Consider the following 288,358-nt stretch of genomic DNA (forward strand, 5'->3'; position numbering starts at 1 on the left):
CAATGCAGTTACCATTTTCGAGCACCTCCTGTAAGAGTTTTGGGCACTCCTCGGGCCACAGGAGACACACAGATTTTGAGTCAAGATCACTGTCACGTAGCTGAAGGTTCTTTAAGTGTGTCAGAAGTCAACTGTAAGTAAGGCATCTGATGACGTTGGCAGAAAGCCAATGAGACTTCGTAAAAAAGGAAACTGAAGATGAGAAATATGAGAATGCTTTGCATGTGGGCTTTTAGTTAGCTGCCCTAGAGAGAAAAGAGGACATCCTGAAAGAAGATGAATTACATATGTGTGTCATTTATTATTTTTGTAAAGAGCATTACTTAACAGAAGAGCTTGTTTGATCTTGCCCTGGTCATGTTTGTATCAAATATATTGTATTTACTTGTTTTAATTATGGCATGTGAGTGTGTGACAGTGAGTGTATGTGTGTGTGTGTGTGTGTGTGTGTGTGTGTGTGTGTGTATGTGAATGCTGCTAGATCTGGTTTGGTTTTGTTTTGTTTTTCCTTTGAGGTCATGGAGAAATCTCATCTCTTCCTCTGCTGTCTTTTCCTGTGTGCGTCTTTGGTCATATGTTTTTCCTCCATCCTTTATCTCCATTTTCTCTCTCTCTTCTAATAGCTACCACAGTTTTCTCTTTGTTCTTTTAAAGTCCACTGGGGCCAAGAAGCTCAACATTAATGGGTAATATCAGTACTACAGAGGAAATGGGGCCTCAAATTGGATTACTTGTCTGAAATACCTTCTAAAACAATCTGACTATATTTTCTTTTTCAGAGGCCCTTTTTAATTAGGTTTTCTCATTCAGGGAAGAGTTTGGTTCAAAATGAAGCACATTTAAGCACAATTTCTTGGTGCCCGATTTGGTGATCACTCCTCCATTTTGACAATCTCATTCTCATCAAGAGAGTGGTTCGCAGAAAATAAGAGCCACATGTTAATCTGCTTCTCACATTTCTTCTGTCCATTTCTGTCTCTTTGAACTTTAGAATTGGACCACTGGTTAAATGATCTTTATTTCTTCTATGGCTACCCACACACCAGGATCTTACAACTTAAAGTAGAGAATTTTAGAGTGAGTTGTTGAGTGACAGCTTACTCTAGAGAACTTTGTATTTATTTCCAAAATCTAAAAAAAGTATATTTCAATTTATCTTCATTTTGGTCTACATTACACTATGTACGGCTGATATTTTTATGTTTTGTTTGGAGTTTTAAGTTGTTGTTTTCTTTTCTTTATTGCTGTGATTACAGGACCTAACATGTGTCATGCATATTACAGTATTCAATAAATATGGATTAAATGGATGAAATAATTAATGCAAAGTCTTTGCAATTACAAAGAAAATTAATGGAACATCCAGTGTCATGAAAATACTATTTAAGCTATATCTAATACTATATTTTCTTGTTGTGGTATGTATATACTTAAGACATTTTAACAATAGAATTTCCACTGAAAATGCCAGAAAGGCTATTAAAAACTGAAGAAGGACACAAAATAAGGGAGGAGGAGAAGGAGAAGAAGGATGGAGAGGGGGAAAAGGAAAGGAAATATGAATTGCCATATGTAGGTATGGAGGACAAGATGCAGCCTGTCAGGAATGACTAAATCCAAACATTCAGAGCAGGTTCCATGAATTTTGTTTCTTCTTTCTCTTAATTTTACTTGACTGTGCTCTGTACTTACTGAGGCAACAGGGCCAATGAATAGACCAAGTCTCCTCATCTGGAAGAGTGAGCAGAGACAATAGCAGGAAAGACGTATGTTGGATTCATCTGTCACGGTGCTCAGATGAAGTGATGCTGTGGTTATATATGTCTGGATCAAGGGACTATCCCTGGGGCCGAAATACTATTAATCTCTTGTATATTTTAGTTCGTTTATATACAAATAATGCATATTGAACTTTTGATATTTTGTATGGCTCAGTGGAAGAGAATTCAACTTCTTCAAGCATAATAATAGCCTGAATGATATGTCGATTTTAAGAATGTGACAGCATTTTTAGAACTCTCAAGCTAGAAACTATAAAGATTGTCAATCACTTCCTTGTTAGGTCCCTTTATAGATTGGAAGGAGGGATGCTGACTTGTTTCACTCGAGACTCCAGAGTCCTGTAGCCTGGCACTTGTCTGGTATAGCTGTTGAAAGCAGGGGCAGGAAAGGAATTCTAAAGGCTTTAATGTTTGTCACTGACAGCAGGGAACAGTGACACTCTTGGAGAAAGAGACATTGCTGAAAAAGATGTCCAAGAAAGACTGAACTAAACTTTATATGGTTAACAAGGAAACACTATTCTTCTTCTTCTTATTATTTACTCTGAGCCCTAAGAAAAAGTTTTTATCCTACTTTCCAGAAGTATGTTATTTTCCTTTATATAAACAGACATATTAACCAGATTATATTACCTGGAAATGTAAATTTCTAACATGATTTTTTTAAAAGTTTACATTACCATACTTGAGTTCAGAGAAAACATAATAACCACCATAACCATCATAATACAAAATTCTTATCACTATTATTATTGTTATTATTACCAAACTTTAATTCCTTTTTGCCATGAGGTTAGTGCCATTAAGTTCTTAGGAAGGAATCAATAGGAAAGTGTTTTATTTTTGAACTCTTGTGTTTAATGAAAAAAAAAAAAATTGAAGAGAACGTCTGAATAAACAACCAAATTATTCAATATAGTAGAAAAATAAGCTGAGAGAGCAAAGAAATATGGACTTACAGAGTGAGCAGGAGACTTGGAAAAAAAAACCTCCTTCAAGTAGTATGTGTAGTAGATATTTCACATGGATTTTTTCACTAATATTGTATTTCTTTTGGTTACTTAATCATTAAAATGAAAAAAAAACCGCAAGTATTGTTACAATAAAAATAAGAAGCTTATTTTTAAATTATTTCCAGAAAACATTAAGTTCATATGGAAACATTGACCTATTTTGAATGACAACTATATATAGATGAGATCTTTTGCCTTAATTTTAAGGCAAACAGCTAAAAGTCTATGAGATGTTTAATTATTACTGATTAAGAACATTTTTCTAAGTGTTTGCATAATCATATTTTGTTACAGTTCAACTAGCATCTGCTGTAACTCTGAATACACCCGAGAGAATTTTAAACAACAGATCACAGCAAAAGAAGATGACTTCTTTCAGATACCTGCTGTGATAGAAAATTTCTTCTTGGGACCCAGTATTGATTTTTTGTGGTTTTGTTTTTCTTTAATTTTGTGTTTGCACTTTCTGGACTGAAAATATAAGACGTGTCCTATTATAAGATTTCAGACATTAATGGTTAAAGGTATAAAGCATTTCACCAGGAAGGATATCCTACAAAATATATTTTGAGAAGATTGTTGGTCAAATATAATTTCTCAACTTGATTGAGGGATATATTGCATAAATTAAAATGATCAAATTTTAAGTTCACAATTCAGTGACTTTTGACAAATATATACACTGATGTAACCACTGCCTTAATAGAGATGCAGACTATTTCCTTCAACCACCTTGGTCAGCTTCCTGACCTTTGCCATCAAACCTTCCCACCTTGGTACCAGGCAACTGATGTGTTTTTTAACAATAAATTTAACACAGTAGTGTTACCAAACCAAACTTATGTCTGCTTGCCTGCAGCCAGTAAAGCAAATCTACTGACACCCAGTTGTGGTGAAGGAAAGTGCAGCGTTAATTTCAGGAAGTCCAGGTAGCTAGTGGTCAAAAGGCCGAAACTCTTCTTTTTGATAGCTTTTAGGGAAAGGATTTAAAGACAGGGTGAGGGAGAGGGTTCTGGAGCATGTGATCAGCTGATGAACTTTCTTCTGATTGGTCAGTGGTGAGGTAACTGGGAGTCAACATCATCAACCTTCTGGTTTCCAACAGTCTAGGGTCTATGTGCTTGTGGGCAGCAAACAGTTAACTTCTTCCACGTGGTGGGATTTCAGTATCTGAAAAACAGCTCAAATATTCTGACAGGGCTCAGAATATTATCTATAGCCATTGAGAAGGGACTAAAGGTCCTTGACTTTGTTTAATGGCTAAGTTACTATTATTTTGTCTTGTTTGACTGTTTTCCTTTCTTTCTACATTTTTTCAGTTCTCTGATTAAATTTACTCTTTGGAACTTGGGGAAGTCCTAGGAGGATTTTCTACAGAAAAGGAGCAGGCAGAGAACATAAGATGAGGGTCTCTGTTCCAGGAACCACCCCCCCCCCCCCATAGAGTCCTCCTGGGTTACAGTAGGACTCAATATTAAATTTTGTCTTCCCTGTGGATTTTTCAGGGCTTGCTTTTAGATGTTCTTGAGATAATAATCCATTCAAGACCACAGGCACAGTCTTTGTTGCTAGGTATAGTCTTTCTGTTGTCACAGTTGAATGCTAGGAGTGATAATATGCATATTATGGCTTCTCCAGAAATACAGCATTTCCATAGCATTGCTTGACATCTATTGTCTGTGTTAAATTTTCAATCCCATGCAACTTCCCTCTGGTAAGTCTCATATGACGTTTCTCTGAGCATGTACTGCCCACCTCTTAGCCAAGGAATCTCCACACAGGGTTCTGGGGTTTCTGTCTGGGAAATATCCTCTTCTCAAGTGCTCTATTTTGCTACGTTCAGCCACTTCATCTGCCCGGGAACTCTGATCTCCACCTCCTCAGCTCAGAGGGACCACCACAGTCTACTTGGACTACAGCTTGCTCTGCCAGCTCAGACACAGAACATGGACAGAGGGCCAGAGTGATCTGTAGAGTGGTGTTCATCGTGAGTTTTCTTTCTTTCTGTAACTTCAGTTTTCACCACCTAATGCTGAAAAGCATTTATCTTAGATTTTTGTCTCACATATTTTGTTCAGATTTATGATTTTTAGAGAATTAAGAGCAGTCTGATGTTTTTGTTACTTTTCATCACTGGATCATAAGTCCATTCAAACATATTTTTATTTGTATGATTTCCTATAAAATTACACAAAAATAGGAAATGATTCATCACATATGATAATAGAGAGTTATATGTGTCTTTTCCTTCAAATGGACTTTTGAATTTTGATATTAGGGGTTTTTAATAATCATCTTACATGATATAAATAATCCATAAACCATTTATTTAAATAATCTAAATAATATTTAAATATTTATTTAAATAATCTTCAAGTATACATAAGATTTTGGAATCATGAAAAGATTTTTATTGTTTATTTAAAAATCAAATAATAAGCTTAGGGTCCCCCACAGACCAATTCTTACAACCGGGACATTGCAATGAAACCCTAAATGTCTCACACATACAAAATTCTAAGTCTGTATCAGAAATGAAGAAGAGAAAGAAATTGATTTTGTCGGCTTATATACATTAGAACAACACAGCTGCCAACCCTTTTCCTCCTTAGAGGCTGAAAAACTTTGCTATTTGGAGACAAAACCAGAAAGGATTCTGAGTTCACACACTAACATTTTGGCATGTGAATAAATGTTCCAAGGACCAGATAAGTCTTGGTGTCTCAGATTTAAAACCTACTGATGTCTTCCTGGTACTGGTCTTCATTTTCCCTGGTAATGTTTACACATACCTTTTGAGTTAGATAAATCTCGCTGGAGATCTTTCACAATCTATACAGATGTAAACGAAATTCTCAAGGTTATTCTTAGCCCAGAATCTCCAGTTTTTAGCAAAATTAATGCAAAAATTCTCTATTCTATAGGAATACAAAAATATTTCTACACACTCAAAATGTTCCACAAAGAAAAATTGAAGAGGAAGTATAGAACCTTATGGAATGTCCTAAGATCTTCAGTCTTTAAGTGATTGTCTGAAACAAACGTCTGAAACAAATAAACAAACAAACAGAATGCTGTAAGACCCTAGATGTTCTGCTTGGAAGCAAATCATTATGAACACCTCTGTAAGATACACACTAATAGATAGCTCAGTCTACACCACAAAAATAATTTTTGGGGTGATAAAACTATTTCACACTTGATTGTAAATATGAGCAATTATGTAAATTTATTCAAAAGTATACTTAGAATAGTTTAATTTTATTTTATGTAAATTACAACTCAGTAAAGAAGTATAAATTACATGGTAAAAACATTTGTTGTGACTTAAAAAAGTTTTTACCAACTTCCCCCCAGAAAAAAGAAAAGAAAAAAATAGCCACCTAATTCCTTTCATTTGGTTATTAGTATTAAATAATATCAATGATGGACAATCCCCTGACATCACTAAGTAAAATATAAATGTTATGTATAATATAGGCATACCTTGGAGATACTGTGGGTTCAGTTCCAGACTACTGCAATAAAGTGAATATTGCAATAAAGCAAGTTACATAATATTTTGGTTTTCTGCTATATAAATATAAAAGTTATGTAATTTACGTTATGCTGTAGTCTAAAGACTACAGTGCTGTTGATCTTAAAGAAGTAGACTAGTAGATATTTCTCCAGCAAAGATGGATTCATTCAGGATCATCAGAGAACTATAATTCAGATTCTAACCATGGAGAGCCACATGCAAGTCCCTGAATGGCAAAGGAAGGAGAAGTGTTTTATAGAGAGGAAAAGGAAGCTGGGAAGGCTGTAGTAAACAAAGAGTCCATGGCTTTTCATTGGCTGAATCCTTGCCAAGAAAGAAGAGGAGTCTTTCTTCTTCCTGTTGGGCTCTGCTATCTTTACAGGGCATGACAGCTCTCCCTTCTGGTCTCCCAACTCTATTTAATTGATTTTTCTCTTTATTAATATTTTACATTTTCTCCTTTTGATCAAGATCTTTTTCTGAAATCATCACTGTTCAAGAGGCAGGTTTTCTAGTTTCAGCAGCATTTTGTCCCTCAGTGTCAGAATGGAACTTTCCTGGCTGTAGTATCACACATCAGAGAAAAACTGCACAGATTGGAAACCTATTAAGGTCACATCTGAGTAACAAGGAGGGGTAGGATGGAGAACTCTCAGGCACTTTTTATCTAAAGCCCATATGTTATCAAGAGCATAGACATTGGAGATCATCTGAAGTATTAAGTCATCCTCAAAAGTTTGATGACAAACTTCCAACTGACCTGGTCTGGACATCTTGGGAAAGTTATCAGATGTTGTCTGCTTCAACTCTGGGAAATCTTTACTTTCAGGTCATCAGACAATGTGTGGGTCCAGTCAGGGCTCAGTGCTTTTTTAGTGAATCCAAGCGTCTTTTTCTCGGAGTTCGCAGTACAATGATTGGTTAGCAGTACATGATAGGCGCCTTTCCAGTGAGGCTGAAGAGAGTTCTTCTGAATGTGTCTTTTTCAATAGATGAAATCTCCAGTTTGCAAGGTGTGATGCTTAAGGTCTTCATCTCCTGAGAGCGCACCGTGAAAAGATTGCTCCACCAAAACATGGTTATTTTTAATAGAAGCAATTAGGCCTTTGCAATATTGGAGCAGCACTCCTTCTATCAGTTGTGGGTCAAAAGAAGCAGAAGTCATGTGCCTTGAGCATCCTGTGACTATCTCAAAAGGTGAGAATTTATGAGCTCCAAAAGGATCTGAGATATAGAAGGACTAATGGCAATGGTTTTGGCCAAGGTATTTGGAGAGCTTCTACAAATTTTGCCAACTGAGATTAATGCTGTTTATGCATTTGACTTAACCAGAGGATTGAGGGTGGCAAGCACAGTTAAAGTGCTGCAAAAAGGTCCAAACAACACAGACTTGTCAAAGCACCTGGCCAGTAAAATGGGTTCCTTGATTACTATGAAGTTAGAGAGGAGCTCCTCAGGTAGGGATAATCTTTTCCAAAAGGACTTTAGCTACAGAAGAGGCAGTAGCCTGTCTGCAAGGGAAGGCTTCAGGGCAGTGTGAAAATACACACACCATGACTAAAACATATTTATATCCATAAAATGCAGGAAGAGGTACGAAATCCACTTTCCAGACCTTGAATGGTCCATTAGGCAGTTTAAAATGCCCCAGAGCAGTGTGAACATGCTTCCCTGGGTTGTACTTTGAACAGTGAGACAAGAAGGTAGGCACTGTTTGTGGCCTTGTTAATGTTTCCCCACCATCACTGGTTTATGAGGGCTACAATTTTATCAGTAGACCAACAGTTTAAAACAGTTATAGTGATGAGGAGTGGGAACTTTAGAGTCTCTGATAGGATTGGCTTGTTATTTGGTCCAGACCAGAGCTTTCTCTTTTTATTAAATCAACAATTATTGAATTTCCATATCACTTTTCCTTTTCTTAGGCCAATTATTTGCCTTCTCTAGCCAGTTTTTTAAGTTATCATTTGTGGAAATATCCCTTGGACCATGACGGAGGTTTGGTAGCTGTTGGTTCTTTAAGGGAAGCATTTCTTACAGAAATATAAGCAAGGTGATTTCCCTTACCTTCCAGGGAATCAAGTTTAGAATGCCCTGAAATCATATTAATAGCTAGAACTGCAGAGAAAACAGGTTGCCCTCAATAATTCCTGAACATAGGTGCCATTTTTAATTTTATTTCCACCAGAAGTAAGGAAGCCATATTGCTTCCACAACATTTTAAAATCATGAGCTACTCTGAACGCATATCTACTATCAGTATAAATATCGGCAGTTCTGTCCTTGGCTAAAGTACAAGCCCATATAAGAGCATATACTTCAGCCTGTTGGTTGAAGTAGCCATAGGTAAAGATGCTGCCTCAACAACACCCAAAGGAGTTGAATAGCATACCCAGCGCAATATTTGCCATTGTTACCTATTAAGTAAGTAAGAATCATCAGTAAACCATGAAAAGTCAACATTACCCAATGAAATTTCCTGTAAATCATTACAAGGGGTCAGGAGAGAGTCTGTCACCGTTAATCAGTCCTAAAGGACTTTGTCAGTATCAGAAGAAAGTAGAGTAGCTGGATTAAAGTTATTAAAATGTAAAAGAGTTATGTGAAGGGCAGTTAACAAAGGACCCCATAAGAGGTGTGGTGGCTGGTTGAGAAATGTTGAGCATGATAAGAACTCAGAAGAGCTTCTACTGCATGAGGTACAAAAATGGCTAGAGTAGATTCCACAGTGATTTTCTCCACGGCCTTAACCAAGAGGGTAATGGCAGTAATTCCTCTAAGGTAAGAGGTGGGGGGGTATCCCCATGTCACAGGGTCCAGTGGTTGGCTATAATACCTATTGTTCAATGGTGGTCCCCATATTTTTGGGTGAGTACACCAAGGACATTCCCTTCATTTTCATATACAAAAGGAAGAAGGAAATCTGATCATTGGGATGCCCAAGGGCAGGTGGGTTAGTCAAATTCTCTTTAAAAGACCTTGAAGGCTATGTTGTTGGTTTCATTCCATAAATTACACTAGGGTTGTTATTATTGAGTAAAACCTACAGAGGTTTGGCTATAAGAGATACATTTGGAATCCAATTTTAGGAATAAACAACTAGCCAGAGAAACACTTTCAGTTGGCACTTAGTTTTGTATTTTGTGGAACTTAGGACACCATGCAATCTATCTTGATCTAGGTGTAGCCCTTTTTCTGATATCAGATGTCCTAAACATTGAGCCTGAACTTTCATTTTTCTTTGGCTACCTTATGTCCCTTTCAGGCTAAAAGCTTTAGCAAGTGCTGTTTTCCTATGAAGAAGCTTCAGAGGGAAAGCAGAGAGGCAAATCATCCACATATTGCAACAAGTTCCCCTCTAGGGAACTTTATATCATCCAGATCAACCTTTAAGGTTTGCAGTAAATTAGGACTCTCAGTAATCCTGAGGTATTACTGTCCAAATGAATTGTTTTTCTTCTCAAGTGAAGGAAAATTGTATTGGTGAGCTTCATCAACTGGAATACTAAATAATGCACTGTATAAATCAATTACAGTAAAGAATTTACTTCCAGTAGGAATGACTGTTAGTAATGTATGAGGCTTAGGAACAACAGGCTGTAGAAGAATAACAATGTCATTCGTTGCTCAGAGTTCAAACCTCCACTCTCAGCCCTTAGGTTTTCTCATTAGTGAAATGGGAGTGTTACAGGGGCTAGTAAAGGGATAATGAAGCCTTGAGCCCTGCGATCTTCCATTATTGGCTTTATGCCTCGAAGGGCTTCTGTGCTTAGAAGGAACTGATTAATTCTGGGAAGAGGTTATGAGGGATGTATTATAATTTTGATGGCAGGTGCAAATGCTGCCAACATCAGTTGGAGATTTTGCCCATAATGAAAATGGTAGCTGATTCTATAGGGACAGATGATCAGTGTTTCCAGAATCGGCTCTGGTTCTGTCAGAGATGGAAAAATTAAAGACATCAAAGGGCCATTTAATTCACCTCGTGATAACTGGTGTCAATTTCTAGAATTATTTTCTCCTTTTGAGAGAAAGAAGTTCTGGCATGATGCTTCTCTAAGAAATCTTGGCGTGGTAATGGGATAGAAGCAGAGGAACCAAGGAGAAAGGGGTAGGTATTTCTCAAAGGGCCTGAACAAAAGGGAATGGGTTTAGAGACAGGAGCTTCTAGAGGTTCATTAGAGATCCCACTATTTGAACTATTTTAGCATTCTGAGGCAGGGGCTGCTTTATAGTAATAGAGCTGGGCACTGAGAGTGTATGCTGTGTCAACCAGGACTGGAACAGATTCATCCCCAGCCTGGGGAACTGTTTCTCCACGTTGATTAAGAGGGAGGGTTAAGAGCCCTTGTGGTTACTTGGAGTCTCATCACTGAGAACTAGGAGGGCGTTGGGAAGGCTGGTTAGAGGGCTGAAGGTTCTTAAGGTGCTTAGATTTGTAACAATCTCTTTTTCCAATACCCTAGCTCTTTGAAATGACAGCAAAAACCAGGAGAATTTTGGTTTCATTCAGGAGCCTTCATTTGCTGGGTTGGAAGATAAATAATTTTGGTGTTCTTCCTTTAAGGTGACTCATCAGGAAACGAGGGAGCTGGTTTGTCAAATTAACTAAATCTGGAGTGGACATAGTTTCCATTCCTTCCTCGTCCTTTATACTAGAAGAGAAAGGTCCCAGTTCAGCCCACTAATAAACATAGAGTTAAAAGCTACTTGGGTGGAATCAACATCTGAAGAAAGACCAGAATCTTCTTTAAAAACTTTCTGAAATTGATTGTAATATTCATGAACACATTTGTCAGATTTTTGTGTGCAAGGCTGAATTTTGTTACAATCTGTTAACAAGCTTTGGAAAAGCCCTAGGAATTTCCTCAGTGAAGTCACCTAGCAATTGCCTGAGCTTGATCATATAAGTTGGTGGCTGGTCTCCCAGGTGTAATTCTAGAGACCTGTCAGGACTTTCCCAGTTACTGGTTTTCATCCAATGCTGGGCATGACCTTTACCAACAACATATGAGCTAACTGATATAAGTTAGAAGAAGCAGGTTAATACGTTTGAGTGACTATATTCAATTCCTCAGCAAATCTGTGAGGATCTTCAGTTACTTTGGGAAAATCTTTGGCTGTGGCTCATAGTTCAACTTTAGTCCAGGGAGTATAAGAAATTAAGGGTTTAGCTCTGAATCCTCAGAAGGTTTCATTCTAAAGGGACAGATTCTGGCAAGTTCAGGGGAAAAGGAAGTGGGAGTTTCAGAGAAAAGGAGGAGCTTGGCAAGAGAATTAGTAGATGGGAAGTGAGGATATAGTGGAGACATATGCGGCATAGAAGGGAAGCAGGAAGATGACACCAGAGTCAAAGTCTAAGACAAAGATGCCAAGAAAGAAGAAGAGCCTGAGCCTTCGGGAGCCATTTTTATCTTTTTTAATTGCTTGTTTCCCTCAGTTAATCTTAAAATCTTATTTTGCAGGGAGGCAATTTTAGATTCCTGATAACATTGGGAAACAAAAAATAACCATTCCACTAAGCTCTGGAAAACTTTGAGCTATTCTAGTCTAGTTCAATATTAAGGAAATAAATTTGGGGATTTCAAAAGGTCCCCATAATGGCCACTGAAATTCTAAATTGCCTTTGGTCAGGTTGGTCCATCTAGTTAGAAATCAGTGTGAGGAAGGACCATGGTTTTAAACATAAAATTGTTGGAGTCTCTATATGAGGCGGATACCCTCAAAATACTAGGTGATCTCATCACCTAGAGGTTTTTCCTCTAGAATAAAGAACAATTTTCAAACAGCTCAAAGAGCTTAGAGCACCAACAACTCTATTCAAACAGCTTGCAAGACAACTGCAGCCAGTCTTAAGAAGACAGCTTGATCCCAGAAGATCAAGGGCTTTTTAAAGTCAGTCTCCAGAGGAGACTATTCCTTCCAAAGGCTGAACACCTGACACAGTTTCATTTGAAGCAGCCCCTCCCCAAGGGAATTGGAGCAAGGGAAATTTCACCCAGCTTTGGTTGAAACAGTCTAATCTCAAGATGAGGCAAAAGATCCAAAAAAGTACTCAACATACAGAACAAGGACTTAACCAGAAAGACAAAACCTTTGAATAGATCCTGAATAAAGCCTGGAGAACTTCAAACGTGAGAAGGTGAGCACTCAGATCTAGGAAAAAGATGTGTATTTGAACTCTAGGCTCAGCGAGAAGGCAGTGAGTGACGACAAGATCAGTTGTGGGTACCACATCTGTTTGCTCACCAGCCCCAAAACCATTGAGTGTCTTCTCTGGTCCCTGTGAAGGCCACTAAATTGCTGACCTAAAACAAATAGACCGGTGGGTCTACCACCATAGTGAGCCACAGGCAAGTCCCCACACAGCAAGGGAAGGAGAATGATTTTAATAAGGAGGAAAAAGAAGTCGGGAGGGCTCTAGAGGACAAGGAGTCCATAGCTTTCCACTGACTGAGTCCTGGTCAAGAAAGAAGAGGAATCTCTTCTTCCTGTTGGGCTCCTCTATCCTCACAGGGCTTGTGAGCTCCCCATTCTGGTCTCCCAATTCTATTTTGCCAGGCTTCAGTTTAGTAATTCTTATAATGTTCAACAGCATTATGTCTAAAAAAAGTGCATCCCTTAATTTAAAAATATTTTACTGCTAAAAAATGCTAACTATCACCTGAGCCTTCAGAAAGTTGTAGTAATGACATCAAAGATCATTGATCACAGCTCACCATAAAAATATAATAATAATAATACTACTACTAATAATAATAATAAAGTTTGAAATATTATAAGAATTACCAAAATGTGACACAGAAATATGAAGTGAGCCAATGCCATTGGAAAATTGTCACTGATAGACTTGCTTGATGCAGAATTGCCACAAACCTTCAATTAGTAAAAACTGCAGTATCTGCGAAGCTCAATAAAGCAAAACACAATAAAAGGAGGTGTGCTGAAATCTATTTGCAGATTATTGAATAATTTCAATGTAGCAACAATTTAAATAAGGACTCTAATCCAATATCAAACTACCTAAAAAAAAAAAAAAAAGGAATAAAGACAATGCAGGAGAATCTGTAGTCAAACTTACCTTCAGATAATTCTAAAATTATTTGGAAATAAGGAATTTTCTCTTCTAAATATTACTCAAGTTATAGTTTTGAATTACCATAGGGTCATGGATATTCTACCTCCTAAACATTCCATTTATAGCAGTATAAATGAAACAGCAGAGAGAAACATTTTTCTGTTAAAAAAAATATATATATATGAGAGTGACCCATCTTTCCCGAAGAAACTGAATCAGAATTAATACTTGAATTTAAAGACAAAGATTTTTTGACCATTTGTTTTTAATGTATGATATGTCTAAAAACATGGTCTTCTAGATATGTATAATACCATATATTAAATGCCAGCTATGGCAAAACTTTGATTCTCTCCAGTGCTGAAACTTTTCTTTGATCAACCAAACTTAGTTAACCAAACTTTTCGCTGTGTGAAGATGGAGTTACACCTTTTACACATATATCTATAATTCATGGTTCAGTTTTGTGTAATGAATGAGATAGAGCTGCAATGCCATATTTTTTTTCTGCATGAATACAGAAATGACACAGCATCATTTATTAAAAAATACAGGTTTTCCCAATTAATCTTTCTACTTATATCAAACATGTGTCCATATATACATGAGGGTCTTTCTTAAGGTATCTGTGTTTCTGTTGTTCTGCTTGTCTAGTCCCAATATTATTGTCTTAATTACTATAATTTGAACAAATATTATATGTAATACAACTGAACCATGAGCAATCACACCTAGATTTGATGAAGAGGACTGAATGTCGTCCATAAGGAACAGACTTTCAAGTGGATAAAGCAACTATTTAATTCTTTGGGGGTGCATTTTCTGGTGAGAGATATCTGTGCCATTTGTGTAGAAAAGAAAGTTGTAGGTGGACATATGGGTGGCCAAAGAGGTAGACTGTCGTAGAAAATTGCTTATTTTCCCACAATATTTGTTTTTATCTCTCTGTCTTCCTATCACTTTTCTGTCTGTCGGTCTATCTGTTCTCTCACTCTTTCCCTTTTTCTGTCTCTGTCTCTCTCATTCTATCTCTTTCTCTTGCTGCATACAGTATTGAAACCCCTGATCTTCATCAGGACATACAACCACCTGGATTAAATTGTACACTTTCCAATCATCTATGGAGACAAATGTGGCTGTGTTTATAATTTTTAGCTAGTAGTTTGTAAGTAGAGTGTAATGTACAAAAACTTTTAGAATGAGTTTTTTAAAAAGTGATGTGATATCCTTCCTCATCCCATTTTTTTTCCTGTTGACTAAAATGTAGACTCAGTGCCTGCAGCTCCAGATACCATGTTAGTGAATAAGATTACTTTGGGAACAGAAGTAGAATAGCAGAGGAAAGAATGAATGTACCTTGCTCTCTAACAATAGGAAATGTCATACTAGTTCTAGACTGATTATTGGAAGACTTCATGTACTTGAGAGAAAAATGACATCTTTCTTTTTTTAAGCAACTATAATTTGAGGTATTGTGTTACTAACTTCTATAATTCATTCCAGATGAATATTATTTCAGATGACCAGTAAGAAGTCAGTTTACAACTTGTTTTCTTAGTGTTTGAAATCACTACATACATGAATGTCTATTGAAGCAGGATAAAAGGTAATGGTAAAAACTGTGTATCATCTAATATAATCAGACTTTTAAAAAATATTTCAGAAAAATTTAAAAAATAACTTTAGGAGAGAGGTACAAAATAATTTCACACAAAAGAATTATAGTTCAATCAGACAAACATAATAAATGATATGAATAAGAATATATAACATCCCAAGCAAATAACATCTAGTAGGAGAAACAAAGGATTTTCAAGTGTATTTCAAAGACTGCAATAATTTTAAGTTAAAATATTTTATATAAACCTACATAGGAAAAAGAATACAATGATAAAACCAATTGCATTTTTATATATGTGATATCACAGCTGCATGATAATGGGTTAATAATATATTCAGAATGCTATGAAGTTCTTCAGTTTTCAAGGCAACTAATTTTTTCATTTCCTATTCAAAGTGCAAGGGCTTTTGTAAATTAAAGATATTGTAGTACTACTTTCATTTATGAATTAGAAAAAAAAGAAAATGATTTAAAATTGTAATATTCTACAAAAAAAGTAGATAAAAATTTTATTTTCCCAATTTATATTTTATATAGACCCTTTAAACTACATATATGGAGAATTAGAAACAAAAATACTCTCAATTAATTATGGAAACAAATTATAAAAAAAAAGTTTTTAAAGAATATTTTTTGCAATGTTCATCAATTTTTAAATTTGTGTTTCATAATAAAGCATCCCTGAAAGTCGGAAAGTATTGTCAACTACAAATTGGCATTTTCCATTGTCACTTGCCATCTACCTCTACAAGCATTAAATCATGCGCTGCTGCAGCTGCTGACCTTCAACACCCCCTGAAAGGAGTTCAGGGCGGAGAGAAGAAATGAGGCGCTCTGTGCTCTGGGAAAAACTGGCAGAACAGGTGTTCAAAGAGTTAGATGTTTTCAGGAGACGACTTTATGAGCCCAGCTCTTGTATCTCCTCATATCTAGAAAAGCACTAAAATCCTTCATGGTGACAACTGCTCCTCGTGAGTAGTAACCTTCAAGAGACTAGCAGAAACCTTCTGCAAAAAATATGTGCTTGTTTGCATGTATTCCTCCTTCACCAAAATTACGTATATACTGACCTTGCCCCCTGCCTCTTTGCAGCGGTTTCTCAGAGCTGTCTGGGATGCTGTCTCATCCCAGACAGCTGCAGTCCTTATTTTGCCCCAAATAAAACTTAACTCACAACTCACGTTGTGCATTTTTTTCCAGTCGACGGTTATGGCGACCATGAATACGGGACCCGGAGTGGACTTCTCTCCTTCGCCTGAACTCTAGAGGAACGGAAGCCTTGGTACCAGCAGAGGCCCCTTACGCCCATCCGACTCCTTGGAAGGTCCAGACGAATTTGGGTGAGTCTCTCCTGGCTCTCGGGTCTCCCGTATTGGTGGATGATCCGGAGCTTTATTTGGCGGTGTAGCAGGTACCTGCCTCCTCCCAGTTGAAAGAGACTGGGGGTGGGGGGTGGGGGCCTGGCTGAAAGATACCAGGGAAATCCCCACCCAGTGGAAAGATACTGGGGGGGCTGGTTTGCTCAGTTGTAGGAGACTGAGTGGTCTGCGCTGAGTGGTTAGGTAAGAGGCTAATCTGATGCTTTTCTTCAATTCGGCTGCCTTAATAGAATTTGTTGGGATAGAAGTGAACCTATTACATGAGAGCTTTGCTCCAAAGAAAAGGGACAAGTCTTCTCCTGGCCGGTCACGGCTTTCTCAGGCGACTGAGAAATTTACCAGAGTGGCGGGGGCAGAGGCCTCATACCGTGCAGTGGTAACTAGGGAAACCCACGCGTTCATTAAAACACTTGTTCTTCCAGGGGTCGCAGATAAGAATCGGCCACTCGGCCATCCGAGCACTTGCGGTGGTCTTAGACCGCCGAAGGGAGAAACTGAGACAGTAAGAGGGCTGAAACGACTCTGGGGGGATGCCTAGAGCAGTTTAGCTTCAAGCAGCACCCTGGCCCACCACACAATTTCACTAGTAAATTTTATCCCTGACAAATTCAACTTTAAAATGAGAAATAGAGCCTCTCAAACACAGAAACAAGGGGCATCAGAAAGCCAGCCTCTGACTAACACTCCAGACCAGGTTTATGTACATACAAAAACTCATACTTGCAAGTACCTACTTAATTGGGGAAATTATCAACCTAAAATGACCAAACTGGGGTTCTTTTGATATTCCAAATTAATATTTTTGTACTCACAGTTAGAAAAAAAAAAAAAAAGCTAGCCATAAGATCAAACAGACTGAAAGGGATGCTTACTTTGATTGGTATCTAGAAGCTTCTAAAAGAGGAAATGATAGAGTAACTTCTTTGCAGGATACCAACAATTAATTACTTGAAACTATATCAGACCAACTTTTCAAAACCATTAAAAAGAAAGAAAAGGGGGTATCTACGAAAATTATGACCCTTCAATTGCGCCGATTAAGTACACAAGGCCAGCTGAAGGTTAACCGACCCCCATTTAATTCCCAACCAGTAGAGAAAGATAGCTTGAAGGAAAAAAAAAAATTCTCTTCGGAATTCTGACCCTAAAGGAATAAGTCCTACTAAGAGAACCTGATTTTCTCTCCCTGTGCCTTGAGACCAGAGCTCTCAGGAACACTTATCTAGACCATCTCTAATTTCTGAGATTTGGGAAAAAAAAAAATCTGGAAGAAGGCTTTAAAAATTTTCTTATTCCAACTGTTATTTATAAACTAGTGAGTTTTATATTATGATATCTGATTCATGACTAAGTTTAGAAAATGAAGCTATGAGATCTCTTGTTGTCTCTGTCTGGAAATATGTGTGTCTCAGTATGTGTCTTTGTCTTTGGATAATATTGCAGTAGTTAATTTGTAAACGAGCTCTATTTAATTGGCTTAAAGAAAAGTAAGTGCTTACAAATTAAACAATTCTAAATACAAGAGAAATTAAGCTAAATACATTTCAGGTTCATGTGAAGTGGGAAATATTCAGTATTAAATTAATATCTGGTATTAATGTTTAAGTTTGTTGATCTAATTAATATAGATGTCTTTAAAGTCATCAACATTAAGTGTAATACCTTTATTGTGCCTAGGTTTAATATAAACTACATAAAATCTTGTTATATGTGTTACAAATTTGTCATCAAGGAAAGTAACTTGATGTGAAGAAACTTTTAAGGAAAGAAAATATAAATGAGATAAGAGCTTTTAGATAAAGTCTATTGAGAATAATTATGCTTTAGGAATGTCCATCTAAAATAGTCTCTCCAGATTCTGGTAACTTGAAATTCTAGAGTTGTGCTAAATTAAGTGGTGTAATTGAATTCCACCACTAATTGAATAGCTAGTTCATTCCCAAATAAAATAAGATACTGAAACATTAATTACTGAACATAGACTTCCTTTTACAGAGAAACAAAAGATATTTAGGACTATTAATGAATATGTTTGGTGCCACGTTCTCTAAAGAAAGCAAATGTTTTTAGAAAATATCACTGGTATTTATGTTCACCAATCTACAGAATGCTAATGTAATGGACAGTTCATAATTGCTTACTTAGTTTTCACAAGAAATTAAGGTTTTGAGAGCTGAAGATTCTAATTTAAACATGTGACTAAAGCTAATAGAAGTAATAAAGGAAACATTTCAGCCTACAGTAGGAAATTAGGATGTGTGTTGTCAGTAAAGAAGAGATGAAGAATGGAATTACATTTTATTAAGGGAAAAGGAAGTAGGTCTGACTTATAGCTGGCTGTTTCTGAACAGAAAAAAAAGTGATGGTTACAGAAAGTGATAAAGGTTTGTGGAAAGTGGACCCCAAGAAAAGAGTTTTGTGCATGGTCAGAACTGACTAAGTTTAAAATAAATTAATTGAGTAAATGAATTTTAAAAGTAAGTGGGTTCAAAACTTGAATTTGGCTTTTATCTCTCTTAAGAGGACAAGATGTTTTAAAATGTTGAACTGCCTTTGAGAACAGATTTTAAGTTTCCTCACCTCTTAAGTGATCTGTTCTGTGTTTGCCCTTGAAATCTTTTATTGTTACTTTGGCTAAGTGAATAACTATTTTTTCCTAGTGACCTGTGATCCTATCTGACTGAGTGTTCTAAACCCTTTTTGATATTTTTTTGAGGAAACTTCCTAAATCAAATTCTAATGAAGGCTTTTGACCTCTAGCTAACTTTGGAATGCTTCAAGGGGCCCCTGAAGCATCCCAAAGAGAGATACAAATTAGGTTCATTTGGTACATTAAGTTACATGGGAAGAATTGTCGAATGAGTAATAAATCTTCTTAGGTTATATTGTATGGTAAATGTTACTAATATAGATATCTTAGAAATTATATGGAGTTCCTACAATTCTAACATGTCCTGGTAAAATGTTATCAGCCATAATTCTAGTTATTATCTTAAAGTGTTGTATGTCACAGTATTAACCAAGCTACTCTGTCAGTTTCATTGCATTGTAAGCAGATTTTAACGTGCCTTAAGTCTTTTGTCATTATAGACAAGGTTTCACTCTAATGCCTTTGCAAAAATGCTTCCTCTTCAAGAAGATTTATAGAAAGGACTTTTGGATAAATACAAGTTTCTGACTTTCAGACCATAATGCTGAACTGGGTAAGAAGCTGAAGAATTCTAATGAAAAACCTGATAGTTTCATAAAGCTGTTAACAAAAATAATTAGTTACATGGAACTGAGTGAACTGAATATGGTTATAAATGTTATGGATTCTCTCTGAAAAATTACTGGTTTAAATCTGTGTTTTCCAGGTGTAAAGAAAACCTTCCCCTCAAACTAATTATGATTTACAGTAATCTGGTAAATTACACCTTTGTAAGCCAGATTGAAACATTTATCTTTTCTTTCTATCTGTTCTCTCCAGACATTGGAAACTCTTAGGTTTCCAGCAGCTTTATCAGGTAAATTAGGAAGGCTGCCTCACTAACAGGTATAGAAAACTCAAGGTATTTTGGGGACTTTGAAGAGGGCGGAATTCACCTAGATCTGTTAGGTGAAATCTGTGATAAGCCCTTGACGTGACTTTCCTAGCCCTGAGAGGTCTTTTAAACGTCCAATCTGAGACTCCTTATAAAAGTTTCAGCAAGCGAATAGCCTATATGATCAATTATAGTTATATACATCATCAGGCCAAGTTTATTGAGACCAGATTTATTTTGCAAACAAATTAGTCTTAATTTGGTTATATTTGGTAGACATGAGGGTAATTTTAGAGATAAAAAGGTGTTTCAATGAATGTTATATCCCAGTTTTGTTAATGGAGGTCTGTATTTACTAACTTCCCAGACAGTTGCTTGCTGTTACATTATATTAATGTAAAGTTAAATGGAATTATTAAAAGGACACTCTAAGTTTGTTCCTAGAGCTTATCTCAGTAATCTATTTTTGGATGAAGTTCAGATGCCCCATGACCTGCAACCAGGGGACTATGTATATTGGAAAAGACATCATTTAAAGAATTCACTACAACCCAGATAGAAAGGCCCTCACCAGGTACACTTAACTAGCTCATGTGTAGCAAAACTAAAGGGAATTCACTCTTGGATTCATATTTCCCACTTAAAAAGGGCCACTGCACTGGACTGGTCTATAGACAGGACTGCTGACCTCAAATTCACCTTAAAACAACACTCAAACAGAGGAAACATTCACACCAGGATGAGAAGAAGACGGCATTAGAAGTAGACAGCTTACCCAAGATGCTGGACCTGACTCGTATGATCATTTATAATGTTTTCTTGACTTCTTGGACCTTTGCATATGAATCAAATGCTTTTCTATCCTGGACACGATCCTACTCTAGTTTTAAAAATCCATCCAGTTGTTGGGCTTGTGGCCAATTACCTGTGTCTAATACATCTGGATTACCTTGGTGGATTTCTCCACTCCAAGGCTCTAATTGGATGGCCCTTAGGAAATTTATTTTAGAAGAAAGAAATTATAGTCCTGTTCAGGGGATCCCCTTACCTAGACAATTAATAACACCTGCTCTGACCCTGGCCATAAAAAATGAATTTTCCTCTAAAGTTACTCAAGCTCAATCAGAGCAGCAAGCAAAATTTCAGCCAAGGAATAAAACCTCCCACAATTATGGGATGGATTTATTTGGTTAACACAAGGCTATGGTCATTTAAGTTTTAAGGCACCCATATATCTTGGGAACAATTAAATTATAGTAAGGATAACAAGCCTAGTAACTAAGAAATTGGGCTGGGAGCCTTAGGGACAGTGCCAATATATCATTTCCCTGAAAGATAAGGATTGGTACAGAGCAGACTAAGTCAGAAGACCTGAGGATATACTGCGCTGCACCTGATGGAAGTCCTTGGGTTAAATATTTTCTTATAACTCTATTAATGTTATTACCTATATTATTTATATTTTGCCTATTTAACAAGATTATGGTTTCTTGTATTACCAAATGTGTGACTGAGTCACCAACAAAAATAACGATGACTAAGCAACTTGGCAGCAGTTGATCAAATATACAGTTCTGTGCATGATCGATGATGGCAATAGTGTAACTCTACATATGGGAAGATACAACAAGAGGGAATTTTTTCCTGGACCATAACAGACTAGGAATACACGTGGTCCAGAGACCTTTGTTGATAAGACCTAACCCAGTAATAGCACATAGAGTGGCCTATCAGCAAAATCTTTGCCAGACCTAGGAATGAGCCCTCCTAGCACGGTGGGATGAAATGGTCATGAAATGTCTCCAAAAGCGTGGTTGAATTTATGACCACGAGGGGGCCCTGTCAACTACAAATTGGCATTTTCCATCGTCACTTGCCATCTACCTCTACAAGGATTAAATCATGTGCTGCTGTAGCTGCTGACTTTCAACACCCCCTGAAAGGAGTTCAGGTGGAGGGAAGAAATGAGGCGCTCTGTGCTCTGGGAAAAACTGGCAGACAGGTCTTCAGATAGATGATATTTTCAGGAGATGATTTTATGAGCTCAATTCTTGTATCTCCTCATATCTAGAAAAGCACTGAAATCCTTCATGGTGACGACTGCTCCTCGTGAGTAGTAACCTTCACGAGACTAGCAGAAACCTTCTGCAAAAAATATGTGCTTGATTGCATGTATTCCTCCTTCATCAAAATCACATATATACTGACCTTCCCCACTGCCTCTTTAGAGCAGCTTCTCAGAGCTATCTGGGTTGCTGTCTCCAGGGCTGCAATCCAAATAAAACTTAACTCACAGCTCTCCTGGTGTGCATTTTTTTTTAAGTCGACAGTATTCAGGTAACTCCATTCCTAAAGTAGTATCATATTTACTGAGAAGATTGTACATTTTCCATAGTTTCCCACATTATGGTGTTGGATATTTACACAATTTGAGCTTATCTCATAAGCCTTCAGGTCCCCTGCCTTTCCTCTTAAGATCTGTGATAAATTTGTTCTGGATTCTTCAGTTTGACCCCAATTAAAAGATTCCCTTTGTGCATGAATCATGTTCTAATATTTAGATGAAATAAAAATGGAATAAAAAATACAGAATTGAAATTCTCTTGGAACGTTAGAAGTGAAAAATCAGAACCCCAAGCTTTGTCAATTGAAATAATATCTAGAAAGGAATGATAATTATGGTACCCTCAAGGGTTTAGGTACAAAAATCCACATGCCATCAGAGAATAATAATTAATAGAGTAATCTAGGTCTCTCTTATGAATGCAGAATTATCCTTAAAATCTTTTAAGTAATCCAAGATTCTAAGTGTGGCTGTAAGGCAGGGATTTTTTCTTTTTCTTTTCTTTCTTTCTTTTTTTTTTAAGTTCATTACGTGAAATGAACCTAGTGCTTACAAGGACCTACAACATGTACCATACCTAAAAAATATCACCCTCCTTCCCCCAAATATATATATATATATATATATATATATATATATATATATATATATATATATATAAAATTGTTTTGTGATGGTCTTATCCTATTAATAACCAGTGTTGTGGTTATATCAACCCTTGGAGTATAATGATTACAAGACCCCTTTCAGCAATAACCATTGGGAAACTTTGAAAAAATAAATATGTTTATTGTTTACAAGACCTAGAAATTACACAGCACACCTGGGGCTACACAATGAGGTAAGGGGAGAGAGAGAGCAAGAGTGCACACAGGGGTTCTGCTTTTATTGGGATGTAGGATGGGACCCCAGGATTTAGTGAGCTTTTTTTATTGGTGAATTTAAAACATAAGAGCAGGAATTTAAAGCCTGGGAAGAGAAGAAAAAGAAAACAAGTAATCTAATGGTTAGTGGCTTTTTTTTTTGAAATCAACAAAGATCTCTAAAAAAAAGTAACCTCAGTGGGAGGAGGTGGTCTGGCTTTTTAATCTGTTCTGTAGCTGGCAATGTGTTTATTTGAGACAGCAGTCTTTGAAGTGGATACCAGGGCATTTGAAACTAAAGTCAGGCACTTGCTTTACAAAAAAGAAAAAGACAAAAGCAAAAACAGCTGTCAGGGCTTACACTACACAAATATATTAATAATGGCCTAGAAGTTAGTAAGTAATGCATATTCACTGAAATGATACAAAATGTAACACTGTATCGAATTAACTCTTCCATTAAGAAAATATTATAGTTATAAAATGTATTACATTTAAAAATAACTTTGTTCCTATTTTCCCACTTTGCAAAACTTCCCAAGTTCTGATATTCCGTGATAATTATTGTTGATTGAAGAAAAATGCACAACCTAAAAGTTGCAAGTTTTTTTTATTTGGGGACCTTACTGAGGATTATAGCCCCAGAGGCAGCCTCTCAGGTAGCAGACAGCTCTGAGAAATTGATGTGAAGAAGTAACAGAGGAGCCAGAATATGTAGGAGTTTTTGCAGGGAAAACAAAACAAAACAAAAACATGTAGTTCAACATCAAGATTACTACTAATCACAAAAAACAGACATCTCAAGTTAATGATTTTAGTACCTTTCTATGTATAGGAAGGTGCAAGTTTGATCTCATTGAAGATTATTCCTGAGATATGCATCGTAATTATATAGGGCCACTATTCAAAGCACATAATGTTTCCTGTTTTTTTCTCCATCCTTGATTCCGACAGCTTGGTGGTGGACAACATTTGTTGTTTACTGGAATGGCAGGCAGTGTTCCCTGTTCACAGTATAAGTCATAGCCAATTGCAAATTTAATGAGTTCGCCTTTACAGAATTATTTCAAAAGTAGGTTATTAACAAAATTCTTTTACATTTTGACAGCAATAGGTAAATCCATTGTAGATGTATTTATATTTTTTATATTTGATATATATATATATATATATATTCGATTCTGTAAGTTAAGATTGTCTAAGTTCTGCTAAAGTCTTTTTTTAATATAAATTTATTTATTTACTTATTTATTTTTAGCTGCGCTGGGTCTTTGTTGCTGTACACGGGCTTTCTCTAGTTGCGGCGAGCGGGGGCTACTCTTCGTTGTGGTACACGGGTTTCTCATTGCGGTGGCTTCTCTTGTTGGGGAGCATGGGCTTTAGGCGTGCAGGCTTCAGTAGTTGTGGTGCACGGGCTTAGTTGCTCTGAGGCATGTGGGATCTTCCCGGACCAGGCATGAAACCTGTGTCCCCTGAATTGGCAGGCAGATTCTTAACCACTGCACCACTAAGGAAGTCCTCTGCTAAAGTCTCTAAGTCACCTAGTCTTTCAAATACTAGCACATTCAGCCAAGCTTTAAAATATTGTTTTAAATTTGTAAAACTTGGATTCAATATACAATAAAGCATATGTGAGTTTATTTACCTCTTAATATAACACTACTATGTGTCATAAAAGCAAATTAGATGTATTTATTTCCCTCAGTATAGTCTAGTAAAGAAGTAATATATGAATAATTGCATAACACACCTGGACAGGAGGAAATTTTAACACACCTAACTTTGTATTAATTCTTCTGCTTAGTTGATTTTGCCTGACTGTGGTGAATAATGTTAGCCAAGAACTTTGAAGGGTCTTAGATTCTACCTTCCTTCTAAACCAATAAGTTAGCCTATCATAGTTATAAATATCTGTGCATGGGGAATTCCCTGGTAGCCCAATGGTTAGAACTCTGTGCTTCTGTTGCAGGGGGCATGGGTTTGATCCCTGCCACATGGTGCAGCCAAAAAAAAAAAAAAACAAACAAAAAATCTGTGCATGTGTTTGTACATATGCATTATGTATATACATATGCACACATTTTTGGTACATATATGTTTTGTGAGTATTTATGGACATATATGTATGTTCATACATGTGTACTGAAGACACTTTGAGTCAGAGACAAGGACACTTACTACTCACAGAAATATACCTAAGGGGATAAAAGACCTATATGCAGAAAACTATAAGACACTGATGAAAGAAATTAAAGATGATACAAACAGATGGAGAGATATACCATGTTCTTGGATTGGAAGAATCAACATTGTGAAAATGACTATACTACCCAAAGTAATCTACAGAGTCAATGCAAACCCAATCAAATTACCAATGGCATTTTTCACAGAACTAGAACAAAAAATTTCACAATTTGTATGGAAACACAAAAGACCCCGAATAGCCAAAGCAAACTTGAGGAAGAAAAGTGGAGCTGGAGGAATCAGGCTCCCTGACTTCAGACTGTACTACAAAACTACAATAGTCAAGACAGTATGGTACTGGCACAAAAACAGAAATATAGATCAATGGAACAGGATAGAAAGCCCAGAGATTAAACCCACACACATATGGTCACCTTATTTTTGATGAAGGAGGCAAGAATATACAATGGAGAAAAGACAGCCTCTTCAATAAGTGGTGCTGGGAAAACTGGACAGCTACATGTAAAAGAATGAAATTAGAACACTCCCTAACACAATACACAAAAATAAACTCAAAATGGATTAAACACCTAAATGTAAGGCCAGAGACTATAAAACTCTTAGAGGAAAACATAGGCAGAACACTCAATGACATAAATCACAGCAAGATCCTTTTTGACCCATCTCCTAGAGTAATGGAAATAAAAACAAAAATAAAGAAATGGGACCTAATGAAACTTAAAAACTTTTGCACAGCAAAGGAAACCATAAACAAGATGAAAAGACAACCATCAGAATGGGAGAAAATATTTGCAAATGAATCAACTTACAAAGGATTAATCTCAAAATTTACAAGCAGCTCATGCAGCTCAGTATCAAAAAGCAGCCCAATCCAAAAATGGGCAGAAGACCTAAATAGACATTTCTCCAAAGAAGATATACAGATTGCCAGCATACATATGAAAGAATGCTCAACATTACTAATCATTAGAAAAATGCAAATCAAAACTATGATGAGGTATCACCTCACGCCAGTCAGAATGGCCATCATCAAAAAATCTACAAACAATAAATGCTGGAGAGGGTGTGGAGAAAAGGGAACCCTCTTGCCCTGTTGGTGGGAATGTAAATTGATACAGCCACTATGGAGAACAGTATGGAGATTCCTTAAAAAAAACTAAAAGGAGAACTATCATATAACCCAGCAATCCCACTACTGGGTGTATACCCTGAGAAAACCATAATTCAAAAATAGTCATGTACCACAATGTTCATTGCAGCTCTATTCACAATAGCCAGGACATGGAAGCAAACTAATTGTCCATTGACAGATGAATGGATAAAGAAGATGTGGCACATATATACAATGGAATATTACTCAGCCATAAAAAGAAACAAAATTGAGTTAATTGTAGTGAGGTGGATGGACCTAGAGTCTGTTATACATAGCAAAGTAAATCAGAAAGAGAAAAACAAATACTGTATGCTAACACATGTATATGGAATCTAAAAAAAAAAAAAAAAAAAAAAAAAAAAACTGGTTCTGAAGAACCTAGGGACAGGACCGGAATAAAGACGCAGACATAGAGAATGGACTTGAGGACTCAGGGAGTGGGAAGGGTAAGCTGGGACGAAGTGAGAGAGTGGCATGGACATATATACACTACCAAATGTAAAATAGATAACTAGTGGGAAGCAGCCACATAGCACAGGGAGATCAGCTCAGTGCCTTGTGACCACCTAGAGGGGTGGGATAGGGCAGGTGGGAGGGAGACACAAGAGGGAGGAGATATGGGGTTATGATACATGTATATGTATAGCTGATTCACTTTGTTATGAAGTAGAAACTAACACACCATTGTAAAGCAATTATACTCCAATAAAGATGTTAAAAAAAAAAAAGAAAAGAAATAGCATCAACCATAGCAATAGTATGTGTCACTTTCTTGAGTGTCAGTTCCCACAAGGGTGACTTGGTGAGGGATTAATGGGACACCACATTCCGTGGGATGCAGTATGGGTGAGGAACCCCACAGTGGGAAACAGTGATCTTATATAGGGCTGCTGGTTATCTGTTTATGAGAGAGAGAGAGAGAGAGAGAGAGAGAGAGAGAAAGAGAAAGAGATGTATCTTTACTTAGTAGTATAAGAGAGTAAGTTATTTAGGGATTTTGGTATCGACATGTACACACTGCTATATTTAAAACGGATAAACAACAAAGACCTACTCTATAGCACAGGGAACTCTGCTCAGTATTATGTAACAACCTAAATGGGAAAAGAATTTGAAAAAGAATAGATACATGTATATGTATAACTGAATCACTTTGCTATACACCTGAAATGATCACAACATTGTTAATCAACTATACTCCAGTATAAAATTACAAGTTAAAAAAAAAAAAAAGAGAAAGTAAATTCCTTTCCAGAGAGGGGAATGATATTTTATTCTCTTGGAATGTTTCTGAGGAGAGAGACCTTCCCTATCTGTGCTATTAAAAAAGCTTCCCTCTCTGGCTTGAAGGGTGATACTGACTATATTTTCAAAGAATATTTTCTACGCATTTGCTATCCACAGCGAAGTTTGAGTGTCAAAAATAAATGGGATGTGTTTACTCAGGACAGCATAGTCTAGCAAAGGGAGTATATCTTGGCAAATATGCAAATATCCTTGCAAAGACTGTCAGTGTCCTTTGCTCAGAAGATCCAGCCTGTGTGAATATAAGATGCTCATGGATTCCGAATATATGCGTTAACATTCGGAATTTGTTTTTCTCTTTCTGACTTACTTCACTCTGTATGACAGACTCTAGGTCCATCCACCTCACTACAAATAACTCAATTTCTTTTCTTTTTATGGCTAATATTCCATTGTATATATGTGCCACATCTTCTTTATCCATTCATCTGTCGATTGGCTGGTGGGAAGCAGCAGCATAGTACAGGGAGATCGGCTCGGCCCTTTGCAGTGACCTAGAGGGTTGGGATAGTGAGGATGGGAGGGATGCTCAAGAGGGAGGGGATATGGGAACATGTGTATGCATATGGCTGATTCGCTTTGTTGTGAAAAAGAAATTAACACAGTACTGTGAAGCAATTATACTCCAATAAAGATCTACTAAAAAAAGAAAAAGATGCTCATGGAGAATTATGTGTCTCAACAGACACATAATCTTAATCATGGTATTTAAATAGGTTTCATCCAGAACAGCTACTTTGAGACAACACTATCTATAAAACTCATTTAAATAACTTTCTAGAATGTTAAGTAATAGTAATAGCAACAACAACAGGAATTTCTGAGAATTCTCAAGTCATATTTTTTAAGAAGTAGAAACATTCTATTCTAGTCTTAACTAGGGTACTTTTTGAGAGTTCATTCCAGATTTGCAATCCACGCTGGAAACAACTGTAATAGTTCTCAATCCTTAATACCTGATAGACAGATAACAGAATAATTTCTCTATGAAATCCATATGTATTCCTCCTCATTCCATTTCTACTTTCTCCATTGTAACCCAGGAAAGTAATTGCCATTGTTGTTTTAAAGCAATTCCATATATATCACAAGCTATACAATAAAAGACGAATTCTATATCCAACATGAGCTATCTAATAAATAGTACCATGAGATTCCCCCTGGGGGAGTAAACTCATTATTTACTTGATCCAAAGCCAGCAGATTCCCTGAAATAAATGGTGTTATTTCTAAATAATAGAACTTGGCAAGAGCCACCCTGTAATACTAAAGTATGCTTTGTGCTGTGCAAAAATGACCATTTTAACAGATACACCCCTGCATTTATCATTTAAAATTTTCAAAATTATATAACCATCTGGTTAAGCAAATTAAACGTACACAGTTTTTTAAGTGTTATTTGGAGCATTAGGTCATATTTTTATTTTAAAAAATCTAATAGTTCCGGGATCATTAGAAGTCATCAAATCCAACTTCTATCAAATACTTGATGCCATTGACAGCTTACTGACAATAGTCTTCCCAGGACTTCACTAATCCTTCAGAAAACCCATTTGTTTAAGATAATTATGAACACTTCTCATCATTTCATAGCGGTATGTTGGTTCATATTCTAAATTGCTATAATTTTTATTGCGATAAGATACATATAAACATAAAATGTATCATTTTAACCATATAATGTGTACAATACAGTGACATTTTGTTCATTCACAGTGTGGTGCAACTATCACCACTGCAGTCATCTCTGCTATCCACAGGGGATTGGTTCCAGGACCCCCATGGGTGCTGAAGTCCACAGATACTAAAGTCCCTTATATAAAATGCCTAGTACTGTTGGCCTTCCATGTAGGATTCAACCAACCTTGGATTTGATTCCTAGTTCCAGAACATTTTCACCTCCCCAAGGAACCCTGTAGCCATTAAGCAGTTATTTCCCATTATCCCCGGCTCTCATGCCCTGACAATCATTAATCTGCTTCCTCTCTCTTTCTCTGTTTGCCTGTGCTGGATATTTCATATAAATGGGATCATACAATAAGTGGTCTTTTGTGTCTGGCTTTTTTCACTAAAATAATCCTGTTAAGGTTCATAAATGTTGTAGCATGTATCAGTACTTCATTCTTTTATGACAGTAGTATTCTGTTTTACAGAGAGACCACATTTTACTTATCCATTCATCAGTTGATAGGTATTTGAGTTTTTTACGTCTTTTGGCTTTTGTAAATAGTTTTGGTGTAAACATTCATATACAAGTTTTTTTTTGAATATCTGTTTTCAACAGATATATATATCTGTTGAATATATATATATATATACTATATACATATAGTATATATATATATATATATACTATATATATATTGGATACATACTTAGGAGTGGGATTGCTATTATATGGTAATTCTACGTTTAACATTTTGAGAAAGCTCCAAACTGTTTTTCACAGCAGCTGTGCCCCATTCTACATTCTTGCCAGGAAAGTAGGAGGGTTCCAATTTTCTAATTTCACCACATCCTTGCCAACATTTGTTATTTTCCATTTTTTAAAATGATTATGGTCATCCTCATGAGTGAAGTGGTATCTCATTCTGGTTCTGATGTGGATTTCCTTAATGGCTAATAATATTTTTTCCATAAATGGATATAGTTTTCAACTATTGGTCTTCTATCTGACTTTTGGACCACACAGAAAGTAAATTATGTAAATAATGTCAAGGCCCCCTTTCCAGTAGCCATGGCTTCGGGGGTCAGAGGGCAACCTAATTTTAGATGTTACTTTTTAGAATGTAGGAAATTTACCTTTATTGTTATCATGGAACTCAATTGTAAATTATGAGGTTAACTAAAGCTACTACCAGCAAGAATCTAGTTCTAAAATTGACATTCTGAACAAAGCATGTACAATAGAGAGGGGAAAAAATGCATTGCCCTCTCCTTGCAAAAGTCAGATTTTCTCCCAGTTTTAGCATTCTTTGATTCTGTGGAATTTTAGTAAAAGTTACATTATCCTCTTGTCACTGCTACATTAAAAATGACCAACATATGCTAAGGAATCTCCCCCAGCCGTCTCTGAGCTTTCAGGATCTTGTAATGTTCAGTTCAGCATTTTGGTACTTGCATCCCTTCTCCAATTTCAGCACCAAATGGCCAAATACCTAGAAGACAAATGCTACATATCTTCTATAGCAGGGAGTAAATATTTTAGGCTTTGTGGACTTTGTGACCCAATATACCATTGACTCAATAACTCAAATATACCATTATGGTGTAAAAACATCCATTGACAATGAATTTTAAAAAGGATGACTTTTCAGATAAAATTTTATTCTCAAAAAGAGTCTGTAGAAAAAATTTGTCTCACAGACTATAGTTTCTAAGCCCTTGTTTAATAAAAAAGATGAAATATAGGATAGCATAAGTAATCACTGACAGTTGAAAAAGTAAGTATTGTCAAGAAAAAAATAATGTAGGCCACATACATGGGTTTGACTTTTCATCAAGACTCATACAAAAAAGTAAGAAAAAACAGTTAAAACTAATTTTTACAGTAGAGTTTACTTAACTCTAAAGTTCCAAATATTATCTCAACACATAATCATTGTAAGATTACTGATATTTTACATTCAATTTTTATACAAGACTTTAAAATTTAGTGTACATTTTATGTTTATATTACATTTCAATAAGAACACAAATTTTCATCAGAGACACTAGATTTGAATTTGGCTTTTACAAAATTTCAGTTGAAACAGTAGATACTATCCCCATGTAGTCCCAAAAATATTTTGGACATACAGAGACATTTTCTAATAATTGAATCAGGTACCAAAACATCATTTTCCTTTAACGATCCATGTTCAAAAAGCTGGTTTATAATTTTTACAAGAATTGATTTGACTTTGAAGCAGAAGCATATCAGTTCCAAAATGTCTACCCAAATTCAGGAAATTCGTGAACTATTATGTCCACTCAGTATTACTAGCATAAAATGTAAAGTATATTGAATAAATGGAAAAGAAACTATAAATTTATCAATATCAACAAAGTGTTATTTAAATTTTCTTGTAGTTTTTAAAGCTATTGCATATAATGCTATAGGTTGCAGTTAATATCATCTACAGATTGATTCATGTTAGAAAAATGGGCAAAATAATTATTATTGATATGTATTTTGAAAGCTCAATTTCAACATCAATTGTATTCATTCAGCAAGTTTGACTTCATAAGTGTGGGACTGGTGCATTTGCATAGGATGTACACCTGGAAGAGCCCTGCTTGGTTTAATGTTCTGCTGTTGATGTCTTAAACTTCTTAATAATTTTTTAGCAAGTGGTCCCACATTTTCATTCTGCACAGAGCATCATAAATTATGCACCCTGTCTTGTTATCAAGATAAGTAACATAAAAGATGTACTTTTCCTGGGAAATTTAAATATAACTTGTACATCAGTAGTGCGATATGAAGAAACAGATATAATAACTAATGTTTGTCCCTGATTACTGAATATTTTGGAAGCATTCCCTTTTTTCAAACAATTCTACAAAGAAACTCAGTTATATATATATTTTCATACAGTAAAGGAATTAAATAACTATCATTTGCTTGTTTTAGAATTCCAATAAATTCAGATTTTCAAACCAAAAATTACTGGAGTATCATCCATCATAAGAATTAATTATTCCATATCTAGTTGAGATTCTTTTTTGACAAACGCAACTTAATTTAAAATATCTATGCCATGAGCTCAATTTTTAGGCTGCAAATTGGAAACATTTTTTCTTATTTTCTAAATACTTTGAGAAAATATATACCCGATGTTTTAACCAAGCAATGTCTCTTGCACCAGGTAACTGAGTGAAACTAAAGAAAAGTACTTGCAAATTTAATATTTTGAATCAATTTATCATAAATATTGTTGGAAAGTTTTTATATTGCACAGGCAATTGGTGGTGTAAGGGAAGATCTTTCACTTCATTAAAATTTTAGTTCACTTTTCACTTCATTAATTTTTTAGTTTGAACATATAATTTTGTAATAAATTTCCATAAATAATAATTAGTAATTCATTTTATTTTCTCACCATTCAAAAATACTTTTCATTTTGCTTAAGAACCAAGTCATCTGATAGCTTGCCAAAGTTACACACTCAGATCTTGTTAAATATGATTTTTAAAATTTTGTTGAATTTTTAATTCCAGTTTCAGGTAAATACTTTTATCTATTTTAATTTTAATTTTGGGAAGAAATTTCCTTTCAGTTTAAGTGAATATTACGAATATGTCATTTTTGTCAACATTATTATCTGTAAATTTATTTTAAGCATCAAACATATAGTATTTTTCATTTTATTCAGCCTAGCCAATTGCAATTGGCATTCATTATAAAATTAATAACTTACATCTTTTGAAGTCTTTTATAAATTACTTTTTCCATCTTCTGCATCTTTAATTCATTCTGTATCCATATTTCTTTATTGTGAATTCAATGTGTACCTTCTTATTTTTAACTAGAAAATAATTTAATTATATTATAAAGTCATAAGTATTATAATGTAATTTAAAATTATGATGTACGTAGTACCACTTAACTTTCTGCATAAAATATCACAATAAACAAGCTACAATGTTATTTGTAATGTTATAGACATTAGTGCTTAGACAAAAACACTTGGACTGAATCCATTGATACTGACTAGATATATTTATGCATACCTCCCGAAAGATACACGTGCCGGATACTCACACTACTACACAATTATAATATACATGATGCAACAGTTAGGGTGAAATATAATGGTAACAAAACAGTTCATTTGTGTTTATAGAATGATATTTTGTATTTCTTCAGGTTTTAAATTGAAGTGGAAATTAATCCATATTGAATAAATTAAAAATTCAGATCCACATTGCATTAACCACGGTTTCTGTGCTCTTAACTAACTGTGGCCAGGGGTAACTGTATTTGCTGAGAGTTTCAAAGTGTTGCTTAGTCCTCAAGTAAGTTTAATGACACTCCTTTATAATTTACGTAGTAAGTGCAGATATAACGTCACAATTTTCAGCTGAAGTCACCCTTAACAAATTCCCGTACAAAATAACTGCCATCTAACTGTCTAAAGGCCGCAATGTTCCAGGCAAAGTAATCCTGGTACCTTTATAATTCTTTATATGACAGGTTTTAAGTTGACTGATGTTAGCATTTTATTATAAGCTAGGAATAGTAGCACATAGACCACGTACATTTTGATGGAGTGAATGCAATTATGACGAGGGGTGAGAGAGGTCCAGAACATAGTATTTTTTGAGAGAAATAGGCAGAATTAGAGTGTTATAGCCAATGCATCATGAGACTTGAGGGCAATAATTTCCTGTGATCAAATGAAAGCGAATCAGGAGAATTTAAAGGACAAAATTAGTCCTGGAGAAAATTGTGAAAGACAGAGTACAGGCAGATATGTAATCCACAATCAAATCTCAAATGTCTGCAAAAATCATCTACCTTATTCATAGTCTTATAAAGGAATTTAACTTAGTTCATGAGCTCCTATTCAATTCCCTACCCAGATAATTTAATCTAGCAATGCCATTATGTTTCCTCACATTGTGTTTCCTCACTATTCTGAAACAAACAAAAAAATAATAATCAAATCAGGTTTATAGATCTATTTGTTTGTCACAAATAATTAGTTTATTCAGGATTTTTTTCTCCCTCTTCTCCTAACCCTAACTCTAGGGGTTACCTAATTTCCTAGAATCTTATATTTCATCTGTCCTTGACTTCCCTGGCCTGGCTGATATCTATGGGGCACTGGCCCCTATTGCCTTTCACTGAGACTAGGGCACCTGCTAATCACATTTTGGCCTCCAGTTGCTGGACAACCCCTTCACTGAACTATGGTGCATGCAGAAAGGTGCAGCTGACTTTCAGCTAAAAATTTGAAGTGGGAAATGTAACCATGCAGCCTGGAAATCTTTGAGTCATCTCCCATCAGGCTCTCTCTGAATCCACAGGAGCCAGATTAAAGAGCTTATCTCACATTTTCTCTTGCTCTATATTTATTTTATTGTATTGTATATTTCCATTTACTGTCTGTGTGTGTGTTGAAAACACTTAGCATGTACTCTCAGCAGCTTCCAGGTATGCAATACTGTATTATTAACTGTAGTCACCATGATACACATTAGATCCTCAGAACTTCTTAAAACTGAAAGTTTAAACCTTTTGACCTGTATCTTCCTATTTCTCCCTTCCCAACAGCCTGTGGAAACCACCATTCTATTCTCTGTTTCTATGAATTTTTTTTTTATTTTTTTATACTCCACAGATAAGTGATACCACACAGTATCTGTCTTTAACTAGACTACTATGAAGAATTATACATCATCAAATTAGATAACATAGAAGAAATGAATAAATTCCTCGAGGCATGCAAACTTACCAAGACTGAATCATGAAGTAATAGAAAATCTGAACAAAACAATTAGAAGCAAGGGGATTGAATCAGTAATCAAAATTCTCTCAGCAAATAAAGCCCAGGACCAGACAGATGGCTTTACGGGTGAATTCATTCCAATTATTAATTCCAATTATTCTCATAGTTTTCTATTGATACCTGGGCTTCTCCTGCTTCTATTTTTACTCTTCTGGACTTAGTCCACTTTGGTATGGTATAGGTTGTAAGATTGTCTTTTCCCTGCTTTCCAGAATGTATGAGGGGGACCCATAGGTACACTGTTCTCAGATCTCCAAGATTATTCCTTCCATTTTCCAGAGTTCTCAGATACTCAAAATAGGATTTTGGGTTTTATAATTTTGCAGAGATCTCCGTGTTTTTAAGAGGCTCTCTGTAGGTTATTTGATTCCTAGCTCACTGTCTAATCCAAATCTTTCCAAGCTGCAGGATACAGTGAACTCTAGTGCAAAATTTTTCATGCAAAAGATTCCAGGTCATAAGGCTGATTGAGACTTTCCAGAATATCAACTGTCATTTCAAGAATCCCCCCTGTTACTTAGCGTCAGTAGTCACAGGACTCCCCCGGGTGTTTGGATCTAGAGAGATGAGGTCAGCAGCACAGTAGTGATGCAAACATTCACTCTCCACCATGTGATTCTAAGAGGGGTTTGCCTGCCAAAACTGGCTCAGCTTCACCCTCTTCTCCGTATGCCACTCCCTACAAAGCAGATTCCATTTGTACCTCCTCCACTTTCTTTGAGGATTAAGCCTACAGAGGACTGTGGATCAGAAAATGCTAACACATCCAAATTAACTCAAGGAGTGTTATCTTGAGGTTTTACCACATATGTTGAGAATTTCAATGGATTCTGTGATCTGTAGAAGAGCTGAGAAACTAGATGCGTTATGCTAACTACAGGCTTGGCACCGTCAATTTTATATCTTAGTCCACAACTATTTGAGTTCAGGAAAGAGGAACACAAAAAGCTCATGACTTCAGTAGTTTTACAGGTGAGGACTTCATCTCTCCTTTGATGCCAGTGAGTATATAAAAGGGGGAAAAGCATAACTGATTTCAATTGATGCTTCAAGCTAAAATCATTTAACAAAGGAACTCATGGAAGTGACAAAGTAGGAATAAACAAGGCAAATATTCTTGAATTAATAGAAAAATCACTCTGGTTTATGCTGTTAATAACTAGACAGCCAGTTTAACAATCAGCAGGCTAAAGTATATGAAGAAATACAGAAGCACCGTAATGTATTGATAGTTAACTTGAGAGAGGAAGGACTTGCTTGCTCTATTTTAGTGGTCTTACTAGCTTCCACTCTCAAACATGATTGAACTTTTGAGTAAGAGCATCCTGGGAAAAAAGTTAGAAAATAGCAGATGATAATAGAAAAGACTAGTGAATTTATCATTATTATGATAATCATTATTATTATTACTAGTAGTAGTGATAGTAGTAATAGTAACAGATTTATTGATATTGTTACGTTTCTTTGTTGGACGAGAAAATTAATAAAACACAGCATACAAAAATAGCATTGGTAATTTTATAGTTAAAATGAGACATATGGAAATTCAAGGGTCTAAAAGGTATAAAAAATAAGAACTCAAAGCAAAATTAAGGCATATAAACATATGCCTTACATAAAACTCCTAATGCAGAGGTCTCTTAATTGAAAAGAGTATTTGAAAGATCCTTTTCTATGATTGATTTAGATTATATAAAAAGACAAATTTGTATTATATGTATATATAGTATATATTATATATGTGTGTGTGTATATATATATAGAGAGAGAGAGAGAGAGAGATCTGATAGCAATGAAAAGCACATCAAAAGCCAGATTATTTTTGCTGAGAAAAATAATAACTCCACACATACCTATTGGAAGCAATAGAAGCATAAGAGAGCTATTATGGATTGAATGTGTGTCCCACCAAAATTCATACATTGAAGTCCTAATTTCTAATGTGATATCCGATTATGCATCCAATTTCTAATGCTGGGGGTGGAGTAGTTTTCCTCACACACCAAGCAATGCTCAGACAACAGCTGGGTGTCCTACAAGTCGGTTCTGACACTATTTACCCAGAGATATTGTCAGATCCTACAGGTTAAGGGCTCAGTCCTACAAGAATGTCCCCCTCTACTTTATATGACAGGTGCAAGCCCAGGTTGTCATGTGTGCTTCTGCCTAAATGGGTATAGATTGGAGGTTCCAATAACCCCCTCCTTGGGTTAGATGAATTTGTTAGAGAGAGGCTCACAGAACTCAGAGAAACATTTTACTTACATTTACTGGTTTATTATAAAGGGATATAATAAATGACGCGGATGAACATCTAGATGGAAGAGATTCCTAGGGCAAGATGTGTGGGAAAGGATATGCTTCTCTGGGTGCTCTGCTCTCCCAAGTACCCGTCTGTGTGCTCCAACCCAGAAGCTCCCCAAATCCTGTCCTTTTGGGTTTTTATGGGGTCTTCATTACATAGGCATGATTAATTAAATCATTGGCATTGGTGATCGATTTAACCTCCAGCGCCTCTCCCCTCCCCAGATGTGGGGTTTCTGGGGGGTTGGGTTGAAAGTTCCAACTCTCTCTTCGTGGTTGGTTCTCCTGGTGACCAGTGTCCATTCTTAAGTGCTTTCCAAATCACATCATTAACATAACAAAAAACATCATTATTCCTCTCATCACTTAGGAAATTCCAAGGGTTTTAAGAACTCTGTGCAGTAAATGGAGACAAAGGTCAAATATATATTTCTTGTTATAAATCACAATATCACAGATGGTATTAGGAGGAAGGACTTTGGGAGGTAATTAGGTTTAGATGAGGTCATGAGGGTGGAGGTCCCAGGATAGCATTAGTGCCCTTATAAGAGGATGAAGAGAAACCAAAACTGTCCTCTCCAGCATGTGAGAATATAGCAAGAAGGTTGCCATCTGTAAACCAGGAAGTGGGCTCTCACCAAACACCAAATCTGCCAACACATTCATCTTGGACTTCCCAGCCTCCAGAACTATGCAAAATAAATGTTTACTGTTTAAGCCACCCAGACTATGATATTTTGTTATTAGTAGCCCAAACTCACTAAGGCAAAGGCATGGGCTTATAAAATAAACATCCATGAAGATAGGTATTTAGTCTGTCTTATGTACCATGTATCCATAACTCCTAGGACAGTACTTGGCACAGAGTAGGTCTAAAATACGTTATGAATAAATGAGTCAATAGATGATTCTATGTGGACAATCCACTCTAGGTAATTTATAATTAATTATATGAAAACATATACAATGATATAATTGAATAATTTATGGTAAAAACCTGAAAAACAGGAATTTGACTATAAAATTAGATGAATTATTAAGAAGCAATGTTACATATTTACTTGGAGTTGCCAGAACATGAACAACTTATTTAAATGCAGAAATATGTAAATATTCTTGAACATGACTTTTTGAAATAAGGTCATTCATGTAGTTTAATTCTATTAAAAGAAATTTATTTTCTATAACGATGTCATCCAATAGGACAGACAATCCATTTTGCGGTAGCAGTTAATATTGCTTGATTGACATTTTGCACACTCACAAAAAAGTCACTCTGGGTTCAAACTTCTTTGACAGTAGAAAAACTTTGTTAAGTTACAACACATACATATATAGTCATTCCTGACCTATTCTTTTAATGACTTTTTTATTTTCTTGCAGAGTCATCTGGATATATATTAAAATAAAGTCGTTTGCTGTGCTGTGGCAAATATAAAAAGTGTGCAGCCAGGCTTTTCCAGAATGCCTCTTCAGGCAGGAATCATGCAAAGGACAACCTCTCTGCAGCATGGCTCAGCACATTGCTCCTTTCAGGCTAGATCATCTCTTTATTTCATCTCTTTTCTGGTTTTCAGTGGAGACTAAGGAAGGTCAAAGTGATATTTTGAGTTTAATTAGCATTGTCCACTGGGGTGGGTAGGGAAGAAGACTTTGATAAAACAAATTTCCATTGCTTACATTATACAATAACAGCTGCTTCGTCTATTTGTTAAACTTTCCACAGTCTAACATCAATAGTCGTTTTTATCTATGCACACTAAGAACTCAGCTTTGCCTTTGCCATGGCAATGGTTTCCCTACTACTACACTATACCAGTGGGCTTTTGAAACTTAAATCTCTTCTGTTTGCATTGTTACTCCACTGGTTACCATTCTTGCCTGTGCATCAGATCTCTGGGGTTTTCTTTAAAAGTACATGTTTGTATGACTCCAACTATATGGCATTCTGGAAAAGGCAAAACTATGGAGATGATAAAAAGATCAGTAATTGCAAAGGTTGAGGGAGGGAGAGAGGGAGTGGTGAACAGACGGAGTACAGGGAAATTTTAGGGCAGGGAAACTACTTCATGGTAATGTAATAATGGATAAATATACATTTTTCAAAACCCATAGAACTGTACCACACAAGGAGTGAACCTTAAGGAAAACTATGGACTTTAGTTAATAATAACATATCAATATTGATTCATCAATTGCAAGAAATGGATCACAGTAGTGCAGGATGTTATTAATAGGGAAAATGGGGGTTTGAGGGTGAGGGTACATGGGAACTCTCAGTACTTTCCAATTAATTTTTCTATGAGCCTAAAACTACTCTCAAAATAAAATCTATTGATTTCATTTAAAAAGTGAGTGATCTAGGGCAGATGCACATTTAGGATGCATTAAATGATTCTGATTCTCTGTCTGATGCACAGACACAGGTGGCGTAAGTCAGCTTCAGAAAACAGCTGTCCCTGAGCTGTCACGTGACATCCACTCGTTGGTAGAAAACTCAGCTCTAAACAGCACTTAGAAAAAAAAAAAAATGTCTTTCTATTTCAACAGGTGGTTTTGGTCTTCTGTAGAGTGAATTATTTCATTCAGAGAAGATTTCCTATTTTTAATTCAAAACGTGTGTTCTGACTCATTTTTTGTTACAGAACTCAAAATTATAATGTCTAAGTTATTTGCATTATGAAGAAGGGACAATTTATCATTTTGGTAATAAAATAAGTTGAGTATTAAAATATTTTACTCTCATCATCTTTGTCTACCTCACTCTTATTTCAGGTGGTGGGCAGGAATGATTTTTTCAGGCAACTTCGTACACTCAAATTCCCAGAATGAGAGCCAGAACTTGAGGTTCATATCACGATTCTTTAAAAGCAAAGGGCCTTTTCATTCTGAAAAATGCTTCTCATCATCCAAGAAAACATATTTTTACAATAGAAATTAATGCCTTAAAATATAGTTAGGACTAGATCTGACTCTGCAAAAAAGAAAGAACGACCATCCGTATGCTGACACTGGTTAGTCTGTCACAATCTTACAATATACAGTAAGTCATGACCTACATACAAACCTTCAAGCTGCGAACTTTCAAAGATGGGAACGTGCCTGCCAGCCCCTGTATGCCAACTGTTGTACTGCACTACTGACTTTTCAAGGTACTGTACTGTAAGATTAAAAATGTTTTCCTTATGTTTTGTATTTGATTTTTTTAATGTACATATTATTTTTGTGAAAAGTATTATAAACCTATAACCGTACAGTACTATATAGCCGATTGCATTAATTGGGTACCTAGGCTAACTTTGTTGGACTTACGAACAAACTGGACTTACAGATGCACTCTCAGAAAGGAACTCATTTGTATGTAGGGAGATTACTGTATACATTTTAAAAGTAATGTCTATGAATAGAAATATTTATAAACTATAAATATTTATAAACAAATTTAAACAGGTATGTATCCAACATTACATAAGTACACTGACTACAAAATCTTTATAGACTAGAAAATTTTAGTGTGAAAATAATGTAGTCCAATACAGTTAGGATAGATTTTTTTTTTTCCTCTCAAAAACCTTGATCATTGCCAAACTTTGAACTATTATTACTATGGGAACATTTCTCTCCTAATATTGAATCCATATTTTAAACTATTTTTTCACTACATGGTCAAGTGCATTGTTTTTATGAATATTCATTTTCAATATGATTAAACTTGATTGACATTTTAATTCTAATGTTGTATATAAATTCTAGCTCCAAATGCAGAAGTTCGTGTTTATCATTAGAGGATGTCCATAGAGCATCGGTCACCATATATGTCTACACTGGAGGGAAGAATGAGCAGAGCGGTTCCTCATATTATAGATGAAAGAATGCCAGAAATCAAGAAATAGCACTCCAAGTGACAGCAAGCACCTACCATTTGATTTTAAAGTTACAATCTTCGACACAGTTATTCTTAAACAGCGAACGTACAATTTTTTTTAAAAAAATTAGCTTGCTCATGGTATTGCCTTATCTTTGTTGTGTGTCATTTATGCCATGGTTAAATTATGTGGGATTACTTCCTGAGAATTCTCTTTCATTTTTACTATTCTCAGGTTATGCGAGCAAAATAAGCCCCTCTTTTTTTCCTGATCAGAAATCACTTTATGCTGTAGTGATTTATTTATTTCAGCATTTTTAAGGGTTTAGAGGGAAAGAAATCTAGACACAGACCTAGGTTTGGAGAAATGTATTTTGGAAGAAATATTGTGTGGGTATGCAATTAAAATGTGGCCTCTATTTTGACTGTTTTTTGTCTGAAACGTCTAAATGCATTAACGGTACATATGAGAGGATAATACACCTCCTTTTCATTCCTTTGTTCTTTCTTTCAATCAGGCTTACAAGAGAATTCAGAGGAGAAGTAGCCTGGAGAGGACTGCTGCTTGCCTGCTGTAGCACGGCTGTATCCACACCAGAACAAATGCATGCACTCAACACGGTAAAACATTAACCAGAATCCTGTGGTTTTATTTAAAGGGTACATAGAAGTCCCAGCTTCTTGTTGGCTAAGTAAGTACATATGATTTTTCTCCTTCAAGGTCCCATAGACCAGGAATTTTTAGGCTATTACAACATTATGTAGCACAGCTATAGAAAGAAGGTATTTATTATTATTTATTTTTATCCTTCAACATAAATAGAAATGACACAGCATTTTTATGTTAATAGCATGTCATTGCCAATATATTCTATCAATTAATATTAAATATTAACTTATTCATTCTCCATTTTTAGTGCTGAATGCAAATATTGATCATATTCACAAAGAAAAGTCCAGTAGCAGCGGTTAATCCCATTCTACTTACCCATTGTTCTGACTACTGTGTAACTGTTCCAATTTATGCAAAGAACACAAATTCATTCCTATTAAATAAACCGAAAAACAAACAAAAAACAAACAAACAAACAAACAAAAAAAACACAGGGCAAATAAAAAGAAAGGTCTTTGTGCTTGTAAAGATTGTTTGCTGTCTGGTCACACATGAAGATTATTGATTCAGGCCAGGCCTGGACTGTTATATTTGTCTGTGAATAACTGCCAGCAAAATTTTCTAATCTCATTATTTCATGATATTATACATTCTTAACAGCACATTTGTATTCAGCATGTGACATCCTATATGCTTCCATGTATATCCTTTTGTACCTACACCTCTTTATTACTTGTTTAATAAAATCATCTCAGAGACGACCAGAGCAGACTCAATAAATAAGAGCTCATCATGAAAATAACCTGCAAATATAATACTGTCGTCATGCCCACCGGCAGTTATGACTTGATTCATACATGCATCCGTGTTGTTAAAAAGATGGTGGACCTGCATTTAAAGTGGGATTAATGACAACAGGCGTATGAGAACATTATGAAACCCATAATGAAAGCCCTCTAGAGCCAAACTCAATATGTTTGTTATTGCACAAACTTGCAAGTTACTTTAATAGGATGAATAGATCTGAGTAAAACATATAAAGTAACACATTTGAATAAGTGGTCTGTAGAATAAAATATAAAAAAGTACAAAGGAATTGAACAAAATTAAAAAAAAATACATTGATATTTCTATTCCTAAGACTGCTGTGCTTCTAGGAAACATTGGTGAAAGATTTTAAGCAAGTTAGTTACTAGTGTGTTTCTAAAATAAAAATCATAAAACAAGTGTAACACCGTGGCTTTACTTTAGGTATGTAATACCCAATAGTGTTAGTGATACTTAGTATATTTTCATGTGACATGGGAGAATACTAGAAAGTCATCATGCCCAGATGAGCTATTTATGAAGAGTTTGTGGAAGTGGCTGGCAGAGATTATATTGTGGATAAAGACATTATTGGAAGAAATTATAATCATGTGATAAGAAATTTCTGTGATATAATTCAAAGTTTCTTGCAAGTTGTCCTTTCCCAGGTAATTTTGTAATTATGGAATAGTAAAACTCTCCGTGGGGTGGTGTGTGTGCGCATGTGTGAGGTATCCCCTTATATTGTTCTTAAAGAAAAAGACATTGAAGCAAAACATACATAGGGAAAGCAGTTCAGATTATAAAGAAGAGTTTTATTAATTTTCATACAATGATGACATTCCTGTAACAACCTCCTGGATCAAGAAGCCCCACCAACACCCATTCCTAGTTACCAAAAAAGTAACCACTATAATGACTTCTATCATTATTGATTAGTTTTTTCTGTGTTTGACTTTTATGTAATTGAAATCTCCCAGTGTATGATCTTTAGTGTCTGGCTTCTTGTGTTCAATCTTTTGTTGTGAGAGTTACTCACACTTCAGGAATGTATTCATTCTCATTGCTGAAAGAATTCCATTGTGTACATTTGCCATACACTATATAACCCTTCTACTTTTAGTGGATAGTTGGGTTATTTCTAGTCTGGAACTGTTACAAAAAGTGCTGCCATATGCACTTTAGTTGGGTACATTTTTTAGAATGGAAGTTCTCAGTAATGTTTATATGCCTATTCAGTTTTAGTTGGTATTCTGATAGAATACCAACTATTCCAACTTTTGGAATCTTCTGCAATCCAAATGGAGAAGGGAAGTGAGTATATAGGCTCTTCAAAGTTGCTAATTTATGTGAGAATAGATTATTATTTCAAAAGACGCTGATCATAATGTTACAGAGAAGAACAAACCTAGCTCCATATCAGATCTATTCCTTTAGCGCTAACCCTTGTGCTCTGTTGCCTGTGCTTAGTCATGCTGGTTCAGTACCTTTGTAAAACAATGTTGCCTATAGCCTGAGCTATACAGGATAGCCCTTCCTCAAGGCTCTGACTTTTAAAGGTATAACACTTTGCCATTCATACAGAAATAAGAAAGTTGCAGAACAGAAAATGACAGTTGTCTTGTTGGAGGTTTATAGGAACATTGCAACCTGACCTACGTGGACGGCTGCAAGAACAAAGGATTCCAGCACCAAGAAGTCTGCAACAACCAGCCACACTCCCTCCCCATTTAGTATGAAAGAAGCCTGAATTCTAACTCCGATAAGATGGTTCTTTGGGACACCAGCCCAACAACTTTTTGGTCTTCGCGTCTTTCCAAATGAAGTCACTATTTCTTGCCGCAATACCTCATCTCTCAATTCATTGGCCTGTCATGTGGCACGCAGCACAAGCTTGGACGCGGTAACAATAAAATTTTTAAGCAATAGCACCTATCCCACACAGTAGATTAGAGCATTCCCTCATTCCCTCAGGTATAGAGTAAGTGATGGGGCAAAGAAACAAAAAACATTCTTATGGATTTACAAGAATGAAGTAAGTTTGGAATCGCTTCATGGAAAATATTTTTCCATAAACTAAATAAGCTGACTGAGTATAGGACTGTCAGCAACCTTGATGGCTCCATTGGGAATGAAAACCACAATTTTTATATAACGGTGCAAAACTACGTAGCTGTGTGGTTTTCTCCATCAGCAATCAGCAACCCTCATTCATGTAATAATATCCAAAATTACACACGTCAAATAGTTCTTCAAAATATTGTTATAAATTGGCAAATAAACCAGTTGGATCATGATGGCATTGCATTTCCAATTCTGCTGCTCAGAGAAAGAAATGCCAGGTATATGCTTCCTCCCTCCATTTTCGGTTCTTTTACTAAAACTTGCTTTTCTAAGGTCCCACATATTTTATTCTCTGGGCAAGTCATAGTGGACTAAAGATTAAATGTAAAGAATCACTTGGGATTATACCTGGAGTATCACACTTATGAAGCTGGCATTCAGTGTAAATCCAATCTTGGGGAGAGAAGACATGCACCAGCTGTTTATCAGGCAATGGCTGGAAAGCAATGCTTCCAAAAATCATGTGTAGCATAGAAGAGGCAGTGTAATACGGTGGTTGAGGACACAGAGACTGCAGCCAGTTTTCCGAGGCAGTAATCCCAACCCCGCATCTACTTGGTCAGGTCACTTAAGTCCCTTGTATGATGCAGCATTCTCATCCATGAAGTGGGATCATGAGAATACCCACCCAGTGTGTGGTTTTTTTTTTTTTTTAAACATCTTTATTGAAGTATAATTGCTTTACAATGGTGTGTTAGCTTCTGCTTTATAACAAAGTGAATCAGTTATACATATACATATGTTCCCATATATCTTCCCTCTTGCATCTCCCTCCCTCCCACCCTCCCCATCCCACCCCTCTAGGTGGTCACAAAGCAACGAGCTGATCTCCCTGTGCTATGCGGCTGCTTCCCACTAGCTATCTATATTACATTTGGTAGTGTATATATGTCCATGACACTCTCTCACCCTGTCACATCTCACCCCTCCCCCTCCCCATATCCTCAAGTCCATTCTCTAGTAGGTCTGTGTCTTTATTCCCGTCTTGCCACTAGGTTCTTCATGGTCTTTTTTTTTTTTTCCCCTTAGATTCCATATATATGTGGTAGCATACTGTATTTGTTTTTCTCTTTCTGACTTACTTCACTCTGTATGACAGACTCTAACTCCATCCACCTCATTACAAATACCTCCATTTCATTTCTTTTTATGGCTGAGTAATATTCCATTGTATATATGTGCCACATCTTCTTTATCCATTCATCCGATGATGGACACTTAGGTTGCTTCCATGTCCTGGCTATTGTAAATAGAGCTGCAATGAACATATTGGTACATGACTCTTTTTGAACTATGGTTTTCTCAGGGTATATGCCCAGTAGTGGGATTGCTGGGTCGTACGGTAGTTCTATTTTTAGTATTTTAAGGAACCTCCATACTGTTCTCCATAGTGGCTGTATCAATTTACATTCCCACCAACAGTGCAAGAGTGATCCCTTTCCTCCACACCCTCTCCAGCATTTATTGTTTCTAGATTTTGTGATGATGGCCATTCTGACTGGTGTGAGATGATATCTCATTGTAGTTTTGATTTGCATTTCTCTAATGATTAATGATGTTGAGCATTCTTTCATGTATCTCTTGGCAATCTGTATATCTTCTTTGGAGAAATGTCTATTTAGGTCTTCTGCCCATTTGTGGATTGGGTGGTTCTTTTTTTTGTTATTGAGCTGCATGAGCTGCTTGTAAATCTTGGAGATTAATCCTTTGTCAGTTGCTTCATTTGCAAATATTTTCTCCCATTCTGATGGTTGTCTTTTGGTCTTGTTTATGGTTTCCTTTGCTGTGCCAAAGCTTTTAAGTTTCATTAGGTCCCATTTGTTTATTTGTGTTCTTATTTCCATTTCTCTGGGAGCTGGGTCAAAAAGAATCTTGCTGTGATGTATGTCATAGAGTGTTCTGCCTATGTTTTCCTGTAAGAGTTTGATAGTGTCTGGCCTTACACTTAGGTCTTTAATCCATTTTGAGTTTATTTTTGTACAGGGTGTCAGGGAGTGTTCTAATTTCATACTTTTACATGCATCTGTCCAATTTTCCCAGCACCAATTATTGAAGAGGCTGTCTTTTCTCCACTGTATATGCTTGCCTCCTTTATCAAAGATAAGGTGACCATATGTGCATGGGTTTATCTCTGGGCTTTCTATCCTGTTCCATTGATCTATATTTCTGTTTTTGAGCCAGTACCAAACTGTCTTGATTACTGTAGATTTGTAATATAGTCTGAAGTCCGGGAGTCTGATTCCTCCAGCTCCATTTTTCGTTCTCAAGATTGCTTTGGCTATTCGGGGTCTTTTGTGTTTCCATACAAATTGTGAAATTTTTTGTTCTAGTTCTGTGAAAAATGCCAGTGGTAGTTTGATAGGGATTGCATTGAATCTGTAGATTGCTTTGGGTAGTAGAGTCATTTTCACAATGTTGATTCTTCCAATCCAAGAACATGGTATATCTCTCCATCTATTTGTATCATCTTTAATGTCTTTCATCAGTGTCTTATAATTTTCTGCATACAGGTCTTTTGTCTCCTTAGGTAGGTTTATTCCTAGATATTTTATTCTTTTTGTTGCAATGGTAAACGGGAGTGTTTTCTTAATTTCACTTTCAGTTTTTTCGTCATTAGTGTATAGAAATGCAAGAGATTTCTGTGCATTAATTTTGTATCCTGCTACTTTACCAAATTCATTGATTAGCTCTAGGAGTTTTCTGGTAGCATCTTTAGGATTCTCTATGTATAGTATCATGTCATCTGCAAACAGTGAGAGCTTTATTTCTTCTTTTCCGATTTGGATTCCTTTTATTTCTTTTTCTTCTCTGATTGTTGTGGCTAACACTTCCAAAACTATGTTGAATAATAGTGGTGAGAGTGGGCAACCTTGTCTTATTGCTGATCTTAGTGGAAATGGTTTCAGTTTTTCACCATTGAGGACAATGTTGGCTGTGGGTTTGTCATATATGGCCTTTATTATGTTGAGGAAAGTTCTCTCTATGCCTACTTTCTGCAGGGCTTTTATCATAAATGGGTGTTGAATTTTGTCGAAAGCTTTCTCTGCATCTATTGAGATGATCATATGGTTTTTCTCCTTCAATTTGTTAATATGGTGTATCACATTGATTGATTTGCGTATATTGAAGAATCCTTGCAATCTTGGAATAAACCCCACTTGATCATGGTGTATGATCCTTTTAATGTGCTAATGGATTCTGTTTGCTAGTATTTTGTTGAGGATTTATGCCTCTATGTTCATCAGTGATATTGGCCTGTAGTTTTCTTTCTTTGTGACATCTTTGTCTGGTTTTTGTATCAGGGTGATGGTGGCCTTGTAGAATGAGTTTGGGAGTGTTCCTCCCTCTGCAATATTTTGGAAGAGTTTGCGAAGGATAGGTATTAGCTCTTCTCTAAATGTTTGATAGAATTCACCTGTGAAGCCTTCTGGTCCTGGGCTTTTGTTCGTTGGAAGGTTTTTAATCACAGTTTCAATTTCAGTGCCTGTGATTGGTCTGTTCATATTTTCTATTTCTTCCTGGTTCAGTCTCGGCAGATTGTGCATTTCTAAGAATCTGTCCATTTCTTCCAGGTTGTCCATTTTATTGGCATAGAGTTGCTTGCAGTAATCTCTCATGATCTTTTGTATTTCTGCAGTGTCAGTGGTTACTTCTCCTTTTTCATTTCTAATTCTGTTGATTTGAGACTTCTCCGTTTTTCTCTTGATGAGTCTGGCTAATGGTTTATCAATTTTGTTTATCTTCTCAAAGAACCAGCTTTTAGTTTCATTGATCTTTGCTATTGTCTCCTTCATTTCTTTTTCATTTATTTCTGACCTGATCTTTATGGTTTCTTTCCTTCTGCTAGCTTTGGGGTTTTTTTGTTCTTCTTTCTCTAATTGCTTTAGGTGCAAGTTTAGGTTGTTTATTCGAGATGTTTCCTGTTTCTTGAGGTAGGCCTGTATTGCTATAAACTTCCCTCTTAGCACTGCTTTTGCTGTGTCCCCTAGGTTTTGGATCGTCGTGTCTCCATTGTCATTTGTTTCTAGGTATTTTTTGATTTCCCCTTTGATTTCTTCAGTGATCACTTCGTTATTAAATAGTGTATTGTGTAGCCTCCATGTGTTTGTATTTTTTACAGATCTTTTCCTGTAATTGATATCTAGTCTCATAGCGTTGTGGTCAGAAAAGATACTTGATACGATTTCAATTTTCTTAAATTTACCAAGGCTTGATTTGTGACCCAAGATATGATGTATCCTGGAGAATGTTCCATGAGCACTTGAGAAAAATGTGTATTCTGTTGTTTTTGGGTGGAATGTCCTATAAATATCCATTAAGTCCATCTTGTTTAATGTATCATTTAAAGCTTGTGTGTCCTTATTTATTTTCATTTTGGATGATCTGTCCATTGGTGAAAGTGGGGTGTTAAAGTCCCCTGCTATGATTGTGTTACTGTCAATTTCCCCTTTTATGGCTGTTAGTATTTGCCTTATGTATTGAGGTGCTCCTATGTTGGGTGCATAAATATGTACAATTGTTATACCTTCCTCTTGGATCGATCCCTTGATCATTATATAGTGTCCTTCTTTGTCTCTTGTAATAGTCTTTATTTTAAAGTCTATTTTGTCTGATATGAGAATTGCTACTCCAGCTTTCTTTTGATTTCCATTTGCATGGAATATCTTTTTCCATCCCCTCACTTACAGTCTGTATGTGTCCCTAGGTCTGAAGTGGGTCTCTTGTAGACAGCATATATATGGGTCTTGTTTTTGTATCCATTCAGCCAGTCGTTGTCTTTTGGTGGGAGCATTTAATCCATTTACATTTAAGGTAATTATCGATATGTATGTTCCTATTCCAATTTTCTTAAATATTTTGGGTGTGTTATTGTAGGTGTTTTCCTTCTCTTGTGTTTCTTGCCTAGAGAAGTTCCTTTAACATTTGTTGTAAAGCTGGTTTGGTGGTGCTGAACTCTCTCAGCTTTTGCTCGTCTGTAAAGGTTTTAATTTCTCCATCAAATCTGAATGAGATCCTTGCTGGGTAGAGTAATCTTGGCTGTAGGTTTTTCTCCTTCATCACTTTAAGTATATCCTGCCACTCCCTTCTGGCTTGCAGTGTTTCTGCTGAAAGATCAGCTGTTAACCTTATGGGGATTCCCTTGTGTGTTATTTGTTGTTTTTCCCTTGCTGCTTTTAATATGTTTTCTTTATATTTAATTTTTGACAGTTTGATTAATATGTGTCTTGGCGTGTTTCTCCTTGGGTTTATCCTGTATGGAACTCTCTGTGCTTCCAGGACTTGATTAACTATTTCCTTTCCCATATTAGGGCAGTTTTCGACTATAATCTCTTCAAATATTTTCTCAGTCCCTTTCTTTTTCTCTTCTTCTTCTGAGACCCCTATAATTCAAATGTTAGAGCGATTAATGTTGTCCCAGAGGTCTCTGAGACTGTCCTCAGTTCTTTTCATTCTTTTTTCTTTATCCTGCTCTGCAGTAGTTATTTCCACCATTTTATCTTCTAGGTCACTTATCCGTTCTTCTGCCTCAGTTATTCTGCTATTGATCCCATCTAGAGTATTTTTAATTTCATTTATTGTGTTTTTCATCATTGCTTGGTACCTCTTTAGTTCTTCTACGTCCTTGTTAAATGTTTCTTGCATTTTGTCTATTCTATTCCCAAGATTTTGGATCATCCTTACTATCATTATTCTGAATTCGTTTTCAGGTAGACTACCTATTTCCTCTTCATTTGTTACGTCTGGTGTGTTTTGACCCTGCTCCTTCTTCTGCTGTGTGTTTTTCTGTCATCTCATTTTGCTTATCTTACTCTGTTTGAGGTCTCGTTTTCACAGGCTGCAGGTTCGTAGTTCCCGTTGTTTTTGGTATCTGTCCCCAGTGGCTAAGGTTGGTTCAGTGGGTTGTGTAGGCTTCCTGGTGGAGGGAACTAGTGCCTGTGTTCTGGTGGATGAGGCTGGAACTTGTCTTTCTGGTGGGCACGTCCACGTCTGGTGGTGTATTTTGGGGTGTCTGTGGCCTTATTATGATTTTAGGCAGCCTCTCTGCTAAGGGATGGGGTTGTGTTCCTGACTTGCTAGTTGTTTGGCATAGGGTGTCCAGCACTGTAGCTTGCTGGTCATTGAGTGAAGCTGGGTCTTGATGTTGAGATGGAGATCTGTGAGTGATTTTTGCAGTTTGGTATTACGTGGAGCTGGGAGGTCTCTTGCAGACCAGTGTCCTGAAGTTGGCTCTCCCACCTCAGAGGCACGGCCCTGATGCCTGGGTGGAGCACCAAGAGCCTTTTATCCACAGGGCTCAGAGTAAAAGGGAGAAAAAATAGAAAGAAAGAAAGAAAGAGGATATAATATAGTGAAGTAAAATAAAGCTATTATAAAGCAAAGCTATACAGACAAAATCTCACCCAGAAGCATATACATATACACTCACAAAAAAAGGAAAAGGGGAAAAATTAATATCTCCTGCTCCCAGAGTCCACCGCCTGAATTTGGGATGATTCGTTGTCTGTTCAGGTATTCCACAGATGCAGGGTACATCAAGTTGTTTGTGGAGATTTAATCCGCTGCTCCTGAGGCTGCTGGGAGAGATTTCCCCTTCTCTTCTCTGTTCGCACAGCTCCCAGGTTTCAGCTTTGGATTTGGACCCGCCTCTGCGTGTAGGTCGCCTGAGGGCGTCTGTTCCCGCCCAGACAGTACGGGGTTAAAGGAGCAGCTGCTTCGGGAGCTCTGGGTCACTCAGGCGGGGGGGAGGGAGCGGTACAGAGGAGGCGGGGCGCGCCTGCGGCGTCAGAGGCGTCGTGACGTTGCAGTAGCGTGAGGCGTGCCATGCGTTCTCCCGGGGAAGTTGTCCCCGGATCACGGGAGCCTGGCGGTGGCGGGCTGCACCGGCTCCCGGGAGGGGCGGTGTGGAGAGTGACCTGTGCTCGCACACAGGCTTCTTGGTGGCGGCGGCAGCAGCCTTAGCATCTCATGCCCGTCTCTGGGGTCCGTGCTGACAGCCGCGGCTCGCGCCCGTCTCTGGAGCTCGTTTAGGCGGCGCTCTGAATCCCCTCTCCTCGCGCACCAGGAAACAAAGAGGTAAGAAAAAGTCTCTTGCCTCTTTGGCAGCTGCAGACTTTTCCCGGACTCCGTCCCGGCTCACCGTGGTGCACTAACCCCTTCAGGCTGTGTTCACGCAGCCAACCCCAGTCCTCTCCCTGCGATCCGACAGCAGCCCGAGCCTCAGCTCCCAGCCCCGCCGGCCCCGGCGGGGGAGCAGACAAGCCTCTCGGGCTGGTGAGTGCTGCTCGGCGCCGAGCCTCCGTGCGGAATCTCTCCGCTCTGCCCTCCGCACCCCTGTGGCTGCACTCTACTCTGTGGCTCTGAAGCATCCCCTCCGCCACCCGCAGTGTCTGCCCGCGAAGGGGCTCCTAGTGCGTGGACACCTTTCTTCCTTCACGGCTCCCTCCCACTGGTGCAGGTCCCGTCCCTATTCTTTTGTCTCTGTTATTTCTTTTTTCTTTTGCCCTACCCAAGTACGTGGGGGAGTTTCTTGCCTTTTGGGAGGTCTGACGTTTTCTGCCAGCGTTCAGTGGGTGTTCTGTGGGAGCAGTTCCACGTGTAGATGTATTTCTGATGAATCTGTGGGGAGGAAGGTGATCTCCGCGTCTTACTCTTCCACCATCTTCTCTCCCCCCACCCACTGTGTTTTTCTGAGGAGAAAATGTGTTAGCCTTTTATATAAAGCACTCGGAACAATAGCTGTACTATTAGTAAAATACCAGTATTTCTTAAGTAAATAAGTGCTGTCCATAAAGGTTATTAAATCTTTTGTATCGTACAAGACCCCAAATATATAAAGATAAACAATGTCACCTATGCCAATGCTGCTATTATTTTTATTGAAAAAAATGTGTGATCTTGCTGGACTTCATTAAAATGAAAAGCTGCTCTGCAAAAGAAAGGGTCAAGAGAATTAGAAGACAAGCCACAGACTGAGAGACAATATTTGCAAAAGACACGTCTGATAAAGGATTGCTATTCAAAATATACAAATACTCTTAAAACTCAACAATAAGAAAGCAAACAAAAAAATGGACCAAAGACCTTCAGGGACACCTCACAAAAGAAGATACATAGATGAGAATAAGCATGTGAAAAGATGTTCCCTATCATATGTCATAAGAAAAATACAAATTAAGACAGCAATGAGATGCCACTACACACTATTAGAATGGCCAAAATCTAGAACACTGACACCACCAAATGCTGGTGCGGATGTGGAGCAACAGGAATTCACATTCACTGCTGGGGGAAATGTAAACTGGTACAGCCACTGTGGAAGACAGGAAAAGGAAGAAAAACATATGTAAGTATCTAAGGAGATGGCATGAGTTTAGTTTAATTTCGGTAAATCTTGAGTACATTTACTTTTCCAGAAATCAGCATTCTGGATCAGTGAATATTAGTATCCTGCTGTGAAATAAAGGAGATAATTTAGTTTTTCATCTTTGAATGATTTCAAGGTTTAATTTTATATAAAGGACATTAAAAACCTAAAGCCATATTTAAAGCAAGGCAATTCATACATTTCTTTTGAAGCTTAGTTGTAAACATAGAGTAAAACCTCATTAATTTAAATAATTGAAGGAGAAGCTTTTTTAAAGTCAGCTTGGAAATTATGTTGGCAAAATGTTGCCTATTATAATTCCTCCCGGGCTTACTCTAATAAATAAATATGAATCATGCAATTATCACATTGTTTGTATGCAAATGAATCCTGCTAAAATGTTTAAAAATGATTAAACAAGTTCAATATTCTGTTTTTTCCCTCTGGTACTGTTGAGAAATACCTGTTAAAATTTGAAAAAGTTACACAACTTTTCTGGGGCTTAGTTTACTCATTTGCAAAAGGGGCTGAAGCTTGATGATTTCTAATTCCATTTCACATCTACCCAGTTATTTTCTGTGATCTATTGTATTCTTTAAAATTTAAAATTACTTTGAGAAGACGTTTCAAATTACTTGAAAATAAATACTTGGGTTACTTGTTTTGTGCCATCCCCCTGCCCCCCCCCACTCCAAGGAGAATAAATAATAAACAACCTGGGTGATGTAGTCACCTGCCATAGCATGACTCTCTGTTCATGCGGTACATATGTACTCAGCAGCTGGACTCTGCTTATTTGAGCCACCTGGCCAAGGAGGCAGCTACTGTGTTTCAAGACAAAACATGAGTCAACCTGGAACTCAGCTCTCAAGTCTTACGTTGTGTGACCTTATGGATGAACACCAGGGCCATCATCTATGAAGCAGGATTGGGAGTGGTGAAAAATAAAATCTACTTTACTGTTTTGTTTGTTTGTTTGTTTTTATTTTTTTTTTATTTTGCACAGGTTAAAGAAAAGTGCTTTGCATTTAGATGTACTCAATGACAATTAGATTTTTTATCTGTACTCAGAAGAGTAGTTCAGACACCTGTGTTAGGACTTTTTGCCTCAGTATACATAAGAGAATTGAGACACTGCAATTGTTTCAATATTTCTTCTCCTATCCACTGAGAATTAGAAAAAAATAAAGGGATAAATCTTTAAAAAATGCATCTAAGTGTTAGTTTACCAAAAACACTTCAAAGCATGAAAAATTTTGAGTGTGATAGCACAACTTAATATGAAGACAAACTAGATATAGGCCATAAATGTATTGCAAAAATTTTAAAAATGTTACTATTCCCAGATTATACTTATTTTATATTATTTTTACTTATGTTTTACATTGCGTTGCATCCAGTGCTTAACATAATGTCTTGCAATAAAACGAATCTAATATGTATTTCTTGAATGAATAGAATAAACAAATGAATAAATAAGAGGGTAAAACAATATAGTAACATTATAAATTATAAACAATAAGTTGATGAGACTGAGACAATGAGATGATAAGAGATTTCAAATTCTAATCTACTCATTTCAGAAGAGAAAATGCAGAGCAGAGCTTTTAATTAAGATTGCCAGGGTCACACTCAAAAATAACTACCAAATTAAAACACTGGTCTTCCAATGTCAATACTATTTTATTCGTTTAATTTTATTATAAAATATTACACGTATAGAAAATGCACATAAAATGTTCAATATAATGAGTAATGATGAAAGAAACATCTTTGGAATTATCAAATAAGTACAGAAATGGAATATTGTCAGCACTTTAGAAGCCACTCATGTGTCCTATCACATATACAATACCAGCTCCCCACAAGTAACGAATATTCTACCATTCTTTGCAATTACTTTCTTGTTTCCATCATAGTTTTACCAAGTATCAATATATCCCTAAATAGCATAGATCGTTTTTTTTTTTTCTAGGATTTAATAGCACATAAATAGATATATACAATATATTATTTCGTGTTTATCTTCTTTCATTCACTATTATGTATGTTTGCCAGTTTCATAAATGTTTTTGCCCGCAGCTCCCATGTATACTTCCTACTTGCTGTATATAATTCTATTATGATAAGAATCACGATGTTTAATTCCTTCTATTGATGGGCACATGGCGATTTTCTCATTCGGGGCAATTATAAACAATGGCGCTATGAATATTTTTTCCATGTCTCTTGGCACACGCCTGCATGCATTTCTCCAGGACATATTCCTAGGAATGGAATTGCTATCGCATGAGTTATTTATATATGCCAACTTAGCAGATCCCCATACAGAATCTAGCTCTTTTACAGAGTAGCTATACCTATTTATACTCCTAATAGCAGTGTTTAAGAAAATGTATTGCTCTACATTATCACCAGAAAGAGTATTATAAGGTATTTTCATTGTTTTTCTGATTTATGTACCTACACCTTATTTCTCTTTCCTCACCATGTCCTACCACATAAAATCTTTCGCTGTATCCTTTTGGAATTCAACTGTCCATTAACAGCAAGTAGTTCTACACCCCCAATCTTCTTGAGTATTCTTTTCACCTGGCTTTCTCTCAAGAGAAGAGATTCCTGTTCATTTCTGGAGTGATGGCATTTTTCTGCCACAACACTTTGGACTCTGGGCTTGGACATAGGCATGTTTTTTGTTCCTAACTACTTACAATTTTCAGATCAATTTCCTCCACCCACATTAAAAAAAATCTAATCTCCTATCATCAGATTAATCTACGAATCTGTCATTTATCATCCCATCTCTCAATACCTGGTCATTCCCTGGAATTTCTAAATGAATTGAACTTCTGTTCAAAGTACTGTCTAATTCCAAAATTAGTTCTTGTCTATTTCAGTGTACATATAGATAATCTTTCCAACAACTCGAATTTAGTTCCATAAATTCCTCCACTCAACACCAGAATCACCACTGAAGTGTCATCATTACTTATAATTGCAATGCCTTATATAGTCACAATTTCATGCATAAGTCCCTAGTCACTATCTCTTAACTTTCCACGTTTGTTTGTGTGCTCCATAATTCAACCAGGATGTCCAAATCATTGGCCATCCCACAATTTTATGCTCCTTCACCACTGGCGGTGTTCTTCACCCTTCTCATCCTATTTCAGTTCGTGGTCAATCATTATAACTATTTCCTTGCATCTACCCTTGAATTCTAGGCACCTGCCTCACCTTTTCCTACTATTTGCTAAACAATAACCATGGTTTAATTCAGTCTCTGATTTCTTTTAGCTTGCAACCCAATGTTACTTTTTGTGATTAAAGAAAATGCACATACCTATTTAAATACATGATCGAAAAGAAAAATTGGGTTTTTAATGCTTCTGGAGAACAGTACTATATTTATCTAATCCATTTATTTTCTTAATGTCCCAGAGTATCATTTCACTCTTTATTTTCTCTCCTAAAACCTTCTACATTCTCTACCCCATCTACACTCTTATGTAAAGACCATGCTTCTGAATTCACTGGGAAAATTGAGGCACACAAAAGAATATGGACACTCTCCCCAGGACATCTATTCAAATACAAGCATCTGTACACATTTGAAGAAACTTTCTGCCCTTTGTGAGAAATGAACTCTTCGTTTACCTAATGCCCATTGTTCAGTCCATGTCCTTGATCCCCTCTTCTCTTCCTTGCTCAGGCATTGCTCCAACATTATTCTCTTCTCTACATCATTAAAAACTTCTCCCTCTAATTGATTATTTCAATCAGCATAGAAAACTATATAGTTTTAAGTTTTTCCTATCTTAAGTAAAACTATTTGACCCTTCTTCTCTAAAGTCCTTTGTCTCCTTTGCAGCAAAACTCTGTGGGAAATAGTTGTCAACATTCACTGCCTTGAAATGAGCATTTCACATTCTCTCCCAGGTTGAGCATTTACCCTTGCCATTTAGCCAAAACTGCTCTTCTTGCTAAGGTCACCAGTGTACTTAACGTGTTACACAAAACTGCAGTACCTATCGCTGCCATTTGACACAATTAACACTCTCTCCTCTTTGATATTCTTTCTTCACTTGGCTTATAGCTTAGCCTGCCCTATTGGATTTCCTCCTGCCTCACTGGCTGTTCTCCATGAATCGTCTTTGCATCTTTCCCTCTCTTCTGTAAGACTTTTACTACTGGAGTACCTTAAGAATATCACTTCTTGGTTCTCTTCTCTGTCTAAACCCACCCTGTAGTAATCTGATCCTATGTAATGGCATTAGACATAATATACAAGATCACATCATCAACTCAGACTCATATGAGTCAGAAATATTACCCAGTATTAAGAATTACTAATAAATTTTAAGGCATGGTTGAAGTAGACAGAGGTCCATGACCGTTAACACAGATCCGCAGGTGCTTTTATCTGTCTTGGACCTACTCTGAGCGCAGATTAACACAAGTGGTCTCTAAGCGATGCATTTGCTTGAGATCATTTACAAAGAAGGGGCCGTTTTGATCAAGAAATTAAATCATTTTGTACCCATATAACTAAATAAGTTATATAACATATTCCAGGGATGACTCACATAAATTCATAGATTATAGGTATACTGTAAGCAATTTTAGATCAGCTGCATCTGTTTAAAACCACTCCAAAGGTAAAGAGTCTTTTGCTAGCAAATAACGTTTGTTTATTTACCAGTAAGATTCCAATTCGTATATTCATAAGGAGATTTGAACAACTAATTTACCTTCTTTATTTTCCCTGGTACAAGGAAAGTGATTGGAGAGCAAAATAGCTGTTTATACACTTCCCAGCATTGTATCACATTTTTATACTAATGACTACCAATTTATATATGCAGATAGACCCCTCTCCTGATGTGCGTAATATTTTACCCAAGGGCATTCTCAATATCTCTATTAAAATGTTAAATAGACAGCTCATACTCAACATGTCAAAAACTGAATTCCTAAGAAACTGCTCTTTCTACAATCTCCCCCATAGCGACTGATGGCCATTCTTTTCTTCAAGTTTAGGAGTCATCACTTTAGGGCATCTGGGTGTAATTCAGCCCACCCCACACCTATTTTTATAAATGAAGTTGACTGGAACACAGCCTCACTTTTTGTTTATATATCTTCTAGGGCTGCTTTCATGATACAACAGCAGATTTCAATTGTTTTAACAGAGACTGTATAGCCTGGAAAGTTTAAAATGTTTACGTTAGGGGTCTTTATAGAAAAAATTTGCTGATCTCTCATATACAGTGATTTATAATTGTCCTTTCTTCTAATCTCATTGTTAGGTTTTCAAAGAAAAGTATCGCTGTCTTCAAAATTGAGTTGTGGATTGCACCCTCCTTTTAACTTTTTAGGAATAATACTGTAATTCCAAATGTCTTCCTATTTCTATTATGGTTTTTCTTTGATACACTTAGCATCTCTAAGTTTATTTCTTATTATTCAAGTATGTGAACATGTTCAGCTAGTTACAATGTGTACAGCGAAAATATATGGTATGCTTTTAGTCATTTGATATTTTTAAGACTTGCTTTAAAGACAAGTCTTTTTTTCTTTCTTTTCTTTTCTTTTCTTTTTTGGCCACACTGTGCACTTTGTGGGAACTTGGTTCCCCAATCAGGGGTCGAACCCAGTCCCCCAGCAGTGAACCTGCCAAGACTTAACCACTGGGCCACCAGGGAATTCCCACAAGTCTTCTCTTTCTATTTATGCTTTAGTTTAGATAGTGTTGTGTCCCGATCCCCCACTTCATTAATTTTCCATTCATCTCTGTTTAGTCCGCTATAAAACCCATCCATTAAGTGCTTACTTTTGATCACCGTGTTTTTGTGTATATAGGTGTCAGTTCATTTTTGAAATATTTATGCCTTTTAATTTAACTTTTCGAATGTTATCAAAATACTCAAGTTTAACTGTTATATCTTATAATATAGCAATCATAAATTGAATTTGTAGTTCATGTGGGACTATTTCAATTGTCTATGGATTCTGCTCATTCTTGACCATAATGTCTTGTTTCTTTGTGTGCCTGGTCATTTTTGACTCCATACTGGACATTGTATTGGAAAAATATTTCTATTTATACCTGTTAATTATTCTTTAGTGTGATTATATCTTCTCTCAAAGATGATTTGTTTTGCTTGCTTCTGATGCAACCTCAGAGCATACAAATCCAAGTTCAGGATTTATTTTTAAGTTCAAGCTTTGGAAGACAACTTAAAACGGGCCACTTTAGTTCAGTTGAAACTTAACTTTGATGGCAAAGACCTTTGGATCCAAGGTTAACATACTAGATGGTTAATCAGAATCCCAACATTTTTCAGACCATGGTTACTGTTTAGACCCTCAGACTAAAAACACAGATTTATTTTGAAGGTCTTTCTTCCCTGGTATAAATGTCTTCATTACTGGGATCACATTTTTCTTTTCCCTTTCTTTCTTTTCTTTCTTTCTTTCTTTTCTTTCTTTCTTTTCTTTTCTTTTCTTTTCTTTTCTTTTCTTTTCTTTCTTTCTTTCTTTCTTTCTTTCTTTCTTTCTTTCTTTCTTTCCTTCCTTCCTTCCTTCCTTCCTTCCTTCCTTTCCTTCCTTTCTTTCTTTCTTTCTTTCTTTCTTTCTTTCTTTCTTTCTTTCTCTCTCTCTCTCTCTTTCTTTCTTTCCTTCTTTCTTTCTTTTTCTTTCTCTCTCTCTCTCTCTCTCTCTCTCCCTCCTTCCCCCCCTCCCTTCCTTCTTTCCTTTCTTCCTTCCTCTCTCTCTCTCTCTCCTCTCTCCTTCTTCCTCAGGTCATGGCCCAGAAATCCCCCATTTTATTGCTAACTCTTTCATTCTTTTAAAAAAGTCTTTAAATTATATGTTTGCAGATGTTTCTTGTCCTCGAGGAGAAACTTGATCCATGTTAAATAGTCTTATCCTCCATTATAGGAAGCAAGGATTACCAGCACTCCTCTGAATACATGAGTACTTCAGGGAAATTATATTCACAAATACCAGGGGTCAAATCCAGGCTGCATTGATAACTGCATGGCCATAGTCAATTTTGTTAATTTCTATAAACCTTCGTATCTATCTATATATATATTGGCAAATAACAGTGATTTTGCAGAGTTTATTGTGAGAATACAAACAATGTATATATAGTAACTAACATACACATATGTCACATATAGTGGGTACCAAATAAATTACTCATTGATGTAGCAAGTGCTACTGTTACTATTATTGTTAATTAAAATTGTAATTTAAACTAAATAAAGCAGTTATCATTGTCAGGTACTGTTTGAATATTTGTAGAGAATACCTACACAGGATCAAGAGGAGGCAAACTGTGGGAGTGAGAACAAGAGACAGAGAGGGAGACAGAGACCAGGAGTCAGGGGTAAGGGCAGGGAGGAAGAGAGCAAGGGAAACTGTATGGTTATATAAATATTTAATAGAATCTTAAAGTGATCTATTATACTTAGACATTTGGTGAGTAATTTTCTTCTCTTTTGGGTTTCTGATATTACAAATCTAACATGGAGACATAAAGTAGATTAAGAGGTTAGAATATAAGATTTACAAAAGAAAGTAAAGAAATGGAAACATTTTAACCTGTTTATAGAAAATACCTGTTGCCCTACACCTGAAAAAGTACAGTTCAGAGATTTATTCTTCGTGTTTGCTGAGAGAAAAATAAGAAAAAGAGGTTTAAGAAAAAGTGGGAGAACTTTGGAATAACCACAAAGAAATGTTTTCTGAATGTAAGTGGTGGTAAAAAATGAAACAGCAATTTGAAGAAAGTTGCCGCTGCTCTTTCCCTGTAGAGTCTTGAAATATGATGGATAATCTCATATTAAGGTAGTTTAGAGCCTTTTTGGAAGGTAGAAGACACATTAGATGACCGCCCTGAGGTTCTTTTAATTTAATTCTGTTTTTCAAGACCACAAAATTATAACTGTGTTCCAAGAACAAAATGGCCACTTAACGATACATCTTAGGAGTCCTCCCCACAACCCAAAAAGCTGCCTCGTACAATGATTTAAATTTTATCTACAAATATTGTCATGCATAAGATTTGCACTATAGTATCCTAAATAATTTGTTTTGACTCAGAACAATCCTAAACAATAAAAATTTAAGTGTACTATTTAATTAAGCTATCAGAGTTTCATCTTTCTCATTTATAAAATGGAACTAATAATCACATAACTGATCTAAGGATTTAATAAATAAAATAATATGAATCAAACTATCACTATGCCTAATGAGCAATAGTTTCTTAAGAATACTAAGTTATGGGTGTTCTCAATGCAAAAACAAAAACAGGGAGTAAACTGAAAATGGACAAGCTCATGATAACATTTTGCAAGAACCCCCCTAAATTTTATTAAGCACAGTCAAGGAAAAGTGATCCAATGTAAAGTTGAGTAGTTAAAAAGCAAAATTATCTACTTTTGTTATCATTTCATGTGACCTTGATTTTTTACTTCCAATATTTGGCATTAGAAGCATTTTTATAAACTGCCTCAAAATCTCCTTCCTTTTCCTCTTCTTCCTACTCCTCCCCCTCTCCCTCCCCTTCCCTCTCTCTTCTTTAGTTGTATTTGACTTTATTTACTCCTATTTGATTTTGCAGTCTGGGACACAAAACTACTCTGTCTCAGTGTCTTCATATTGTTGTTGTAAAGATTAAACTATTTAACACATTTAGAGCATTGAAGATAGTGCTTCACATATAGTAAAAAAATAAATCATCAGTTGTTTTCACGGTCTGGATTTTGCCTTTTATAAAAAGCAATGACTCTACTTAACCCCAGCTTAACACTGTAAAGTGTGTTCAGTAGTTATTGAAGTTGTTATAAGATATGAATGTGTTAATATTTATGATGCATTACAGTGTCTGGCACATAGCAAGCATTAAATGTGTGTGTGTGTTTTTTTTAATTGATATAGCAGCACAATAATCATACTATAGAGTGTTATATTGCAAGAAGCCTAGCCATCTAACAAAATATGTATATATGTGTTTATGTCTGTTTAAAGCAAGACATGGATGTTTTGGAAGTATTAAAATTTCACAGAATATGATAATCATTCTAATGAAAATTCATCCTATCAGATGAACTAAGGGGTGTTTAGAAAAATAAATCTAATTCAGGAAAAAAAATTAATCTTAATTACTAATAAAATTTACTCCTATAAGGCTAAAACTAACAACTACACATTAAGTCACCAAATTTATTATGAGTAACTTAGAATTTTAAAAAGTTATTCTTTATTTCAACTTTATATTTGTATATGACATGTCTATTGTTGCCAAGGAACTGGTGACAATCAGTAGTCAACCTAACATTTCTGGAGAGAGATTAGACAATAATAATAGTAGTGAATGAAATTTCTTGCATGAATTATCTGCTATATACTTAAGAGAAACCTCGTATGCTTGCTTCAGTTTGATACTCATAACAGCTTTATGAGACAGGCACTGTGGATTTTTATTATTTTTCATTCTGTGTAGGAGGAGACTAAGGCACAGAAAGATAAATAGTTCAAGGCGAAGGAGCTAGTAATGGCAGAGCTGGGATTCAATGTAGGTTTTCCTTTTCTAGCATCAAAACTATCAGCCACTGGACCAACCTGACAGTAAAGCTCCTGGGAGACACATCTGCTGGCTGCTGTTACGGCGTCACTGTAAGGATGGCATCATCTATGCTGCAGTTCCCAAACTGTGTGCCGGGGTGCCTGGGTTCTAACAGCAAACCCACCCAGCTGCAGTGGAGCATCTTGCATTTTCAAGGGAAACAAAGTAACGCTCAACAGCACTACTCAACATTAGACATCTCACGATACTTAAGAGTTAAGCATAACTCACCCTGTATTACTTTTCATGACATCATGTCTTTGCAAATCTGAGTTTGCAGGAGTTGCTGTGATAAAAACCAAGTACTGCCTTATGATCGCCATGGAACAGAATTTGAAGGTGGTGGGGTCCAGTCTAATTCCAAGATCTGAGACACTATGCAGTGCACAAAAAGAGTATATATCCAGTCACAAGATATTGTGGTTATTTAAGAATGAAATTAAAATTTTCTGTTTCTATTTTATGTATATCAATCTAAGTTTGGGTAAACTCTTTCACTGCAATTGAATGGCATATTTTTTGACAGAGGGGCACCATGAAGAAAAGAATCTTGATACAGTAAGGACTGTGTGAGCTGAGAAAGTTTGGGAACCCCTGGTCTACAACAGGAGTGCTGTTCCCAAGAATACTGATCCCAGGAATAATGATCCTAGGTGTCAGAATTGCTTTGTTCTGTTCATATCCAGGGAAAACATTCTTGCCCATTTCTGCTATTTTTCATCCAGACCACGGGGTATATCTTAAAAGCTCTCTCACTATCTGACCTTTTCTTTCAGTTTTTGGTCTGCCCTCCTTGAGCAATAATATCTCAGTGAATGTCTAAGGAAAACAAACAATGAAACAACAGCAAAGTTTCTGACTTCTCTTTTTAATTTCCTCATCCTTTGAGCCTCTTTGAGGTTCCTGAAGTAAACCAGAAAGATGCAGTGGCACAACTCTATCCTATTAAATAAAGGTATTTTATTACTGCAAGTACTAAAAAAGGCTCATGGGAGGTAGACAGAGCAGCAATTCAAATACAATTTTGGAAAATACAATTTTATTTGGTAAAAAATGCCTTCGATTTGCAATAATTTTAGTCTGCACATTTCATCACGTAGGCCTCTTCCCAACGTGTTCTGATATCAGGAAGCAGAGTAAATGAGACTTCTTGACAGTGGACAGAATCCCCACTCTGGCTCTGGGGTCCACTTCTGATGTCCCTGTGATTTGATCTCCCAGTCAGTCCAACTGACTACCCTTGCTACTCCTCACTCTTGAGTTCCGAAGGATCCAGTCTTAAAAAATACCTTGGTGGTATGATTACTATCCTATGGCCAAATACATACCTGAAACCTGTACCATAAGTCCCCTACAAAAGAACGAGTTCCATTCCGAGAGCACGTTCCTAAGTCCAATTTGTTCCTAAGTCCAACAAAGTTAGCCTAGGTACCCAACTAACACAATCAGCTATATAGTATTGTACTGTAATAGGTTTATAATACTTTTCACACAAATAATACATAAAAAACAAACATGGAAAGTAAAGAAAACATTTTTAATCTTACAGTACAATACCTTGAAAATTACTAGTTACATCACAGCTGATTTTATGCTTGCTTCTGGACATCCTGGGCTTGAAATAAAGATAATGTACTACTGTACTCTATACAGTACTGTACACAAAAGCACAAACACTTGTAGAGGATGCACACATGTGACAATATACACCAGATAGGTGAACTAACACGTGATAGGACATGACAACACACATTCGCATCTTTGAAAGTTCACAACCTGAAAGTTCATACGTAGGGGACTTACTATAGATCAAAGCTAGCAAATGGAAAAAGAGGAAATGATTCTAAAACTATAAGAGATAGATATATAACTCTCTATTTACCTATTTGCTAGGTAAAGCTGAGATAATTTTAATGGCGCAATGCCAAATATCAGAAATATTTCCTAAACTTTGGGCAAATCAAAAGGCAGTGATTCCAAATATTTGATTTTTTTTAGGAATTCCAGAAACTTCAATGAGTTGTGACTGCAACCATCAAAATGCATAGCACAGGGAGAGCAGCTCGGTACTTTGTGACCACCTAGAGGGGTGGGATAGGGAGGGTGGGAGGGAGATGCAAGAGGGAGGAGACATGGGGATATATGTATACATATAGCTGATTCACTTTGTTATACAGCAGAAACTAACACATCATTGTAAAGCAATTATACTCCAATGAAGATGTTAAAAAAAAAAAAAAAAAGAAAAGAAAAGAAAAAGAAAATGGAGCTCAAAGCCAACCCAGGGGTCCAGGTTGGTAAGCAATGCTCATCTGGCCCACCTCTCTTGGCCTTTTCCCTCTGCACAGAATCCATTTCTGTCAAAGGTAAACTTGACTCCATTCATGTAAGGTTAGCAAAGACCTCAAGGTAGTTTTGATTTGTGCAACTTCAAGCTATTCCAATAATTCTGTGGATTAGGAAGGATCTTTGCTGTCAATGAGAAAAATTGAAAGGAGCTCTTTCATTTCTTTCTATTTTTCTCAGCAACAAAGAAATTGACTACCCCAGATTATTGATTTAACTTTTAAAAACAGAGAAAAAAAAAAATGAAGATTTCAACTTACAATTCTCTTCTCTCTTGAACTCTAAACAATGTATCTTTCTAATCAATATTTTAAATGTCTTTAAATCCATATATTTTAATCCATCCTTAAATACAAGCTGCTTATTTTCCCCTCTTCTGTCTAGCAGACTCTGCAAGGATAACCTTCTCAAGCATATTATAGCATTTTCTAGAATTGATCCTCATCACATGGCCATTAAGTGAGAAGAATCCAAGTGAAAAGCATAGGAATTTGCACCTCTGGTCAGCTTCACACATTTTGTTCCTCTACTCCACCTATGGTAACCACCAATCTCTTGTCTGTATCTGTGAGTTCATTTTTATTTTTTTTAAACAACTTGACTTATTGTGATGATCATTTCACAGTATATACAACCACCTAATCATTATGTCGTACACCTGAAAATTAATATAATTTATATGTTAATTACATCTCATTTAAAGAAAGAAACCTCGGAAACTATTTGACACCACAAGGTACCCAATAGTTCTAAGTATCCTTGCCCATGAGAGGTAACAATTGGTTCAGTTTGGAGAATTATGACAGTTTCATTAAAGTGCCAAGGAAGTAGCACATAATGTGGGAATTTTAAGGGGGAGGGGCATAAAACTTTATGATATTGAGGAAAATTTTTCTAAAAGTAGGTCATTTCAGTAAATCTTACTCATGTCCCATTGGGCAGATATGGTACCACTAAACTATTATTACAAGTGAGAATGGGATTGGCTTAGAATAATGATTTTCTTCTGGAAACTCTTGTCCACCAGGAGAGAGATAAATGAAATCATGGTTCCCCTAAGAAAGAGAGATGGAAATAGGTAGAGCTAGAGATATGAGAAAGACAGTATTAGTGGGGTAGCCAGCCAATCTCTGGATTATCTACCTCATAACATATTTAAAACTTTTCAATTTATACATATCTTGTGCTCCCAGTAAGCTAGTGCTGATAGGGCCATAGCACCACATCTCTGTGAACAATTTGTCCCATTTTTATTAGGAAACTTTCTAAAGAGAGTTCATTCATTGTTTTTCATCTTAATTTCCTATTGCCTCTGGATTTCTCTATTCATAGAGTCCCTAGACAATTTTTACTTCTGTACCATGGAGATTCATGCTTTGCCATTTATTTAACCTATAACCCTGTTTTCAAGAAAAATATTTGTATCCCTTTGTGTTCACAACCGCCTTAGCTAATTTCCAGCTGAGAGTATTCTTCAGGTCCTGGTGTCTGGTCCCAGGAGTACAGTTTTCTTGCCAAGTGGTTTTTTTTTTTTTTTTTTTTTTAATTAATTAATTTATTTATTTATTTTTGGCTGTGTTGGGTCTTCGTTTCTGTGCGAGGGCTTTCTGTAGTTGCGGCAAGTGGGGGCCACTCTTCATTGCGGTGCGCGGGCCTCTCACTGTCGCGGCCTCTCTTGTTGCGGAGCACAGGCTCCCGACGCGCAGGTTCAGTAGTTGTGGCTCACGGGCCTAGTTGCTCCGTGGCATGTGGGATCTTCCCAGACCAGGGCTCGAACCCGTGTCCCCTGCATTAGCAGGCAGATTCTCAACCTTTGTGCCACCAGGGAAGCCCCCAAGTGGTCTTCTTAAGACCTTGTCTTACTCCACCTTTGGAATTTACCAGTCTTCAAGCATATTGTGCTACTTCTGTAACAACAGAGCCATTCATTGCTGTTCTTTATTCTTAGTCAGCAGCGGGATATGCCACTTATGTTCCATTTCCCATTTATTTTCTCTTATATCTATAAGGGAAGCTTTTTAAGTTATTAAAATGTTAACTGTTTCTTAAGATTTCTCCTTGTTTGCAGGCCAAAATCTGTGGTCCTCTTTCATTTCTCTCTCTCTCTGATTTCAGGCACAGACATTTGTTTCCCTAAAAATCTTCCCTATATTTTTTATTGGGCATTCCTCACAGTAAAGCCTATGGATTCTACAAATTTTAATTTTGATACAAACATCCATTTTTCAAACAAATATTTCCTATTCTTTCCTCCTAAGTTGGATAATTCTGCCCATGAGGTATCATTTACCCATTTATTATCTATCTCCTACAGGGCATCCATCTATTGTTCTGCTTTCCTTCTGCAGAGAAAGTTTCATCTTTGCTGAGACATGACGTATACTTCTAAATCCATAAGTTTCCTTCAATGTGCAGTTTTGCCTCTTACATCAAGTCTTTGGATTTGCATCTCTTCTAATAGCCTATGAGCATCTTATTTTGAGAACTCCAGTCTTTTCCCAGGATAACCAACTTGATTTGGGGAATCTGTATGAGTTCTAAACTAGGAGGAGGGGGACGTGGCATTTGTCAGGGAAAACATCAGTAGCCTTTGTCTTTGATGATCTATAAAATGAAAACGCATATAGGAGTTTTCTTATGGGAGAAGTTTCTCAGGGAATAACTATAGTTTCCTCTCAGTTTTTTTTTTTTTTCCTTCTTTCCTGTTTTCAAAAACCTTGGAACTGTTCCCTCCTCCTGCCTATACACTATCAAATCTCTGAGCTTCCAATTTTGCCCAGTTCCCTAATGGAGAACAATTAGTTATGAATATTTCATTTACTCTTTTATACATGTTTATTCTCTAAGATAAGCAAATCCCTCACTTCTTACAGTGAAATCTAAACCTATTAATTGATTGATTTTTAACATAAGGTTAATATCATGTTAAAATAATTGAAGCTTTCAGAAAATTGCATGAAGTAATATAGCAGACACACAGCTATCCACCCTCAAATGCTAACTTTATATCATATTTACTTCATAGCACTCTTTGAATGACTCCTATTACAAATAAGGCTAAAGTCCCAATCCAACATTTTCATCGCGCTTGTGAAAGTGTTGGCTGGTGGTCCCACAAAAATTTTTCTACATTTACTATGTGTATATTTCCTGTAAGCACTATATATTGATGTTTGGGTTTCAGATGTCTTTCAAAAATAGCTTTTGACATTCATTTTTAATCTTTTTGGAAATTTATTTATGTTGCTATATGTTGAACAGTCTATTATTCTCAACTTCAAAATAATATATATTCTATAAATAAATTTGTTCATCCAATTATCTCCTGAAGGAAATTTATATGATTTTCACTTTTTTTCTGTGAAAAGCAACTTTACAATGAACATACATATACATATTATGTCTACTTGAACATATTTATGTCTACTTGGATGCATACATAGCTAGGAATAAAACTGAATTTTAGGTTTTCCGTATCTTGATAGGTATTGCTGTTGGCATCAACAATTACCAGTTTAAACTCCCACAATGTATACCATATAATTTCTCGATGTTACCAATTTATACTGGATCTCATTAGAACATTTAATTTTTGAAAAGCTGCTGAAGACTAAACTATATATTTATGATTTACTGAGGTGCAGTTTATAGGCAATGATATTTATTAGTTTTAAGTGTATAATTAGGTGAATTTTAACAATTGTGTACATTTAGCCAAAGTATATATAACAAACTATGCATTAATTAAGGTAAAAATGTAACTACCACTAAAAACATAAAAAATATTTCCACCATCCCAAATATTCACTTGTGTCCCTTTCCCCACACTAGCTTTTGGCCACCACTGAAGGACTGAGGTGACCATGTCTGGGTTGTTCTCTCTTAACAGCTTTAGTGAATAAAAGAGTGGAGATATATACATGTATGTGCTACTGCTGTTGAAAAACAAATGTATAATATTCTGTGCTTTACTCTTTTCACCTCTCTTCCAAGTTCCTAAAAGGGGTTCTTTCATATTCTTACAGTGAATTCTTTAAAGATAAATTATCTTATTGCCAACGATATGCCCACAATTTCCAATTAAGTTTTCTATGGAAATTGCTTTGTCATTTACATGTCATCAAATTGGAATGTATCTCCCAAGTGTTGAATAGTTGGGGCTGTCTTGCTTGGTGTTATTTTCCCCCTATATTTTGTATTTCAGTTTTGGGTTCGCTATCCATAGACATGTTTTTCTTTCTCTTTGGACTCATGACCCATGTATAGCAAGTTTGATTTTTCTTCCCCTCCTGATATTGCTAATCTCTGAGTTTGTTCTCTGGGGTCATGCAGCGTATTGCAGTCAGTCAGCGGCCAGTTGGTGGGCTCCGCCCATATTTTGTCTCTGTCACCTAGTTTTGCTGGCGTGTGCCATTAAGAGCATGCAGCATTTTTACTATAGGAGAGGGGCTTTAAATTATAAGTAAAGAAATATTTTTGCATCCAATAGATTCATGCATTGAACCCCACGCTAATCACGTAAAATAAATGGGGAGTTTTAGTATCCACACATACATTAGAATCAAAACCCTTGCCTTCTTGTTTTGCTTCTCTTTCCTGAGATAATCAAGCCTATTTTCACTTCCTATGTAGCATTGTGTACTTTTGATGCTCAGGCATACTTCTCTAATATGCATAACTCTCTGATCATTTTGTAAGTTCGGATCAATATAAGCTTATTTCAGATATACCCAAACATACACCCCCTGCCTTTGTGAGAGCAGGTAGCTAGGAACTAAGTATATTCGTGATATTAACCATAAGTCACATTTTCAATAATACCACTAATATTCAATGTTCATATGCATGCAAATTTAGCAGCACAACATCCTTCTCCAATCTCTTAACCATTTTTATGATAATACAATTATATGCAGATTTATTTCTCATCTTTTCAGCAACTGCAAAAATTTTCAAATGTGACTTGCAAGCTCTATGATTAAGTTTTTTAAAGGATATTTCAAGTGAGGATTGACAATATGTAAAATGGTTATGATTGACAGACCTTACTTAAAAAAAAAGTTAATTTACAAGCATTTAAAATAAATTCTTGGGAAGCAAACCTGAAGAGTCCGTGTGGCTCTTCATGGAAAAATTATATAATATTGTCCATATATTTTTTTGCTGTATGGCCTATTTGTGTCTAATGTTGGTGAACACACACAAAAACAAATACACACATCACCTAAATCATGAATTTCAAATTTTTACAATTGTAAATCATGATTATAAAATTTTAACAATTCTTGTGTTTCTAATTCATTTGTTTCCTAATGTATTCTCAGCTGTGAATTCACTCAAGTTACTGTCTTCTAAAATCTGTGAAGAATAGGACTAGAGAGTTTTAATTGTCTATTAAAAATTTTCCTTATTATTCAAATTATTTTAGGTCATTATCTGTAAGAATCCCGAATTAGGTGTTTTGACATTGACTCAACATGAATATGGCAATGAGAGATTGTCTATATCCTTACATAAGTGTCTTTTCTAATTATCTTTTTTCATTATGATAGGCGTTATACATGTCTCTTTTTCTCTTCTCTTCTGTCAAAATACAAATATTAGAAAGCTTTACCGTATCCCTATGCTTCAGTTCTTAAAGCTAAATATACACAAAGGATATGAACAATAAAGATAATTCTTCTGAAAAGTCTATAAACATAAAAGATCTAATTGAATTTTATGTTATTCTGTTTACTTCCCATTGCCACACATTGCATTTAATTGTGGCTTAGGAATTGCATTTTATTTGCAGTCATATAGTAAATATAGAGGTAGTATAAACACATTGTTATATAACATGAAATGCAAATATTAAATATGTCCTGACTAAACTTATTTGACAGGTATAACAGTTGAAGGAGCATATACTTTAAATACCGTTCCAACTCAATTTTTTACAGGTAAACAAAAATGAAGCATGGATACTATTGTATCATATGATAAAACACCATGAATTATATGCTATGTTAGATTATAACTTCAGTGTTGGTACCTAGTTCATATTGAATTCAGTTAGAGGAATGTTTTATTCTTCCTTTCCAGTATTCAGTAATATTATTTTATTGTTTGCTTCATTGAAAGGGCTTGTAGTTCCAACACAATATTAAGTAGAAGTCGTGGGAGAAGGCGCTATTGTCTTGTTTCAGGCTTAGAGTTCAATATTCAGTCATTATGTATGTTATTAGATGAGGTTATCTGTAGATGTCCTATATCAACCTGAGGTAATGCTTCTCTCTCATATTTTCTGAGGCTGTTGATCATGAAAGGGTGTTGAATATGGTCAAATATAGTTTTCTTTATTTACTGAGACTAATCATATTAATAGTTTCCTTTGTTATATTAATGTGGTGTATTAAATGGATTTAGTTAACCAAACTTCCATTTCTGAGATACAATTCAATTTATCATTTGTGAGAAATATACCACAGAAATTCGATGTATTTGTATTTTTCTTTTTTGAAGATGTTACTCTAGAATTTTTTTCTTGCAATTTCTCTCAGGCTATGGAGTCAGTTTTGTACTGGACTTATGTAATTAATTGGAGAGTGACCCTCTGCCCAATTCCTACTTGCTTGTGTAAGATTGATAGTTTTCATTTTAAAAATATTTGGTAGAATTCACTGATGAAAATATCTCTGTCTTGAGGCTTTTTTGTGGGGATGTTTTTCACTGAAAACTTAATTTATTTAATATATATTTTGGTACTTAGAATTTGTACTTATATTTGTGTTAGTTTGGGTAAGTTTTGTTTTACTGAGGAATTTATTTCATCAAATTTGTTGAATTAATTACAATAAAATTGTTCATGATAGTCCCTTATTATCTTTTAATGTCTATAGAATCTGTGGTGACATCACTTCTTTGCTTCCTGATATTGATTTTTTTGGTCTCTTTTGTTCTTGATTTGTCATATTTGGGGATTATCAAGTTAACTAACCTTTATAAAGAATTAGATTATTAATTTTCCTTCCTCTTTTTCACCTTACTATTCATGATTTCTTTTCTTACATTTATTTTTTAAACTTATTTCTACTTACTTTGGTTTAATTTGTTCTTCTATTTCTCCCTTCATACAGTGAAACAAAGATTACTAGATTTAAAGCATTTTTTAAAATTAATGTAAGCATTTAAAACTAGTTTCTCTGCCCCTTTTAAAATTGGATTGTTTAGTTTTTGTTACTGTGTTATATGAGTTCTTTATACATTTTATATATTTTAACTCCTTCTCTGATATATGGTTTGCAATTAGTTTCTCCCATTCAGTAACTTGACTTTCATTTTATTGTTTCATTTGCTGTGCAGAAGCTTCTAAGTTTGACGTAGTCTTAGTTTTTGACTTTGCTTCTATAGTTTGTGCTTTTGGTGTCATATCCAAAAAATTGGATATTTGTTCCCTTGCTTTTTCCAGCTTCTAGAGACTTCCAGAGGTTTCTGGAGTCATGGTTTCTGGCCAGCACCACATAGCCTTTGGTCTTTCTGCTCCCATCACATACCCTACTACTGACTCTGATCCTTCTGCCTACTTCTTGTAAGGCCATAGATCCCAACCAGATAATCTAGATCCACTGGCAAATTTCCTTTTACAGTATAGTTAACTAATTCACAGGTTCTTGAGTTTTTAGTATTTGGATATCTTTGCCAATATTCAGCCTACGCCCCTTCTCAAGACCCTGTTTCTGTTATCTGGGACAAACCCCTTTACACATTGTCATCTATGACCTCTTAGATGTCTTCCTTGCCATTTTCTTCTTTTGACCATGGTGGGTGTCAGAGAACCTTTAGGATGTGCTTTTCATAACCTGTTAATTCTGATGCATGCTTGGAGGCCTGAGTCTTTTTACTCAGACCAGGTTTGAAGTCATTTAACCATACAATTATCTAAAAAAAAAAAAAAAAAAATTAATAGATTTCTGGTAGCATGGGTTAGTTACTAAGCACAATGTTCTTTTTTGGACAGACTTCTTAAGCCTGCCTTATTGAATATCTTAAATCTATCATTTTTGCCTTATTTTATTGGTACTTACAATAAACTATTTGAAATATTAGGCTTGGGTTTGAAGGGGATATCTTTATTTAATATGATCTTTGCTGCAGGATTGGGACTTATTTTAAATGAGAGCTCTTTAAGCCACTACATTTGTGGAAATTTGTAACAGCAGAAATAGGCAACAAATGTACTAAGCACTTGCTCCACTGCCAGGTCAAGGAGGGTTTCAAGCTCTGCCAGCTGATTTTATCATTGCTATGGACCAGGTACTGCTATATAATTTCAATTCTCCCTTTTGCCAATCTTTCTGTTTGTTTTTTTTAATTAATTAATTTATTATTTATTTATTTATTGGCTGTGTTGGGTCTTCGTTTCTGTGAGAGGGCTTTCTCCAGTTGCAGCGAGAGGGGGCCACTCCTCATTGCGGTGCACAGGCCTCTCACTATCGCGGCCTCTCTTGTTGTGGAGCACAGGCTCCAGACGCGCATGCTCAGTAGTTGTGGCTCACGGGCTTAGTCGCTCCGTGGCATGTGGGATATTCTCAGACCAGGGCTCGAACCCGTGCCCCCTGCATTGGCAGGCAGATTCTCAACCACTGCGCCACCAGGGAAGCCCTTTTTGTTTGTTTTTGTTGTCATGTTCTGGGCCCATGACTTTATATGTGATGTGGTGGGAGCAGATACCTCCTCTTTCCATCTCTAGCCTTCATGCATTTCACTCTCAATAAATGGTCCAAATTTGGATTGAGATCACCTTTTTCTTAAACTACTTTGTTAAAAGCAGGTAGAAATAAGTAATACACATTACTATTCTGAGCTGCTTCCCAGAAAGCTATAGGCCTCGTAGGTATGTGGATGTTCTGTCAAGTGACCATAGAAGACAATTTACCAAACACTTTGCTACAGCATAACAAAGGACATGAGAATTCCTGGTTTCAATACCCTTTTCCTTCCCTCTTATTGTCTGTGTACTAAACCAGTCGCCCATATATTTTAGATTTCGGTGATGGAAGCACCACATTCTTGTTACAGATTTTTACTTTAGTTAGTCTAAATGCTAACCTTCCATAGCAAAGAAGTTTCCTAAGTACTCAGCAATTAAAAACACACTTGCTTAAATTATAATAATAATAAATGAGAACATCAGGAGGAAAAAGGTATTATGCTTTCTAGGAAATTTAACAGCATAATTTTAAAAGAAACAGAGAACTAAAAATATAAAAGAAAATATAATAGACATAGAGGATGATTGTAAAGGTCAAATACCTAACTAAGAGTCCCAGCATGCTAGATCTGAGACAATGGATGTCAGAAATCATCCAAACTATTAATAATCACAGTAATAATAATGTAATAATGATAGAAAAGTATAATACCAGTGTTTAAGTGTAAAATTCCCAGAGTCATAAAGAAGATGTGGTGTATATATATATATATATATATAATGGAATATTACTCAGCCATAAAAAATAATGAAGTAATGCCATTTGTAGCAACATGGACAGACCTAGAGATTATTATACTAAGTGAAGTAAGTCAGAAACAGAAAGAAATACCTTATGATATCACTTAACTGTGGAATCTAAAATACAACACAAATGAACCTATCTACAAAACAGAAATATACTCACAGACATAGAGAGCAGACTTGTGGTTGCCAAGGGAGAGGGGGGTGGGGGAGGGATAGAACGGTAGTTTGGGATTAGCAGATGTAAACTATTATATATAGGATGGATAAACAACAAGGTCCTACTATATAGTACAGGGAATTATATTCAATAACTTGTGATAAACCCTAATGAAAAAGAATATGTATATATGTATAACTGAGTCATTTTGCTGTATAGCAGAAATTAACACAGCATTGTAAATCAACTATACTTTAATAAAATTTTAAAAATAAATAGATAAAATTCCCAGAGTCCTTGGAATACTCAACAAAAGAGAAGCACAATTAATATCATCATGACTTTCACAACAATGAAGAAAAAGACAATCTCCAAAAAAACTTTCAGAAGTAAAGAATAACAATGGCAACAAAACAATTAATTTGCTAAGCCCTCCCTCTGCCCAGGAAGGCATTCAGTTTTTCTGTTCTTTATAACTGGGCAGGTAGGCTCAATTCAAGGAAGAAATTAATAAATGGACCATCTATAATTTGGATCAAGTTGAAATGCTTTAATGCAGCTTTTCCAAGAACAAAATAGGTATTCTGATTTCTATTGAATGCCTATATTTACTTCTCAATTGATTTAGAACTTGGGCAGTGGAGATATAATTAATTAGAAAATTTTGACCCTATAACATAGATTTATATTTTGGATTGTTATGTAAAATAGTGATCATATGCATGGACTATTGAGTCATAATTCCTGAGTGTGAATCCTGGTCACATTATGTATTGGCTCTGTCTTTGTGCAATTTATTTTACCTGTTTGACCTTAGTGTGCTTCTCTGAAAAATAGAAATAATAATAGTCCTGACCATATAGTTTTTTATATTAAATAAGTCAATATAAGTAAAGCTCTCAAAATAGTGTCTGGGGACTAGAGCATTCTACATGCATTAACTATGCTTTTTATTACAGTACCCAGGAATTGAAACTCACTCGTGTGAAGAGATGCTATAATCATCTCCTGTCAGTATAATGCTAAACTTTAGTTTCATCAGATGGAAGAAGGACAATGTCTGTGCCACATAAATAGAAAATAGATCCCAAAACAGAACTGTAAGTGAAGGTGATTGAAGTTTTCTTCTTGCAACACTTCTTTTCCCAATTTCATCAAAGAGACAAGCAATTCCTTCCTCCCCCAAGACAAGTGGTAAAAGGAAGGGGTAGATGGAAGTGTGGGAGAGAGTGAAAATCGCTTCTAAAGGGGCTGACTTGGGAAAACAGGGAAAGGCAGTTGCCTGACTTGTCAGAGTTGCTTATGACCACAGAAAGAATGTTTTCTGTCCTGTTCTTCCAAATCACCATCCAGATCCGCTGACTTGGATACATTCTTGCTTCTTCTCCATTTCATCTTAGTAAAGTTTGAAGCGTTATCTAACAAAATCACACTCTGACATGTTTCCATCCATCACTGACGACACTCATCAACAGGCAAATGATTTCATGCTAAGACACTCTATCTTACGGTATCAACTTTAAACAGCTTCTTCTTTACAGCAAATATCAACAGCTCCCCACGGTTCTCTCCAGGGAACATTTACGACCTTTCTCCCCTTTGCACCACCACCTTCACATTTCATGACGTCACTTGCAATATTGGTAGTCACCGATTTTTATTAAGTAAGATTTTTTTGTTTGTCAGTGACAGAAAATCAATTTGAACCCCAATGTGGAAAAATCTTGATTTGTGAAACTCTTGGGTTCCAATTTGAGCTCAGAGCCAGCAAGACCCATTATGCTGGCCTCCTGTCCTGACTTCTCTCTCAACGTCTTTTTTTTTTTTTAGTGAGATTTAGTCCCGTGATGACTTTTCTTATACTGGTATTATCTGGTCTTACTATCCAGATTATTCTAACTTAATTCGAGTAGTAGGAATAACTCCCCTTTTATCTTTTCTCTAGCAGTGTTTAATTATTTGACTGTTAAAACTATCTTGTAAAATGGTCGGGGCCTCGTATTTTCTTTGTAAGAGGACCTTACACGATTTACTCAATTACTGAAATAGCTATGTGACTAATCCAGTTGTTAAGGTTTTGCTTCTCTGCCTCATAGACTCAGCTTGAGGATCCTGGGGCCACATTTTTGCGTCAAGAGCGTGCCATCTACTAGGCTCTGCCGGAGGGGGCGCTAGAGAGACCGCGGGAAGGAGGGACTTGGACCCTCGTGTACCTTCTCCTGTCAGCCAGCCCATCAGCGCCCTCCCAGCCTCCGGGCTTCACTTCAGCACTGGCATTTCATTCCATTAACTGCAATTGAATTCAGTTTGTGGTTTTCCAACATTTGCAGAATCAGCCTCATGGCTCAATGCCAATTTTTTTTTTTTGTGGAATTTATTTATTTATTTATTTTTCACACACATTGTTATCAATGCCAATTTTATTCTCTTGTAAGACATAGTCTTTCTTCGTATTCCAAGGGACCACGGAATTTTCTGGGCTTATATACTCACAGATTCACTATCAAAGATTAAAAATATATATATTTTAATTGCACTCCAATTCTATTTGAAACATTTCAGAGAATTTCTGACTAGCCCACTTCAGGTCACAGAGCCAAATATTTGACCATTCACTGTGTTTAAGGGGTAAAACATGTCCCCATATGGAAGCAAGTAATGCTGGACAAACAACAGTAGATTGGTGCTACATCTTTCCCAGCTCTACTGACTATGTTTAATCCTTGTTACACAGTTAATCACTTCTACTCTGCCTACTCTCTCCGTTTATATTAAGTATATTCATGATATTCAAGATATTTTCATTAATATCTGTCTTTATTGTTAATATATAGGTACATGAACAGCATAAATTATATCTATTTTGCCCTTTATTGTGTTCCCATTGCCTGGCACATTTCCAGACTAGTGTTTTGTGTTCAGTTCTTGAGAGTGAACTGATTGTCTTTCCTCATTCATTTCATACAAAAATTCCGATTCCAAGTGGTATTATGTATTAATGAGTTCACTCTGTAGCTGGGAATTGCAACTTGACCTAATGATGCTTTGTTCAGCTACTTCTCTACTGCTTCTGTTCTTTGCACAACAATGAAAAGCCAGTAACTTTATGCTCATTCTTCACTTTGCAGGTCAGAGGGAATCTCCTGCTACATGTGGCAGCAGCTTAAAAATGATTAATGGGAAATTCATCAAAACAAAGAGTAGAGCAGTGGTTGCCAGAAGCTGGGGCTGGGGGCAAATGGGTGATGGTGCTTGAAGGGTACAAACTTCTGGTTATAAGATGAATAAGTCCTGGGGATTTCATGTACAGAAAGGTGACTATAGTTAACAACACTGTATTATGTACTCGCAAGCTGCTAAGAGAGTAGATCTTAAAAGTTCTCACCACAAAAATGGTAGCTATTTGTGGTGATGAATGTGTGAATTATCCTTAATTTCCCAATATGTAAGTATATCAAATCGTCACTTTGTACACCTTAAACTTACACACAGTCTTAATTACATCTCAATAAAGCTGGAAAAAATTACTAATGGGATGTTGTCTCAATAGCTGCCATAAAGTTTAAACTAATTTTCATTATCAAAACTTGAGTAAAAAGTTAATACATTCCCAAAGCTTATTTGGATTGTCTTAAGTCATGTAGGTTTTACAACTGGCAAAGTCTAGGAAATCACCCAGAAAGAAAAATGTGCATCTGTTTGTTTCTTCATTTAACATTGGTTATTCGTCATCATATTCTAGTACAGCTTAGTGTTCCAAACTCAGATTGTTCTCAGGCCCAGCCTCATTCTTGTAAAGAACTTGGAGGAGCAGGAAGGGCAGAGAGCGATGATCAGAGTTGAGGCGTTCTTTTCTTGAGTTGTTTTATGCAATGCTGTTATAGCACGGAAATTCTCTAAAGTCTGGCAAATAAGACAGCTTTCTTTTTACTAATGTAACTGATTATAGCAGAGGGGAGGGGATTCTGTTACGATCAGTGAAGCAAATTCACAGCAGCCTGGTGTCAACCTGTCAGCCCTTTAATGGACATTGTCAGATGTCACCAGCGCAGCACTGGTACCAGCTACGGAAGCAGCATAGCAGGCCCTGCAGGCAGCTCTGAACGTCTTTAAAACACTGAACTATTAGCTGGGGAGTTTGCTGGTCTTTAGAATGAATTTTATCAAAGATAAGCAGAGTCAAAGCAGAAGACAAGATAAAAGGTGATGACGGTGTGAGTTAACAGCTGCGCTGTGATCAGAGCACCACAGCCTCCGAGGATCTGAAGGAATAAGTAGGCAGAGGCTTGAAAGGCTCCTTTGTATAGAGACATATAACTTCTCTTAGTCACACAAAATTGTGACACCGCCTTTACATCCAGTTCTTAAAAAATGGGTCCCGTATGCAGTATGTGTCAACTATGTCAGAGTGGTTGTGAAGAGTTATACAAAGTTCTGCACTATGTTGATTCAAAACAAAATATTCTACCAAAATAAAAGATCTAGTCATGCCTTTCTATTTAGATGCTACATGGGAATTATAGGATACCACCTTAGTTAATGCCATGTGTCTATCCTGAAGGTAGGTAATGAGATACAGTTCAGGAGAGTGTGGAACCTGTTCCCGTTTACCATAAAGTAGATGGAGCGGAGGAGAAATCAGAAAATCCCAGATTTTATGAGTCTCTGACTTGCAAAAGTGTTCTAAAAAACCAAGCTGTCTTATGTTTGATGTATTCTCCTTTGGGGCTTGAGTAATAAACACAGATATATGGAGGGAAGAATTTTATATCAAGTTTTAATGAAAGGTTAATCACTTCGCCATCAATAAGTCATCTACTAGGAAAGACATTCTAATTCATAACTGTAAGGTTTGATATGTGTCTCCATTTATTAGGATGTAAGCAGAGAAAAAATGAAAAGACCCAAACTTAAAATATAGTGATTAATTGCTTGATGTTTCTTGATGATAATAGATTCCTGTCAAAGTGGAAGCTGACTCAAGATGACCTTGGTGGGTGTTGACTAGTACTGAAATTCAATTAACTGCTGCATTAGAGTAGCAATGAACACATTTTATTGCAGGTTAGTAACATCCAGAGGAGACAAAACCCAAGGGTACAAGTTTTTAAGTATTTCACAGGGATAGCAGAAGAGTGAAATTATATGCAAGCAACTGGAAACTTCATAAAATAAATTGTTTCTAATATTATAATGAAATAGATGAAAATCTCTTGGTTCCTTAGTAAAGCCACAGAGCAGCAAGTTGCTAAGGAAATTTGCTAATAGTTTCTCTACAAATATGTTAAGGACGCTCGTGGTAGATTGAAAAAGTAGCCACAATTATTCATGGTTTCTTACATCCATGCTCTTTGCAGAGGGCCTTTGTGGGTCTTTTTTAAAGGGGTAGAGACTCTTTCCTTACTCCTTGAATTTGAGCTGGTACAGTGACTGGCTTTGGCTAAAAGGGAAGCAAGTGATGTGATATTACTTCCAACCTTCAGCTTCAAGAGGTCTTGCATGTCTCTGCTTGCTTCCTTGGACTCCTGAAGCCTCCATACTGTTTTAAAAAAAATTCAGCAAAGTAAATTTGAAGATCTAATTACCTTTGTTCAAGGATTCATGAATCAGGCAACATACCACCTAGAAACTAGAAGAGTGCTCCAAGAGGTTGTACAAAATGGAAATTTTTTATAGGAAGAAGAGTGGAGCAAGGTAGCTATTAGCAAAAGAAGAGAAAGAACTATTTTTAAGCCAGGACATTTTATTTTGGGGGGAAAGAGAATGACAAGGGTTTTATCACACAGATGGCCTTTTCTTCCTCTGGGGATGGAGAGGACCCATGTGACAGATGACCTCACTGGTGCTGATAAGAAAATTCCAGACGGGTTGATTAAAATTACATTTCTGGGAAGGTTAAAACCGCAATTAGGTTAGGTACTAAGTTGAGGTTTGGTATCCTGGGCTTTAGCACAAGTGACATCTTTTGAGCCTGTGGTTTTCTCTTTAACAACATGAATAAGACCAGACTAGACTCCTGGAAGATGACAGACCAAATAGAGCAGAGTCAGGGGTCAGTCAGCTGATTCATCTCAGCCAAGGTGCAACACATGTGGAAGAGCCCACGGAGTGTTAGTAAAGCCAAACCTTATCAGTCTGTCCAGCTAACTGCTGGGGTGGGTACATAACCAAGGCCAGCACAGACCTGCCAGTTTCACAGCAACTCAGTGATTCATGAGCTAAACAGGCATTTATTACTTTAAACAACCAAGTTTTGCAGTGGTGTGTTACATAGCAACAGATAACTGATGCACTAGTGATTATATTGTGGATTATATTATGTTGGAAAAATGTAACAAAAACTCATTTTTAATACATTATTGTATCTTTTCTTACTACTACTATGAAAACATCCTCCAGCATTAGTATATAGGCACGTCTGTCTATAAACATGCATAAATATGTAATACTTTTCACCAGATTTGTATATATATATATATTTTTAAAGATTTATTTATTGATTGATTGATTGCTATGTTGGGTCTTCATTTCTGTGCTAGGGCTTTCTCTAGTTGCGGCAAGCGGGGGCCACTCTTCATCGCGGTGCACGGGCCTCTCACTATCGTGGCCTCTCTTGTTGCGGAGCACAGGCTCCAGACGCGCAGGCTCAGTAATTGTGGCTCACGGGCCTAGTTGCTCCACGGCATATGGGATCTTCCCAGATCAGGGCTCGAACCCGTGTCCCCTGCATTAGCAGGCGGATTCTCAACCACTGCGCCACCAGGGAAGCCCCAGATTTGTATATTAATGTGTGACTGGCACAAGTGTGTGACTGGCACAAGTGATATCAATAGGTGGTCATTAGCAGGAGTGAATAGAGTCAGAGGATGAAACGTTCGGATTAAAACTTAGTGTAGAAAAGGTTGGAAAATCAGTCAGGTTAGGCTGTTTAACTTCTTTCACCCTCCTGTCAGTTGAGATGGCAATATAGCATCAACCTTTGCTTCTCCCTTTTTCTCACAATCTAGATTAAAATCCGACTGAAGCTTGTAGGTCGTAGCAGTCTCTGAGCTTTCAGAAACTGTCTCTTCTATGTCCATTGGCCACTGCTTGAGAGAGCAGCCTTATTATCACATGGCAAAGACATGCTTCGGCAGTTTTCCTAAACCAAACCACTTTCCTTTTAAGCCAAGTTTTACCAGGAAGGCCTTTTCAGCCTGAACCAAATTCTAAAGTTTCATTTTTCATCTTTTAAAAAAAAATTTTGTTGGACTATAGCTGATTTACAATCTTGTGGTAGTTTCAGTTATACAGCAAAGTGAATCAGTTATACATATACATATATCCACTCTTTTAAGATTCTTTTCCCATGTAGGTCATTATAAAGTGTTGAGTAGAGTTCCCTGTGCTATACAGTAGGTCCTTATTAGTTATCTATTTTATATAGAGTAGTGTGTATATGTGAATCCCAATCTCCAGTTTATCCAACCCCCCCCCCACCCTTATCCCCTGGTAACCATAAGTTTGTTTTCTACATCTGTGACACAGAAAGACAAATGTCATATGTTATTGTTTATATGTGGAATCTAAAAAAAAAAAAGGATACAAATGATATTATTTATATTTTTCATTTGTAATCCCTCAAAGGTTGCTTTATAGCAACTTACTAATGACCCCACAACATCCCAGAATCACTTCCTCCTGTCTGCCACTCCTCATTCACTGCCCATGAGACACACACCTTAAGTACAGCATCCAAATGAATCTTTCACCTTTAATTTTTTTTTTTTTTAATCTGAGGAACAATGAACCATAGGAATGTTTATGTTTCCTCTTTTCACAGAATTCTAAAAAACTCAAATATATGTTTATTATTTAAAAATTTAACCCCTATATATTTTTCTTATTTGTCAAAATTAGATTACTGCTCAGAATTTGGAAAACTGCCAATTTTTCTTAAAATAAATAGAAGCAAGAAAAGTAATCAAATAAATAAACCTTCAGAAGAAGAGGCACGAGGTGATTAAAAATATTGTAGTTGGTGAGAAGTATCAGTTTTGGTTGAGAAAGATGTTGTTAGTTTCATGGAAGGGGTATAAGGGTCTCAGATATATCTTTGTACCTGAAATGGTGTGAGGATATTGAACAGAGTATAATGAATATGGAGTATATTTCAAGTATATGAAAGTCATGAGCTTTCATGACTCCAGTTGAACAGGGACCTTACAAAAGCAGTTAGTGAGTGGTGAAAGAAAAGAATGAATAGGGTGTTTGTATGTTTTGGAGATTAATCCTTTGTCTGTTGCTTCATTTACAAATATTACAGGAAGCTCAGCTCGGCGCTCTGTGATGACCTAGATGGGTGGGATGATGGTGGGGGGAGAAAGGTCCAAGAGGGAGGGGATCTATGTATACATATAGCTGACTCACTTCATTGTACAACAGAAACTAATACAACATTGTAAAGCAATTATACTCCAATAATTTTTTTTAAATGAATAAAACCACTAAGAACTTAAAAAAAAAAAAAAAGAAAGAAAGAAAGACTAGTGTGTAAGCAGTCCATAGTGTTGTAGCTATCAAAGACTATGGATTCAAATCCAAGTTCAGGCATCTACAAGATGTATGACCTTTGTCCTGTTACTAATGTGCCTTTGTTTGCTCATCTGTAAGAGTAACTGATAGGGCTGTTATAAAGATCAAGTTAATATTTAATTTTCTAAAATCCTTTTTTCCTCATATTCTGCCACATTCACCTCCCTGCCTCATTGCATTTTGAGCCTCTGTCCTGGATCATTCTTTCAACAGATCCCCTGGTCTAGTCTGTCATTTCATTCATGCCTCTTCAAACGCCAACTCCTCAGAGTGTCCCAGAGGTGAATATCATCCATGTGAAGCCATATACATGCCGCTGTGTCCCCGTCCTTTGAAGTAAAAGGCTTTTGCTTTAGTCTTCCAAGCCTCCACTGAGTCTCTAAATGCTGCTTGAGAGTTAATGATTAGGAATGTGAAGATGTAGAAACAAAGAATAGCTGTTGGGTGGGGAAACTGGTAACGATTTAGACTTTAAATCGGCCACATAGCAGAATCACTGAACACCCAGCTCCCTGAAAGATACAGATAAAGGCCCAACACACATTCCTAAGTTGTTTTTACAGGAAGCAGACCCACCAGATGAAAACTACTGAGCACAAGTACATAGACCCTAGACCGGTTGAAACCAGGAGGATGAAGATGCTTGAAACTTCACCTTGATGCCAGTCATCCCAGAATTGTGCATGAACTGATCACACACCCTGCAGCCCCCTCCCTCCCACTGCCATTAAAACCCTTCCCTGAAAGCCACTGGGGAGTTGAAGTCTTTTGATTATGAGTTGTCCATTCTCCTTGCTTGGTGCCCTGCAATAAGTGCTGCACTTTCCTGCACCACAACCAGTATCAGTAGTTGGCTTTACTGCATACAGGTGAGTTGACCTAAGTTTGGTTCGGTAACACCTGCATTTAAAATAGAACCCCTTCCCACTCAGCACTCTTTCTCTTCTTACTCTGCTTTATATTTCTTCATAGTGCTCATCAACATCTGACATCAGAGTCTACATTTAGCTGTTTCTTTCTTTCTTCCTACTAGAATATAATAAGTTACACAAGAGTTGAGATTTTGACTTGGTTGTTGTTCACTGATTTAAATACCTCAACCTAGAAAATAGGCGACTTATAGTTGTTTCTCCCTAAATATTTGTTCATTACATGTTGAGTAAATAAATAATGTTTAAAGACACTTCTGTTTCTTCTCTCAAGACAGAGTTTTTAAAAGACTAATGACAAGATTTCTTTTGTGTGCAAAACTTGTATTTAAATAAGAGTCTAGTACCTACAGAAAAAATTAAATATTTTATTTATTGTTATGTTTTCAAGAAAGGATAGAAGCTGTAACATGGTTATCACATTTAGTTTTTTCATGTAATTAAATTACCAAAACACAGCCTACTTTAGACTATAATTCATACATGCTAATTCCTCAGAGCAATTTTACTTAATAGAGTAGTTTGGGAATATAAATCTATAGTCTTTCCATTAAGTAATATTTTTGAATTCCTTATACAGCACTAATACCAGCTCTATTCTTTAGTTGATAGCTATCTTTAATGGATAGCTAATTGAAGCCTACATTTCAAATTTGAACAATGTTTTTAATTTGAAACATAAAGCAAAAGTTAATTCCTACAATTTAAAAACCAACTGCTAAGTTTTTCCAAAAAAGTATTCTTTGTATTTTAGACCTGGGGGGTGGGGGCAGAAACCAGTGAGAGAGCGTCAGGAAAGTCAGCCTGAACCGTTCTTCCCCATCTATCCTGTGGAACAAAAGTCTTACTCTCCTTGGGGGAAGGTCACAAACACTGGTCCTTAGGGTCCTATGCAGCTGGGGCAAAGGAACTAAAATATAGAACATTGTCCTTCTAGAAGAGAGGCAGGATGTATCTAGAAATAGAGCCTGAGAGGGCCAGGGCACCTAGGAGACCACCCTCCCTGACACCAGGGACCCCATGCCTGCTTACAACATGGCTTACTCAGGAAAACAGAGAATTCCCACTACACTGCCCTCTATCAAAAACACTAGCAAGTAAGAGTAGAGCACTGCTGGGGAAGACACAGGAGGAGGACACAAATGTGGGAAGTGACCTTCTCTGAGGCACCACCAGAACGGAAAACCTAAAGCTGAGGATGCCACAGCCTAAATGTCAAAAGAAATGTGGCAGGATATAGGGGATGGGTATAAAAGAGAAAGGGCTTCAAGAAGACTCACAGAAGGTGATATCATAAGTCATAAGATACGTAGAAACAGAACATGTACCTGCCCCCCAAAACCACACAGAGAGGTGGTCTGTATCTACAGACACAGGTAGAAAAATGAGTGGAACATTTTTTTAACCTGGGAAATATGTTTCGGGAATCAGAATAGGTTATGTATTCAGAGGGTAGTTTTTCATGACCCTGACTTCTGCCAGAACAGTTTTGGTTATTTAGTGTGTATGTGACGAATGTGAAACATGCTCCCTTGAACTTCCAAAGTCCAAAGTTTGAGGGACTGTAATGAACAAAGAGCAACAGTCTACACAACGTTTAATGTTTACCCAAGTTACAAGCCACTGCCACTGACTGTGGCATGGTTTGAATTAAGGGCAAGATTTGGCCAAGTCCAGCTTGGTGACTCCACCAACTCTCTGAATGGTGTGTAGTAAACAGTTCTTCGTACTCTTGTATCTTCAGCACACCATGGTTTCTCAGGCTTGGACATGTAAGTAATGAAAACTAAAACTTCGTAGTGGAAAAGAAAATATATTATTCAACAGAAGACCAAAGATATTAAACATATTTTAGAAATGACTAAATGATATAGGTAATTCAGTATCTTTGAATGTTAATGGTCAAGGTACAGTTTTTCATTTAAAATGTTTTGAGCTTGTATAATCATAGTTTTCCTAATGGTCAAATAACACATTTTATTAAACACCTACAGAAACACTATCCAATTTCTGGAATTATAGTGTTTAATTTTGTGGGATTTTTAAACATTATTTTTATATAAAGATAGATGGCTATAGTTTAGTTTTTATTTGGCACTATAACATGTAATTAATTATGTGAATTACATACATTTGAAATATAATAATAATAACTAACTTTTCAAATGAAATAAGAATCTTTAAGAAAATAGTGGTCTTTTTCTGTGACTATCAATATCAACATTTCAAAACTCAAATTAAAATATACTTGATATCCAAGATTATTATGACTTTAATCTTTCAGCATGCCTGCTAATATAAAAATTTAAGTAACCAAACAATTAATAGTAATAGATTCCTCTGAAATTTATAGGTTTTCTTCCTACTGATAATGAAGCACATACAACACAAGGAAAAACTTTCTTCCTGTGTCAGTTTCCTCTCAACTGAAACAGGAAATTGTTGAAAGTAAAAGAGATTCAGTTGAAAGCCATTATCCACATTTTACATAAAAATGGTTATTCATATTATGATTTAATAAACTAATGATTAAATTTGATATTATACTCTGAAATTGCCCTATGCTATCTACTCCCTGGGTCAGAGTAGAGATTATAGTTTATGGCAAGGCAGACAATGCAATCCCAGATTCAAACCACCTCACTTTTCAGACTGAACAGTGGTGAGACCAGGAGAGTAAACCAGAGGGGATACTGGAACCACAGGCTAAATCAGAATTGTCTCCAGCAAACTGGGACCTATGGTCATTACAGTTAAGTATCTGCTATTCCATCTCAGATATTCTACTGAGATCTCTGTTTGCTCTTCCTGCATCTGCACTTTTGCAGCTCACTTGGTAGCTAGGAAGCAAAGGTAATGAATATAGCTATAGAAGCAGCAAGGAGCAAGACAGTGAGCTTGTAATAAAAGTTACAAAGAACTGACAAAGAATAGGAACAAAAGACTCTGAATAGGCTTTCTTTATAGACTTTACTGGCTTGGCATCTGAGATGAAAAATCTGAATGAGGGAATGAAGCACTGGCAACTTACCTTTGCACACTGCAGATTGTGGAGATTGATGGCATTGTGTTCTTCTTGTATAGCACACTGGATACATGGAAAGGGTACATGGCCTGCCTCAGTACAGCAAGTTTATATCTGATTTATAAGCTGCATAGGGCTCTCCATCAAAATAACAGAAAAGATTTTAGTGTTGCTTAGAATGGCATTCTGACTTTTGTCTAAGAATAAATTGTGATTTAAAGTGTATCACCTCTTTGATGGGGAAATCAAACCCTTCCCCACTGCCTGCTTTACAACTTATTTCAGATAAGGCCCTCAGTCTGGTTTGTGGCAGGTATGATTTCTTCCATTTTGACAGATTTATTTTGATTCTGACAATAGCATCACCAAATAATGGTCTGTTCTAAAAGGGAAGGTACTTACTTTTGCCTTTGAAGACTTAACAGCTTATCAGGGGGTAATGTTGCAACTACTATAATGTACATTGCTTGACTGAGGAGGGAGGTCCCACTTAAGATTTCTCTTAACACTTGAAGAGCCTAACCCATGTGGAAAGGTATAAGAATGGCAGTCTGCCTAATTTTAGGTTAAAAAAAGAAAATTGACATATAATCAAACAGGAATCTCTCAGTGTTTTCATGAATTTGACATGAAGAAATGCTCTACATAGTGTTTTGAATAAGTGCTTCTTATGAGCGGACAAGTCTCAAAACTCCTTTCTAAATAAGTCAAAAATAAAATAAATATGTGTTGAAAGATAAAAGAAAAAGAAAGAAAGGAAGGAAGGAAGGAAGGAAGAAAGAAAGAAAGAAAGAGAGAGAGAAAGAAAAAGAAAGAAAGAAAGAAGGAAAGAAGAAAAGAAGAAAAGAAAAAGAAACCTTAAAAATCTTAAAGGAGCTTTTATTCAAGGTGATATCTGAGGTCAATAAAAATACAAAAAGTTGACTGACTTCATTTGTGGTCAGGAAATTTCAACTTAAAGCTATAATGAAATACCACTGCATGCTCATCAGAAGGGTGAAGATCAAACATTTTGAAAATAGCAAGTAATGGAGAATATGTGGAGTAACTAAACGTTCCTACACTGCTAGTGGGAATATAAAATGGTACAATTGCTTTGAAATTCAGGTATATATTAGATTTGAAGGGACACATACCCTTGATCCATCAATTCTAATTCCAGGATTATGCCCAAAACAAATGCATGTTTATGTACACCAAGCATAAACAAAATATTCCAGGTATTATTTTTCATAATAAACAAAATCAAAAACAAATCACATTTCTAGGAAAAGAATTGTTAGTAATGCAATATATCATACCACTGAATATCATACAACAACAAATATGAATGTAGTACAGCTACATGCTTAAACATGGATGGATCACAATTGTAATGCTGAGTCAAAGAAGATAGTCCTCAAGGATATACTGGTGAATAAATACATTTAAAAAAATAATATTAAGGCATGACGATTTATATAAAAACAGGAAAAACAAAACTCTACTTTGAGAGATAAAAATAGGGTTAATATTTGGCAAGGGATTAGGAGATTATGTTAAGAAATGGACAAATAAGAGTCTTCTAGGTGATGGTACTATTTTATTTCTTGATCTGGGTGGTGGTCAACCCAGATATTTCCTTTGTGGTTATTTGTTGAACTGCATATTTACAGAAGGTGGTTCTAGTATTTATCTGGTTGTATTTTACACTTCAAAAAGTAAAACAAGTTCATTAATACACCATAAACCTCCATGAATAACAATGACACACTTTATCAAATCAGGCTAACTCTAGATATTCATAAGTACAGTAGAACAGATTTGACGGTGTTAGTGGATAACAACCTGCATCAAGACTACTGAAACAATCAGAGGTATAAATAAAATTGTTTGACATGGAAACAGTTTAACAGTCTTTCAGTAATGACCACCCTATATTGTTCCATCTTCATTTGTGATGTGAATCAAAATTTCCCAGGTCTTTATTAAAATTAGCACAGCAAATTTGAAATGTGATGGGGAGTTTCATGAAGATGATTAGAAGATAATAGTATACTTAGAATATTATTTACAAAGATAAATTTTGAATGAAATATTACTAAAATTATTTTATCATTTAAATAAGAAGTTGCAAAATGGAAATTTACATATAGCTATTTACATATATTTGTTGTTTGTAGATTTTTTGATGATGGCCATTCTGACCAGTGTGAGGTGACACTTCACTGTAGTTTTGATTTGCCTTTCTCTAATGATTAGTAATGTTGAACAACCTTTCATGTGTTTACTGGCAATCTGTATATCTTCTTTGGAGAAATGTCTGTTTAGGTCTTTTGCTCATTTTTGGATTGGGCTGTTTGCTTTTTTGATATTGAGCTGAATGAGCTGCTTGCATATTTTGGAGATTAATCCTTTGTCAGTTGCTTGGTTTGCAAATACTTTCTCCCATTCTGAGGGTTGTCTTTTCGTCTTGTTTATGGTTTCCTTTGCTGTGCAAAACCTATTAAGTTTCATTAGTTCCCATTTGTTCATTTTTATTTTTGTTTCCATTTCTCTAGGAGGTGGGTCAAACACGATCTTGCTGTGATTTATGTCATAGAGTGTTCTGCCTATGTTTTCCACTAAGAGTTTTATAGTGTCTGGCCTTACATTTAGGTCTTTAATCCATTTTGAGTTTAGTTTTGTGTATTGTGTTAAGGAGTGTTCTAATTTCATTCTTTTACATGCACTATTCCCAGAACCACTAATTAAAGAGGCTCTCTTTTCTCCACTGTGTATTCTTGCTTCCTTTATTAAAGATAAGGTGACCATATGTGAGTGGGTTTATCTCTGGGCTGTATATCTTGTTCCATTGATCAATATTTCTGTTTTTGTGCCAGTACCATACTGTCTTGATTACTTTAGCTTTGTAGTATAGTCTGAACTCAGAGAGCCTGATTGCTCCAGCTCCGTTTTTCTTCCTCAAGACTGCTTTGGCTATTTAGAGTCTTTTGTGTTTCCATCCAAATTGTGAAATTTTTTGTTCTAGTTCTGTGAAAAACTCCATTGGTAGTTTGATAAGGATTGCGTTGAATCTGTAGATTGCTTTGGGTAGTAGAGTCATTTTCACAATGTTGATTCTTCCAGTCCAAGAACATGGTATATCTCTCCATCTATTTGTATCATCTTTAATTTCTTTCATCAGTGTCTTATAGTTTTCTGCATACAGGTCTTTTGCCTCCTTAGGTAAATTTATCCCTAGGTATTTTATTCTTTTTGTTGCAATGGTAAATGAGAGTGTTTCCTTAATTTCTCTTTCAGATTATTCATCCTTAGTGTATAGGAATGCAAGAGATTTCTGTGCATTAATTTTGTATCCTGCTACTTTACCAAATTCATTGATTAGCACTACTAGTTTTTTTTGGTAGCATCTTTAGGATTCTCTATGTATAGTATCATGTCATCTGCAAACAGTGACAGTTTTACTTCTTCTTTTCCAATTTGGTTTCCTTCTATTTCTTTTTCTTCTCTGATTGTTGTGGCTAAAACTTCCAAAACTATGTTGAATAATAGTGGTGAGAGTGGGCAACCTTGTCTTTTTCCTGATCTTAGTGAAAATGGTTTCAGTTTTTCACGACTGAGAAAAATGTTGGCTGTAGGTTTGTCATATATGGACTTTATTATGTTGAGGTAAGTTCCCTCTATGCCTACTTTCTGGAGGGTTCTTATCATAAATCGGTGTTGAATTTTGTGAAAAGCTTTTTCTGCATCTATTGAGATGATCATATGGTTTTTCTCCTTCAATTTGTTAATATGGTTTATCCCATTTATTGTTTTGTGTATATTGAAGAATCCTTGTATTCCTGGGATAAACCCCACTTGATCATGGTGTATGATCCTTTTAATGTGTTGTTGGATTCTGTTTGCTAGTATTTTGTTGAGGATTTTTGCATCTATGTTCATCAGTGATATTGACCTGTAGTTTTCTTTTTTGTGACATCTTTGTCTGGTTTTGGTATTAGGGTGATGGTGGCCTTGTAGAATGATTTTGGGAGTGTTCCTCCCTCTACTGTATTTTGGAAGAATTTGATAAGGATAGGTGTTAGCTCTTCTCTAAATGTTTGATAGAATTCACCTGTGAAGCTATCTGGTCCTAGGCTTTTGTTTGTTGGAAGACTTTTAATCACAGTTTCAATTTCAGTGCTTGTGATTTGTCTGTGTATATTTTCTATTTCTTCCTGGTTCAGTCTCAGAAGGTTGTGCTTTTCTAAGAATTTGTCCATTTCTTCCAGGTTGTCCATTTTATTGGCATATGGTTGATTGTAGTAATCTCTCATGATCCTTTGTATTTCTTCAGTGTCAGTTGTTACTTCTCTATTTTCGTTTCTAATTCTGTTGATTTGAGTCTTCTCCCTTTTTTCTTGATGAGTCTGGCTAATGGTTTATCAATTTTGTTTATCTTCTCAAAGAACCAGCTTTTAGTTTTATTGATCTTTGCTCTCGTTTCCTTCATTTCTTTTTCATTTATTTCTGATCTGATATTTATGATTTCTTTCCTTCTGCTAACTTTGGGGTGCTTTTGTTCTTCTTTCTCTAACTGCTTTAGGTGTAATGTTAGGTTACTTATTTGAGATGTTTCTTGTTTCTTGATGTAGGATTATATTGCTAAAAACTTCCCACTTAGAACTGCTGCATCCCATAGGTTTTGGGTCGCCGTGTTTTCATCATCATTGTTCCTATATATTTTTTGATTTCCTCTTTGATTTCTTCAGTGATATCTTGGTTATTTAGTAGTGTATTGTTTAGCCTCCATGTGTTTCTAGTTTTTTACAGAGTTTTTCCTGTAGCTGATATGTAGTATCATAGCATTGTGGTCAGAAAAGGTACTTGATATGATGCCAATTTTCTTAAATTTACCAAGTCTTGATTTGAGAGCCAAGATATGGTCTATCCTGGAGAATGTTCCATGAGGACTTGAGAAGAAAGTGTATTCTGTTGTTTTTGGATGGAATGTTCTATAAATATCAATTAAGTCCATCTTGTTTAATGTATCATGTAAAGCTTGTGTTTCCATATTTATTTTCATTTTGGATGATGTGTCCATTGGTGAAACTGCGGTGTTAAAGTCCCCTACTATGATTGTGTTACTGTCAATTTCCCCTTTTATGGCTGTTAGCATTTGCCTTATGTATTGAGGTGCTTCTATGTTGGGTGCATAAATATTTACAATTGTTATATCTTCTTCTTGGATTGATCCCTTGGTCATTATGTAGTGTCCTTCTTTATCTCTTGTAATAGTCTTTATTTTAAAGTCTATTTTGTCTGATATGAGAATTGCTACTCCAGCTTTCTTTTGATTTCCATTTGCATGGAATATCTTTTTCCATCCCCTCACTTTCATTATGTATGTGTCCCTAGGTCTGAAGTGGGTCTCTTGTAGACAGCATATATATGGTCTTGTTTTTGTATCCATTCAGACAGTTTGTGTCTTTTTGTAGGAGCATTTAATCCATTTACACGTAAGGTAGTTTTTGATATGTATGTTCCTATTACCATTTTCTTATTCTTTGGGTTTGTTATTGTAAGTCTTTTCCTTCTCTTGTGTTTCCTGCCTAGAGAAGTTCCTTTGGCATTTGTTGTAAAGCTGGTTTGGTGGTGCTGAATTCTCTTAGCTTTTGCTTGTCTATAAAATTTTAATTTCTCCCTCGAATCAATGAGATCCTTGCTGGGTAATCTTGGCTGTATGTTTTTCCCTTTCATCACTTAAATATGTCCTGTCACACCCTCTGGCTTGCAAAATTTCTGCTGTGAAATCAGCTGTTAACCTCATGGGGATTCCCTTGTATATTATTTGTTGTTTTTCCCTTGCTGCTTTTAATATTTTTTCTTTGTATTTAATTTTTGATAATTTGATTCATATGTGTCTTGGTGTGTTTCTCCTTAGATTTATCTTGTATGGGACTCTCTGTGCTTCCTGGACTTGATTGACTCTTTCCTTTCCCATATTAGGGAAGTTTTCAACTCTAATTTCTTCAAATATTTTCTGTCCCTTTCTTTTTCTCTTTTTCTGGGACCCCTATAGTTCAAATGTGCATTTAATGTTGTCCCAGAAGTCTCTGAGACTGTCCTCAATTCTTTTCATTCTTTTTTCTTTATTCTGCTCTGTGGTAGTTATTTCTACTATTTTATCTTCCAGGTCACTTATCCGTTCTTCTGCCTCAGTTATTCTGCTACTGATTCCTTCTAGAGAATATCTAATTTCATTCATTGTGTTGTTCATCATTGTTTGTTTGCTCTTTAGTTCTTCTAGGTCCTTGGTAAAACGTGTCTTGTATCTTCTCCATTCTATTTCCAAGATATTGGATCCTCTTTACTATCATAACTCTGAATTCTTTTTCAGGTAGACTGCCTATTTCCTCTTCATTTGTTTGGTATGGTGGGTTTTTACCTTGCTCTTTCATCTGCTGTGTATTTCCCTGTCTTCTCATTTTGCTTAACTTACTGCATTTGGGGGTTTCCTTTTCACAGGCTGCTGGTTAGTAATTCCCATTGTTTTTGGTGTCTGCCCCCAGTGGGTAAGTTTGGTTCAGTGGGTTGTGTAGGATTCCTTGTGGAGGACACTGGTGCCTGTGTTCTGGTGGTTAAAGCTGGATCTTGTCTTTCTGATGGGCAGGACCATGTCCGGTGGTGTGTTTTGGGGTGTCTGTGACCTTATGATGATTTTAGGCAGCCTCTCTGCTAATGGGTGGGGTTGTGTTCCTGTCTTGCTCTTTATTTGGTATGGGGTGTCCAGCACTGTAGCTTACTGGTCATTGAGTGGAGCTGCATCTTAGTGTTGAGGTGGAGATATCTGGGAGATTTTTCACTGTTTGATATTACGTGCGGCTGGGAGGTCTCTGGTGTTCCAGTGTCCTGAACTTGGTTCTCTCAAATCAGAGGCACAGGCCTGATACCTGGCTGGAGCATCAAGACCCTGTCAGCCACACGCCTGGAAGAAAAGGGAGAAAAAAAAGAAAGAAAGAAAATAAATACAATAAAATAAAATAAAGTTATTAAAATAAAAAATAAATTAGTAAAAATAAAAAAGTAATAAAAATATAAGAAGAAAGAAGAGAGCAACCAACCAATAAACAAATCCACCAATGATAACAAGTGCTTAAAACTATACAAAAAAAAAAAAAAGACACAACCCTAGGACAAATGGTAATAGCAAAGTTATACAGACAAAATAACACAAAGAAGCATACACATACACACTCATAAAAAGAAGATAAAAAGGATATATATATATATATATATATATATATATATATATATGAAAGAAGAGAACAACCAAATCAATAAACAAATGTACCAGTGATAATAAGGTCTGAATACTAAACTGAGATAAACTTAAAGCCAGGAACAAATTAGATGTAGAAAGTAAACCCCAAGTCTACAGTTTTTCCCAAAGCCCACCACCTCGATTTTGGGATCATTCGTTGTCTGTTCAGGTATTCCACAGATGCAGGTACATCAAATTGTTTGTGGAGATTTAATCTGCTGCTCCTGAGGCTGCTGGGAGAGATTTCCCTTTCTCTTCTTTGTTCGCACAGCTCATGGGGTTCAGCTTTGGATTTGTACCCGCCTCTGCGTGTAAGTCGCCTGAGGGCGTCTGTTCCCCGCCTAGACAGGACGGGGTTAAAGGAGCCGCTGCTTCGGGGGCTCTGGCTCACTCAGGCGGGGGGAGGGAGCGGTACGGAGGAGGCGGGGCGAGCCTGCGGCATCAGAGGCGTCGTGACGTTGCAGCAGCCCGAGGCGTGCCGTGCGTTCTCCCGGGGAAGTTGTCCCCGGATCACGGGAGCCTGGCCGTGGCGGGCTCACAGGCTCCCGGGAGGGGCGGTGTGGAGAGTGACCTGTGCTCGCACACAGGCTTCTTGGTGGCGGCAGCAGCAGCCTTAGCGTCTCAGGCCCGTCTCTGGGGTCCGTGCTGACAGCCGCGGCTCGCTCCCATCTCTGGAGCTCGTTTAGGCGGCGCTCTGAATCCCCTCTCCTCGCACACCAGGAAACAAAGAGGTAAGAAACAGTCTATTGTCTCTTCGGCAGCTACAGACCTTTTCCCGGACTCCCTCCCGGCTAGCCGTGGCGCACTAACCCCTTCAGGCTGTGTTCACGCCGCCAACCCCAGTCCTCTCCCTGCGATCCGACTGCAGCCGGAGCCTCAGCTCCCAGCCCCGCCCGCCCCGGCGGCTGAGCAGACAAGCCTCTCGGGCTGGTGAGTGCTGCTCCGCGCCGAGCCTCTGTGCGGGAATCTCTCCGCTTTGCCCTCCGCACCCCTGTGGCCGCGCTCTCCTCCGCGGCTCCGAAGCTCCCCCCTCCGCCCCCTGCAGTCTCCGCCCGCGAAGGGGCTCCTAGTGTGTGGACACCTTTCCTCCTTCACGGCTCCCTCCCACTGGTGCAGGGCCCGTCCCTATTCTTTTGTCTCTGTTATTTCTTTTTTCTTTTGCCCTCCCCAGCTACGTGGGGATTTTCTTGCCTTTTGGGAGGTCTGACGTCTTCTGCCAATGTTCAGTAGGTGTTCTGTAGGAGCAGTTCCACGTGTAGATTGTTTCTAATGTATCTGTGGGGAGGAAGGTGATCTCCACGTCTTAGTCCTCTGCCATCTTGAAAGTCCTCTATCGAAAGTTTCCATCGTTGACCTGTCCACTCAAGTAGCTCCTTTTTCTTTGTGTTTCCCTTTTAATTTATGATTTACTTGACTGAATTCAAAAATATATTTTTTGTAGTTTTGTAGATCAAAAAGAAAACTCTTAAAAAAAATAAAACTCTTTTTATATCTGTTACTTTGTCTACGAGTCCACATACAGTTGCAATTTAAAGGCATATATTTCTGCGTGGTATAATTAAAAATGTGTTCTTCTTCTGGAAATAGGAATGCAGCTTATCTATATAAATCTTTTCAGGTGTTTGTTGTGGGTTCCCAATTCTCAAATGAGATTTATGGTAAAAGGTTCTTCACACTTTACAATGTAAAATGCATGTGTGTTAGTGGTTACGATGAGATTAAAAGAATTCCATTTTTAAAACAGCCAATTATGGTTATATTAAGGCATAAAGATCCAGACCACAAATGGTCAGGTATATTACGTCTTAAAAACCCATTATCTGAACATTATACAGTCATTATTTATTATGACATTTGAACAAGATAGCTTCATGAACATAATCAAATCTGTTCACTACACAGTGTTAGCTCTAATATCTATATAGACAGCTGCTTCCAACAGGACTGCAGGGCTAAGACTGAAGATACTATGAAGAAAGTAGCTGCCTTGTCACATGATGTGAAGTATTCCTCTTGGAGGGGTTAGATGGAGACTATCTTAACCAGTAAGGCATGTGCCACTTTGCAGTGATACAGAACCTTGCAGATACTTGTAACTGATGATCAAGATGGAAGAGACGGCTAAAATTTGTACAAGGGAGCCTTTGCTTAATGATTAAAAAAAGAAAAAAGTATTGTAAGACATTTGGTAGCATAATGTCCTGTTAACAACCATGAGATCCAGAATTATTCAGATCAAGGCTTGAAATTCACCTCTGCTTTTTATTAACTGTGTGAAGTGAGCAAAACACCTCACCTCCATCTCCTTTTATTTTTCTTTAAAATGAGAAACATAATCCTTCTCTTCTGTGCTTGTTCTGAGTATTAGGGAAAAAAAGGTGAATTAAGTAAAACGAGCCTTGGGAATAATTTACATATTTAGATTAATCTATTCATTGGTTTGTCTGTACAATGATCATAAGTTTAAAGAAGTAAAACCTATAGAAATAAAATGTATTCATTTCATGGAGATTATTATGGAAATTTATTGTTATTTGCTTGATGCTAATGAATAGTGTTAATTTTAGTTTACCTTCAGTAAAACCTGATTATTTTGTTTTGCTCAGCCAGCATTCTTCACACTAGGGTTTGATTTCCACATACACGTTTAGTCCTGCCTCTCTCCTAAGGGGACCTGTCTTTCCTTTGCGTTCAGCCTAAATCAGTAATGTTACAAATTTCAGTCACCTGTACTAGAAATTCAGAGACACCTTCAAGTATTTCAGTATCTATATAGAAATCGTTTTTACAAACTTCTGAAATTTACCCAACACGGTTTTTACTTGGACTATTTTTGCTCTATATTTACTGTTCTTATCAAGGCCCTCCTGTCTTATCTGCAATTGTTGACTGGTCGATAATGCACCACTTTTCTCTGCCCTTCCGGTTTTGTTCTGTTTTTGTGAATAAGCTGCCCAGTCTTCTATAAAAGCTGGTGTCCACACGCATACTTTAGATTCCTTTCCCTCCCTCCTCTGCAAGGCACAATTCTACCAGTTTTATAGTCTTTCTCCAGCAGAGTTCTATTTTTTCTCTCTAATAAATAACTCAGACTAGCTATAAATATACTAGAATTTCTCCATCTTACATATATATATCTATAATATATATTTATATATTATAGATATATATATATTTACTATATCTATACTATATCTATACACATACTTGCATAAACACATAGATAAATAGATTCATATCAAACTAAATATATATCTATACATGTGATGTATATATATAGATATATAGATATATAAATATACACATCTAGGTATACCTATATCAGATCTATTTACTACCTACTGATCTATCTTTCTATTTATCTATCTCTCTATCATCTTCTCTATTATTTTGCCGGTATCAGTCAGCACAGGCTGGATTATGATCTGACATATAGGAATGCCAGCATCTCAATGAGTGGCTTAAAACAGCAAAGACTCCTTTCTGCACACACTACCTGTCTGCCACCAGTTGGGAGGTGTCTGTGCTCACTGAATTTCTTTAGGGTGATGAAGCAGTCTTCACCTTGAATGTTGCTGGTTGCCATGCCAGAGCAACTGAGATCTCTGAAGGATCTCAAGCCAGCAATTAAATATTCTCACCCAGAAGTAATATTCATATCTTAATACACATATCATATCTTGGGTACCACTCAGGGTTAAGGAAGCTAGGAAGTTCATCCATGTACCCATAAGGCAGAGTTAAAAATATCTGATCTGATGAATGCATTATTTCCACAGACAATCTACCTTTTTTTTTTTCTTTCAGATATTTTCCATGTTGGAGTTTTTTTTTTTTTTTTTTTTAGTTGAAGTATAGTTACGACAATCTACCTTTTATCAATAAATATTCAGTTCTCCCCATAGGCAATATATACTCCCCCGATCCCCAAAGGAGACAACCCAAAAGCTCAGTCCAGTAAAAACATCATGGTATCCAATTTTAATTTCAGGAGCTCTGAAGGATGCTCAGTTATGTCTTTATCAGACCCAAGTGGTTCCCCTTGATCTAGAAACCTATGCAATAAAAGGATGAGCTCGCTTTTTCCTCATACATTCAAATTCCATAGGTGGAATGGGGATTATATGATTACAATAGATTCCTGTATTCAGATAAGTGAAGAGGAAATTAAGCACTTGGTCTATAGTAATTCTGAGATGTCTTTGGGCAATTAAGTGGGGATGGAGGCCTCCCCCAGGATGTAGCTCCCTTGTTCCTGGAAGGCCCTGACTCTGCCCTCCTGCAAGTTGTTCCTTTTTTATATGCTCTTTGCTCTACCTGAAGGGATTTGTGAAATGTGTATTTTGTGGGTTCTGAAGAAATTTTTAGCCCACAGTATGGACCTAGACACTTGGGGATACAAATTTTGTTTTAGGTCTTCAATAGTTTTCTATTTTCTTTCAGGTAGTTAGAAAATATAGTCCTTTCAAAAATGTAATGAGCTTTTTGTATGTTTAATTCAGATGGCCTCCAGGTGCTAAGAGCCCAACGAAACTGGTAACATAGTAAACAGAAGGACCAGATTCAAACCTATGCTGTGGGGTCCAGTGTCTGTGTTCCTGGTTACAACGCTGTAGTGACCTTGTTTCTGGACATTTAACTTTCCCACCTGTAATCACTTTAAAGGGCAATGATTGCAACATCACCATATATGTAAACCTTAAAATATTTAGAACATACTGCAGGTCTATTCTTTGTATATCAAAAAGACCTAGTTTATTTTATTAAGTTTATATATCGAGGTTTTGAGATCATAGAGTATTCCAAGCTCACTCCATTTTATCAATTTTTCACTATCACATCTTACCTAACAGTAATGTATCTTACAAGTGCTATTATCACCTTCAATCATACCAAATTCCTTAATACAGATTTTTTACACAATTTTAAAAATTCTAACCAGTAACATTACCTTGGTTTTATGTTTTAGCAGCACCTCATATTGTCACGTTACTTAAAGCAATGATAGTCAGTATACAAGTTTTCTTGTTGTTGTTCCCATATCCAATTCTTATGACTAATCTTACTTTACTCTGCTCTTATATATTTACAAATACAATATTATTTTGCAGAATATATATGTTGTTACATTGCTTATATTGTTCTGTAGCAATTGATATTTGTTTTCCATCTCCTAAAAAATGCATTGTATCTTGATTCTGTCACTCACCAAATTGATAGCCATCTCTCAGAGGTAAGAATCTTCTGCAGATTTGACAGGAACCTGTCATGTTATCAATGAGGTAACTGCTGAAAATGTTAAATAGGTTAGAAATCACATAGTACAGACCTCTAAATGAAGAATTTTACATTTTGGGGGTCTGATTATTTAAGCAGCAACAGAATAAGAAGCTATGATCATATGAATACTCCATGTGCAGCTTATCTTCAAAGATAGCACTGGCTCAGAGGTGTATTATCTGGGACTGTGGTGGAGGCAAAGGGCACAAAACAGAGATTAGAAAACTAGTGTCTCCTCAGCATTCTGATACTTACAAGCTAGGAGATGGACAGTCACCCAAGCACTACAAGTTTTAGTTTTGTGTATTAATAATAAAATGACTGTCTTACGTACATTACAGTCACATTGTAAGCATTCTTGTGCAAGGACGTTAGACATTCTATCGTGGTCATCATATTATCATGAGCTGCAGTATCACTAATAGCATTTATTGAGTGCTTACTATATGAAAAAGGTGCTTATTTGTTTGTTTGTTTTTTAATTTGATCTTTCCAGTAAGCCTATGGGGTAGGTACTGTTAAATACACACTATCTTTTTAAAAAGAGAAAGCAGACTCCCAATGGAAATACACAGGTTGTTAGTTATTGACAAAGTTTAGTTTGGGAATGAGATCTAACTTGACATTATGCAATTCTGTAAAATGCAATGGATTTAAAAACCCTTTGTAAAGTTTAAAATTGGTTAAATATAAAGCATTATGCTTCTGAATAGAGTGTAATTAAATAAACCTCAATAATTTGACACCAATTTTTATTAGATTACTCTACCTTTTCCTTTGTTTGTAAGAGATTGTGCTTAATTCTATTAACCAATGTGAAAATCTTACTTAAATGAAAGTTCTCTGAGAAAATTAAAACTGCACTAATAAAATAAAAGCTCTGCAAAAACTTATAAAGAAGCAATAGAGCAATTTTCATTAAGTAACAACAGAGTGAGAAACTGATAAAGATTTAAAAGATGCAGTAAACAGTAATAGGACTAGAAATGGCTGATGAATATAGAAAAAGTGATCAACTTCATTGTTACAACCAAACATTGAAAATTAAATTACATAAGCTACAAAGTATGCAAACACTTAATAAGGATGATAAATAGTATTTTCCAGGGCAAATTAGGCAGAAATTCACATTAACCTCAGATAAAGTTGGAATAAACACAAACTCTCTTTAAAAAATAATACATATGTTAAAAAATGTGTATATATACAATGTTCACATATCTTCTTCAGTTATTCCTACTTCCAGAAAGTTAGTGAAATGGTATAATATAAATTATGCTCAAAGGTATATATTTACAAATATTCATTAGATTGTTTCATATAATTCCACAAAATTTAAAACAATTAAATATTTAAAAGCATGAAAATCACATTAAGAAATTATATTATAGTTTTCAAAAAGAATGTTATACTTCCACCTAATAATACCTTTTCTAAGAATATTTAATAACCTTGGAATATGTTCAAATTGTTAAGAATAAATGTAGAAAGCCAAGTATATAATAATACCCATTCTTTTTTATAATCTTTTTTATTCTGCAATAGTTTTAGATTTACAGAAAAGTTTGGGAGACCAGGAAAAGAATTTCCACATATCATACACCAAGTTTTCCCTGTATGAACCTTCCCCAAATACCCTATTTTTAAAAATTCCCTATATGAACTATATATGAATTTCCCCTATAATACGCTATTATGCATATTATGCATATTCCACTGTAATGGAAAGAAGATGGTGGGGGCAAGATTTCTGACTGTTGTAGTGGTAGTTCAAAGAAAGCAAGAGGATTAGGCTAGATCCCCCTAGATCTGTGTGGTAATTGATAAGAGTTAGAGAAATCACTGTGGATTCAAGTTTAGCTGAATAAGGGTACGGATAGTTTCATATAGAAATATTTACTATGCGTATATACAAAGGTTAGTATATACACATACATCATTACTCAATCAGCTGAGAGGGCCTAGAAGCAATAACACCTCAGTAGCAAGGAACACATCTAACACCCAGATCTTGGCTTCTAATACCATTCTCCAATAAAAGGTCCAATTTTCCTTGGAAAAATGGCTGATTATAGGACTGGGGCAAGAAATATACAACATGAGCTTGGAGCAACTTGTATTGTCAGAAAGTGAGGAAGTACTAAACAAATTAAATAATAAGGGTATCTCAAAAGGACACGAGAGTCGACTGAAAGAGCACCCAATGCCAACTACGGGACAATTTGAGCAAAATAATAATAGTAATAATAGTAGCAATAGTAAGAATAATAATGATGATGATAATGAATTGCATCATAAACCAAAGTATAACATGTGAGTTCATACTGGCTTGTCTTTTCATTCTCTTAACAGAATCTTCTATATAGAGAGAACAGACAATTTTAATTTTAAAGAAGTTCAATTTATAAATCACTTCTTTCATGGGCAGTGCTGCGCTGCTAGTGTTGTATCTGAAAACTCATCACCAAAACAAAGGTCACATAGATTTTCTCCTCTGTTTTATTGTATAAAATTTAGAGTTGTGCATCTTGCATTTGGAACTATAATTTCAATCAATTTTTCTGTAAATTGTAAGGCTTTGTTGATGTCAAGTTTTTTGCTTATGTACATCCAATTTTCCAAGCACCATTTGTTGAAAAGCTATTCTTTCTCTATTGAATTGTCTTTGCACATTTTTCTAAACTCAGATAACTATAGCCCTGTGGTCCATTTCTGGGCTTTCTAGTCTGTTCCTTAGATCTATGTGTCTGTTCTTTTGTTCGTTCCATGTTGTCTCTATCATTGTAATTTTATGTTTAGTCTTGAAATTGGGTAGGATGAGTCCTCCAACTTAGTTTTTCTTCTTTAGTATTAGGTTCACTATTCTAGATCTTTTCCTTACCATATAAAATTTTTAATCATTTTGTTAAGATCTGCACAATAGTTTGCTGATATAGCGATTGGAATTGCGTTTAATCTATAAATCAAGCTGGGAACAATTGGCATCGTTACAGCATTAAGTATTCCAATATCTCTTCATTTATTTGATTTTTCTTAGCAGATTTTTATAGCTTTCCACATATCAATCCTACATAGGTTCTGTCAGGTTTATACATAAATATTAATATTTCACTTCTTCGTGCAAATGGTATTGTTTTTGCAATTTCAAATTCCAGTTGTTCATTGGTGATATACAGGAAGACAATCAACTTTTGCATACTGGTCATGTATCCTACAACCTTGTTATGCTCACTTATTAGTTACAGAGCTTTTCTTATAGATTCTTTGGGGTTTTCTACATAGACAACATGGCACCTGCTATATACATATATACCTTTCTTTCTTTATAAGCTGTATGTATATATTTTTTGTCTTATTGCACTAGGTAGAACTTTCAGTACTATGTTGACAGATAAGAGTGACAAGAAAGGACATCCTGTCTTCTTCCCAGTCTAAGTGGGAAAGTGTTCAGTCTTTCCATCATTATGTATGTAGTTAGCTGGAGGTTTTATTTAAATATTCTTTACTAAGTCAAAGAAGTTCTCTATCCTAGGTTTCCAAGATCCTTTTAATGAATTGGTGTTGGATTTTGTCAAATACTTTTTTGTGTGTCAATTGATATGATCATATGATTTTCTTTATTAGCCCATTGTTAAGGTGAGCTACATTATTAATTTTAAATGTTGACTTCCCCCTAATAAGGAGGTCTGGGTAGAGACCTCAGCCAAAGACCCCAGACAAAGAGACTCCAATTGAAGACACCTGCATTCCTGAAATGAATTCTGTTTCTTCATGGGGTATAATTTTGTTTGTGTTTATTGTTTAATTCAAGTTGCTATTATTTTATTGAGGCTTTTCATGTCTAAGTTCATGAGTGGCATTGGTCTGTGATTTTCCTTTCATAAATGAATTAAGAAGTGTTTCCTCTGCATCTATTTCTGGAGACTGTGGAGAAGTTGTGTTATTTCTTTCACAAATGTGCAGTAGATTCACCAGTGACATCATCTGGGCCTAGTGTTTTCTTTTGTGAAGGTTATTAATTATTGATTCCATTTATTTAAAAGATATTGAACTGTCAAGACCTCAGTTAAGCTGGAGAAGGAGAGCAGGACAGGCAGGTGTCAGAGTCTTCAATTAAAGCAACAACCTGTCTTATATACAATGGAATATTACTCAGCCATTAAAAAAGAATGAAATAATGCCATTTGCAGCAACATGGATGGACCTAGAGATTATCATATTAAGTAAAGTAAGTCAGACAGAGAAAGACAAATATCATATCACTTATATGTGGAATCAAATGAACTTATTTACAGAACAGAGGTAGACTCACAGACAGAAAACAAACTTATGCTTACCAAAGGGGAAAGGGGGTCGGGAGGGATAAATTAGGATATGGGATTAACAGATACACACTACTATATGTAAAATAGATCAACAACAAGGCCCTATTGTATAGCACAGGAAACTATATTCAGTATCTTGTAATAACCTATAATGGAAAAGAATCTGAAAAAGAATATACATACATATATATATATATATATATATATATATATATATATAGTCTTTGCTGTATGCCTAAAAGTAACACAACATTGTAAATTAACTATATTTCAATTAAAAAAATTTTTTTAAAATATCAACAACATGCCAAAATGAAAGTAGGTAAGAGTGAAGCTTTTAATCCCTGACCACTTGTGATATTGTAAGCATGAGGCTAAACCCAGAAGAAATGCCTACTCCTACAAGTTCCATTTTCCGCCATGAGTCAGTGCACTGGTTCATCAGAACAGGGGTGCGGGGGGGGGGTCAGCTCATTGTCATGGGAGACAAAACCAAAGGCTCCTATGGTTTTATGGACCCTGAGGCTGGAGGGAGAAAGCAGGGGAGATTAGGAGTAGACAATTTCAGAGTACTGAGTTAGAGTGAGGACAAGTGTCTCCAAGTCCACCTCCCACTAGTAAGGTGGTCTAAGCAGAGGCACCTGGGGAAGGCCTCAGCCAAAGTCCCAGGTAAAGAGACCCCCAGCTGCAGACACCTGGGCTGAGAATGCAGTTAAATATAAGAGCGTGGCTGGCCAGTGGGTCCTGAACCCTTGAGTTTCTCTCCAGAAACTGCAATTCATTGTCTCTGCATCAAGTAGCAAGGCCAGCTTTCCTTTCCCCTGAGACCTGCCAGGTAGAGCCTTTGTAATTGTCTATGGTCAGGCTTGAAAAATTACACTGGATTATTTGGCCAGGAGCCAGACTTCTCCAGAGCTATTCAGGTTATCTATTTCTCCTTGTATGAGTTTTGGTAGATTGTGTCTTTCAAGGAATTATTTGGTCCATCTCATCTAAGTTATCAAATTTGCAGGCATAGAGTTGTTCAAAGTATTCCTTTATAACCCTTTAACTGTTCATGAGATCACTATTAATGACCTCTCTGTCATTTCTAATATTGCTAATGTGTATCTTTCTCATTTTCCTCATTAGCCTGACTAAAGTCTTATTAATTCTATTGATTTTTTTCCATAAATTCATATTAGATAATGTTGATTGCTGCTGTTCAGGTCATGTGCACCTTTAATGATTTTTCTGCCTCCTTGATCTAACAATACTGATAAGAAATGTAGAAGTTTCCAACTTTAACAGTGGATATGTCTCTCTCTCCTATCAATTTGGCCTCCTGTTTTGAAGCTGTGCTGCCAGGTGCATAAACGTTTAGGATTGTGATATATTTTTGGAGAACTGACATCTTAATCATTGTGTAATGACGCATTTATCACTGGTCATCCTCTATCTTCTGAAGTCTGATATGTCTGAAATTAATACAGACACTCCAGCTTTATTTTATTGTTCTCATGGTAAATATTTTTCCATCACTTTTCTTTTACCCTATCAAGTCTACATATTTAAAGTGGGTTTCTTGTAGACAATATATAATTGGATCTTGTGTTTTATTTTATAGACTCTAACAACCTCTGTCTTTTATTTGGTGTAATTAGACCATTCATTTTAAAGCAATTGTTGATGTAGTTAGACTAATATCTGCCATGTTTGTGTTTTCTATGGGTTATATTTGTCCTTTTCATATGATAACATTTTATGTCCTCTCTTAGCATATCAACTGTACTTTGAAAAATTTTTGGTGCTGTCCCAGAGTTTATAGTGAAGATTTTAAACTAATCTAAATCCACATTCAAATAGCACTGTATCACATATAGTGCAGGTGCTTTTCACCAGAGTATTTCTAGTTCCTTCCTCCCATCTCAGGTGACATTACTGACATTTGCTTTACTTATCTGTGCCCTATAACCACCTATACAGTAGTACTATTATTGCCTTAAACAAAGAGTTGTCTTCATGGGCTTCCCTGGTGGCGCAGTGGTTGAGAATCTCCCTGCCAATGCAGGGGACACGGGTTCGAGTCCTGGTCTGGGAGGATCCCACATGCCGCGGAGCAACTAGGCCCGTGGGCCACAATTACTGAGCCTGCGCGTCTGGAGCCTGTGCTCCGCAACAAGGGAGGCCGCGATAGTGAGAGGCCCGTGCACCGCGATGAAGAGTGGCCCCCACTTGCCGCAACTGGAGAAAGCCCTCACACAGAAACGAAGACCCAACACAGCCATAAATAAAAATAAATAACTAAATAACTAAATAAATAAACCCCCCCCCCAAAAAAAGAGTTGTCTTCAGGATCAAATAAGAAAAAGAAATATTTTCATCTCCAGTTTTGGCTTCTCCAATGCTCTTCTTATTATTTACCCAAGTTTTTGACCTTTGTCATTTTTCTTCTGCTTGAAGAATTTCTATTAAGATTTCTTGTGGGGCAGGTCTGCTGAAGATGAATACCTTCATTAAATTTGGTTGAAAAAGAAATGATTTACCTCACTTTGTAGGATAATTTTACTGAGTAGAAAATTCTAGTTGGGTGTTTTTTTTTTCTTTCAACACATTAAATGTTTCAGCCTATTCTCACAGTTTCTAAGGAGGGGTCTATAGTAACTCTTACCCTCATTCCTCTATATTTAAGGTGCTGTATTTTTTGACCTGGATTTTACAATCTTTGCATTTGTTTTCCTACTGTTTGAATATATCTAGTTGTGTTACTCTTTGGTGGTTTTTGTTTTGTTTGTTTTGTTTTGGTGTTTATTCTGCTTGATGTTCTCCGTCCTTCTTGAATCTGTGGCTTGTTGTTCAATTACTTCAAATATCTCTTCTCTCTTTTTTCTCCTTCTGACATTCCTATCCCACGCATATTATACCTTTTGATATCGTCCCACAGTTCTTGGATGTTCTCTTTTATTCATGTATTTATCTCTTTGAATTCCAGTTTGGGATGTTTCTATTGACCTACTTTCCAGCTCACTGATTCTTTCTCTAGCCACGTGAAAGCTGTTGCTTAGGGCATCGAAGGCATTCTTCATTTGACTGTGTTTTTAATTTCTAGCACTTCCCTTTGATCCTTAGAGTTTTCTATCTTTATGCTTACATTATGCATTTGTTCTTGCATGTTCTGTTTTCCATTAGAGTATTTAGTGTATTGATCTTAGTCATTTTAATTTCCTGGTCTGATTCCAAAATCTGCCATATCTGAGTCTGGTTCTCATGTTCTCTTCATATTTTTGTGTTCTAGCTTGTCTTCTAATTTTTTGTTGAAAACTGGGCATATGTATCTAGTGATCATGGGTCTTTCCTTAGCCAAACTTTAGTCAGGCTTCTCTGAATTCTCTTATCAACTAGGTCTATATTTTGGACTTCCATTGCCCAGGTTTAACAAGAATCCTGTCAAGTTTAGCCAGAATCCCCCACCCCCAATATCTGACCAAATTCTTCATCATCCTTACCATCACTCTGGTGGTATCTGATTACCCTGGACTGCCTTCAACAAGGACCCTGTTAGGTTTAGCCATATTCTTGATATTTCCTCTTAGTAATTTTCCATCCACCAACCAGCTGCTTGGCCATAACTTTCTACTTTTCCTTGTTGTATTCAAAGTTGAGTTTTCTTGTATTCTGAAGTCTCATTCCCTCTATCATGTTGGTGCTAAATATAATCTGTTTTTATCATTTTAACTATTATCCAGCTCTGGTTTTCTTTGACACTGGTAACAGGAACTGAGTTAAATAGGCCTTTTAGTGCAAGATTTTATGAAAACCTGGCCAGGTGTTAGGCTGTGTTGCTTTTTGCTGTGGTTTCCTCTAGTGCCCTTATTTTGTCATGTATCTTAGCTTTGTCTTCTAGAAGCACTCCTCCTCAGAAGGAGTCTCTGTTGTACAGCTTTTCCAGCTGTAATGCAGTGTTATACTGATACCCTGTTAGTGTGGTGACAGGGATGTGAGAGGAGATTATTATATAACCTCTGAATTAAATCACAGTGCTTACGTGGCCCTGTGAATCAAGGCTATGACTTTCATAAGTATTTCTTCAGTGTTATAATGTTGCTTTGTTTTTTCCACTGACCTCTACTCTTTTCCCTGGGCACAGTGATCAAGGTCCATTTCCTTGAAGCCCTGATCCCTGTTGACTACTTTTTCCCTTTTAGTTGTAACAGGAAGGCTAAAAGGGCTTGGCTGGAAGGAATTCCCTTTCCCCAGCTGTTGTAAAACTTCGGCAAAATCCTTTCACTTGAATTCAGGCCTTTTCTATAGAGAAAACTTTTGGTAGATTTCACAATGATTACCTTCCCTTTCTACCTGCCAGAGCCAACATCTCTTTACCATGAGAACCTGGTGAGGTTCCTAGAGATAAATAAACAGAAGTGTGTGGTCCCTTGAAGACAAAAAGTCCCCCCTGAAGTTTCTCACCCTCATATTAATCTATATACAACCTCCAACAACCATCAAAATTACCAGTTTAGTGTTCCCACCTCTTTAGGGCTCCAGTAGCTTCAATTCCAGGTGAGGAGATCAAGGTGTTTCTCCCAGGATGTACCAGTTCCTTCTTATTTTCATCTGGAGGTCTTCCCTGCAAATTGATTTCCCTGAGTCCAAGAAAAGTCACTGACTTTTGGTTTCTCCAACTTTTTCTTATTGTAGAGATGTGTATGACAATCACCAAGCACCTTAAACAAAGCTTAACTTAGTTTCTTCTTACAGGTTACCTTTTGATGATTCCATTTTGTTCACCCTCCCTATTTATTAACTTATTATTGTTTTTCCCTTTCCTGAAGTATTTTGATATTATCTAGATCTCTCTAGATTTTTAAATTACCTATTGACTTATTTAGTTCAAAATTAACTTAATATTCATGAAACTAAGATCATAGAATAGTACAACACTATAATGTCAACCCCGATTTCTGCATTCCCAGTGAGAAAGAGTCATATTGTATGTAAGTAAACACTTATCCATACAGCATGATTTCATTGACTTCTGGGAAGATACTCTAATTCCAAACTAACTTTTCTCCAACCGATATGTGAAATCCCTCTAACAGAGATCAATCTTCTATATGCCTCAGTGAGAAATAAGACTTCAAATGTCTCCTTGGAGAAGTAATATCTTGAGTTCAATTCTTCTTGGACAAAATTAAATAACAAGTCCTTTGAAGACAGTAAGAGCTTGAAAGGGAAAAGTAATGGATCAGATAAGCTGGAAAAAAGTGAACAAAACATAAACCTGGTGTGAAGAAACTTTGAATGTGTCTGAGTTCTCATTTAAAACACCAAATCTATAGCTTTATGAAAGAAAATGTCTTACAGGTGAAGCACAGAAAGCCAGGTAGAACTCACCCATAGGATGATTGTCAATCACTGCCTGCTAGAAAATCACCAGCAGTACTGAATAGAAATTCAGTAACCATTTCATCCCCATAGACAGAAAGAAACCCAGAGGGTAAGGCAATCACCCAATATCACAGAGGTAATTAGTAGCAAATATGGAATTAAAAAATATTCTCTTTTGCCAACATTTGGTTTTGCAATACACAGTGAAAAGTTATTCACTTTGCTGAGATTTTTTAAATCTAATAACAATAATAAATCATAATAAAATCACAAAAGCAGAATGATATAAAATATACTTCTCATTTTAATGTTTGGGCTTTGAAAACTTAAAAAGCTAGATTTGATTTCTGGCCTTGAATTACTTACTTGCATAAAAACCTATTTCAAGATGATGGGCTGAGCATATAACTCAGGTTCCCCCTGCCTACCTAAATGTGTAGTATTGATAGAAAAAGCATATTTTTGAATACCTAAGGCTTTTGTGGAAAGCTGGAAATGAAATTCTTAGTGGACAAGAAATTTTGAGGGGTACTGGAAATAAATTACATATTATTGAATAGTAAAATCAAAGTGATAAGGGCTTGAGAGAAAAGTATGCATAATTAATATAGAGTATCAGGGACCAAATTTATCTTCCCACTTGAAACAATAACAAAATAGACAATATACATAAAACAAATATCAAGATAATGGACATTAGAAAATGAAGGATAATATTCACTGAGAGAATAAAACAGAAGATAAATCATAGAATTGCTCATGGAGCAGGAAGGAGAAATCCAGACTCTTGTAACTGCTCTAAATTAAGAAGATTGAAGCTGAAAGTCCAAACGGCTGCAGGAACTAAAGTTCACAGTGCAGAGATATGTGAGGGATTCTTCTCAAATGGATTTATAAGTTCAGGCAATCCCAGTGAAAAATCTTAGTAGATCAATTGGATAGTATAGAGAGTACAGAAATAGATTCACACAACTATTGTCAACTGATCTTTGACAATGGACGAAGAAATTTCAATGGAAAATTTCTTATCAATAAATAGTTCAGGGAAAGTTAGATTTCCATTTACTGAAGAATGAACTTTGATCCATACCTCATAGAAAATTTAAATCAAAATGGATCCTAGACCTAAATGTAAAACCAAAACTTTAAAACTTCTAGAAGAAAACATAGCAGAAAATTTTTGTGAGCATGATTTAAGGAAAGGATGTTTTAATATAGCGCCAAATACATGATTAATAAAAGAAAAAAAAATGGTAATTTGGAATTTATCTAAACTAAAACCTGCTACTTTTTGAAAAGACATTGTTAAAATGATAAAGGTATGCCACAGATTAGAAGAAAACTTTGCAAATTTGACACTTGATAAAGGGTTTTTATCTAGAATATACAAAGGACTTTTAATATTCAGTAATGAGAAAACAAACAATCCAATTAAAAATGGGCAAAATATTTCAACTGAAAGTCTAAAGTTTAAAGGGCTCACCATACCAACTAAGATGTGAGGTAATTCAACCACCGATATACTGCATATGAGAATGTAACATTGTACAATGCCTTTGGAAAGCATTTATGTGCCCATCTACACTAAAATATAGTGACATAAAGAAGAACAGCCGTCATCTTGGGATGGAGATCGTGAAGCGGTAGGTGGAAATACAAATGTGAGGGAACTTTTGGGGGTGACGGATGCGTTCATTATCTCGGCTGTAGTGATGGTTTAATATGTACTAAACATCGAAGTGCACATTTTAACTATGTGCAGTTCAATTTATATCAAATAAACCTTAAAAAAACCACTTTTAAATAACTGTGTATGGAACTATAAAATTTGTAGTTCAGTCAGTTTGATACGACTCCTGGAAAACTGAACCAATAACAGCTTAAATAGATGAGGGTTTTGTTTCTTTTTTTTCCAAGATAAGAATTTCAGGTAGGGTCCCAGGGTGTCATTAATGTGGGAGATTTCTTAACTTTTTTGTTCAACTGTTAACTGCTGTTGTGTCTTTTCCTCATAGGCTCAGGAATGTACCTCTACCTCCAGGAATCAAGAGCATTTCACAGGAGTTCAAAAAAGAAAAGTACAGATTTTCCAGAGTCCACAATGGGATTACATCCTGAGAAACCCACTGTAAGTTGAAAATATCATAAGTTAAAAATACAAATGTATGGACGCCAAGGGGGGAAAACCGTGGTGGGGTGGGGATGGTGGTGTGCTGAATTGGGCAATTGGGATTGACATGTATACACTGATGTGTATAAAATTGATGACTGATTAAAAAAAAAAAATGTTAAAAAAAATACACTTAATACATCCAGCTTCCTGAATATCATAGCTTATCCTAGCTGAACTTACATGAGCTCAGAACACTTACCTTATCCTACATATGGGCAAAATCATCTAACACAGAACATATTTTATAATAAAGTGTGGAATATCATATGTAACTGATTGAATACAGTACTGAAAGTGAAAATCAGAGTGGTTGTCTAGGTACAGAATGGTTGTAAGTGTATCCATTGCTTACCCTGTGATGGTGTGGCCACCTGGGAGCTGGGGCTCACTGTCACCTCCCAGCATCAGGAGAGGGTTTCCTACCACTTATTGCTAGCCAGGGAAAAGATCAGAATTCAAAATCGGAAGTACGGTTGCCACTGAACGTGTATCTCTTTCACATCAGCTTAAAGTCAAAACAGTTGTTAAGTCAAACCATTTTAAAGTTGGGGACCATCTGCAAATGAAAGAGGGGATAAGCCTGTGCCAGCTGACATTTTAAGCAGGCTTTCCCGTTTCTGTACAGCTCTTTGGCCAAAAGTTTGTCCAACAGCAATCTCTCTCAAAAGAGAGTCTGTGAAATATAGTTTTCATTTTCTCTGTTTAGCTTTACACATGGCCTCTCCAAACTAAATTGAAGTTTTTATAGTTTCTATTAGTAATGAAGAAAGCGAGAATGGATATTAGATTGCCCACTAGCAGTGTGCGCCAGAGGCACCAGTAGTTCTTTTCATAAGAAGGTGTGGATACAAGAGAGAGAAAAGTTCTCGAGGTCAGGAATATTAAAGTATATACGGTATGATTCCTGGAGAGTCCAACCCTGCATATTCTCTCCCCATCTACGTCTATCCTGACAGCAGTGTTACACGTGTGCACCATACACAGTGGGTAGCTGTGTGATTTGTCGGGGAGAACGGACAGTGTCTCCTGTAGCCTGCCATACATGGGGGGTAAATGTACCATCCCCATCTGTTAACAGATAGCGAAGCACCCTCCCCCAGTACCTGCAACCCCCCAATCTTATTTTCCATTAAAAAATCCAGAATACACATCAACTAGAATGCACTACCTTTCCACCCAGTATCCCCAAATTGATGTCAGAGGTCTGAGGGGCAAAATCAAGTGAAACAATGGGTAAGAAGCACCAAATGACTGAAAACAGCCACTACCATGGATAGAACAAGAAATTCAACAAATGGCAGAAATCGGGCGTATTGAAGTTGAACTGATTTTCATTAGTTCTTTTTTCCATTATAGGTTATTACAAGTAATTGAGTAGAGTTCTCTGTCTTATACAGTAGGTCCTTGTTGCTTATCTATTTTATATATAGTAGTGTTTATGTCTTAATCCCAAACTCCTAAGTTATCCCTCCCCTCCCCTTTCATAACCATAAGTTTGTTTTCTATGTCTGTGGGTCTATTTCTGTTTTGTAAATAAGTTCATTTGTATCGATTTTTAGATTCCACATATAGGTGATATCATACGATACTTGTCTTTCTCTATCTGATCCACTTTGCTTAGTATGATAATCTCTGGGTCATTAGCTTTCTTTTTTTATTTGTTGGTAAAGTGGAATATTTCCTCACATTGTAAAGAGGGTTCAATATTTATCTTAAAGTCCTAAGGAACATGTTAAAATATATAAGGTATTCAATATTAAAAAGTATTTTATGATGCATTATCAATTTCATAATCAAAAAAGAGAAAGTATTATGAATAGCTAGATCAACAATAAGATTATAGCCAGAATGAAATTATAAAATTTATACAACCTCCTTCAATTTATGCCAATGTACTTCTAAAAGCATCATAAATGAAATGAGAAATGTTCTCAGAAATAATAAATTATCAAAATTGGACCAGGAAGAAATAGAAAACCTGAGGGAAGTAATGATTGTAGCAACAGTTGGAAAGATAATCAAGGATCTTACACATGTGATCCAGATCATTTTATAGATGAAACTTGCCAAGTATCATCAATGGACAGTTCAATGTTACATAAAATGTTCCCCAATGTCAAAAAAGAAAAGATTTTTGGTCCAAGCAGACAAGGTAAATAGTCAATAAACTTATCCACTTTTGAGGTATAAATATGATCAGAATATGATAATTTAAGAAATAGTGGTCATATACATATTTCTCACTTTCAAAAATGTCTTGAAGAGATTTTAGGTAAAGCTGTAAATAAAAATATTCATTCCTACTTAAATCAACATGCATTTATTGCAGTTTGTTTAAATCTAAAAGTGCAAATGGACTTGGAGACAAGATTCAGGCTAGTTCTGCAGGATAATATGAGCTACAAACATTTTCTCTTGAGCTGACAAAGTAGATGTGAAAGAAAATATATATTTGCTTCCAGAATGAGTTAGCTGTGAAATTATTTGTTTTATTTACATGTTGTTAAAGATGTGTAATTTCTCTAACTGGTGTCAATTTGTATCAGGAGCCAATGATAACTGTGAAGTTGGCCGGTATGATTTATAACTAGCAGAGCCTTGCAACAAGCTTTGAGTAAGCCTAAGTGAACCATATCAGATTTGTTTAGTAAAGCTGTGCTAATAGATTTTTGAAATCTGTGGTATGTCTCTGTGAAACCCAGTGGGGAGGATATAGTACCTGTCATCTATGGTTATAATTTGAGAATAAATGCAATACTGAATCAAAATTGAATTATGAATGCAGAGGTTTTGTATTTGGTGGTACATAAAGATATTTTTAAAGGCTCAGTACAGTTTGCTAGAAATGATGTATTAATGTGGGGAAAATGAAATAATACTAAACAGCAGTGTTTAATGGGCAGTCATGTAAGGAAACAACTGGAGATATCAACCACAAATGTTGTCAAGTCTCAAAAATGAGAAGAAACCAGAAAAATAATGATTAGCAGATAACACATAGAATACTGTAATGGATATCATCATATTTAAACTCCTGATACCAATGTAAGCTTGCTTTCACTAGAAGCAGAATTGATGGCTGGTAAAATTGGTTCATTTTCAAACTTTATAAATATTTCAGAATCATTTTCCAGATTGCTTTTACCAGTTAATCCTGCCACCAGGCTAGCAATGCAAGAGGGTCCACTTTTCTGCATCCTGTCCAATGCTTGATACTGTTAGACTTTGTGTGTGTGCGCCATCATTATGGTGTGAAAATTAAATCAGTGTTGCTTTTAGTTTCATGTCTTAGAATATCAAGTTAGATGGGCAATTTTATGTATATGTCAACCTATACAAATTTTTTAGTCATAAAACCTGACTATTTTTCTATCGGTTTGTGGGTATTTTTACCGTTTAAAAAGATCTTTCCTATATTCTGAATACCAATTCTTTGTTGAATTTAATGTAAATATATCATTTCACACAGGTACTTCTATTTTAATTTAGTTTTTCATTTTGTTGGTCATACATATTTTTCTTTTAAGGAAGATGAATTTTCACATTTTATTTTCTCTCTCTTTTTTTTTGACAGACAAGTACCTTTTAACATGAAAAGAATTCCTACAACTAATTCTAAAAGGATGAATGCATCATAGGGATAAATGGGCAAGGATACAAAGACAATTTGCAAACTACAGAAATGGTCTTCTGAGAGCTTTTCTTTCTTTTTTAAAATTTTTTTCTTGTCATATAAAAAATGTGTAATGTTATAAACAAAACACATTCTTTAATAGCTGTGGGCATTTTGCTGAGTGGCAATACTGCCCAAGATACCCCTAACCCACCCATCCCCCCAAATGCCTTCCTCATTAGAGAACTTTCCTCTGCTTCTGAGATGAAACAAGAGGCCAGCTGTCCTTTCCCCCCATTGTTTATCTACCGTTTTTTATTACTGTTGTTGTAGTAAGAACACTTAGCATGACATCTACCCTCTTGACAAAGTTTTAGGTGCACAATACAGTATTGTTAGCTACAGGTACAATGGTGTACACAAGAGCTCTAAAATTCACTCACCTTCATAACCGAAACTTCATGCCTGTTGAACAGTAACTCCCCAGGTCTCAGGTGAACTCCATTCCACTCTGTCTGTCTATGTGTTTGACTGCTTTGGATACCTCCTGAAAGTGGAGTTGTATTGCATTTGTCTGTGTCTGGCTTATCCATGTTGTCGCATATGACAGGATTTCTTTTTTCTTTTTTTTGCATTCCTCTAAAAGTCTTTATTTTAGGGCAAAATGGTGCAAAAGGGGACTTATGTTGAATTTCCAAAATCTGGGATAGATTTTTTCTTAATAGATCTTTATTGGAGTATAACTGCTTCACAATACTGTGTTAGTTTCTGTTGTACAACAAAGTGAATCAGCCATACGCATACATATATCCCCGTATCCCCTTCCTCTTGAGCCTCCCTCCCTTCCTATCCCACCCCACTAGGTGGTCACAAAGCACCAAGCTGAGGAAAGAGATGAATTGGAGAAAATGTTAAGCCAAAAGGAACTAAAACTTGAAGATTTACGAAATTCTCAGCCTATTTATACTGTAAAAAATGTGAGTGTGCTCTGGAGCCTTGTAAGACTTTTGGTCCTTTCCAAAATGTCCATGGACCTATTTGGTCCATGCCCAATGGTTTTTGGCAGGACCAAGTATCAAGGACATTTTGGTGTGGACCAAATGTCTTATGGATAGTTTGGACAGAACCAAATGTCTCCTAACCATTCTGGAGAGAAAGCCTAAGGACTAGCACTAAATATAGAGATTATAGGGTAATACGCATGGAAACACTACACTTGGACTAAAGGACACAGAGACCAGACAAGCGGAGGAAGGCTGGTGGACTTCGGGGGTTGTGTAGGATGGCACGGTAGAACCAGTTGGCAACAAATTTGCCTTATTCTTAAAGAAAAGAGAAGAAGGACCCCAAGGTCACTCGGAGTTTAACAGGGCTAAAGGCTAAGGCTCCTTCATTTGAGAGGGTGGGGCTACCTCCTGCATTTCAACCTGCAGGCTGTCTCTGGCCAGTGCCTTAGGGCCAAGGCTGCCACCAAGGGTGAGGGGGCCAGGCGGCTGCCCCCATCAGCCTGACAGGCCATATCTTCCCTTCACACCGGAAGGTCACACCAAAGTCACCCACACGCTAAGGTGCCCAGTTCCCTTTGGTCTTTCCCGGGTACAGGTCACAACTCTGGCCTTTCCAGGGCTGCAAGGGGGCCATGTGGCTGGAGGTGGGTGCTGTCAAAGGCCAGGAGATGCTTTGCTTCCTGGGGGAAGTCGCCTTTCCCAGGCCGCTGGCTCTTTGGCCTAGGGAGTCCCATGGGCTGCAGAATGGGTGCCCCTTAACATGCTAGGCGGCACCCACCTCCCCCCCTGGACTTGTTCGCCAGCACCCACTGCCGTCTGCAAGTCCGAAGCGGGCTCCTTCCTTCCAGGTCGGCGCCCCCAGGTCACAGGGAGTCTTGCAGGGGGTCAGGGCGGGGCGCACAGGGGGAGGGGCCACGTGGCCGCCCTGGCGCAGCAGGAGAACTTGCGTTTGTCCAGCACCTTCTGGGTGTGCCAGGGCACGCTCGCCCCACGGCCATCCCCAAGCATCCTCTGTACGCGGGAAGGGGCGCCGGGTCCCGCTCGGAGCTCCGAGCGCAGGCTCGGCCCTGTTGCTGGGCATCCCTCCAGCGGGGGCGCCCGTGGGAAGCGGGCCCGCAACCTTGGCAAGGCTTGCTCCCCAGCAGGCACGAGGTGGTGCTGCTTCGGTTCTGCCAGGTGGACGCCGTGGCCCGTTCTCTGCAGGCAGTGAGAGGGCAGCTTCTTCCAGGCGGGTGGTGGCCAGCCCCCACCCTGCTCTCCGAGTGATACATTAATGCGTTATCGCTAAAGGATTATCAAATTAAGAAAAATAAGATAAAAGAAGGTATGTGATTCAAAGTTCTGTAATTAATCATCAAATAACTAAAAATGGAAAAGTTAAGAAATGGTTATCTCTGGAGAATGGACCTGAAGCAGGGGAGGGAGGCTGATATCTTATTTTTTCAATATCCCATTTTTTTAAATTGTTATTGCCCATACATAAAGCAGAATGAAAGGAAAGTTATAAATAACGGGGAAGAAAGTTTCTCCTCTAATTTTATATACCTGAGTTAGCTAACTTAACTTCACTTTATTTCTTTTTCTTATGTGTACAATAATTTTATTTATTCTTTTTATTCATCGTCCAAACTTTTCTTATTTCCCCAGTTGCTTAAGGAAAACACATTGTTTTAAGTATAACTTTATTTTGCAAGTAACCCAGAAAACATCTAAATCATAAATACATCCTGAACAGTGAAACATTTTTCAGCTAAATGAAAATTATTAAATAAAATTAGGCATGACAATCAGAATCATCAATCTCTAAAAGTTATGAATGATCTAAGCATTTTCATGACAATTTTCAATTGACTTCCATCTAAATATTTCTTCTGAAGCTGCTGTCTTTCACGAAAACAATATTCAGAATAAAATTCAAAATGTTTACTAATTAATGTAAACATTTCTGTCTTATTAAACTAGCTGTTTTTTTGTATTTTTCTTTAAGTCCACGAAAGAGGTGTAGTATGCAGGCACCATTACACAGTATATTGATTTTAGGGGCTAGCTTCATTTCAATAACTGGCTCAAAGAGAAAATTCTTTCTGAGCATGAATCAGCAAACTTAAAAATAAGTGTTTGGATCAAATCCAGTTCCGAATCAGAGATTTACATATTTTTCTGTTTCTGCCTCTTTAAACATAGCTTCACTGAACCTAGAGACCCATATATTATAGTTTCAAATTTTATTTGTAATGACAAAGAAAAATATATTATTACTATTACACTGGAAAGGAGAGAATAAATAGGTTCTGTCTGAAATGTGTATGTGATGCTATATGAAGGATATCATATACAAATGATTAAAATAAAATGGAAGTAACTTAAATTGTTACAGATCAAGTAACTTATTTATAGATTTCCCAGTAGAAACAGTGATTAAAATAATATGCATTGACCAGAAAAGCTAAATCAAACTACAAAAGACTGTGATAATGGTCTATTTTATATTATTCTGTGCAAACATTATTTGGAACTACCAAAACCAGAGAGTTATGCACTAATATAGATATCACAACCACGCCTGCGGAATGGTACTGGAGTTGATTATGTAAATCACAGAAGTATATAACAGGATCATAATTATTGACAATTACTTAGGCTGAAGGAGAAACAAAAAATAAAGTTGGTTTTAGCAATTACATAAAATCCCAAGGTTTTTGAAATATTTGCTGTAGGTAAGACATTATGAAACCTGGATTTTATGCCATTGAAAGACATAATAATTAGAAAATATGTTGCTATGGGTGAATAATATTATTTTAACATTTTATTATCAGTGTAAATTATTTTCCTTTACTACTGACTGAACAACTTTCAACCATTTTTGAAAATAACTTTTATCATTAACTATCAAGAACTTGTCTAGTTTCATTTAAGGAAATGGTTCTAATATTTCAGCCTTAAAATTGGTGTTGGCTGTAAAATATTGGTGAAGCACACAGAAAACTTCTTATGAATGAGAGAGGGCATTATGAGGCTATTTTTGTTTTTACTCATTGAGATAATTAGTTTTTCTTTTGTCCTTTAATCTGTTAATGTAACATGTTACATTGATAGTCTTCTAATGTATATCTGTCTTTAGGATTTTGTGCATCTCTGGTCCTAAGGAAGATTGCCTTTAACTCCCTCTGTTGTTTTTCTTGTCTCTTACTTGGCTCATTTTCTGAGTTTTTATGTTTTACCTGTGAATTGACGACTGGCTGAGTTGGTGGTTCCTGTGAGGCTGGGTTGAGGGGTTTTCACTTCGTGGAAACTGGTTTTTGCCTCTGCTGAGCACTTGGAAGAGCTCCCACTGGAATCATTGTAAATTAATGATCCTGCTTTGGTTCTGATGGGCTTTACTAATAGATAATCTCAAACACCACGTCATTATAAGCACAGGCCTGTATTTACAAATTCTTACATAAAAAAAAAAACAATCCATCCAAACTCAGGCAAAACAGACACGTTTGTGTATATACATGTTTCCATTTGCTAGAAATGAAGACTTTTTTCTCTCACTGTGCTTTCACTGAGCCTGTATTTCTCCAAAGGTCGTGCTTTACATGGGAATGGAGGGGAGTTCTCATCCCCTATTCATCTCCAACTCCTCACCTTGCATGAGCACCAAAAACCTTGTCTTTTGTCACCCATGTAATTCCCCAAATCCCACGGCTCCATATTAGGCAAATACTTTGAGAGTCCAGGCACGCTGTGAGCCTCCCAGCTTTGCTGCACATTAGGAAATAAAAACATTTTACATACGAAGGTAAAAAGTGTCGTAACCTGGCACTGCCATTCCAGAATTCTATCATCCATGTTGAAATTAGTGTGATTGAATTCAGATTCAGCTGCTCACTGCTCAAAAGCCATAAATTGGAGAGACAAATTTTAGTAGAAGGGAAAGGCTCTTTAATCAGAAAAGATGGCAATCTGAGGAGAAGTTGGACTTGAGTCCTAAAATCAACTCTGAAGATTCTGCTCAGTCATGACAGTTTTTAAGGGAGAAAAGGGGGAAGAATGTCAGTGAATCATCGGCAGGAGGTTGAGTTCTGCATCATTTTCCATTATGTGCAGACTGGCTGACTCTTTCTTCAGATGTTATCTTGCCCACATGGTCAGCCTGCAGAATTGCTAAGGGGTCTGTTGCGGTGCAGATCCACTCATTCTTTTTCTTTTCTTAACAAATTATTTAAGAAAGTTAAGCAAAAACATGACCTACGAACAAGCAAATAACCCATGGAAGAATTAGTTCTTCATGTAAGAAAGGGAAATGGTCGGGAGTTTTGCATTCCCCTGATTTAATACCCAATTCTGAGCTCCCTTAGACAATCATTCATGAGACAGCTTTGAGCACTGGTTCAGCTTTCACAAGAGGACCTCTGATTCTCCTGGTCTCGCTTTTGAAGTGAGTCTGATCTCGGTGCTACAGTCACTTTTCAACATCAAATGAGACCCCTGCCACCTACACAGTACCTACCTTGTTCTATGTCTCTTTTTCATTTATTTACTTTTTAAAAATTTTTATTGAGGTATAATTGATTAACAATGTTGTGTTCGTTTCTGCTGTACAGCAAAGTGAATCAGTTATACACATACATATATCCACTCTTTTTTAGATTCTGTTCCCATATAGGTCATTACAGAGTACTGAGTAGAGTTCCCTATGCTGTACAGTAGGTCCTTATTCGTTATCTATTTCATATATAGTAGTGTGTATATGTCAATCCCAATATCCCAATTTATCCCTCCTCCCCACTTACCCCCCGGTAGCCATAAGTTTATTTTCTATATCTGTCACTCTATTTAGTCATTCTTTACTTAATTCTTCATTCTTACTTCTTTTAATCTAGGAAAAAGAGTCAACAGGTTAGGCAAGGCATGGTGTACATTCAGGAGAGCATAAGTCAGGAGTTAAATTGCCTAGTGGTCTCATTCCTATAATTAGGTTCTTTCAAGTTTAGAGGGGAACAGAAATGGGCCAACAGGAAAGGGGCAAAAGAGCTGCTTTCATTAGGAAGCTCTGTTCCATGGAAACATCTTCCATTGTTACCTCTAGCTAGATGAAGCCAGCCAGTATCAAACTTCAGAAGATTCTGGTGCTTTCTCGCCAGGTCACCCCTTATCCCTTCATTGAAGGGAGTGATCTCTGGACCTTCCCACGGAATATAAAAAGTAGAAATTTCTCAGATCTTACACTGTAAATCCAGTCTAACATCACCTATTCCCCGAGACTTTAGAGACCTTCCTATAATGTTACTGTCAACTAAAAGTTGTCACTTGCCATCTGCCTCTACAAGAATTAGGTCAGTAACCACTGCATCTGCTGACCTTCAACACGCCCTGAAAGGAGTTCAGGGTGGAGATCAGGAAGGCGGCACTCTGTACTCTGGGAAAAACTGGCAGAACTGGCCTTCAGATAGTTAGATATTTTCAGGACACGATTTTATGAACCCAATTTCTTGCATCTCCTCAAATCTAGAAAAGCACTAAAATTATTAATGGAAACATCTGCTTCTTGTGACTAGCAGCAACCTTGTGCCAAAATGTGTGCTTGGCTGCACGTCCCCCCTTCACCAAAATCACATGTGTACTGACCTCACCCCCACCCCTTTGGAGCAGCTCCTTGGAGCTGTCTGAGAGGCTGTCTCCTGGGCTATAGTCCTCATTTTGCCCCAAATAAAACTTAACTCACAACTCTCACCTTCTGCATTTTTTTCAGTCGACACAACACTGAAGATACACTGATGTCTCAATCTTATTTACCATAGGGCATCGTTTTGTTCAGAGTTCAAGGTGATATCACAGCAGTTTATTAGGCAAATTCTGTCTTTCCTTTCCACAACACTGAATTTTTAGCCAGGATCAAGTCCATTTCTCAATGTATTCTCCCTTATCTAACCTTATGTATCTCCTACTCTTGTTCAACTTCCTTTAAAGATACATCTTTCCAAACATGTTATACAGGTTCCTTCCAGTACATATTTACTAAGCTTTATTTTTCTCATTTATGGCAGGAGGATTAAGATACTTTCTTTTTTTTTTTTTTTTTTTCTTGGAACAGAGACAGTACTCCCAATTTGGATGATGCTGTATTCTCATGGTGGTTATTTGCTCAAAGAAGTGTGCTGGTTTGGAAGATCTTGAGAGGAACAAGCTTTATCATGCAATATGTCTACTTCAGGTGGAATCACTATGTAGTCTGCAGATAAGGAAACCTGGTTTTTAAAAAAAAAAATATTTTCTGGAAAAAGGGAAAAAATGTTACTCTTAGCCAGGAAGTTTTGAGAGGATTTGGATATTCATATTTCCCAGATGTGTGCACTCAGAGGCTATTATTCTCGGACTAAAGGTCCCTTTCCTACCCTAACAGGGATCCAACTTTGATATACTGTATCCTCATGACTTTAGACTACTCTTCATCATTTATAATTAGATCCTGAAGCTGCTATTCAGCAGGGTCTGACCATTAACTCTAGAAGATAAGACTTTCCATTAAAACATCATAAAGACACTCTCATATACACAGCGTGATCTAAGTTGCTAATTAATACTTCTGACCATGACAGTTTCTTTTTGCAAAGCCCCAAGTGCCATCAAAAGCAGCTTTTTTTTTTTTTTTAACATCTTTATTGGAGTATAATTGCTTTACAATGGTGTGTTAGTTTCTGCTGTATAACAAAGTGAATCAGCTATACGTATACATATATCCCCATATCCTCTCCCTCTTGCGTCTCCCTCCCACCCTCCCTATCCCACCCCTCTAGGTGGTCACAAAGCACCGAGCTGATCTCTGTGTGCTATGCGGCTGCTTCCCACTAGCTATCTGTTTTACATTTGGTAGTGTATATATGTCCATGCCACTCTCTCACTTCGTCCCAGCTTACCTTTCCCCCTCCCAGTGTCTTCAAGTCTTTTTTAAAAAATTTATTTTATTGAAGTATAGTTGATTTACAATGTTGTGTTAATTTCTGCTGTATAGCAAAGTGATTCAGTTAATATATTCCCACTTTGCAGAGGAGAAAACTGATATAAAGAGAAGTTGAGGGCTTCCCTGGTGGTGCAGTGGTTGAGAATCTGCCTGCTAATGCAGGGGACACGGGTTCGAGCCCTGGTCTGGGAAGATCCCACATGCCACGGAGCAGCTGGGCCCGTGGGCCACAATTGCTGAGCCTGCGCGTCTGGAGCCTGTGCCCCGCAACGGGAGGGGCCGCGATAGTGAAAGGCCCGCGCACCGCGATGAAGAGCGGTCCCCGCACCGCGATGAAGAGTGGCCCCCACTTGCCGCAACTAGAGAAAGCCCTCGCACGAACCGAAGACCCAACACAGCCAAAAATAAATAAATAAATAAATAAATAAATAAAGTAGCTATAAAATTTAAAAAAAAAAAAAAAGATCACTAATAATCTCTAAAAAAAAAAAAAAAAAAAAAAGAGAGAAGTTGAGTAACGACTCCTAATTCTAGCCCAGAATTTTGGCATTTAACAACATTTTACTCAGCTGCCCTGACAGACACTCTTGAATACTCCTCACAAACTCCCAGTATAGTATTTATAGTCTAAATGTCCCCTCACCATGTTGCTTCTTTACTTGTTTTTTATTGATCAGCCCTTTGCAAAACCTCTCAGCATCTGAGCTACTAATTGCTTATCAAGGGCGACAGATGAGATGATGACATCCTGATACCATTTTCTTCATTCTTATATCAAGACAACTCTACTTCTAGAAACAACTTTTTTTTTTGTCTTTGTCATGAACAGGTTGGTTAAAACAACTTCACTTAAGTCATAAACAAGTGGATTTGAAATTATATCAAACCACAACACAACAGTTTCAAAAGACGATTTCTTGGCAGACATTGTAGCTGAATGCACTCTTAACTTTCCTCTGAATGTTGAGGCAACAAACGAGGGACAGAGAGAAGAAAGCAGGAAGTAACTGGGAGTGAAAAAGAGAGAATCAGAAAGGGAGACGTACAATCGGGGTCGATTATTATTCAACCCAATCACTTCATCTACTTTAAAAATAGCTTTTAAAAATTATCTTTTATGTATTCTGTGTATTTTCTTTGGGGCTTCATATTGGTCAATATTCTGATGCAAGAGAACAGATTCTACCCTAGACAGTTAGAATTGAAGTATTTATTAGAGCATGTCAGATGGCTTACAGAATTATTGAGATGGCTGAATAAAACTGTAGGGTGAGATTCCAGAATCTATTCTCAAGTCTATACTGCAGAAACAGGCTGCCGAAGGAACTGCTTCTCCTGCCCTCATCAGGAGGCTGTTTGTCAAATCAGGAGATGTCCCTTATTACACACACAGAGACACAGGGCTGCCCCAGTCTGAGCTGCTAAATAAGCTAATTTCTGGTTCCAGAGGGCATCTTTGTGCTCCAGTCAGGAAAGCTCAGGTGCAAAATCAGAAGCTGCCACTATAGCTTCAGGGTGCCACACCATTATTTTCTACTCTCACGAAGCGATTTCTGCTAAATCAGCAAGACCGGGAGACGCGGTACGTCTCCAGAACCATTCCACGTTTGTTCTAACACACACTGATAAAATGCATGCCCAGTATTCCATTTATCTCAGCTCAAATTTCAAGCCTCATGTTATTGCATCTGATGTGGAACCTGAATCAAACTTGGATCACCAGCTGAAAGTGAATTGGAGGGATTTTGTTTTAGCTTTCTGCTCTCCACATAAAAGGGAAGTCATAATAGAAGAAAATTGGAATAGATATTCTGAGCCAGAACACCATAACTGCATTAGATATTGCCCTTACTTCTCCCTGTTCCTCTTTGAAATTTTCAAACTTTTCTTTTTGTTATACAGAAAATTATATATTTCATCCTCTTTGAGCATGGGCTCCAGGCCTAGCATATTCCTACTGTAAATAAATGCTTAATAAATATTTATTCAATAAATTGATGTGAGTGGCATACTCTTTGAGGTTTGAAAATGCATTTTTATCAGATAAAAATAGGAAAATTTTGGCCTTTCTGCTTACTTTCCTTACGGAATTCTTCTCAATATGAAGAGTCATCAGCTGGAGCCTTTCCTGGAATTCCTATGCATTTGGGAAATTTGTTAAAGGTTAGGGTAGATTTAACGGTATTTAAGAATTCTGTTTGCATAAGAAATTGGGCAGCACAAGAGTAGAACATGTTCCTAAAGGACAGAATGGTCCAAACAATGCAATTCATCAAGAAATGATCCACAGTTTTCAAAGTGGGATAGTAATTATGAATATAGCCTGGTGGCTATAATTCTAATCTTTCTTTATCCAGCCCTCATGGGAACATAACTGGTTCCTAGGAGGAAGAAAGATTGTAATTGACAGCTGCAACAGCTGCTTTCATAGAAGAGAGACAAGCAAACAAAAACCTGTAAAATTCTTTAGCCCAAGCAATAATGATTCGAAACATAATATTACATAAAATGCAGAGAGATGCCCTCTTCCGAATTTCCAAACTTCATCTCAGACCTCCAAGGAATGAAGCTCCTTACAAAAGTGAAGAGTCCTGAATTAGAAAAAATATCCAAAAAAATTCCCCCCCAAAAGCCAAATTCACAGTAATATCACTCTTTTCTCTTTTTTGTTTTAATAATTGGTAGCAAAAAAAGTTTGTCTCCCTGGCTTTATCTATGCATGGTTTCATACTGCTGGGGCTAAGAGTTGGTGGTTGCTCCTGGAAAACTGGGTACTTCACAGGGTTTATAACCGAGTTAGCTTTGGTGAGTAGATGCATGTGTTTTTGAACTTATAAGTAACCAGCAACGCTGTCAAGCTATTCACCTCATTGGATCTTTGGTGGAGTCCTCAGTGGGTAACTGATATCCATGAGTGTATTGGGTTTTTTCCCCTAAGTATAAAGGGCATCCTCCAGATTGAGCCTCATTAATGAGCCTAATAATGGACACATATACTTGCAATCCTTAAGGGCAATCCTTTGCTCTCTGCTCTAAACTGGCATAGGTTTATTCTAGTTATTTCTCTTTTCAGGAACAATAGGAAAGGAAATATAATAGTTAAAGTTCTGTCCACTGTGAATTTTAACTTCTCCATAGTCATTCTGAGATGCCTTTCAGCCAGAATCTAATACCATGAAATGCTTGGGATTCCTTCTTGTCTGTTAATTGTCACAAAAAAACCTCACATGAGGTCTTAGATGTAGGTTGGGGAAGAGAGAGCAGAAGGACAGGATTGGGAAGACATGTTTGAAGCTGGGAAAACTGTTCTTGAAATTCACTTGGGCATTCAAAATCGTTTTAGGTCTTATCTTGATGATAGAATGTTATTGGGCACTCATAATTTATATGGCCAGTCATATAAGATAATGATAAATTCATGACATACAAATAGGTAAATGCTCCTATTTTCCTGAAAACCATTGCTGGTTTTTTGGTCTCTCTCAGAGACTAATAGCAAGAGTTCTTTCTCAAAAGGAGGCTTTTTTTTTCATCATCAACAATATATTTATTAATTTGCTCAATCTTCAAACGCGCATAGTCTCAATTGCTTTTAACTTTTTATTTTATATAGGAGGATAGTTGATTAACAATGTTGTGTTAGTTTCAGGTATACAGCAAAGTGATTTAGTTATATTTATATATACATATATCTATTCTTTTTCAAATTCTTTCCCCATTTAGGTTGTCACATAATATTGAGCAGAGTTCCCTGGGCTATACACTAAGTCCTTGTTGGTTATCCAGTTTAAATATAGCATGTGTACATGTCAATCTCAAACTCCCTAACTATCCCTCACCCTCACCCTTCTCCCCAATAACCATAAGTTTGTTCTCTAAGACTGTGAGTCTGTTTTTGTAAATAAGTTTATCATTTTTTTTTTTTTTAGATTCCCCACATAAGCAATATCATATATTTCTCTTTCTGTCTGATTTACTTCAGTCAGTATGACAATCTCTAGGTCCATCCATTTTGCTGCAAATGGCATTATTTCATTCTTTTTAATGGCTGAGTAATATTCCATTGTATATATGTACCACATCTTCTTTATCCATTCCTCTGTCAATGGATGTTTAGTTTGCTTCCATGTCCTGGCTATTGTAAATAGTGCTACAGTGAACATTGGGGTGCATGTATCTTTTCAAATTATGGTTTCCTCTCGATATATGCCCAGGAGTGGGATTGCTGGATCATATGGTAGCTCTAGTTTTAGTTTTTTAAGGAACCTCCATACTGTTCTCCATAGTGACTGAACCAGTTTACATTCCCACCAAGAGTGTAGGATGGTTCCCTTTTTCCACACCCTCTCGAGCACTTACTGTTTGTAGATTTTTTGATGATGGCCATTCTGCCCAGCGTGAGGTGATAACACATTGTAGTTTTGATTTGCATTTCTCTAATAATTAGTGATGTTGAGCATCATTTCATGTGCCTTTAACCATCTGTATGTCTTCTTTGGAAAAATGTCTGTTTCGTTCTTCTGCCCAGTTTTTTTTTTTTTTTTAAATTTATTTATTTATTTACTTATTTATTTGTGGCTGTGTTGGGTCTTCGTTTCTGTGCAAGGGCTTTCTCTAGTTGCGGCAAGCGGGGGCCCCTCTTCATCGCGGTGCGCGGGCCTCTCACTATCGCGGCCTCTCTTGTTGCGGAGCACAGGCTCCAGACGCGCAGGCTCAGCAATTGTGGCTCACGGGCCCAGCCGCTCCGCGGCATGTGGGATCTTCCCAGACCAGGGCTCGAACCCGTGTCCCCTGCATTGGCAGGCAGACTCTCAACCACTGCGCCACCAGGGAAACCCTTCTGCCCAGTTTTTGATTGGGTGTGTGTATTGACGATATTAAGCCACATGAGCTGTCTGTAAATTTTGGAGACTAATCTGTTGTCAGTCACATCATTTGCAAATATTTTCTCCCATTCTGTGAGTTGTGTTTTCATTTTGTCTATAGTTGCCTTTGCTGTGCAAAAGCTTTTGAGTTTAATGAGGTCCCATTTGTTTATTTTTGTTTTTATTTCTGTTACTCTGGGAGATGGATTGTAAAATATATTGCTGTGATTTATGTCAGAGAGTCTTCTGCCTATGTTTTCCTCTAGGAGTTTTATAGTATCTGGTCTTACATTTAGGTCTTTAATCCATTTTGAGTTTAGTTTTGTGTATGGTGTTAGAGAATGTTCTAATTTCATTTTTTTTACATGTAGCTGTCCAGTTTTCCCAGCACCACTTATTAAAGATACTGTCTTTCCTCCATTGTATAGTCTTACCCCCTTTGTCATAAATTAATTGACCATAGGTGCATGGGTTTATCTCTGGGCTTTCTATTCTATTCCATTGATCTATATTTCTATTTTGGTGCCAGTACCATATTGTCTTGATTACTGTAGCTTTGTAGTATAGTCTGAAGTCAGGGAGCCTGATTTCTCCTGCTCCGTTTTTCTTTCTCAAGATTGTTTTGGCTCTTCATACAAATGTTAAGATTTTTTGTTCCAGTTCTGTGAAAAATGTGATTGGTAATTTGATAGGGATTGCGTTGAATCTGTATATTTCCTTGGGTAGTATACATTCTGACTATATTGATTCTTCCAGTACAAGAACATAGTATATCTTTCCATCTGTGTGTGTTGTCTTTGATTTCTTTCATCAGCATCTTATAGTTTTCAGAGTACAGGACCTGTGTCTCCCTAGGTAGGTTTATTCCTAGGTATTTTATTCTTTTTGATATGATGGTAAATGGGATTGTTTCTTTAATTTCTCTTTCTGATCTTTCATTGTTAGTTCATAGAAATGCAACAGATTTCTGTGTATTAATTTTGTGTCCTGTATCTTTACTGAATTCATTGTTGAGCTCTAGTGGTTTTCCGGGAGCATCTTTAGGCTTTTCTATGTATACTATCATGTTATCCAAAAACAATGACAGTTTTACTTCTTCTTTTCCGAATTGACTTCATTTTATTTCTTTTTCTTTTCTGATTGCCATAGCTAAGACTTCCAAATCTATGTTGAATAATAGTGGCAAGAGTGGACATCCTTGTCTTGTTCCTGATCTCAGAGGAAATGCTTTCAGCTTTTCACCATTGAGTATGATGTTAGTTGTAGGTTTTTTATTATGTTTAGGTATGTTCCCTCTATGCCCACTTTCTGGAGAGTTTTTATCATAAATGGGTGTTGAATTTTGCCAAAAGCTTTTTCTGCCTCTATTGAGATGATCGTATGGTTTTTATTCTTCAGTTTGTTGATGTGGTGTATCACAGTGATTGATTTGTGGATATTGAAAAATCCTTGCATCCCTGGGATAAATCCCACTTGATCATGGTGTATGTTCTTTTTAATGTATTGTTGGATTCAAATTTGCTAGTATTGTGTTGAGGAACTTTGCATCTATGTTCATCTGTGATATCGGCCTGTAGTTTTCTTTTTTTTTTTTTTTTTTTTGGTATCTTTGTCTGGTTTTTTTTATCAGGGTGATGGTGACCTCATAGAATGAGTTTGGGACGTTTCCTTCCTCTGCAATTTTTTGGAACAGTTTCAGAAGTAAAGGTGTTAGTTTTTCTCTAAACTTTTAATAGAATTCACCTATGAAGCCATCTGCTCCTGGACTTTTGTTTGTTGGGAGTTTTTTAATCACAGTTTCAATTTCAATACTTGTGATTGGTCTGTTCATATTTTCTCTTTCTTCCTGGTTCAGTCTTGGGAGATTGTACCTTTGCAAGAATTTGTCCATTTCTTCCAGGTTGTCTATTTTATTAGCACACAGTTGCTTATAGTAGCCTCTTATGATTCTTTGCATTTCTGTGGTGTCAGTTGTAACTTCCCCTTTTTCAATTCTAATTTTATTGACTTGAGTCCTTTCCTGTTTTTTCTTGATGAGTCTGGCTAAAGGCTTATCAATCTGGTTTATCTTTTCAAAGAACCAGCCTTTAGTTTTAATGATCTATGCTAGTGTTTTCCTTGTTTCTATTTCATTTATTTCTGCCCTGATCTTTATTTCCTTCTAATAACTTTAGGTTTTGGTTGTTCTTCTTTTCTAGTTTCTTTAGGTGTAAGGTTTGGTTGTTTATTTGAGTTTTTCTTGTTTCCTGAAGTAAGATTATATTGCTATAAACTTCCGTCTTAGAACTGCTTTTACTGCATCCCATAGGTTTTGGATCATTGTGCTTTCATGTTGAATTCATCAATTACTGTTTTCCTATCCTGGCCCTCTGTTCTGGTTTCTGCTAGTCTCTGCTCAGCAGTATGGTTCAAAAATTCTGAGACAACAGAAGCAAAAACAACTACAATCCTGCAGCCTGTGGAGTGGAAACCACAATCACAGAAATTTAGACAAAATGAAACAGCAGAGGAATATATCCCAGACCAAGGAACAAGATAAAACCCCAGAGAAACAACTAAGTGAAGGGGAAATAGGCAACCTTCCAGAAGACGAATTCAGAACAATGATAGTGAAGATGATCTAGGATCTTGGAAAAAGAATGGAGGCAAGGATTGAGAAGATTGAAGAAATGTTTAACAAAGACCTAGGAGAACTAAAGAACAAACAAAGAGAGATGAAAATTACAATAACAGTAATGAAAAAAAAAAAAAAAAAGCACTAGAAAATCAATAGCAGAATAACTGAGGCAGAAGAATGGATAAGTGACCAGGAAGACAGAATGGTGGAAATCACTACCATGGAATAGAATAAAGAAAAAAAGAATGAAAAGAAGTGAAGACAGTCTAAGAGACCTCTGGGACAACATTAAATGCACCAACATTCACATTACAGGGGTCCCAAAAAGAGAAGAGAGAGAAAGCACCTGAAAAAATATTTGAAGAGATAATTGCTGAAAAATTCCCTAACATGGGAAAGGAAACAGCTACTCAAGTCCAGGAATTGTAGAGAGTCCCAGGTGGGATAAAACCAAGAAGGAACCTGCTGAGACACATAGTAATCAAATTGACAAAAATTAAAGACAAAAAAAAAAAATATTAAATGCAACAAGGGAAAAATGACAAATAACATACAAGGGAAATTCCATAAGGTTATCAGCTGATTTCTCAGCAGAAACTCTGTAGGCCAGAAGGGAGCAGCATGATATATTTAAAGTGGTGAAAGGGAAGAACCTAAAACCAAGAATACTCTACTCAGCAAGACTCTCATTCAGATTTGATGGAGAAATCAAAAGCTTTACAGACAAGCAAAAACTAAGATAATTCAGCACCACCAGACCAGCTTTTCAAGAAATGCTAAAGGAACTCTTCTATGCAAGAAAGAGAATAGCAACTTAAAACAACCTTGTACCTATACAGATTGCTATATCAAAACCTCATGGGAGGGCTTCCCTGGTGGAGCAGTGGTTGAGAATCTGCCTGCCAATGCAGGGGACACGGGTTCGAGCCCTGGTCTGGGAAGATCCCACATGCCGCAGAGCAACTGGGCCTATGAGCCACAACTACTGAGCCTGCGCGTCTGGAGCCTGTGCTCCGCAACAAGAGAGGCCTGCACACCGTGATGAAGAGTGGCCCCCGCTTGCCGCAACTAGAGAAAGCCCTTGCACAGAAACGAAGACCCAACACAGCCAAAAATTAAATTAATTAATTAATTAATTAATTTTTAAAAATTAAAAAAAAAAAACAAAACCCTCATGGGAACAGCAGATCCAAGAACTACAATAGATACACACACAAAAAACAGAAAAAGCAACCCAAACACAACACTAAAGATGGTCATGAAACCATAAAAGAAGAGAACAAAAGAGGAAGGGAAGAAAAAAGACCTACAAAAATAAACCCCAAACAATTAAGAAAATGGTAATAGGAACATATATATCAATAGTTACTTTAAATGTAAATGGATTAAATGCTCCAACCAAAAGACATAGCCTGGCTGAATGGATACAAAAACAAGACCCGTATATATGCTGTCTAGAAGAGACCCACTTCAGACCTAGGGACACATACAGAATGAAAGTGAGGGGAGGAAAAAGATATTCCATGCAAACGGAAATCAAAAGAAAGCTGGAGTAGCAATTCTCATATCAGACAAAATAGACTTTAAAATAAAGACTCTTACAAGAGACAAAGAAGGACACTACATAATGATCAAGGGATCAATCCAGGAAGAAGATATAACAATTGTAAATATATATGCACCCAACATAGGAGCACCTCAATATATAAGGCAAATACTAACAGCCATAAAGGGAGAAATAGACTGTAACACAATAGTAGTGGGGGACTTATCACCCCACTTTCATCAATGAACAGATCATCCAGACAGAAAATCAATAAGGAAACACAGGCCGTAAATGATACATTAGACCAGATGGGCTTAATTGATATTTATAGAGCATTCCATCTAAAAGCATCAGAATACACATTTTTCTCATGTGCGTATGGAACATTCTCTAGGATTAAGCAAATGCTGGGCCACAAGTGAACCTCGGTAAATTTAAGAAAATTGAAATCATATTAAGCATCTTTTCTGACCACAGCGTTGTGAGATTAGAAATAAACTACAGGAAGAAAACTGTAAAAACACCAACACGTGGAGGCTAAACAATATGCTCCTAAGCTGAAGAAATCAAAGAGGAAATCAAAAAATACCTAGAAGCTAATGAAAATGAAAGGAGCCTTTTTCGTTATTGAAGGGAAACATCTTTTCTCCAAGAAGCCAGAAGTCTTCACTATGATTATCCTATTGGGATTTGCTGTGGTCTAAAAAGAATCCCACATTTTAATGCCCATTAAATAATTATAAACACTTAGCAATAGAACTCTTCTCTGTGATCCACCTGGAATAGATTTTCTTGATCTGAGTCCTATGTAAAGTTTGGGAACATATAGGAAATAAGTTAAAACAATAGCCAACTATGACATTTTTTGCATTCATAATTCAAAAAGGCCCTGCATATTGTGTCTCTTTCTTAGTATTAGGGAACATAACGTTCATCAATGTGTTCTTTGCTTTATAGGATTAATTCTGTGTTACTTAAGACATAAAATATCCAAACCTTTATAATGTAGCAGGCTCCTGTATTGTGGGATTTATGTCTATTTATTTATGTCTGTGGATAACATAGACACATGGTCTGCCACACATGTGCCTTACTAAGTCATATAGTGTACCTGGTATTTCCAACTTTCCAGGAATGGCATTAATAGGTTAAAAACCAATGTGTGTTGTATTCTGACACTATGCAAAGGTAATGATTTATCCATGAGATAAAATAGTAAGGTTAAAATTTATCCCTGAATAGGTAAAAGAAAACTACTTCCATTATTTTCTCCTTTACAAAATGGAAGAAAAAAATCAATCATATACAAGACCAGTAACTGCATCAAGGTGCACAAAAAGTAATAAGATAAACAAAATAAGACAAACAGAAAAATCCATCACCTGAGCTCCTTGGCCAAACCCTCACTCTTGCTAGTGAGCCATAATGGTAATCTTGGTACCATGTAATTATTTTGCTCCCAGCCAGTGTCTCATGTCCTCTGAGAATTTTTAATGTCCTACCTTGTTCAGTCGCAATGACTCATACAAAAGGCTAAAAGTCATTTTGAGAATATCTAAAAGGGAGACTCTTTACATCAACTTGTATTGGAATTGTAACAGTCTTCTTTACATAAGTAAAGTCATCCAGCAAATAAGAGACATTACCAGTGAGCTACAGCAACATCTGGTCCCTCTATCCGATATAAGTGTTTCACTCCTGCATGTCAAAGAATGTACAAAATGTCTTCTAGAACCAACTGTATCTAGACATTGCTAAGGAAGGGTGGTCCTGCCTCATGGTCCAACCTGGACAATTTGATATACTACAAAGCCACCAGAATGCAAGAGGTTTAGATGGATATGGGATGGTGAGTTGGACCTAGCTACATCTACATTTTAAATAAATTTAAGAATGCTGAAATGATAAAGATTTTAGAAAAAAGAACTCATTGGATTTTTGTTGTTCTTAAAACATTTTACAAGCACTGATACCATTAGAAACTATAATAAAATACCCTTACATGGTGCTGATTTGCCATGAGAGGGGAGTTTGTATACCTGCCTGGTGTCAATGGCAGGGGGTCATGGGATGTTGTTGACTTCATACTGCAAGAGAAATTCTCCAGTTTGGCAAGGGAGTAAATCATATTCAAGCAAGAGAGAAACTGTAGTATCAGGTAAGATGGATGAGCTGCCTTATTGGATAAGGAAAGATCATTAGGAGCCTTCAGAGAAATTCATGCTCAGGGATGATCTGAACCTTCTAACCCTCTCATGTAGCTCCAACCTCATGACAAGGGTCTTCCTCTTCCATCAGTGCCCCGAGTTTCACGTTAGAGAATAGTAAGGATATGAGTTGAATTGATAATATAATTCAGCCAACTCCAAGTTTATTTTTGGGCTACCGCAGCACTGTGAGAAGATATAAGATGCTTTCAACACAAGTATAATTTCAGATTATTCCTTGAAATGAGAATTCAGAGATTGCTATTTATCACTCTTTTGCTTTGTGTCAAAAAAGGTCACAATACCCCATATTTCTCAACTCCTGCATACCATTAATAATATAACAACTCTGTGATCCCCCCAGAGCCTGACTCTCCCTGTTTACAGAGACCACCACCAATAGCTTTGTTAGTTGTTTTATCACAGGGTGATACCACAGTGGCCAGGTAGTTTTAGTGTGAATTTGAATAGAGTTTCACTCTCTTCAGCCCCATTCTTCAAAAATACCCCACATCTTCCCGATTTCTTATAAGGACATCCATTATTGGTTTATTTTCTTCTTGTTGTTACTTGCTTGGTTTTGGCTATAAGTAACAGAATTCAACTTGTCTAAGTAAAATAGACTGAGTCCTCACAAACCTGATGAATATTTGGAGAACAGATTTGGAAATGAGGAGCACCCAGTTCAGCTCTACAGACTGAGAAGTAGGAACCGCAATAGTAGTCTCACAGCAGAAGCCATCCTGTCAGAAAGCTGGTACCAGAAAGACAGGTGTGCGAAGCATTTTCAGTTTCTTCATTGTTTTTTTCAGGTCAAGATTCAAATTCAGAACAAAGTCTATGATGGTTCTAATATCAGTCAAATTGTATCTGTGCCCTAGACTGAATTCAAAGGAGCACAAACAATTCATTTAAAGTAGCAGTCCCCAAACTTTTTGGCATCAGGGACCAGTTTCATGGAAGACAGTTTTTCCATGGATGGGGGTAGGGGCGGGGGGGGGGGGATGGTTCAGGCCATTATGCGACTGAAGGGGAGCAATGGGGGAGCGGCAGATGCAGCTTCGCTGGCTTGCCTACTACTCACCTCCTGCTGTGCGGCCTGGTTCCCCGGGGTTGGGGATCCCTGCTTTAAAGGATATCGCAGGCTTTTAGGAAGTGAATATTGAGTAAAGTAACATTCACTGAACCTAATTTAACTTACAGATGTCACCAAGAATGCATGAATTTTACTTATTTATTTATTTATTTATTCATTTATTTATTTTCCAGCCACACTGCTTGGCTTGTAGGATAGTTCCCGATCAGGGATTGAAACCGTGCCCACTGCAGTGGAAGCACGGACGGACTCTTAACCACTGGACCACCAGGGAATTCCCATCATTTTATCTTTCTAAAAATATATGTACTCTACGTGGTTTTCCTAGAGTTCTCAAATATAGTATTTAAAGAAATGGTTTTTAATGATTAGTGTGTATAAAAATAACTGGCATATTTGATAAAAATGTGAATTTCAGAGTTGCATTCTTAGAGAATCTGATTCTACGTGTATGACGTGGGGCATTTTTCTTCACCTCTAATTATTTATTTGAAAAAAACACTCATATTTGAATTAGCATGAAAAGAGAAGCCATTTTCTTTATTAGGGTGTTCAACTATGATCTTAGGACAAAGATTGAAGACAGCTATTCTGTTCCCCAAAGAATCTTAATGGATAGCCTAAGTTCAGATCTTTCATTTTACCGATGCTGGCCTAAGGCAGTAATAAATCATGTTTCAAATAGTACACTGAATAAAAGAAACTACAAATACCCTTGGATCAATATCCTGGGGTTTTATCATTATACTATAATTACTAACATAATTTAACTCTAATGCCATCTAAAATTGAGTTTAATTACCTAAAGAGAACAAAATGATGGAATACAGCATATGAGCTAAAAATTACAAAAGTTATTTTGACAAATATAGACCTACAGTGGAAACATTTTCCTAACTAGGTTAGACAATTAGATAGCCACTTGAACTTCACATTAGCAATCTGAAATCACTAAAGCATAAAAGGGTAGGCAATAGCTTTGTCAAATATTACTGGGATGTTGTTCCATAAATTTAAAAACAAAAACCTCCTTTTTTATCTTCTATCATCAGGCTACTGCATAATAACCATTTTTATTTTTTAAATTCTACTTTGACTGTATTTAGTTTTAATAAACTTCTTAATCTTTTATTCATCTATTGGCAAAAATCCTTGTTATTTTACCACTGAAACTTTATCTTTACCTGATGCATTTATGTCATCTGCCTAAAGGGAGAATGATTGAGACTACTTAGTATGAATGACTGAAATTTCTACAAATCAGTTAAAATATTTTATTTGAATGTTTTTTTATTCCTTGATTTTCAAACATACTGCAAATATTTTCAGTAAACTGTATTTCAAGCTAATGGTATCAATATAGTAACCTAAATAAAACAGTAAACTGAGGCAAGCTCCAATTACCTGAAATTGAGGTCATTTGGGGATAGCAGAGGGATTGCAATTTGGGAAACACATGCTGTAGCAAACTACAGGCAAGTTCATTTAAGGTTTGGGTTGGGCTGTATTTACAGGCAGGGAGTGCAAAGAGTGGGGAGTCCAGCCAGATGTCAAACGGTAAATTCATTGGCTTGAAGATTCAGAGAGATTCTTGGTGGATCTTCATGGGTCAGGAGATAATGCTTGGTCTTCTGTAAACCAGGCATTTAATGTAAATCAGTCTCTTAAGTTCCATTCCTCTGAGGGCACAAGCATGAGATTCTCCATTTCATATCCTCCAGTTCCATTCTGGATTGAAATCCTATTACATTTTCCCCTTTTCATCAAGAGTTTTCACAGAAAGCATTGCTGATCAACCATTTCGTTTGTGTTGTTTTCCTCCTTTTCCCTTCCTTCCTTCTTTCCTTCCTTTCTCCTTCCTTCCTTTCTTTCTTTCTTTCTTTCTTTCTTTCTTTCTTTTTCTCTTTTATTCTATCAGAGACATTGTTAGATAGAGTACATGTCCCTCGAAGCTGAGGAGGACCACCTTCAGGTGTCTTGCCCCACCAAGGAGGGAAATGGCAACTGGATTTTATTGACTTCTTTTGAACAAGAAATTTCAGAAACCAATTTGAATCAAGGTAGCTAAAACAGAAACAAAGAAGTCTAGAGATGGCATGAACAGACTTGGCAGTTGTGGATTGGCTGGTGTCCTTTGCTGATTTCTGAGAAGAGCTGTAAATTCCTGTGAGATTAGGTTGTTTCCTTTATGAGCTTGTGTTGTTGACCACCTATATTTTGTCCCTGATATATGTCACCTCATTTTAGTTTGGTTTCACATTTCCCCTTTTTGAGCAAGTACCTATTAGGGTGTTTGATCACCCAACATATTGCTAAGCATTTCTTCTGCATAGACTTCACTTTTTGACTGATCAACTTTTTTTTGTTTATTTTTCTATACCACGCCATGATTGGACATCTTTCTTCAGGGTGAGAGAAGGTTTTGGAGTTAGTAGCAGCCAAAAGGCCACATTTGAGCAACTTCTTATATTGGGTCTAAGTGGAGGGTCAAAGCAGGAAGACTTTGTCAACGATACAGGTTTTAGATATCATTTCAAAACACAGGGCAAAGCATCAGTCTATCGGGCTTCTTATTTTTACAAAGACTGGGTAAACAAAAACTGACTACTTTAAAAATCACAACACAAATAAAATTACAAATAGGATAAAGAGACCAAACTGTAGTATAGATCTAAACCATGATCCCAATCCTGTAGGTAACCAGCTCAATAAATCAAAATTACAAGGTGAATCAGATTGAATTTGTTGTAGCCAATGAGCTTTGTTCTTAGGTGTTATGTATTTGAACGTTGACTTCCCCAAAACTATTACTTCAAGTACAACCAGTGGTGTCAACTACAGCACAGACACCTCCTTGTTCAGTCAAGAGATAACCCAGGGCTATCCTATTGTCAAGGACAACTTTGGCCAGAGAGTCTATGGAACTTTGTTGGGGAGCTATTACTTTAGCAACAGATTCTGTAATATTGTCAAGAGTTAAGAGATTCTTGACCATCACCTCATTTGCAATTACTCATAGCCAGAGGAGTAGGGATCTGCCAAAGGAAGAAAATTTGAATCAGTGATGCCTCCTGGTAATTTCTCTTTGAGTCTGTGGTTCTTCAAACATGACAGTCATAGAAGCCAGTGAAATGTAAGGGTCTCTAGGCCACGTGGCTGGTTTTATTTTGATTACACTTGCCTTGTGTCCTGTTGTGCAGAACTTGGATACAGTATTCCCTTGGTTTGGGATTGTTAACCAGAACCAGGAATATAGACCTCCAGAGTTAGAGGTTGACATGATAGAGAGGAGACTGAGTTTTTCCAGGGAAACTGAAGCTATAGGATTGCCAGCATCATGGAAAATCCAACAGTCATTTGGATGTTGGATTACCCCTCTCTGTAATGGCCTGAGATATATAAAAAAATGGAATCATCTTTCCAGGCCAGAGAAAGGCAGAAAGTGGACAAAATAATCATAAAAGACTTTCATGGTATAAGAATTCAGAAAATGGTTTCAGGGAGGAAAGGAGGAATGGAAAGAAACTTTTTTGTTCCCACATCTTGGGAGGAAGTAGTTTACCTCCATGTCAGCTACTTCTCTTCCTAGTCCATTTGATTTTGAGATTCCAGTGTTTGCATAGGATCAGATGTCAAGTGGAGTGTCCTCCAGTTGTGAAATATATACATCAAAGTACTTTCACCTTGTGATTTGACAGTGGGGTCAGAGGTCAAGAATATTTGGGGGTCCTTTCTATGAATCTCACTTTTGCAAAAGCATCAGAGTAAAACAGTAACTATCTGTAAATGACAATAGATGTTAAAATGCCCATAGTTAAAGATATGATGATAAGAATTCACTATTATGGAGTTGGCAAGGACATTTGGTTATTTCTGTGACACACAACATTTTAAGATTATAACTGGAATTATGACTGATGATGTTATACAGGGACTCATCAGATTTTTAGGAACTTTATACAATTTCTACAACACATAATAGTAACATGATAGTAACATGAATCCATACAAATATAAGCTAAGAAGATTTAGCATCACTTTTATTTTGATAATGAAATAAAGCAAAGAAATAATGCTTTGAAATAAAGCATTTTTATTATAATATAAATCAATGCAATAATTCAATACATTCTTCATTGAGAAAGTCTCTCTCATAACTAGGTAGATGTATATTTTTACGTGTATACGTAACAAAACATATAATATATATTTAGTATACATAGTATATATATATTATATATATATTTTATATATATAATATATATATAATATATATATATACATATACATACACATACAGGTGTCAATATGTATACACATATTATGTCCTGTACTGCAGATGCAGTGAACTCTTCCAAATACTCAAAGAAGCTATTTTCCCTTTAGGCTCTTGGTCTTCAGATATCTTCAGCATTTGGCATGGAACAGTGCTACTCAGAGGTGGTCTGTGAACCAGTCTGCTACCAATCCACCTATGAGGCTATAAAGAGCTCAAGCCAATTGAAAAATTGTTTGACACTTGCACACATCAACACTCACAAGTTTAGCATCCAAGCTCTAACCCAACGGGACATCACTTCACTGTCATTGAGAAGAGTAAAGTAACCCTCAGTTCAAAGAGAGACTAGAGAAAGATGTCAGCCAAAACTAAAGAATAGGAACATACAGTTCCCTTAAAATGTTAATGCTTAAAATCTTGGCTACTTGTCTTCTAAGCCTGTCCTACCTATTTGGCTCAGTGCTAAGTCAAAAATGAGCTACCTTTATCACTCTCCCCACACAATTGTTTAAATTCAGGTAAAAGAGAAATAGTGCCAAATGCTTTAATTTATCAATTCATGTATGTTGTTTTCTTTTTGAGTGACAATTTTTCAATTTTGTAGACTCTTTAGTCTGATTCAAAGAAGTAATTTTTAGAGTTACTGGAATCAAAATCATTCTTACAGTATCATCAGAACAAAGACTCTGGACATCCTTGGTCCAGACTCATTTATTGAGAGCACATTACCTTACTTGTGGGCATGGCAGATAGGTGAACTGATATTAGGGATACTACAATAGTTTTTGTGTCTGTTGACATATAAATTGTTTCTTCTAAAACAAGTTTTCAGTTGGCTAAGGAAGAAATTTCCTCTTGTTTAACAGAGACATTTGGTTGAGGTTGGTACTTGTATAATTAAATCCAGGAGAAGAAAAGCAAACCTATATAGTGAGAGGAAAGGAAATAGTTTTAACACTAAGATTTGGACATAACCTTTAGGAGATGACCCATGAATAGATTGGAAAGATTTTCAAAACAAACCTATTCTATTAAGATAAATTAACAGGATATCTGGATTAAGTATAAGCTTAATTTGCTCATTGATGGTAATGTCATTACTACAGGAAGGAATCTGTGGATGAAGTTTAAATACTGATGTAAATGAACAAACAAACAAACAAATAATCCAAATATAAAGAATGAGGAGAGGGCCAGTGCATTGGAAAACAACTGCTTTATAAAGGAGGAGAAAATGTTTGGTAGTTCTGGCATGTAGCATCAGCACCTTCAGTTGAAGGAGACAGCACACATGAGGAAATAGCACTAAGGACTTAGGAAGCAGTAAGAATTAGTGTTTACAGTCTTAAGTCTGTGATTTTGAACACAAGACAAAACACATTTAATAACGAAGGTAAATTTACAAAATGTGATCTCACTGGATGCTTCTGCAATGAAGGGCATAAAAAGAAAGGGATTTTAAAACAGAACACAAGTAGATTCTAAATAATAAATTGAAATTTATCCAAAACTTATGTCCCCACTCCTGAACTCATAAATATTTGGGAAGGTACTTTCGAATATGAGTTAAGCTTTCACCAATTTCAGGGACAAGATTTACTGTAAGAGGATTACTATTTTTTATTGGTAGTATAATTTTATTTTTATCTTCAAGTTGGATAGTTTGAAGAATCTGTATTATACAATGCTTGAAACAATCTTAATAGAGAGAATGACATCATGGTGTTAAAATCAAGGTGGTGAAATTGTGAAAATTTGGGATTCTGAACAAGTCCAAGAATCTAAGATGTGGGGAAATTAGTGATAATCAAATGTATTAGTAAATGTGCATAACATATATGGTTACTGTGAAGGGTTGAATACTAAAGAGGAAGTAGAAACAAAACGACTGGTTCTACTTTTGAAAACACTGATGAGGAAATATTTGACCAAAAAAGTAGAAGAGTTAAGAAAATTCAATCCAGAAAAAGTACTCATAACTTGGGCTTTATAGGTCTGACTGTCTCTTTTGTTAAAGAAATTTGCTGTGATGACTTGGAAGAATTTAAAAGCGTAAATACTTTTAGAAGGAAAGATAATTTGGAAACTGAAGAGATATTCAGCTGTGAGAAAAATATGGGAAATAATTGTGCAACATTAACAAATAAGTAAAGATCAATAGTAAGACACTATTAAGAAAATACAAAGGTAAACCATGTACTGGGAGAAAATATCCTGACAAAGGAGAAATATTCTGGACACCTTTATCAGAAAATATTCTAACAAAGCTGTCCAGAATATATAATGACAAAATATTTTAAATATAAATCTCATTTTTAACTTAAAATAACTTTTACATTTTGTTTTGTTTGATTTAATTAGTATACTTTAGTATCTGAATTCATACCAAATCAAGCATATAGTGACACTGTTGGGAAAGGCAGTCTATTGTGCATGCAGCCTTTTTTTTAAATCTTTAAAAAAATTACTTTATTGAGATATGATTAACATAACACTGTGAGTTTAAGTTGTATGATATGTTGATTTGACACATTTAGATATTGCGATGTGATGACCACCACCTCTGTGCATGCAAGTCTTTTGATCCTCCCACTGGGTAGCATAAGACTGGGACTCAGCCTGGAACACATCCTCACCGAAAGATAAAGAGACCTCACAATCTGTGTGGGATTACCACCTTGTGTGGGATTATCTTTCCTTGTTTCAATGTGTGCTCCTTTTTTCTGCTTAAGTGTGTGGGTCAAATTGCACCTAGCCCACCCCATATACTCTGTCCCCTGCCGGAAGGGGACAGGGTCCTTTATTCTGCTACACAAGAGCTGTGTGTTCCTTTCTGCTGCCACTGGAAGAGGCCCCATGTCCATGGGAGACCAAGGTCCTCTACTGAAGCTGGTCTTGCTCTGTTACATCTCTCTGAAAATAAAGCTTTCTTCCATCTTGTGCTTGACTGTGCTGTGTGTCAAGGACTCTAATACCAAGATGCAGTGGGCAGAAGTGTTCAGACTTCTGCTCCTGGTGATAGACAAAGGATGCCACTTGCATGACAGTTATACTATGATTAAAATGAAAAGAAAAAAAAAAAAGAAATGACTACATAAGAAGGATTACACACACACAAAAAGTTAAATATCTAAAGAAAATTTGGAAGGTTTCTAGTCCCCTAAGTACATGGCCTCAAAGATTCTGTGGTATTGTATGAAGAACAACTTGCAGTTGAAATGAAAGTTTGGGAATTAAAGTAGAGGAAACAGAAAAAGCATATGTAGATAAACTTAGAAAAGGAGTGATTAATATTTGTGTGTGTGTGTGCATGTGTGTGTCTGTGTGTAAAATAAACATTTTCTAGTAGATGTAGAGAAGATATGTTTTTCCAGGTAAACTTTGAAATAAAGTTTAAAATAGCAAGTTTCAACAGTGAAATATGTCATATGATATTTTATAGCATCTGATTATTTAAATAATAATGATGATCATGTTTATCATTAATATAACTGCTGTTATCAATAGAATAGTGACATAAAAGTCCTAATTTGGAGAGGAATAGTGAAAGCAGCTGTTTTGCCCCTTTCCTGTTTCCTTATTCCTGTTCCCCTGTAACCTTAAAAGAACCTAATCTAAGAATGAGAACACTAGGTAATGGAACCTAACTCTTGACCTCTGATCTACAGAATGCACCCAATACCTTGCCTAACCTGTTGATTCTTTCCCTAGATTAAAAGAAGTAGGAATGAAGAACTGAGTAGTTAAAAATGACTAGCTTTCTGCTTCTAGCAGCCCCTTAGCAATCCTACAGGCAAACCACACAGGCAAGATAACATCTGTAGAAATCATGAGGGGTCAGCCAGCCTGCATGCAATGGAAAATGACCCAGAGCTTGACCTCCTGCCTTGATTATTCACTGAGATTCTTTCCCCTTATCCCCTTTAAAAATAGTCATGGCTGAGCAGAATCCTGGGAGTTGGTTTTGGGGACATGAGTCTGCTTCTCCCCAGATTGTTGGCCTTCTGGTTAAATCAACCTTTTCCTTTCTACTAACACTTGCCTCTCGAGTGTTGGCTTTTGAGTGGTAAGCAGCTGGACTGGAGTTTGGTAACAACAGATTTATAGAATTTCAATTTGAATGTGATCATACACCTAAAGTGTTCCAATATGCCATTTCTCCTATTTGAACAAGCGCAAAATATTTCCAAGTACTGGTAAATCTTATTACATAAGTGAATCTCAAATGTGTCTATATTGTCCCTTTTTTAAAGAAAATGAATGATATATAGGTATAAATTACACACCAAAAGCCCCCTCTAAATTACAGCTTTTTACAAAGTATATACCCGTGTAACCACCACGCAATCTAGTTATAGAACACATTCGTCACCTCAGAGAATTCCCTTGCGCTCCTTTGAAATAATTTCTTAACCCAAACAGAGCAAACAGTGTTCTAGTTTCTTCCACTGTAGATTTATCCTCCATTCCTAGAATTTTATCTAAATGATTCAACTTTACGTACTGTGTTTTTGTGTAAATAATCATCAATTTTATCTATTTCTTTGATATTTTCAAAGAATCAAGTTTTGATTTTATAATTCCCTATTTTTGTCCATTTACCATTTTATTATTTTCCCCTTACATTTTACTTTTTTTGTTTTATATATATATATATATATATATATATATATATATGTATATATGTATATATATAATTGGTTGAATTCTTATCTGCAAATGTGAAGGGTAAAACCCCAAAGGGGTGGGAAAAAAATAACTAGGGAGACATATAGTAAACAATTTACAGAGTTCAAAGTTGGGCGATGTTCAAATTTTTACCAGTGAGAGTAAAGAGACCTTATTGAAACCCCAGGTCACTTGGTGGTGGTGTCAAAGAATAACATCTTAGTAATACAGCTAAATTAGCACCAGAATAAAGGATAACCTAAAGCCTCACTAGCAAATCTTTAAAGCAAAGTTGAGAATAGAATCAAGCTAATCTGCAGGTAATTTAAATGACTGCCAAAACACACTTCAACCTTCTTTAAATCAAGATGTGCAACACCTTGGCTATAGGATATATAGGATATGATATCCTATGATATATAGGAAAATTGTTAAAAGAGAAGATCCTAAGAGTCATCTTCACAAGAAGAAACTATTTTTTCTTTTCTTTTTATTGTATGTGTATAAGATGATAGATGAAAACTAGACCTACTGTGATAATCATTTTGCAATATATGTAAATCAAACCATCATGTTGTATACCTTAAACTTACACAGTGATGTATGCCAATCATTTCTCAGTAACACTGGGGGAGAAAAGGGACACATTCCAAATCCAAACATTCAACAACTTGATATTCATTAAGTTACTAAATATTCTAGAAAGCAGGAAAATGTGACTCATTACCTGGAGAAAAAAAAGTGAATATAAGTAGACTCATAAATGATATAAATGACATAATTAGCAGACAAAGATTTAAAACAGCTCAAGATTATAAAGGAAAACATGTACATACTGAGAAAAAAATGAAAGATATTTAAAAAACCCAGGTGAAAATTCTAAGGATAAAAATATAATATTTAAAATTTAACAAAAAAAGATCATTGGAGACACTTGCTAGAATACAGACACTGAAGAAGAAAATATCACTGGACTTGATGACATAGTTATGCAATTAATCCAAAATGAAGCACATAGAATGAAAAGATAGAAAAAACAATTGGTGCTACAGTGACAATATTACATGTTTGACATATGCATAATTGGCATTTGAGGAGAAGAAGAAACAAAAGAAAGTGAAAAAAAATATGAAGAAATAATGGCCCAAATGTTTCCAAATTTTAGAAAAATTATAAATGTACAGATTCTAGAGGCTCAAGATAAAGGAAAATCACACCAAGTCACACCTTAATCAGAGTGCTAACCAAAATGAAAGCAAGAAAACTTTCAAAGCCTCCAGGAAAAAAAAAAAAAAAAAAGGCAGTGTAACACAGATAAAAATGGTTAGACTTCAGAAAAATAGAAAGAGTCAGAATATAAATAAAATATCTTTAAAGATTTGACAGAAGAAAAATACCTAACTCTAGAATTCTAAATTCAGAAAAAGTATCCTTCAGATAGGTAGGCAACTTAAAAACTTAAAAAAATAAAATAGGAGAGAATCCATTTTTCAGATACTGGCTCTGTAAAATATGTTAAAGTCATTCAGGGTAAAAGAAAAACTATCAGGTGGAAATTTGTATTTTCACAAAGAAATGAAGAGGGGGAGAAAGAATAAATACAGAAGTATAAAATACGGTTCTTGTTTTTTTTTTTAACTTTTAGATAGTAAAAACAACTTTAAAGTTTTAAATGCTTTATAATTTGTATAACACATGTAGAACTAAAAGGCATGCTAATATAACATAAATAATGGGAAGGAGAAGATGGAAGCATACAGTTTGTAAAGTTCTCACATTACATATGAAGTGGTATAGTAGTTGGATCTATACTAGTAGTTGGCTCTAGATTGTGAAAATTTAAATTTTTATGTTGTAAACCCTAGAACAACCAATACAAATAATACAAAAGGTATAAATATCAATCCAATAATTTAGATTAAATATAAAAATAAAAACGCAGTTAATCTAAAGGAAGGCAAGAGAGAAAACTAAAGAAAAAGATGTGACACATAGAAAACATATAATATGCTAAATGTCAATAATTTTGATACATACATTATATAAAAATGGCTTAAATATTAGAAATATAAGGTAGACATTGTCTAAATGGATAAAAATGCAAGACCCAACTATATTATGAAAAGAAACACAGTGTTAATATGGACAAAGAAAGTTTAATTTAAAATAAAATAAAATACACCATTAAAAAATTAATCATAAAAAAGCTGGAGTGGCTATATTAATTTCAGATAAAATAGATTTCAGAACAAAGAAGATTACCAGAAATAAAGCATTAATTTAGCAATTATAAGAGGGTTAATTTATAAAGAAAACACAGATATTCAATGCTCATACAACTAATAATGTAGCTTCAAAACACACAAAGCAAAATATTACAGAAAAGAAAGGAGAAATATATAAATATACACAATTAAAGTTTGAGATTTCAGCCCTCCTCTTTCAGTAACTGATAAAACAAGTAGAAAACTACTAACTATATGAAGGATAAGGACAACACCATCACCTAAACTGACCTGATTGATCTTTATAAAATGCCACATTCAATACTGGCCAAGAATACTTTTTTTCAATGCACATTCAATGGGACACTCACCAATATAGGCTGCATGCTGGCCATAAAATAAGTATCAGTGAATTCAAGAGTAAATCATACACACACTTTTTTCTCTGACTACAAATTAAATCAGAAATTAAAAACCGATATTTGGAATATCCCCAAATATCAGAATTAAACAACATGCTGCAATAACACGAGTTCAAATAAACATTTCTAAGTGAAATTATAAAATATTTAAATGAATTGAAATGAAAACTGACATATCAAAAGTAAATTCTTATGTTAGAAAAGACTGAAAGTCTCAAGAAGCAGCTAAGAAAATGAAGCTCAAATTACAATTTTTGCAGAAATCTGATAGCTAAATCTAACCAAATGGTTAATTTAAAAAAACTCTTTCTGTATAGCCTTTCTTCGCCGATATTGGTGAATACTAATATCTGATATTCAAAACAACATTAGAAAGTCATCCAATATTTTAAATGCCTTACTTCTTAGGAGGACTTAAGTATGCCCTGTCCGTCTGGGATTCCTTTGATTTAGCATGACCTCAGGTTAATAGTGTTTGTCATATTATAAAGGTTTTTCATATAAGCCATAGTTGGTTAAATTTGTTTAATGGTAATGCTTCCCAAAAGAGAGATGCTTAACAATGACAACACCACCTAAAAGAAAGTAAATAATTTTATATGCAAAACATAATGTAACTCACGAATTTGCTTATATAGAATGTTTTTAGTCTGTTGATTATTAGGAGAGTTTATTCCTTCTGCTGACTTGATAAGTGATCCTTTCCCTTATTTTTTCTTCTTTGTTTCTCTCTCTTTTTAAATTTTAGTTTTCTCTTTATTTCCACTTCTACAACATAATTAATTTTGTCAGGTTATGTGAATCTTACTGATAAACCTCACCTTTTAAAATTAGCCAGCAAGCTTCGTTGAAACAGATCTGCCTCTATGCTGCCATAGTGGGGTGTGCAGTTCTGGTTGAGTCTCTCAGAGGGGGAGTGAGGCTAGAAACCTAGCATACTTTCTACCACTACTTCCAGATTCCTTTACCCTAGATGTGGGATTTTTTTACTTGCTTACAATTTAGCAACTGTTACTATTCGTATAAATGTAAAATAAAGATGTGTTAACTTGAAAGACCAAGTTTGGCCATTCTCCTGATTTATGGAGCGATCTGGAAGAATAATTGGATGACCACAGCAATAGAATGAATGCCCTGTCAGTGGGAACCAGCATACAAAAATGACACAATGTGGACATTATGGAGATGGCAGCAGGTAATACAGAGTTCTAGTAAAGCTATTGAGTTCTTCCTCCAGGGCTTTCTCTGATCTGGTTATTGAAAATATATTAAACCCTTTTGGAGTGTACAGATCCCTTTAAAATTTTTTGCATAGGTAAAGGGGAATAGAAGAAAACCTCAGGAGAAAAATATACTAATTTTCCTGTTAATTTAATCAGGAAATGGATTGAGCCATTAATTTGAAAAAAATTAAGTAAAATGAAATGAAACAAAATGAAATAAAATAAAATAATAAAATAAAAGAGATGACCAGATACACTCCTGGAATTGTAGCAGTGGATCATAGTCTTATTCATCTTTCTCAGTGTTGTAAGGGGCGTAGAGACATATTTTAAACATATTCCGATTCTAAATATTATGATGTCAATGGGGGCTTTGCAAATGTATTAATTTTTTAAATCACTGGTAAATGCCTTTCTGTACTGAGCTCATTGGCTTTGTGCACCTCACTGTATTTTCCTGTGCATTCCCTTCTGTGTTGTGATTCTTGCTCAGGCCATCCGGCTGTTTCTACTGCTATGAAGTGATCTGCTCTAAGAAGACAGATATTTCTTGCACTCTTGTTAACTTTGTTGCTCTTAGAGCTGCTGCCGTAAATCACTTTCTTAATCTAGCAGGCAACCTTTCTTGTCTGATCACTTCACTGCTCCTTCTGGGAGCAACACCAAAAACTCCATCCTGCCTCGCTGTAGCTTCAGGATTCTATTCTTAGTAAAGAATATTGACAAAAGGGACTATTTCTGCCACAGGAGGGCCAATGTAATAGCGGAAAAGAAAAAGAAAGGAACATGTTTCTGCCCTTTCTCTGATTACTAGATGCCATCTTTCTTTCTCTCGGATTAGTCAGAGATTAACCCATGATGGTCCTCACCCACTGCTTTGACTTCTGTTGAATTTCAGCTAATATACGGATTATTTAAATGTATCTGGTTTAGTCATGTGACAGTGCAAAACATTCATTTATTTCTCATCCGCAATAGCCTCCTTTCTGAGCCCCCACCCCCCTGCCCCTGTCATGCTGCACTGCTGAACGATGTGTTCTCTACTTCAAAGTGATCTTCCAGGATTATCTTCCAAGACTAGGCGCTTGGATTATATTCATATACCAAGAAGACACGATGTTTTCCCTGGGGTAGTTCATTTTCTACTTAGGATTGAGAAATGAACTTAAAGGACCAAATAGAATATTTACACATGTGACAAATGCTAATAGGAAACAACCAAATTACTAAATTAAATAATAAAATGATGGGGTGCAACTTCTGGTCAGATAGCATTGAAGTAAAGTCCTGAAGAATATGCCTGACTAGATTTAAAAAAAAGAGCCAGCAGGGCAAAGGCACAAGCATGAAAAAAGTCATGAATGCCGTGTTGAGAAACAAAGAAATCGTATGAAGTTTCCTTGCCCCGAGATGTAAAAAAATCCCGTGACAAACAAATAGAGGTTTTAAAATATCAGTCTGATGAAACCATTATAAATGATTAATTGAAGCACTTTTCCATTTGGGGCTTTTTTACTTCGTTTCCTCTGTGCAATGCGTATTTCTGTTCGAAGTGAAACTTGGCCAGTGTTTGCGTGAACTTAAAGAGAAAACCTGAAGTTGTGTGGGTTAAAGAATTAGTTAAAGTAAGTTCAACGCTGTTAGAGATAAATCCTGACACTCACTCAGGGCCTTTGGTGAGTTAGTTCATCAACACTGAGAAGTGTGGCTAAGCCTGTCACACAGAAAGTTTATTGAGGGGAGAGTCTCCTCGGTGGAGTTATCAGGAACCCAGACTGACGCTGGCTGTGCCTCTTCAACATTTGACTTCTCAGATCATCTTAGATTGAAACAAAGCAAAACAAAACAATGAAAAGCATTGTCAAATGGATGGAGAGGAAGAGGAGAAAGGAAAGAATTAAGCAAGCAGTTTGGGGAGGGACTTGGCCTGGAAGTGGATTTCGTCACCTTTTCCCACATCTCATTAATTGAAAATTCAGACTCATGATCACACTTAATGGCAAGGAAGCATAAAATATAGTCAACTGTGTGCTTAAAAGGAAATGTCTCTGACCTAATAAGAAACACTAGTTTTTTGTTTTGTTTTGTTTGTTTGTTTTTGTCTGTAAATGCAGCTGGAATGTTTTCTGTGGCCAATAATATTTTTCAGGATATTCTGTATTAAAAAAAACAAAAATAAAATTTGCATGCATTCTTTTAGATTCAGAATGTTATTAAATGCTATTCAAAATCATCAATAGATATGGAAAGAAACAGTTTATGAAAAGTGCCATGGATTAGTCATACAGACATGGTGTGTCATTACATTGTGTGACAACGAAAATATGGAGCCTATATCATTTTCTCTTTTCCAGTATGGTTTCTTACAGGACATTGAATATAGTTCCCTGTGGTATACAATAGGACCTTGTTGTTTATCCATTCTATATATAATAATAGTTTGCATCAGCTATCTTTACATGTAGCTGAATTCATTTTTTGTCTCAGTTGTGAGTATCTGTGTTTGTTTGCTCACGATATTGACTCATTTGTGTTATATATAACTGTAAGAATAGAAAGGTGAATACAGAGTAACTTGACAAAGGTAATTTTTCTCCTCCCTCTTTGTTTGTTTCATTGGAACAGACCTTACTGTTTACAGGTTACAAAATTTATATCAGAAAATGTACCACTAGGAAACACTATCAAAGATCCCTAGCTGGGAGAAGGAAATAACGAGTCTTATTCACATCACGTCCCTAGCAAATACAGTTAGGTATTTCATTTCTCTTCATCAATAGTCTTGACCTGGTTTCCTGTGATATGTGAGACAGTCCAAGTGTTGTATTTAGTTGTATTTATTTATAGAAACCAAATGTGTAATTAACGTGCCTCAAGGAGGTGAAGTAAGTGTCGGTTTGAGCATATTAAGTGTCATCTAATCAAATTTCATGAATTAATATTTTCAATGAGCCATGTTTCCTGGAGGCATATTGGCTAAGGTGAAAAGTAGAGATGCAGATTAATTGAAAATCAATTTTTGAAACAGATAATGGGCTCTTAGGTAGTATCCCATTGGCAGGTAAGCTTAAATGATTTGGAAAACAACAGGAAAGTAATGATAAATACACAACATTCTTAGCCATCATTCATATGTAACAGTCTATAATTTCACATTTATTCCTAGGTCTGTAATTATTTGTGTTTATGTTGGCAAACATATTATTTGGTTTTGAAAACTGTGCTACTGATTATGAGGTTTCTGAATATTTATTTTGTAGTATCTATCCAATTGCTACTATTTATCATTTGTAATTCTGACCCTGTAAATTCAGGATTTCTATATCCTCCTGGGAGTATTCTCCTTTTCATGAGACATTTACAGTGGAGGGGCATTAAGATGAAACATTCCATTGAAAGGGTCATTAAACATCTAAATTCATAAGCAAGTCTATTTAAATAATACTATAACCTCATGTTCATAAGTACTAGAAAAATCCTTAAAGACGTATTATTACTAGAAGTAACAGGAAATATATGTTTAAAATGAACTATTTTATTCAATGAATTAGGATGTAAGACCTGCAACAGAAACTGAAGGCCATTGAGTTTTGTAATTTTCATACCTAGCTGCACATCAGAGTATGCTGGTCCCTGGAAGGTTTTATTCAGTAAGACTCTTTTCGAGGCCCGAAATCTGTATTTCAAGTGATGACAAAAATTCTTCAGATAATTCTGACATAGCCAGTCTGTGTAATTACAGTTCAAGAATGGCTGTTCAGGGCTTCCCTGGTGGCGCAGTGGTTGAGAGTCTGCCTGCCAGTGCAGGGGACACAGGTTCGAGCCCTGGTCTGGGAAGATCGCACATGCCGCGGAGCAACTAGGCCCGTGAGCCACAACTACTGAGCCTGCGCGTCTGGAGCCTGTGCTCCGCAAGAAGAGAGGCTGCGATAGTGAGAGGCCCGTGCACTGCGATGAAGAGTGGCCCCCGCTTGCCGCAACTAGAGAAAGCCCTCGCACAGAAACGAAGAGCCAACACAGCCATAAATAAATAAATAAATAAATAAATAAATAGATAAAAATTAAAAAAAAAAAAAAGAATGGCAGTTCAAGAATAAATCTTTCATTTTACCTACAAGAAAGTAATATCCAAAAAGAATAAGACCCCAGGTCAAAAACCTATTTTTAATTTCGGCCAACTTCTTAAAGTTTTAGACCTGGGTAGGGGGTGGGGGCCAAGTTGGGTACCAGCTACTTCAACAGGGATGACAGCATATATTCTAAAATATTTTCATGTGCTACGTCTTTTCTTTATATATTTGTTAAGTCAACATTTAAAAAAAAAATTAAGTGCTTGTTTTAAAGTTGAAAATATGCATTATTAATTTATGAACAAGTGTTTAGGGTCAAAATTATATTATTCCAACTTTACGCTTCACACTTCACCCTTTACACTCCCTACTTCACACTTCATACTCGTCAATTTTTAGTTCCAACCTCCCAGTTGAGATAATGTTCCAGGAGTATTATTCCTTTTATCTACCCTCATATCTACATGGAAGTGTGGTCCCTAGTGTTGTCATGTCTTGTATTTCCACGTGTATCATAAATCACATTTTATATTTTATTAATTTTGGGCTTCCCTGGTGGCACAGTGATTAAGAATCTGCCTGTCAATGCAGGGGACACAGGTTCGAGCCCTGGTCCAGGAAGATCCCACATGCCGCAGAGCAACTAAGACCCTGCACTACAACTACTGAGCCTGTGTTACAGAGCCCGCGAGCCACAACTACAGAGGCCGTGCACTGTAACTACTGAAGTCCGCATTCCTAGAGCCTGCGCTCCGCAACAAGAGAAGACACTGAAACGAGAAGCCCGCACACCTCAAGGAAGAGTAGCCCCTGCTCACTACAACTAAAGAAAGCCTGCCCACAGTAACAAAGACCCATCACAGCCAAAAATAAATAAATAAAATAAATAAATTTTAAAAATATATATATGTTTTATTAATTTTATTTTTGTTAGTTCCTTCCTAAGAATGCTATGAAAAGAAACAAAAAATACACAGTCTTTTACAGTTACACACACATTTATATTTCTGGCATCTTTTACCCTTCCAGTAGATCCACATTTCTGTTTGGTCTTGTTATCCTTTAGCTGGAAAATATCTTTACCATTTCTAATGGTGCAGGTCTTTGGGCAACCAGACCTCTTAGTTTTCATTTGTCTGAAAAGGGTTTTATTTTACCCTTGATTTCAAGAATATTATCACTGTATATAAACCTTGGGTGGACAGAACCTGGTTTGTTTTCCTTTCTTTCTTTCAACTTTCAAACTATCATTTTATTTTCTTTAGGCCTCTGTTATTTCTGATAAAGAATAAGTAAGATTCTTATCACCGTGTTCCTGTATGCAATATTTCTTTTTTTTCTCTGAATGCTTTCAGATTATCTTTGATTTTCTACTGAATGTATTGGGTCTACAATTTCATTCATTTCTGTCGTGTTTGGGAAATAATTTTACATTGTTTCTTCAAAAATGTTCTACCCCATTCTCATGTGCTTCTCTTCCTGGAAATACTATTATGTGTATGTTTTATTATGTCTGACAGTTGCTGGGTATTCTGTTCACGTTTCTCTCAGTCATATCTCTCTCTGGTATTCAGATGTAATTTTTACTGTATATTTTTTACTGATCAGTGATCAAGTCCACTGGCTCTACTCTCACCCCCAAGCTACCGTGAAGCACGGGACAATTTTTTAACTCAGTTATTTTCAGTTTTAGAATTTTCCTATTTTTATGGATTCCATTTCTCTCATGAGATTACATATATGTGCACTCATTATTTTATTTTGTTTAATTCTTTGAATTAAATAGTTGTAGAACCAGCTTTACTTCTTTGAACTAAATAATACCTGCTTTAAACTTATTATCTGCAAAACCTAGCATCCAAGACATTGCTGATTTGACTTCCATTGACTGTTTTATTGACTACTACTCACATAGGCTGGTTTCATTGCATATGTAATTTTTTAAATTATTATTTTGTACTAAAATTTTTTTATGATACATAATAGAGACTCTAGATTCTGTTAACTTCCCCCAAAGTATATTTATTTTCTTTTGGTAGGGAGTTCAGTTACTGGTTGGTCACCTTGCCCTTAGATAGGCTCTGTTAACACTTTCCTTAGAAAGATCTGTACAAGGTCCAAGGTGTTTCTCAAGTCCTCTAACTTGTAGCACTCTGTCTCCACACCTTGTCTCTCCTGTGGGACTTGTCAGGGCTTGGTTTTAGCTGTGTTAGGGAAGGTACAGTTCAGGCCCTACTAGTTCCTCATACTTACTCATAAGCTGTGGTCTTTCTGGTGTCTCAGCTGGATGCCCAAGATGTGAAGGAAGTGGCAATGAGATTCCTCCACTTTCACTGACTGGGCTACCATCTCCCAACGCTGTCACCTCTCCCACCCATTTCATTCTCAATCCTACAGTCAATGCTGTTGAGTAAATACTATAGAGTCTTCCATTGTGTATGTGAGTCTTGGTCCTTGGCATAAGACTTGTTAGGAAACCTCAGGCATGTTTGTGGGAAACAATTTTGCCTGGCTCCCTTTCCTTCAGTGGTCTTATCTACAGGGCCCAGCTGCTTGAGCACCCATAAATTCTGACCTCTCCCTACTGGTTGCAGCTCCGCTATTGTGGCTCCTGTTGGAGACTGGCTTGCTGAGCCATCATAGGGAAATTTTCTGCTGGTAGAGGGATGATTGTGGAGCAAATCTCCTGAATGTCCATGCTTCTAAGATTTGTGGTTTTATGTCCCTGTTGTCCAGTTTGTAATAACTATTGCCCTATGTACATTGTCGGATTGTTTATTTGTTTACAGTGGAGGGTCTAATCCAATACTGTTACCTGAAAACTCATTTCACCTCTTAGTGGGTGTCGAACCAAAAGACACAACCAATCCAAAGTTCAGAGTAAGGAAGGATTTATTACTTGCAGCAAGTAAGGAGAACATGAGGGATCTTTCCCAAAGCAGAGTCTCTCCCAGCAACAAAATAGGGGAAGTTTTAAGCTAAGGGTACGTGCATATTCATGAAAGTGCTTGAGCAGAGGAGAATTCAGCATAGAATTGGGGCAAAGGTTGACAGAGTCCAAGCTTTAGTTGATTGAAGTCATAAGGGTCAACATGCTCATTCTATCCTCCACCTGGGTAGGGGTGTCCTTAGTTCCTGCAGAGCTCAAAGACCTGTATCAGATTGGTTTGTGCATCCCTTGAGGAGGAACCAGGACTCTGTTTTATTGCTGAATTATTGTTTCTTGACTGCTTTTACTTTGTTCTTGTATTCCCTGACTTCCCTTGAGATCATGGATTACTGAGATCTATTCAAGGGCAAGCACTGAGGCCGGGCTTAGATCACAAAATGGCTTAGGTCAAAATGGCTCCCCTTATGTCAAGAAAGCCATTCCTGGTTCCCTTTCTCTGGGGACCCCCTAACCTATCTGCTTGCAAAATCACTCTATCATATTTGGAAGTGAAAACTCTGTGTTGATATGTAATGTTTGGTATTAACAAACAGAAAAAATACATAAGACTTAATTTTAGTTCTAGAAGAAAGTAAAAATTGTTTTCAAATCTCTCAAAATAAAAGTAAAATTATGGCTCACATAAATTCAGGACAGAAAGAGCACAGGTTCTTGTATCTTCATCTTACAAGAAGATGTCAATGGATGATGTTTACAGTTATCTAAAATTAATAATGTAATTAAAAGTCAACTGAAGTTTGAAAATAACATAACTATTCTGTATTGAGTAGAATGAAAAAAGGGTGTACAGAATGATTTTAATAAGATAGGCTGTCCTTTTTTGTTATAACAAGTCAATAGTTCCCATCTAATATTGATATCAGGAACTAGAACTCTGGAATTCTTTCTCATGGAAGTAACCATAAGAATTATTCCTCATTAATTGCTAGAATAGAATATTAGTAAAGGAAGATGGAAAAAATAAAGAGGACTCTCTTGCTCTTCCTTATAATGAATTAAAATTTTATAAAACACTGTAAAAATCTATCCAACATTGTATATTGGATAAACATATCCATTTTGGCATCCATTTATCACATAATAATTTGTTACTTCTGGGTTAGATGATGTAAAGATCCTACATTTATTTCCTATTTTATTTTTTTAAATAATTTAAAATTCTTTGGATGCATGACTTATATTTATGTTCAGAAAACACAGGGTCACACAAATATTAAGCACGGTGTTTGGTTTGGACTTTTTCGATCTCACTTTGTGTTCGTTAACTTGCCTTTTAAGAGTGTATATGCAGGATGTAGGTCTGCCCAAATGTTCCTCAACCACCCCAGGAGCCTAGTAAGTCACTGTTCCCAAAACACCCAAGGGCATTAAACTAATCTCCCAATGCTTCAGCCAAATATTTATTGATGACCTTTGTCTGTTTTTACTGAGGATTAAAAATTTTATGCGCTGCTAGTGAAATGAAAATGTCTTCCTTGGCGTGACATCCAACTTATATCCCCAGCTAGCTCGCGTGAGCCTCTAGACCTACTTTACATTTCCACGTTTGACTCTGGGGTTATCTTGTAAATGGGACCCCTGGTGGCTGGCCATTGCATCTAACAGAGTGTTATGAATCTGAGTTCCATCTTCTTTACCACCATGAATTAAAATTGACACATACAAGAAATATGGTATAATAGGTTAGTGTCTGGGGATACCATAAGCCCTCATTACTTTGGGGATACTTTCTGCGTCTGAAAAAGGCAGTAAAAAGAGCATTCTCTGTGAAGATGACTTGTGATGCCATCTGGAAAATGGCACGCTGAATCATGCTTCAGAGCTTTGTGGGTTGGCAATTATTCAATTACACTTGTTCTACTATAGAGTATGGTTATCTTTACACATGGAGTTCTACCATAGGTTGTAAACATACTACAAAATAAAGTGAACAAGAACATTTAACATTCTGCTCTTTTCTGTTTATTGTGTTTTCTATGTACTTTTGAACTTTATTTCCTTGCAAACTTGCTGACATTGCACATTATTTATAAAATTGCAGCTCCCAAACTTAAATGGAAACGCTCATTTTCAAAAGATGATTATCTTGCTTAGTTTCATTTTATACCACTTCACATTTTATGGCACAAAATAAAATATCTTAGGATAACACAGTTATGAACCATTTAGTGTCTAGAGTATATGAACATAATTGTCATCTAAGGCAATAGAAAATACATAAAAGAATCTCTCATAACTCAACGGACTTTTCTTAAACCCTACAAATATTTCTGTTTTGGAGAATACTATATCATGGAATAATGAGCAAAATAATATAGATTGCGTAATTCAAGAATCATTTCCCTAAAAAACACCTGAATTCAGACCTGTGTGGTTATTTAGTGGAGGAATAACTCTGATTGTTAATATAGGGAATGTTTAGTATAGTAGGCAGATCATCCTGATGTATTCATCTGTGATAGGATACATTTTACTTTGATATTTTCCTGAGTTCATCTCCAAGGGAAAGGTAATTAAAAATAAAGATGCAATGCTGATTCCCATCACAAACCATACTTTATTGTACACACGAAAGTATGAATATTGTACACATACATACTTTTTAGATACACATTTAAAGGGTATCCATCATAAATTTTTATGTTGTACATGAAGAAAAGTGGGTAATATTCCAAATAGGTAATAACTTCACAAATTGTATGGAAATGAATGACACAGGTGTGCTTGTGCTCCTTATTTTGGATACAAACAGATTTCCATGAAGAAATCACAAAAAAAATCCACTGATGAATTTTCTGACCTGAAATGTGGTGTTGATCCTAGGAAAAGACCTCCCACCACCACCAACACTACCACGCTAAGTGGAGAGGCACTCTCTATTCCTCTCTACTCACTAAGCCAGGAGGGAAGAGTATCCTCACTTTAAATCTATTCAAAGCATTCCTCTAGGGAGAGTCTTCTAAAGGCCCGAATGTCCCCTCCCTCCTTCCTGGGAACTTAGCCCACTTTCCTCACTTCCTCCTAACCTCAGTGTCCTAACCTATACTGAGGAAGGAAATAAAAGTTTCAGTTGTCTTTGGTAAAGAGGGGGGAAGAGACAAGCCCTTTGTTATTGCAATCATGCAAAGAGTTCAGATGAAAGAGATGTTTGAAGTTAACAGGAGAAATGATAATTCACCATATAGGAGCATTTATTGCTATTGTTTTAAGGGACATGAAAAACCTAAAACATACCCATCATTTCTACTTCTGGTCCACTGTGGGAGAACCAGGATCAGGTAGGTGAGGGAGAGCAGTGGTGTACAAATACAAGAAGACCTTAGGTAAGAAAAAAGATAGAGGGTTCCCTGATGCCTAGCAGAGGTAGATATTGTGCGGATTGATAGCTTACTCAAAGGGAGATTTAAAGAAAAATTGTGCAACGTCCTCTGGACTTGGTTATGTATATATCATCATCTAGTAACAAGATTTCCTTTATGCCTATGGAGTGTAATTTTGCCTCCAAAGAATTATGTGCATACCCAAGGTTATTCATAAACAAATGGTTTATCTTTCTAATAGTCAAGAGATTTTCGAATTTCTGAAGAATCATCACAGATTCAGAAAAAAATAGAAAAAATTCTGCGTATTAGGAAATAAAAAAAGAACACAGAGCTCTAAAAATTTGAAGAATGGTAAGTCTATAGTAAGGGTCTATAGTAAGGGTCTTTATTCAAATAATATCAGTTTTTTGTTTAAAAAAAGCCTCTTGGAAGCTTTGTTGGAAAAAGCTCCCCTAAAAGGCTAATCACCCACCACACACTTATGGTTGATTAATTTATGACAAAGGGGGCAAGAATATAAAATGGAGAAAAGACACTCTCTTCAATAAGTGGTGCTGGGAGGGCTTCCCTGGTGGCGCAGTGGTTGAGAATCTGCCTGCCAATGCAGGGGACACGGGTTCGAGCCCTGGTCCGGGAAGATCCCACATGCCGCGGAGCAACTAGGCCCGTGAGCCACAACTACTGAGCCTGTGCGTCTGGAGCCTGTGCTCCCAACAAGAGAGGCCACGATAGTGAGAGGCCCGCGCACCGCGATGAAGAGTGACCCCCGCTTGCCGCAACTAGAGAAAGCCCTTGCACATAAACAAAGACCCAACACAGCCAAAAATAAATAAATTAATTAATTAATTAAAAAATAATAATAAGTGGTGCTGGGAAAACTGGACAGCTACATGTAGAAGAACAAAATTAGAACACTCTCTAATATCATATACAAAAATAAACTCAAAGTGGATTAAAGACCTAAATGTAAGACCAGAAACCATAAAACTTCCAAATAAAAGACATAGGCAGAACACTCTTTGACAAAAATCATAGCAGTAGTTTTTTTGATCTGTCTTCTAAAGCAAAGGAAATAAACAAATGGGACATAATTAGATTTAAAAGTTTTTGCATAGCAAAGAAAACCATTGACAAGATAAAAAGACAACCTACTGAATGGGAGAAAATATTTGCAAATGATATGACTGATAAGATATTAATACCCAAAATACATAAACAGCTCATATAACTCAAAAGCAATAATAATAATAATAATAATAATTTCCAATTAAAAAATGGGCAGAAGATATGAATAGACATTTTTCTAAAGAAGGCATACAAATGTCTAACAGGCACATGAAAAGATGCTTAACATCTTTAATCATCAGGGAAATGCAAATTAAAACCACAGTGACATATCACCCCACACCTGTCAGAATGTCTATCATCAAAAAGAACACAAATATCAAATGTTGGGAGGATGTGGAGAAAAGGGAACCCTCATGCATTGTTGGTGGGAATGTAAGTTGGTGCAGCCACTATGAAAAATAGTATGGAGATTTCTCAAAAAACTAAAAATAGAACTATCACATGACCCAGTAATTCCATTTCTGGGTATATATCCTAAAAAACAAAAGGAAAAGAAAAAGAAAGAAGGAAAAGAAAACACTAATTCAAAAAGATACATGCACCCCAATGTTCATAGAGCATTGTTTCCAATAACCAAGACATGGAAGCAACCTAAGTGTCCATCAATAGATGAATGGATGAAGATGTGATATATATAGAAATACAATGGAATGCTACTCAGCCATAAAAAAGAAGGACATTTTTTTCCATTTGCAACAATATGGATGGACTTGTAGGGTATTATGCTAAGTGAAATAAATCACAGAGAAAGACAAATACTGTACAATATAACTTATATGTGGAGTCTAAAAAAATAAAACAAACAAGTAAATGTTAAAAAAAAAAAAAAAAAAAAAAAAGAAAGAAAGAGACTCGCAGATATAGAGAACAAATTAGTGGTTACCAGTGGGGTGAGGGAAGGGGGGAAGGGGTAAGATAGGGGTTGGGAATTAAGAGGTACAAATTACTATGTACAAAATAAATAAGCCACAAAGATATATTGTACAGCATACAGAATATAGCTAAGATTTTATATTAACTATAAATGGAGTATAACCCTTAAAATTGTGAAACACTATCCTGTACACATGTAACTTATATAATATTGTACATCAACTATACCTCAATAAAAAAAAAATTAAATAATTTGTTGTTTTGACAAAAACATTTTAGACACAATTTTATTATATTTACTTTTAAATAATAAACAAATATTCTGACCAAAATAAAGCCTTGTCAGTTTTGAAGAAGGACTAAATTAAGTACAGACTTCTATGAAATAATTTACAAAATTCTGTGATTCATATTAAAATATTATATTAAATGCTGTGAAGCAGGATGGAAGCTCTCAACATCAGGGTCCAGAGTATCCTAAATGTTGTGCTCCTTATTCACAACTTAATTAGTTAACTTTCTGTAATTTCATTTAAAAATTGTATAATGATGAGATTAGTAGTGAAAAGTTCGGTTTTGGGAAGGGGAAATTAATGGCAGACATCTGCATTTGTTTATTTTGATCTGTAATAGTCCTAGGATTTACTTGAAATTTATCAACTGAATAAATGCAAATTGTAAGTCTCCTAAATACTGATTACCTCATGAAGACTAGAATGAAATTTGAGACTAAATCATGAGATTTCTGCAGGGTACCCTATAATCCAGCTGGTTTTTTTCTGTCATCATTATCATCACAATAATCACAACAAACACAATCAAGAACTACCTCAAAAATAAATTAATTTGCAAGATATTCTTATATTTACAAATCTGTGTTAAGGGCAAAACCCACTAAAGAAAATGATTTTCACTAAAAATTCTTTTGAATCTAATCTTAGAGAAAATAAGCTGGACTATATTCTTGTAAGGTATTTGCTATTTATACTTCTAAATCAAGAAAGAGGTAAATTTAAAAAACCCCAGAGAAGGTCAGCTTATATTAATAAATTTGCATTGCACTTTCCCAGTAGTCTAGTAAATTGAATTTAAGTGGCAACAGGATATTTGAAAAGTGCTGAGGGAGGCTGCATGATAAATAGTAGGCAGATGGGGCTTTTGTGAGGGTTCTTAAAGTGTTCCAAGAGTGTATAACTTTTTTTTTAGTTTAACATATATACTCCTCACAAAGTATGGAAGTACTCTCCCTACTCACTTAGAACCTAGAAGTGAAAATATAATTAATGTAATTAAAATTAAATGGCACTATGCAGCATATGATGTCAATAGTATAATACTACTTAAGTTGTTTCATGAAAAAAAAAGTCAAATAAGTTAGAGAAACACACTATGTTAGAATACCGTCATGAAGATATGCAATGAACATGACCATATAAAATGGCCCAGAAGACCTTCAGCTAAAAAAAAGGAAAAAAATAATAAATTTGTGTAATTCAAAGTTTTCCCTGCCCAACTTTTTTTTAACAATTTTAACTGTTGAAACACACTTTGGCAAATGGTAGTAGTATAATTTAAAAGTTTAACTCTAAAATGTTATGATGTTGGGGAAGTGGACTCACAGCGGTAAACTGAAGGCGTTGGACCTCACTTTGATATAACGTGAACCGAACTGCATCATTGTGGGAGTGGAGAAAGATTAGATGTAACAGTCACTCCCTTCCACAACTTCTGTTGGTTTTGCCAGTTATGAGAGAAGGCCTCCCTGGGAAACAACTGTACTCTCCCCTCACCTGAATTCCCCACTCTATAAATAGGGACAATTATTGTAGATGTGTCCCCCTTATCTTTAATCTTCAGTTGAGATTGAACTCCTGCGGAAACAAACATAATGGCCCAACGTCACTCCTTAATCAAAAGAAGGTAAAGGTCAGGATAACTTCAAAACTAAATATTATTATTTGAAAATCAAACACACGTGTAAGAATAAACACAAGAATATTTTAATTTCATTTGATCAGTATTCAACTAATCTCTAGTCACTTTACAGCTGTCATCCTGCATAAACATGGGATTTTCTTATACTTGCTTATTCTAGACTAAGACTCACCCCACTTGATTAAAAATAAAATTACTGAAAATCTAGATCACATAAAACCATATCGTTTATTTGTAAATGAACCTTTAATTTGGTTTTGCTTTTAAAAGTCCCATGTGATAATGTTTTGCAAGAAAGAACATTCAGTTTTCCCTGCCCTTACTTAAAAAAAAACACCACCACCACCACAACAAAAAAACAAACAACAAAAAACCCAGAATATTTTCTTCAAAGCTTCTTAGTAGAAATATATACTATGGTATTTATAACGTAGAGATGGAAATGTAACCAGAGGAAACCACAAACACCCAGATGCCCTTTCCAGGAATCACTTAGCTGTAAAGCTCCCAAGGCACAACAAAGCACAACAAAGGCTGCTTTTGCTTGTCATGCTTAAACCTTCACAAAAATCCAACCAAATGGCCCTTTGATTCCTTTTCTCTAAGTTCTTAACAAATCCTAGACCTATAGAACTTATTATCTCAAAGGTTGAATAAAATAAAAAAAAAAATGTAAATAATCTAAAAAGGTATCAGCGGATGAAATGGTATGTATTATAAGGCCCTGAAGCACACTTTTGTGAGTCAGTTAGGAAAAAAAAGGAAATGAAAAGAGCAACTAAATAAAATGAAGGAGAAAAAGCAGAAACAGAAAAATCTCCACACTCCTGTTTACCTCACTAAGAGATTGGAATAAGTTAACCAACAAACACGATCCCAAAGGGAGAGTAGAAACCACAAACAGGTTTAACTTTCACTTTTCTCCTCCTGAGAATCACTCTATCCCTAAGTGAAATAGCAGAACCTAATCATGTCATGAATCCTGGTCATTAACCTTCTTCTGACCAAGAAGGCCTTGCTGTTCCCTTCAGTTTGACTAAACTTTAGACAGCTTTGTTCCTGATTATAGGCCCTAGACCTCCATATTCTTAGAGCTTTTACTTTGGAAAAAACTTACAATTGTAAACTATATTTTAACGCCTCTGTGAGATGTAAATCTTCTCCCAGCCTCCTGCCAGTTGGGTTGGCTTTACAACCCAGGAATGTTTTTCTCAAGAACTTGGAAGCCATCCCTTTGAATGTAATGATCAAGAACATAGGGCCCCTCTCTTCCTATCTCTGTGAGAGGGTAGAGACCTAATTTTGGTCACTGCCAGTTAACAAACACAACTGGCCAATCCCATTGACCAAGCTCCCCACTAATGTCTTTCTGTACTTTTCCACTTACTCACTCCAGTGTTTAAAATCTCTCCTTCCTTTGGTTTCAGCAGAGTTGAGCTCAACCTCTCCCTCCTATTTCAATAGTCTGGAACCATCTCCCTTGCCTGTTTAACTCTACAATTTTTTTTTTTTGCACTTCCTCCTTGGGAATTGAGAGGGGTGTGGCCAAATTTGACCTCCTTCTAAAGCCAAGAATCGACAATAAGTATCTGTGAAACCAAAATTTCTTGTGATAACTTTGAAAGGAAATAGTGACAGAAATGTTTTAAGAAGCCAACGAAACAAAAAAAACTCTGCCCTTAGTTTGGGAGTTATTTCAGCACCACCTCTTACTCATCCAGTAGCATGCTCTACACTTGCTCAGAATCAAGCCAGTGGTGTAGATAAAGAGACAGGTTTTCTTTCTGCTGTTATCTTAATCGGCTCATAAGAACATTTTAGCCAAAATAATTGTATGTACATTAGTTCAAATATAATGAAAGGTGTGTTATTGAAAAGCAAGGAGGTATTTACATATATATATGTATATGTTATACAAGTATGTTATAGATATATGTATATGTTAAATATACATATACAAATATGTATATTTAACTTTGCCCATTGGCCAATAACTTAAACAACTGAACCTTAATTATTCCCCCTTTACCCCCATACCAAGTATCTTAGTCCATTTGGGCTGCTATAAGAGAAATACCACCGACTGGGTGGCATATAAACAATATAAATCTATTTCTCATGCTTCTGGGGGCTGGGAAGTCCAAGATCATGGCACTGGCAAATTCAGTGTCTGGTGATGGGAATTCTCTGGCGGTCCAGTGGTTAGGACCCTGCACTTTCACTGCTGAGGGCACGAGTTCGAGCCCTTGTTAGGGAATAAGATCCCACAAGCCCCTGCGGTGTGGCCAAAAAAGAAACCAAAAAACGGTGTCTAGTGAGAGCCCTCTTCCTGTTTCACAGATGGCCATATCTTGCTGTGTCTTCACATGATGGAAGGGGCAAGGGAGGTTCTCAGGGTCTCTTTCATGAGGGTTCTACTGTCATGACCTAATCCCTTCCCCAAATCGTACCTCCAATTACCATCACACTGGGGATTAGATTTCAACCTATGTATTTGGGGGGGAAGTAGGCACTAACATTCAGTCAAAAGCACCAAGCGGTCAAACTTCATTATTTCTTTGACTATATTCACGCAAGAAAAATTTAAATATGACCTCAATTATTGAATCAACACTGCTGTATCTGACATAACATTGTTCAGTGTTTTACATCTTTTTGCTCATTACCACTACTCTACAGAGCGTTTTTAGACATTTTTACCCCTAATTGTCTAGCTTCCACTGTGAAATTTTAATACCACTGATCGACGGTATATATCCGTTTATGTACTCTGATCCTTTGAAGACCACAAGCCATTGTGATACCCAAGATATGTTTGTCCCAAAGAAAGCATTTTTGTCTCCTTGAAGGTGATATGACTCCCTTTGAGAATGCATGGTTTAAATAATTATTTTGATAAGGTGCAAATCACACTGTTCTCTATAACACTACTAATATGAAAACAAAATCTATCTCTGCCAATTAATTTATATGTGTATTATGTATACCTCATTACTTTCACCAATTCAAAATGCCATCTTAGTTTACTCAGGTCAGGCAGGAGGGCTGGTCGTGGGGGAGGTGACAGAGTTTCAGATCACCCTTGGGTAGGACATAATTTGGTATGTTTATGCCTAGAAAATATTATCAAAATGCGCCTACATATAATTGACAATGACCATAATAAAAGCAGTTAAAGGGTCTCAAGAAATATTGCAAGGAATAATTAATCCCTAAAAAGCAGCTTTGGTCATTCATTATCATCTTCATTCACATCTGTTTGATTATACATGTCTTTTTATATGATGTTGAAGAAAAACAGATAATTTTCTATTCACCCTGGAAAGTACCACAGCATGTCAATAATTTTCCTCAGAGTGCTTAATGAGAGGCTTTAAATTTCAATAAAGAATGTGCTTCCATTTTGGAACTCATGAAGAGTTTGCACCAATTCATTCCCAGACAATATTTTATGACATCATTTTACCAAAATTTTCACTAAGCTTTACTCAAATAATTCAATAAGAAAATAACTCTGTAAACAGTTTTCTTGATCCTTATAGAGTCAATTAATTAACAGCAGTCTTTTTTTTTAATTGAACCACTAAAATGTTGTAGAATCCACAGGGCTCTTTTTAATAATTTCATTATATCAGTGCTTCAGTCAGAATGAATTAAATTAATGAGCCTATTAATGTCATTTTAAATTACATTGTGATGTACATTTATCTTTTTAACACATAATTTAAAACTATTTTATTTGTAGTACTTTGCCACAATTAAAGTCTGGTCTGCAAGTGAAATGAAATATTTAAAAACTGATTTTAAACACTTTGGTAAAAAAATCCATGAAACAGTAAGATAACTTAATCAAAGCAATTTTTTTTAATTTAAATTTTTACATGATTGTCTTGGTTCTGTATTTTCTCTGTATGTACAAAATACGGTAAAGTAATATAGGAGAAAAACCATGATTTAATATTAGTAAGGTACTTATAAAAATGATATGATCTTTTTTAAACATCTTTATTGAAGTATAATTGCTTTACAATGATGTGTTAGCTTCTGCTTTATAACAAAGTGAATCAGTTATACATATACAAATGTTCCCATATCTCTTCCCTCTTTCATCTCCCTCCCTCCCACCCTCCCCATCCCACCCCTCTAGGTGGTCACAAAGCACCGAGCTGATCTCCCTGTGCTATGCGGCTGCTTCCCACTAGCTATCTATTTTACATTTGGGAGTGTATATATGTCCATGACACTCTCTCACCCTGTCACATCTCACCCCTCCCCCTCCCCATATCCTCAAGTCCATTCTCTAGTAGGTCTGTGTCGTTATTCCCGTCTTGCCACTAGGTTCTTCATGGCCTTTTTTTTTTTTTTTTTCCTTAGATTCCATATATATGTGTTAGCATACTGTATTTGTTTTTCTCTTTCTGACTTACTTCACTCTGTATGACAGACTCTAACTCCATCCACCTCACTACAAATACCTCCATTTCATTTCTTTTTATGGCTGAGTAATATTCCATTGTATACATGTGCCACATCTTCTTTATCCATTCATCTGATGATGGACACTTAGGTTGCTTCCATGTCCTGGCTATTGTAAATAGAGCTGCAATGAACATTTTAGTACATGACTCTTTTTGAGCTATGGTTTTCTCAGGGTATATGCCCAGTAGTGGGATTGCTGGGTCGTATGGTAGTTCTATTTGTAGTTTTTTAAGAAATCTCCATACTGTTCTCCATAGTGGCTGTATCAATTTACATTCCCACCAACAGTGCAAGAGTGTTCCCTTTCCTCCACACCCTCTCCAGCATTTATTGTTTCTAGATTTTGTGATGATGGCCATTCTGACCGGTGTGAGATGATATCTCCTTGTAGTTTTGATTTGCATTTCTCTAATGATTAATGATGTTGAGCATTCTTTCATGTGTCTGTTGGCAATCTGTATATCTTCTTTGGAGAAATGTCTATTTAGGTCTTCTGCCCATTTTTGGATTGGGTTGTTCCTTTTTTTGTTATTGAGCTGCATGAGCTGATTGTGAATCTTGGAGATTAATCCTTTGTTAGTTGCTTCATTCGCAAATATTTTCTCCCATTCTGATGGTTGTCTTTTGGTCTTGTTTATGGTTTCCTTTGCTGTGCAAAAGCTTTTAAGTTTCATTAGGTCCCATTTGTTTATTTGTGTTCTTATTTCCATTTCTCTAGGAGCTGAGTCAAAAAGAATCTTGCAGTGATGTATGTCATAGAGTGTTCTGCCTATGTTTTCCTCTAAGAGTTTGATAGTGTCTGGCCTTACACTTAGGTCTTTAATCCATTTTGAGTTTATTTTTGTGCATGGTGTCAGGGAGTGTTCTAATTTCATACTTTTACATGTATCTGTCCAATTTTCCCAGCACCACTTATTGACGAGGCTGTCTTTTCTCCACTGTATATGCTTGCCTCCTTTATCAAAGATAAGGTGACCATATGTGCGTGGGTTTATCTCTGGGCTTTCTATCCTGTTCCATTGATCTATATTTCTGTTTTTGTGCCAGTGCCAAACTGTCTTGATTACTGTAGCTTTTTAATATAGTCTGAAGTCAGGGAGCCTGATTCCCCCAGCTCCATGTTTTGTTCTAAAGATTGTTTTGGCTATTCGGGGTCTTTTGTGTTCCCATACAAATTGTGAAATTTTTTGTTCTAGTTCTGTGAAAAATGCCAGTGGTAGTTTGATAGGGATTGCATTGAATCTGTAGATTGCTTTGGGTAGTAGAGTCATTTTCACAATGTTGATTCTTCCAATCCAAGAACATGGTATATCTCTCCATCTATTTGTATCATCTTTAATTTCTTTCATCAGTGTCTTATAATTTTCTGCATACAGGTCTTTTGTCTCCTTAGGTAGGTTTCTTCCTAGATATTTTATTCTTTTTGTTGCAATGGTAAACGGGAGTGTTTTCTTAATTTCACATTAAGATTTTTCATCATTAGTGTATAGAAATGCAAGAGATTTCTGTGCATTAATTTTGTATCCTGCTACTTTACCAAATTCATTGATTAGCTCTAGGAGTTTTCTGGTAGCATCTTTAGGATTCTCTATGTATAGTATCATGTCATCTGCAAAGAGTGACAGCTTTACTTCTTCTTTTCCGATTTGGATTCCTTTTATTTCTTTTTCTTCTCTGATTGTTGTGGCTAACACTTCCAAAACTATGTTGAATAATAGTGGTGAGAGTGGGCAACCTTGTCTTGTTCCTGATCTTAGTGGAAATGGTTTCAGTTTTTCACCATTGAGGACAATGTTGGCTGTGGGTTTGTCATATATGGCCTTTATTATGTTGAGGAAAGTTCACTCTATGCCTACTTTCTGCAGGGCTTTTATCATAAATGGGTGTTGAATTTTGTCGAAAGCTTTCTCTGGATCTATTGAGATGATCATATGGTTTTTCTCCTTCAGTTTGTTAATATGGTGTATCACGTTGATTGATGTGTGTATATTGAAGAATCCTTGCATTCCTGGGATAAACCCCACTTGATCATGGTGTATGATCCTTTTAATGTGCTGTTGGATTCTGTTTGCTAGTATTTTGTTGAGGATTTTTGCATCTATGTTCATCAGTGATATTGGCCTGTAATTTTCTTTCTTTGTGACATCTTTGTCTGGTTTTGGCATCAGGGTGATGGTGGTCTCGTAGAATGAGTTTGGGAGTGTTCCTCCCTCTGCTATATTTTGGAAGAGTTTGAGAAGGATAGGTGTTAGCTCTTCTCTAAATGTTTGATAGAATTCACCTGTGAAGCCATCTGGTCCTGGGCTTTTGTTTGTTGGAAGGTTTTTAATCACAGTTTCAATTTCAGTGCTTGTGATTGTTCTGTTCATATTTTCTATTTCTTCCTGGTTCAGTCTCGGCAGGTTGTGCATTTCTAAGAATCTGTCCATTTCTTCCAGGTTGTCCATTTTATTGGCATAGAGTTGCTTCTAGTAATCTCTCATGATCTTTTGTATTTCTGCAGTGTCAGTGGTTACTTCTCCTTTTTCATTTCTAATTCTATTGATTTGAGTCTTCTCCCTTTTTCTCTTGATGAGTCTGGATAATCGTTTATCAATTTTGTTTATCTTCTCGAACAACCAGCTTTTAGTTTCATTGATTTTTGCTATTGTTTCCTTCATTTCTTTTTCATTTAATTCTGACCTGATCTTTATAATTTCTTTCCGTCTGCTAGCGTTGGGGTTTTTTGTTCTTCTTTCTCTAATTGCTTCAGGTGCAAGGTTAGGTTGTTTATTCGAGATGTTTCCTGTTTCTTGAGGTAGGCTTGTATTGCTATAAACTTCCCTCTTAGCACTGTTTTTGCTGTGTCCCCTAGGTTTTGGGTCATGTGTCTCCATTGTCATTTATTTCTAGGTATTTTTTGATTTCCCCTTTGATTTCTTAACTGATCACTTTGTTATTAAGTAGTGTATTGTGTAGCCTTCATGTGTTTGTATTTTTTACAGATCTTTTCCTGTAATTGATATCTAGTCTCATATTGTTGTGGTCGGAAAAGATACTTGAAACGATTTCAATTTTCTTAAATTTACCAAGGCTTGATTTGTGACCCAAGATATGATCTATCCTGGAGAATGTTCCATGAGCACTTGTGAAAAATGTGTATTCTGTTGTTTTTGGGTGGAATGTCCTATAAATATCCATTAAGTCCATCTTGTTTAATGTATCACTTAAAGCTTGTGTTTCCTTATTTATTTTCATTTTGGATGATCTGTCCATTGGTGAAAGTGGGGTGTTAGAGTCCCCTACTATGATTCTGTTGCTGTCGATTTCCCCTTTTATGGCTGTTAGTATTTGCCTTATGTATTGAGGTGCTCCTATGTTGGGTGCATAAATATTTACAATTGTTATACCTTCCTCTTGGATCGATCCCTTGATCATTATATAGTGTCCTTCTTTGTCTCTTGTAATAGTCTTTATTTTAAAGTCTATTTTGTCTGATATGAGAATTGCTACTCCAGCTTTCTTTTGCATGGAATATCTTGTTCCATCCCCTCACTTTCAGTCTGTATGTGTCTCTAGGTCTGAAGTGGGTCTCTTGTAGACAGCACATATATGTGTCTTGTTTTTGTATCCATTCAGCCAGCCTGTGTTTTTTGGTGGGAACATTTAATCCATTTACATTCAAGGTAATTATCGATATGTATATTCCTATTCCCATTTTCTTAAATGTTTTGGGTTTGTTATTGTAGGTGTTTTCCTTCTCTTGTGTTTCTTGCCTAGAGAAGTTCCTTTAGCATTTGTGGTAAAGCTGGTTTGGTGGTGCTGAACTCTCTCAGCTTTTCCTTGTCTGTAAAGGTTTTAATTTCTCCATCAAATCTGAATGAGATCCTTGCTGGGTAGAGTAATCTTGGTTGTAGGTTTTTCTCCTTCATCACTTTAAGTATATCCTGCCACTCCCTTCTGGCTTGCAGAGTTTCTGCTGAAAGATTAGATGTTAACCTTATGGGGATTCCCTTGTGTGTTATTTGTTGTTTTTCCCTTGTTGCTTTTAATATGTTTTCTTTATATTTAATTTTTGACAGTTAGATTAATATGTGCCTTGGCGGGTTTCTCCTTGTATTTATCCCGTATGGGACTCTCTGTGCTTCCAGGACTTGATAAACTATTTCCTTCCCCATATTAGGGAAGTTTTCAAATATAATCTCTTCAAATATTTTCTCAGTCCCTTTCTTTTTCTCTTCTTCTTCTGAGACCCCTGTAATTCGAATGTTGGTGTGTTTAATGTTGTCCCAGAGGTCTCTGAGACTGTCCTCAGTTCTTTTCAATCTTTTTTCTTTATCCTGCTCTGCAGTAGTTATTTCCACCATTTTATCTTCCAGGTGACTTTTCCGTTCTTCTGCCTCAGTTGTTCTGCTACTGATCCCATCTAGAGTATTTTTAATTTCATTTATTGTGTTTTTCATCATTGCTTGCTTCCTCTTTAGTTCTTCTACATCCTTGTTAAATGTTTCTTGCATTTTGTCTATTCTATTTCCAAGATTTTGGATCATCCTTACTATCATTATTCTGAATTCTTTTTCAGGTAGACTACCTATTTCCTCTTCATTTGTTAGGTCTGGTGTGTTTTGACCCTGCTCCTTCATCTGCTGTGTGTTTTTCTGTCATCTCATTTTGCTTATCTTACTGTGTTTGGGGTCTCCTTTTCACAGACTGCAGGTTCGTAGTTCCCATTGTTTTGGGTATCTGTCCCCAGTGGCTAAGGTTGGTTCAGTGGGTTGTGTAGGCTTCCTGGTGGAGGGGACTAGTGCCTGTGTTCTGGTGGATGAGGCTGGATCTTGCCTTTCTGGTGGGCACGTCCACGTCTGGTGGTGTATTTTGCGGTGTCTGTGGCCTTATTATGATTTTAGGCAGCCTCTCTGCTAATGGATGGGGCTGTGTTCCTGTCTTGCTAGTTGTTTGGCATAGGGTGTCCAGCACTGTAGCTTGCTGGTCATTGAGTGAAGCTGTGTCTTGATGTTGAGATGGAGATCTCTGAGAGATTTTTGCCATTTGGTATTACGTGGAGCTGGGAGGTCTCTTGTGGACCAGTGTCCTGAAGTTGGCTCTCCCACCTCAGAGGCACGGCCCTGATGCCTGGCTGGAGCACCAAGAGCCTTTCGTCCACACGGCTCAGAGTAAAAGGGAGAAAAAATAGAAAGCAAGCAAGAAAGAAGATATAATATAATGAAGTAAAATAAAGCTATTATAAAGCAAACTTATACAGACAAAATCTCACCCAGAAGCATATACATATACACTCACAAAAAAAGGAAAAGGGGAAAAATTAATATCTCCTGCTCCCAAAGTCCACCTCCTGAATTTGGGCTGATTCGTTGTCTATTCAGGTATTCAACAGATGCAGGTACATCAAGTTGTTTGTGGAGCTTTAATCCGCTGCTTCTGAGGCTGCTGGGAGCTATTTACTTTCTCTTCTCTGTTCGCACAGCTCCCGGTGTTCAGCTTTGGATTTGGACCCGCTTCTGCGTGTAGGTCGCCTGAGGGCGTCTGTTCCCTGCCCAGACAGGACGGGGTTAAAGGAGCCGCTGCTTCGGGGGCTCTGGCTCACTCAGGCGGGGGGAGGGAGCGGTACGGAGGAGGCGGGGCGAGCCTGCGGCGGCAGAGGCGTCGTGACGTTGCAGCAGCCCGAGGCGCGCCGTGCGTTCTCCCAGGGAAGTTGTCCCCGGATCACGGGAGCCTGGCCGTGGCGGGCTGCACCGGCTCCTGGGAGGGGCGGTGTGGAGAGTGACCTGGGCTCGCACACAGGCTTCTTGGTGGTGGCAGCAGCAGCCTTAGCGTCTCAGGCCCGTCTCTGGGGTCCGCGCTGATGGCCACGGCTCGCGCCCATCTCTGGAGTTCGTTTAGGCGGCGCTCTGAATCCCCTCTCCTCCTGCACCGGGAAACAAAGAGGTAAGAAAAAGTCTCTTGCCTCTTCGGCAGCTGCAGAGCTTTTCCCGGACTCCCTCCCAGCTTGCTGTGGCGCACTAGCCCCTTCAGGCTGTGTTCACGCCGCCAACCCCAGTCCTCTCCCTGCGATCCGACCGCAGCCCGAGCCTCAGCTCCCAGCCCCGCCCGCTCCGGCGGGGGAGCAGACAAGCCTCTCGGGCTGGTGAGCGCTGCTCGGCGCCGAGCCTCCGTGTGGGAATCTCTCCGCTTTGCCCTCCGCACCCCTGTGGCTGCGCTCTCCTCCGTGGCTCCGAAGCTTCCCCTCCTCCACCCGCAGTCTCCGCCCGCGAAGGGGCTCCTAGTGTGTGGACACCTTTCCTCCTTCTCGGCTCCCTCCCGCTGGTGCAGGTCCCGGCCCTATTCTTTTGTCTCTGTTATTTCTTTTTTCTTTTGCCCTACCCAGGTACGTGGGGAGTTTCTTGCCTTTTGGGAGGTCTGAAGTCTTCTGCCAGCTTTCATTGGGTGTTCTGTAGGAGCAGTTCCACGTGTAGATGTTTTTCTACTGTATCTGTGGGAAGGAAGGTGATCTCCGTGTCTTACTCTTCCGCCATCGTCTCTCCGGGTCCAAAATGATATGATTTTACATAATATTTAATAATAAAATATTCCTCTTAAATAAATTTACAATAAAATCCAAATCTTAAGCTTCTGATGGTACATTTAGTTATTAAATGTAAGTACATGGAAGTTCAAGCAAGTGAACACTGACATACTGCTAAGGACAGGGATTCTTGGGTCAAGTTGCTGGGTTTGAACTTGAGTTCTGACCTCTACTGTCTAGATGACCTTTGGCTAATAATAATTAGTCACTATTTATTCTCTTTACCTCACTTTCCTACTCTGTGAAAGAGAGATACTAATAGTGTCTAGAAAGTAAGAAACCGGACATAAAAGAGTTGCAATTTTATTATTCCATTTATATGACATTTTAGAGCAGGCCAAACTAAACTGTGACTGAATTCAACATAGGTAACTCTAAGAATTGGGATTGACTGGAAAAAAACAGTAAGTTTCTGTAGTGTGGAATATGCTGTAGGTACCATGATAAGGGTGTGTATTATATGGAAGAATGTATTTGTCAAAAATCATCAACGTTTGTCCTAAAAACCTCTTAATTTCATGATATGTAAATGATACCTCAATATTTTAAAACATATGATAATGGTATAAAATATTCAATATAAATCTAGTCCAATGTAGAGTGAATGTATCATAATAATCAAACCATCAGTGACCGCCCTCTAGGAAAAGGCTTGGGTGACCCTGCTTTGCTATTATGATGTTGGCAATTACTAGCTTTCAGCCCATCCTTCCTTCTTCAATCCACAAGTATTTTTGTGTGCCTTCATGGGCAGATACATCGAAGTTGAACAGGATATAACACCTGGCTTTAAGGAGATAAAAGTGGAGCTAGTGTTGGCATTTCTTAGTTTGCCTCCTCATCTGTAGGAAAGCTTGAAGCTTGTAAGCACTCTTCAAGCTTAAGCTAAGTGAAAGAATTTGTCATTCATTAAATAAAAACAGAGCTAGTCTGAATTTAGGTACATCTGTACCTAGAGACTAAAAATGTGGTATTTTGGCTAATATTTTCCTCCATCCATCTCTCAGCTCTGTTTTTCCTTATACATTCTTTCTTTCTGATCCTTTCATAAGGACAGGGAAAAGTGTGGCAATCCAGTTACTGACAAACAAGTATTCATTTTAAGGAAAGAAAGACTATTTCTCCCTAGACATATGTCAAAACATGTGTCAGAAACAAGATATCCTGACTGTGTAGCCCTATCGTATGGATGGTGGGTAGGATTATCTTCACATAAATCATGTGGAATGGATTTACAACACCAGGAAAATAGATGAAGGGGCACTGATTACACCAGAACAATGTCCATGTACGGCATCCACAGGGAGATAATGAAGTGCAGAAAACAGATATTGTGCAGCCTGAATGCCGGGTACAACAGCATGTTGTGTAATTTATTTACTTAAAATCTTGGTGCTTTGGTTTCCTTATTTTAAAAATGTAAATTATAAGGATATTTACCTTATAATTAGAAAAATAAGTTAAAATATAGAATGTTTTAAATGGTATCTCTCACTATAAAAATGTTTGATTGATGTAAAATCAAAATTCCATACTATCTTGGTTAATTAGAATTATTGTTATTTTCTTTTTTTAAAAAAATTATTTTATATTGCAGTATAGTTGATTAACAATGTTGTGATTGTTTCAGGTGTACAGCAAAGTGATTCAGTTATGTATATACATGTATATTTCTTATTCAAATTCTTTTCCGATTTAGGTTATTACAGAATATTGATCAGTGTTCCCTGTGCTATACAGTAGGTCCTTTTTGGTTATCTATTTTAAATATAGCAGTGTGTACAGGTCAATCCCAAACTCCCAATCTATCCCCCACATTTTCCCCCTGTAACCATAAGTTCGTTCTCTATGTCTGTGAGTCTGTTTCTGTTTTGTAAATAAATTCACTTGTATCATTTTTTTTTTTTTTAGATTCTACATATAAGCAATATCATATGATATTTGTCTTTCTCTGACTGACTTACTTCACTTAGTGTGATAGTCTCCAGGTCCATCCATGTTGTTGCAGATGACATTATTTCACTCTTTTTAATGGCTGAGTAATATTCTATTCTATAAATGTACCACATCTTTATCCATTCATCAGCTGGTGGACATTTAAGTTGATTCCATGTCTCGGCTATTGTAAACAGTGCTGCAATGAACATTGGGGGTGCATGTATCCTTTGGAACCAAGTTTTTCTTTGTATATATGACCAGGAGTGGGAGTGCAGGATCATATGGTAGCTCTATTTTTAGTTTTTTAAGGAACCTCCATACTGTTCTCCATAGTGGCTTTACCAATTTACATCCCCACCAACAGTGTAGGAGGTTACCCTTTTCTCCACACCCTCTCCAGCTTTTATTGTTTGTCGATTTTTTGATGATGACCATTCTGACTGGTGTGAGGTGATACCTCATTGTTGTTTTGATTTGCATTTCTCTCATGATTAGTGACGTTGAGCAGCTTTTCAATTGCCTCTTGGCCATCTGTATGTCTTCTTTGGAGAAATGTCTATTTAGGTCTTCTGCCCATTGTTTGATTGGGCTGTTTGTATTTATGATATTGAGCTAAGTGGGCTGTTTGTAAATTTTGGAGACTAATCCATTGTCAGTTGCATCTTTTGAAAATGTTTTCTACCATTCTGTGGGTTGCCTTTTTGCTTTGTTTATGGTATCCTTTGCTGTGCAAAAGCTTTTGAGTTTAATTAGGTCCCATTTGTTTATTTTTGTTTTTATTTATGTTACTCTAGGAGATGGATCAAAAAAAGATCTTGCTGTGATTTATGTCAAAGAGTGTTCTTCCTATGTTTTCCTCTAAGAGTTTTATAGTGTCCAGTCTTACATTTAGGTCTTATTTTTGTGTATGGTGTTAGGGAGTGTTCTAATTTCATTCTTTTACATGTAGCTGCCCAGTTTTCCAAGCACCAATTATTGAAGAGACTGTCTTTTCTCCATTGTGTATCATTGCCTTCTTTGTCATAGATTAGTTGACCATAGGTGCATGGGTTCATCTCTGGGCTTTCTATCCTGTATTATTGATCTATATTTCTGTTTTTGTGACAGTACCATATAGTCTTGATTACTGTAGCTCTGTAGTTTGGTCTGAAGTCAGGGAGTCTGATTCCTCCAGCTCCTTTTTTTCCCTGCAAGATTGTTTTGGCTATTAGGGGTCTTTTGTGTCCCCATAAAATTTTAGGATTTTTTATTCTAGTTCTGTAATAAATGCCATTGGTAATTTGATAGAGATTGCATTGAATCTGTAGATTGCTTTGGGTAGTATAGTCATTTTCACAGTATTGATTCTTCCAATCCAAGAACATGGTATATCTCTTCACCTGTTTGTGTCATCTCTGATTTCTTTCATCAGTGTCTTATAGTTTTCTGAGTACAAGTCTTTTGCCTCCTTAGGTAGGTTTATTCCTAGGTATTTTATTCTTTTTGTTGTGATGGTAAATTGGATTGTTTCCTTAATTTCTCTTTCTGATTTTTCGTTGTTAGTGTATAGGAATGCAAGAGATTTTTGCATCCTGCAACCTTACCAAATTCATTGATGAGCTCTAGTAGTTTTCTGGTGGCATCTTTAGGATTATCTATGTATAGTATCTGTCATATGCAGACAGTGACAGTTTTACTTCTTCTTTTTCAATTTGGATTCCTTTTATTTCTTTTTCTTCTCTGATTGTCGTGGCTAGAACTTCCAAGACTATGTTGAATAATAATGGCGAGAGTGGACATCCTTGTCTTGTTCCTGATCTTAGAGGAAATGATTTCAGTTTTTCACCACTGAGAATGATGTTTGCTGTGGTTTTGTCATATTTGGCCTTTATTATGTTGAGGTAGGTTCCCTCTATGCCCACTTTCTGGAGAGCTTTTCTCATAAATGGGTGTTGAATTTTGTCAAAAGCTTTTCCTGCATCTATTGAGATGATCATATGGTTTTTATTATTCAATTTGTTAATGTGGTGTATCACTTTGATTGATTTGCATATATTGAAGAATCCTTGCATCCCTGGGATAAATCCCACTTGATCATGGTGTATGATCCTTTTAATACGTTATTGGATTCTGTTTGCTAGTATTTTGTGGAGGATTTTTGCATTTATATTCATCAGTGATACTGGTTTGTAATTTTCTTTTTTTGTAGTATGTTTGTCAGGTTTTGGTATCAGGGTGTTGGTGGCCTCATAGAATGTGTTTCGGGGTGTTCCGTCCTCTGTAATTATTTGGAAGAGTTTGAGAAAAATGGGTGTTAGCTCTTCTTTAAATGTTTGATAGAATTCACCTGTGAAGACATCTGGTCCTGGACTTTTGTTTTCTGGAAGATTTTTAATCACAGTTTCAATTTCATTACTTGTGATTGGTCTGTTAATATTTTCTATTTCTTCCTGGTTCAGTCTTGGAAGGTTATACTTTTCTAAAAATGTGTCCATTTCTTCCAGGTTTTCCATTTTATTGGCCTACAGTTCTTGTAGTAATCTCTTATGATGCTTTGTATTTCTGCAGTGCCCATTGTAACTTCTGATTTTTCATTTCTAATTTTATTGATTTGAGTCCTCTCCATCTTTTACTTGATGAGTCTGGCTAAAGGTTTATCAATTTTGCTTATCTTCTCAAAGAATCAACTTTTAGTTTTATTGATGTATGCTATTGTTTTCCTTGTTTCTATTTCATTTATTTCTGCTCTGATCTTTATGGTTTCTTTCCTTCTACTAACTTTGGGTTTTATTTGTTCTCCCTCTCTATTTCCTTTAGATGTAAGGTTAGATTGTTTGAGATTTTTCTTGTTTCTTGAGGTAGGATTTTATTGCTATAATCTTCCCTCTTAGAACTGCTTTTGCTGCATCCCATAGGTTTTGGATTGTCATGTTTTCATTGTCATTTGTCTCTAGGTATTTTTGATTTCCTTTTTAATTTCTTTAGTGTTGTCTTGGTAATTTAGTAACACATTGTTTAGCCTCCATGTGTTTGTGTTTTTTACATTTTTTCTCTGTAATTGATTTCTAATCTCATAGTGTTATGCTCGGAAAAGATGCTTGATATGACTTCAATTTTCTTAAAATTACCGAGGCTTGATTTGTGACCCAAGATATGATCTATTTTGGAGAATGTTTCATTTGCACTTGAGAAGAAAGTGTAATCTGCTGTTTTCAGATGCAATGCCCTATAGATATCAATTAAAACTATGTGGTCTATAGTGTCATTTAAAGCTTGTGTTTCCTTATAAATTTTCGGTTTGGATGACTTGTCCATTGGTGTAAGTGAGGTGTTAAAATTCCCTAATATTATTTTGTTACTGTCATTTTCTTCTTTTATAGCTGTTGGCACTTGCCTTATGTATTGAGGTTCTCCTATATTGGGTGCATGTAAATTTATAATTGTATATCTTCTTCTTGGATTGATCCCTTGATCATTATGTAGTGTCATTTCTTGTCTCTTGTAACATTCTTTATTTTAAAGTCTATTTTATTTGATATGAGTATTGCTACTCCAGCTTTCTTTTGATTTCCTTTAGCATGGAATATCTTTTTCAATCCCCTCACTTTCAGTCTGTATCTGTCCCTATTTCTGAAGTGGGTCTCTTCTAGACAGCATATATACAAGTCTTGGTTTTGTATCCCTTCAGCCAGCCTGTGTCTTTTGTTAGGGCATTTAATCCATTCACATTTAACATATGTATGTTCCTAGTACCATTTTCTTAATTGTTTTGGGTTTGTTTTCATAGGTCCTTTTCTTCTCTTGTGTTTCCCTCTTAGAGAAGTTCCTTTAGCATTTGTTGTAGAGCTGGTTTGGTGGTCCTGAATTCTTTCAGCTTTTGCATGTCTGTAAAGCTTTTGATTTCTCTGTTGAATTGAATGAGATCCTTCCCGGGTAGAGAAATCTTGGTTGTAGGTTCTTCCCTTTCATCGTTTTAAATATATTGTGTCACTCCCTTCTGGCTTGTAGAGTTTCTGCTGAAGAATGAGCTGTTAACCTTATGGGCGTTCTATTTTATGTTATTTGCTGTTTATCTCTTGTTGTTTTTAATAATTTTTCTTTGTCTTTAATTCTTGTCAATTTGATTACTATGTGTCTTGCCGTGTTTCTCCCTGGGTTTATCCTGCCTGGGACTCTCTGTGCTTCCTGGACTTGGGTGGCCATTTCCTTTCTTATGTTAGGGAAGTTTTCGACTATAATCTCTTCAAATATTTTCTCAGGTCCTTTCTCTCTCTCTTCTCCTTCTGGGACCCCTATAATGTAAATGTTGGTGCATTTAATGTTGTTTCAGAGATCTCTTATTCTGTCTTCATTTCTTTTCATTTTTTCCCCTTTATTCTGTTCTGCATCAATGAATTCCACCATTCTGTCTGCCAGGTCACTTATCTGTTCTTCTGCCTCAGTTATTCTGCTATTGATTCCTTCTAGTGTATTTTTCATTTCAGTGACTGTATTACTCCTCTCTGTTTGTTTGTTCTTTAATTCTTCTAGGTTTTTGTTCTTTAATTCTTCTAGGTCTTTGTTAAACATTTCTTGCATCTTCTTGAACTTTGCCTCCATTCTTTTTCTGAGGTCCTGGATCATCTTCACTATCATTATTCTGAATTATTTTTCTGGAAAGTTCTCTATCTCCACTTCTTTTAGTTGTTTTTCTGGTGTTTTACCTTGTTCCTTCATCTGGTCTTCTGCATTTTCATTTTGTCTCTCTTTCTGTAAATGTGGTTTTCATTCCATAGGCTGCAGGACTGTAGTTCTTCTTGTTTCTGCTGTCTTCCCTCTGGTGGATGAGGCTATCTAAGAGGCTTGTGCAAGCTTCCTGAAGGGAGGGACTGGTGGTGGGTAGAGATGGGTGTTGCTCTGGTGGGCAGAGCTAAGTAAAACTTTAATCTACTTGTCTGCTGATGAGTGGGGCTGCGTTCCTCCCTGTTTGTTGTTTGGCCTGAGGTGACCCAGCACTGGAGCATTCAGGCTCTTTGATGGGGCTAATGGTGGACTCCAGGAGGACTTGCACCAAGAAGTACTTCCCAGAACTTCTGCTGTCAGTGTTCTTGTCCCTGTGGTGAGCCACAGCCATCACCCATCTCTGCAAGAAACCCTCCCACACTAGCAGGTAGGTCTGGTTCAGTCTCCTATGGGGTCACTGCTCTTCCCCCTGCGTCCCGGTGTGCACACTACTTTGTGTGTGCCCTCCAAGAGTGGAGTCTCTGTTTCTCCCAGTCCTGTTGAAATCCTGCAATTAAATCCCACTAGCCTTCAAAGTCTGATTCTCTGAGAATTCCTCCTCCCGTTGCCAGACCCCCAGGTTGGGAAGCCTGCCATGGGGCTCAGAACCTTCACTCCAGTGGGTGGACTTCTGTGGTATAATTGTTCTCCAATTTGTGAGTCACCCACCCAATGGTTAGGGGATTTGATTTTATTGTGATTACACCCCTTCTACCATCTCATTGAAGCTTCTCCTTTGTCTTTGGATATGGGGTATCTTTCTTGGTGAATTCCAGTTTCTTCCTGTTGATGATTGTTCAGCAGTGAGTTGTGATTCCTGTGCTCTTGCAAGAGGGAGTGAGGGCATGTCTTTCTACTCCACCATCTTGAACCAATCCTGAATCTGTTGGGAGTTTTTTAATCACAGTTTCAATTTCAGTACTTATGATTTGTCTGTTCATATTTTCTATTTATTCCTGGTTCAGTCTTGGGAGATTGTACTTTTCTAAGAATTTGTCCATTTCTTCTAGTTTGTCCATTTTATAGGTGTATAATTTCTTGTAGTAATTTCTTATGATATTTGTATTTCTGTGGTGTCTATTGTAATTTCTCCTTTTGTATTTCTAATTCTATTGATTTGAGCCCTCTACCTTTTTTTATTGATGAGTTTGACTAAAGGTTTATCAGTTTTGCTTATATTTTCAATGAACCAGCTTTTAGTTTTATTGATCTTTTTTTTGTTTACTTCGTTTCTATTTCCTTTATTTCTGTTCCAATTTTTATGATTTCTTTCCGTCTGCTACCTTTGGGTTTGTTTGTTCTTCTTTCTCTAGTTGCTTTAGGTATAAGTTTAGGGGTTTTTTGGTGGTTTTTCTTGTTTACTAAGGTAAGACTTTATTGCTGTAAATTTCCCTCTTAGAACTGCTTTTACTGCATCCGATAGGTTTTGGTTCATTGTGCTTTCATTTTCATTTGTCTCTAAGTATTTTTGGATTTCCTCTCTGATTTCTTCAGTGATCCATTTATTGTTTAGTAGCATACTGTTTAGGCTCCACGTGTTTGTGTTTTTTAGAGTTTTTTTCTTGTAGTTGATTTCTAATTTCATAGCATTCGTGGTCAGAAAAGATGCTTGATATGATTTCAATTTTATTAAATTTACTGAGGCTCACTTTGTGGCCCAGCATGTGGTCAATCCTGGGGAACATTCCATGTGCACATGAGAAGAATGTGCATTCTGTTGCTTTTGGATCAAATGTTCTGTACATATCAATTAAGACCCTTTGGTCTAATGTGTCATTTAAAGCCTGTGTTTCCTTATTGATTTTCTGTCTGGATGATCTCTCCATTGATGAAAGTGAGTTGTTAAAGTCCCCTACTATTATTGTGTTTTTGTCAATTTCTCCCTTTATGGCTGTTAGTAGTTGCTTTATATATTGAGGTGCTCCTGTGTAGGGTGCCTAAATATTTACAATTGTTATATCTTCCTCTTTGGTTGATACCTTGATCTTTATGTAGTGTCATTCCTTGTCTCTTGTAACACTCTTTATTTTAAAGTACACTTTATCTCATATGATTATTGCTACTCCAGCTTTCTTTTGATTTCCATTTGCATGGAATACCTTTTTCCATCCCCTCACTTTCAGTCTGCAGGTGTCTGAAGTGGGTCTCTTGTACACAGCATATATATGGGTCTTGTTTTTGTATCCATTGAGCCAGTCTATGTCTTTTGGTTAGAACAGTAGTTGTTTATATTTAAAGTAATTATTGATATGTATGTCCCTATTGCCATTTTGTTATTTGTTTTGGATTTGTTTTTGTAGGTCTTTTTTCTTCCCTTTCTCTCTTGTTCACTTCTCTTGTAATTTGATGACTAACTTTAGTGTTGAGTTTGGATTCCTTTTTCTTTTGTGTGTGTGTATCTATTATAGATTTTTAGTTTGCGGTTACCATGAAGTTTTGATATAGCAGTCTATATATAAACAAGATTGTTTTAAGTTGCTGGCCTTTTAATTTCAAATGCATTTCCAGTATCCTCCTCTTCTCACATTTGCTGGTTTTGATATCATTTGTGTATGGATTATTTCCTACCTTAACTATATGTTTGCCTTTACCAGTGAAATTTTCCATTCAACATTTTCTCTTTTCTAGCTTTGGCATTTTCTTTTTTGCCTAGAGAAGTTCCTTTAGCATTTATTGCAAGGCTGGTCTGGTGTTGCTGAATTCTTTTAGCTTTTCCTTGTTGGTAAAGCTTTTGATTTTTCCATTTTGATTAATTTTGATTAATTCAGATTAATTTGAATGAGAGACTTGCTGGGTGGAGTATTCTTGGTTGTAGGTTCTTCTTTTTCATCACTTTAAATATATCATGCCACTCCCTTCTAGCCTGCAGAGTTTCTGCTGAGAAATCAACTGATAACCTATGGATGTTCCCTTGTATGCTAGTTGTTGCTTTTCCCTTTAATATTTTTTCCTTGTCTTTAATTTTTGTCATTTTGATTACTGTTTTTCAGAGTTTTCCTTCTTAGGTTTATCTTGTCTGGGGCTCTCTACACTTCCTGGACTTGGGTGACTGTTTCTTTTTCCATGTCAAGGACGTTTTCAGCTATTATTTCTTCAAATACTTTCTCAGGTCCTTTCTCTCTCTCTCCTCTTTCTTGGACCCTTATAATGTGAATGTTGGCGCACTTAACATTGTCCCAGAAGTCTCTTAGACTGTATTCATTTCTTTTCATTCTTTTTTCTTCATTCTGTTTGGTGGCAGTGATTTTTCACCATTCTGTCTTCCAGGTCACTTATCTGTTCTTCTGCTTCACTTATTCTGTTATTGATTCCTTCTAGTGGATTTTTCATTTCAGTTATTGTATTGTTAATCTCTGTTTGTTTGTTCTTTACTTCTTTTAGGTCTTTGTTAAATATTTCTCACATCCTATGGATACTTGCCTCCATTGTTTTTCCGAGATCCTCGATTATCGTCACTGTCATTATTCTGAATACTTTTTTCAGTGGGTTGCCTATTTCCACTTCACTTAGTTGTTCTTCTGGGGTTTTATCTTGTTCCTTCATCTGGGACATATTCCTCTGCCATCTCATTTTGTCTAACTTTCTGTGATCGTGGTTTCTGTTCTACAGGCTGCAGGATTGGAGTTCTTCTTGTTTCTTCTGTCTGCCCTCTGGTGGAAGAGGTTATCTAAGAGTTTGTGCAGGCTTCCTGATGGAAGGGACTGGTTCCTGCCCAGTGGTGGGTGGAGCTTGGTCTTATCCCTCTGGTGGACAGGACTGTGCTCACAAAGACTTTAAGCTGCTTGGCTGTGGATGAGTAGGGCTATGTTCCCTCCCTGTTGGTTGTTTGGCCTGAAGTGGCCCAGCACTTGAGCCTACAGTCTGTTGGGTTGGGCTAATGGTGGCTTCCAGGAGGGCTCACACCAGTGAGTACTCCCCTGATCTGCTGTGGCCCATGTTTTTGTCCCTGCAGTAAGTCAGAGCTGCCACCCCCAACCTCTAATACTAGCAGGTAGGTCTGGCCTAATCTCTTATGGAGTCACTGATTTTTTTCCCTGGGTCCTGGTGTACACAGGTCCTTTTGTGCACCCTCTAAGAGTGGAGTCTCTGTTTCCCCCAGTCTTGTGTAATTCCTGCAATTAGACCCCACTTATTTTCAAAACCAGATTCTCTGAGAGCTTCTTCTGTTGCCAGGCCCCCAGGCTGGGGAGCCTGATGTGGGGGTCAGAACTTTCACTCCTGTTAGAGAACTTCTGTGGTATAATTATTTTCCAGTTTGTGGGTCGCCCAACCAGTGGATATGGGGTTTGATTTTATCGCAATTATGCCCCTCCTACCAACTTTTTGTGGCTTCTTCCTTATCTTTGGATGTAGGGTATCTATTTTTGGTAGGTTCCAGCATTTTTTTGTTGATGGTTGTTCAGTGGTTAGTTGTGATTTTGGTGTTCTTGTGAGAAGCGTTGAGCTAACTTCCTTTGACTCCCAGAATTATTATTTTCATCTTCATCTTCACACTAGTAGCCAGAAACTAGAGAAATAAATTCCTCAGAAAACTGTGAAGTTGAAAGCACGTTTCTGAAGAGCAATCATACTGAGCAGACCTTTATTCAAAGTCTCTGTTATTTCTTTGTCATTTATTTTTGAATAACATAAAGATTATGATGTTGTATCCCCTAAACATTCCAGTTTTGGAAACATTATCAAGTTATATATAAACAAAAGTGCAGTGTGTTGTAACAGCTATGAAACTACAGATATAAAACAGATAAAGTCTTGGTTTGTGGCAGGATGAAGTTTATTTCAATCAAAATTACAAGTTAAAATGTAGCATCTCAATATCAAGCTATATTTAGCTAAAATTTCCTAAAGATGAGTTATTATTAGGGGTTTTAAAATACTGAGATATCATAGGAGTCTTTTTTTTTTAATTCCACTATGGAATATGGTTGTATTTCTAGCACAATTTGGAAACCTAAATATCTCAGGAAAGTCCATTCTCTCTGGTCTCTTTATAGAGTTGCATAGAAATAGTTGGTCACTGTGATATTTTGTTTTATGTTTTAATGGCAATTGTGAAAGCATACATATCCCAGCTGACTTCTTGGATTACATCTTGTTAAAAAGCAAGAGTGCTTTACACCTCACATCATGCCACAGGTAATTTCCTTTGGATCCTTAGAGAGTCCAGCAATTTTACACTTTTTGCTTGAGGGATCACTTCTGGTATTAAATTAAAACAAAAATAAAGCACCAACAAAAAAAGTCTACTCCTTATTTTTCAAAGTTACAGCCATCCAAATACTAGCTCTGGTCAAACACAGACCAGCTGTAAAATCTAAATGAAGGGCTAGAGTCAAATATTTCCTAATTGCCTGTTTTTCAATAGCATCTGTTCACTTGCTGCATTTGGTTATGTGCCACTAAATATGTAAAAATAAGTTAGTTACACTATATTACTCCAAAAAGATGCCATGTGTTTGTAAAGATCATGGAAACTGTTTATATCAGCTTCCAGAAATATGTTAAAGAAATAAAAACACATTTATCTGTGAATGAATTTTAAATGCCTCCCATTTCTCTTTATTTTCTGCTTTATTTCAGTTTATTAATATGTAAAGTATTGGAAATAAGGAGGTTTACTTTGAAACACTGTACAATATATGACATAATCTATGATAGAAAAATAATCATTGCCACCACTGTTGCACACTGATGCTTTATTGACCCTCAGAGGCTCTTGTAGTGTTCTGTTCATGGCTACCACTGGGAGAAGAGTCCTTTCCGTTCAGGTGTGGCCTCTGACCAGTTGAAGTTTGAAAGTAAACTTGAAACCAGTGTTCATCTCCATGAAGAAGAAATAGTTGATGCTTGAACCACTCAATTAATTCATACATCTTTGTGTGTGCATACAAAGCAAGTGATTAAAACAATGTTTATTCAGCCACAGAAATAATGTTTTATGTTGTTCTTTTCGCAAAGTAATGAGAGATCAATTTTGTTGCAACAATCGCAGGAGACTTATTTCCTTTTTCCTGGACATGAAGTTAATTAGAGAGAGGGGAAAGCTAATAAAAATAATTGAGTGCTTACCAAATGCCAGCTACTTATCTAATATCAGGTATAGTGCTAGAAACGTATGGAGGGATTAAACCCACAGGCTTTGGAGCCAGACGCCATTCAAATTAGAGCCAACTTGTATGGTGAACTTAGGAAGTTTCTTATTCCCTACAGGCTTTATTCCCTCAAGTATAAAATAGAAATAATACTGTCACCTGTTTTAAGTGATTTCTGTAAGAACTAAATAACATACAGAAATATTGTGTCTAAAATGTACTCAATAAAGTGTTTGCTGTCATTACTTCATTGTTATTTGGTTTAACTCTCACAGCTAACCTGATATACATACACACACACACACAATCACACGTGTGTGTGTGTATGTGTGTATATATATATATATATATATATATATATATATATATATATATATCTTTATATACAAATTAAGGAAAGTGAAGTCCAGAAATTAAAATGACTTGACCAAGTTATGCGTCTATAAATGATTTGAACCTGAATCTTTAAAGCCTATTGGTTTTTCATTTCATTACATGTTTTCCCACTTCTCATTTTCTGGTGTCTGTTAGGCAAGGATTGTTCTCCCCACACCACTGTGCAGCTCATTGTGTAGAAAATGAACAGACTGTTCACAGAAGGAACATTAAGCTCACAATTTTAGTGCACCTCACAATCACATTATCATTTTATAGTTACTTCCTCTATCTGCTGGGCACAGTATAGGAACAAAAAGAATTATCCCTACTTAATTTTTAGAACATACTGAAAAATAGGTATTTTTTCATTTTATTTTACAATGAGGATCACAGAAGGCAAGTGATTTGTTTATGATCAGACAACCAATGTGTAGAATATCCATTACCAGAAGCCATGTCCATCATTTTCTAATGTTTATAATATAATCATGAAGCAATACAGACCCCCATGTGGGTCTAGCAAATAAAGTCAGATTTGTATTTTCAGAATTGCTTCTGCCACATGAAGTGTCACATTTAACTCGGAGAGAAATTTTACTGGGTGATGCAACATATAATTATGACTTCCAGATTATCTGGCTCCAGTAAAAATATTAAATAAATGGAAAGTTTAAAAGACTATTTCCTTTTCTTTGATCTCATTAAGAGCAATCACAGTAAAACTGTGGCAGTATTGTTTTTTTTTTAACATCTTTATTGAAGTATAATTGCCTTACAATGGTGTGTTAGCTTCTGCTTTATAACAAAGTGAATCAGTTATACATATACAATATGTTCCCATATCTCTTCCCTCTTTCATCTCCCTCCCTCCCACCCTCCCCATCCCACCCCTCTAGGTGGTCACAAAGCACCGAGCTGATCTCCCTGTGCTATGCGGCTGCTTCCCACTAGCTATCTATTTTACATTTGGGAGTGTATATATGTCCATGACACTCTCTCACCCTGTCACATCTCACCCCACCCCCTCCCCATATCCTCAAGTCCATTCTCTAGTAGGTCTGTGTCTTTATTCCCGTCTTGCCACCAGTTTCTTCATGGGCTTATTTTTTTTTTTTTTCCTTAGATTCCGTATATATGTGTTAGCATACTGTATTTGTTTTTCTCTTTCTGACTTACTTCACTCTGTATGACAGACTCTAACTCCATCCACCTCATTACAAATACCTCCATTTCATTTCTTTTTATGGCTGAGTAAAATTCCATTGTATATATGTGCCACATCTTCTTCATCCATTCATCTGTCGATGGACATTTAGGTTGCTTCCATGTCCTGGCTATTGTAAATAGAGCTGCAATGAACATTTTGGTACATGACTCTTTTTGAACTATGGTTTTCTCAGGGTATATGCCCAGTAGTGGGATTGCTGGGTCGTATGGTAGTCCTATTTGTAGTTTTTTAAGGAACCTCCATACTGTTCTCCATAGTGGCTGTATCAATTTACATTCCTACCAACAGTGCAAGAGTGTTCCCTTTCCTCCACACCCTCTCCAGCATTTATTGTTTCTAGATTTTGTGATGATGGCCATTCTGACCGGTGTGAGATGATATCTCATTGTAGTTTTGATTTGCATTTCTCTAATGATTAATGATGTTGAGCATTCTTTCATGTGTCTGTTGGCAATCTGTATATCTTCATTGGAGAAATGTCTATTTAGGTCTTCTGCCCATTTTTGGATTGGGTTGTTCGTTTTTTAGTTATTGAGCTGCATGAGCTGCTTGTAAATCTTGGAGATTAATCCTTTGTCAGTTGCTTCATTTGCAAATATTTTCTCCTATTCTGATGGTTGTCTTTTGTTCTTGTTTATGGCTTCCTTTGCTGTGCAAAAGCTTTTAAGTTTCATTAGGTCCCGTTTGTTTATTTGTGTTCTTATTTCCATTTCCCTGGGAGCTGGGTCAAAAAGAATCTTGCTGTGATGTATGTCATAGAATGTTCTGCCTATGTTTTCCTCTAAGAGTTTGATAGTGTCTGGCCTTAAACTTAGGTCTTTAATCCATTTCGAGCTTATTTTTGTGCATGGTGTCAGGGAGTGTTCTAATTTCAAACTTTTACATGTATCTGTCCAGTTTTCCCAGCACCATTTATTGAAGAGGCTGTCTTTTCTCCACTGTATATGCTTGCCTCCTTTATCAAAGATAAGGTGACCATATGTGTGGGGGTTTATCTCTGTGCTTTCTATCCTGTTCCATTGATCAATATTTCTGTTTTTGTGCAAATACCAAACTGTCTTGATTACTGTAGCTTTGTAATATAGTCTGAAGTCAGGGAGCCTGATTCCCCCAGATCCATTTTTCGTTCTCAAGATTACTTTGGCTATTCGGGGTCTTTTGTGTTTCCATACAAATTGTGAAATTTTTTGTTCTAGTTCTGTGAAAAATGCCAGTGGTAATTTGATAGGGATTGCATTGAATCTGTAGATTGCTTTGGGTAGTAGAGTCATTTTCACAATGTTGATTCTTCCAATCCAAGAACATGGTATATCTCTCCATCTATTTGTATCATCTTTAATTTCTTTCATCAGTGTCTTATAATTTTCTGCATACAGGTCTTTTGTCTCCTTAGGTTGGTTTATTCCTAGATATTTTATTCTTTTTGATGTAATGGTAAACGGGACTGTTTTCTTAATTTCACTTTCAGATTTTTCGTCATTAGTGCATAGAAATGCAAGAGATTTCTGTGCATTAATTTTGTATCCTGCTACTTTACCAAATTCATTGATTAGCTCTAGGAGTTTTCTGGTAGCATCTTTAGGATTCTCTATGTATAGTATCATGTCATCTGCAAACAGTGACAGCTTTACTTCTTTCCTGATTTGGATTCCTTTTATTTCTTTGTCTTCTCTGATTGCTGTGGCTAACACTTCCAAAACTATGTTGAATAACAGTGGTGAGAGTGGGCAACCTTGTCTTGTTCCTGATCTTAGTGGAAATGGTTTCAGTTTTTCCCATTGAGGACAATGTTGGTTGTGGGTTTGTCATATATGGCCTTTATTATGTTGAGGAAAGTTCCCTTTATGCTTACTTTCTGCAGGGCTTTTATCATAAATGGGTGTTGAATTTTGTCGAAAGCTTTCTCGGCATCTATTGAGATGATCATATGGTTTTTCTCCTTCAATTTATTAATATGGTGTATCACATTGCTTGATTTGTGTATATTGAAGAATCTTTGCATTCCTGGGATAAACCCCACTTGATCATGGTGTATGATCATTTTAATGTGCTGTTGGATTCTGTTTGCTAGTATTTTGTTGAGGATTTTTGCATCTATGTTCATCAGTGATATTGGACTGTAGTTTTCTTTCTTTGTGACATCTTTGTCTGGTTTTGGTATCAGGGTGATGGTGGCCTCGTAGAATGAGTTTGGGAGTGTTCCTCCCTCTGCAATATTTTGGAAGAGTTTGAGAAGGATAGGTGTTAGCTCTTCTCTAAATGTTTGATAGAATTCACCTGTGAAGCCATCTGGTCCTGGGTTTTTGTTTGTTGGAAGGTTTTTAATCACAGTTTCAATTTCAGTGCTTGTGATTGTTCTGTTCATATTTTCTATTTCTTCCTGGTTCAGTCTCGGCAGGTTGTGCATTTCTAAGAATCTGTCCATTTCTTCCAGGTTGTCCATTTTATTGGCATAGAGTTGCTTGTAGTAATCTCTCATGATCTTTTGTATTTCTGCAGTGTCAGTGGTTACTTCTCCTTTTTCATTTCTAATTGTATTGATTTGAGTCTTCTCCCTTTTTCTCTTGATGAGTCTGGCTAATGGTTTATCAATTTTGTTTATCTTCTCAAAGAACCAGCTTTTAGTTTCATTGAGTTTTGCTATTGTTTCCTTCATTTCTTTTTCATTTATTTCTGACCTTATCTTTATGGTTTCTTTCCTTCTGCTAGCTTTGGGGTTTTTTTGTTCTTCTTTCTCTAATTGCTTTAGGTGCAAGGTTAGGTTGTTTATTCGAGATGTTTCCTGTTTTTTGATGTAAGCTTGTATTGCTATAAACTTCCCTCTTAGCACTGCTTTTGCTGTGTCCCATAGGTTTTGGGTCGTCGTATCTCCGTTTTCATTTCTTTCTAGGTATTTTTTGATTTCCCCTTTGATTTCGTCAGTGATCACTTCGTTATTAAGTAGTGTATTGTGTAGCCTCCATGTGTTTGTATTTTTTACAGATCTTTTCCTGTGATTGATATCTAGTTTCATAGCGTTGTGGTCGGAAAAGATACTTGATATGATTTCAATTTTCTTAAATTTACCAAGGCTTGATTTGTGACCCAAGATATGATCTATCCTGGAGAATGTTCCATGAGCACTTGAGAAAAATGTGTATTCTGTTATTTTTGGGTGGAATGTCCTATAAATATCCATTAAGTCCATCTTGTTTAATGTATCACTTAAAGCTTGTGTTTCCTTATTTATTTTCATTTTGGATGATCTGTCCATTGGTGAAAGTGGGGTGTTAGAGTCCCCTACTATGATTCTGTTGCTGTCGATTTCCCCTTTTATGGCTGTTAGTATTTGCCTTATGTATTGAGGTGCTCCTATGTTGGGTGCATAAATATTTACAATTGTTATACCTTCCTCTTGGATCGATCCCTTGATCATTATATAGTGTCCTTCTTTGTCTCTTGTAATATTCTTTATTTTAAAGTCTATTTTGTCTGATATGAGAATTGCTACTCCAGCTTTCTTTTGATTTCCATTTGCATGGAATATCTTTTTCCATCCCCTCACTTTCAGTCTGTATGTGTCTCTCGGTCTGAAGTGGGTCTCTTGTAGACAGCATATATATGGGTCTTGTTTTTGTATCCATTCAGCCAGTCTGTGTCTTTTGGTGGGAGCATTTAATCCATTTAAATTCAAGGTAATTATTGATATGTATGTTCCTATTCCCATTTTCTTAAATGTATTGGGTTTGTTATTGTAGGTGTTTTCCTTCTCTTGTGTTTCTTGCCTAGAGAAGTTCCTTTAGCATTTGTGGTAAAGCTGGTTTGGTGGTGCTGAACTCTCTCAGCTTTTCCTTGTCTGTAAAGGTTTTAATTTCTCCATCAAATCTGAATGAGATCCTTGCTGGGTAGAGTAATCTTGGTTGTAGGTTTTTCTCCTTCATCACTTTAAGTATATCCTGCCACTCCCTTCTGGCTTGCAGAGTTTCTGCTGAAAGATTAGATGTTAACCTTATGGGGATTCCCTTGTGTGTTATTTGTTGTTTTTCCCTTGTTGCTTTTAATATGTTTTCTTTATATTTAATTTTTGACAGTTAGATTAATATGTGCCTTGGCGGGTTTCTCCTTGTATTTATCCCGTATGGGACTCTCTGTGCTTCCAGGACTTGATAAACTATTTCCTTCCCCATATTAGGGAAGTTTTCAAATATAATCTCTTCAAATATTTTCTCAGTCCCTTTCTTTTTCTCTTCTTCTTCTGGGACCCCTATAATTCGAATGTTGGTGCGTTTAATGTTGTCCCAGAAGTCACTGAGACTGTCCTCAGTTCTTTTCATTCTTTTTTCTTTATCCTACTCTACAGTAGTTATTTCCACCATTTTATCTTCCAGGTCACTTATCCGTTCTTCTGCCTCAGTTATTCTGCTATTGATCCCATCTAGAGTATTTTTAATTTCATTTATTGTGTTTTTCATCGTTGCTTGGTTTCTCTTTAGTTCCTCTACGTCCTTATTAAAAGTTTCCTGCATTTTGTCTATTCTATAAATTTATTTATTTATTTATTTTAACTGTGTTGGGTCTTCGTTTCTGTGCGAGGGTCCTCTGTAGTTGCGGCTAGCGGGGGCCACTCTTCATAGCGTTGCACGGGCCTCTCAACATTGCGGCCTCTCCTGCTGCGGAGCACAGGTTCCACACGCGCAGGCTCAGTAGTTGTGGCTCACGGGCCCAGTTGCTTCACGGCATGTGGGATCTTCCCAGACCAGGGCTGGAACCCGTGTCCCCTGCATTGGCAGGCAGATTCTCAACCACTGCACCACCATGGAAGCCCCTGTCTATTCTATTTCCAAGATTTTGGATCATCCTTACTATCATTATTTTGAATTCTGTTTCAGGTAGACTACCTATTTCCTCTTCATTTGTTAGGTCTGGTGTGTTTTGACTCTGCTCCTTCATATGCTGTGTGTTTTTCTGTCATCTCATTTGGCTTATCTTACTGTGTTTGGGGTCTCCTTTTCACTGGCTGCAGGTTCGTAGTTCCCGTTGTTTTTGGTATCTGTCCCCAGTGGCTAAGTTTGGTTCAGTGGGTTGTGTAGGCTTCCTGGTAGAGGGAACTAGTGCCTGAGTTCTGGTGGATGAGGCTGGATCTTGCCTTTCTGGTGGGCACGTCCACGTCTGGTGGTGTATTTTGGGGTGTCTGTGGCCTTATTATGATTTTAGGCAGCCTCTCTGCTAATGGATGGGGCTGTGTTCCTGTCTTGCTAGTTGTTTGGCATAGGGTGTCCAGCACTGTAGCTTGCTCTTCATTGAGTGAAACTGGGTCTTGATGTTGAGATGGAGATCTCTGAGAGATTTTTGCCATTTGGTATTACGTGGAGCTGGGAGGTCTCTTGTGGACCAGTGTCCTGAAGTTGGCTCTCCCACGTCAGAGGCACGGCCCTGATGCCTGGCTGGAGCACCAAGAGCCTTTCATCCACACGGCTCAGAATAAAAGGGAGAAAAAATAGAAAGAAAGAAAGAAAGAGGCTATAATATAGTGAAGTAAAATAAAGCTATTATAAAGCAAAGCTATACAGATAAAATCTCACCCAGAAGCATATACATATACACTCACAAAAAAAGGAAAAGGGGAAAAATTAATATATCCTGCTCCCAAAGTCCACCTCCTGAATTTGGGATGATTCGTTGTCGCTTCAGGTATTCAAGAGATGCAGGTACATCACGTTTTTTGTGGAGCTTTAATCCACTGTTTCTGAGGCTGCTGGGAGAGATTTCCCTTTCTCTTCTCTGTTCACACAGCTCCCGGGGTTCAGCTTTGGATCTGGACCCGCCTCTGAGTGTAGGTCGCCTGAGGGCGTCTGTTCCCGCCCAGACAGGACGGGGTTAAAGGAGCCGCTGCTTCGGGGGCTCTGGCTCACTCAGGCGGGGGCAGGGAGCGGTACGGAGGGGGCGGGGCGAGCCTGCGGTGTCAGAGGCGTCGTGACGTTGCAGCAGCCCGAGGCGCGCCGTGCGTTCTCCCGGGGAAGTTGTCCCCGGATCACGGGAGCCTGGCCGTGGCTGGCTGCACCGGCTCCCGGGAGGGGCGGTGTGGAGAGTGACCTGTGCTCGCACACGGGCTTCTTGGTGGCGGCAGCAACAGTCTTAGCGTCTCATGCCCATCTCTGGGCTCCGCGCTGACAATTGCGGCTCGCACCCGTCTCTGGAGCTCGTTTAGGCGGCGCTCTGAATCCCCTCTCCTCGTGCACCAGGAAACAAAGAGGTAAGAAAAAGTCTCTTGCCTCTTCGGCAGCTGCAGACTTTTCCCGGACTCCCTCCCGGCTCGCCGTGGCACACTAACCCCTTCAGGCTGTGTTCACACTGCCAACCCCAGTCCTCTCCCTGCGATCCGACCGCAGCCCGAGCCTCAGCTCCCAGCCCCGCCCGCCCCGGCGGGGGAGCAGAGGAGCCTCTCGGGCTGGTGAGTGCTGCTCGGCGCCGAGCCTCCGTGTGGGAATCTCTCCGCTTTGCCCTCCGCACCCTTGTGGCTGCGCTCTCCTCCGCGGCTCTGAAGCTCCCCCCTCCGCCACCCGCAGTCTCCGCCCGCGAAGGGGCTCCTAGTGTGTGGAAACCTTTCCTCCTTCACGGCTCCCTCCCACTGGTGCGGGTCCCGTCCCTATTCTTTTGTCTCTGTTGTTTCTTTTTTCTTTTGCCCTCCCCAGCTACGTGGGGAGTTTCTTGCCTTTTGGGAGGTCTGAGGTTTTCTGCCAGCGTTCAGTGGGTGTTCTGTAGGAGCAGTTCCACGTGCAGATGTATTTCTACTGTATCTGTGGGAAGGAAGGTGATCTCTGCGTCTTACTCTTCCGCCATCTTCTCTACTCCACCTAGGATATTACTCTGTGGCAGTTTTCTGATAGCTTTGAAATAAACTAGCCCTAAGAATTGAGGTAAGCAGCATGAAATGCTGGACTTGCACAGCTTCAGAGAAGCATTACCTATAAAAAGCAAAATCTGGGCTTATATTTTGAGATATGATTACATACAAAGAATAAGGCAAGGATTCCAGTCCAGATATAGCCCTATGAATTCTGGATTTGCTTAGCCAGACCTCACAATTGTATATGCCAATTCCTTTCAATAAATACATGTAACAATGTAACATTGAATAACTAACTCATGCATGTCTGAAATTTCTATCCCATTAGTTCTGCTTCTCTGGTTGAATCCTTCCCAATGCTCCAACCCCCTTTTAACTCAGTTGAGACTCCTTAGTTAGAACAAGCAAATTATAAAGAAATTTGGTACCAAAGAGAGTCTAGATAGTTGTTTACTGTGTACAGAATAGTGGCTGGGATTCCCAGTTGATGAACATAGATAACACCCAGCCAAACTAGTTACAGATGTTGTCTTCCTTTCCAAATGTCTGGTTTCTATTGGGTTATCAGCTATTCTTCTTTAATGGAGAAAACACAAAAAGGACCTTTTTGTTCTAAATAATCATGAAAATGTCATGCTGAATAATATGTCGGCACATTCAATGAGAAAGAATAAAAAAGAGGTAAGTTTTTTGCAATTACCAGATGCAGTGGTGTCATTTTAATTTATACCCATTACATAAAAAAAAAAGAAAAGAAAATTGACATTGCTTACAAAAGATAAACCAAAATAAAAGTTAAATTAAGTTGTAATGAATGACTTAACATTTTTAAAAAATTCTAAAAATATATAGTTAAATATATAAAAGTGTAAAATCATTGTGCCTATATTTCTCTCACCTTAAAATTAATCATATTATAAGAGATAAACACACACACATAGTCATATATAACTACTAGTTAGTGATGAGATCCAGTTATTCACATTTTTTTGTCATTTAAAGTAAATTATTTAATAGTCCCCATTTGGTCAGTTATCTACATATTTATTTTGAATTTTAAAGCAAGTGTTACCTCTTTTATGTTTAGACTGTGCAGAGAATAAACTAAACTTCAGTTATTTTCATATGTGTGTTAAACAATAATTTTCCCATGTTGCACTCTAAGTCAAAGATCCCAAAGAATTCCAATCATTTGACTACTATTTTTTTATAATATTGTTTTAAAATAACAACCAGAAACTGCCTAGATCATTTACATCATCTAACATTTCTAGAATAATCTATGTTATAGGACTATCGCTAGTTCATTGCCTTCTTGTTTAAAATTATTGAAAGATCACGTGGATGACAATTCATATCTACGAAATTACTCTTAATACTCAACATAAGTGTAAGCTATGTATATTACTGTTTTATTTGCATTGTTTATTTGTATTTAGTTCATGATAAGGGGAAACTTTGTGTATCCTACAGTAGTGTGATTTTAAGTAAGTCTTTTGATATGCTTAATATTATTTTCATCAAGAATTACTAGTTGGCACAGAATGAAACATCTGGAATCAGCTTTGGCACTGTGATGTCCACATTCCACCAGGTGTAAGATATTGGATAACTTTCTCCATCAGCACGCTTTTCCATGAGCCAGTCTGCAAACACAGAGATGCTGCATATTGAAGAGCATCACCCAGGGACTATTCTATTCACACTCCAGCTCCTCCTCTCTTTTCTCTTCCTACTGTGTATTTGTATGATTTCTCTTGAGCACTTCTGAAAACACTACCAGGAGAAATTTGACTGATCCATCAGAATCACTTATATAAAACTTAGAGACTTGTGAAAGGAAAGAGGCTTTCTAAGGAATAAACAATACATCTATAAAATTTATGCATATATACTTTCCTTCTAGAAGTAAGCATCTCAGCCATAAGGAGATAGGTGGTTCGTGTATCACTGGTCATTGGATAATCTTCTTTACCTCAGTAAAAGCAAGAGCACAACCATCGCCAATCTCCAAAGAATTGATGAGTGCATGATGCTGGTGTCCAGATAACTTGGAGTTGATGTGTCCAGTAGCTAAATCAGTCCACTGTAGCATCATATCCTGTTTACAGAGGGAAAAGTAACGCTCACATTCCCAAACCCCAACTCTTCACTGGTTATCAAAGATTTCAGATCAAGACCATGGACGATGTTTCTTTCCACCCAAAGTCCTTGCCTTTGGGAATCCAATGGGTGAGAGCAGGGGTTATCTGGTTTCTAGAGTAGTTACCCAAGGTCAGCTAAGCACTTCCGCTTTGCAATCCCTCAAAAGCTGGTGGTGCTGAGGACTGTCCCTTTGCTAGCACATTCCCACTGTCTTGCCTTAATCCTCACAGCAGTGCTCCCCAGGGACTTGTTAATGACTTTCTCTTTGGGGGAAACACATGAGAGCCAATGGGCCTGGAAGGATACATAAGGAAACTGGATGGGCCTAAGGAAAGTTTCCAGAATGATCCTTAATGTGGGAGCTTACCAATAGCTAATTCTCTGGGACAGAGGTGCAGGAAAGCTAGAGAAATAGGGCCAAAACCCAAAATAGAGGTAGCATTTTTATAGGAATGGGACGTGTTGTTGAATATAGTAGCAGAATAGATAGTTTTTAGAAGTAATCAGCTAGGAGATTGGAAAGAGTAGTCATCTGGAGAGAATTGCCTCTTTCAGATCAAAACTGTTAATGGTCATTCCAAACATCTGCCATGCAAAGTTCCTTGGACTGGAAGAAGGGTACCGTTTTATTGGCTCAGTGTAAACGTGCCAAAATAACAGTTGAAATTATTTATTGTCACCTTTCTTGATGGCTTCAAAAGACTAATCATTGCAAACAAACATGTGGGTAGAAAAGTCCACCAAAGAAAGGCAATCAACACTCAGTTCCTCCACCCAGACAAAACTAGAAAACTAGGTGTTTGGGAGGGTGGAGACCTTGAGGAATCATACACTACCCTCTCTATGTTTTCATAACTGATTTTAACTTAATACGCAGATGGATGGTTTCCATTGTTTAGATGACGGGCAGCTAGGTGGTCACAACTTGAACAGTGATTTCATTTCAGGTGGTTCCAGAGCTACTCTCTTATGTTTCTAGAGATCACATATGGTGACAACACTGTCTGTCAGGAATGAGAGAAGGTTAATAGTCAATGAGGAATAAAAGCTCAATTGTTAGTTATAAAACAATGCCAACCCCAGGAAGTGGATGGAGGATATAACATCTTTATCACTCTATTCTTATCCTTGATTCAATTAATTATATCTCCTGATAAAAAGGGCTTATATTTGAGTATTCCTTAAGATCAAGGGTTGACTGGGCAAAGGCAAAGAGGATTTTCTGCAAGACTAATGACCATGACAATTCTCTCTGCATTGCTCAGTAAGCAGTCAGCTTGTCCTATTACCAGGAGAATCAGTAGGAAAATCTGTGAATAGTCTCAACATCTTTCAAGGTTTTCCAGTGACATCAGTGCAACGAAGGAGCATCTGGTGCCCAAACTCAGACTGTTATTTTACTATTTTTAAGGACACTCAAATACTGTCTGCATAAAAATACAGAACATATTTTGGGAAACTTTCTTTCTTGGAGAACAGTGTTATTTCTAGCTCTGTCTGGTCCAAACATTCCTCTCCACAGGATGCCAAGAGAAAAGGGAACCGTTTTCTTCATCCTGTTGGTAACTTTCTTCTTGTAATTCTAGTTTCTAAATATGACCCCTGAACTGTTGTCTGAGCCCTTCCCTCAGCATGTGATAATAAATCCATCATTATATTACACAAAAATTGCAATGAATTTCTCTTAGCTTCTCAAATCATTTCTAGACAGTAAGAAGAAGGAGGAGAATGATGCTGACAGTGTAATGTATTCCCTCACACTTTTTTCATGTGCTTTGACCTTAGCAAAATGATACACATTTATAGATAGCTATATAGATACATAGATATATAGATATAGATAGATATTTCCTAGACCAGTGAGTAAAAGGATTTACATATAAAACACATTTTGTGGCTTTGACTCTATAAACACCTACTAACGTGGTCTTTACAAATTCTCACAGTCAGTGAAATTGTATGCTCTAAATTAGCTCATATCTAAACAACACTAGCATAGAGATATATGTATATACCAATTCATACAATTCATGGAACATGACAATAAAAATTGCTCAAATTTCTAATAGCAAATTGTTTATACTAGTAACGTCATCATGGTTTCCACAGCAGGTTCGTAAATCCTGGAGGTTTTGGTCTTGACTGTCAGAGCCAGGCAGAGAAAATAAAATTATCCTAAATAATGACTTTGTTTTCATCAACTAAAAAGAAGCCCAGATTCTCAAACAAATTTGTGTTCTTGAAGTTGTGGAGAGAAAATATCAAGATTGCTAACTTATAAGAGAAATACTTCAGGTTCCTGAATTTATTGAAAGCACAGATTTAATCAATAGTTTTGTATTATACCTGAGTTCCAAAATCTAAGATGAATGCCCAGAGAAAAACCTGACAAATTTGAGGGGACAGATGTTTTTTTTTTTTTTTTTTTAATTTATTTATTTATTCATTTATTTAATTTTTGGTTGCATTGGGTCTTTGCTGCTGCACGCGGGCTTTCTCTAGTTGCAGTGAGCGGGGGCTACTCTTTGTTGTGGGGCGCAGGCTTCTCATTGCGGTGGCTTCTCTTGTCGCGGAGCACAGGCTCTAGGCGCGCAGGCTTCAGTAGTTGCGGCACACAGGCTTCAGTAGTTGTGGCTCGCGGGCTCTAGAGCTCAGGCTCAGTAGTTGTGGCGCACGGGCTTAGTTGCTCCGCGGCATGTGGGATCTTCCCGGGCCAAGGCTCGAACCCGTGTCCCCTGCATTGGCAGGCGGATTCTTAACCACTGCGCCACCAGGGAAGCCCGAGACAGATGTTTTAACCTCTATACAGTATTACTTCTAGAGCAGCATACAGAAAATCATTAAAATAGAATTATATTCTTTACCTGAATCTGTGAAAGATTACTGAAAGGTATCTAATTAAAAATTCATGTCGGGCTTCCCTGGTGGTGCAGTGGTTGGGAGTCTGCCTGCCGATGCGGGGGACGCGGGTTCGGGCCCTGGTCTGGGAGGGTCCCGCGTGCCGCGGAGCGGCTGGGCCCGTGAGCCACAACTGCTGGTCCTGCGTGTCTGGAGCCTGTGTTCCGCAGCGGGAGAGGCCATGATGGTGGGGGGCCCGTGCACCGCGATGAGGAGTGGCCCCTGCTCGCCGCAGCTGGGGAGAGCCCTCGCACAGAAACAAAGAGACCCAGCTCAGCCAAAAATAAATAAATAAATAAATAAATTTATAAAAAAAAAAAAAAATTCATGTCAACAGTTTCCCAAATTTCTTTTTTCCACCCAATTTTCTTGACAAAGAACTTCTGAAGCTTCTCATTGATCTAAATCCCAGCTCAACAATCTACATCTCATCTCACAAGAGTGCTTTTCCTCTTTCTGCCTCCTAGCTCTTTCAAGAGCCTTTTGTTAAGTTAAGCAACTAGTCTCTTTTCCATTAATTAAAATAACTTTTATTCAGAATACAAAATAGTGATGAAAAACAATCAGACTGATACAGTGATTTTAGAGGTTAGTGGTAGGAGGTACAACTCTTAATGTTCACACGCAATTTTTTTTCCGTTCCCACGTATATTTGTCACCTGATAACTGTCTGATACTAAGGAAGGAAGGTGAGAGAGTAAAAGTCTAAGAACATGTGATTATGTGGAAAACCAGCAGAGAAATAACCTCTTCATATCAGCATTTCCCTGCTTCTGACATACATTGCATGAACGCCCATGACTATTCTGGGAGAGAGATTTATTTTCCTTCCATAAGTGAAACTCAGAAAGTAGTATGGTTTTTATTATCTATATTGAAATTCCCCATGAAGTTTTATCTTGAAAAGCAAGAAGCATCTTTTCTCTTCACATGTATTCAGTAAATGCAAGTGCAAAATGGAAGATATCATAAATGTAAGTTCAAATTGTTAAAACAATTTTTGTTAATTGAAAAATAAGGTGGGTTTAAAATATCTGGAAAGAAAGCATTCCTACACTATTTGTTGAGGTTGTAGGCACAGCTGCCTGGGAATGGGATTCAGTCTGTTATCTGCCCTTCTCTGGGGTCATTGGCATATTTGGTTTCATGAAAGGTCATGGTCACAGATGTGATTTCCACTGGTATCCATGAATGATACTAGGATTTAAACTGTGTAGTTAGATAACTGTAATGCTAAGTGCATTAGTTTGGACCATTAGAATCCACAAGAAAACTGGGGATACATTCTTAACACCATACTGTGTCTGTTTGCCTTTACCTTTTGAATGAACTTAAATTCACCTCTTTGGACGTTACCCAGAAATTCACCACTCATAGTGTTTGCCATCCCTCATCCCATTCCTCAGAAATAAAATTTGATTATACACATGCATTTTATATCTGCTTCAAAGGACTTTGAACAGTTCTAATGTGGTTACCAACACAAAAATTTCAGTATTTTATGAAACTTCAAAATATTCTATTTTTTCTTGCTTTATATCACAATTCAGTATTATAACTGTCAATTTGCTCCATGCTTACTTATACCATTCATATCATCTATTTATTGTCTTTTCCTTGTCTTATAAAACAATTTGGGACAGGTAAAGTAGAAGTCTTACTATATACATTTCTTAACTCCTTCCCTGTGTTTTTCTCATCAACATTTACTGAAACCAGTTTTGAAACCAAGATGTTTGTCATCTTGGTATGCTGTCACGTTCATCCATGTCACTCTCTTCTGATAGTGTTACAACCACAGTTTGACTGTCTAAGCCCTTTGATCATATCATCTAAGTGCATTATTGCCGCAAACATTATATTCAGTCACTAAAAAGTTTTGTGATGCTTTATGTCCAAAAAAATAAACTGAAATTTAAACATTCCAAAATTTTAACAATTTTGAGCATAAGACCATTAAAGATTATTTGGTAAAAAATATTCTAAGATTACAAACAATAAAAATCATCTTGCACTTATATATGAATTGAAGTCAAGAAAGTTTAACATTGACATTCTATGGAGGCCATACTTTTTGGCAAATGTCAAACTTACCCTGTTTAAAGACAGTCATTTTTTAAGGGAGAGTATTTTATCATAGAGGCACAACAATGGAATTTCTGAATATACAATCAGAGTTTGCCCTTTGATTAGCTCTTTGGGTGCAAATAAGTTTCTGTTTTAAATAGAAAAGACCTAAATACTATTATTCTTAGAATTCTCATTATTTTAATTACAGAAACTATGATATGTTTTCCCAAAGGTTAATTTGCTTTAGAATTTGTAGCACAATTATTTGTTATACAGTATTCCAATTTCCCCAGAGTGGAAGTGATACTAATAAAAGAAAGGATGAAGAAATTTAAAGTTACAATTAATTAAATATGTAAGTCTACATATTGGAGCTTATAGAACAGTTACATCTTTTAGTTATTCAAACTAGTTTGAATGGAAAACTGATTGAATCTATGTGCACATGTTCTAATAATAATCGCTCCTGAAGTCAAACAGTTATTCAAACCCTTTGCTTATCTTTAATTGACTCTATAGTGTGTGATCCACAGATGTTATCTCACCAGGATTTATTTTAAGTTCCCAACTCCAGCTCATCCCCCCCACCTACCTAATAATATAACTTGCCTCACATCTAATAGAAAAATCTGAGTTTTTCACATATCCTGATCTCCTCTCAGTACTGCAATAAATACACATGTACCATTTGTAAAATTAACTTGAAATAATATCTGGTCTATGATCTGCGGTTTTGGTCGAATGAATATGGCCTTCGTTTCTAACAAGTTCAAGCCCTTTTTTTTTCTTTTCTTTTTTTTTAAATTGAAGTGCAGTTGATTTACAATGCTGTGTCACTTTCATGTGTCCAGCAAAGTGATTCAGATATATATATAATATATACATGTAATATATATAATATTCCATAATATTCTTTTCCATTATGGTTTATTACAGGATATTGAATATATTCCTTGTGGTATACAGTAGGTCCTTGTTGGTTATCTATTTTATATATAATAGTGTGTATCTGTTAATCCCAAAGTCCTAATTTATCCCTCCCTCCTTCCCCTTTGGTAACCATAAGTTTGTTTCCTATGTCTCTGAGTCTATTTCTATTTTGTATATAAGTTCATATGTATCATTTTTTTTTAGATTCCACATATAGGTGATATCATATGCTATTTGTCTTTCTTTGTCTGACCTACTTCACTTAGTATGATAATATCAAGGTCCAAAAGTGTTCCTTTCTCTATGTCTTTAAATAGCCTCAAGTTGTTCATATTTTTAAATTGATTAACTTAAACATCTTTTAGTAACTAGTTGACCTCTCATTAAAACTCCTTGAAAGAAGGTTTACTCAGAACCTTCACGTGCTCTTATTTTCATATTCTTCCATTTGGCTCCCACCTTTGCACTACTCTACACACAGGTGGCCTGAAGTTTACAAAATATTCTCCAATCTTTTACATTATACTACTCCTTGATTCCTCTGAAGCATTTGGTGCCTCAGATCAACCATTACTTATAAATTTCTCTTTCTTCCTCTTAAGATATTTTGCACTTTGGGTGCTCTTGATATATTTATAAACTTCTTTTCTGAATCACTGTCTTTCTTTCCTTTGCTACCCTCTAGATCTTAGTGTCCCTAAAGTTTGAGTTCCTTTGTGTTAAAATTAATCTTCAAAACTCCAATTAAGCTTTTATAACTCTTAAATTACAAACAGATGTTGATTAAATCTACTGTTATGACTTAAATTTACATTGATTTCTCCTTTACTTTCATGTCTCCAGAACTGAGAAATGTTAAGTATTCAGATCAAACTTGCTCACCAAGTACTTAGTGATGATTCAAAAGAATAACATTAGATGAAAATAAAACAACACAGAAAACAAATGTTCAGGAAAACTTTACAAACTAGATTGGCAATGGATTTCTTAACTGTAACATGGATGCTAGAAAATGTAGCAGTAGTGCTTTGAACATTGTAGATACAATTATTTTCTACCAGGAAAACTCAGCCAAACTATCATTCATGTGGGAGGAGTTTAAACAAGAATGGCAGATATATGATCATTTAGAAAGTTGATCCTTGCAGCTGCCTTTGTTAAGAAATTGTTGAGAATGTATTCTGGCTTATTGAGACTGTTAACAAAGAAGACAAATCTAGAAACCAGGTAACAGTGGCTCTTACTATCAGTAAGTTCCAAGGAGACAGCGTGACTGCAGGTTAGAGAACAAAGTTTTAGTGAAAGAATGGAGATTGAAAGAGGAGTGTCTCAGAGGGACAACAAACAAACTCAGAAAATGAGAAAGTTTGACTGAGGGAGCAGAACATAAAATTAAGACATGATAAAAATAGTCCCAAAAGAAGATTTTATAAGATGGGCAAAAATCAATAACACTATTACCCCAATACTACTGCTACTACTACTACTGTCTTCAAGACAATCTATGAATAGAGTATGAGACAAATTAAATATGACAATAATAGTATAAAGTTCTCTGGTATTTATTTCAAAATATAGAGTCAACTTATGGAGAAAGAACAAAGGAATCCTACCATGGGGTGTACAAGTAAAAGTGCAGGTGATGAAAGGTGAGATGTGAAAGTGGAAATGTGGGAACTTGTACATCAATGATAGCCTCATCTTATAAAGTGGAAAGACAAGCAATGCCGGTAAATATTGACCTTAACATAATCGGGATTTCATATATATTTTAAAATCAGAAGTGTAACTAAAAGATTAATTAAAATAATATATCATATATATTAAATACCTGTCAAAAATTAAAGTAAAAATATATATTGGACATTTAAATTTTATGGAGCATATTTTTATATTGATGTGATACATAAGGTAAGATCTTTTAAAGGAGATAAATATAATAGGACTTATTAAACAGATATCACCATGGATGGACCTAGAAAATATCATACTAAGACAGAGAAAGACAAATACTATATAATATCACTTATAATATGTGGAATCTAAAAGAAATAATACAAATGAATCTATATACAAAAGAGGAACAGACTCACAGACAGAAAGCAAACTTATGTTTACCAAAGGGGAAAGGGAGTGGGGAAGGGATAAATTAGGAGTTTGGGATTAACAGGTACACACCAATATACATAAAATAAATAAGCAACAAGAATTTACTGTATAACACAGGGAATAATATTCAGTATCTTGTAATAACCTATAATCGAAAATAATCTGAAAAAATACATATAAATGAATCACTTTGCTGTATACCTGAAACTAACACAATATTAACTATACTTCAATAAAAAATAGTAATGGCACATTTATTTTGCCCATTATGCAGTAGGATATGTTTATTCTCTGTTTTCTTTTTTTTTCTAATAATATTTCTCTGAACTGCCTGCAGCCACTGGGAGATCTTGTTTTGGTTTGGTTTGGTTTGGTTTTATGTAGTGATAAAATCAAACATGGTCCAATGTAAAATCCACTCTGCCTTGGTGTTCTGCTCTTCTCAAGCCTATAATTATTGATACATTGATTCCTGGTTCAACGTGATGGCATCACACTAAATCCCCTCTCAACAAAAAGAGTCAAGCATAAAATAATTTTACTTACCAGCAACAGTAAGTTTTTAGATGTGTAGGAATTAGATCCCACCTCTTCAAAAGTGTCCACCCACTTAGACAGCCAACTATTTCAGGTAGAACAGTTATTTGTCGATCAGGTTCTTCGTACCTACAAATGTATCGTACAGGCCATCATGCCCATCATTTTAAATCACTCTGTGTCATAAGGATGTCACCATAAGACAAACGTCCCATTCTCAGAGAAAATGGTGTTAATGCACAGAGATAATTTGGATTTGGAAACTGAAGTTACATTTCAAATAGTCAATTTTAGTAAAGACATGAGAAAGTCTTTTTTAACTTGGCTGCCCTTTTGTGGTAATTTTTGTTTTTTTTTTCCAGTCCTGAAGCTCTCTTATTTCCAAACACTTGGTTATTTTCTCACCATGGGAATTTCTGTCACAATCTACATATAACAGTGACTAATTTAAATTCAGTCCTTTCATCTTTTTCTAGGCTCCTGATGTCCTCCTCTAAGATCATTAAACCGTTTTGTCAAAACTACATATAGATTTCTGTTTTACTGTAACACGTTTCCACATTCTCATCCTCAATGTATCTTCAAATTAGAGAAGGACATCCTATTACCCATGCTTTGAAAATACGATTTGATGGCTGGCCAACATTTTAAAATCTTCTCTACAGCCAACAAAAATGATAACCATCGTTTTTGCCATCTCTTTACTTTTCTATTAAGGTGAAATTTCATTAAGTGCTTCTACATTGTCTTAAGAAAACTGAAAAGTGAGAAAGTGAAGAAAATCTTTATTAAGAAAGCCTCAGTATCCCAAACGCTACTCCTTGTTGACAGTGTTATGTACAAAGTATGCAGAATATTTAGCACGTAAGGTATTTTCATTTTATTTGTTAAGAAGTTTATAGAAAAAATGGAATTTGCCAGAATTTACATTTGCATTGTGTGCCTGCCAAACATGCAGATGGATGAACAAAGTCTAGTTTGTATTTGGACAAGATATCAACAATCTTGTGTCTCATGTTTGCTGTAGTTTTATTATAATCCTCATAGAAATCAAGAAGATTACTTGAAACTCCACATTTCAAAACAAAGAACTTAAAAGCAAGAGGATAATTTTTAAAAATGTCTTCCCTTTTTTTGGCCATGATTCAACAACAAGCCTAATAAACTCTAGGGAACATGGTTATGGGTAAGTCCCCTACATACGAACGAGTTCCATTCCGAGAACACTTCTGTAAGTCCAAACTGTTCCAAAGTCCAACAAAGTTAGCCTAGGTACCCATTTAACACAATCGGCTAGATAGTACTGTACTGTAATAGGTTTATAATACTTTTCACACAAATACATAAAAAACAAGCAAACACAAAAAATAAACATTTTTAATCTTACTGCACAGTATCTTGAAAAGTACAGTAGTACAGGATAACAGCTGTCATACAGGGGCTAGCATTGAGTGAACAGGCAAGAAATAAAGATACTGTGCTACTGTACTCTATACAGTACTGTACAGTAAAGTACACAAAAGCACAACCACTTGTAGAGGATGCACGCACATGACAATGTATGCCAGACACATGAACTAACAACGTGATTAGACATGCGGTCGCACGCTCGCATCTTTGAAAGTTCGCAACTTGAAAGTTCGTATGTAGGGGACTTACTGTGTTTGAATTGAGCAAAACAAAATAACAGAATACCTTAATATTTACTAGAAAAGGCATCAGAATTACTCTGATAATTTAGTAGTTTTTATGACTTTTTTGTTAGTTTTAATGTGGCTTACATTTTATTAAATGTGACTTTGTTATGGTAGTTCCTTTAGATATTCTTAGTAAAGGCTGACATTTTACAAATTAAAAAATATATATTCATATAATTATATTAATTTATATTCAAATACTTCACACATATCTATTATGGTATCAAAATATGTTTGAAAATCTTACAAGTGTAGTTGTAATCACCTTTTTCTTTACCATTAATATTATTTTTATTTGAGGAAATAAGTGCTAGCATTTTCTACTTAGTACCTCAGAATATGTTATTTTTACATTGTTTTGTCTTTTCAGTGTAAGCACATTACGTTTTATTGGTTTTATTCATTTATGGGAATTGCAAATGTCATCAATTCTAATTTTCAAAACACATAATAGTGACCTCTTGAAAATTTCTAGTAGATTAATAAATACTTTATTATTAGAGCTGCACGGAATCTATTCAAAATGTTGCTGCCATGCAAGTATTCACTACTACAGATTAGATACTTGCATTGTTTTAAAACATTTCTAATCTGTACCTAAGTCAGTAGTTAAAAGTTAAATGATGTCTGTATACTTTTTTAGTAAATTAGTTTGTATTACAGGCACATTTTTCAGTATGTTATGTAAAAGAAAAAAACCTGGTAGATATTTATAAACAGTGGTGCTAAATGCATTTTTAATATAATTTATGGATCATTGTTTAATGTAATTTGCAAATATATCATGTTACATTTTTCATAAGTCGTATCCTTAATGTATGAAAAGCATAAATCCGTGGTATAAGGAGAACTACGGGTGTTGCTTCTGTAAATAATACAAACAAACCTCAATACTTTGATAGATTTATAGACAAATGTCATTGTTCTGAAAGAGAAGAGAAACCCCATGTGCACTAAATTAGGAGTAAAGTACAAACTGAAAGTGAAAACCTGTGCTTCCTTTGAGATTGGTGAGAAAGATAGCAGGCATAAGGAGGAGGGAATGAGAAGGGACTTGGGATTTGGAGCACGTGATCACAGACAGGAGAGAAACCCGGAGAGATGATGTACTTAATCTTGCATGCTAATCGTACTGATCTGAACATTCAACAAGCATCCAATGTCATTCTCTCTAAATGACTGCCCAAACAATTTTTCCTCAAATAGATCATAAACCTTTTCTGCTGAGTGTTTAAAATAAAGATGAGATCAACTTCTTTCTTCCTGTGCATTCTCCCTTTGGTTCCTTATTTTATTTTTTTTAAACAACAGCCATTTATTTATTTTTAAATTTACTTATTTATTTTTGGCTGTGTTGGGTCTTCGTTTCTGTGCAAGGGCTTTCTCTAGTTGCGGCGAGCGGGGGCCACTCTTCATCGCGATGTGCGGGCCTCTCACTATCGCGGCCTCTCCCGCCGCGGAGCACAGGCTCCAGACGCGCAGGCTCAGTAGTTGTGGCTCACGGCCCTAGTTGCTCCGCGGCATGTGGGATCTTCCCAGACCAGGGCTCGAACCCGTGTCCCCTGCATTAGCAGGCAGATTCTCAACCACTGCGCCACCAGGGAAGCCATGTTTCCTTACTTTTTATAAGCTTTAATGTTGTGTACAAGAACTATATTCATCGGTAATGACTGATTCAAAGATGTCATGGTTTCGTTTTGTTTTAAATGTTAATTTTAAATAAAATTTGGATATATCTAAGGTGTACAACATAATGTAATGATACATATATATATGTATACATAGTGAAACGATCGCTACAGTCAAGCCATTAACATATCTTCTCACAGTTACCTGTTTTCTGTGGTGAGAGCACCTGAAGCCTACTATATTAGCAAATTTTCAGTATTCAGTGTAGTATTATTAACTGTACACATCATGCTATACATTAAATCTCTAGGCTTCTCCATCTTACATAACTGCAACTTTGTACTCTTAAACCAGCATCTCCCCATCTCTCCCACCTCCCCTCCCCTGATAATCACCATTCCACTCTCTGCTTCTATGTATTTTTTGGACTCAACATATAAATGAGATCATGCAGTATTTTCTTTCTGCGTCTGGCTTATTTGGCTCACTAGTCCTCCAGGTTCATCCATGTTGTTGCAAATGGCAGCCACTCTTTGTTTTTTGAGACTGAACTATATAGATAGATAGATAGATAGATAGATAGATGATAGATAGATAGATAGATGATAGATATAGAGAGAGACAGGATGTTTGGTTGTTTCCATGTGTTGGCTCTTACGAATTGTGCTGCAGTGAACATGGGGGTGCAGCTATTTCTTCAAGGTACTGACCTCATTTCCTTTGGATATATACCCAGAAGTGAAATTGCTGGGTCATATGGCAGTTCTTTTTTTAATTTTTTTGAGGAATCTCCATACTGTTTTCCACAGTGGCTGTTCCAGTTTACATCCCCGTCAACAATGTACAGGTTCCCTTTTCTCCACTTCCTCACCAACACTTGTTATTTCTTGTCTTTTTTTTTTTTTTAATATTTATTTATTTATTTATGGCTGTGTTGGGTCTTCGTTTCTGTGCAAGGGCTTTCTCTAGTTGCAGCGAGCGGGGGCCACTCTTCATCGCGATGTGTGGGCCTCTCACTATCACAGCCTCTCTTGTTGCGGAGCACAGGCTCCAGATGCGCAGGCTCAGTAGTTGTGGCTCACAGCCCTAGTTGCTCCGCGGCATGTGGGATCTTCCCAGACCAGGGCTCGAACCTGTGTCCCCTGCATTGGCAGGCAGATTCTCAACCACTGTGCCACCAGGGAAGCCCTATTTCTTGTCTTTTTGATACTAGCTATCTTGTAGGTGTGGGGTAATGTCTTATTGTGGTTTCATTTGAATTTTCCTGTTGATTAGTAATGTTGAGCACCTTTTCATGTACCTGCTGGTCATTTGTATGTCTTTTTTGCAAAATTGTCTATTCAGATCCTTCTCTGATTTTTAATTGTGCTGTTCATTTTTTTGTGCTTGAGTCCTGTTATGTTGCTTATAATTTAAAATCTTAAATTTATTTAAATGTACTTAGTTAATTTTATATGTATTTTCACATTTAATCTGATATTTAAATTACAGAGAAAAATGTTCACATGATCATTCTTTATAGATAAATCACACAGTAATGACTTTCTACTGTATGAAGGGTTTCATCCTATGTTTGCAGTCACTTCTCTTTTGATAAATTGATGGAACCCACAGGTATGATTCAAAGGATGGGCTTGATGAATTTTCCCAGGGATCATTACCTAATTTCTCTCTTATTTTATTACCAATATTTATAATATGTTGTGTTTGCTTTGTCATGATCTTATTTCTTTTGTAAGACCCCAAAGAAGTTAAACTGAAAAATGAGAAAAATGAGCTTTAGCTTGATTCCCTCCAGGCCTGCATTTGAAAAGGAGAGATCCTGATTCATGGGTTACATTGGGGTCTGTTGAGCAGTTTCAGCCCTGCTTTCTCTTACTGAGGGTATGTGATTCCTTTAGAGTCTCAAAATTTAGAATCTTAATCTCTGAATTTGCATAATTTATAAAAATCTATAGAGTTAATAAGATATACAGTATCACAATACCAATATTACAGAAAACTGTACATAACTCCCCAAACTATCCCCAGAACTTGGAAGGTTAATGCATCAGGAACTCATTACTCAGATCTGTCAAAGGCCACAACAGAAATTCAGTGGTAGCTGATTGAAAAGGGGAGAGAGAAAAATCATCCCTGAGATGTTGATCAGTCCTCTTCAAATGTCCAGAATCCATAACATCTGAACTCAAGTCAACTGGAGAGAAATCAGTAAAATACGGAGATTAAAATGAACTCTCATTATACATTCACCATTTGGGGCAAAAAATTTAATTTTCAGTTCTTGTTTCAAAGTACTTTTGATTAACTATTTCCTTTCCCATATTAGGGAAGTTTTCAACTATCAACTCTTCAAATATTTTCTCAGTCCCTTTCTTTTTCTCTTCTTCTTCTGGGACCCCTATAATTCGAATGTTGGTGCGTTTAATGTTGTCCCAGAGGTCTCTGAGACTATCTCAGTTCTTTTCATTCTTTTTTCTTTATTCTGTTCCACAGCAGTGAATTCCACCATTCTGTCTTCCAGGTCACTTACCCGTTCTTCTGCCTCAGTTATTCTGCCATTGATCCCGTCTAGAGTATTTTTAATTTCATTTATTGTGTTTTTCATCGTTGCTTGGTTCCTCTTTAGTTCTTCTACATCCTTGTTAAATGTTTCTTGCATTTTGTCTATTCTATTTCCAAGATTTTGGATCATCTTTACTATCATTATTCTGAATTCTTTTTCAGGTAGACTGCCTATTTCCTCTTCATTTGTTAGGTCTGGTGTGTTTTGACCCTGCTCCTTCACCTGCTGTGTGGTTTTTTGTCTTCTCATTTTGCTTATCTTACTGTGTTTGGGGTCTCCTTTTCACAGGCTGCAGGTTCGTAGTTCCCGTTGTTTTTGGTATCTGTCCCCAGTGGCTAAGGTTGGTTCAGTGGGTTGTGTAGGCTTCCTGGTGGAGGGGACTAGTGCCTGTGTTCTGGTGGATGAGGCTGGATCTTGTCTTTCTGGTGGGCACGTCCACGTCTGGTGGTGTGTTTTGGGGTGTCTGTGGCCTTATTATGATTTTAGGTAGCCTCTCTGCTAATAGATGGGGCTGTGTTCCTGTCTTGCTAGTTGTTTGGCATAGGGTGTCCAGCACTGTAGCTTGCTGGTCTTTGAGTGAAGCTGGGTCTTGATGTTGAGATGGAGATCTGTGAGAGATTTTCGCCATTTGGTATTACGTGGAGCTGGGAGGTCTCTTGTGGACCAGTGTCCTGAAGTTGGCTCTCCCACCCCAGAGACACAGCCCTGATGCCTGGCTGGAGCACCGAGAGCCTTTCATCCACACGGCTCAGAATAAAAGGGAGAAAAAAATAGAAAGAAAAGAAAGAGGATAAAATAAAATAAAATAAAGCTATTATAATAAAAAATAAGAAAAACATTATTAAGAATAAATGTATTCAGAAAAATTTTTTTTTAATTTTTAAAAATAGATTTATTAATTTTTTATAGTAAAAAAATAAGAAAAAAGTTATTAAGAAAAAGAAAATTTTTAATTTTTTAAAATAAAAAATATTAAAAAACTTATTAAATTTTTTTTAATTTCTAAAAATAGAAAATAAGGAAAAAAATTATTAAGAAAACATTTATTAGGAAAAAAAAATTAAGTAAAAAAAAAAAAAAAAACACACATGGACAGACCTAACCCTAGGACTAATGGTGGAAGCAAAGCTATACAGACAAAATCTCACCCAGAAGCATACACATATACACTCACAAAAAAAGGAAAAGGGGAAAAATTAATATATCCTGCTCCCAAAGTCCACCTCCTGAATTTGGGATGATCCGTTGTCTATTCAGGTATTCCACAGATGCAGGTACCTCAAGTTGTTTGTGGAGCTTTAATCCGCTGCTTCTGAGGCTGCTGGGAGACATTTCCCTTTCTCTTCTCTGTTCACACAGCTCTCGGGGTTCAGCTTTGGATTTGGACCCGCCTCTGCGTGTAGGTCACCTGAGGGCGTCTGTTCCCGCCCAGACAGGACGGGGTTAAAGGAGCAGCTGCTTCGGGAGCGGTACGGAGGAGGCGGGGCGAGCCTGCGGCGTCAGAGGCGTCGTGACGTTGCAGCAGCGTGAGGCGCGCCGTGCGTTCTCCCGGGGAAGTTGTCCCCGGATCACGGGAGCCTGGCCGAGGCGGGCTGCACAGGCTCCCGGGAGGGGCGGTGTGGAGAGTGACCTGGGCTCGCACACAGGCTTCTTGGTGGCGGCAGCAGCAGCCTTAGCGTCTCCTGTCCATCTGTGGGGTCCGCGCTGATGGCCGCGGCTCGTGCCCATCTCTGGAGCTCATTTACGCGGCGATCTGAATCCCCTCTCCTCGCGCACCAGGAAACAAAGAGGTAAGAAAAAGTCTCTTGCCTCTTCGGCAGCTGCAGACTTTTCCCGGACTCCCTCCCGGCTCGCCGTGGTGCACTAACCCCTTCAGGCCGTGTTCACGCCGCCAACCCCAGTCCTCTCCCTGCGATCCGACCGAAGCCGAGCCTCAGCTCCCAGCCCCGCCCGCCCCGGCGGGGGAGCAGAGGAGCCTCTCGGGCTGGTGAGTGCTGCTCGGCGCCGAGCCTCCGTGCAGGAATCTCTCCGCTTTGCCCTCCGCACCCCTGTGGCTGTGCTCTCCTCCGTGGCTCCGAAGCTCCCCCCTCCGCCACCCGCAGTCTCTGCCCGCGAAGGGGCTCCTAGTGTGTGGACACCTTTCCTCCTTCACGGCTCCCTCCCGCTGGTGCAGGCCCCGTCCCTATTCTTTTGTCTCTGTTGTTTCTTTTTTCTTTTGCCCTCCCCAGGTACGTGGGGATTTTCTTGCCTTTTGGGAGGTCTGACGTCTTCTGCCAGCATTCAGTGGGTGTTCTGTAGGAGCAGTTCCACGTGTAGATGTATTTCTGATGTATCTGTGGGAAGGAGGGTGATCTCCGCATCTTACTCTTCCGCCATCTTGCCCCTCCCTCAAAGTATTTTTGTTTAGTGGTATTTTCTCTTTGAAATAGAAGTAAAAGTGAGAAGGGCAATATCTCAGCCTGGCATGTGACAATCCCACGATTCCTCCAAGCTCTTTCCACCTTTTGGCTTTGTGATACAGCTAATCTCAGACTGACCTTGTGGGAACACATGTTACAGATGTCAGAGTATATGAGTGTGTGAGACCCCAGACCCTCTGCCATGCTACTGATGAAGGCAAACTGTAAACGTCGCCTTTATATATTTGGGGACCTTTTATGAAAGGACATTAACTTTTTACAACTACTACAACATTATTCCTTCTTCCAAATAGAAATTTTTAGTAGATTTATTATATTTTTGCTCTATCCTTGTATGTTGGGCAGATATGTTTATTTTTTAAAGTTATCATTGAAAAAGTAGCCACAACATGACCTGATAGAGATTACTTACTGCACATCACTAAGAGATCCTATAAAGTGAGCTGGTTATAGCGCAGAGGGAATATGTAAACTATCTGTACTTGTGGGGAAAAAATAGTGTGCAGGAATACTAGACTAACCAGATGGCTGATTTTTACCTATAGCCTACTGTCTGATCTTTCTTTGGTTATTTATTTATCTATTTATTATTTTATTTATGTATTGAACTTCATTTTATTGAAGTATAATTGATTTATAATGCATTAGCTTCTGGTGTACAAGAAAATGATTCAGTTATACATAATATATATATTTTTTATTTTCTTTCCATTATGGTTTATTACAAGATATTGAATATAGTTCCCTGTGCTACACAGTATTTCCTTATTGTTTATCCATTCTATATATAATAGTTTGCATCTGCTAATCCCAAACTCTCAACAAACCGTCCCCCCCTCCTTCCCCCTTGGCAACCACAAGTCTGTTCTCCATGTCTGTGAGTCTATTTCTGTTTCATAGATAAGTTCATTTGTGTCATATTTTAGATTCCACATATAAGTAATATCATATCATATTTGTCTTTCTCTGTCTGACTTACTTCGCTTAGTATGATAATCTGTAGGTCCATCCATGTTGCTGCAAATGGTATTATTTCATTCTTTTTTATGTCTGGGTAGGATTTCACTGTATATATATATACTACATCTATATACAGTATAGATGTAGTACATTTATCCATTCACCTGTCACCTAGTATCTGATCTTATAATCTTTTATTTATACAATCCCCCGAGTTGTAGTTGGTAATATGGACGTCAAAGCAGAGACTACAGTTCCTGGCTGTAGATGTGGCATTGTGCCTGGTGTGAGATGAGGGGAGTGAGGGGGATAGATGTGTGCTTATCCTGTGCTTCCTTTTCCCATTTCCACAGACTGAGACCCAGAGCAAGAAGCCAAACATCACACTTAAGACGGCAGAACACATGTATCCAATTGGTCTTTGGAGTAAAACGCAACCTAGACATTTCTGTCCATCAACATTTGAGGAGACAGAATGTAATTTCCACCATATTTAGTTAAACTGAAAGGTACACACAAAAGTCATTTCAAATACATTGCCTGAAATTAAATAATATGGATACATCTAACTGCAAAAAGACTGAAGAACAGATTGGTGGTCGCCAAGGGTGGGATGGTGAGAGGGAGGTGGGAATTATGGGTGAAGGAGGCCAAAGGGTACAGACTTCTCATTTATAAGATGAATAAGTCCTGGGGATGGTGACTACAGCTTACAATATTACATTGTGTATTTGGAAGTCCCCAACAGAGTAAATTCTAAAAGTTCTCAAACACACACAACTTGTGACTATGTGAGGTGATGGATGTGTTAACTTTATTGTGGTAATTATTTTGCAATATATACATATATTAAATTATTATGTGTACACCTTACACTTACACAATGTTATATGTCCATTGTATCTCAACTAAACTGGGGGAAAAAAAAAAAAAAGATTGGGATACATAGTCAAGGATCTCCTGGTGTTATTTGCATACTTTAGAGGTTAAAATAAACCCACAAACCACTCACTCTAACATTACATGTAAAATGAAAGTTAAGTTCCCTCTTTATCTTTTTAACACGTTCACTTCCTCCTACCCAGACTTAATTTCTCTACCAACATTGTTTTGTATCCTCACCATGCATTAAAAATTTTAATCAGTCCAAGCTGACAGAACAAAAAAGCAGTTCATATATTTCTTAGATCTGTTTGAACAGATTTAGACTTAGCTTTGAAGTTGGCATACAAAGATATTTTGTTTGCCATATTCCTTTACACAATGTTTTGCAGTTACTATCTTATACATGATTAATATTTTTATATAGAAATATTTCCTGCTTCTAGATGCAGTCAAATGATAAAAATACATCTACTGAATTCCAGAAAATCTTCTAAAATACCTCAGAAAATGATTTATCTGTTTTTATATCTGTTGATTAAAACAATGGTGATGGTGTTTGTTTTTTTTTTTTAAATTAATGAAATTAGAGAATATTTACTACATCACATCAATGCTAAATCTTTACTGAAAGAAAAATTGTACATAAGTAAATATATTTAAGCCAGCAGCACCACATAGTAAATCAGCCAGAGTATAGTTTTAGAACATTTCTAAATGGGTAAAGATATAATATTCAGATGCCTAAATAAGGAATAAGAACACTATTTAAAAAATAACCTACATAGTCTCAGAAGACTCTCAGAAGAGCCTGTTTGTAAAGAGCATTTGTAAGAACAGTTCTTTAGTTACAGAAAAAATGACTAAGATGTCTATGTGACAGCAGGACTTGGTCTACACATTTTAATTGCAAAGCTTAATAAATAAAAGGGAAAAATTATTTTTTATCCCTCAAAACATTTTTGTTTATAGCTGAAATAAGCCATTAGAAGAGGTTAATAGTCACTGATACAATGACTGCAAGAAAGATTTAACCTTGGTAATCATAATATTTTACAAAAATAATTTATTTCCCCTGACACAATAGTTCTATATAAGCAGCATATACCTGGTATATCAGTGTCACTTAAATCATTAAGTGTTAGAATAAAACATGCATAAATATTTCTGTCCAATTTTTCTTTCAATATTAAAGACTGTAAGAGAAACAAATAAAAAGCAAAGAGGTGGCTTAAAGGAGGTCTGAATGTTTTAAACTTTGTTATCACGTGTGTGTGGTAATGAAAGAACCAGGAAGCATGACACAGCAACTTTAATAAAGATGAGTGTAAATTTTCTTAATACAAAATCAGTAATAGCTAAACATTACAGCATTTTAAATAGTCACATTCTAGTAAGTGTAGAAAATGTTCATTATAATTAGACATATTACTTTAATATTTGTTCATAACCGTACACAGGTAAGGATTTTGTATTGCACAGAAAATTAAATTTAAACTGGACTCTTGGGTTCATTTGCATTTTGACCTTGGCCACATGACTGGCTTCTGTGAGACTCAGTTTTTGTTGCTGTTTTTAATGTAAAACGTAGGGAGAACAATCTCTAACCTGCAGCATTTATTTTAAAACGCTTATTATCTGCCAGATATTCTGCTAGATGCTAAGGAGATACAAAATGAAAGACTGATCCTGACTTTAAAATATTATATCCCAGAGAGAAACTATGACTGCAGGATAGTGTGATGTGTGTCGCCGGATAACACTCCACGCTCTGCACTGTGTGTTCAGGAAGGGAGGGAAGATCTGCCATCAGACTGGGTCAAGGCGAGTCGTGGCGGAAGGTTCTTTGAAGTATAGACTGAAAGCAGTGGGATGAAGAAGGGGAGTGTATTCCAGGTACAGGAAAGAGCATCGGCAATGTCAGGGAGTTATAAAATGACATGGGACATTCTTCTGGAATGAACAGAGAGAAAAGAAGGAGAGGTAAGGACCGATGATGGGGAGAAGGCACCAGCCAAATGATGAAAGGCTTTATGTTCGAAGTCAAGCACTTAAAGATTACCATGATGGATTGCAGTTAGAATATGAAGGCATGTTTGCATTTTACAGAAATGATTTTGGTACAGTGTGGTGATTGTTTGAAAGATTGTGAAAATAAAAGCGAGAAGTGCGATTGAGAATCAAATCTGGATATTTAGGCTGAAATAGGGAGTAGAATAACACAACTAGGGACAGTGGGAAGGGAGAGAAGATGAAGAAAGCGAAGTTGAACAAACAGGAGAATTCTCAGACTCTGGTGGCTGATCAGGTTGGGGACAGAAGGAAGGATGGAGTTTTCTGAGTCTTTAGCTTGGCTGACTGCAGAAACAGGGCAATTCACAAGCATGACAAATACAGGGAGAGTGGACATTTTGGGAGAAAGATCATCTGGCTTCAGATTTAAACATATTTATTTTAGCTTTTAATGAGACAACTCAGTGGATATGCCAGATGGGCTTTGGCTCAGAGGACAGAATCTGACGTAGATTTGGAGCTGTTGGGAGTTTCGGTTTATATGTGCTAATCAAAAAATCGTCTGGCTGACGTCATCCAGGATGAACATATAGAGAACGCAGAGCTCTGGGGAGGAATGGTGAATATGAGACAAGTAGAAATAATAAAAAGATTTTTTGTGATGAATAATTTTTTTTAAAACTTGGTTTATATCATAGTAAAGAATAAAAATATCCATAATTGGGCACATATGTAATTGGTATACATGAGTAAGCATAAAATACTATTAATATATAGTATATTTATTTATAATATATAAATGATATGGTATGTGTGCCCATGCACACGTGTGTGTATGTGTGTGTATTATATATATGTTATATTTTACATATGTATAATCACTACATTGCTACAGGTGTAGAGTAACTAAAAAATGTGCTTGTAATGGTCATACATTTTTTTAAAACAGAAAACTTTTTAGATGTTTCATTTTATAATGAAATGTAGGAAATATTAATTTAAAAACAAATATAAATTGTATTTGGAGAAATTATTTAGACTCGCCATTTCATTTCTTTAGTTAGCTATAGATTTGTTCTATCTTTACTCTCCTAGCCTCAAAATTATTTTGACTCACTATTCCCTTAAATGGAATTCTCCCTTTCTTCATTCCATTTCACCTACTTCAGACATCTTTGAAATATATATTGTCGTAAACATCCCATTGATCAGAGCAAATATCAGACCAAATCTGATCTTATTTTACAGAAGATAAAAGAAAAATCTGGCATAAATAGAACTTAATAGTTTATTCTTAGTTTGTATTTGACTTATTTTTTAAAAAGTCAAAATAATCAAAGTTTCCCAGATATCATAACATACAGTGATGAATTTTCACTACATTTGCCAAATGAATAGAACAAAAGAAAATAGTATTATTCTATAAGTGCCTTTTATGTGTACTGAATGAAGATTTACTGCATGATGACCAACAAATGACTGCTTTGTGTGTGTGTCATGCTCTAATAGCCATAGACATCTGAGTGCACAGCTTCAATAACTGAGTGATAAAGGCAGGTTTGCCTGAAGTCTTCAATTAAGGGAAAAAACATATCCTTCAGGTCATTTCTGGAAGAACAGAAAACTGAATTGCAATTAGACCTTTCACTGGGAGAAATAGCTCAATCTAACTTCATTTATAAATAACAAAAGGAGCAATGATAGCAAATTATCATCCGTCTGTGCCAAGAAAATACACTGAAGAAGGTGACCAGAGAGATTAAAAACAGCATTGGTGTGTGTTCTAGGATGCCTAAATGAAAACCAAGTACTGCATGCACTGTGGACACTTAGACTTTGTTTCTTTCTCATTAAAAAATATCAAAACTTTTTGAGGATAATTTTTAATGACAATATGGTATGGTACATTTACCTTTTTAAAAATATATTCCTTAATTCCTTTGATTTAGCAGAGATATAAAGAGATATCATTACTCAACTCGTGTGACTCAATTTCTGCCTCATTTTTTTTTTGGTATTACTGATGTACATTTCACTTTTTATGTATGTTGTAAACACCAGTACATTACTACTGTTTTGAGTTTAGCAGTCGATTAACTTTTAGAAAGATTAAAAATTTTAAAAATAAATTTATTCCTACTTTGATTTTGCCATCCCCAGCACTTTCCATTGCTTGTGTAAATGAAGTTTCTGTCTATAATATTATCATATTAATATGATATAAGTTTGTAATATTCCTTCAGCCTGAAGAACTTCCATTAATTTCCTTGTAGTGCAGTGCAGGTCGGCTGGTAATGAATTCTCTCTGTTTTACTTCATTGGAAGAAGGCTGTTTTTCTCCTTCAATTTTGAAAGGTAGGAAGAAAGTGAAAGATGAAAATTTGAAAGAATAATATAGGTTGGTAGATTTTATTTTATTTTTCTTTCAATGCAAAATGGTTCAGTCCACTCTCTTCTCATATAGTTTTTAACAAGAAGACTTCTGTAATTCTTCTGAACCATTATTTTTCTATTCTTTCTGAAATTTCAGTTGCATGCATGCTAGACCATTTGATATTGACTGGCAGCAATATGATCTATTATTTTTATTTCTACTTTATTTTCTCTTTTGTTCTAGTTTGGGTAATGTTTATCAGCATTTCTTCAATATCACTTATTTTTCAAACTTCTTCAAGTTCTCTGATTAAGATTATGATAATCTGAAAGACTTTCAGGAAAAGAAATTGAAAAAAAGATTGTGGCTATTTAATCTTTAAAAAAGTAGGATTGAAATTTGATGAGATACAAAGTCAAAAGAAGCAGAATATATTCCAAGCAGAATATAAAATTAAAGTACACCCATACATATTGCAAACTATGTAGAATTCCAAAGACTAGCAGAAGATCTTAAAAACATCAATATAGAAAAGAGAGATAGCATTCCAATAAAAACAAAATAGGGGAAATATTATAGAAATTATTAACAGCACCATCTCAACAGCAACAATGAGTATCTTGCCTTTTATCTCACTTCTATAATATAGATTTTAAATCTTGAGAAAGGACATTTTTGGCTTCGAAGTACTAACAAAAAAGAACCACAGAGATGAGAAAGCTAAATATATTCAAAGAAACTTTTTTCTCTCAAATCAAATTTGCTCTGACAAGACTATGTAGTACAGCTTTAAAAAATGCCATTGTAAATGGGTCTAATGTGATATGACAAGACCAGAGGAACCGGACGTAAATTTACATTTTTGAAAATGTTTGTTGCTTCGCATGATACATTTAGTGTGTACAACTCCTTTTGTAGTTTTTATTTTTACTATTTAAGTTTGGTAATGATGTCAAATTTTTGTATTTAATCAGTGTGTTTTCTTCAGTGATATACACTGCATTACACATTGATGTGTATATCAATATATACTGCTACGTGTTACACTTACTCATATAAACACATAAATAATAAAGGGTGAAAACCATAGCCTTTGCATTCTCTATAGCCTCTACAGACAGATCTGATCTTAAATGCAAACTTGTAATGTTGTGATGTACAGAAATAGAGAAGAGTATTAAAACAAATTTAAGGAATTTTTTTTTTAAAGGCTTTTCCCAGTGAAAATATTTTTTTTTAAAGGCAAAGAGACATTTTATTAATTTATTAATTTATTTATTTTTGGCTGTGTTGGGTCTTCGTTTCTGTGCGAGGGCTTTCTCTAGTTGTGGCAAGCGGGGGCCACTCTTCATCGCGGTGCGCGGGCCTCTCACTATCACGGCCTCTCTTGTTGCGGAGCACAGGCTCCAGACGCGCAGGCTCAGTAGTTGTGGCTCACGGGCCCAGTTGCTCCGCGGCATGTGGGATCTTCCCAGACCAGGGCTTGAACCCGTGTCCCCTGAATTAGCAGGCAGATTCTCAACCACTGCGCCACCAGGGAAGCCCAAGGAATTTTTTAAAACTAACTTTTAGGTTAGAAAACCTATGTTTGAATAGCTGTGTTGATAGTACATAAGTTGGTACATCCTGCCCAAACAAACCCTCTGGGCCTCTCTATCAAAGAAGCAAGTGGGGTGATGGAGGCTGTAAAGGGATGAGGTTGAATAGCTCTTCCAGGATGGACTTTAGATTCATCATGTGAAAAATGAACATTTCTTTTCCTTTCAAACTTGCTTCTCCTTCCTTGTGAAATATTTTATAAATCCAGACAACCATTCATTTAGTCAATCAAGCTAGGGGGTTATGTAATTCACAAACTGTTCCTGACCATTCACCTGCTCTTGGTAAATCTTAATTATTGCCCTGTCTACATGTATAATAGGTCTCAGAACTGTTTTCTCCCCCTCTCCATTTCCATGTAGAGTATACTGCTTTAGTTGAGGTTCTGGTCTCTTTCAATTACCCATAGATATCTCTTTATAGTTCAATTTTCTTTCCACAAACATTTAATCTTTATTATGCATTCTGGGTGAGTTTTCTGAATTAAAATTTTGACCATTCAACTCACCACCATAAAATCTCTCATGGTTTTCTACTATCTACAAGATAGAATGAAAATCTGTAGCATGTTTGGGCATTTCTCTTTTATTTAGATTATTTACTGATATTCAAAGGCTTAATTTCTCCCATTTTGGAGTTAGTTCGTTATCCTAGAGCACTGAGTTTCCTCATTGTGTTTTTTATTTAGAATGCACATTTTGCTGTTGTTAAATTTGAAATGAAGGTCAAAACACCATAGATAAAATTACAGAGAAGAAACCAAGTAGGTGTTAAATGAATGTAGATAAATATCTTCATTTTTCAAATGATGAAAAATGCCTGACTATATGAGCACATTTGTATGGCCATCGTTAGGGACCTCTTTCAATGAGGTGCTGTTTTTAGCTTCACCTTATCCATCACTGCCTGAGGAAATGGAGCATAAGATGGGAACTAAGACCCCTCAAAGTAGAGTCAGGATGTATAAAGTTTAGGAAATGTGTTTCTGAACTAACACTTCTGATGTTTGCCGACATCATTTATTACTTACGTGAACTTCACTGAGTTACTGAAACTCTCCTTATACCTTTGATAACTGTGACAATAATAGTATCCGCTTCATAATGTTGTTTTGAAGATTGAGTTAATACATGTAAGCAATTAGAGGGTTGCCTGGATGGTAATAACTGCTCAGTAATGTGACATATTATCATCATTATTATATTTTAAAACATTACACATAGCTACTGTATCAGTCAATTGTATGGGTAAAATAAGTGCATTTTTAAGATTTAAAAGGACTCAAAACAGTTCATTTCCTAAATTTATTGCAGGAAGGTAGTAAGGAGATGCTACAGCAAATGACAGGATGGACCAAAAAAAAAAAGAAGACTAGGATCCAGAAAAGTGTGGAACTAAACTAGAAAAGCATCCCAAATGGCAGCTGAATGGCTGAGAAAATAAATACCATATTGAAGCAGAAAAATGGATGGTGAAAGGAGGTTGGATTCAGTCAATAGAGAAGACTCAATAGGAGTTCATTAGTTGGAAAGTTTGGGAAAATAGTTGGCTAATATGTAGATATGCATTTCATGGAAAAGGAATGTAAATTATTAATTTTAAAAAGTATATCAGAGAAGACATTTCTAAAATATATTACTTGGATCCATGATGAAAACTTTTTACATAAATATATTGTAAATTCTGTTTATATTTTCTTACCTTTACACTAAAACTGAAGATAAAGGTATTGTTATGCTGTGTTTGAAGGGCATGGTGTAAGTCACCAACCTAGAAAACATAACATTATAATATGGATTACAGAAATTAAGAGTTGGGAGCAGGGGAACAAAGCTTAAAAAAAGAGTAGTGTTCATATTGCCCTAATCTTTCAAAATAGGGAGTCAAATGATAATTGATAGAAGTTAAAATATAAATGAAACAAATTATTAAAAAATTTAAAGCAACCAATAAATAAATTAAAATAGGGATATAAATATGATCGGAAGATGGTTGGCAGGAGGAAAGGTGAAAGAGAAAATAAATGAGCTAAATTCTCATCTGTTATACCAGTAAAGTAATAGCTAGTATCTCAGATTGATAAATCAAGCACTTATGGGAAAGCATATTACTATGATATATAGTGGTAACTAACAGAAGAGTGACCTCAAAGAGTCAAAAGAAGTTGGGGGGAGAACCGTAGAAGGCATTGGAAAGTGATAGTAGCAGGAAATGGCTGTATCTTGTTAAAGCCATTCTGATTTTTTAATGTGACTGTATTGTATACCAAAGGATAATAAAGCAGATAATACACTAAAAAATAAAAAAATTAACACCATATGAAAATATATTTGTTCACATCAGCAAATAATTATTAAATTTAAAAATTACAGTGAGATTCTTTTTTGTATGTGTTTAAAAGTAACAAAAAATTAAATCATAATATAAATTAGGGGCTGGAAGTGATAGGATGAATATCCCCACACAATCTAGTGGAAACATGTCAAATAATCACTTTCATAAAAACTTAGTATTAAATATCAAATATTTTAAAATTACCTCTATTTAAAAATCTATCCCAAGTAAATAATAGAAACTTGAAGTCAAACTAAAGAACAAATATTAATTGGAGTTTCATTTTTATTGCAGTTTCAATTTTAAAATTTATGCCTTGATTTCAAAATTTTTAAATATAAAAATGCACCATGGAGTCAAGGAATTCAGATTACACATTTGGAAATTGAAATATAATACGTTAATTTTAAATAAGAGAAAATCCAAGTCAATTAATAATTTGTCAAATAGCAATATCATCAACTCTTCCCTCTTCATGATATTTATAACAAAATAAATAAAACCCTGTGATTCTTAAGTCATTATATTTCTTGGGGGTCAAGAAAGTTATTTGTGTAGTTGACGGGTCTCCAGGATGTACTTAAGCCACAGCAAGTAGTTATTAAGCTACTCTTTTTAAGTATGTGGTAGAATATAATCCCACGAGGAAAGAGAATTAGTTATTCTGTTCTCTCTGCTGAATTCTCAGGATCTAGTTAAGTGTTTTCCTTGGCAGGTGTTCATTAAAGACTTGTTAAATCAATGAGTTAATTAACATATCACTTAGAACTATTTCTTATTTTTCCTTTCACACTGGGAAGAGTGTTTTAGCGACCAGAGAAACAAGGAGATGGTCATTCAATGTACACTTTACTACGGCTGCCAAATCGTTAAGGACACCTACGGTACCTACAATATTCTTTGAGTGGCTGGCTTTCTTTAGTCATTAATGTTTTAGATGCTAAGGAAGCCATAAAAATGTGAGGCTCCAAGAATTTACTGAAATATGGGGTATGTAATTGACACTAACACAATCCATGGGCCAGGTAGGAACATGAGAAAATTACATTTACATCTACAAGTTGTGAATAACCAACATGGGTCTCAGGCTGGTTTTAGTTAAAAGGTGACAGACATCTTCCTAATCTTCAGAATAATGGTCTAATAAATTAATGCATTCATTTTATTTTTTTGCCATTTAAATTCTAAACACTTCAAATGTATTTGTTGTTTTTGTGCACATTCACTTAATATATTAGCAGCTTTATGAAACTCTGTATTATGTTGATATCAGAAAATTAAAGTCGCCTCAGTGGAAAATGTCACAAGGAAAATTTAGAACCTGCTTAAACTGGGCAGGCTTTGTGAGATATGATGGAAAATAAGATATTTAATGTACTATATGTTAATCAGTTTTATTATTTGTAGTCACATATTGCATATTTACTAAAAATCTCCATCTACACTTACTAAAAATAAGTTGGAATATTAAAATAAATGTGATTGATGCATTTTGGATGCATGCGATATTATTTCATCATGATGCATATATATTTGAAAAGTTATAATGTCAGAACTCTGCATTTATCAAAAGACTCTTCATATCCTGTGGACTTTTTATTCCTTTTCTTTTTTCAAGACAGTTAATAAAAAGCAAGAGAAGATTCACAGCCAGATATATCACAGCAGCTAAGGAAAAGCAAACAGCTGGTACATAAACATGGTTGTAGATTCATTAGATCATGAATATATATTCACACTTATCTGCCATTTCAAGGTGAGAAAACTTTTAGTTATTGTCAATGCCATAGTGTGGCAATAGCTCATTGGGCCTGAAACTGCTTGAAATATTATAAACAAGACACCGAAGGCATCCTTATGGGGAAAAAGGAAACAACTGCAGCTGAAGCCAGGAGAAAATAAAGCTACCCATATAGCTCTATGAAAACACTGCCAAAAAAAAAAAAAAAAAAAAAAAAAAAAAAATTCCCAGAAAATGTAATTTCTTTATTATAGGGGTTGATTATTATTCTAAGTACTCTGAAAATAATTCTCCTTTATCTGGAAATAGTTTAAGAATATACTTCTCTTTATCTGACTCAATATTAAGCCCATACTCATAGAACTTAAGCATTATATGTGCTAGCATTTAAAGAGGAGGAATAAGCATATTTAACCGAACTTAAGACAACAAGAATGAATAAATATTTACTTAAATGCCCACAAATTTTTGGAAAAGTGGAAAAGACATGGTCTTTTAACATATTATGTACATATATTTTTGTATGCTAAAAATAAAACATTTTTGTTAAATCCCTAACTAATACAAGGTGTACAATGTGCATAGAAATTAATAAGAACATAGTTTTAAATGAAAATATGAATCAGTATTAGTTGCAAATAATGGCTTGGATGACCCTTAGATAAATTTATATTATAGAGTAATTTCTTGGGAAATTACTTTTTCTGGCTTTCCACTGTTTTAACAAGAAACAAATCACAAAAATTATGTAAGCATATTATTTTAATTTATTTTTCAATACATAGGAGGTTCCATATTTGTTTCTAAACATCTATTGATAAAATACATAACAACCTCATGATTTCTAGGAAAAATATAAAATACCATGTCATGTTGTTGGATGAAACTAGGCTCTGTGTACATGTTTAACTGACAAAGCTAGTCTTAATTCTACCATATCTGAAACTACTCCACATTTACTTACGTATTTGTTTCAGTTCCCTCCATGGTTTCATTCTATTCTTTACACCATGCAAAATAGATAAATTCGCTATGATCCTTATTTACTTATATTCTAAAATTGACTCCTACAGGTTTCATATTAACTTCCTGAAGGGGACTTTAACTCAATTTTCTTTTCCTATTTCAAATCTTTAATTTAGAATTTGGTATTCTAGAAACAAAAATTCAGATGATTTAAATTCTAATGCATTTTATTTTGTTGTTAACCTATAGGCAGCTCTGAATACAGGATGTTTTAAAATCTGTTGTTTTCATGTTTAGTGGACATACTGGTTTTTTGCCCCAAAATATTTAGTTGAGACATATGAAAACTAATATTTTATCAAAATAATACAAGTATGTTTAATATTGAGGAAAAACTTAATTTTGCATCTAAACCTATTAAATCAAAATAATTATATTTTTCTTAAAAATAAAATTAAACACAATTTCGTCTAAGTTTACTCAAAAATTATTTGGCATCTCTTATTTATTATGTTAACTTTCAAATAAATATTCAATAAGCTATTTTGGTTCAAGCCAATTTTGAATTATAGTTTGTACCACTATGAATATTATTTTTGGTCCATGAATCCAAAGAAGTATATTATTTCTGGGTCACATTTCAAAGATATAAATTTCATCAGAAGAGTTCATTCTTCTGTTAAGTTTTAAGCTGGTACTAATTTTAGAGTATGTATTTTTAGATAACTTCAGTTTTATTTTAGGTTTGTTTTTTTCTCCAGTTGTGGGTTTTTATTTTTATTAGTCAATTCTTCTGGTTTTCTGATTTAGAAATCTTGATACAGCAGTCATTTTCTCATTTATAAAAAATTTACTGAAAGCAGCTTTAAAAACATCTCTTTTATTTATTTTTTTAACATCTTTATTGGAGTATAATTGCTTTACAATGTTGTGATAGTTCTGCTTTATAACAAAGTGAATCAGCTACATATATACCTATATCCCCATATCCCCTCCCTCTTGCATCTCCCTCCCACCCTCCCTACCCCACCCCTCTAGGTGGTCACAAAGCACTGAACTGATCTCCCTGTGCTATGCAGCTGCTTCCCACTAGCTATTTTATATTTGCTACTGTGTATGTGTCAATGCTACTCTCTCACTTTGTCTCAGCTTACCCTTCCCCCTCCCCGTGTCCTCAAGTCCATTCTCTACATCTGTGTCTTTATTCCTATGCTGTCCCTAGGTTCATCAGAACCATTTTATTATTATTATTATTATTTTTAGATTCCATATATATGTGTTAGCATACAGTGTTTGTTTTTCTCTTTCTGACTTACTTCACTCTGTATGACAGACTCTAGGTCCATCCACCTCACTACAAATAACTCAATTTTGTTTCTTTTTATGGCTGAGTAATATTCCATTGTATATATGTGCCACATCTTCTTTATCCATTCATCTGTCATTGGACATTTAGGTTGTTTCCATGTCCTGGCTACTGTAAATAGTGCTGCAATGAACATTGTGGTACATGTCTCTTTTTGAATTATGGTTTTCTCAGGGTATATGCCCAGTAGTGGGATTGCTGGGTCATATAGTAGTTCTATTTTTAGTTTTTTAAGGAACTTCTATACTGTTCTGCATAGTAGCTGTATCAATTTACATTCCCACCAACAGTGCAAGAGGGTTCCCTTTTCTCCACACCCTATCCAGCATTTATTGTTTGTAGATTTTTTGATGATGGCCATTCTGACCAGTGTGAGGTGATACCTCATTGCAGTTTTGACTTGCATTTCTCTAATGATTTGTGATGTTAAGCATGCTTCCATGTGTTTGTTGGCAATCTGTATATCTTCTCTGGAGAAATGTCTACTTAGGTCTTCTGGCCAATTTTGGATTGGGTTGTTAGTTTTTTTGATATTGAGCTTTATGAGCTGCTTGTATATTTTGGAGATTAATCTTTTGTCAGTTGCTTCATTTCCAAATATTTTCTCCCTTTCTGAGAGTTGACTTTTCGTCTTCTTTATGGTTTCCTTTGCTATGTAAAAGATTTTAAGTTTCATTATGTCCCATTTGTTTATGTTTGTTTTTATTTCCATTTCTCTAGGAGGTGGGTCAAAAAGGATCTTGCTGTAATTTATGTCATAGAGTGTTCTGCCTATGCTTTCCTCTAAGAGTTTTACAGTGTCTGGCCTTACATTTAATTCTTTAATACATTTTGAGTTTATTTTTGTATATGGTGTTAAGGAGTATTCTAATTTCATTCTTTTACATGTAGCTGTCCAGTTTTCCCAGCACCACTTATTGAAGAGGCTGTCTTTTCTCCAATGTATATTCTTGCCTCCTTCATCAAAGATAAGTTGACCATATGCGTGTGGGTTTATTTCTGGGCTTCCTATCCTGTTCCATTGATCTATATTTCTATTTTTGTGCCATTACCATAGTGTCTTGATTACTGTAGCTTTGTAGTATAGTCTGAAGACAGGAAGCCTGATTCCTTCAGCTCCGCTTTTCTTTCTCAAGATTGCTTTGGCTATTTGTAGTCTTTTGTGTTTCCACACAAATTGTGAAATTTTTTGTTCTAGTTCTGTGAAAAATGCCATTGGTAGTTTGAGATTACATTGAATCTGTAGGTCGCTTTGGGTAGTATAGTCATTTTCACAATGTTGTTTCTTCCAACCCCAAAACATGGTATATCTCTCCATCTGTTTGTTATCATCTTTAATTTCTTTTATCGTGTCTTATAGTTTTCTGCACACAGGTATTTTGTCCCCTAATGTAGGTTTATTCCTAGGTATTTTATTCTTTTTGTTGCAATGGTAATTGGGAATATTCCCTTAAATTCTTTTTCAGATTTTTCATCATTAGTGTATAGCAATGCAACAGATTTCTGTGCATAAATTTTGTATCCCGCTACTTTACTAAATTTATTGATTGACTCTAGTAGTTTTCTGGTAGCACCTTTAGGATTCTCTATGTATAGTATCATGTCATCTGCAAACTGTGACAATTTTACTTCTTCTTTTCCAATTTGGATTCCTTTTATTTCTTTTTCTTCTCTGATTGCCATGGCTAGGACTTCCAACACTATGTTGAATAATAATGGCGAGAGTGGACATCCCTGTCTTGTTCCTGATATTAGAGGAAATGCTTTCAGTTTTTCACCATTGAGAATGATGTTGGCTGTGGGTTTGTCATATATGGCCTTTATTACGTTTTGGTAGGTTCCTTCTTTGCCTATTTTCTGGAGAGTTTTTTTTATCATAAATGGGTGTTGAGTTTTGTTGAGAGCTTTTTCTGCATCTATTGAGATGATCATATGGTTTTTCCCCTTCAGCTTGTTAATATGGTGCATCACGTTGATTGATTTGTGTATATTGAAGAATCCTTGCATTCCTGGGATAAACCCCACTTGATCATGGTGTATGATCCTTTTAATGTGCTGCTGGATTCTGTTTGCTAGTATCTTGTTGAGGATTTTGCATCTATGTCCATCAGTGATATTGACCTGTAGTTTTCTTTTTTTGTGACATCTTTGTCTGGTTTTGGTATCAGGGTGATGGTGGTCTCATAGAATGAGTTTGAGAGTGTTCCTCCCTCTGCTATATTTTCGAAGAGTTTGAGAAGCATAGGTGTTAGCTCTTCTCTAAATGTTTGATAGAATTTGCCTATGAAGCCTACTTATCTTGGGCTTTTGTTTGTTGGAAGATTTTTAATCACAGTTTCAATTTCAGTGCTTGTGATTGGTCTGTTTATGTTTTCAATTTCTTCCTGGTTCAGTCTCGGAATGTTGTGCTTTTCTAAGAATTAGTCTGTTTCTTCCAGGTTGTCTATTTTATTGGCATACAGTTGCTTGTAGTAATCTCTCATGACCCTTTGTATTTCTGCAGTGTCAGTTGTTACTTCTTTTTCTTTTCCTTGTTTCTGATTTCAGGGAAAAGCATCTATTTATCACCTTTAAGGGTGACGTTAATTTTGTTTGTTTTAGGGGTTTTTTTTTTGTAGATGTTGTTTATCAGGTTGAGAAATTTCCCCTCCACTCTTAGTTTGCTGAGAGTTATTTTCATGAATAAGTGTTGACAGAATTAATTTTTAAAAACATCAAAAGACTGTGGAATAATGAGTACTAAAATAGACTAAAATTAGATGAACAAAAATGTAATTAAAATACTAGAGAAAGAAGAACTCTTCATGATGAATTCGACCATCAGCAGACATTTTCTCCCAAGTGAGAATTTGCCAAATCTCTCTGTGGTAGGTCAGTCAGATTTGCCCAGAAGGACAATCTCTACTAAGGGAAAAAAACGATGTTAAAATCTTCAAATTTACTTGGGACTAGCTGGAGAGATCGGAAATTAGTCAGTCCGTAAAACAGGCTGCATTTACCCCAGTACATTTTATGAATTCTATGGTGGCACCTGAGGTGAGGTGTCTGGGCCAGAAAGATGGAGTGAAATCACCCACAGTGTCATAGTGTTTACTATACACGTTTTCTCTGATCCAGAGGGCAGTGGACTCAGGAAGTGCTGGCCACACAAGCATAATCAGTCTCTCCCTTTAGGCATAAATCAGGTTGTGGAAATGTGTAGGATGAGGCCAGAGAGCTAAACTCAAGAACTGTAGGGAATGGAATGGGGTCTTCTATAATCTGTTAGCTCTGAGGAATCAGAAAGCCACTGTGCAATTAAAAGACTGAGAAGAACCTACCCTTAGACGCTAACTCAGTAATCTCCCACAGGAGTAACATTTGCAGATAGGAAATCCACTCTAGATTAAGTGCTAAAAACAAGAACCCAAAGATACTGAGAGTGAACAAAAGCAGGCAGGCCACAGTTGGCACTAGGATGAAGGGAATGTCTCTGAGTGAATTTCCAGTTTTTACGACTTTTAGCCTCAGGCAGGCTGCCGGCAGTGTTACTTGGATGGCTAAACCTTCAAAAGAAAATGTGAAGGCTTTCTGGCATGAAGAGGAGAACAGGGTCTGAGACAATTACAGGGCTGCGCGATGAGAGAGAAATCCCAGAAAGGTTAGAGCCAAAGGAGCACCTCCAATCTGTGTATAAACGCTGTCTAAATGCCTGGATCACCCTTGAGCCACACAGATATGGGGCAGACACTGAGCAGCTAAGGATTGGAGAACTGAGCTTAGGTCTGACTTTCCTTATAAGACAGTTTCCTATTTGAGTCGAATCAAGGTAACTGCCTGCTAAAACATACAAACAAAATCAACAAATATTCAATATTTTGATGCTTCTGGAAGCCTCTCTTTTAACATCTTTGGCTTCAATTATGATGCTTCTTTTTGGTTATATTTTAAGTTTTGCAGGCTCAATTATTGTGAAAAAATATGTAACATTATTCTGAAATCGACATACACAAGAATCATTAAACAATTTTATAATTTGCCACTATGTATTAAGCTACAAAAATGCACACTCAAATGGATATTACCTACATTGATGTATTTATTTATATGTGTATAAGTTTTGTCACTATAGTATTTGTTTCTTCAGGCTATTTTGCTGCACCAGAGGCAATTTTGCATGCCATTTCTTCTGGGACTGCCAATTTTCATCAGGACAACACATGAAGCATATTAAAATACAATCTGATACATTGAGATGCATATAATATGCAACTTCACATACAGACACATTCACTCTTTGAAGTATTAAATGCAGTCTGTGCCACAAACCCATGAATTTTGATGATTTCTATTTCACACAATTCTTGACCGCCCCCCCAAATTATCCATCTATCTACTTATGCATCTTGTACAATGTTAAAACTTGAATTATAGGTATAGTCAGACAAGGAGAGAATACCCATCATAAGGATCAGTGAAGTGAATAGTACACTTAGAGTTTACAGCTTGTGATTAGAGCAATTTTCTACAAAAGCATTTCTAGGTCCATGTAGTTAATTTTTTAATTCCAGAGCCTGGTCCTGGAGATGACACTTGCATGGTGAATGTATTTGGCCCTGCGTCGCAAGGCTGGGTGAGTCAGCACAGTGGAGGGCAGTTTCTTAAAATGGAGATGGTCAGCCACATACTGCAAATCCCAGAAATAGATCCTACTAAACCAAAAGGGATAGATTTCCCACCTCAGTGTTTCCTCAGTGTGACCCCAAAAGTACCCATGCTTACTCCAATATCAGCCAGTATGAGAGAAAAGGCGTTGGTAAGATCAAACATTAAGCTGTAGTAGTCTTTAGCATTTGCATTTAAAATAGCGCTTTGGCAAATTTTACAAAAACGTATGACTTCTGTGCAAATATCCAGAGCTCTTTCTGAGCTTTAAAAGAAGCCCGTGCAAATGAAAGCCCCAAAGTTTGAGTTTCATTAGCTTCATTGAAAATTCATCGTTACATATCCTTTGTAAAGCATGGTCAGGAATTTGTGAATTACTAGTTGAAATCCATAATAAAGATACCAGCAGAATAAAAACAAACAATTTTGTACATATCTTCAAGTAGAGAGCACAGACTTAGCAGAGGGTCAAAACGTGTATTTTTCTCATTGATCAATGGAAAACAGAACAAATTAGAATTCCTAAAAGTGCACCTGTGTGGAAATTATTAATCTGTGAATAGTAAAACTGCACATTTACAGTATTTTCAGGTCTACTTTATTTCAAACATTTTGAAAAAGAAGCAAATAGTTTGGAAACTTAAAATTGTTCCCAGAAAACCTCATTAATTAAAGCTATCTTTATATTTTATAGTATTTTTTTTTGCATTGGCTGAGGGAAAAGGAATAAAATGACTTTGCCTGGTACCCAAGGGTTTCTCCTTAAGCATTCAAACTTCTATTCAACTAACGCCTTTTGTATTTTCTATACTTCAGCCAAATTTGTTTACTTTTTATGTGTGCACCATGTATGTCATCACCCATGTTCTTTCTTCTTTTTGGAGTACTTTCATGCTTTTTTTTGAATAATTCCTACCCTCAAGAACCAACTCTTTAAATCTGTCTCTCCATCCTCAAGATTCATGTGATACAATGTATTCTTTTCTTTTTTTAATGACAGGGAATTTATGCCTTCCACAAGAAGCTCATCACTCCTACAAATTGCAAACTCATAAAGATAAAAGACTACATATTTTCACTTTTACATCCCCTATTTTACCTTGCCAGTGCCATGCAAAAATATCTAGGTAATTATTTGTTTCACAACAACCAAAATTATACTGTATATATTAATAAAAATGACATTGTTATGAAAAAACCTAATGTGGACCTTCTGTGCGTCATCTCTGCACCACCTCAGAAGGCCACCTCTGTTCTACATTCCATGAAATCTTCTCTCTTCCTCCTGTTTCTCTAATTAGATGCCCTAGTTTACATACTTGAAGATTATTTTGCTATAAGAAAAAAACATATAACGAACAATATTTTCTGCACTGTGGACATTTATTTTCCTTTATTTTTATGTTTAGCCTCAATACACTGACCTAGGTTTTTTTTTTTTTTTTTTAAACTCAGTACAAAATAACAACAAAAAGAACCCTTATTTAAAGTAGTAATCTTGCAGAGTATAAATGAAATGCCCCCTTATCTCATAAATCATCGAGTACCACAAGAATGTGAGAGAATGATATACAAAATCCATCTTTAACAGAACAAGATGTAGGGAAGTTGCAAGCAGGCTACAGAGAACTCCTAGATGATCAGATTTCAGAGATATCTGAAAGTTCTCTAAAGGAGGCAGCACACGTGGAAAGAAAAATAACCATCCCTTGTTTAGAGGAACGGGACTATGGTCTGAGGGCTGATGTGGGCTTTCCTAGACAGATTTACCATGAAGGAGGAGCTGGAAAAGTTAGTATGAATGAGAAATCCCTTGGATAGGCCATCTTTGTAGGAAGCTGTCTGTTGCTGAGTATGATGAAAGAATGAATTATGAGTACTCCTATGTCTGAAGATACCTGAAGGCAGAGAGTGATAAAAGTAACACGAATTCACACATATATCTTGTGTCATAAATAACGTCACTGAGAACTAAAGAAAATTTCTCTTATTCTTGGAAACTCGTTTAATAAACTTTTCTATCATGGAATGATTTGATTAAAAAACTAAATAGCCTGTTTCAACTCTGTATCAGGCAGTTTTTTCCTTCTTTGTGTGTTGTTCAGCAGTTAGGGGCATGGCCACTCTGTATTTTTGTATATTATTAAGGTGTCCTTCTGACATTTAAACACCATTGCTCCACTCCTATCAAGTGTTTTGGAGAAAATTTTAAAAATTAATTACTGTAAATGGTTAGTACTCTACCTTTGTAAATGAATTTTAGCACTGTTTATCATCATCATTATTAGTAGTAGTAGTAGTAATATTGTATCAATAGAAGTCTAATTCATAATATAAGCACTAAATAAGTTTAGTCGATAAATATGTTTCTTTAAATTAGAAAGTCACATGCATTTAAAGTAAACCACATATTTGTATGTGGCAGGAATTAGGAAAAATACATGTCTTAGACTATGAGTTATAATAAAGCAGTCATTAGGTGAATTGAAAACTTATGTAAACCACTTACTTTATTCACAAGACCAAACCTAAAAATTTTAACTCATTATGCTTGATTTCAAACTGTTTTAGATTGCTAGTTGACTTTTGTTCACTACTTGCCACATTTTAAAACAAAATGTAATAATTTATAGATTATCCTTTTGCATTTTTGTACTTCTGTTAGTAGCGGTGATTTAGAACTGACTATATTTAAGAAGTGAATGTTTTTAATGTTCAAAAGGGAATATTTAAGTTTTGTTGACTCAGTCGTTTAATTGTAACAATGTTCATTTCAGAGATATATCCTCGTTTGGAAAAATATCACTGAATAAGACATTACATTCAATGTATGTAATACCTACTATATCAGCAATGACAGCATTTACTGAGCTTGGTAAGTAGCCCCTTCAGGACACAAAGCACAAAGCAATGCTTCCTTCATATTCTAATAAAAGCAAACTTGATTTTGATCCTTTGTTTGGAATAGTGGAAGTGAAAATATGGCCTTTACATTCACAAAAGCCTATTGTGTGCTGGAGAAATAATACCACAGCAGAGCCAATTGCAAATGCAAAGTGAAAAGCAATATGAAGAAAAGCAAAATTCAGCTATGCTTGAAATGTTTGAAATTCAGTCACTATGAGAACATATATTAACAAGTGTGCAATTGATGACTGACAGATTAAATGAATAGTTCTTACACATAAAGGAAAACAAATAAAGCACAGTAAAGGAGCATGTGCCCAAACTATTAGGATGAAACACATGCAGACTCAGTAGGTTAGTGTAGTGTGTGTGTATGTGTAGTAAAGTTTCCTAAACTAAAGCTCTGGAAATTTTAATCAGTACACAGGGGATGACATAAAGGAACTCAATTTAAAATAAAGGTTGCCTTCTAATAATGCACTTTGGAAAAATTGGCATAGAGTGAATGTGGTTAGTAAATTAACTAAAACTAAATAATCACCTATAAATTGTTGATTAAAATGGATTTTGAATAGCCTTATTCTAATCATGGTACCTAGAGTATAGTTCATTTTACAGGATCATTTTAGTAACTTAGTCAAATATATTTTATCTGTATGGGCTGTATATTTCCTCTCTGCCTCACCAAACCCACTTTCCACAGCTCTCTCCCATGCTCTGTGCTGAGAGAGACTGATTTCAGGGAATATATCAAAGGAACTCTTTGCTCTTGGCATCCAAATGAACTAACAAGAGGTACTAGCAAGAAATCAGCAATGGGAGTGGAGTTATTCCTGGAATGTTTCCTCTCAATCCATCATCCCTGCAACTTTACTGCAGATTGGCTAAGTTTTTGTTTGTTTGTTTTTAATGAAAGCTACAACTAATCTGCCCAGGTTCTGATAACATCATGCATAAGAGTGGATTCCCTTATTGCAAGCTTAAGCTCCTGTGCTAATCATTATTAGCTCTCTCTTACCCACACCTGCACCATTTTAAAAGTTTTCTTTTTTAAGCTCAAATTTCAAGGTCAGTGTCACTTATTTCCTGATGAATACACTTTAAAAAATTTAAAAAACCTTGTTAGTAAGAATGAAAAAAGTATTTATGGGGCCTAAAAATTTGAATTGCTGAGAAAAGATAATCTGTCAATATATGTCTCGTCCTCTTTGGGTGATGGAGTGCCTGGTCAATTGCTTAAGATGATCCAGTCACGTTCTCTTGGGGGATAGCCTCATTAAGCGATCATTGCTGGAATTGGAAATGTCACTTAATAGTCTGCTAGTGTCTATGTTTACCAAGTACAATTCATATTAATATGAATTCCAATGTAGGTTTTTTATTGCAGAGTATGAGTCATGAAGCAATAGTTAAAGGTTTTCAGGTTCTTTATAATAATTATATATATGTATTATTCCCTGAGAGTTAGCTTAGTGTGACATGATATCTTGATATTCCTGAGTCTGATAAATTCTCAGTCCACAGTCCAGAGAGAAGTATGAGATTTAAACAGTTAATAATCAAAACTTATTAGTTATGCTTTAACTCAAGTTATGTCACACTACAAAAGACCAACTAGACAGATAAGTTCCCTTGGTGTCATGTCTTTGAACTTTAATCACACTTTAACATAATTTTTAAACATTCAATATTTTCTACCTTTTTATTTTTTCTGTAATATAACAACCTAACTATCTATAGCAAAGGTAATTTACTAGTTTATACAAGCAAGTCATCTCCTGTAATTGTGCTGATTTAAAATAAATGAATAACTAAACTAAAAAAACTAAAAATAGAGTTACCATATAACTCTGCAATCCCACTCTTGGGCATATATCCAGAGAAAACTCTAATTCAAAAAGATACACGTACCCCAATGTTCATAGAAGCACTATTTACAATAGCCAAGACATGGAAACAACCTAAATGTCCATGAACAGATGAAAGGATAAAGAAGATGTGGTACATATATACAATGGAATATTACTCAGCCATAAAAAAGAATGAAATAGTGCCATTTGCAGCAACATGGATGGACCTAGAGATTATCATACTAAGTGAAATAAGTCAGAAAGAGAAAGTTTTATGTGTGTGTATATATATATATATATATATATATATATATATATATATATATATACTGAATCACTTTGCTGTATACCAAAAACTAACACAATATTGTAAATTAAATATACTTCAATAAAAATGGTAAAATAAATGAATAATACATTTCCAATAAAGAGTATAATTTCTGTTCAGTAACAAATATAAATTTTAGGAAGTATCCATTTACAAGTGTACATTATAAAGTTAAAAGAATACCCATACAAAGTGGGTCAGTGTTCATTTCATGAGTATTATACTTTTTCCTCAAAATCAATACATCAGTATCTATGAATAATGTGTGGTTGACCCTGCCCTGGACTCTGGGCACCTCTGTGGACTAGATAAGGAAGATGGTTAACATAAGTTTATTTTTTCATTAATTTTATTAATACAATTAATTACTTCCTATGTTCCATACATACATGCCTGAAATATGTTGAAAGCACAAAGATAAATAAGGCATTTTATTTTTACTCAAAGTGACAAAAATCTAAGCACCAACCATCACTGTAAAAGAAGGCAGGGTCTTAGGGGTATCATTTTATGTCTAGTGACAGTGCTCCTGCATATGTTATGTAAAAGTATAATCCATGTGTGGTGATATAACTATGTACCCTTGATGTGAGATCTCTTGGGAATTCCTTATACATAAGAAAATGGAGTTGTTTCTTTGAAGAAAGTAGTCCCTAACATCATAAAGGTTCCGAACAACATAAAGTGTGTATTCCTGAGACAGAGACAGACTTTATTCAGATAAGCATGCATCTAATGATGTAATTTAATGTTAAAACATCCTACAAATAAACAAGTGGTGCTTCAAAGCATATAGATTAGAATTAATGTCAGTGCAGGTGTCAGAGAAACGAGTCTGGAAAAGAGCAAAAAGCTAGGGTTGGAAAGATGAAAAAACAACAAATATGTGATGATGGAGGTAAAAATGAAACACGCTACATGCAGTAAATATAAGATGTTTGACGTTAGGAGAAATAGAAGATAATTGCCAGGAAGCTCAGATTTCTATTAAGCACTCAAAATAATGACCTCGTACCATGAAACTTTATCTTAATGGTTTCTAATTCCTTCTTTAATTTTCATTTTTAACTGACCCATAGTTTTTACTGAGATATAAAATTTTAAAAATATGTTAATTACTTCACAGAATTGTGATTTCTCAATGAAATACCTAAGGAAAAAAATCATTTGTTCTCCCAACTGCCATGGTAATAAAAAAATTCCAATATCAAAAATTTTCATGTACTTTAAAAGTCTCTCTTAGGCACTTGCGATTATTTGAAAATCCTTTCAAAGCAGTTGCAAAAACCTAAAGAGCCATTATATTCATCACTCAGCTAGATTTTTATGTCTGTAACATTGAAACAAAAGCTGCAAATTTGATTTGAGTCTACTTTACAAAATCCTAGGAGAACTCAGTTACTACTCAGTGTCATGCCTAACATAAGCTATTTTAATCTCAATTACATTGATTGTCTCTTTTCTGACTTTGAGGGATTTCACTTAAAGTCATGTCCATGTGCATACTCTCAAAACTTTCCCTCCTTTTATTGATAAATAAGGGAAATGATGGTTAATGAAAGCAGCATTTTTATATAAGGCAGAAGGAATAGTATCTAAAATGTGATACCAGAACTCTATATTGCTCTAAGATAATATAGTAAAATTCTGTTTGAATAAAAATTACAACTGTTCTTAGCAATGGACTACAGGAATTTGTCATGAAACTGACAATGCTCCAACATTGCTGTTGTTTATATATTTTTGCCATCAGATTATACTAAAACGACAGGAAACCAAGAACAACTGAGTCCAACTCTTCTATATGTCACCTGCAGTACCTATATATGTCTTTTCTTTCTCTTTCTGATATCTCAAGGTTGTCAATATTCCTGTTCTTCTAGAAAATGACAATCTTTACTAACTTAAGCTTGTGACTGCACTAATTATAGAGCAGATAACAGGCCAGTTTCCTGAAAAGATTTTGCAGGTTTTATTTTCAAATGAGTAGGAAAATCCTATATTGTATTTATCATACCTAATTAATGAGATTTCTGACATAGTTTAGCTGTACATTTGATATATCCAATCATGTCCTTTTAGGAAAAGGATATATTCTTAATCCTAAGCAAATAACTACATGGCCATCCGAAGTAAAGTAACAAAATCTAGATAATTTGGAAAATATTTAAGTATTTTTCTTACCATTTTGAGATATTTTGTAGACAAAGTCAATTAGTATTCATCATTCTTACATAGATTTCATTAAATATTTTCCTGAAAATTTATTAGCTTATAAACATCAATAATCATTTTAGTAAGATAATTTTATTTAATTCTAAGGGTTAGTTGGAAATAAATGTTTTAGTTCTGTTTGTATCATAATAATCAAATACATTGTGGGTTATAGATAAAGAAAATATGAATGGATTTTTTGCATACACTATTAATAAAAAATTTACGTTTTTTTAGTCCATTTAGCCATAGGTAATTTATTCTTGTTTTGTCAATCTTGAATTATGCGGTCTGTTTTCATGAAATCAGCTTCTGGACTAAAAAATTCTGAGAACATTGTCTCCTAATACTGTCTGAAAGAAGCCAGTTCATGGTGATACCATCTTAGACTTGGAAGCCTGTGTGAATGGTAGAGTGCTTAGAAGGAGATATACTTAATCTTAAAAAAATACATGTTGAAGAATTGGTGGTAAAATATTGTGATGTTTCAACTTACTTTCAAGTGGTCCAGTAACGACAAAATATATCTACCATATTTAGATATATACAGCGATAAGGAGCCAATATATTAAAATATGTATTATAATAAAATATACATGAAACTAGGTAATTGGTATAGTAGTATTTATCCTATCAGTCCTCAATTTTTTCTATTTATGAAAATTTTCATAATAAAACACTGGGTAAATAATTAGAAGATAATACAAAAATAAGTTGAATGTTTCATATAAATTGCCATTAGAGATACTTTTTTATTTTTTGACTCCATTGAACAACAATATATTTTATTTCAAATACTGGCTCTCTTATGAAAAATCATTTTATCTATCACTGGTTGGTTAAGTTATTCTCATATGCCTTTGTTGTAGAGTTATTTTAGGTCTTACAAGAAATGTAATATATTACTTTAAATTACAGCATAAAATTATTTTTATTTTTTAATTTGTTATTTTATATTGGAGTCTAGTTGATTAACGATGTTGTGTTAGTTTCAGGTGTACAGCACAGTTATTCAGTTATACATATACATGTAACTATTCTTTTTCAAATCCTTTAAATCATGTAAATATTTACTTTTTATTTGTTTACCATAACCTCGTACACTACATATTGTGCATAGAGAAGCTGGAGAATGTTGACTTAGATTAAAAGAAGACAAAAAATTGGTGTAAACATAAGCTCTGGGTAGTCAAACTGTTGTCTTTTTAAATAACTGGATATAAAAATTCTACTAGGAATAGAGAATTCTAATGTGTTATATTTTGCTTCCAGGGTTATATATCTTTCTCTTTGATGTTAAGAACTTATACCATTAAAATAATTTAAGATTATCTTGTGTGGTTACAGGGCTAAAGGAAATAGTGGACTCTTTTTTTAAAGTTAAAAATGTGAGGATGGTTAGGTTTAAATTCCCACTTTTAGGTGTAAATAATATACAAGTAATACAGGTTAGTGTATGCATATGTATATATTTAAAATTATATTATAATTTAATATTATATTTTAAATGTTATATTTTCAAGATAAAAGGTAGAGTAAAATGCAAGAAAAAAAAAACATTCAGGAATAAGTTTTGCTGAGAGAAAATGCTAAGGAGACAGGTATCCACACTTATGTTGTATTATACTAAGATATCCTATGCTTGTATGTGCATTATGAAAAATCAGTTGTTGGGTTAGGTGATGACTTCTCTCTTTGCCAATAGGACATAGCTGGTAGCAGAAAGAATCAGTAGTTGAAGAAGAAAATATTAGAGAGATGACTTCACCTGCTAGTTGTAAAACAGTTGGTTCTTTCTATCAGGTGAGATATGAAAAGGTGTATTTTGGTGTTAGAAGTTGAGGATTTGTAATACATCTATTTGTATGGAATGGTTTTATCTTACCTGAAATTCATTAAATGCCCAGATTTCTGAACCACACAAAGTGAGAGTTTCCATAGTACTGGACTCGAATTCTAAATTGAATTTCAATTGTTTCTATTTATAGCTTAACTTTAAAAAAATGGAAAATATTGCTTTTCACTATATATTAAAGTTCAGATATTTGGTACATTTCCACTTCGGGTTCATTTGACACAAAATCTCATTAGTAATGTCTACTTCCTAATTACCCACTTGAGTATTAATTTTATTTATAAATTTATATTTAGAAAATTTTATCTAATAACTGTCTTAAACTTCCCAATACCATGGAATTAAAATATATATTTTCCCTATGTGGCATAGATAATTTTAGTAGAGTAATAATTTTATTATATAAAAGTATACAAAATAATAAGTTAAAACAATTTTTCAGATCCTACACTCACATTCACTAAAAATAAAATAGTAAAAACAGTTAACAGTTTGGAGTTTATACTTCCAGATATTTTACATGTGTATGTGGATGTGGGTATATTTATTTATATATAATATATAGATAATGTTTAGTGTATTATACTTTAGCCTATTATATTACATAACCTATTAAATAAAACAATATTATTCAATATTAATTTTTCACTTAGAAATATTTCTTGTGACTCTTTCAATGTCCATGGATGAAAATCTATTTTACTCTTTTTAAAAGCTTCATGGTACTACAAAGCATGGAGCAGGACATGCTTTCTCTTTGAGATTTGTTATAATATTTTGGATCACTGGTTATTCACCTTGTGACTGAGCATTGCCACATAAGATTAAAGTCCATGTTTGGTGTGCTGTTAACTGTTTCGTTAGTCCTATTTTAACTTAAAAATGTGAATGAAGAATGATCATTGGAAATGTCATAAAAATAATGTTTTCATGTGAAGTGAAGCCTCAGTGATGATCATGGTGTACAAATGAAGCTTCCGTAACAATTCAATTTTTTTTTAAAAAGCAGGAGAATTTAGACATCACATGTCACTTATAAATCCAAATATGACAAACTTGAAAAAAACACTGGTACTATTTCAATATTATAGATAAGCTTCTATTGGGAATTTGGTTTCAGCACATAATTTGTGACATTAAATCAATGAAACAATTATAATTTAACTGTTATATTAGTATTAATATATTAGTTATATTAGTATTAATTTGTAAATATGTTTTGATTTCATAGCTGCATATATACCATAACAGTTTATATATAAAGTACTATTATATTTAATAGTTTAATAAAAATATTTGTAGGATAAGTAATTCAAAGTAATTTGACTATTTTCTTTAAAAGAGGACTTACCTTATTCAACTTTAAGAGATATTGACATAGAAAAAAGTCTCAACAAAAATTACATGATATCTACTTACTGTGTACTGAACATCTTGTTTCCAAGAATATATGCAACTTATATAGTTTAAAATTATTTAATATCAAATGTGAAAATGAAGGCATAGCTGGACTTTTCAATGAAATGAAAATTAAGAGTTAAACATAGGAAAAATTTTCCAATGTCACTGATGATCCACTTAAAATTATGGATTATAAAAATCATTAAGGCAATGACAGCATATTTTGTTCACCATGGTTTTGCCAATGTCTGGAATATTATGGTTGCTCAATAAATATCTGCTTAAAATAAATATATAGATGAATGCATATATAAGTAACTAATGGATTATTTCATATTGAATATAAATGTATTGTTTTGCTTGCATAAAAAGTACATTTTGATGAAGAGCAATTTGAGTGGATCCCTGAAGAATTGGTCTTGAAATTAAGACATTAAATTTCTTGAAAAAATCTGTCTAAATTTTATGATAGAGAAAATTCTTTAAAGCATTTAATTATATACTTTTGAGCAAACATAAAGTAACCAGCTGCATGCACTTATAAAAAATTCAGGAGAAAGACAGGACTTCCATAATGGCAGAGGAAGGCCCTCCAAAAATCTATATCTCTATAAAAGCCATGACAAACTAGCAAAAAGAGTCAAAATAAACTTCTCAGAACTCTGGATTTAACCAAAGTCTTGCAACAACTTAAGAAGTGGTTATTTAATAACAGCTAAATCTTTATAGAAACAACTAAATTTTTGATATTTTAACTTGAGCTATTCCCATCTTCTCTCCCCAGGTACATTGTAGCTTTCAAATGACAACCTCACAATCATGAAAGCTGTGAAAACTAGCAGCCTAGTAACCATTGGAGGGGGCAGGCCTTGTATGCAGCTAATCCAAAAGCCCCATCCCTGGAGAACTGCCACTATCTGACATTTATAGAAACACACTGTAAAAATCCCATTCCCAGGCCTGATTGTCTGATTCTGCCTTGTTCAATGGAAAAAGTTCTCTCCCTCAGCAGTTGCTGAAAAACTTAGTGACAGTTATTTAACCTCACAGCAGACTAAAGCAATGATACCAATTAAGACAAACAAGAAGAAAGTAAATAAAACATTATAAGGAAGATAAGAGAAATAAGATATCCATAGTAGTTTTGAAAAGTTCCTCATTTTCCTAGGGATCTAAAAGGCCACGTGCTTGTGCAATGCCATGTGTATGCCAGAAAATCTCAAAGAAACACTGATGCTTCACTTGTGGCTGACCTTGAACCTCTATGCAAACAGAAATTAAAGACTAAAACAGAGCTGAAAACTGCCTACATGATCTCAAATCAGAAATACTACATCTTGACAAAGTTTGGAAGACTAATTGATTCCAGGCATTTAAGTGAATCTCTGTCCAGTCACTACCTAACCACTAAGCAAAATGAGCAGAGACTTCAAGTAGCCATAAATGTCAGGGAATACAGATTTTATGGAATCAGTTCAGGAAGGTCACTAGACAGACAGTAAAAACAACAACAAAATCAGCACCACCAACAAAACATAAGGAAGCAGGAGAGTCTGATATCTACACTTGCCAATTACATTATCTAAGACATCTAGTTTTCAACAAAAATTTTTTTTCAATAAATGCTAAAAATCATTAAATTATGGTCCATATCAAGTAAACAAAGCACTCAATAGAAACTCCCTAAGGAAGAACAGATGTTGGACTTACTAGACAAAGATTATGTTAACTATTATAAATATGTTCAAAGAATGAAAGAGAATCATATCTAAAGGATTAAAGGAAATCATGAATTGATATCTCACTAAATACAGAATACCAGTAAAGAGAAAAAAATTCCAGAAAAGAACCAGAAAGAAATTCTGGGGTTGAGAAGTACATTGCTAGAAGTCCCTACAAAATTCATTGAAACCTGTTCCTACAATGTGATGGAGCCCTCATGAACAGGATTAGTGCCTGTATAAAAGAGGACCCAGGAGATCCTTCATTCCTTCCACCAGGTGAAGACATGAGACGATGGTTATCCATCTATGAACCAGGTAGCATGTCCTTACCAGAAATCAAATCTACTATCACTTTGATCTTGGACTTCTAAGACTCCAGAACAGTGAGAAATAAATGTTTCTTGTTTATAAGCCATACAGTCTATCATAAATTTGGTATAGTAGCCCAAATAGACTAAGACATATAGTAATTGAAATTTACAATAATCACAAGAGGAGTTCAAATCTCCAACACAAGAGACTTAAGAAAGAACAAGCATACTTGAAAATAGGTCAGTGGAGATTATCAATTCTTAGGATGAGAGAGAAAAAAGAATGAAGAAAAAGTGGAGACAGTCTCAGATGTCTGGGGTACACCACAACATGTACCAACATGCAGACAATGAGAATGACAGAAGGACAGCAGAGAGAATAAGAGAGAAAATATATTTGACAAAACAATAGTTAAAAACCTCCCATATTGAATGAAAAGCATGATTTATACATCCAAGAAATTCAAAACCTCTAGTAGTATGAATTTAAAGATATCCACACCTAAATATATTATAGTAATATATAAATATATTATATACATTATTATATATAAATATATAGTAATATATAAATATATTATAGTCAAGCTCTCAAGAGCCAAAAAACAGAGACTCTTAAAAGCAGCATGAGATGAGAGACTCCTCACTTACAAAGGATCCTCAGTAAGAATAACAGCAGACTTCTCATAAGAACCATGAAAGTCAGAAAGAAGTAGGATGACACATTCAATTTGCTGAAAGAAAAAGATCATCACCAAATCATTCTATACCCAGCAAGCAATCCTTCAAAAATGAAGATAAAAGTAAGATAAATTTAAAAAATTAATGAAGAATATATTTCCAGGAGATTTGCTCTATAAGAAATTCTGAAAGGATTCTTTCAGGCTCATATGAAAATATAGTTGAAAGTAAGTTCAATCTATGAAAAAAAATAAAGGTCATTGATAAAGTAATTATAAGCATAGCTCAGAGATATTGTGGGTTCAGTCCAAACCACCTCAATAAAGCAAATATTGCAATAAAGTGAGTCACATGAACTTTATGGTTTCCCAGTGCATATAAAAGTTATATTTACACTTTAATATACTCTATTATGTGTGCAATAACACCATGTCTAAAAAACAATGTACACACCTTAACTAGAAAATACGTTATTGCTAAAAGTTGCTAACAGTCATCTGAGCCTTCAGTGAGTCATAATCTTTTTGCAATTGTAACATCAAGGATCACAGATCACCATAAAAATATTATGAATAATGAAAAATTTGCAATATTGTGAGAGTTACCAAAATGTGACACAGAGGCATGAAGTGAGCAAATGTTGTGGAAAAAATGGCACTAATAGACTTGCTCAATGCAGAGTTAACACACACCTTCAATTTGTAAAAAACACAATATCTGTAAAGTTCAATAAAGTGTAGTACAATAAAACAATGTGTGCTGTAGATAAACAGGAAAAACAGTATGCATGTGTTTTGATTTTAAACTTTTCTTCTACTCTCTGGCCCAAAAGACAACTGCAGAAAGCAATTACTATAAAGCTATGCAGATGGTTTATAAAGTGTATAAAGATGTAATTTGTATAATAAAGGTAACACAAAGAAGGCAGGTAGGGAATGAATCTATTTTGGAGAAAACATTTTATATGTTATGGAAATTAAGTTGGTATTAGTCTGAACTATGTAGGTTTATGTAAAGATGTAATTATAATCCCAAGGCAACCACTAAGAGTATATCTCTAAATATATAGTAAAAGAAAAGACAAGGAAATTAAAATGGAGAATGAGAAAATGTTTATTTATCATGAAAGAAGGCAGGAATGTAGGAATAGAGGAGCATATAAAACCCAAGACATATATCAAACGAATAGCACAATATCATATACAGTCTTTATCAGTAATTTCATTAACCTTAAACTGATTAAACCTTCCAATAAAAAGTCACATATTGGCAGAGGAAAAAAAAATGTTATCCAAATATATATTATGCCCAGGGAAATACCTTAGATTAAAAGTCACAAATAGATTGAAGTTTAAAGGAAAGGAAAAGATATACCATGCAAATAATAAACACAGGTGAGCAGTAGTGGATCTATTAATATAAGGCAGAATAGAATTTAAGAAAAAATATTACTAGGATCAAAGAAGAACATTTAAATGATAAATCATTTTAAATGATAAAGGGGTCAAACAAGGAAAATACAGCAAGTATAAACAGGTATGCACTTAATAACAAAGTTCTAAGATGCATAAAGCAAAAACTGAGTGACTTGAAGGAAAGGATAGAAGATTTAACAGTAACAGTTGGAGAATATGGAAAATTAAAAAAAAAAAAAAAACTAAATAACTAATGGGTCAGTGAACAAATCCCAAGGAAAATTCAGAAATACTTTTACAAGGAAGAAAATAAAAACACACCCCAAAATTATGGAATGAAGCCAAAGTGTCCCTTAATGTAGAATTTATAGCTGTCAACACCTATATTAAAAAGGAATAAAGATAACAAAAAATAATCCTCCCCCCTTTCACCTAAACAAAATATAAAATACAGAGTAAACTAAACTCAAAGTTAACAGAAGAAAGGAAGCAAAACCAATTAAAGCAGAAATAAATTAAATGAGAAATAGAAAAAACAATAGTGAACATCAATAAAACCAAAAGTTAGATCTTTGAAAAGATTAACAAAATTGACTAAATTTTAGCTTGACTAACCAAGGAAAAAGAAAGATTTAAATTACTAACATTGGGAATGAAAGAAGGTACAACTCTAATGACTTTACAAAAAAAAAAAAAAATATATATATATATATATATATATATATATATGGAAATACTATGAACAACTACATGTTTTATATATATATATATATATATACATACACACACACATCTATATATAAAACATCAAAATGAAATGTAAAAATTCCTAGAAAGACACAAAATACCATAACTACATCAAGAAGAAATCGAAAATCTGAATAAACCTCCTAAATGTAAAGAGAGTTAATAAATAATTTTGAAAATTCCCATAAAGAAAAGTCCAAGTCTGATGGCTTCAACGGTAATCTCTACCAGACATTCAAAGAATATTTAATACAAATCCTTTATATATTCTTCCAAAAATATAAAAGAAGTAAGCTAATTTCATGGGTTACATGGTAACATTAATTTTGGTGTTATTCTGATACCAAAATAAAACAAAGGTATCAAATGGAAAGGAAACTACAGAACAATATTCTTTAAGAATATAGACAGCAATCCTCAGCCAAATCCAATAACATATCAAAAGGATCATGCAGTTTGATCAAGTGGGATTTATCATAAAATTCAAAGGTCCACTTATTCTAAATCAAGTATCATATTATGAAATAAAGGACAAAATCCACATGATTATCTATATAGATGCAGAAAAACATTTTTTGACAAAATACACCTTTTACTGTTAAACACTCAAAAAACTAAGAATAGAAAAGGACCAAAAAAAAAAAAAAAAAAGAAAAAGAAAAGGACCTCCTTTACCAAATAAAGATCATGCATAGATAAGCCACAGCTAACATCAAATTGAATGGTTAAAGGCTGAACTTTTTTTCTGTAAATTGAGAGCAAGACAAATACCTACACTCTCACCTCTTCCATTTAACACTGTATTGGGAATTCTATACAGGGAAATGAGGCAGGAAAATGTTTGAAAAGACATCCAGATTCGGAAGAAAGGAGTAAAACTATAATTATCTATAATGTGATGCATACAGTCTTGCATACAGAAAATCCTAAAGAAACCACGAAAATACCTTTAAGACTAATAAGTAAGTAAATTTACAGAATATAAGTTCAATAAACAAAAATCATTTGTATTTTTATATAGTAACAATGAAAAGACCAAGAAAAATTCCCATTTAAAATAGCATCAAAATTAATATAGTACTTGGGAATAAGTTTAGCAAAAGAAGTGAAAATCTTGTTTATTGAAATCTACCAAACATGCTTGATTGAAATTTCTAAGTTTCTAATTAAAAAATAATTTTAAAAATATCAACATAATGGAAAGCTACCACATGTTTATGAATAAGAAGAGTAGGTATTGTTATTATGGCAAAATTTCCTCAATTGATCTACAAATTCAATGAAATTCTTCTTAAATAATAATAATAACAATAATAGTAATAAAAAGTTTAGGATGAAATCACCTTCTGGAAGATTTTGATGCCTGTTCCTTACCCTGTTCGCTAGGTGAGTTTCAAGATTCCCTATTTGCCAATACCAAAATATTACCGTATCTTTACAGATGATATTTACCAGCATTTCAGTCCTCAAATTTGAACTGAATTTCCTCACACTGATTTTGCTGGTGTAGTCTTGATTGAACAGCAAAGAAGGTAAGATATTCAAAATCATCATAAAACCATTCATCTACATGCAGCAAATTTAGTTTGCCTCTGTGATGAAAACAATGTAAAATCACTGCTTGAAAAATCCCTTTATAATCTGCTTTAAAGTGTCACTCAAAAAGTAATGATCCATGATAAAAGCAACAAATCCTTTTTAAAATCAGTTGATGCTAAAGACAGCTTTTCATAGCTTGTGGAAAATTTACAAACCACATCTATCATTTTTTAAATCTTAACAAAAAAGAAATAAAAATGATAGGTTGTTTCATTTCTCTTTAACAAAGAGGTTCATGTAACAATCTTCCAATTGGTAAAATTTAGTGGTGAATGTATCATATACTGAAATCTAAAGACATTTCTTATGAGATTATTCTTTTTTCTCTTTTTTTTGTTCAATAATGAGAAGAACAATTCAGTATAAGAACACCTGGAGCTTCTACTGATCTGAGGTTGAAAGGAAAATTGTCTGTTTCTTTAATTAGCTCTAATAGCTTCTAATAGAGGTAAGTTGTGTAAACAGAGGTGCTAGGAGCGGGGGCTAAAAGCAATTTACATCAGTGTCAAACACAGACTATGCCTAAAGGCTTTGCTTTCTAATAACTCAGACTAAGTTAGGAAGATCTAGTAATATTAAACTTGTATATAAAACCAGATTCACATTAAAGGAAATTTTATTTTTTACATCAAAGAACAGGCAAGTTTCACACCTGAGAGTGGTTGCTTTCAAAAATATATTTAGGTAAGTTTTATTTTAATAACCACAGTATTAAATACTTTATTTCATTAATATATAAAACAGTAAGCACATTACATATAACAGTATATTATTGGATTATAGATGCAAGAACATCCATTCTGCCTGGAGACACAGCTTGATACACACACAGTGGTTTGTTCTTGACTCTGATGCTCTTTGATTATGAACTCCTATTAGGTTGGTCTTGGAAGTGGAAATTTGAACCCTAATTTTCAAATGCTTTCTTTTAAATGGAATTTGTATTTGCTTCTCCTGGAAGTCAAAGTTCACTTCTAAACCAGGACCACATTGCCCCCTTACCTTCCCCTGGCTTAATGAAGGTTTTAGATTATGCAACCCTGCTTATCCACTGGCCAAATGCTTAAACTTACTGTGGAAATACTGATAAAATTATGTTTTTTAGCAGGCTGTCTTCCTTTGCAGTGCAAATAACCATTGAGAGCATCTGTTTTAAAACATCATTTTGTCACTATTTCTAAGTATGTTATAAACATCATATACTGGTTTTAAATAAATAAGGAACAGAAAAACATAGCAAATGAAACTATAATTCTATTAATCCAATATACAACTAAAGAGGGATGTTGGCTGTTCTAAAATGACATCACTATACTGTCACTTGCTGGCTTACTAACACCTGTGAGATTAATTGCTTGAATTTATTTCTGTAAGCCTCAGTTTCAGAACTCTGAAATGGGGAAATAATAATACACAATTAAGATTATTCCATCTATGTTCTTAGTTATTACACCGAGTAAATATTCAATATACAGCAGCTATTCTTTATCTCTGTCGTGATTACTTGTTACATAATGCAGAGACAGGAGATGGTTCTGAGAGGACAATGAAAATACAAGAGTAAGAAAGGTAATTAGTAAAAAATGCAGTTGTGTATCGAGTGAGATACAAGGAGAACAGGAAACAAAAATAGATAAAAAGAATGGTAAATAGGCATAGAGACTCTTGGAATAAGATAAAGAAATAAAGAGTTAGTTAGGTTTAGATAAATTAGGCAGATAAAAACAAGGAAAATAGAATTCTGGAGAAACAATCTCAGAGAAAAATAAGAAGTCAGTGAGAGACTATGTAGATACAGAATTGATTTACATTCATAAAGATTAATATTTAAGTGACTGAATTTAAAAAAAATGAATATCACTGATTATACAATTACTTTAATGCAGATTATTTCCATTTTATTTCCATTTATTGTGAGTGATCACAGCCATAAGTCTAGTAATCATCTGTCCCCATACAAAGTTATTAAAATATCATTGACCATATTCCTTATGCTGTATATTATATCACTGTGGCTTATTTATTTTGTAACTGGAGGTTTGTATTTCTTAATTCCCTTCACCTATTCCATCCCAGCCCAATTCCCTCCACACTGGAAACCACCTTTTTGTTCTCTGTGTCTATGAATCTGTTTTCATTTTGTTTCATTTGTTTTGTTTTTTTAGATTCCAAATATAAGTGAGATCATACAGTATTTATCTGTCTCTGACTTATTTCACTTAGCATAATACCCTCTAGACCCATCCATGTTGTCACAAATGGCAAGATTTAATTTGTTATGGCTGATATTTCATTATATGTGTATAAAATATATGCACATCTTCTTTATCCATTCATCTATGGGTGTACAGTTAAGTTGCTTCCATATCTTGGCTGCCATATCTTGGTAAAAAAATGTTACAATGATGGTTGGTTAGAATATAACTTTTTGAATTAGTGTTTTTGTTTTCTTCTGGTAAACACCCAGAAATGAAATTGCTGGATCATGTGGCAGTTCTATTTTAATTTTTTAAGGAACCTCCATGCTGTTTTCCATAGTGGCTGCACCAATTGACAATTCCACAAACAAGGGAGCATCCCCTTTTCTGCACATTCTCACCAACATTTGTAATTGTTGTCTTTTTGATGATAGCCATTCTCACAAGTGTAAGGTGGTATCTCATTGTGGTTTTGATCTGCATTTCCCTGATGGTTAGTGATGCTGGACATCTTTTTATGTGTCTGTTGGCCATTGGTATGTCTTCCTTGGAAAAAGGTCTATTTAAACCCTCTGCCCATTTTTTAATAGGGTTGTATGGGTTTTTTTGTTGTTGAGTTGTATGAGTTCTTTGTATATTTTGGATATTAACCCTTATTGCAGATATTATTTGTAAATATCTTCTCCCACTTAGTAGGTTGCTCTATTGTTTTATTGATGGCTTCCTTCCTGTTCAAAACCCTTTTAGTCCCTTTTATGGTTTCAGACCATACATTTAAGTTTTTAATCAATTTTTAGTTTATTTTTGTAAATGGTGTGAGAAAGTTGAGTTTGATTCTTGTGCATGTAGCTGTCCAGGTTTCCCAACACCGTTAATTGAAGAGGTTATTATTTCCCCATTGTATACTTTGCCTCCATTATCATAGGTTAATTAGCCATATACTTGTGGGTTTATTTATGAGCTCTCCATTAATCTATATGTCTGTTTTTGTGCCAGTACCATACTGTTTTGATTACTGTAGCATTGTAATATAGTCTGAAACCAGGGAGTGTGGTACCTCCAACTTTGTTCTTATTTCTCAAGGTTGTTTTGGCTATTCAAGGTCATTAGTGGTTCCGAACAAATTTTAGAATGATTTATTTTAGTTCTGTGAAAAATGACATGGGTATTTTGATAGGGATTGCATTAAATCTGTGGATCGCCTTGGGTAGTATGTACATTTTAACAATATTTTTCCAATCCATTAGCATCATACATATTTCCATTTATTTGTGTCATCTTCAATATTTTTCATCAGTCATATAGTTATTAGTGCACCTCCTTAGTTAGATTTATTCCTAGGTATTATATTTTATTTTTTTGGATGCAATTGTAAATTGGATTGTTTTCTTATTTTCTCTGATAGTTTGTTGTTAGTGTATAGAAATGGGTCAGATTTCTGTATATTGACTTTTTATCCTGCAACTTTACTAAATTCACTTATAAGTTCTAACAGTTTTTTTTTTTTTTTTTTTTTTGGTGGTGCATTTAGGATTTTCTCTGAATAGTATCATGTTATCTGCAAAAGGTGACAGTTTTATTTCTTCCTTTTCAATTTGGAGTCCTTTTATTTCTTTTTCTTGTCTGATTACTGTGTCTAGGACCTCTAATACTGTATTGAATAAAAGTGGTGAGAGTGGGCTTCTTGTCTTGTTCCTCATCTTAGAAGAAATGCTTTTAGCTTTTCACTATTGAGTATAATATTATCTGTGGGTTTGTCATAAATGGCCTTTATTATTTTGAGGTATGTTTCCTCCATACTCACTTTGTTGAGAATTCTTATCATAAATCCATGTTGAATTTTGTCAAAAGCTTTCCCCACATATATTGAGATTATCAAATTCTTCAATTTGTTTATGTGGTATACCATGTTGATTGATTTGTGGATATTGAATCATCCTGGGATTCCTGGTATAAATCTCACTTGATCATGGTACCTGATCCTTTTGATGTATTGTTGAATTCGAATTGCTAATATTTTGTTGAAGATTTTTTCATCTATGTTTTCCATAAATGTCATCAGGGATATTGGCCTATGCTTTCTTTTTTAGTGATACCTTTGTCTAATTTTGGTATCAGGATGATGCTGGCCTCATAGAATGAGTTTGGAAGTGTCTCTTCCTCTTCAAATTTTTGGAATAGTTTAAGAATAGGTGTTAAGTCTTCTCTAAATGTTTGGTGGAATTCTCCTGTGAAGATTTGTGGTCCTGAACTTTTCTGTTAGGAGCTTTTTGATTACTGGTTCAATTTCACTACTAGTAATCATTCTGTTCAGATTTTCTATTTCTTCCTGATTCAATCTTGGGAGACTGTACATTTCTAAGACTTTATCCATTCTTCTAGGTTGTTCAGTTTTTTGTGGTATAATTTTTATAGTAATATCTTATATATTTGTATTTCTGTGGTATTGGTTATAAGATTTCCCTTTTCATTTCTGATACTATTTAGTTGGGTCCCCTCTCTTTTTATCTGGATGAATCTAGCTAAAGGTTTATCAATTTAGTTTATCTTTTCAAAGAACCATATTTTAGTTTAATTTATCTCTTCTATTTTTTAAGCTCCATTTCAATAATTCCCATTCTTTTCTTTATTATTTCCTTTCCTCTACTAACTTTGGGTTTTGTTTGTTCTTCTTTGAAATAAATATTTTTAAGGCAAAATGATATTTCTCAGTATATTTAAAGATTACATTTTCTTTTAAAGCATATATTAATTTACTTAGCTACTTCCAAAATAACTTGGACTATGTCAATAAATAGCACATGCTGTAATGTCATTCTTCAGCTTATGTATCTTTGCAATTAAAAATTAAGCCACTTTGGGCTTCCCTGGTGGCGCAGTGGTTGAGAATCTGCCTGCCAATGCAGGGGACACGGGTTCGAGCCTTGGTCTGGGAAGATCCCACATGCCGCGGAGCAACTAGGCCCGTGAGCCACAACTACTGAGCCTGCACGTCTGGAGCCTGTGCTCCACAACAAGAGAGGCCGCAATAGTGAGAGGCCCGCGCACTGCGATGAAGAGTGGTCCCCGCTTGCCACAACTAGAGAAAGCCCTCGCACAGAAACAAAGACCCAACACAGCCATAAATAAATAAATAAATATTTAAAAAAAAAAATAAGCCACTTTGATTTGTAATATATAACAGGAATAATTATGACCTCCCAACAAATACTTGTATCTTGTGAAAAATAGTGGCTTCCCCAACAACACTGTTTCACTATCATGCATCTATGATAAATCAGTTCTTTTCTTGTTTCAGAAGGAAAGGCATATACTACAGTGACCTCAGAGGGAGATAAGCACAACTGCAGTTCATATACCTGACTCCTCTGTGTGCCTACAGATAAACCTCTGCCAAGGTGAAGTAGGAAGGAAATAGAAAAGAAGGAAAAAGGCAGGATTTTTCTTATCATTTCTATTAACAAAATATAAAGATCAGAATCTGAAGTCAGTAGACAGTAAATCAATTGCTAGCTAACTTCAGGCTCACAGAAGCTCTATGAAAGATTAACATACAAGAATTCCTTTTACTGCACATACACAGATTAGAGATAAAGTAAATTTCTTCCAAAACCTTGCTGAAAAATTAATGAGCATCCAGATAATAAGCCCATTTTCCCCCCAAAACCATATCAGGAAGTTATTTTCTCTCACATTAAGAATACAAATTCAAAGTGGAACCAAATATTTAAACTACAGCTATATGATGCCAATTCTGTAAGTATTCCAATAATTTTATTATTATGAGAAAAAAACAACAACAAAAAACCCTAGAAATATCTCCTTCATATAATGTTTTGAAAGCACTGTTGAATAATTGACTTCAATTCTAACTAAGGGTTAACATTTTTGGCCCTTACATTGAAATATTATGGTTGTTATAGTAAGATCAGTAATGCTTATCAATGGAGAATTAGGAATCCTAGATTTCTTAGGAAATTTTTAAAAATATATAAATGAGGTCAAGTGACATTTAAATAATTTTGAAGAAATTTGAAAATAATCTCGTAAGATTGTCTCCACAGCAATTGTTAAGGAAGTAGAGAAATTCATTGTTTTGAAAAATTTAAGAGGAGAAAAATGTAATGTTTTGAAATCTAAAACTTTGATCTCTGTATTTCTCAGAAACAATTTGATATCTAATTATACATTAATTTTTTGTTACATTATAATCTTTTTACTCTTTTTGAAATATATAATTCCTTATTTTTTATCTTCCTTGAAACATTTGTACTTTATATATTTTAATACTGCATTGCTCATGATAATAGCAAAATATTTTAAAAGAAATTGTGTTCTAATTTGTCCAATAACATAAAGTCTAAGTCTAGATTCTTTATAGGAAATATTATTCAAGTGACCTGATTCTTTCCCTTGCACTAGAGGTAAGCACATGATCCAAAATGGGCCTTTTGTACCCTTGGTCACAGTAATTTTTCAGGGATTGGAATGAATTGGGTCATGGCCCAAAATAATTCTTTGTTCCTTTACAACATTTGGAAAGTGGTTCTCTCTTTTTGATCAAAGATATGAATAGATAGGGAAAACTAGACCTGATGCCAAAATATTGACCAAAATTCATCTGTACTTGAAACCGGAAAACTGGATTTTCAGTTTAACTAAGTCACTATAAACTCTATTTATGTAAGCAAGATTGATTTGTCTCTTATTAATGAAATCATTATCTAATATAAGAGGAGTTAAATGTGGAATTCCAGGATCACCAGCTGAGAAGTTGGAAAGCTAATTTTCTTGGTTTGTTTTGATTTAAGAAATGGGTGTGTCTCCAACCTGAACCATCTAAATGAAGTCATCTCTATGACAGATAAAATTTTTTTTGACTTGTATTATTTTATAAAAAATTGATTACCAAATTATCATTCCTGTTAGGCATCATCTATATTTCCAAATGAAGAATGCCATTGTACCTTACATATTTTGGTAAGAACAGCTTCCTTCTTAGAGAGAAAAGCAAGAAATTTGGCTCAAAGAGATCATCACGGTCCTTGCACATCTTGGCTTTTGTACAAATGCACTCTTTGTAAAAATAGCATACAAGAGACAAGTTGTATATGTATCTGATTCCTCTGATCAAGAATCTTCTAGGGCTTCCCTGGTGGCACAGTGGTTGAGAATCTGCCTGCCAATGCAGGGGACACGGGTTCGAGCCCTGGTCTGGGAAGATCCCACATGCCGTGGAGCAACTGGGTCCGTGAGCCACAACTACTGAGCCTGCGCGTCTGGAGCCTGTGCTCCGCAACAAGAGAGGCCGCGATAGCGAGAGGCCCGCACACTGCGATGAAGAGTGGTCCCCGCTCGCCACAACTAGAGAAAGCCCTCGCACAGAAACGAAGACCCAACACAGCCAAAAGTAAAAAAATAATAAATTAATAAATTAATTTAAAAAAAAATAAAGAATCTTCTAAACCACTCTTCTCAGATAGTGATAAAGATAGTTGGTGAGCACAGTATCTTCTTTAACTTCCTGTCAGTGGCTTTGCCAACCCACATGAATTGTGGTAGATTTACAGTGTATCAGTAAATGAACGTAAACGACCATCAGATGATTCATCTTTATGGAGCTGGAGTAGTTTGTTATAAAAATATAACAAAAGCCCTTGATTGATTGCTTAATATTCACTTAGTACCAGTATGAGCTTGGTTATATACTTTACTACTAAACTTAGAGATCTCTGTGTTACAATTGAGCAGACCATACCCTGTTTATACTGCTTCTACTCTCTTGCAAAAGAGCTTAATATGTGGATCAATGTATTCTTAGAATATTTGTTGTTAATTTCAGCTGGCAAATGCAAACACCTTTATATCATTAGAAACAAAGTTAAAATAAACATATGCATAGGAATCTCTCATTGTCCCTTAAGCATATCTGTGTGGAAAAACTTCAGGCAATAAAGAGTTAAGTGCTTTTTTTTACTAAAAATATTAGGCTGTGTCAATAGCAATGGGAAATCAAGCTATGTATATTTTGGAATTATAAAAAAAAGAGATGAATATTCTAGGTGCTTTTGTGTATAATGATTATTTCTCACTATGCAATTCTTAGAAAGGGGAATGGATTAAAAAGAGAGATTAGAAAAAAGTTTAAAAAGCAAATAAAGAGATAAAACATCATAAAGAAAGTGATCTGATGTTTCTAGAGCTGTCAGTCTTAACTGGAAGTTTCCTTACCATGCTTTATTGTGCTTTAAAGTGAGTTGACTTTCTGAAAATGTTGTGATTAAAGATGAAATAGGTCACTGGGACTTAAGTATCTCTGTATACAAAAAGCTTATATCAATGAAGATGTGAAGTCATTAGGATGAGGCTTATAATAGTCATGAATATAAACAGGTAAGAACAGTTCATGTATATGGTTTGGAGAGAAAATGAGATATATTAGGACATTAATACTATGTTATCACTGCCCCGTTTTTTATCAGGATTCAGTCAAGGAAACAGAGACACTCTGAGTGTTATGGGACAAAGATTGTACTATACTAATTTGACCTCTCCTATTTGTGGATGGAGCTTGGACAACACAAGGCTAGAAGGGGAAGTAGAGGAACTAAAAAGATTCTAACCGGTGCATGTGAAAAGACTTCTACCCCCATATGTGGGTCTGGAATGGAGAAACTCATGGTGAGATCTATGGGAAGGTGCTGTCTCAGGGTAGCTTTATCTCTGTGGGTCCACAGCTAAGCATATGGTGGTGGGCTTGGGGTACCTGTTGGTCAGCAAGTCTAGCAGTCATAAGGAAGGGCTGAAGAGATAATGTAGAGGCTGGAACCCATGGGTGTGTGGTAATCTTCAGTAGCGGCTCCTGCTTCACTCCTGTTTTCCAAATCTCATGCACATTTCTCTTTTGGCCAACTCTCACCTAGAGCCTTACAAGGAAGGGGCCTCTGGAAAACACACTTCCAGCTTAACCAAATCAACAGAATGCAAATTATGACTAATGTTCTTGTCCCTTAGAATATCAAGTTGTCTAAAACCCAGCCTTTAGAGCAGGAAATCAAAGAGAGTATACAACCTTGAGAAATGTGTACACAATGACACATATTCAGTAGAGGAGTTATACAACATCTTAACTTGACTGAATAAAACCCATTTTGACCAAAATCTTGGTGTTTATATAGGCACGACTTTTGATTGTGACTAAGAAAGGGTGGCCCATAAAAACTGACGCCAATATAGAACAGTGTGTAACACAAGAGCAAATTACAAATGATTAAAGGGGAGCAGTTTTCCTAACTAGACAGAGAGAAGCTCTTGCATTTAGCAGTGAAACATAAAGGATGAATGAACAAATACAAGGAGACTCAAATAGATGAAAGATACGATCATTAGCAATTGCAACAGGAACTAAAGAAAAGTAGCAGCCATTACAGTTTAAAGAAATTAGTGCATAGGGAATCCAGGAGGCCCTGGGACCAATAAACTTTTAAATATCACTGCCTCAAGAGAAAATTTCTAACTTGGGAGGACAATACAAATTCCAAGGACAGAATAACAAAACAGAAAATCGGGACAGAGCAGGACATTGCCTTTAAATACCTTTTGCTTAAATACTTGAACAGTTCTTGATAAAGAGAAATGAGCAACTCAGCAAGAGGAGGGTTATTAATATATCATAAAATAAATATGCATATTAATTAATATACATATTAATCTTTTGGTTAACTTATGATCATTTCATTATAGAGGTATTGCAGGTTACTTCAGAATTTGCATTTAATTGCTAAGCACAATTTAAGTCATCCATTTGTTGTTAAAATAGAAATCTTTTCATCCAAGTGGAATCAACTATTTGGAAATAATCTTGGAATCCTTACTGGTGACTGCTAAAAAATTGGCACATTTACAGTTTGCTGAGCTGACTCTTAAACATGAACTGGCCATAACAGGTGTTTCTCCTAGAAAAGTCTAATTTGTGGTGCTGCATAGCATCAGTTGGAATTTGTCATACATTTTCAACTCTTCAAACCCTGCCCCCCCTTTATCACAGTGGTTGGAAGGCTAAAACTACATTTGTCAATCTCCCTTGAAGCTAATGTTCAGTGTTTATTTAAATTTTAGAAATAAAGAACACTCTCATGGGATCTGAAAGTTTAGCTTAGGCCATTTTCTTGCATGATTGATGCCTGGCAAGGAAGACCTGACATATATGAATATTTGTAGCTGGTTTCATATTTTTGTATTTAGCTATAAGTTTCATGGATGTGAAGCAAAGGTATAAATCTTCAGGATTTATACCTAAAGATTCCTTACATTCTGTGTATCCAACCCTTTAACCAATATTGTAACCACAAAATTCCCTGTATTAAATTCTTCCTTGTTGAAATACCTGAAGTGGATTCTTACACTGTTTTTTACATTATACTCTGACAGATACCAAGGTGCCTCTTAGAATCATTACTTGATCACATCTATACTGGAATCTAATAAAACACCACAGGGGAAACTGAATTATAAATTTTTAATATAACCACTTGATTGAGAAAAGAAAACATGTCTTGTTGGATTGTGAGATTGTGACTATACAGTAATACATTTTAAAAAACAAAGGGACCTGAGATCATTGACACCAGGGTTTGCCTTAAACCTTTGTGTGATATTGCCTTAATTGTTCTAAATCATCTGCACTTAAGAAATAAGATGAGGCATGTGCAAACATATTGGAGCCATCCTATCAGCAACTGAGTTACTTGTAATTATGTTTGAAGTTATATAAAGGTAATGTGATAGTACTTCTCACTCTAAAAAAGTACGACTATTTTGATTCTGAAATTTTTTAAAAAAAGAAAACAAATAAGGAAAAAGTAGTTAAAATAAATCTGTTATTTGTGAAAAACTGATCTATCATCTGTATTTTTTTTATCCCTGTAATGTTTTATTTATGTTTATTATTAATGACTCACCCATTTTATATTGTGGATAGTCTTATTTAAAGCAGAATATAGTATCCAAATTTGCCTTACTCCCTGGCTTTGTTCAGTTTAAATTAACGCTAACTCTATTCAATATTCTGTAATAAATTAAATGGGAAAAGAATCTGAAAAAGAATGAATATGTGTATATGTATAACTGAATCTTAAGCTGTACACCTGAAACTAATACAACATTGTAAATCAACTCTACTCCAATAAAATAAAATTTAAAAATGTCAGAAAACTCTCTATTAACTAAAGGTTCACTCTGCCCATATCCTGAGCGAGGTAGTCAATACACTGACAATGTCATACACAGCAGCTGACAGGCTCTGAAATTTGTCTTGCTGACGATCTGCTTACACATAAACGCGCTGCCTTTTCCTCCTCGCCTTCATCACTGCCCCTTCTACATACAAGTGACCACATCAGCATGACTGGATTTCATCCAGCCTTGATATCCTTGCTCAGCACTTACATGCTTATATTCTGCCACTACACCAAGCAGAAGAGAGCTGGATGGAGCCCTGAACCACAATCCTTATTTTCCAGTCTCCACCAAATTTCATTTGTTTGGCAGCTGCACTGTTCAAAGCAGGCAGATCCACCAGCTCTTCTCTAATTCCAAGCTTTGCTTGCTGCGTTCTCCCTGTACCATACCTCACCCATCTTAACGGGCCTCTTTAGTTCTCCAGGACTGCCTGAACCAAGCCAGAGTTAAGCATGACCGCTTAGAAACAGCACAGCTCTGAAATGCCATATTGTTCTGCCCGAAAGGGCCTCCTTAGTCAAGTTACCTTCATCTGTCTTTTTGCTACTAAATCCCATCTACTTCAATGTCTCTTTTTCCCCTTCTGTTAACATTGCAGTCTGAAAGCCAAGCTTTTCTTTGCTGGACATGATGAAAGCATTTTAGTTTTCCTTTTCTGTCACACTCCACAGATCTCATAAATCTTACACTCTTTGAGAGCAAGATAAGTGACTTTCAAACATATTAAATTTTATTTAGGCAGTTTTTTGGTACGTGTAGCTTTTTATTCTGAAGTTTATACAAAGTTAAATAATCATCAACAGAAAATATCTGACTATTTCACATGCTAGGATTAAAAGAAATATGGATTGAAAGGACTTCCAAGCTGTTCTACGACAGGCAAACTCTTTATTTGTCGATTTCTCAACAAATCTTCCTGCCCTGCTATTTCAATGAAAACAGCCTCTCCAGAAGTTTTACATAGATCAAAAACATGGGATAAAGAAGTGTTAGGTGTTCTCTTGTCTGTAACACCTACTTGCTTCACATATTTTTCTTCTGAAAGGAAAAATCCCCTTATCATATATTAACTGCTATCAGTCATAATGAGTACTATTTAAAAGATATATTTTACATACTAGGAATTAGTCTTGCTGGCACAGCTATAATGAGTAAAAAATTTAAAGCAGGAAAATATTTAGGAAAAAAAACATGCAAAATAAATGAATGCTTATTAGTTGTATATGAATATCCATTACAACATAAATATTTATACAATTTAAAAATAATCCTGTGTAAATTCTACTTTCTTGGTATTCTTTTTCTATTTTTCAAAAGTCAGTAAATTAGAAAAATAATTTATATGGTTGTATACAACCCTGAAATTCTGTAGTTCTATGAGTCCATGATAAGCCCAGATCTCATACACTTAATTCAGTAAGTATGCCTCAAAAGATAGTGTCGTGAGAAATGATCATTTGTTCTCATCATTCCACTCAATTGTGCAATTGTTTTATCTTGAAAATAAACATAATATTTATGTTTATTTATTTATTTATGTTTATCTTCATTTGTCTCCTTTTATAAAGCATCACAGTATTGTATTTCAGGTGAAATGTGTAATCATTTTTCTCTCTAGTTCATGAAGAGTCATTCAGAAGGATAAGAATAATTGGCACGCTACAGCTTGAAGAGTGGTTCCCTACCTCAGGTATAAAACTGTTTACACAGAGACATTGCTTGATATAAGCAATACTAAAGCTTTTTGCAAAAACCATATTAAAGACATCTAGGAAAAGCAAACTTGCAGAATAAACCTTTTGAGAAACAGTTATTAAACACAAAATGTACATTTCTAAACTACTTTTATATGATAATCTAACTTTTAATGTGACTAGTGATTTTGAAACAAGGTTAATACACTTAAAAGGAAGTCATGAATGTTGGTTCATATTGTAAAATTGAAAGTTTAAAGCTCCTTAAAGAAGTCAGATTTGCCTCAGTGATACAAAATTAGGGTGGAACGTGAGAAGTAATTATAAGCTGATTCATTTTACATTACTGGCAGGTTCTGCTTTCCATATTTTCTCATCTTCCTTCACTTTATTCTCAGGGAAGCTATAACCGCATTTCCCAAATCAGTGTTGTCCTTACAAAATTTGGATTGCAAGGGTATGAAGCACCTTCACTTATTTATAATATCGTACACAGAATAGAAACATCGTTTAACAAGGAGGTTAAATGTAAATAGATGAGGTATAGAAGTGAAAACTAACTTTAAGACGTCACACCAAAAAGTAAGTAAATAAGAGAACCGCTTTCAGATTAAAGAATCCAATAAAAATAAAGCTACTCATGGATCTGTTCAGTCTGTCGTTGTTTTATTATTTTTTTTGAGACACACTTCATGGATTCTAAATAAAACTCTTCTCTAGCAAACCAGTGTTTAAAGAACAAAAACAATTTGATGAATCAAAATCCTCAGCGTTCCAACAATCAGTATAAGAAACCTTCCACGTGCAGTGATTGTGTAATTTTGTCAGCTCTTTCAAATGGTCTTCTTCAAGAAATTTTGACAGCAGGACAGTCAGTGGGGAACCATACCGACTGCTGGCAAATCATTCCCACTTATCTAGTGGTGAGAGCTAGTAAAATGAATCACAGCATTTAAAATGATTTAAACTGGGTATATCCAACTTGGAAGACTATAGTTTTTAATGGCTACTTATCATTTACAAGTATCTTGAACTGTCCAAAAAAACTGAAGGCCATTGGATTTTTAATTTTCTCTGAATTTTTACAAATCATTACTTTTAGCATAAAGCAAGTCTGCTTGTGGATGACAGCAATGTGGGGTGCTTATCTTTTGGTCATGTCACATTATTTATATGAAATTGCATATTTATAAGAAATTGCATTTCCACTTTTAATTAAGGGTTGGGCATGTATAGGTTCATTTAAGGGTTATACTATAATGATAAATGTTATACATATTACAACTCATGAAAGGTTTCAATAAAAAAATTCACTGATTTAAAAAAATAACAGTAGATGGCTTAAAAAACAAATCTATTTTTATAAAACAATAGAGCTGTGAACTTAGCCACTCTGCAACTGAAATGACCTCAAATAACAAAATATTTGACTGATTCATCAACCTTACCACCCTAGGAATAAAAAAGAACGGTGCAATTTCTTGCCTTAACACATGTTCTAAAACAGAGAACTGTTGTGAGGCCTTTAGTTTGAAAAAGTATTAAAACTCCACCCACATTTTGGTGTTTAACACTGACAAAATATTGGACATGAATAAAAATTATTGGAAATGCCGGTTTGGGGTTCTCTTTTAATGGGAGGCAGCATCCTATAGTGGATAATGTTTAAATAGCACAAACAACCTTAGTTTAAGAGCAGCTGCAACACTGATAAACTTTGACTTTTTGATCAAGTACTCATTTAATCTCTCCTCTTGGTGCCTTCATTTCCCCTGGTTTAAAACAAACTAGGGGGCTTCCCTGGTGGCGCAGTGGTTGAGAATCTGCCTGCCAATGCTGGGGACATGGGTTCGAGCCCTGGTCTGGGAAGATCCCACATGCCGTGGAGCAACTGGGCCCGTGAGCCACAACTACTGAGCCTGAGCGTCTGGGGCCTCTGCTCCTCAACAAGAGAGGCCGCGATAGTGAGAGGCCCGCGCACCATGATGAAGAGTGGCCCCCGCTCGCCACAACTAGAGAAAGCCCTCACACAGAAACGAAGACCCAACACAGCCAAAAATAAAAATAATAAATAAATAATTAAAAAAAAAAACAAAAAAAAACCTAAAATAGGGTCTACCTCAAAATGTTATTTATATAATACTACACAATGCACTTAGAGCTGAGATAGGCATCACTCTATACACACATGTATAATGTAATAGAATTTATAATGTATATGTGTATAAGTTTATATATATGTGTGTATACATCTCCAGATTATGTTGAACTTTTATAATTTTGATCTTATTTAGGAGAATTTACTTTATTAATAAACTTAATACAATAGACTAAATATTATTGTCATGATCACATCTTTCAGATTTTCCAGGATTATCTTTATTTAAAATATTATTTTCCATCGCTCCCACACTTGTCACCATTATATTCACACCAGTGAGATTTGTAAGCCTTGATTATTACAATATTCACACCAGTGAGATTTGTAAGCCTTGATTATTACAAACACCAGTGCTATGATGTAGTAAAAATTAAAATTCAGTTGAAAAGATAACATGTAGATAAAATCAATAAGACTATAGTGTAGTCCTATTTATCTTTTCTATTACAGTTTGTAAATGGTAACATTTTGTTTTCACAGAACACTGAATCATCCAACACAAGGATTTCTAAGAGCTTTCATTTGAAACAAAAAGAGCTCTGCCTATCACAATTCTAGTGTCTAAAAAGGATTACTGGGATGAAATAAAATTAAACAGCTTGTTCCATTGAGTATTTAAGAATGTCTATCATAGCACTGATAAGAGTTAAGTATGAATAGGAAGAAAATCTCTCAGGTAGTTTTTAGAATAAACAAGAAGAAAAGCTCTTGATCTGTAGTGCTGAATGCTATCCTAAGGGGCCTTTATTTTTGCTCAGGGACTGTCAGAAACACTTCATTCCTGCACATACGATAAGTCAAATTTAATAGCACTCGTCCTATAAGAAATGAACCTACAGAGTGAATTAAATAAAATAGAGATTGCCTTTGTGCTGAAGTTGCAACGTAAGACAACACAGAAAATATCTGCATGCTTTCCTGGATCTTCTACACCTGCATGCTTGGCAGGACATCATATATAAATATAAATGAATATTTAAATCAAATCACAAATTGTCAACACAGTTAATTTAGTTGCTGTCATATCTGTCTCAGAAAAACATGTGGGAATGAAAGTATTCATTGTCTTGTAATTAAATAAAATTAATTATTATAACATATTATCATGGAAACATGTTGTTCTAATTATTTGTTAGTAATTGCTTTAAAAAGTGTGTGTTAGAAAACATTTCAGCTTCCACTTGAATTTTTATTTCTAATTGAGAATTATAACTTTCCATTTCTGCTTCTTAGTTATCTATGGTTCAAAAGATGTTTTACTCTTCTAGTTTGGGTTATACTTGAACACTCTGTGATACAACAGACATTCAAACAGAGTTGAAAATATATTTTCCACTGAGGGTTATCAACTTAAGAAAAAAGGGCAGATCCTATTGAATAATAAAAAAAATATATTTTAAAAGCCTAGAAAACTAAGTAGGGAATATAAATAGCACTGTTCCCCACCTGATCTGACTACATTTAAGTTTTAAAAAATATTTTATGGCAAAATTTATGTATCAATTAGTGTAAATGTTTGAAATATTAAAATAAAATTAGAAATAAGAAAAAAATTTAATTTCTAACACATAACTTAGAAAAATTCTCTAAACAGTTCCATGTACATTTTCACTTTTCTATGAATGGAGATGGCATACAAGAAAAACATAAATTTCAAATGGTCAGGTTAAACTTTGGTTGTTAGTATCAATGAGGTTATCTCCAAAAATAGTTTGCTATGTTGTATATTTGTTTATCAAAATAGCACTTATAATAAGTGTAAATTATTTAAAATAAACAAGTATAAAGTAATAAAAATATATAAATTTCAGTAAATAAAGAAATTGAATGCAAATAAATATATTTTTACCCGCTCTCAACTTTCATTTAGGAGACTGATATCGCTTATATGTGGAATCTTAAAAAAAAATGATACAAATGAACTTATATACAAATCAGAAATAGGCCCACAAACAGAAAACAAAGTTATGGTTACCAATGGGGAAGGGGTGGAAGGGATAAACTAAGAGTTTGCGATTAGCTTATACATGATACTATATATAAAATAGATAACCAACAAAAAGCTACTGTATAGCACAGGGAACTATACCCAATATTTTATGATAACATATAAGGAAAAAGAATCTGAAAAAGAATATATATGCATATTACAACTGAATCACTTTGCTGTACACCTGAAACTAACAAACACAACATTGTAAATGAACTATACTTCATTTTTCAGAAAAAAAGGATGCTCTTCTTCTGGGCCACTGGAACTATATAATGAAAAATATTAATTGTCCCTACCTAATTTTTGTGAGAGCCTAGCTTGATAAAATACATTTGAGCTTTTATATGCCTTTAAGACTTGACTGAGGACAATCTCAAAATAGGTATTCTTAAAGAACTTAGCTTAAACTCTTTGCTTTATGAATAAAATGATATCTTGTAAAGAACACTGAACTATAGAGAAAAACAGCAAGGTGAAATGTCAGAAGTGGAAACGGAGAGGGGATGTAAGAGAGTTTATGGAAGATGTCATAATCGTTCCCATCCTTCACTGCCTCTCTGTAATGAGTTACACATTCACCCAACGTTTCCATCTGCCTTTGTAGTGGATACCAGTACAGTAAGCAGGGTATCTATTACCACCCCCTTGACCATGTGACTTGCTTGGACAATAAAATGTTAACAGTTATGATATAAACAGAGGTTTTAAATGTGCTTGTATTGTTTGGCTTAGTCACTTGGTCTTCTACCACCTGCCATGAAAAGAGCATGCCTTGGGGTTAGTCCCCAGAATGAAGAAGATAAACTAAGAAGAAGCCTGGATCTAGCTGAGCCCAGCTAAGACCAAATGAGCCTAGTTGAGATCAGCTAAACTGCAGCCAACCTAAAGATCCATAAGCCAGAAAAGTGAATGTTTGTTGCTGCAAGCCATTGGGCTTTGGGATTGTTTGTTACACAATATTACCAGAGCAAGAGCTGAGTAATACAGTTTGTACGGCTTTGCCTGTGTTTGAATTCTAACTACACTATTTTCGAATTGAGTGATATTAGTTAAATTGCTGACATTGTACATTAGGGTACTTTTTTAAGAGCGAGAAGCAATAAGGGTATCTATAAGTAAGATAGATAAACTTAGAGGATTGTTGTGGTAATGACATGGGTTAAGGCATATAATATGTTTCAAATAATACCTGGCATGTAAGTGCTCATTACACGTAAATAAGTTACAATTCTTAATAAAGTCTAAAATTTCATATAATTTCACCTAGACTGGTGATCCTTATGTAAAAAAGAAAACATATATTAACCTTTATTGTGTAAACATAAATAGAAATGCTAACTAACAGTTTTTAGATTATAAACGTGTGTGTGTGAATCTCTAAATCTCAGATATAACTGCTAAGTAATTGAATTACCTACAATGGCTCAACATTTTAATATTTTCTGACATTATAATCTTATAGAGAACATTAAATTAGATGGCCGCAAATACTTGGGTAGAGTAGGATTTTGAAAATATGAACGGAAATGTATCCAAATCTGTATTATTTTCCTATTGCAGCTGTAATAAATCACTATACACTTAGTTGCTTAAATAATACAAATTTGTTATTTAATAATCAGGAGGTAGAAGCCCCAAATGGGTCTGACTGGACTAAAGTCAAGGTGCCCTCAGGGTCACCTTCCTTCTGGAAGTTCTACATCAAAATCCAATTCCTTTCCATTCCATCTTTGAGAGGTGGCCTGCATCCTTTGGCTTGTGGCCCACTCTTCCATCTTCAAAGCAGCATTCACAGCCTCCATCTCTCTTCTGAATCCCTCTCCCACTTTAAGGTCCCCTGTGATTACATTGAGCTCACCTGGATATAATGCAGAATAGCCTCTGTTTTAAGGTCGGTTGATTAGCAAACATAATTCCATCTGCACCTATTTGCCTTTGCCCTGTAATCTAATATTCACAGGCTCTGGAGGTTAGATATAGATATCTTTGAGGTGGGAGACACCATTCTGCCTAACAAAAATACTCAGTTTAACTTCTAAGGATGAAATAGTAATAATATCCAATTCCACCTATTTCCTATTGTGAAAAACAAACTCATTGCCACAACAAAGTGTTCATTTTGTGACAATATAATATTTCTCTGTGTTGCTCTATATTTAAATCTTCATATGTGTTATTTTCTGAAAATCTTCATATGTGTTATTTTCCACTGGGGTGCCTGTGCATATTTGTCTGAAAAAGAATGTTCCACTGTGCAAATCTGCACATCTTTTTCTACTAATAAAATCTTTCAGAAAGTAACATTATATGTTTTATGTATTTTATGTATAAATATATATTTTTTCCTATTGAGAAAACTTCCCCACAAGAGATGTGTTTTTAAATTGGCTGCCTTGGGATTAAAAAATCAGTACACAATTGGGAGATTGGAACTGACAAATATACACTATTGATACTATGTATAAAATAGATAACTAATGAGAACCTACTGTGTAGCACAGGGAACTCTACTCAATGCACTCTGGTGACCTAAATGGGAAAGAAATCCAAAAAAAGAGGGGATATATGTATACATATAGCTGATTCACTTTGCTGTACAGTAGAAACTAACGCAAATTGTAAAGCAACTATACTCCAATAAAAATTAATTAAAAATATTAGTACACATCTATTCTTTATCATGGCTGTCCTGTTATACAAGCTTTTATTTTCAATCCAATATTTTTTACCCTCTTATTCTAATACTAACCATCCTACATTGTTGTAATAAAAACCCCTTTTTTTATAAACTAATTAAAATTCCATTGGGTAATTTTTGTCCAATTATGGCATTTAGAATAACCCATATGAGCTTCAGTTGAAATGTGATATCTGTTAAGAACCTATATTTTTATCCTTTTATTTTCTTATTATTAGCAAAGTTTGTGTTTTCATATTGATTTTTCCCCCTTGAATTCTAGATAAAAAATAATTTACAGAGCAAGTAGTGAAATACATTTTAATTTGTTTTTAGGACATAGTTAAATATGAAAGTAAGATACAATTATTTTTACGTAAATGTGATTTGCAGTTCAGCAATATGCAAAGAATCAAGGAAAAATCTTAAGACATAAATCTTTTCTTTCTTTCAATCTCTTAATCTTCTTTTTAGGAATGTGTTATGGGGAAATAAAGTTATTGAAAGTTGGAGGGATCCCTTACTATCACAATCACTATTAGGCTTTTGAGTTCTGGGTATCACCTGACAGCAAAATTTTATAACGCAAAATCCTCTTTTCCTACCCTCACGTAGATATTTTGCAATATGTCAAAAAACTGTTAGATTTAATATGCAGCTACATGTCATTTAGTTCTGAAATGCTGAGAGAACAGCATTTAACAGGATTTATCCTTACATTGTTTGGAATGGTCATGCTAATAAACAATAAAAATCGTTTATTAGCATGACCATTCCAAACAATGTAAGGATAAATCCTGTTGACAGAGGGGCTTTGCTAAAGAAAATTAACAGTGTCAGCGAGGTCACCTCGGAGATTAGAGACAAAGACAGGTAGCTGTGACTCTGAAGGTCACAAAACACCAGTTATCCTGAGTTCCTAACAGCCTGGGCCCCTGCAAGAGGCAAAAACAACATGACTTAAAAAGAACGCTAAAATCACTGAGAGTAGAACAGAGCCCTTTTGAAGTCAACAGGGTTTTAGTGCCTAGGGTGGCAAAATTGGGACCATTATTGCAGATTTCTGTCCTTAAGGTCATTCCACTTATTTCTTTTTAAAGGCAAAGAATAACTTTTAAAGAAGGTGGCTACCAGACAAAGTTCAACCATAACATTGTCGGTTTTCAGGTTTCAAAAGGACAGACCCATTTTAAAAATATCATAGTTCCTCAACTTGTTCTTAAAAACAAAATGCTATAATCATTTAGGTGACTTTGAACTTATTACCATTATCTTCTTTATGCATTTGTTTTTCTTTGCTATTAAGATCCTCTAAGGGAGAGTTTCCTTCCTCTGTTCTCAGCTAGTTCTGATCTAGCAATTTTCAGTGTTCTCAACTTTATAGGGCTTACATTTATGGCTTTAATTTTCAGTGTCATGTTCTTTTCAAATACCAATAAAGACTAGCTTTAAAAACACAAAAGCAGGAAATCGTTGCCTATGTTACTTTAACTGGCCTATCTGAAATAGAAATAAAGGAGTTACCAATAATTGCTCACTTTTGGACCAGGAAAATAATAAGAAAGAGAAATAGTTCTGATGGTAAGCTGTTCATGTTACCTCCTAATAAAATTGAAAAGATATTTTAATTCCAAATGTATCTGAAGGAAATTTAAGCTTCACAAGCAATGGCTGCCAATTAATCATATTTATTTTAATGAGAAGAGCCTAGATAAAGCAGAATGTAAAATACAGTGTAGATGAAAATGAATAGTCAGCGCACAAGCTATTTTCCTGTTACTCCCTTGGGCAACCTGAAGTGAATTATGGCCAAAATAACTCTCCAAACATATTATTTTGAGAATCAGAAAACACAATCTCTTGCCACTGCATGTTTTAGTTGAAAAAGTTTTGTTAGATGACATCATTTGAAATTAATAATGACAGTAACAGTAAATGAAAAGCCCTGGAGCATTCAAATTTTTCTGTAACTTTTAAATGTGCATGATCATGACACTATTCACACATACAGTTGGAGGAAGGATGTATTTTGACAAAAGACAATTAAGTGTCTTTGCTTGGAAACTATCCTTCAAATAATACCGCTCAGGCATGCTACCTTGTATTTTTTTGAAATATGATGAATAAAAGTTTGAGGTTTTGCATGATTTATGTCACAATATCCACACACTCTTTCCATCACTTATTTTAGTTTAAGTCCAGAACCACTCATTTCATCCTTGAGTCAACAAAGCATGTGCATGCATAAAGCAAAGGTAAATTTAAATAGAATTGAGTTCACCTGGTCTAAAAATATGCCTCTTATTTCCCAGTTAACTCTTTAATATTTTTCAAAAATAAAAAAATTCCAAACCAATTGACACATCTTAGTGTAAAACTGTATCTAGAAGGATTTTTGTTTATTCTTTCCCTGAATATTCACTTTCATTAGTCAAAGAAGTATGTTGATTCTCCTGACACACTTTCTAGACTAAGGATGTAATTTATATGTCCATCAGCACTTGGTCAAAATTTCCTACTTGCCAGTTTCCTTCTCAAGGTGCAGCTGTTGTATCTCAAGATACAATGGCCTCAATTCTTCTATGACCAAAAACACCTTTCCAAAATCACAGGTTTTCCCTCCCAATATTATACAAGTGGTATGTTAGAAAAGCAGAAATCCCTCTCTGCAGGAAATTTGAAACTATATTATCAAATCACATACTGATGTGAAAATGGACTCAGAACTGTTTATTCTTCTTCCCGCACACACAGCTAGATTACATTGATGTTAAGAGTGGTCATGCACTGTGATTGAGAAACACCATATGAGTGGGAGTGTTGTGTACTATTTCTAGGACTGGCCCGTGAAACTTCCTGTAACCCATCGTCCGTGCATTTTCCCTCTCCTTTGAACATGATCCAATGTGCATGAAAGCCCAAGTGTTGAAAAACACAGAGCCTCAAGATAAAAGAAACCCTGATTTGTAAATTACTACTAGGAAGAGAAACACAAGCTAGTCCGGAACACAATTTTGGAATTTACTTGAATGATAAACCTCACTCACGTTTGAGTCTTTGTACATTTATTAGCGCAGCTAACATTCCATGAACTTAAAACAAAACCTTATACCAAAACTTAACTGGAAATGGCTTGCTCCCTTTACAGTCACCTAAAGTGTGTGTCATTGGCTTCGTGGTTGGATGACAGATGGTAAGAAGAGATATTGCAAATTGTAAAGCTGAAGATCTGTTATATAATGGCAGAATATTCAGTAAAACTATTGCCCATAAAACGGTTGACAATTTTCAAAACAGACTATGTGCCTACTAAGCCTGACTTCAAGGAAATTGAGTTGAAAACAAAATGTGTATTGGCTATGATCTGAAGCTTGAGATCAAGCAAGAGTTGACTGGTTTTCAAACATAGATGACAATAGAGGAAATATAGAAATAAAGAAATTATGGGCTTTGAAAAGCCACCAACCACTTCTGGATACAAGTCAAAAGATGATATGGAATTAGAAAAGGCTTAGCAATAAAGACCCAATAAGACTCCTAATTGAACAAACATCTTAGTCCTGAGACAAAGACCATTCAACTTAATACTGACATACCTGAATCTTTTCCTTCAGTTTACCTCAAATCAGCCAAAATTAAGGGGAAGAGGAAGATAATATTAACAAGTCAAATAAATAAAGCAAACCTGAGAATTATGCACCCAGAGAACTCTGTGTAATTTTACATGCACATTTGAAATGCCTGCAAGCAAACACATCAGAAACCTACTATGTTTTGAATGACCTGTTTTGGCAAAGGAAAAACTAAACCAGAAAAGAATGCTTTGTCATTTTTACTTCAAATCAACCCTTGGTGTTCAGAGTTGCACAAGTAGGAAGAAGGCTGTAAAAACCATACTCTACCAAACAGGTAATTATTCCAAATTACACCCACTTCAGATGTAGCTTTAAAGAGTAAAAAAGAAAGAAAAATCTGTCAGAAAGAAGAAAAAATAAGCAAGCAATCATGAAGAACAATGTATAAGGAGGAAAATTAGGGATGGTCTCATTAAGGTGATTTTCCAACAATCAAAGCAGAAGTTTCTACAACACCTGCACTGTAGGATTTTACTATTGCTCTAGAAAAATGATTTCAGTGTGTCTCTCATTCTTCATTGTTCCACATGAGAATTTTTACTATGGTCTTACAGCTCCTGCTCCTCAGGCATGTAAACTGAGACATGTGAAAATCAGATAAGATGTGTCTTTGTTTATAGGTTGTCAGACAATCCGTAATTCACTGAGACCAAAGAGACTGCCTAGCGATCTTGAGCTTTGGGTTGGGTGCAGTAATTACATGTCTTTGTTTAACTTCCTGAAAAGAGATTGATTTTTGTCCCATATTTGGGAACAAGTGTGAACCCTGAATTTTGTGAGCAGATGGGATAACTGTGGCAGAGACAGGCTCTGTGTTTACTGGGCCCATTTCCTCTTTGCCTGTAGCTGGAGAACCAGCTACAGAATATATGCTGGTGGGCTTCCCTGGTGGCGCAGTGGTTGAGAATCTGCCTGCTAATGCAGGGGACACGGGTTCGAGCCCTGGTCTGGGAAGATCCCACATGCCACGGAGCAGCTGGGCCCGTGAGCCACAGCTACTGAGCCTGCGCGTCTGGAGCCTGTGCCCCGCAACGGGAGGGGCCGCGATAGTGAAAGGCCCGCGCACCGCAATGAAGAGCGGTCCCCGCACCGCGATGAAGAGTGGCCCCCACTTGCCGTAACCAGAGAAAGCCCTCGCACGAACCGAAGACCCAACACAGCCAAAAATAAATAAATAAATAAATAAAGTAGCTATAAATGCTTTAAAAAAAAAAAAAAAAGAATATATGCTGGCCTCCTTTGCATTCGGATCTGATTAAATTATAGTCAATATCATATAAACAGAATTGATGTGAACTGGCCTCCAAAAACCTCCCGTGTACACTTTCCATAATTTTTATCTTCTGTCAGCTTAATTCAGAAAATATGGCAACTTTGAAAACCACACATTGAAGATTCTGGGCCTAAAAATTGGAACTGCCTTGTTCCTTGTAGTGTCACTTTGAGAAACACCCATTTTATACTTTATATGAGTAAAAATCAATGATAATATAAATAATATAAATAAAATACGTAACTGAAATAAAATAATAAAATAAATAATAAAATATACTTCTTCCGTGTTACCTATGTGTTTTGTGTTCTTATATATGTTTATTTATAATCTTCCATTTTTACCTTAGCTGATTTATGGAGGTCACTGTCAGACATATGAAATTCAAAGATATATAATTTGTGGTTACATCAGAGTTATCTCTTATGATATATGTATAGGTTTAATCCAGTTTGTTATTCCATAGGTATTTTCAAATTAAGCCACTCAATTACACAAATGGTTCTGATTTGTTATTTATGTGTGATACTGGGCTAGCATTGGAGATGAGTGAATAAGACCAAAATCTTGTCTTGAAGAAGCTTAGAACCTAATGTAATTCAGATAAATAAAAAAAATAATAAGAGAATGTGGTAAACAATTGATAGATAAATATGCTTAGGCTGGAAATAGGTAATCAAGGTCCTCAAGTTTCTGTCATGGCATTACTCACTCAGAAAAAACAGAAGGTTGAATTGGTTTGGGGTACAGACAACAAGTTAAGTTTTGGATGTACTGTGTGGAATTATGTATTAACATTGGAAGTACTAAATGGAAATATTTTGTAGTCTCTCTGGAACTCAGAAATTGATCTTGACTGAAAATAACTATGCACCAGAAATGAGTGCAACAAGTACATAGAAAACATAACATAAAAACTTGCTTAGGGAGGAGTGACCAAGATGATGGAATGTGAAGACCCTGAGCTTACCTCCTCCCATGGATACACAAAAATTACAACTATTTACAGAAGAACTATTAATGAGAAAAACCTGAAGACTAGCAGAATAAATCTTCTACAACTAAGCATATAAAGAAGGAACCACAACAAGAGAAGTAGGATGGGAGAAGATACAGTATAGTAAACACCCATAACTGCAGGTGGTCACCCACAAACATAAGGATAATCACAAATGCAAAGTTTCTCACCAAGGAGTGAGGGGTCCCATCCCCACATTGGGCTCCCCAGCCCAGGATTCCTGAACCAGGAAGATAAGCCCCTAGAATATTATTCTCAGAAGGACAATGGGGCTTATTTTCAGGAGAACCTAATGGCTATAAGAAGCAGAGACTCCACACTTAAAGGGTAAACACAAAATCTTACCTGCTCTGGGACCCAGGGTAGAAGCAGTAATTTGAAAGGAGCCTGGGTCACACCAACCTACTAATCTTAGAGAAACTCCTAAAGAGGCAGGGGGCAACTTAAGCTCATCCTGGGGACATAAATGTTGCCCTGTGCACAAGCCAGGATCTGGCAACTAACTGAAGTGGGACCAGCTGTGCCTACCAGCCCATGCTGGTAGCATTGGAGATGAGTGAATAAGACCAAATAGTCAGCCCACTACAGCAGAAGGGCCCATTCAAGCCCACAATGAGGCATCTCTAGGGCATATAGCTTTGGTTACCGGTGGGGAGTATACTGCTGGAACACATAGGACATCTCATAAAAAAGGCCACTTCTTCAAGATCAGTAAAATTAACCAACCTACCAAATATATAGCAATAAAGAGCAAAACAGTGAATTAGGCAAAATGAAACAACAGAGGAATAAGTTACAAATGAAGGAATAAGATAAAACCCTAAAAGAAGAACTAAGTGAAGCAAAGATAAGCAATCTGCCCTATAAAGTGTTCAAAGTAATGATCATAAATACGTTCAAAGAACACAAAAGAAGAATGATGAACAGAGTGAGACGTTAGAAATGTTTAAAAAGAGATTAAAAAAATATAAATAAGAACCAAACTGGAAATCAGAGCAGTGGAAGCCACTGAAACCAATAGAAAAATGAAAAAAAGAGTTTTAAAAATTAGAACAGTTTAAAAGACCTCTGGTACAACACCAGGTGTACTAATATTCACATTACAGGTGTTCCAGGAAGAGAAGAGAGAGATAAAGGGGCAGAGAACAGATTTGAAGACATAATAGCTGAAAACTTCCCTAACCTGTGAAAGGAAACAAACCTCCAGATCCAGGAAGCACAGGGAGTCAGAAACAGGGTCAACACAAAGAGGATCACACCAAGACACACTCCATTTAAAATGGTAAACATTAAAGATAAAAAGAGAGAGTATTAAAAGCAGCAATAGAAAAGCAATAAGTTACGTAGAGGGAACTCTCCAATTGCAATGAACTGACTTTTCAGCAGAAACTCTGAAGGTCAGAAGGGGGTGGCATGATATATTTAAAGTGATGAGACCTACTACCAAGAATACTCTACACAGCAAGATTTTATTCAGATTTGAAGGAGAGATCAAAAGTTTTAGAGAGCAAAAGCCAAGAGTTCAGCACCATGAAAAAAACTTTACTAGAAATAAAGAACTATATCCACTATGTAAAGTGAAGGGACACACAAGATGAAAACATGCAAAATGTGATGTCAAAACAATAAATAAGGGGGGGGGGTTAAAATGCATGATTGTTATAATGATTTCAAACTTAATGGATCAGATATTGGGTAGGGCAAGAGGGCGGAAGAGTAAGACACGGAGATCACCTTCCTTCCCACAGATACATCAGAAATACATCTACACGTGGAACTGCTCCTACAGAATACCCACTGAACGCTGGCAGAAGACCTCAGACCTCCCAAAAGGCAAGAAAATCCCCACGTACCTGGGGAGGGCAAAAGAAAAAAGAAACAACAGAGACAAAAGAATAGGGACGGGGCCTGCACCAGTGGGAGGGAGCCGTGAAGGAGGAAAGGTGTCCACACACTAGGAGCCCCTTCGTGGGCGGAGACTGCGGGTGGCAGAGGGGGGAGCTTCGGAGCCACGGAGGAGAGCGCAGCCACAAGGGTGCGGAGGGCAAAGCGGAGAGACTCCCGCACGGAGTATCGGCGCCGAGCAACGCTCACCAGCCCGAGACGCTTGTCTGCTCCCCCACCGGGCGGGCGGGGCTGGGAGCTGAGGCTCGGGCTGCGGTCGGATCGCAGGGAGAGGACTGGGGTTGGCGGCGTGAACACAGCCTGAAGGGGTTAGTGCGCCACAGCTAGCCGAGAGGGAGTCCGGGAAAAGTCTGCAGCTGCCGAAGAGGCAAGAGACTTTTTCTTACCTCTTTGTTTCCCGGTGCGCGAGGAGAGGGGATTCAGAGCGCCGCCTAAATGAGCTACAGAGACGGGCGCGAGCCACGGCCATCAGTGCGGACCCCAGAGACAGGCATGAGACGCTAAGGCTGCTGCTGCCGCCACCAAGAAGCCTGTGTGCGAGCACAGGTCACTCTCCAAACCGCCCCTCCCAGGAGCCTGTGCAGCCCGCCACTGCCAGGGCCCCGTGATCTGGGCACAACTTCCCCGGGAGAACGCATGGCGCGCCTCGGGCTGCTGCAACGTCACGACGCCTCTGACGCCGCAGGCTCGCCCCGCCTCCTCCGTACCCTTCCCTCCCCCCGGCCTGAGTGAGCCAAAGCCCCCGAAGCAACTGCTCCTTTAACCCTGTCCCGTCTGAGTGAAGAACAGACGCCTCAGGCGACCTACACGCAGAGGCGGGGCCAGATCCAAAGCTGAACCCCGGGAGCTGTGCGAACAAAGAAGAGAAAGGGAAATGTCTCCCAGCAGCCTCAGGAGCAGCGGATTAAAGCTACACAATCAACTTGATGTACCTGCATCTGTGGAATACCTGAATAGACAACGAATCATCCCAAATTCAGGAGGTGCACTTTGGGAGCAGGATATATTAATTTTTCCCCTTTTCCTTTTTTTGTGAGTGTATATGTGTATGCTTCTGAGTGAGATTTTGTCTGTATAGCTTTGCTTTATAATAGCTTTATTTTACTTCACTATATTTTATCCTCTTTCTTTCTTTGTTTCTATTTTTTCTCCCTTTTACTCTGAGCCGTGTGGATGAAAGGCTCTTGGTGCTCCAGCCAGGCATCAGGGCTGTGCCTCTGAGGTGGGAGAGCCAACTTCAGGACACTGGACCACAAGAGACCTCCCAGCTCCATGTAATACCAAACGGCAAAAATCTCTCAGAGATCTCCATCTCAACATTAAGACCCAGCTTCACTCAACGAACAGCAAGCTACAGTGCTGGACACCCTATGCCAAACAACTAGCAAGACAGGAACAGAGCCCCATCCATTAGAAGAGAGGCTGCCTAAAATCATAATAAGGCCACAGACACCCCAAAATACACCACCAGATGTGTACGTACCCACCAGAAAGACAAGATACAACCTCATCTACCAGAACACAGGCACTAGTCCCCTCCACCTGGAAGCCTACACAACCCACTGAACCAACCTTAGCCACTGGGGACAGATACCAAAAACAACGGGAACTACGAACCTGCAGCCTGTGAAAAGGAGACCCCAAACACAGTAAGATAAGCAAAATGAGAAGACAGAAAAACACACAGCAGATGAAGGAGCACGGTCAAAACACAACAGACCTAACAAATGAAGAGGAAATAGGTAGTCTACCTGAAAAATAATTCAGAATAATGATAGTAAGGATGATCCAAAATCTTGGAAATAGAATAGACAAAATGCAAGAAACATTTAACAAGGACGTAGAAGAATTAAAGAGGAACCAAGCAACGATGAAAAACACAATAAATGAAATTAAAAATACTCTAGATGGGATCAATAGCAGAATGACTGAGGCAGAAGAACGGATAAGTGACCTGGAAGATAAAATGGTGGAAATAACTACTGCAGAGCAGAATAAAGAAAAAAGACTGAACAGAACTGAGGACAGTCTCAGAGACCTCTGGGACAACATTAAACGCACCAACATTCGAATTATAGAGGTCCCAGAAGAAGAAGAGAAAAAGAAAGGGACTGAGAAAATATTTGAAGAAATTATAGTTGAAAACTTCCCTAATATGGGAAAGGAAATAGTCAATCAAGTCCAGGAAGCACAGAGACTCCCATACAGGATAAATCCAAGGAGAAACACGCTAAGACACATATTAATCAAACTGTCAAAAATTAAATATAAAGAAAACATATTAAAAGCAACAAGGGAAAAAAAAACAAATAACACACAAGGGAATCCCCATAAGGTTAACAGCTGATCTTTCAGCAAAAACTCTGCAAGCCCGAAGGAAGTGGCAGGATATACTTAAAGTGATGAAGGAGAAAAACCTATAAACAAGATTAATCTACCCAGCAAGGATCTCATTCAGATTTGATGGAGAAATTAAAACCTTTACAGACAAGTAAAAGCTGAGAGAGTTCAGCACCACCAAAACAGCTTTACAACAAATGCTAAAGGAACTTCTCTAGGAAAGAAACACAACAGAAGGAAAACACCTACAATAACAACCCAAAACATTTAAGAAAATGGGAATAGGAACATACATATCGATAATTACCTTAAATGTAAATGGATTAAATGCTCCCACCAAAAAACACAGACTGGCTGAATGGATACAAAAATAAGACCAATATATATGCTGTCTACAAGAGACCCACTTCAGACCTAGAGACACATACAGACTGAAAGTGAGGGGATGGAAAAAGATATTCCATGCAAATGGAAATCAAAAGAAAGTTGGAGTAGCAATTCTCATATCAGACAAAATAGACTTTAAAATAAAGACTATTACAAGAGACAAAGAAGGGCACTATATAATGATCAAGGGATTGATCCAAGAGGAAGGTATAACAATTGTAAATATTTATGCACCCAACATAGGAGCACCTCAATACATAAGGCAAATACTAACAGCCATAAAAGGGGAAATTGACAGTAACACAATCATAGCAGGTGACTTTAACACCCCACTTTCACCAATGGACAGATCATCCAAAATGAAAATAAATAAGGAAACACAAGCTTTAAATGATACATTAAACAAGATGGACTTAATGGATATTTATAGGACATTCCACCCAAAAATAACAGAATACCCAAAACCTATGTGATGCAGCAAAAGCAGTGCTAAGAGGGAAGTTTATAGCAATACAAGCCTACCTCAAGAAACAGGAAATATCTCGAATAAACAACCTAACCTTGCACCTGAAGCAATTAGAGAAAGAAGAACAAAAAACCCCCAAAGCTAGCAGAAGGAAAGAAATCATAAAGATCAGATCAGAAATAAATGAAAAAGAAATGAAGGTGACAATAGCAAAGATCAATAAAACTAAAATCTGGTTCTTTGAGAAGATAAAATTGATAAACCATTAGCCAGACTCATCAAGAGAAAAAGGGAGAAGACTCAGATCAATAGAATTAGAAATGAAAAAGGAGAAGTAACCACTGACACTGCAGAAATACAAACGATCATGAGAGATTACTACAAGCAACTCTATGCCAATAAAATGGACAACCTGGAAAAAATGCACAGATTCTTAGAAATGCACAACCTGCCGAGACTGAACCAGGAAGAAATAGAAAATATGAACAGACCAATCACAAGCACTGAAATTGAGACTGTGATTAAAAATCTTCGAACAAACAAAAGTCCAGGACCAGAAGGCTTCACAGGTGAATTCTATGAAACATTTAGAGAAGAGCTAACACCTATCCTTCGCAAACTCTTCCAAAATATTGCAGAGGGAGGAACACTCCCAAACTCATTCTCCAAGGCCACCATCACCCTGACACTAAAACCAGACAAAGATGTCACAAAGAAAGAAAACTACAGGCCAATATCACTGATGAACATAGATGCAAAAAGCCTCATCAAAATCCTGGCAAACAGAATCAAACAGCACATTAAAAGGATCATACACCATGATCAAGTGGGGTTTATCCCAGGAATGCAAGGATTCTTCAATATAAGCAAATCAATCAACATGATACACCATATTAACAAATTGAAGGAGAAAAACCATATGATCGTCTCAATAGATGCAGAGAAAGCTTTTGACAAAATTCAACACCCATTTTTGATAAAAACCCTGCCGAAAGTAGGCATAGAGGGAACTTTCCTCAACATAATAAAGGTCGTATATGACAAACCCACAGCCAACATTGTTCTCAATCGTGAAAAACTGAAACCATTTCCACTAAGATCAGGAACAAGACAAGGTTGCCCACTCTCACCACTATTATTCAACATAGTTTTGGAAGTGTTAGCCACAGCAATCAGAGTAGAAAAAGAAATAAATGGAATCCAAATCGGAAAAGAAGAAGTAAAGCTGTCACTGTTTGCAGATGACATGATAGTATACATAGAGAATCCTAAAGATGCTACCAGAAAACTCCTAGAGCTAATCAATGAATATGGTAAAGTAGCAGGATACAAAATTAATGCACAGAAATCTCTTGCATTCCTATATACTAATGATGAAAAATCTGAAAGTGAAATTAAGAAAACACTCCCGTTTACCATTGCAACAAAAAGAATAAAATATCTAGGAATAAACCTACCTAAGGAGACAAAAGACCTGTATGCAGAAAATTATAAGACCCTGATGAAAGACATTAAAGATGGTACAAATAGATGGAGAGATATACCATGTTCTTGGATTGGAAGAATCAACATTGTGAAAATGACTCTACTACCCAAAGCAATCTACAGATTCAATGCAATCCCTATCAAACTACCACTGGCATTTTTCACAGAACTAGAACAAAAAATTTCACAATTTGTATGGAAACACAAAAGACCCCGAATAGCCAAAGCAATCTTGAGAACAAAAAATGGAGCTGGAGGAATCAGGCTCCCTGACTTCAGACTATATTACAAAGCTACAGTAATCAAGACAGTTTGGTACTGGCACAAAAACAGAAATATAGATCAATGGAACAGGATAGAAAGCCCAGAGATAAACCCATGCACATATGGTCACCTTATCTTTGATAAAGGAGGCAAGCATATACAGTGGAGAAAAGACAGCCCCTTCAGTAAGTGGTGCTGGGAAAATTGGACAGATACATGTAAAAGTATGAAATTAGAACACTCCCTGACACCATACACAAAAATAAACTCAAAATGGATTAAAGACCTAAGTGTAAGGCCAGATACTATCAAACTCTTAGAGGAAAACATAGGCAGAACACTCTATGACATAAATCACAGCAAGATCCTTTTTGACCCAGCTCCTAGAGAAATGGAAATAAAAACACAAATAAACAAATGGGACCTAATGAAACTTAAAAGTGTTTGCACAGCAAAGGAAACCATAAACAAGACCAAAAGACAACCCTCAGAATGGGAGAAAATATTTGCAAATGAAGCAACTGACAAAGAATTAATCTCGAAGATTTACAAGTAGCTCATGCAGATCAATAACAAAAAAACAAACAACGCAATCCAAAAATTTGCAGAAGACCTAAATAGACATTTCTCCAAAGAAGATATACAGATTGCCAACAGACACATGAAAGAATACTCAACATCATTAATCATTAGAGAAATGCAAATCAAAACTACAATGAGATATCATCTCACACCAGTTCAGAATGGCCATCATCAAAAAATCTAGAAACAATAAATGCTGGAGAGGGTGTGGAGGAAAGGGAACCCTCTTGCACTGTTGGTGGGAATGTAAATTGATACAGCCACTATGGAGAACAGTATGGAGGTTCCTTAAAAAATAAAAATAGAACTACCATACGACCCAGCAATCCCACTACTGGGCATATACCCTGCGAAAACCATAATTCAAAAAGAGTCATGTACCCAAATGTTCATTGCAGGTCTATGTACAATAGCCAGGACATGGAAGCAACCTAAGTGTCCATCATCGGATGAATGGATAAAGAAGATGTGGCACATATATACAATGGAATATTACTCAGCCATAAAAAGAAATGAAATGGAGGTATTTGTAGTGAGGTGGATGGAGTTAGAGTCTGTCATGCAGAGTGAAGTAAGTCAGAAAGAAAAAAACAAATACAGTATGCTAACACATATATATGGAATCTAAGAGAAAATAAATGTCATGAATAACCTAGTGGCAAGACGGGAATAAAGACACATACCTACTAGAGAATGGACTTGAGAATATGGGGAGGGGGAGGGGTAAGATGTGACAGAGTGAGAGAGTGGCATAGACATATATACACTACCAAATGTAAAATAGATAGCTAGTGGGAAGCAACCGCATAGCACAGGGAGATCAGCTTGGTGCTTTGTGATCACCTAGAGGGGTGGGATAGGGAGGGTGGGAGGGAGGGAGATGCAAGAGGGAAGAGATACGGGAACATATGTATATGTATAACTGATTCACTTTGTTATAAAGCAGAAACTAACACACCATTGTAAAGCAATTATACTCTAATAAAGATGTTTAAAAATAAAAACTTAATGGATAAGCAACTTAAAATAATCATATTGATAGATAATAGATGATAGCTAGCTAGATAGATAGAGATTGTTATATGCAAATGTCATGGTAACAACAAACTAAAAATCTATAATAGACACACACATATAAAAGAGAAAGGAACCCAAACACAACATTAAAAATAGACACCAAATCGCCAAGGAAGAGAGCAAAAAAGACAAAAGGGACGAAAAGGAACTACAAAAACAACCACAAAACATTTAACATAATTACAATTACTGCATACCTATCAATTATTTTATCACTTTAGTTTTTGAAGAAGAGTCTTTTTAAAAGTTTTTTTTTATTGAAGTATAGTTGATTTACAATATTTCAGGTGTACAGTAAGTTGATTCAGTTATATATATATATATATATTATTTTTCAGGTTCTATTCTATTATAGGTTATTACAAGATATTGAATACAGTTCCCTGTGTTATACAGTAGGTCCTTGTTGTTTATCTATTTTATGTTTAGTAGTGTGTATCTCTTAATCCCAAATTCCTAATTTATCCCTACCCCCACTTTCCCTTTTGATAGCCATAAGTTGGTTTTCTATGTATGTGAGTCTATCTCTGTTTTGTAAATAAGTTCATTTATATCATTTTTTTTTTAAGATTCTACACATAAGTGATATCCAGTGATATTTGTCTTTCTCTGTTTGACTTACTTCACTTAGGTTGATAATCTCTAGGTCCATCCCTGTTGCTGCAAATGGCATTATTTCATTCTTTTTGTGGCTGAGTAATATTCCATTGTGTGTGTGTGTGTGTGTGTATCTCACATCTTCTTTATCCATTCATCTGTTGATGGACATTTAGGTTGCTTCCATGTCTTGGTTGTTATAAATTGTGCTACTTTGAACATTGGGGTCCACGTATCTTTTCAAATTAAGAGTTTTCATGCTTTCCAGATATATGCCCAGGAATAGGATGTATGGTAACTCTATTTTTAGTTTTTTTTTAAGAAACCTCCATACTGTTTTCCATAGTGGCTGCAGTAATTTACATTCTCACCAACAGTGTAGGATGGCTCCCTTTTCTCCGTACCCTCTCCAGCTTTTATTATTTGTAGACTTTTCGATGTTGGCCATTTGGACTTGTGTGAGGTGATACCTCATTGTAATTTTGATTTGTATTTCTTTAATAATTAGCAATGTTGAGCATCTTTTCATGTGCCTGTTGGCCGTCAGTATGTCTTCTTTGGAGAAATACCTATCTAGGTCTTGAGCCAATTTTTTTTTTTATTGGGCTGTTTGTTTGTTTGTTTTTTTATATGGAGTTGTATGAGATATTTGTAAATTTTGGAAATTAATCCCTTGCTTGTTGTTTGAATCTTTTGCAAGTATTTTCTCCCATTCTATAGGTTGTCTGTTTTGTTTATGGTTTCCTTTGTTATGCAAAGACTTATAAGTTTAATTAGGTCCCATTTTTTATTTTTGCTTTGTTTCCATTACTCTAGGAGATAGTCATTATTTACTTTAAATGTAAATGCCCTATATGCCCCAATAATGAGATATAGAGTGGCTCAATGCACATAAAAACAAGACCTATATATAGGCTGCCTACAAGAGACTCACTTCAGATCTAAAGACACATGCAGACTGAAAGTGAGAGAATAGAAAATAGTATTCCTTGGAAATGGAAATGAAAAGAAAACCGGGTGAGCAATACTTATATCAGACAAAATAGACTTTAAAACAATGATTGTAACAAGAGAGAGATGGACATTACATAATGGTCAAGAGATCAATCCAAGAAGATATATAAATTTTAAAGATCTATGCACCCAACATAGGGGTACCTAAATATGCAAAGCAAATATTAACACACATAAAGGGAGAAATTGACAGTAACACAATAACAATAGGGAACTTTAACACCCTATTTACTAACAACTAAAGGATCAATGAAGAAATCAATGAGGAAATTAAACATATATCTAGAGACAAATGAAACACAATGATACAAAAGCTATGGGATGTGGAAAATACAGCCTAAGGAGAAGTTTATCATGATACAAGCCTACTTCAGGAAACAAACAAACAAAAAATCTCACATAAATAACTTAGCCTTAGACCTAAAGGAACTAGAAAAAAGAACAAAAAATGTCAAAAGTTAGTAGAATGAAAAAATCATAAAGATCAGAACAGAAATAGAGACTAAAAAAATAGAAAAGATCAATGAAAAAAAAGAGCTGGTTCTTTGAAAAGATAAACAGAATTAATAAATCTTTAGCCAGACTCATCAAGAAGAAAAGGAAAACTCAAGTAAATAAAATTAGAAATGAAAAAGGAAGTTACAACTGATTCCATAGAAATACAAAGTGTCAAAATATTACTATGAAGAAGTATACCCTGATAAAATATACAACCGAAAAGAAATGAAAAAATCCATGGAAGTGTATAATCTCCCAAGACTGAACAAGTAAGAAATAGAAAATATAGACATACAAATTACTAGTAATGAAATTGGATCAATAATAAAAATAACTCCCAACAAGCAAAAGTCTAGGACCAGGCAGCTTCACAGGTGATTCCTATCAATCATTTAGAGAAGAGTTAATGCCTATACTTCACAAACTATTCCAAAACTAGTGCAAAATGCAGAGGAAGGATTATCATCTCATCAAAAAGGATAAAATACCTGGCAATAAATCTAGCTAAGGAGGTAAAAGACCTGTATTCAGAAAACTAGAAGACACAGATGAAAGAAATTGAATATGACACAAATAGATGTAAAGATATACTCTGCTCCTGAATTAGAAGAATTATATTGTTAAAATGACCTTACTACCCAAGGCAATCTACAGATTTAAGGCAATCCTTATCAAAATACCAATTGCATTTTTCATAGTGATAGGAAAAAAAATCATTCCAAAATTTGTATGGTAAAACAAATAACCCCAAAGAGTCAAAATAATCTTGAGAAAGAACAAAAACTTGAAGTACCACATTTTCTGATTTCATATTATACTACAATAAAACTATAATAATTAAAACAGTATGGTACTGGCACAAAGCAGACACATAGATCAATGGAAGAGAATAGAGAGCCCAGAAAAGAACACACTCTTATATGGACAATTAATCTGAGACAATGTAAGCAAAAGTATACAATAGGGAAAATACAGCCTCTTCAATAATTGGTGGTGGGAAAACTGGGCAGCTACATGTAAAGAATAAAACTAGAATATTTTCTCATACCATATACAAAAATAAACAAAAAAAATGGATTAAAGATTTAAATGTAAGACTGGAAACCATAAAACTCATAGAAGAAAACATAAACAGTACACTCTTTGACATTAGTCTTAGTAATATTTTTTGGATATGTCTCCTCAGGCAAGGGCAACAAAAGCAAAAATAAACAAATGGTGCTACATCAAACTAAAAAGCTTTTGCACAGGGTTGGAAACAATCAACAAAATGAAAAGACCTCTTACTGAATGGAAGAAAATATTTGCAAATGATATATCTGATAAGGAGTTAATATCCATAATATACAAACAACTCAACATCAAAAAAACAAAGAACTCAGTTAAAAAAATATGCAGAGGACCTGAACAGGCATTTTCCAAAGAAAACATGCAGATGACCAACAGGCACATGAAAAGATGCTCCACATCACTAATCATATGGAAAATGGAAATCAAAAACGCAATGTGATATCACCTCACACCTGTCAGAATGGCTATTACCAAAAAGACAACAAATAATAAGTGTTGGTGAGGATGTGGAGAAAAGGGAACCCTTGTGCACTGTTGATGGGAATGTAAATTGGTGCAGCCACTATGGAGAAGAGTATGGAGATTCCTTAAAAGTTTTAAAATACCACTGCCATATGACCCAGCAATTCCACTCCTGCATATTTATCCAAAGGAAACCAAAACACTAAC

At 36.0% G+C, this 288,358-nt stretch overlaps 2 long non-coding RNA genes across 2 annotated transcripts; both read left to right on the forward strand.

The window, feature by feature from the left end:
* Positions 1–40,366: 40,366 nt before the first annotated feature.
* On the forward strand, positions 40,367–45,062 carry LOC103012045 (uncharacterized). The gene is made up of 3 exons (XR_451168.2): positions 40,367–40,738; positions 41,970–42,072; positions 44,456–45,062. It is a non-coding gene; the product is annotated as an uncharacterized LOC103012045 (long non-coding RNA).
* Positions 45,063–86,199: 41,137 nt separating this feature from the next.
* Positions 86,200–235,951, forward strand: LOC130708281 (uncharacterized). Its single transcript, XR_009008464.1, has 3 exons — positions 86,200–86,277; positions 111,803–111,915; positions 235,860–235,951. It is a non-coding gene; the product is annotated as an uncharacterized LOC130708281 (long non-coding RNA).
* Positions 235,952–288,358: the final 52,407 nt, after the last annotated feature.

This window comes from Balaenoptera acutorostrata, chromosome 5 (genome assembly GCF_949987535.1).
Source record: "Balaenoptera acutorostrata chromosome 5, mBalAcu1.1, whole genome shotgun sequence".
Classification (NCBI taxonomy): domain Eukaryota; kingdom Metazoa; phylum Chordata; class Mammalia; order Artiodactyla; family Balaenopteridae; genus Balaenoptera; species Balaenoptera acutorostrata.